Raw genomic sequence first — 231014 nt, 5'->3', positions numbered from 1 at the left:
TGGCTACAATATCTCTTAGCTAACTTAGTCGAATGCGCCTGAGTGAGCTTTCTTCATTTACGCTAAATTACAGGGCCCTTATTTAACTATAATCTCCAAGCAGATATCTAGATAATATACGCCCACACGAAGACTCAATCAATAAAACTACTCTCTATGAGAAGTAAACTCGAAACCTGGTATAATGAAAAACCAGTTGTAAAGTCCCGTAAATGGTATCATGTAAGGACAACATTTAACTAAAAAATCTCAATACTATTTTACAAATAAAATAATATCATATATGCGAGAATCCGACGGATGAAGTGGATGAATGCCTCAGAGTCTAGCCCTGGCAACAACTTCTCTGCAACTTTCTCTCGGGAACGAGTCGCTAGAGGAGAGGCGCGGTGAGCTTCTTCAAGGATGGGTTGAAGTCGGCGGGAAAGGTTGGTTGGGAGTTTACCGTCGGGAACTCCGAAACAAACTTAGTTCCAGGCTTCCCGACTATTGCATTGTTTTTCAAGCGGAAGTGTCTACTATTAAGGAAGTGACGGATATATTACTTTGAAGTGTACTAACCTGTAGAGGAAGAGTATACTAACCTAGAGAGGGGACGATCGGTGACTCGGATAGTAGAGCGGCGATACTAGCCTTGAGTTCACTGACTATGCGCTCAAGGTTGGTTAAGGATTGCCTATCCTCACTGTCGGTGGCATCGTTATGCTTTTCAATTAGATTAGTCTGGATTCTGGGAGGTCTACCGAGCTCTTCGCCCTCAGTAAAGCTTACCTCTTCTAAGTTGTAGGTGTTCTTAGTGGTCATTAATCCATCGGGATCCACGCAGTAAGGTTAAAAATCTTACCAGACGCTAGCTGTGGAAGCTGCATGGAGGAGGATGAGGTGTAATCATCTCATCACTTTCTTCTGGAATGTCGTGCCTTTGGGGGATCAAGAAAATTTTTTTGTATCTCATTTTTTCGAACAAGCTCGTGAAAATAGCGAATATGGAAGTTAAAAATATTCTGCCGGTTTGTAGTAGGTTCAGGGCGCTCTGTCGACTCCTAATTGCTAATCTAGGGAGGATTCTGGCTTCACAAAGGACTGTCTCTTAAAGTCTACGTGTGTTTCCCTTTGGGAAACAGCCCTACAACCTAACCTAACCTAACCGTTTAACTAATTAAAAACTAGTTCCTTACATTCTTACTACGTTCCATTAATGATTAATTGATAGTAAGTAAAATTCGGTCAACATTCAATCAACTTTCATAAGGACTTTTTGAATATGTACCTTATTTGCATTGACAATGTACATCTGTACTGAAATAAAGCTTGGCATGAATGAAACCCAGAAATGTGGCAACTATGGTCTAGAATTTCTGAAAGTTGTGACTATTTTAGATTAAGCATAGTTTGTTTTGTTGTCGATTATAGGCGAGATATATTAAGCTCTGGACTAGGTATGGGTTTTTTATCTTGTTGACATAATACCATAACATAGATATCTGTTAGAAGTCCTGATGCTTTGCCAGAATTTGCCAAGAAACTGCCCCTTCGTTGCTAAAATATTCTGCAAAAGTCTCGCGAATTTCTTTGGCTTTATTTGAAGCATTCCGCAGTTGTGTGCATTCCAGTGCATTAAGATGTATATCTTCACGCCATTTTCCAATAACCAAATCCCCAGAGCTGGTAACTTCATTATCAATTATATCGGTGAATGAATACATTTTTTTTGCACGCAAATAGCAACAATCCAAAACAATGGTTTGTGCTTTTTCCGGCTCGACGGAAATGGTAGTTTGTAGAACACCAAATCGGGATACTAATATTCCAAACACATTCTCCACAATTCTGCGCGCTCTACTCAACCTGTAGTTAAAGATGCGTTCTTTGCTCGTGAGATTGGTGCCAGGATAGGGTTTCAAAAGGTTTTCATGCATTTGAAAAGCATTATCTCCAATGAAAACATATGGCAGAACTTTATTGCTATTTGGTAGTTGCGATGATGAAGGTATTTGTAAACATTTGTTGTAAATTGCTTTCCCAAAATCTGTTTTTTTTATAACACCACCATCAGAAATGCTCCCATTTGTACCAACATCCGCAACTATAAATAATTTGCATTCACAGTTGCCATGAGAACAATACTAAAAAATTTCTTGTAATTATAGTAGAATGATCCTGAGTTTGGAGGTTTTTTTATAGCAATATGCTTTCCGTCCAATGCGCCTATGCAATTTGGAAAATTCCAAAGTTCATAAAATTCTTCTGCAATTGATCTCCATTCCGATTCTGACTGCGGTACCTGTATATAATAAAGAAAAAATATTATATTTTTTAAATAAATATTAATTAATATATAATTTAAAATATGTGTATTTTTATTTCTTTATCATTTCAGAATATTATTAAGGAAACTGTTCCAAAAGTTAATAAACGAAAATCAGATGTTTCTGATGTTTTATTAGAAATTGCTACAAAACGTTTTGCAGCCAAGAGTACCACATCCACAACAACAATAACAAACTCCTGGGCTGTGAAATTAGACCGGATGGCTCCACAGCAGCGAATTTTATGCGAAAAATTTGTGGAGGATATTTTATTTGAGGGGCAGATGGGGACACTACACCGAAACTCAGTGCAAATTAATGGTCCAAAGCACAATGCAGGGCAAATATTTAGCAGCAGCAGTTCCACACCTATGCATCTTACTGATGCTACTATATCAGTGAGTGATGCTGAGACATCACAATCTCAAATATCGCATTTTTTTTTCAAATTTCGCTGAATAATTTTTCATTAATTTTAATTTTAAGTACACATTTAATTTATGAAATAAAAAGTTATAATAAAACATAATCGATATTCTTTATTTATTGATGTAATAATTGAGGTTATAACTTACCTTTATAAATGTTGAAAGAGACGAAATAATTGCCTCACAAGTTTCTATGATAATCAATCCAAGGGATCTAGGAGAAATTGCAGTTATAAATTTAAGATCTTCAAATTTATCTCCGGTCGCCAAATATCTTAATGTTGCTGACAAACGCATGTTAGCTGGTATTGCTTCTCGCATCACTGTATTTTTTTTTTTAATTAATGGCTCCACCTTGGTTAGTAGTTCATTAAATGTGTCGCAATCCATTCGCAAAAAATTACAATAATCCGTTTTGCTGGATAATAGATAATCAACATCCGACGATGACATGATGACCGTTCGTTACGAGCTCAAAACTAAACTGATGTTTGACGTGTTAATTTGAACGTTTGCGGGCAACACACGATTGAACATCACTAACACATATGCACTGTTTGACGCAATTATTTGATCGTCTCCAGGGCACTTTAAACGAATTGACGCATTACACTAACAATAACATAAGTTTAACGGCACCTGCTTTTGTCAACAGTTTGTGTTTTAAGCCTATTAAGCTTTCTGACAAACACTGGTTTATTTTTCAGAACATAGCTGTTGTCCTTTTGCATAACTGCTTATTGAGCGCGCCACAGAGCTTTTATGTAACTTAAGAAAGGTCCACAAGCTTTTAATGTGACTAGTTATGTTCATCAAGCTTTATAATAGCCATTAAGCTCTCAAAGGTTTGTAAAAACTTATTTGCACAATTTCAGAGAAAAATGGAAAATATAGTATACAGTGCTTACAAAGCTTAATAGTGAGCTTTTACTCTACATTTACATGGAGTAGAAGTTCATTATTGTCTGAAGTCACATCACAAATCTAGAGCTTTGGATATGAAGTAGCACATAATATGGTAGCACAACATAGTAGTGCATAATGTGAAGTTTTAGCGTAACTGACAGGCGGAAAGCAATCTACGTAATGTAGCTGTAAAGCTAATTTAACTGTTAATGAGAACTATGTGAATAGTATATCTATTATATTCAAGTTAGAATTTGTTTGTCCCAGCAGGCATCCGATTTTGACCAAAATTAGCAAACTTTTCATTGCGTTAAAGGAAAATGGCAGAAACAGTCACTTGACAGTTTCTTACCTATTATAATTGTTTATACTCTCGCAACAAAGTTGCTAGGAGAGTATTATAGTTTTGTTCACATAACGGTTGTTTGTAACACCCAAAACTTAACGAGTTAGATATAGGGTTATTATATAAACAAAAGTGATCAGGGCGACGAGGCGAGTCAAAATCTGAATGTCTGTCTGTCCGTCCGGAGCAAAATCGGACCACTGCACCGAACTTGGCATTTCCTTACTTGTTTAATGTTTGTTTTGTTTATTTATCCATCGTTGATTTACTGATCGTTTGAATATCAAAAATTTGGCAGTTTATAAAACTTGGGCTTTCTGATTTTTCAGAGTATGAGAATAAAGGGGGTATACGAAATAATACGAAGATAAATATTAAGGATAACATTAATTATGACACATATCTTCATAGATGTTTTATCTGGATCAATATACTTTAGATTACAGTGTCACATTATCTATCGGTGCTATTCTTAATCGAAGTAACTTTTATGGTCTTGAAACTAACAACTGATGCAACAACTGGCATTATCACAGCGGGAGATTTTGAGTTGTAACAATTTTAATTTGAGCCACAAAACTATTTTGAGGATTTTTACAAAATTGTCACAACAATAAACTACAATCGACTGTTGATGCATTTTTAAGGTAACTAAAGATTTTGTTTTGCTGAAGAGGGAAGCGAGACGCATTTGCTGACAAAAAAGAAAGAGGCCGAAATGCGTGAGTATGAAGAGCTTGACAAGCTGGCCGACAGGGGTAATGCTCGAAAATTTTACGAAAAGATCCGGCGACTAACTGAAGGTTTCAAGACCGGAGCACACTCCTTTAGGACCCCCAGAGGTGATCTAGTTATTGATGACCAGAGTATACTGAGTATGTGGAGGGAACACTTCTCCAGCCTGCTGAATGGCAGGAAAGTACAACAACAGGAGATGGCGAACCCGATTCCCCAATCGACGAAGATGGAGCAGATGTTCCATTGCCCGACCGTGAAGAAATTCGAATAGCTTGAAGAACAATAAGGCGGCGAAGAACTGATAAGGTGCTTGCATCAGCTTCTTTGCAGAATATGGTCGGAAGAAAGCATGCCTGACGATTGGAATCTCAGTGTACTCTGCCCAATACACAAAAAGGGAGACCCCACAATTTGCGCCAATTACCGTTGGACCTTGTCAGTGTGGCTTTAGACCTGGAAAATCAACAACAGACCAGATATTCACCATGCGCCAAATTTTGGAGAAGACCCGTGAAAATAGGATCGAGACACACAATCTCTTTGTCGACTTTAAAGCTGCTTTCGACAGCACGAAAAGGAGCTGCCTTTATGCCGCGATGTCTGAATTTGGTATCCCCGCAAAACTAATACGGCTGTGTAAGCTGACGTTGAGCAACAGCAAAAGCTCCGTCAGGATCGGGAAGGACCTCTCCGAGCCGTTCGATACCAGACGAGGTTTCAGACAAGGTGACTCACTATCGTGCGACTTCTTTAACTTGATGCTGGAGAAAATTATAAGAGTTGCAGAGCTAAATAGAGAAGGCACAATCTTCTACAAGAGTGTACAGCTACTGGCGTACGCCGATGATATCGATATCATTGGAAACAACACCCGCGCCGTTAGTTCTGCTTTTTCCCGCCTGGATAAGGAAGCGAAGTGAATGGGTCTGGTGGTGAACGAGAACAAGACGAAATATCTCCTGTCATCAAACAAACAGTCAGCGCATTCGCGTCTTGGCTCCCACGTCACTGTTGACAGTCATAACTTTGAAGTTGTAGATAATTTCGTCTACCTGGGAACCAGCATTAACAGCAATAACAATGTCAGCCTAGAAATCCAACGAAGAATCACTCTTGCCAACAGGTGCTACTATGGACTAAGTAGGCAATTGAAAAGTAAAGTCCTCTATCGACGAACAAAAACCAAACTCTACAAGTATCTCATCATTCCCGTCCTACTTTACGGTGCAGAAGCGTGGACGATGTCAACATCCGATGAGACGGCACTAGGAGTTTTCGAGAGAAAGGTTTTGCGGAAGATTTATGGTCCCTTAAGAATTGGCAACGGTGAATACCGCAGACGATGGAACGATGAGCTGTATGTGTTATTCGACGACATAGACATAGTCCAGCGAATAAAAAAACAGCGGCTACGCTGGCTCTAGCTCTGAAAGTATTCGATGCAGTACCCGCTGGTGGAAGCCGAGGAAGAGGGAGACCTCCACTCCGATGGAAGGACCAGGTGTAGAGGGACCTGGCTTCGCTTGGAATAACCAATTGGCGCCAAACTGCCAGAAGGAGGGATACGTGGCGCGCTGTTTTGGACTCGGCTATAACCGCGTAAGCGGTGTCTACGCCAGTCAAGAAGAAGAAGAAGAAAGATTTTGTTTGACTCAAATCGTTACTCACTACCATTTAATAAAACACGTTGCTATATTCTTTTATAAATTTAGCATTTCTGTATGTTCTTTATTATTTATTAATTTCTCAGTTTTATAATTTTTCATTGTTGTTTATAATTATTAGCATTAGTATTGACTATTTTATGTATTTTTTTTTTTAATTATTTAATTTAAAATTAATATTTTTAGAGTTTACGATAACAATCTGTACCGACTTATATAATATTTGTTTTCGAAAAACATCTTAGTACATAGTATAATTAAATCTAAATACAATATATCAAGTTTAAACTAGATGGCAACTAAACATTTTGTATAAATTTTAACTACTCACATATCGTAATCAAATATTTGATTTATATTAATTTATTAATTTTTTATACGTATTTACTATTTATAATAATTTTGTATAAAAAATAAGAACACACATTTTTACATGTATATATTGAATGCATAGAAGCAGACATTATCTTTGTATGTGGTAAATGCAAATATGCTTTTGTAGATCTTTGAATTCTTTTGACTTTTTAGTGGTTGATTTTGATTATTGTTTACTTTCTCTTTGATTTGGAGGTTGTTTCCTTCTTCAGTTTGTTAGACGTTTTAAAACGAAGTCTTCATTTTGACATGTTTAATGCTATTCCATTTTGTTTAGAGCTTTTGTGTTAATAGTACTTTTGATTTACGCATTTTTAATCTCTTGTGAATTTACTTTGATAGTTTCGGGGAAAACAAAAAGTTTGATTATTATCTTGACCACTTTTTATTACATAGCGCATATTTGGAAAATTTAAATGTGTTAATTATTCAAAACAAAGGAATACAAATTTTATTACTCTTTATTTATTGTATATCTTTATATACCGTTTTTAATCTGTAAATTTTGATATGACTTAAGCACTTTAGCTATGTGAATAGTACCATATTATTACCTAATTTATATATACTTTTATGTAATTCAGTTATTATTTGTTTTTTATTTAGTCTGCAATTTTGATGCTTCTGTATTTAGACTAGGGTACAAGGGAATATTTTTACAGCACTGTTACTCTTAACTGTCTAGTAATATGTGTGTAAGTATGTTCTAATTATAAATAAATCTATAACTATAAATGCATGTTACTCATTTACAACATTTATATTCTTTCATTTTCCGTTTATTTTTTTGTTTTTTTTTTTTGTTTTTGTTATTATTGTATTTAATTTTACATTATGTGGAAGATGATGGCATAGTAGTTAATGAGTATCGATTTCCCAAAAAGCTTGTTGCGAACTGTTGAACAATACTGCATTTAAAAAATGATAATTAATTGTGGAAAAATAAGAAAATTGAATCGCGAAAAACTTTCCTAACTAATAATTCTATCGTGTATACATATACCGCTGTTATTATACATTGATTTTGACATCTTTGTGATGATTGGTACCGACTTGAAGCACTTATAATACATATGACGGCTCAGTAGTAATAGAACCATAGACAGTGACAGTGAAAGGATTAGAAGACTAAAAGAACGCCAAAATTAATCCATCATGCAAGAAAATAATGATTTAATTCGACAACTTGGCTTAAATGACGAGAAGGCCAAACTTGAAATCGGCAAAACGGCAAAGCTCGATTAGAATTATGAAGACCTTCCGGTAAGTAGACAAATAGATGAATTTTAAGAATTTGCCGAGAAAAAAAAATAAACTACAAAATGAACCATTCAGTTCAGCTTTACTAGGAATATTATGCCGAGGACTTCCCTACGACTAGTGAGTGTAAGTAGAATTATACAGTTTAAACAGATAGTATAAGGAGTAAGATTTAATCTGGAATCCCAATGTAAGTGACCTAAAGCAAAAAGTAAACATTTTTTTTCCACGGAATCTAGTTTATCAGAATTGGTATGGTAATTAGGATTTCATACCACCATACTCCAATAAATGTTTTAACAAGAATTTTAGTAATATACAAATCAATAAATTCTTTAGACCAACGTTTATCAAAGCTAAGATCACCGATAACTTTTGAAATTATTGAACTTACATGGAAATTAAAATTTAGTTTAGGGTCCATAGCTGCTCCTAAATCAACAAAGCTATATACTTGCTCCAAACTAAAGTTTTTTTAGGCAGAAGGGTCAAAAACACAAGGACACTATATTTTGAAGTGCGTTTGAAACTGATATCTTTCGTTACGAGAAGTATATAATTTAAAAAGTTTTACATCATCCGCATATAACAAATTTTTGGAATACTTAATCACAGAAGGTATATCATTAATAAACAACAAGATCAAAATCAAGACTTGCCTTGTGGAACGTCTGAAGGGGCCCTAATTGAATCTGAAAAAGTATCACATTACACATGCTAACTTGCTGTGTTCTATTACTAAGATATGAAGATACCCATTAAATAAGTCTTGAATGAAAACCAAGAATATACAGTTTTTGCATAAGGATTGTGTGGTTTACTCTCTAGAATGCTTTACTAAAGTCTGTGTAAATAACATCATATTATTATTTCATATGTGTTCCTAAATTCGAGCAAATTTAAATGGATGAAGACTTTATTTCAAACTCCGTGCTGAGAAAATGAACTTAAAGGAGAAATCGAGAAGGTTATTTGATCCGGGATAATAGCTTCCCAAAGTTTGGGTATTGATCACCTAAGTCCACTTTTATGTAATGGAATTAAAGGGTGATTTTTTAAGAGCTTGATAACTTTTTTAAAAAAAAAAACGCATAAAATTTGCAAAATCTCATCGGTTCTTTATTTGAAACGTTAGATTGGTTCATGACATTTACTTTTTGAAGATAATTTCATTTAAATGTTGACCGCGGCTGCGTCTTAGGTGGTCCATTCGGAAAGTCCAATTTTGGGCAACTTTTTCGAGCATTTCGGCCGGAATAGCCCGAATTTCTTCGGAAATGTTGTCTTCCAAAGCTGGAATAGTTGCTGGCTTATTTCTGTAGACTTTAGACTTGACGTAGCCCCACAAAAAATAGTCTAAAGGCGTTAAATCGCATGATCTTGGTGGCCAACTTACGGGTCCATTTCTTGAGATGAATTGTTCTCCGAAGTTTTCCCTCAAAATGGCCATAGAATCGCGAGCTGTGTGGCATGTAGCGCCATCTTGTTGAAACCACATGTCAACCAAGTTCAGTTCTTCCATTTTTGGCAACAAAAAGTTTGTTAGCATCGAACGATAGCGATCGCCATTCACCGTAACGTTGCGTCCAACAGCATCTTTGAAAAAATACGGTCCAATGATTCCACCAGCGTACAAACCACACCAAACAGTGCATTTTTCGGGATGCATGGGCAGTTCTTGAACGGCTTCTGGTTGCTCTTCACCCCAAATGCGGCAATTTTGCTTATTTACGTAGCCATTCAACCAGAAATGAGCCTCATCGCTGAACAAAATTTGTCGATAAAAAATTTCGAACCGAACACTGATTTTGGTAATAAAATTCAATGATTTGCAAGCGTTGCTCGTTAGTAAGTCTATTCATGATGAAATGTCAAAGCATACTGAGCATCTTTTTCTTTGACACCATGTCTGAAATCCCACGTGATCTGTCAAATACTAATGCATGAAAATCCTAACCTCAAAAAAATCACCCGTTATAAATGAGTTTTTCCATATAATATAAAAAAATTCTTGTTTAAGAGATAATTTAAAAAGCTTTCTTAAGGGCAGTTAGATATATTCTGCATAATTTTTAAGGAAGCATAATGGAATCATATCTGAGCCATATTAAAAAATTGTTAGCTTATCTAAATGGCAGTACTCGGACATAACACATGATGAAATGGAATATTCATAGAAAAGTTTGAACAATAAATAATTTGTCTTAAATAGTTCTGCAAATATCGAAACTTCAATATATCTGTTCATCATGGGGTTGTACTATGACGCTTATGATATAGAAGCAAATATATAAGTTCTGATTATCATAAGACAGAACAAATGGAAGAACAAATTGAAGAGGTCATTGCGAATAAATCAGTTAAGTCGATCAATGAGCTTTTAAACGCATCATATACGCTTTCAATCGAAATAAATTATTTACGGTAATTGCATAAATCAGGGTAAATTGCCTACAAAAAAATGCGCATAAAATCATTAAAATTTAATAATATACATATACGTATGCATTTACAAAAAACTATGTACAACATTGTAGGTTATATTGCATAATAATAGTCGAACAACTGTCGCTAAAAATTATCTGGCAGCCAACAAGTATAGGAAATGTATGTGTGTTAATATTATTTCAATGTACCTAGGTAACTATATGTTAGGTTGTATGTATGTATGTATGCAAGTATCGTTTTTGCATTTGTTTAAGTTTCACTTTATCCTTGCTTTAGCAAGGATTTCGCATTCACATACACATGTATTTATTAATGCTTATTACTACGATTTCATTTCTATTTATTCATTTGTTTTTGTTTTTTCATATAATAATTAAAAATGTTTAGTGATCAGTCATTTCAATGCAATTAATTGCAGTTTTCATTTAACCTAAATTTATGCGTAAGTATACATATATGTATGTATTCATGTTTACATATGCGTATTGTTCATGAGTGTATTTCACCTTTGTTGTTGAGTTAACTTAATTATTTATTAATATGCTTATGCATATTCGATTTATATGTAGATGTAGATGCACTAACACACACATATCATATAATATATCTGCATTGTTGTTGCTGGAATATGTATTTACTGTATGCCTGTGCATTTGTGTGTGTTTACCAGCAGTATATAGAGATTTTATAATTTGCTTTAAGAACTCGCAATGAGCGGTCCGCTTGGCATACATATATCATTACATGCGTAAGTGCTTTGACGCTCGTGCACAGCATATTCACACACACATACATATATACATATATGCTTGAGTTTCTACATAAATGCAGCTGTGTTGCAAGTTAAAATGTTACCACTTTTTTTGTGGCATACAATTAGTTACATTCAGGTTTCTTTACAGCTATGTCGCTTTCCGTTTGTTATACACACATACAAACACACACATATATCTCTAGTTCTACCATATATGAATGCTTGCTTTCAGCATTTAATTTATTGTTTTCGTAGTTGCCTTTAGCTTCCTTTACAGTATTTTGTATTTTTTGTTGTATATGTGGTTTCTCTTTAACTTATGAGCCAAAGCTCTGCTTAAATTTAAATAATTCTACAAGATTTCATTACATTGTTATTCGACTTTATGTTGCTGTTTCAGTGTATGTGTGTGTGTGTCTATTTTACTTTAGCAATTTACCTTATAGTTTACTTTGTTTATCCATGTTTATTATTTAATTTTACTTTCACATTTGATTTAATAGATTATATCTACTAAATACTAATACTACCAAGCCTATAATAATTTACCTCTAAATGACTGCCTGTGTGCGTATGTCTGTGTATTGTATGTACATAAAATATTTTATTGAGTTTACTTAGTTCAATTAGTCTCCGTAAAATGTGTGTTATGTGTGTTGGTGAAATAATTTGCATTTACTCGTATGTATGCGGTGTGCTTTTATAGTCACTGCTATTTGTAGAAGCTTTAGGCTGCAATGACTTACTGACCTCACAATTGTTTACAAATGATTATAATTGGTGAAAATTGCCACATACATACATATACAAGTAATTTAAATTAAATTGTGTTTTTATTTTAATCGGAAAAAGCAAAGGAAAGTTGCTTGCCATAATAATTTCTATGAGAACCAAAACAATGTGCGTGGAAGAGGATGAAAATTATTATAAAATAACATTGAAAATAATTTCATAATTGTGAGTTCTCGATTGGTTTTGAAATTACATAGAATTTACTCTGTGCCATTTTCTATTAAATAACAAAATTTTAAAGACCAGATTTAAAAAAAAAACAAGTAAGGAAGGGCTAAGTTCGGGTGTAACCGAACATTTTATACTCTCGCAATTTATTTATTTAAATTAATTAATATTATATAATACACAATTTGACCCACATATTCCTCATATATATTATATAAAGTCCATTGATTTTTAGAAACCCTAATATTAGGTTCGAAGCACCGAGGTCCTCATGTTCGATATATGGGGCCTTGAAAACATATGGTCCGATTTCGGCGATTTTTAGACTGGGGCTGCCACACTATTAACATAGTATTTGTGCAAAGTTCTGCACCGATATCTTCACTAGTTCTTACTTTATATATTGTAAAGTAAACGATTCAGATCGTCTTCAAAGTTCTGGTATAAAGGAAGTAGGCGTGGTTGTAAAGCGATTTGGCCCATTTTCACAACATATTATTGGGATTTAAGGAAACTATTACAAACCAAGTTTCATTGAAATCGGTCGAGTAGTTCCTGAGATATGGTTTTTGACCCATAAGTGGGCTATGCCACGCCCATTTTCCATTTTGTAAAAATTCTGAGTGCAGCTTTCATCTGCCATTTCTTATGCGAAATTTTGTGTTTCTGACGTTTTTGGTTAGTGAGTTAACCCAGTTTTAGTAATTTTCAACATATCCTTTGTATGGGAGGTGGGTGTGGTTATGATCCGATTTCTTTCATTTTTGGACTGCATTAGGAAGTCGCGAAAAAAACCGACTGCAGAAAGTTTGGTTTATATAGCTCTATTGGTTTGCGAGATATGTACAAAAAACTTAGTAGGGGGCGGGGCCAAGCCCACTTCCCCTAAAAAAGTACATCCAAATATGCCCCTTCATAGTACGATCTTTCAAACCAAATTTTATTTCCATAACTTTATTTATGGCTTAGTTATGGCACTTTATGTGTTTTCGGTTTTCGCCATTTTGTGGGCGTGGCAGTGGTCCGATTATGCTCATTTTCGAAAGCAACCTTCCTATGGTGCCAAGGAACATATATTCCAAGTTTCATTAAGATATCTTAATTTTTACTCAAGTTATCGCTTGCACGGACAGACGGACAGACGGACGGACAGACATCCGGATTTCAAATCCACTCGTCATCCTGATCACTTTGGTATATATAACCCCATATCTAACTCTTATATTTCTTGGTGACACAAACAACCGTTATGTGAACAAAACTATTATAGTCTGTGCAACAGGTTGCGAGAGCATAAAAATGGAAAAATCTGGAAGTAGACTGTAGAATAGAGCTGCAAAACTGTGGATGCCACTATCGATGGTATCGAATGATGCCTTTTTTCCGAATTGTCATTTGCGAATAATGATAGTATCTTATAATTGGCAAACTCTAACTACTCTAAGAGCATTCGTATGGTCAAACATTACTGCAGGCAAGCGACAGAAAAATAAGCTGATATATGTTCACATAAATTATTCGAGGAAACATGTGAATGCAGTCTTTTGACCAGTTGTGTTCTAACAGAATGTTCTCCTTCCTAATTACTATTGCGGTAGTACTCACTCCTAGTAGTATAGTAAATATACAAGCTATTACTCAAGTGAAATCTAGCGGAGCTTTAAATTAAAAAAACTTTGTTTAAATGCAAAACATTTATACTCAAACTTTTTGATGACAAGTTTTTCTGTATTTACAAAAAACCTAATTTAATCGTAACGCCATTGGATGTACAATATTTGTTATTAAACCTTGAGGGTAACAAATTATCATTGCCTTCTGCATCATTAATTGTCGGTCCGATGCTTAGATGTTTGAAAATTGAAAACGTTGGAATAGATAAAAGATTCTGAAAAAATCATTGGAATCGCTCGTAGACGTACAACTGCGCCTTGAAATTTTCTACTTGAAATTGTGTCTTCACGCGCTATTAAAAAATAAAGTGCAATTTACTGGAACTTGTGTATTTGGATATTGTTAATTTATCTTTTATAATGCGTCTTCAACTAGCAAACAACCTTGAAAGAAGCTCTCAAAAAGGAGTAGTCTTATATTGCGCCTTCGGAAATAGAAAATATGGTTCTATCTACGTCATGCCGTCTAAAAGTAGTAGTAGTAGTAGTTTATTTTATTCCCTTTATATTCGTTTGTTTAAGTCAGAAAATGAAACTCTATGCACTGTATTTAAAATTTTGTTCCGCGTAATTTTACGTTTTTTTATGAATTTACCATTTTCTGCGTAACAATGAATTTTTTTTGCATTGAATTATTGATTAATTATCTACTATAAATAAACTGCATCACTACATTTGTGTTAAAACATTTAATTTAAATAAAAATTGAAATTTTATGGGTGTATTTAAACTTTTGTCTTTGACTGTATATAAAATATTAAATATGGTTGGAAAAAAAATAAAACAAAAATCTAATAAAATTTTTTTGTAAGTGCACACTTTTTGTTCAAATCACAGAAATTAATACCATGTTCTATTCCTTCTCTCTCTAATGTAATGTATGTAACTGCGCCTCTGCGCAGAGTTTTTGTTATCACTCGACCAATTTCAAACTCAATATCTGTTGGGTATATGTGTATGTATGTATGATTTCGTATGTATTTTTACTTATATAATAACACATTTATTATTTCTTTTCACTCTTAGTAATATATATACGCTCCTGATTTATTTTGTTTACTTTTTATTTTTGATACTTTCACACGTTTAATTTTTTTAGATGTTGTTTCAGTATATGTATGTTTTTCTTACTCCATGTTATGTGTATTTAAGTTAGTATATATATTTATTTGGCGTAGGGATGATTTACATCGGGATTTCGCATGAGCGTACTATTCTGGCTGCCGGGCATTGTTGTTGCGTTTTGATCATGATTGCTCAGTATCTTTTCAGTTTCCTGCCGGCTGTTGGCCATTATGCGGCGTATTGTTGGTGCGCAGGGTGTACGTCAAAGGCGCGATTCCTGCGCATGTTCATGTCAAACCTGACTGTGCGCATTCATGTGCATTGTTTCGGCCTCAGATGCGGCACTTAATTGTCCGGCTGGATAATACTGCAAAGAGGCACAATTGAGGTACTGTTTGAACATTAATAATAGTTGTGACCACAATGAAAGCAAAATTCAATTCAGGTTTGTGAATTTAATGTATGAGTATGAATATATGAGTGTGTGGCATTATATAGTGTGTAGGATTTTAAGTTTTCCAGCAACTTTCCTTGTGAGACAATTTTGAATACATTGCATATCGTTAAAGAAAATGTGTTTTAAGTTATATTTTATTTACTTATGAATGTTTCCAATTGAATAATTTACAAAAGTAACAAAATAGTTCATTACATAATTTATTTATTCATGTGAGATATTTGTTAAGAAATAAATATGGCTAAATCAATATTTATAATTGTCTTTTTCAGATCTTTTATATTACTATAAGATTACTCCACACACTTGACTAGCATATGAATTCCCATTCCCAGATGTTCGGCGACAATTTAAAACTACTTAGCTAAATGATTTTAAATTTCAATATTTATGTACATACGTTTTATTTTAAGAATTTTTGCACAATTTGATCAATGCAGTCAACTGTTTTAAATTGTGCTTAACCCAACTCTAAATTCAGGAATTTTCCTCGATGTGTCTTCTTTAAATTTATGTAAAGTATATGTTCTTATTTGGAAAACCAACAATTATGATGATTTTGGCTTTCAAGAAGAAATAAAATGCATAGTTTAATGTTTAAATAATACTCTGTGCAACACGTTGCGAGAGTATAATAATTATATTTAAGGGTTTGCCATTATATTTTAAAAATGATTTCGGCTAGAATAAACTCAGCCGAGAAACCCAATTTTCGACCTCTTGCCATATTAGAGCCGTATGTCATCAATAAAATTTGTATCGGAGTAAGTCTGTTCATTAAGAAATGTTCAACCAAACTCAGTATAAATTAAGTAATAAGTGTCAAAAAGATCAACTCCGTAAAAGTTGGCTAATTGAAACCCACACGTCTCAAAAACACCAGTTCATTAACTTTTTGACCAAAATATAGGTCATTGTGTGAATTATCTCAATATAATTATTTTAAGGCAGTAGTCTGCTTTACAGGCTTCGAATCGATTTTTTTGTTTTGTTTTAAATCTCTTCCAAAACTATCCAAGAATAAGTGTTTAAAATTCCAGAGGCCAATTCGACATATTTTCGAAGCTAGAGCAGTTTTAGTGGCCGAGCGTCGAAAACTTTAAAGCGCGTTTTCTCGAGTTTTCAAATTCACAAGTGTTAGAAAAGGGTGCCGGCGATAGCAAAAAGAATATATGTCCGATCAAAAAAAACCCAAGGTAATTTAGCTTCAGTATTAAACTATCTTCTATTTGAACTAAAAAAGTTGGACAAAAGTATTATTTAAACTACTTGTTTTGCAACTTAAAGTAAGTTTTTTTCGAAAAAATTTGGAATTTTATAACTTCTTCGGTATTTTTTTAGTTCATAAAGAAACTTATAAAAATTAAGCAAAAAATTTGGTTTGACTGTTTCAGATGCATCGCACGACCTCCATCACCTGCACCGATTTACAAGTGCAGACTCCAGGCGCTCCAGAAAAATACTTACAACTTTGAAAAAATTTAAATATTTTTTAATAATAAATATTGTTTTTTAAGCCTTAAATATAGTACACTATCGTCTTAAAATTCCGTTTACCGCATCATTTCCTTCCCTTTCAAAAAAAATTGCTAAAAAACGCTTTTTTTTGGCTTCTAAGGCAGACTACTGCCTTTATGTTTTCTCAAGCTTAATTTAGTTTTATGCCAACATTTAGTTTAGTACCCCACATATTTTTCTCGCGTCATTATAACCTATATAGTGCTTGGTAACTCTCTGGTTGACTTTAGACTAATGATGAGTGATATTTCACTACCGTTTATTTTTTCACTGCGATTGAAAAATCGTATATAGCAACTGCGATCAATTTTTGTCAATAGTAATAAATTACCATCGCAATGACAGTTCAGTAATTCTAGTTCTATCACTTTAGCAATAGCAGTTCAGTGATCACAATAGCAATTTTGTTTGCGATTTCGATAAGCAAGCGTGCGGTGTTTACGAAAGCAGTTAAATGTACCCAAAATTTATCAATTAATCAATGCTCTTGACAGTGCTCTTTAACAATGAAATATCTCGTTGTAGATAGTTATGAAAGCAAATTTGTTGTAATGGAGATATTTTACTTTTGTCGTTATTTTTATACAATGAGGAAACATATGAACACGTTTTTATACTAAAATATTTTTAATATACATATATTAAAAGGACATAATATGTACATATGCATATGTAATATATCATATAGAATTATATGGCTCTGAGGTGGAACAAAAGACTATAACCTCTGCCATCCGATTACACAGCCTAAAAAAAATGTTTGTCATGACCTAGGGCTCTTACTATGCTGCACTATATGTCTTTGGCGTCGCTGAATCTGAGGTCCATTTATGTCCGTCATGGTCCATATGACGGACATCGAATCAATCAGCTTAGACCTTGGTTAAGACCCATATTCCTAATAAAATGATTTGCGCCTCTTAAATTCACTTTTTTCTCATATACCCGATTTGAATTTCTTCTGCATTATATCAATTCTTAGAGAAATTTTCCTACCTTTGAGCCTTGCTAATTGCGCGAGTATAAAATGTTTCGTTACTCCCGAAGTTAGACCTTCCTAACTATTTAACATCTCCACAAACATAAATTTACTGAGTTTCTATTCTAAAAGATGCCTTAAACTCCAACAAGTGCATGCCTCACATGTCGTTCGGAGCTGTTTGACGCTTACTAATTCCCTTTTATGGTTAGCTTAATCAAGATTTCCAAATTAATAATATTGAGCAAAATTGCATACATATCACGGGCATACTCTACTAAGTCTACTAGTTAGTAGAATTAAAGCATTTCGTCGGCGCCCTAGATTTTGCATGAGCAATCAGGAAGCAATCAACACCAACCCAGCTACCAAAAGCTGTTACTCGCATCAAACATATTATGACAAGCCACTAAATACATACATCATTACAAAATACCTGCTGCTCTAACATGTAATTAGAACTCAAACATGCACCGAAAATTGCCAGCCAGACTGACTTGTATACGAAAGTTGCATGCACAGCATTGCATTACCACCACCAGCACACACCGTTACTCATGTATAGAAAATGAGGCAAATGCGGTATGGCGTAGACGACATAGGCGGGTAGTTAACATAAGAGAAACTGATACATCAGACCAAACAAATATGCATGTGGGCGCACATGTGTGCATATGCTAACACATAACGGTATACAGTGCTTGCTGACTGTCAGTCAACTAAGTAGTAGCTATGTTATCTAACCGCCTTGCCGTACTAGAACAGACATTATCTGTTGTTGTTGTTGTTCTTGCTGTTGCATTGGTGTAAATTCATATTAATTTCAGAAACATAAAACAGTTTGCTTCAGAAGGACCTCGCCCAACACACACTCGCAAAAACGGAGAATATGTGCAGAATTTTAACTCACAGGGTAGCAGAGTGGCAACTGGTGAACGGCGTTGCGGTCGCCAACACACACATATGTATATACTTATGTGCACATAGTAGACCAATGTGGTCACCCAGCGACAGATATGCCCGTGTCAGTCATTAGTTGAACGTTTCGCCTGACACGGCTGACGACGACGACGACCTGCTCGCTGTTACGCGCCTGCAAGGCTGGTATTAATGAACGCGATGATTATTCAGCCATGCGGAGTACGAAAGCAAACAAGGCACGGGTTACAAGTGCAAACACACATGCACCTAGCACACAAGCATACAACGCGTTGACTACGTTGCACCGGTGCCTTTGGGCGAGTTGGTGCTGCAGGCTGGCAAATAACACACACATATTTGCATTCACATACACTGAGTAATATGTGCTTGCTGTGCATGGCTTAGGCTTAACTCATTCTCGCAAAGCATTCTCTGCACCGTCAAAGACGTATTGTTCGTCTGTGTGTGTGCGCGCACATATTTGTGTGGGCCTAAATAGCTGGTCCTCTACTGTTGGCTGCTGATTTGTTTCTATTTGTCCATTGCTCAGCTTTCTGTCAGCCGGATGTACGGCGCTAGACGGTCAGGCACCCACGGCAGGCAAACGCGCAGTCGAGCAAATGCTGCCAACAGGCAAATGAACGCTCAGTGGATTTCATATTCGTATCTCCCTTATGGCGACTGATTAAATGCCCACTGCATTGTTCGTCGCTCCGTGCGCACGTGTGTGTCTGTGTGTGCTATGCTTTTGTGTGTTTATGCATATTAAGCTCAGCAGTTGAGTTTAGCAGAACGCACAAATAACGTTAACGCGTTCGCCAGTGGAAAATGTGAAGATACTCGGCTTTGAATTTATGTACAATATGTACATATGTATGTGCATACAGTTTGTGGGGTTGCCTGGTTATTATAGTATCTGTGTTGCGAAAGCCTGATATGTTGCATAGTTCCACCGGTTTTATCTGTTCATATTCGATTGCCGCTACTGCAATTGTAACGGACCGGATGCAGTATTTGGATTGCTTTATATCCGGCTTAACGGTTCTTCATATGAGTTTTGTGTGCAACAATGATATGTGGACGTATAACGGTTTCGCATATACATATCTATATATACATGCGTATAGGTCTCCAAATGTTACTCTTTAAATAAGACCCCCTCCTAAGCTCTTGACGAAGCGAGCTTGAAAATTCGGTGGAAATAATGGTATATCTATAATAGATTTAGTTTTTTTTTTATATTTATATAACCGCAATGATTATATAATTTTAATAATTTTCCGAATTACACAACCTCAGTCAGAGACTCAGTCGTCGAGTCCTGACATTCACTCTGGTGAATGAACGTCTAGCCACAATCCACATCAAAGCGAGGTTCTTCAACATTTCGCCGATTTGGGCCCATGCCCCGACGGAAGACAAGGACGATGTGATCAAAGAAGCCTTCTATGAGCGCCTGGAGCGAACTTATGAGAGCTACCCCCGCCTCGATGTCAAATTGGCGAAAAAATTGTTGGTAAATTCAGTCACCATAACGAAACATCGCCAAATGGGTTGAGGCTGATTGACTTCGCCGGGGCCCGAAATAAGGTTATCTGTAGTACTAGATTGCAGTATAAGAAATCCCATCAAGCTGCTGGGATTGACAATGTTGTGACGTACGTACACACCGATGTCCTAATATTGACTTGAAGCACTACCTTGGAGCAGCAAAGATACACACTCGCAGCACGCCATCAAAAGGTTGCAATCACAACCGACAGCAGAACGTCTTTCTACTCGAATTTCACTCAAGCTCTCTGTGAGCACTCATCAGCAACTCGTTATAGGGGAATTGTGGGACCTTGATGGGTACTTCAAGCTCAATGGAAGGTTTCAAGGCCGGATCATTCTCTTGTCGGACTCCTATAGATGATCAAGCGGTTGATACTGATTGGTCCTTATCAGTGTAGCTTTCGCTTTGGCCATATGCCAAATCTTTGAAAATACCCGTGAAAACAGGATCGCACCACACACCACTTTTTAGTCGATTTTAAAGGTGGTTACGACAGTACCTCTATGCCTCTATATCGGTATGTCTGATATTTTTAATATCCCCGCAAAACTAATATGTAAACTGGCATTAGGTAATACCAAAAGCTCCGTCAGGATTGGGAAGGAACTATCCGAGCCGTTCGATATTTTCTACTCCGTTCTAAAATAACAAGTGAATACTCGCTGGAAAAAAATTGGCAAATATTAAAGGAAATTTGACGAGGCGACTATTTGCGCCAAATCATACTAAGAAGACGATATCGAAATGCATGTATAATACGTGTAAAATTTAATGGCGAGCAATACAATACATTTTTAACTTACCCCAACACGTCCATTATCATATTCTCTGCTCGCTTGAATAGTCAATTTCGCTTTAGAATGCATGGCATCTGTTAGGGAATTCCTTTGATGTGAGCCACCACCGGACGCTGAACTCAGCATGGAACCGTTCGCTTTCTGTACTGACGCTTTGCTGCGAAAGCAGAACTCAATGATAGCCACAAAGACAGCCACCAAGAGACCACCAATCAATATATAAAATATACCAGCCACATTACTCAATGACAATTCACTGCGTGATGTCTCCTGATTGTCCTTGTTGAGGTTGCATTCAGTTTTGTCATACCACCACTTATTGCGCAATTTGATCAGTTCGCCATTCTCCTTCAGCGATAGCACAGCCAAATTAATCGGATCTCTGTGTGGTGATGCCCAATCGAGTGTAGATAGGTGTGTGCGTGAGTGTGGAACGTGTGGCGTATTGGAGCGAATAAATTGGTGTAGAAAACATTTGTATGCCGAAAGTTGCCCAATAGATATTTAAATAGTTTGGTTTCGTTTCGGATTTATGAGGTTAGTGGGTCGTGTGGTTGCCAAAGTTTGTCGTTGAATGAGGTTAGTGGGATCAAAAGCATTGGAGGATTGATTGTTTTTATATGTGTGTGTGTTGTGGTATTTAATGCATGCCCGTTAAGTTGTTGATTTTTTGTTGTACACAGCGGCATGTGGTATTTTAATGTTGTTGTTAATGGTTGCATATCCATAGCATTCCATTTGGCAGCATGAAAAGAAAAAAAGATAGCAGAAAATAGCATAATGAATAACTAGAATAACCAAGCAGACAACAATTAATTGAGTATTGAGAATGAGTAACAGCCGGCGAAAAAATGCTGTCAACGGAAGGATGAGAAATTTCATTGAAAGTTCGGAAGGCTAAAAGTAGGTCTGAGTATATAACGTGATGTGCATATGTGCAGAGGTATATGGCATTATGTAGTCCCAAACAGGCATATACTTCTTTAGAAGTCATATATATACCAAATAATGTACTAAATATGAATTTATAGTACATACACGTATGTATGAAAAAGGAGCAATTTTTAATAAAGAAATTCCACTGGCATACATTATACAACATTTTGCTTGCCTGCACAGCTGACTACTTTGGTTCCTGTTGCTGTTGGCAGCAGTCAGCCTTTGATGTTGCTACCAGCCATTAAGCGAGGCATGCAGTGGGCTTTGGTAAGAAAAGACGCGCTTGTTAGCCGTGCATTGGCGCGAGCACATGAGCGTTCATATGTATGATGGAAAAATTCGTTCACATAGTAGGCATACAAGTTGCATGAAAAATGATGTAAAGTTATTTTCGCCAAATTATGGTAGAACGGCAAAAAAGTTATCACCCTTTTTTGGATGAAAAATTTACTTAATTCCCAGATTTTAGTGAACTTTTTAAATTATATCAGAACTATTTACAGAAGTTTACATAATTTACTTATTTCATATATTAATGAGCTAACACTGTTCTACTTTATGCCAGTAGGCGGAAGGTATATGTCTCATTAATTTCTTCAATCCGATGGTGCTTAATTATTTCTAATATATGGACAACCGAAAAGTTAGTTGGTCAGTTCAAAATATCATACCTCATCAGATTGCTCAGTGCTTTCAAATGGTTTTTCTCATATTCGAACTTCAAAAGTAATCGAAGGAAGAAGTATAAAGAGCACTGCATGTTTGATATATGTAGATCTTGTTTCGGCTACTGGCTCTGCTTTCAAACCTATAAATGAGGTAATGTTTAACCAAATGCCTGAACCTCTGCTTCGTTTAAATAAAAGCAGTCTTTTTTCCCCGTCCTATTTGATACTGTTGCATGACTTTGAAGTCGTAAAATTTTATATTGTTACTGTTTGTAAAATATTTTAATATATCTTTAAAATTAAGCTCCTATTAAATTAATTTTAATTCTCTCTGGAGTATCAGGAAACTCCTTATATATATAGTTAATAAAATAGTAATCGTATAGCATCTTCCCCAAATTTACTTCTAAGCACGTCATTTTGTTCCTTTGGTTATTCAGCAAACGAAGCTCCTCTTCTGTGGTTTAGTACATTATTCGTTGCACTGAAGGATTTAAGCTCGATTCTTAGAAAATGTTTCTTATTGTGAGTAGTCCAAATAAAACATATTTATTATCTGTCAAAAAACGTACACTGAATATGAACCTCTTGCTACAAACTCTTTTCATCGTAACTGCTTCAATCTCACTCCACGTGCCAATAAATGCCATTCAAGATAAATTTAAATTAAAAATCTGCACTTTCAGGTATTAAAAATGTACTCAGATTGCTTGCCGGTTTGCGCATTTCGCCAATGCTTTCTTCCATTATTTATATAGCATAACTGAAATTTGGCTGTGTGGTTCATATAACTTTGTATGCTCGCATACTCACCTCAAAGGCGATCCAATCGGTGTTGCTATGCCAAATCCTTTCGTATCCAGATTACGTCCGACTTTCATCGTATCGCAGGGCTCCCTGGCATTCACATACTCATTCTTTGGCGATTCCATCAGCAGTGCATATTTGCCTTTTGATGTGCGCACTCGACGTATGCCTTCATCGTATGTGCTCACAAAGACATGCTTCCGCGAATTCATATACTCCCACATCTTGTTATGTAAGCCGATTTGGGATCTCTGGAATACAGAAACAAAACGGCACAACAAATGATTTACATACATAATAAATTTATATACAAACATATGGAACTACGTACGTACATACATAGCTGTAACTGTTGTGATTCATTATAAATACATTATATGCAAAAATATCCGTGCGCGTATGTGTGCACACCAATTTAAATATTTAAGGAAGCACCTACATCTTTACATAAGCGAATGCGCTCCTATTAATCTTACACAACGAAGTGCCATGAATATGCAAGAGTATGGGTGCTCTTCCAACATTGTACAATGCATTACAGGTATGCCTACATGTATACACAGTTAGTTAGGCTTATGCCTACACGTAGCAGCGGGTTGCTGAAAATTGCTTTCACGACGCCATTGCTTTTACCAAAAAGAGCTGTTGGGATAAAGAATTTCAGAGTGAATCTTAAAAACTTCGGTTTGGCCAAATAGCGAGTGCCCCGTGGGAGGGAGCAAATATTAATAAAAAGCTAAAAGAATTTGTAGAATTTTATTAAATCGCACAATAATTGTGTGCGTCAGCCGGTGAAATTTCTCGTTACCTTTATTGGTACCTACATACGTGCATACATTAGTAGTGACGCTCGAGTGAGACAGCAAATTCAATTAAATTAATAAATTTTTCCCTTCCATGAAATATATGTGAACTTTTTGCAAATAGTTTCCTTTGCATAGGTACAAAGCCGTTTGTAGCTATGTATGTGGTTTTACTATAGGTGGATGTTCATTGTAGGCATTCATGGAAAATTTAAGGCGATAAGAATTCTAAAGATCAATACGTAATGTAATTTGTGAGAGCTCATATACTCGGAAGAGAAAATCTTCACTTTACTGTATGCAAAATATCCCTATTAATACCCCTATTATGACTGGTATATACGTAGTTAATATATCTGTATTTGATATTGTGGATGATTACAGATATACGTATACTGCAAAATTTAGAAAACTTCTCGGAGTTTATATTCTTAATATTAGAAATATTATTCAATTATAGTATGATTATAGTATAGTATATATACAAATAACTATAGTCATGGTAGTCACCGTACGTAATAGGTATTTATTTAAGGATATTACATATATAATTACCATCCGTCATATTACCATTTTTATACTCTCGCAACAAAAGTTGCTAAGAGAGTATTATAGTTTTGTTCACATAACGGTTGTTTGTAACACCTAAAACTAAAATAGTTAGATATAGAGTCATATGTACCAAAGTGATCAGGGTGACGAGTAGATTTGAAATCCGGATGTCTGTCCGTTCGTCTGTCCGTCTGTGCAAGCTGTAACTTGAGTAAAAATTAAGATATCCTGACGAAACTTGGCACACATATTCTTTGGGACCGAGGCTTGCTTTCGAAAATGAGCGAAATCGTCCCATTGTCACGCCCACAAAATGGCGAAAACCAAGAACACATAAAGTGTTATAAATAAGCCATAAATGAATGAAATTTGGAATAAAGGATCGCCCTAGCAAGGGGCATATTTGTATATATCTCGCAAACCAATGAAGCTATATAAACCAAACTTTCTGCAGTTGGTTCTCTTACGTACCCCACCACACATCATAAAAATAGTTGAAATCGGATAATAAACACGCCCACCTCCCATACAAAGGTTACACTTAAAATTACTAAAAATGGGTTAACTCACTAACGAAAAACGTCAGAAACACTAAATTTTACAGAAGAAATAGCAGTAGAAAGCTGCACCCAGATTTTTTTACAAAATGGAAAATGGGCGTGGCATCGCCCACTTATGGGTCAAAAACCATATCTCAGGATCTACTCGACCGCTTCGAATGAAATTCGAAAATATTTTATTCTTTACACCCTGATAACTCAACTTTGAATTCCATCTTATTCCTTCAAATAAACAATAGTGCATATAATCTCTGGCTTCACTTGTGAAAAAATTGTCGAAAACTATAACTTTTCAAGGCCCTAAATTTCGAACATGTTGAACTCAGCGCCTAAGGATAAATTTTAAGCGAAAATATGGGTAAATCTCTCTATGGATAATTTAATGTAATTCGGAGGAAATTGTTTTCTTCTAATATGTGACTCGGTTCCAAAAATTATTAAAATCGGGTCATAACATCTCCATATACCTAATTATAGGTTTTTCAAAAATACGGTGGGCTTTACTCCGCATATATGTATTGGTTAATATTTGAGATATAGTGGATATAGTGTATCTTGCTGGTGAAAATGAATGAAATAGATTCAGGAATTACCTCAGCCCTCATATACTATATATGACGATTTGTCTTATTCTATTAAAATTAATGCCGAATTTATGGGTAAATTTGTATGTTATGTAAATATAATTTCTTCAATAAATTGCGAGAGTATAAAATGTTCGGTTGCACCCGAACTTAGCCTTTCCTCACTTGTGTAATATTAAATAAATCGGAAAGCTGATAGGCTAACCGAGCCTCGAAAATTCACTTTTTCGAAAAGCTGGTGATAAAGATTTGGTGGGTGTTGATTTCACCCAGAAGTTCCTTCAAGTCGAGTAATTGTGCTCTCAATTGTCTAAACGATTTTACCTTATTCGGTAATGTTAGTCTTGGTTGTTGTTTTTGTTTGTAGTTTTGTATTATACGCTTTCGACCAACGTAGAAGGTTCTCAGTTAGTGTAAGACTAAATACAAGCTTGAAGATTACGATTATTTCAAAAGTTAGTAATGTTTGTGAAGATATATGACTTCCTAGTAGTAGATATGGTAATCGAGGTATAAGGATGGCTAGTCTGAAAGAGTGTTGTAAAATAGAACAGGTAGCATAAACTTCATTGGACGTAGTCGCGTTGGTCATATGTTCTGTAATTCAGTTCATTTTCTGTTCTATAGGTCATGTGCACTAATATTTTCTGAGATATACACATTTACTAGTTTTCAATGAGATCCACATTAATCGGATCAGTTAATATATAAAAGCTTAATGTAATATATAATTTAATATTTTGATATTACTTATTCGATAAGAAAATCTACTTGATTTAAATCGATCAAAGTAAATAAGGCGACTCATTTCAATTGCAGACATACCACAGCATTTCCAGCGTTTCCTTCGGGCATTACTACCAGCGTATGTTACGAATGAAATGGTGAATTGAATTTGACATTTTCGCTGGAGTGATTTAGTCGACATAGTGCCCATTTGTACATGTATATGTATGCGTATACCAATGCACATTGTATTGATGGCTTTGCACTCCACTATTGTCAAAAAAAATTCAATTCTGCGTAACGTCATTGCTGTGACGAGTTGCAGCAAAAAGCTGTTGACTACTGAATGACGTGCTGTGCAATTATTTTTGACAGTCTACTGGTGCAACTGTAACTAAGAGCATCACTGTGAGTGCAAAAATTTTTAATCTTCGCCGAGAACCACATGCACTACCATAAATGGTAAGTTTCTTTTGTATTGCGATATGCGCGCATAGATATACATACATACACACATACATGTATATATGGTATGTCTACATAAAGCTTATTTAAGCTGAAATATTTAAGAGGATAAACGAGGCACAGGCATTAAAGTATTTCGATAACCGAAAAACGTGGGTTCATTTTAAATGAAGAGCTTACGTTAATGTTGTGTATCAATAAATTCACTTCTAGTACTGAGAACAGTTTGACATTTTTTTTTATTTTAAAGGCTTGAAGAATGGTACAGAAAACAGATATTATACGAAAATCTATATAGTTTCGTGAATTCGTTCTAATATTGTGCACTCGAAAGTCTAAAGCAATTTTTAAGAGTCCATTCCATCATTCTTTCATTTGTACATATATTTCTATACTTTGATGCCCTCAATATCTGCAACTTAACTTCCACATCACATGTATACCACTCATTCAAATTTGACCGACATGGGTACACTTCTCTCCTGCGTGTATCCTACCCGCATCGTCCATTCGAACTCGCACACTACTGTCTGTCTATCTATCCGAGCTTGTCTGGCATTGTCATTGGTACTGACAACGTGGCCCAGCTCGCTTTTGGCGAGTTCCACTTTCCATATTTTTTCTTTTGTACGATATTGATTTCAGGCAATTACACCCCATGACAGCGTAAATCAATCAAAGAAAAATTTTATTACAGAAATTTCCAAAGTGAATTGAAGCAAGATTGACTGGCCTGAAAATGTTTGACAACTTGAGCAGATATTTGAATTTTTATTCATTAAAAACTCATGTTGCCATGTTGCAAGCAGATTCGAAAGAAAAACATGACTCACATGGGAAAATCACATCACAAATTGCTCAAATATGTCGAAATATCAAAGCCAAGTGTAGCAAAAACTGGTCGTGTATGCACATCAATCGATCAAATTACATTTTACAAGCTCGGTACAAGCTATGTAAATATACATATATATTGGTGCACGCACACATATGCATATATTTACTTCGCATATCACCGAAAATATCCATTAATGGGCATATAAGTGTGTATGAAATGCATGTATAAGCCCTTAATGCATCCCAATATGCGCTGGGAGGAAAAGCTTGAAATATATACATAATATACGTACATATACATAGTTACACATGTCAAAATACATACATTTATTTACCCTTTTACTAGCGCAAACAGTTATAAATCTTGAATTTCCGGAAAATTATTAAGTGAATTTAAAAGTTACTTGAGTTTTCGACGGCTTCCATCAACAGCCAATTATATTTAATATTTAAAGTTTAATTTTCAATAACACTTGTGTAAATAGAGACAAGTACAAGGGACTAAGAATTCTTCGTTCACAGCGAATTTAGGTTACCTGCTGCAATCGACGTATATAAAAAGGCTGTGATGTCGCGTATATATTTTGATCAATGAAATTTGTGTATGGCGATGGAAATTTGCAGTAGTTGTCAGTTGAACTACACTTATGCTTACCAATTGACTTACCAATTGAGAAGTTCTTTTCATGTTTAATGAATTTATTGGTAGTATTAAATTTTGTGCATACGTAGAATGGGTTGAGAAGTGCACAAGCACTTTATATATTTATGGCTTAGGTAAAAATTATCATTCCATGTATGACGTCAGTATGAAAGATGAGCAGTTTGAAAGTTCGGGATTATCGACGAGAAGATGCCGATAACAATTTTTCCTAGTGATAACAATACGAAGAGAACGATCTTCCGGAAAAGTTTAGCATTACTCTGAAGAATAAAAGTAACTAAGTTGACTGCGTTCTAAAAGCGATTCTAGTACCTTACAGTGACATAAAATTTCTCGAAAATAGCGTAAGAAATTGTAACTGCGATTTCGAGACCAAGAACTAAGCTGTAAGTATTCCTATTCAGTTTTTCGGGTATATTTCAAGCTGATGTCTTCGACATAAATTCAATTTACTGTTATAGCGAATCAACCACATATACGGAATTGGCATTTCTATGGTAGTCAAGCAGCAACTTAAGGACTTAGCAACTTAATCGAGTGAGTATATAAGATCAACAGTATTACCTGGGAACAATAGCTTAGAGAGAGAGACGAGATGACTGACCAAGTAGCAAAGAAAGCGACAGCCACTTGCCAAATTGTGTCAGAGATACCTTAGCATCAAAAGCTTGAATGCGCTCTGATTCCAAGAAGAAGCATGTTAGGATTCTTTAGTGAGCTGATACTGAACGATGTTATACGTCGTGTGTTCAAACAATAACAGAAATTGTCTAATTTAAAATTCACTGGCTTTTATTTATTTTCATATGGCTTTTCCCTTTTCCAATAAACTTAGACGAGCTTTTTTTTTATGATCTTGGCGGTTTTCGTTTATTAAAAGATCACATTTCGTTGCTTGTTCAAGAATACTTAGTCAAAAACAATACTATAAAGATGCCCTAACCTCCATATTCGTCAGATATGACTCCGTGTGACTTTTTCCTATATCCAGAAATAAAAAAATTTCTAAAGGGCAGTCGATGTACAAACCTACTAGAAATCACTGAAAGAGCCAAACGCTACTATCCCAAAAATCGAGTTTCCACGATTGGAATAATCGCTGTCGTTTATGCTTTATCTTGAATGGGGACTATATTAAAGGTGATACCTCGTATAAGCGAGGAGAGAGGGCAAATTATCAAAAAACTCTGTTAAGTTCAGCTGCCTATTAAATAGGGATTCTACAAAGCCTTTCTTAAATATATAATTACTAAATCTGTCTCAATAGAATTTTCCTCTTTAACATTACTGTATTTTCAAACTATATTTCACTTCTACTAGTTCCGATTTATGAAAAATTTCCTTGCAAAATAATCCAAATAAAGTGTTGTTTGCAATCAGCAAATAATGTCGGTGATTTCCTCTTCTTCACCACTTTTTATACAATAATTAATTTATAATTTTATATTTGAAGATATCAAAATACTGATGAAGTGGAATTCAGATTTGTTAGCATAAGAGAAATGAACCCGTTTTATAGTACCGACATGAGAGTACATCTAGGTATGTCTGGTAAAGCAAAACCTACGAGCTAAATGTCTGTTCACGAAACATCTATATATACTATGCATTGCATTGTACTTACCCGGAAAAAGTCCCAAGTGGAGCCATGTAAGAGTGTACCGTACTGCACTTCCGTTTGCATAGCTAAGTCTTCGGGCGAATTGATTGGTGTCACCATGCGTTCGACGGTGAGAAATGCTGCCAAATTGGCTGTATACGATGAAATTAGAATGAGCGTGAAAAACCACCAAGCGGCGCCAACTATGCGACCGGAGATGGATCGCGGTGATATGTCGCAGCCCTGTTGCATAAAAGCGGCCAAGGCAAACCAAAATGAATTCAAAATGCTGAACTCGTTGACCGCTACGTTGCCGGATGAGCCGAGACCAACGCTTCCGGCCACACCACCAGCACTGACTACGCCAATATTTGCCGGGCTGGCCGTGGCACTAGTCGCACCGGTCATTGGACCGGGCACCGGTACACCGCCGATGATGCCAGGTGGCTGTTGATTAGCCATTTGATCGTGATGTGCATGAGAATCTGCCGGAAAAGAGAGAACGAGAAGTATGACAAGATGTGGGCAAGTAATAATGGTGAATGATGAAATGATAAAGCAACCGTGTGTGGCACATACATACATATATCAAAAGAATCACAAATGTGTGCATATTCGAGTGTAACTATGTGGTTTTGCTTGGTTGTGTAGCTGTGCGCATACCGGCATTATCAGTTGATTGTAGGTATTTGCATGCAACTTGAAAATGACAAGCGGCCATTCACATTATTGTACATATGTATATGTATGTGTGTGCGTTTTTGGTCATTGTGTCTGCTTCATTGATTGTACTCATACAAATGTACGGAGGTGTGTGAAAGCTGTGCATATGCTAACGAAAAGGCCGTCTGTGAACTATTAAATTGGACGCCTGTGAATGCCGCATATCGCACTTTGAATGCCGCATAAAGTCAGGCGCTGCCAGGCACATGCCACACACCAAGCCTCGACGGAGGCCTACGTGCGCTGAATGCCATATGTGCCAAGGAATGTTTGCCATCGCACATTCACTTTGTTTTTATATCTACTGGAATTTTCACCATTTATTTCGTATCATCATTCTTTATCTGCTCTTCTTTTTTGGGTGCTCTCATATGATGTTGTCTTCGTTTTTGGCTGCTATGCGGCTCCGGGGCATGCTGGTATTCCGTTTTAGTTTTTATCTACTAAACCCCAAACACATAACAAATATTTACATGCCTCGCCGTTTCAGCTCACAGCCCTGCAGGGAATATTTTGGCTTCAAAGTTTGTTTACACTTGTTCATGTCATGTGTGAATTTCTTAAAAGAACTTTTAAAGCTTGAGCTGCTTTAATAGTGATAAATAGCTGATTTGAAAGCGCCGATAAAGGATTAAACTTTTACACTCAAAATTTATGCGGAGATTTGACATACTTTATAGAGTGTCAAATGATGCCACTGCGTCTTTAAATTTATTTAAAATGCATACAATTTAAGGTCATGGCCAAGAATTTAGCTTTATTATAAATATGATAAGGGTTTGCGTTTATGTTTGAATAATGATTTCAGGCGAGTGACCGCCGCGGTTGAATCGAATCAATTTCAGCTGAGATGTCCAATTTTCGATAATTTTTTACAGCAATGGGGCCATACCATGTCAGCAACAAACGGAAGTCTGTTTATTATAAAATGGGAAACCAAATTGAGTATAAAACATCTTCGAAAAAAGCATTGCCTCATTGAAAACCACACGACGAAAAAAAAGCCCCGGTATTAGAACTAAAAGCTTTATCGTTTTTCGACTATCAATCCGTGTTCTGGTTTTATGTCTTCTATCTTCTCTTGTTATCAATCAAACAGTCAGCGCATTCGCGTATTGGCTCCCACGTCACTGTTGACAGTCATAACTTCGAAGTCGTAGATAATTTCGTATACCTGGGATCCAGCATCAACAACACGAACAATGTCAGCCTCGAAATCCAGCGCAGAATCACTCTTGCCAACAGGTCTTACTTTGGACTGAAAAGTAAAGTCCTCTCTCGACGAATCAAAATCAAACTCTAAAGTCGCTTATCATTCCCGTCCTGCTTGAACGATGTCAACATCAGATGAGATGACACTAGGAGTTTTCGAGAGGAAAACTTTGTGCAAGATTTATGGTCCTCAGAACATTGGCAACGCCGAATACCGCAGTCGATGGAACGATGATGTTGTCCGAAAGGACGAAAACACTCCAGCTCTGAAAGTGTTCGATGCAGTACCCGCCGGCGGAAGCCGAGGAAGGGGAAGGCCTACACTCCGTTGGAGGGCCCAGGTGGAGAGCGACCTGGTTACATTGGGATCTCCACTTGATGCCGAACTGCGAAGGAAAGAGAGAAGTGGCGCGCTATCATCGTTTCGGCTATAACCGGCTAAACGGTTTCAACGCCAATCACGTACATCTTCTCCTAACCTCTTTACGAAGTTCCCTAATTATTAATTTGCCTAGAGATCAAAGCTCACATCTAATTTCCGGTTTTCTCAGATCCCAACTGAGCTTAACTCCTGAAAAATATTTTAATACTAATATACACTATATTTTTAAATACCTTGAACATACTATAGACCATGAACTTTCCTGAAGGGAATAGGAATATATTTGTGTCTACAAACTGTGACGGATGCGGCAGTTGGGTCAAAGCAGACACTGTCGCCTTGCTGCCATACCAAATCACACAAATCTTCATATATGTATGAGTGTGTAACTATGTGTCGAATTCCGTTATTCCGAAATTCCGTTAGCAGCTTAGTTATTTCGCATGGGTATTTTTATATGTTTGGCGAAAATTCGTCTGCATATACTCGTACATAAAGCCACACACACACACACACATGCATATGCACAAGCTTTTAGCAATTAAATTAAGGCGCAGTCGTCATCTCATAGATGTGTGGTTGTGCTGCTGTAACTTACGGCCCCACAGCAACATGGAACTATTATGGAAGTTAGGCAACTCGTTGGCGTTTTCATGACGAGAGGTTTGCATGCAAACATACATATGTACATGTGTGTGTGTTTGTTTGTAGTTTTAGACATGTGTTGGTAATGCTATGCTTTCAGTAACTCCTTGACTGTCCGCCGCCCAACGTGGCATGTCACTGTAATTTGTGACTTTGATGTGGAGCAAGATTAGAACGAGTGAATTAAATGAACGCATCCTAATTGAAAGGATTTGTGATTTGTGGCCAGGATTGCTGCTAAATTGCCAATCGAATTGGCAGCACATACATATAGATTATACAATGTGTATGTGTATGAGTATGAGTGTGCTGCTAGAAGCGCTTAGAGTGCTGTGTTGCGGTAAAATCAAGGGACTGCTTGGAAGCGAAATTGATTGGCAAACGTTGAAAGTGGGTACATTAAATGAACTTTGTGATATTAAAGTGAGGTATTGAGCTTATTATGTGAGCACTCATTTAAATATTGAGAATTTAGTATTAATCGAAAATTCTAGCTTTAATTTTTCAACTATTTGAGATTTTGTAAAATTAGGTCCTTTTTGTATGTTGTATGTGTTTATTTTAAAATCTTTGTTGGTGCTTTAGTGTCTACTACACACTTTATAAATATTTGACAAATCCATTTACAAATTTTATGCAGCACTTACCTGTCTGATACTGCACAATGCGCCACTCGTACGGCGAAAAGCGGGAAACAAAGAACAGTACGATGCTCACACCAATGTAGCTGAAGATGACACTCATCTGTTGGAACACATGCGGGGAAGAGACAGGAAGCAGCAACGAGGAAACAGGTAATAGCATTCACATGAAAAGAGAAAAAATGCAGTTTTTATTGCTCCGGTCTTTTATTTTATGCAAATCATATTTAAGAGAGAAGCTTTCAAGAACTTAAGTGAACAAGTATATAGCGTCAATACTCAAAAATAGTTTTCCACTTTTAATGGTGCCTGAACGGAAAAGTGGCTAACGAAAACTAATGGACTTTAAGAATCGATGTTAATAAGTTTGTGTAAAAGAAAATATAAAATATTTACATATAAGTTTAAGAGAAGAAAATATGTAACTATAATAATTTTTAAATTTAATTTAAACAATTTTGTGTGTGTGAAAATTCATTAAGCATTGCCGCAAGAGAAAAAGGGAATACTATTTTGGAATAAATAACTTAAATTTAATGCAATAAAGCACACATTTTATGGCTTTGTTACTCTTATTAAGGTAGAACATATGTTTTTTATACTCTCGCAACAAATGTTGCTAAAGAGAGTATTATAGTTTTGTTCACATAACGGTTGTTTGTAACACCCAAAACTAAACGAGTTAGATATAGGGTTATATATACCAAAGTGATCAGGGTGAAGAGTGGAGTTCAAATCCGAATGTCTGTCTGTCCGTCCGTCCGTCCGTCCGTCTGTGCAAGCTGTAACTTGAGTATAAATTAAGATATCTTGATGAAACTTGACACACTTATTTCTTGGCACCATAGGAAGGTTGCTTTCGAAAATGAGCAAAATCGGACCACTGCCACGCTCACAAAATGGCGAAAACCAAAAACACATAAAGTGCCATAACTAAGCCATAAATAAAGCTATGGAAATAAAATTTGGTATGAAGGATCGCACTATGAAGGGGCATATTTGGATGTAATTTTGCCCCGCTCCCTACTAAGTTTTTTGTACATATCTCGCAAACCAATAGAGCTATATAAACCAAACTTTCTGCAGTCGTTTTTTTTAGCCACTTCCTAATACAGTCCAAAAATGAAAGAAATCGGATAATAATCACGCCCACCTTCCATACAAAAGTTAGGTTGAAAATTACTAAATGTGGGTTAATTCACTAACGAAAAACGTCAGAAACACTAAATTTCACATAAGAAATGGCAGATGGAAGTTGCACTCAGATTTTTTTACAAAATGGAAAATGGGCGTCGCCCACTTATGGGTCAAAAACCATATCTCAGGAACTACTCGACCGATTTCAATGAAACTTGGTTTGTAATAGTTTCCTTACATCCCTTACAATATATAAAGTAAACACTAGTGAAGATATCGGTGCAGAACTTTGCACAAATACTACGTTTATAGTGTGGCAGCCCCATTCTAAAAATTGCCAAAATCGGACCATAGGTTTTCAATGCCCCATATATCGAACATGAGGACCTCGGTGCTTCTAACTTCTAATATTAGGGTTTCCAACTTTCAATGGACTTTATACAATATATATGACGAATATGTGGGTCAAATTGTGTATTATATAATATAAATAAAGTCAAATAAATAAATTGCGAGAGTATAAAATGTTCGGTTACACCCGAACTTAGCCCTTCCTTAATTGTTATTCTCTGAGTTTATTCAGAGTTCAAAAACCTGTGTGAAATAGTAAAGGGTGATTTTTTAAGAGCTTGATAACTTTTTTAAAAAAAAAAAAAACGCATAAAATTTGCGGTTCTTTATTTGAAACGTTAGATTGGTTCATGACATTTACTTTTTGAAGATAATTTCATTTAAATGTTGACCGCGGCTGCGTCTTAGGTGGTCCATTCGGAAAGTCCAATTTTGGGCAACTTTTTCGAGCATTTCGGCCGGAATAGCCCGAATTTCTTCGGAAATGTTGTCTTCCAAAGCTGGAATAGTTGCTGGCTTATTTCTGTAGACTTTAGACTTGACGTAGCCCCACAAAAAATAGTCTAAAGGCGTTAAATCGCATGATCTTGGTGGCCAACTTACGGGTCCATTTCTTGAGATGAATTGTTCTCCGAAGTTTTCCCTCAAAATGGCCATAGAATCGCGAGCTGTGTGGCATGTAGCGCCATCTTGTTGAAACCACATGTCAACCAAGTTCAGTTCTTCCATTTTTGGCAACAAAAAGTTTGTTAGCATCGAACGATAGCGATCGCCATTCACCGTAACGTTGCGTCCAACAGCATCTTTGAAAAAATACGGTCCAATGATTCCACCAGCGTACAAACCACACCAAACAGTGCATTTTTCGGGATGCATGGGCAGTTCTTGAACGGCTTCTGGTTGCTCTTCACCCCAAATGCGGCAATTTTGCTTATTTACGTAGCCATTCAACCAGAAATGAGCCTCATCGCTGAACAAAATTTGTCGATAAAAAAGCGGATTTTCTGCCAACTTTTCTAGGGCCCATTCACTGAAAATTCGACGTTGTGGCAGATCGTTCGGCTTCAGTTCTTGCACGAGCTGTATTTTATACGGTTTTACACCAAGATCTTTGCGTAAAATCTTCCATGTGGTCGAATAACACAAACCCAATTGCTGCGAACGCCGACGAATCGACATTTCACGGTCTTCAGCCACACTCTCAGAAACAGACGCAATATTCTCTTCTGTACGCACTGTACGCATTCGTGTGGTTGGTTTAATGTCCAATAAAGTAAACTGAGTGCGAAACTTGGTCACAATCGCATTAATTGTTTGCTCACTTGGTCGATTATGTAGACCATAAATCGGACGTAAAGCGCGAAACACATTTCGAACCGAACACTGATTTTGGTAATAAAATTCAATGATTTGCAAGCGTTGCTCGTTAGTAAGTCTATTCATGATGAAATGTCAAAGCATACTGAGCATCTCTTTGACACCATGTCTGAAATCCCACGTGATCTGTCAAATACTAATGCATGAAAATCCTAACCTCAAAAAAAATCACCCGTTAGAAAGTATTTTTAATCCACATTTATATGGGCCCTGCAGAGCTAAATAGAGAAGGTACAATCTTATTCTATAAGACTGTACAGCTGCTGACGTATGCCTATGATATTGATATCATCGGAAACAACAACCGCGCCGTTTTTCCCGCCTGGATAAGGAAGCGAAGCGAATGGGAAATGAATGAGGACAAGACGAAATATCTCCTGTTATCAAGCAAACAGTCAGCGCATTCGCGGCTTGGCTCCCATGTCACTGTTGACAGTCATAACTTCGAAGTCGTAGATAATTTCGTATACCTGGGAACCAGCATCAACAACACCAAAAATGTCAGCCTCGAAATCCAGCGCAGAATCACTCTTGCCAACAGGTGCTACTTTGGTCTGAGCAGGCAATTGAGAAGTAAAGTCTTCTCTCGACGAACCAAAATCAAACTCTACAAGTCGCTTATCACTCCCGTTAGGGTGTCCCTTATTCTTTAAAAATTTCAAAATTTGATATTTTTTTGCGCGGCACCTTTTGGTTAACTGAAACCGCCTAAAAAATTCAGAATTCCAGCGATGATCCTATACCCTGCCTCAAGCAGCTCAAAATATGTATTAACTTTTTTTAACTTTTTAAAAGGCAAATGTCAAAGGTTATTCACTTGCTGTAACGCGAATAATAATGCAAGTTTCTACTACCAGAAGAACTTAAATTGATATCCGTACATTTAGTGAAAAAACAAAAACTTTAAGACTGTTAAATTATTATTTATTTACTGGCAAATATACCTGAAAAAACAGAGTTTTTAGTCAATGATTTCATAGGCATTACTCTACGAGCGTGCTGACTAACAAGGAGAAGGTTTTGGAAATTGTCTTCAGTTTTCACTTGTCCCAAATACTCTTGAGTTAAGCCTACGGCCCTTTCAGCAGCGTCATTGATAACAGGAAACGTTGTAAAAAATTTCTTCGCAATAATAAAACTTTTTCATGAGGCCCATTCAATTGGATCAATTTGTAGGAAATCATAACTAAGATTGAACCTGCGGAAAATTTCGAGAGAGTTTGGACTTAGTAGCTCATAAAAACCTTTTTCCAGAAAATTTGCAACATCTTTCGGCTTGACAATAATTTTTTTGTAACCCAAGGATGGAGGCTATAAATTAGATGCATTATCCTCTTTTTCCATATAGCAGAGTATCTGTGACATCTTACGTTTCATTTCAATAGAAAGAGTGGAATCAAACACGGCAAGTGTCACCCACTCAGGTGTTAAATACCACAGATGCCCTAGATGTCGCTGCTTCTCGACACCAGCTATTTTAATATCTTTTGCAGGTAACATTGCACCTACACGTCCTTTCATCTTCTGTCGTAAGAGAAATTCGCAGTCTTCAGGAATGGTAATCAAAGTCATTGCATCTTTGTGTGACACATCGAAGAGATCGTTAAATTTGTCCACAAAAGAAGCTTCTAATTCTATTTGCCGACCTGAACGTCGATAGGCATTTTTCTGGAGTGCTCTATATTCATCGTGAAGAGCGATAATTTTTTTCACCACGTAAGCTTTGTCACTAGTAGGAATTCTTGCTCGTTCCCAAAACTCACAAACAGCATCTGAAGTCAGCCGACTTGCTTCAGAAACACTGATACTTTCATTCCTTTCAAGCAGTTTATAAGACAAATATCACAGACGGGGTGGTAGTTTCGCTCCCAGTATCTCTTCCTCAGTATGGTCAATAAGATATAAATGCTTCCTTATCTTAACACCATTCATCATGACACTTGAAGCCAGAAATCCTCAAAAAACACAACTCAGTTTACGAAGGATAAAGAAAACTTTAGACAAGTTAAAACCTACCCTCAGTCAAAGAGCTAGGCGCGCGAACGAAAAGAAATACTTTATTGACTCGATTCGCGGAGTAAAATAGAAGTTGATGACGAACTACATATATTAGCTAAGTAAATGCAGTTGGACATAGAGCGGTATTTATTTTTATATTGCATATGAATTAAAAGGCAGATACATGAGAAAAATTACTTCTCTCAGATGCCAGACTGCCAAAGTTATAAAATATTGACGTAAAACTTCGACTGCCTTGAAGCAGGGTTTTCGTTTTTCCAATAGATTTGAAATTTTGTAGATTGATTCAACTTATCGAAAGGAAAAAAAAAAATTGTGTGCCACATCGTAATTCTTAATATTGCATTTTAAGGGACACCCTAACTCCCGTCCATCTATATGGTGTAGAAGCGTGAACGATGTCAACATCCGATGAGACGTCTCTCGGGGTTTTCGAGAGAAATGTTTTGCGCAAGATATATTCTCTAAACAATGACAACGGCGAATACCGCAGACGATGAAACGATGAGCTGTACGATTTATACGACGACATAGACATAGTTCAGCGAATAAAAAGACAGCGGCTACGCTGGCTAGGTCATGTTGTTCGAATGGACGAAAGTGCGAAATAAGCAATAGGCCAGCGAAATGACAAGGGTTGGGTTTGGGTTTCGAAGGGTTTCCTACATCTTTCATAAATTTGGATTAGGCTTTCAGCAACTTTTTTCTGATAAAACAAACAAACTTCAATCGAAAGGGTGGTGACAGTGAAGACTTAATCGCCGCTACTAAACGAAACATTTTAATTAAACGAAAGAAATTTTTCTTTATAACAAACATAATTCGTATAAAATGAAATTTTGAAGAAAACATTTTTCTTTAAAACGATTTGTAATTTTGGAAATTAGAATGAAAACACTTCAATACTGAGTCCAACGACAATTTGTAACAGAACAAAATATTTGATTTCGCTTTCTTTGTAATTCTGTTCCACTGCGTTTTCTCCTGTGTTTGCCTGAGGCTGAGACCTAATTTGATTTGTGACGAACAACCTAAATTTCTTTTCTTAACTGATTACGTATTTCACTTTCGCTTTCTCTTAGCTTGTTAGCTTTGCTGTCATTTGATTTTCGTTATTATTAAAGTGACACGCTTTTTATTAGCTTCACAACTTTTGGCATTTGCGAAACTTTGGAAATGAACGGAGCCACATGGAGGCATGTGTGTAAAAGTTCGTGCGCCTGAAAGTAGGCAAACAAACGCAAGTGTATGCAGGATATACTAATATTATATGTGCGTTTGCACTTGCATGCTTCTATATAGGTGCGCTTGTTTGTGCAAGGATTTTAATTTAATGCAAAGCTATTTGCACATACATACATGCTTAGGTAGATTGCGCACACATATATAGTATGTGTATATTTTGTATACGTTTCATGTTTAAATATGCGTGGAAACTTAAAGGGGTGGGACCTTGACAGTGAAAATCTTTAAAAACATTAAATTTTTCGTAGAATTTTGTCGAGAATACCTTAACATCTCAATTCTTAAATATGTATTCTTAACTTACAGTAGTTATTATTCATTGATTGAGGTAAATATACTTCAACAACCTCAGAATTTTATATTTTTGAGGACTCGAATAAGTCCTCAATTTATTTATTTAAGCGAAGATTATTTTTTTCTCTGAAGATATCAATACTCATTTCTTAAATATAATTCTAAGGCTGAATAAGAGGTTTCGAAATATAATTATTTTCTACCCAATAAATATTTAATCTTGAAACGAAGTCGATCTTTGATATTACTGCATGTGAAGCATAATTTTTCTATAAGAAAGTGCTGTAAAATATCATGAAAATTTTTTCAATAAAATTAAAATAATAAGAGAAATGTTAAAACACGAATAGCCAAGAAATCGAAAGAAACTAATCCACGTAAGATTTAGTCTCTTCTTTGTTTTGGATTCATTCTGAAAATATTTGCTCAACAATTTAAACATTTGCATGGTTATACCCCTAATTTGAGACCGTGAGAGTACAACAGAACCAAGGTATACCTGATGTTACGGATGAAGAAGTTCGAGAAGCAAGCGATCGGTTAAACCCATCTAAAGCCCCTGGACCAGATGGAATACCGAACATAGTGTTAAAAACAGCGATTGTCAGAAACATAGACCCATTCCGAACAATGTACAACATATGTATTCAAGAAGGCCGCTTTCCTAACATATGGAAAAGGCAGTACCTTATATTGCTGTCAAAACCTAACAAACCAATGACAGAGCCGTCCCACTTCAGGCCTCTCTGCATGTTAGACTCCGCGGGAAAAATTTTAGAGCGGATCATATACCAACGGCTAAACAAGGCAATAGACGATGCCGGTGGACTATCCCCAAACCAATTTGGATTCAGAAAGGCAAGATCCACAACTGCAGCGGTAACCCTAGTAAAGACCCTGGCTGAACGGGCTATAAGCGGAAAAAGATGGAAGGGAGGCACAATACAGTACTGTATGGTTGTAACCCTCGATGTTAAAAATGCATTTAATTCGGCGAACTGGCAGAGTATATTGACTGCACTAAAAAGCTTCTCCGTACCTCAATATCTTTACAACATAATTGTAAGCTATTTCGAGGAAAGAACTCTGAGATATGATACAAACAAAGGCAGACAAAAATACAAAGTCACTGGTGGAGTACCACAGGGGTCCGTACTTGGGCCTCTACTCTGGAACATAATGTACGACGGAGTACTACGACTCAAAGTACCCAAAAATGTTCACATCATCGGTTTTGCAGATGATATTGCTGTTGTTGTTATAGCAAAACACATTCACGATATTGTTATGATAACCAACAGGACAATAGCGTTAATAGGCGATTGGCTCGAAACTCACGGACTGACCCTAGCAGAGAACAAGACCGAAGCGGTACTTATTACCGGCAGAAAAGTCCGCGAAGTTGCCACGTTCAGCACAAAGGGGGTGAACATTACTACACAACCAGCAATCAAATACTTGGGTATTATTCTTGATGCAAGGATGTCCTTTAAGGAACACGTAGCATATACATGCGAAAAAGCTACAAAAGTGTGCAGAGCTTTGACTCGTTTAATGCTCAATACTCGTGGGCCAAAGCAAAATAGAAGACGACTACTAGCTGGGGTACTTAAGTCCGTCGCTCTGTTCGGCGCCCAAATTTGGGGGAAAGCCCTCGAAATAAAATCATATCGTCGGGGCCTTTTCTCCACATATGCCACTTGTGCACTGAGAGTATGCTCCGCATTTCGTACAGTATCGGAAGACGCTGCTTTAGTTATTGCGGGCTTACACCCCTTAGACCTCTTAGGCAAGGAGTTTCAGTATGTGATGAATGATAGTTTACCACACACGACACTAAAAAGAAGTGCCAGGGCAGAAACGACCAATCGCTGGCAAAAACGATGGGAAGACAGCGGAAACGGGCATTGGACATTTCGTTTGATCCCAAACATTGAACCTTGGTTATATAGAACGCATGGTGAAGTTGATTTCCACCTAACTCAAATCCTCACAGGACATGGATGCTTCAAAGCATATTTGAAACGATTCGGGCACGAAACTAACGATATATGTGATTATTGCGGAGGCGCAACCGTGGAAAATGTAGAACACACATTCTTCCATTGCCCGAAATATAACCATGAGAGGCAACATCTCAAATATTCGCTTGGTATAGACCCTACTCCTGATAACCTAGTAAACCAAATGGTCGAATCGGTAGAGAAATGGGAAGCAGTTTGCGAAGCTGCAGCCAGAATCATGAAATCACAACGAGCCAGCGAACAGCGGCGGAGAAGTGAGCTGTTAAATAGAACGAACAACTACGACTTGAACACACTAACATTGACGTGACGGGAAGGGTTGGCGACGAACAATGTACGAGGCGGGGTATTAGACCAACAGAGGTGGGGCCAAGTAAATGCAACTTGTGACTGAATGCATTTTGACCACCACGTACGTATGAGTGTAACTCAACCATCCTCCCGACGTAATACTTGACGGTGGTACCGGGGGGAACGGTACAAGACGGTAGGAGGTTTAGTTCGGATTAAAGTTCCACACTGACTTGGGGTTCAGGCTTTCGATGCTTCCTCCTCGTAAAAAAAAAAAAAAAAAAAAAAAAACCCCTAATTTGACAATGTTATTTCTGAAAGCTTGTACATGTGGCATATAAGTGTACCAGAATGTGAGAACAGTGCAAAGTTATTTGGATTGCATTAATGTGCGTGTAATCTGCGAACAGTATTTTGGTGGCTTTTAATTTTGCCTAGTCTGACAGACAAACTTTTCACCTTTTCACGAGGTCATAAGCGAGCAACAAATACACGCCAACCTCTGTGCGGGCAATAATATAAAATACGTGAAATAACAAAAACAAAGTGACAAAAATATTGTATAATCTCAGTTTGGCAACTGCGATTAGGCTGAAAGCGTGTAATCTGGCGTTGCGCATTTTTAGTCGTTGAGCCCGTGATCTGTGTGTACAAAATTCCGAGAGTTGTGATTGCGACTTGTAAAGTGCTTTCCAGCTAACATCCGAAAACATATCTACATACTATATGTATATACGTGTGTATATGTATTTATTTGTATACTGTTTGCATGTGTGTTGGTGTGTCAATATTTGGCTGCTTACAATTATCAACAGTCGCGTACATAAGTATGCATACAAGTGCTCTAAATATTTAAATTTGCGCTTGGAAATGGAATTTAATTTGCGTTATTGCGCTTAAGCGTTCTAGTTTGCTGCACTCACACAGACGCACGTAATCAAATTACTTAAATTTTTTGTTTAATTTTGCAGTTGTAAATAAATTGTGCGCCAGTATGAGAAGCCGCGAGTGGGTTCCTAATTCGCCCACCACCAAGTTAACAAATTTCATTTTACTAATGCAATTCGAAATACTTTGGCCTCATTTTTTAACACATGCACACATACTACGGCCACGTTCAAAGGCATACATATGAGTCAAATTATAAAGTAGAGTTAGCGAAAAATGGTAAAAATTTATATACTTGCTTATATGTATCTGAAAACTGCTATATACAAATATGTGTATATGTGTAGGTATGCCAATATAGTAGGCTGGACGTGGGAATTGCTCATACCTAGGAAGAAAAAGTTCGTCATGGGCCTGAAAGCATACTACGAACGTTTTCGAATATACACATATACATGTGTGTGTGTGTGTGGTGATTCGTTTTTGGTTATGGCTATCTGGATTACTACTTCTCGTATGAGTAATTTGGTGTGTATGCAATTGTAATGAAAATTTATGGCAGCAAGTTCTTTATGCCACACATTTCAAATGGCACTTGAAATTTTAATACCTTCATGTGTTCGTGCAGAGAGTTTATTAAGGTTTTAGTTATCAAAATTCCTATTGTTATTGTTTTTCTGTATTTCTGCCAATTTCATTTCTTTATTTATTTAATTTAATTGGTTTTCTATAGTCAGCGTTTTATTTCTACTTTAGTTTTCAATTACTTCTTTGAATAAAGTGATTTCACTTGAGAATTGCTCGAAATTATATTTAAAAACAGGAAACAAGTAAGGAAGGGCTAAGTTCGGGTGTAACCGAACATTTTATACTCTCGCAATTTATTTATTTTCTTTTATTAATATAACACACACTTTGACCCACATATTCGTCATATATATGGTATAAAGTAGTATTAGGTATATGCGAGCTAGGTAAAAGTATGACCTGATTTCACCTATTTTTGGCAAGGAGACATATTATTAGAAAAAATATAATATAAATAATTATATTTTCGGTAAAGAATTTGTTAGAAGTACTGATGTCCTCATGTTTTTGGTATTTAGCAGTATTTATGTTCCGATATCTTCAGAATTGCTTACTGGAACTTAACTTTTGTATGGAAGTTGGCGTTATTATCCGATTTCTTCCATTTTTGAACTATATAATGAATATCATTTTTGAACTATATAAAAGAAACGATTCTATAGAGTTTGGTTGACATAGTTTTATTGGTTTGAAATTCATAAAAAACTTAGTAGGGGGCGGTATCACGCTCATTTCCCGAAAAAAAAAAAAAAAAAAAACATCCAAATATGCTCCTTCATCGTGCGATCCTTTGTACCAAATTTTACTTTCATAGCTTAGTTACGGCACTTCCGGTTTTCGGTTTTCGCCATTCTGTGGGCGTGGTTCGATTTCGCCCATCTTCCAAACAATATTCCTATGGTGCCAAGAAACATGTGTACCAAGTTTCATCAAGAAATCTTTATTTTTACTCAAGTCATAGTTTGCCCAGGCGGACGGAACGACAGACATACATCCGGATTCCAAATCAGTTCGTCAGAGAGAGTATAAAAATTATATTTTTATATAAACCCTTTGCTAAGATTAGGAAGCGATTATACAATTTTTGGTTCACTTGCGTCAAAAGGAAAGGTATAAGCAAGGCTAATTGGCTTCACAAGTTAGACTTCTATATTCGTCTATCACTTTAATTTTACATAGAATTTTCCTTCTTCAGATGATATTTTACCTATCTGCTAGTGCGAACAGCCTCTGATCAAAATTTCAAAGAACGGAAAAAGTCACCTTATTAGAGTGGTAACTCAACAGAACTCCTTATTAACCGGTTAAACCTCTTTTTAGCCTTCCTAATAATTTGACACAAGACAAAATAATTTAGCGAATATTGTATTACGAAATTGCTATTTAAGATTATTTATTACTAATTTAACCTACTCTAATAAGGTACCGTAATTTGGCATCAAAAGTCTAAAAATTTCATCGATTGGATATAATCTGTTCAAAATCAACTTTTAATCTCATCTTATCTTATCTCTTCTTTTACATAATTTATTTGTACCAAATGTGGTTGAAAGTCACTACGAAAACAGCTGTTGCTTTCCTTTTCCTTTGGGGTTTATATTTCAGCCATGGTTTGCTCTTCCTTAAATAATGTAAATGAGAAGCCTGGCATTTTCGGCCAAAAAATGCCTGCCTGCTGTTTACTTAAGTCTAATGGAGTTTGTTCTTAAAATATTAATATTCGTGTTTCATTTCTTTTTCGCTTTCAAATATTATGCAGCTTTGCTGCTAAACTCCTTAACTATGCAAAACTGCAACTCATTAGTATGCAGGCGTAGTATGCAGGCCACGCAACAGCGCAATGTCGAAGTCGATGACATGCTGCTGCTGGGACATTTTAATTTCGCACAAAATTACTTAGCACACTTACTAAGAAATGCAATAAAAAATCTACGAACTGTATTTGAGTTTGCAGACAGATTTGGCAAATCTTTCGAGCAATTTTCCCACTCACTGGAGTGCGAACGAAGTTTTTGCGCTCAACAAAGAAATCCTTATTCAGTGCCGTTGTGCCAAGCCAAAGCTTTTCAAACAGTTTTCTTCGAGCGTATTTGCTTAGTCTAATGTCACTATTTTGAGGGGTTCAAAAAAGTTTGATGAACTCAGTTGGAAGCAACAAAGAAAAAAGAAAAAATACGAAACTACTAGAATGCATAAGTAGCGAAGGAAATAAACTGTGACGCAGTTGGCGTTGAAGTTGAGAGTACAAATACGGGCATACCATTGTATAGCAGTCGGACAGGAAATGTGTGGGTGTGGCCAAATTGCAAGAGTTTCAATGCCTCCTTGTAGTTTATGACAGTTAATGGCTTACGGGTGGGGCTGGCGGCTGGCTGGCTGGAGAACGCTTTGCCCTATTTAACATACAACTTCAATTTTCCAACAACAAAACTTTTAGCTGCTTTACTGCATTAAACTTTATAAGCTTTCTACATTTTGGCCAAATAGAAAACTTGCCAAATAACCAAAATTGTGGGAACGAACAAACCATAAGCATCGATGCCGTGGTTATTTGCCTTCCTGTTGTTGTTATTATTGCAGCTGTAAAAGCTACTGTTTCTACCAGCATTTGCCGTTGTTTAATGTTGATGGGGTGGAAAACTTTAAATTTCACCGAATGCAAAGTTTAACCATACATACACGACAACACCCGAGCCACACACTGGAAGAAGATGCCACCGACAAGGGCCAAAGTACAGCAAAAGGAAATCAAATCATGTAGAAGTAAGTTTTTTACAAAGTTTTCTCATTTACATGCAGCGCAATTTATGGTACATTAATTTTTTACAAAAATGTTGTAGAAATTCTCCACAAAACTTGTTTGTGTTTTTGGCTAGCGAAAATTGAAACAAAAACAACAAGTTCATGCATGTCCATACAAAGGTCCTGCAGCAAACAATTGGCTTCAGTGGGTAACACAACTGTGGCTGTGACTACAGTCGACGAATGCTGTAACGAAGAATCATTCCTCGCCGCGTTAAAATGAATTGCGAAAGTGAGCGTTTATTGTGAGCGAAAAATTGCATAGCGTGATTTAATAGCTCGACACATTGTTCATGCTTAAGTATGAAAAATGTAAATCTGTTGAACATTAAAGATTTATTAAAGATTTTAAAACATGCCTGGAAATGAGTGAATGAAGAAAGTTTACTAAATGTATAGCATGTAGAAGTCTGTATTGCTGTCTTCGCAAAACTTTTAGGTCGAGACGAATAAGCAGGTCAATGAACAGCTTTAAGTTACTGAATAAAAACATTTCACATATATCTCCCTTCCGCCTTTTTTTGAATTCACAGCTATGTTGCGTTCAACAGTTATAGACGTGTAAACATGGAGTTCACTAACGCCGAAATTTAAAGTTTATTTTAAAGTTTTCATCCGTTAAAGGCAAATCCGCTAGAGAGATGTTCCGTGAGATCAATGGTGCTTTGGGGGATGGTACGCTATCACTTCGAAATGCCGAGGAATGGTTTCGAGGATTGGGTGCGGGTGAAAACGACACCATGGACAAACCCGCCGGCGGAAGACCTGTGATGACGAATACCGATTAAATCATGAAAACATCGAGTCAGAGTGGCATCTCGTGACATCGCCCAGGAGATAGGAGTTAGTCACCAAACCATTTTAAACCATCTGCAGAAGGCTGGATACACAAAAATGATCGATGCCGCATGATTTGACGCAAAAAAACCTTCTGGACCGAATCAATGCCTGCGATATGCTGCTGTCCATGGCCTGTATGGCCAGACACTTAATTCTACCATCTACTGCGAAGAACTGAATAAAGAGCAAAAAAGCGGAACCTAATATAATGTGGACATAAGGAAATAAATTCTCGATTTTATGTTGTGAATGAGTAGAATCGTAAAGAACCGTAATTGTGTGTTCTCACCGTTACGTAAATTACATATATTATGTTAAAATATCTCCATAAATTAAGCGCGTTCATACTGGGTTAGGTAGTCTTGATGCAGAGTTTGAATACTGAAGGCATTGATGAAATTACAATATGTTCTTAAAATAAGCTATGGATTTCTAGAATTGGCAGATATATGACTCTACCACGTACAACAAAGAAAATTTCCAAAATTAAATTTTAATTTTGGACTACCGAAAATCAACACTTCCATACCAAAAGCATGCCGAGTCTCAGATCTTTATATGAGAAAAAAATTAAAGTAAGTTAAATTTTTTGCGAAAAGCTAATGCCAAATTGAAAATGTTTTAATTTGTAAGTGAAAATAAGATCGCTAGTTGGATAACCAAAGTCATTAAAAGTTTTCGGCAATAATGCAATCCTACAAGCCATTAATACCCTGCATACTCACCCAAATTTCCTGCGATAATGGATCCATGAAACTGAATACACCAGGCGTCTGCTTCACTGGTTTCTTAATCATTATTGAAATGCCCAACGACATGAATGGCTTGCTGAAATCGATGACACGCTCCCGCTCGGCGGTAATAGTCATGGCAGCGATTGCAATATCCGCTTCCTGTGTGGCCAAATGTACACAATAAAATGCCACGCCAATGGTAGGCACATCAATGAAGTTGTTTTATTTCATTCCATTTTTGTTTTTGGTTTGCGGTTGTAGGCGCGTCGCGAAATTCGGTACGCAATAAAATCGTCCAACGAGGGCAAAAGATAATCGTTACCGGGAGATAACGGCGCCATTCGACGTTCAAAATACGTTGTACGGGAACGGAGATTGGAGTGAAAAGGCAATATAAAGAAAACATTTTGAATGCGTTGCGGCACAAAAGTGTTCATGCAATTGGAATAAATTCATGTGCAATCAATATGGCTGTGAACACGAGCGCACCCGTTTGTATACTTACACGTCGTACCAGTTCACCGACCATGCCATCCCAGCCGCCGCGGACGGTGGGATTCTCTGAACCGTATGTACCATCCTTGACCAGTCGTAATTCATCTGCACGGTGGTGGTAGTGTCAGATCGGCGGTAAACGGTGGCATACGAAATGGGAGAGAGAATAACAGAAATATGAATATTTACCTTAAAGCTAAAATGAAAGCAATGCATATATGAAATATTATTTATCGGGAGAAACAAAAGCAAAGCCTGTTGTTTAATATTTCTACTATTCGAAGTACTATTGACTTATTTGGTTTGTATATTCTTCATTTCTATGTATTACTTGTTTTATTCATTGCGATGAGAAGCTCCTTGAAAGATTTAGTGGATTGCTAAGAAGAAAAAATATTTCTAGTCTGCTATAAAGAAGATATCTCTGAACTTGTTTCTTATAATAATGGTAAGATTTACATATAAGTTTAAGGAGTTTTAGAGTTTCCATAATATTAGTGAGACGTATTTTTTCATTAAAATTTTTTGAGATTATTATGGACCCGCTGGAAGCAACTAAATTCTTTATAGAAATTTTTCATCTCAAATCCTCTGCTCACTTCAGCACTAAGCTTCTCACACCTACAATATGTTCCTAAAACATTTGAGTGTCATAAAGGGATTGTAGTTAAGTTTTTATGAAAAAATGAGCACTGAACTTCTCGCCAGCACAATGGAAATGTGTATTTTCCTTAACTTAAACACAATAGCAGTGGTAAGTGGGTCAATAGAATTTTGATTGGAAATCTACTATGTATAATGTACACAATCGCGTGTGTGCACACACATAAATCTCTGCAAACGTATGCACTTTTCATGCATCGCCAAATACACTTGAATACTCACAATTGATGCCCAACTTCTTGGCCAATAAATCGGCTAAATCCTTGCAGTAACCCTCAAAGCGGTCATTGCCATCCAATTGCTCACCAATGCCGGGGCGCTTCAACATCATGTACGGCTCTTCGAGCAATGTGGTAACGATGTATGTGCGATTCTTTTCGATTTCCACATGTGGCCGTAGCCGCACGTACTTGGCGGAGAGCGGTTGAAGGCCAGCGTCATCACTCCATTCAGCCACTTTCACCATGGCGCTGTTGACAGTCATCTCGACAACGTGCAGCGTGTAGTTCACCCGTCGACCGTCGTCGTTAAATTTAATGTCGCCTGTGAGACCTTCGATTTCCACCTAAGTGAGGTTGAATGAGCGGAGGAGCACAGCACATAAAGCCGAGAAGAAGAAAGAGAAGAGATGAATGAAGGCAAATAATGAGTTTCCAACTAGAACAAAGTGAGAATAGCTATGGTTGGTTGTGTGCGCTACGTGCACGTCGATGTGTGGGTGGAGGTGTGGTGTAAGTACTACAGGTGAGTGCTTCTCACATAGTACATACTTATATATAAGGACACGTACATATATACGCCGCGGCACGTTAGCATCTTTGTTTATAACGGTTTAATGATGCGGAGTGTAACGGTTGATTTAAATTGCGCAGCTGTAGAAAATTTAATTGCATCGACGACGTGACGTATACGTAATAATTGTATGTAAAAGTTTCATGTTGGAAGCGCTTGTTATATAATATGCGACGACATGTGCCCATGAACATGTGATATCCAATTAAATGCTGTTTTCGTTGCCAATTACTCGCAGCTTATTCATTACACCATGACTTGACGGTGTGCTGTCTTCAACAAGCGTTGCTCATACGTGCTCACATAACACATACCTTTGTAAGTAGCGCTGTATTTTATTGGTTTTATGTCGTGTTTTTGCCGAGAGCCAATAAATGCATGAGCGTGCGTTGAACCTACAATTTTCCACTGATGTGCTACTAATTTAGGCTCATTATTCAGGCATACATCAGCGCAGTAATAAACAATTGCGATAAGTAATGAAGTTTGAAGTTTGAGGTAGGCAATTTCTGAGTGAGAATAATAATGAATTAAACGAAGCGCAGCTAATTGGGGTCATATATGTATGTATAGTTAAATTTTATACTAAAAACTGATATTGAAGGTGAACGCGACACGTTGGTAATGTAAAAAGTTATATAAGCTTCAACTTATTACAATCCGATTTGTTATCAAAATTGTACAGAGTCGGCTAATATCGAAGGGTTCCATCGATGGTATAATATAATTTTAATAATGAACGTAAATTTTGACCCAAATATATAAGGAGTTTCTTCTGTCCAAATGAGCTTCACCTGAGAGACCTTACTTAACATTTTAAATATTTGATTCAATAGCTCAAAGGTTTAAAAACGATTTTCTATGGTCAGGTTACTTCAACAGATTCAAACTATTGTTATTAGACTTTTTCGAAAAATAAATCAAATAAAACTGGGTAATGTCCTTTATTAATATTTTAAATTTGTTTTGAGAGTTAAATGGTAAGCAATCGGCACACAAAGGTCAATAATGATTTTTATAGACACCTTGTAAGGTTCTATCATATTGATATGAATACTTCCAGCGAGAAAAAAAGACGTGATTCTTTTTTATTTCCTTCAAATGAGGCCCTCCTCATTTTTTATCCACAAACAGTTCTATTTTCAGTGAAGGTCCCACATCGCTATTATTTTCAATTCACAAAGTTCGTACACATTTATACCCACTCACACTCATCCACTCAACCAGTGACCGCATTAAGTTTTCAGCCGAAAACAACAAAGGGGCAACCATTTGTTTAACTCTTAGGTGACCCTTTGACACCGCTGTTCTAAATAAATATTAACTCACTTCGTTGGGACCTTACTTTGTTGCGCATCGTTGTTGGCATGTGGTAAGTAGACACATGTGTTTACACTTGCACACCCACACATGGTTCGACGACAACATCATAACACAACTTGTTTTTCCACTCGCTTACCTTTCTCAAATAGCGCGAAATTTTATCACCATGTTCCCACGGGTTCACCCAACCTTTCGATGTGTTGCAGTCGAGCGCTCGTGGTGTGCCACCGCCACCATTACCACCGTTGCCGTTACCAATGCCAGCGCCACCACCACCGCTACCGCCGCTGCCACCAATTCCATTGCCAATGCCGCCAACGCCGCCGCCAACTGCCATACCCATTGTACCGTTGAGGGATGTGGAGGCCGCTGCCATTAGTGTTTGTTGACCCCGTCGCTGGATGTTGTTGCGGAATTGATCGGGTTTCTTGCGCAGTATTTTGTTGAAAGCCTCGACCAGCACGAAAACAGCATCGTACATGAGCGCAGCCTGTGCCTGTGGGAGATGAGAAAATGAGTGGGTAAATAAAGGTAAGTACACTGAATTGGTGTTGTTTTTGCAATTGGTGGTTATATTGTTGTTATTGCTACAGCGATTAGTTGATGTACCGGAAACGGAAGGATTTGTTAACTTATAATGAGCTCATTACTTGACGCTTTTGTTTTGTCGGACAACGTGGGTGTAAACACATAACTATGTAGGAGAGTTAGCACATGGGTGCTTAAGTGTAGATTTATATGTTTGTGATTTATTAGCTGCTTATGACCAGCTTGTAACAGATGTGGTTGTACTGCGCTGAGCTTTATTTGTAATATTTTTAATATAACCAATATGTGCATATATACATAATGTATTCCAAAATATATATTTGTATTTATTAAAATTTCCAGTTCAGACGTGCAAAAGTTATTTTATTAATAGAAGCAGACTAAGTATTTGTTTTTATAGTTTTTGTGTGCATTGTATATATTGCTAATTGCAATGTATATACTATAAATAAATATTTTATTTGAAATGTGTACATAGTGGCTGATCATTTTTTCTGTAAATAAATATAAAATTGAAAAAATTCAATGGTCCGAAAAATATGTTTACTCAAGTCGTGGTGGGGAATACATCGTCATTGGGCTCAAAATTCTACTAACGAGATTGGAAGCAGTAAGAAGTGGAACGGGCTTAAATCTGTAGATACAGTGAATAAGTCGTACCAATAACACCTTTATTCAGGTAGTTCATCTTGTTGGCCCATAGGACAGTTTTCACCTTTTTCGGAGGATATTTACCGGGATTTAGCTACATATATATCTTATATAGTTAGTTATTTTTTTGTTTATGTAAATAATATTATCCGGCTAAAAATGTCAGGCAGCCTGAAAACTTCAAATCTTTATTTTATCAATATAGATCTCAGTCTCGTCATGTTATCCCTTCACTGTCGCTAAATGTCTTTCATACGGAAATTCTCTTATGATTTGGGGGGAGAAAAAGTTATACTATGTTCGGACGGACATTGAAAACATGTTTTCATAGCAAAAATGGGTTTTCGTTCTAAAACTTGTGTTTTCATCCATGCAAAATCTGTGAAACGAATTCAAAGTTTTCGCTGAAAACTACTTGAAAACTTACATTCCACTCATTAGTCGATATAGTTGGAAGACATATTTTACCATCCCCAAATTGTCAGTTAATATTTGTTTACATTTTCAAAAGAATGGAGAAAAAACAAAAGTACAAAAAAAGAAATTCGTGGGGTGAGAGAGAGGAAGCGCTCCTAATTGAATTGTGGCAAAATAAGGTTTGTGCTCTACGCGGATCCAGAGAATATAGCCACATTTTAGGGGAAATGGCAGTGGAGTTGCAGCAACAAGGTGTGTAAATCACAGAAATTAATTTGTAGAAGCCGAAGGATGTCGCATAATTTTTTAAATGAACGAAAGTTTTCTTTAAAAAACACAGATCCATTTCGTTCGCAATCATGTTCTCAAAAATTATTCTTATGTTGCTGGAATTAATGATATTTAATTGAAAACTTTTGCTTCAGTAGAAACTTATAAAAACTTTTATCTAACATGATATAATCGGCGTCCCAAGTTCCTTTATTATACCTAATAGGATAAAACGTTGTTTGTTCAACTCTCTTCTACCTTTTTGCAAGGTACTGGGTAGTAAGAGTCTCGATCAATTCTCTTTAAGAATCATCGTTGCGCAAAATATTTATCTAGCTTTTCAAAGCCAATACTTTCATTATTAGAATTTTGTTGTCGTAATTCTATAAAATACGATCATTAATAATAATTATAAGCAAATATTAAAGATCCTAAAACATACCATTCTCATTGCTAAAAAAAAAAAAATTTTGAACTGTCAATGAAAACGCGTCGAAAATACCTGATGTCGGTCAGAACGAATTGGGTTCCACAATCCACAAATTGTGTTTTCAAGATGCCAATGTCTTACTGTTGTGGAATACGGTAGATGCGGAAGCAATTTAAAGGCCAAATCACACAAATTGTCATTATGCTTCCATGAAACAACACTTTCTTATTTTGCAAGAGGCTGTTGTGGGTTTTTTTTTTAATTTTTCATATAATAATTTTTCCACAATATATCTCTCCACGCTTTAGATTCGGTTCTTAGTGGGTAATCTACTCGTAGTCATATTTCATATATTCTCCCATAACGATGGAAACATTTCAGTTTATTACGATTGATTAGCTCCAAACACTGCCTAGAATCATCATCTCGTTGATTTTTTCAGGTCGATTTTAAACTTTTGCATACACAAATATCACTCATGGTCTGTCCAACATATTGTTTTGATATCATTAGAGTTTTAACAATCGTTATCAACTTGCTTTTACCGTCATCCAAAATCCTTTTTAAAAGTAATGTTTTAATGATGCTCAATTAAAAACACAATTATCAATATTACCAACATCTCAATAATTTTAAAGAAAATGGGAAGAAACCATTTAAAGTGAAACCATTGTTTTCAGAAAATTTTAATCAAATAATTTACCAGAAATTGTATGGAGTTTCATATAATTCAAATCGCGTAAACGCAATTCAATTCGAGATATGAAAACCCCTGTTTATTCAAAAAATCCTCACTTCAATAAATTGCTTTCCGCACACGCTTTTATTGTTATTCTGAAATGCGAGTGGGAATAATATGCGGATCATATGCGATTTAAATACCGTTAAGTATGTTATCGAAATATAAAGCTCCCTGCAAGCGAAATAAAAGTGAATATGGCAGACGAAACACGTACGGAAACTTTGACACATCTCATATTTTGATGTTGTTGTAATTTTTGTTGTGCTTTTTGTCTACAACGTACACCCTTTTTAACATTTTGACGTTAAGAGCACATGCAGCACATATGTACGTGTTTGTGTGGGTGGATGCAGACCCTGCTATCAGTGTGTCATATCGGCATTATCGCCACATTTACCCTGCCAAAGCGTACAAATAACAAAATAATAATAGAAGTACAACGATGACAGGATAAACAAAGTACACAAAAATGTTAAGAGCAAATACAAACAAGGAAAGTACAAGTTATACACCCACACACACACAGAGACACTCACTGTTTTGTCTCGTATATTTGTGCGTAAACATGTGTAGGAAAATCATAGCGAACGGTTAATGTGAATGGGTTGGTTGGCTGAGCTGACTGTGTCATGTGATATGCGTTATGAATACAAGTATGCCGTCAGGAAGTTGTGTATTTGTGGGCGTTTCGTATTTACATGCGGATATATGGACATATATTATTTTTGTATATATGTGCATATAGCTTCTCCCGCCAGTAACTCAGGCGAACTAGTCAGCAAAACATCCGGCTTAAATCAAATTCTTTGAAAGTTGACAAGTCAAGACGGCAAACGACATTTTTCTATAAAAGCAGGGAGTCGCTGCACAAAATCTAATTCAGAATTCTTCTTCAGAATATATTTTTAACTAGACAGTTATTTAGTTGTCTTAATCTAGTTTTATAAAATGACATATTTTGGCGTATATTAGCGTTAAATTGCTCGTTTTTTTGTATAGACAACTCCAGTTGGCGGACCAGTTGCGGTCGCGTTACATACTAGTTGTGAAGTAATTAGTCAATTTATAATTCCTTGTTATTATAATCATATTTCGTTAAGTGAGCATACGTGACTCAAAGCTAGAGTACAAATCTACAAATATATAAATATCTATGAATGTGTATATACATATTTGTGTACATCAGTTAGCAAACAACTACTACATGAAACGCCTGTGGTTAAACGAGTCAATCGCATTGTTTTGCGTGCGTTTACACTTGTAAGTACATGCTTGTATAAGTTTGTCTTTATGTCATATTTCTATATAGATTTGTATATGTATATACTACGATATAAACATTTTTGTATTTTTTTATTTTTGCTTACGTACCGAAATTGATTCCCTTCCGGCGCCAATTGACGTAGCCGGATCCAAGCGCTTCCAACTGTCAAAGAAATCACGTACGAATCGACGATTAGTGTCAACAATACGAAATCCGGTTATATTGATGGCACCGAATTCGATGATTTCACTCTCCCAACGATCGTCCATTACCTGAAATGGATCAAATCAAAGCCGGCATATGAGTGGGGAAAGCACAAAAAGTCATTGAAACAAAAACGAAAAAAGACCGATTCCAAAAACAAAAAACCGTCTGACTTTCGTCGTAGTCTACAAATCGGATAAATGGTTGCCACAAGTATTTCCCGAATCAGCATGACTTTTGGCATTGCGTTAAGTGAAAATTGGCACGTAGCGTTAGATTCAATGGCAACACGTACAACATGGATAATTGGTTATTAATGTGGTTTCAAACACTGAAACCGCTGAACAAACCGAAAAAGCCACATAAATCGCTTTGCGGGCGCCCGCACAAATAAAACTCAGATATAAAAGCAAGCAAAACTACATATGTATGTACGTCATGTATAGCATGAATATATGAACAGAAGCCAACTTTTGCTTTCACTGTGTGTGCATTTTGTGTTAGTCAGCATATTTGTTTACATTCACCTTTGCTCATTTGTGGCTTGGCAGTCATGCAAAACGATTTATTTACTTGGCTATAATGCAGGAGCATGCCACCGCAGCCGTATTTGTGGCAGTGTATGTGGCACACAAAGTAACATAGAAAAAATATATTTTTTTTACTTGCTATTTAGTCTAAGCATGCAGTTGCATGTAGGTAGGTACATATGTATGGGTATGTTAAAGTTGCTCATACCAAACCGCTTAGCAAATAGTGATATGTCCTTCTTCCGAGCGATATATCGCGCACATGTTGAATGAGTATCTGTTTGGCCATTTCCGTTGGGCAATCAAGCACAATGTATTTGTTGGTGAAACGTCCCAAATCCTCGAGCGTATGCAGGAAGTCGATGGCCATTGTTACATTGGCAATACGCTTTACCATTTCCACTTGAAATGACTCGTTGCCGGGTTTAAGCCCTTGGTAAATCTGTTGCAGTCGCAAAAGTCCTGCAAAAGAAGAGAAGCGATGATTGATGTACTGAAATTGTATAGGTATATTTGTATGTGTCTATAGTAATACTGTCTGCTGAGTTGAGAATTTATAGTAAGATTAATTAATATTAATTGGGAGAAGATATTAGATAGTATAAAACCTAAGTTTGCAAATTGTTCAATGTAACTTATGCGGAGCACAATTCAATATTCGTTATTTATTGGTTATATTTTATGTTATTACTTCGTTAATATTATGCGCAATACTGATTATTTGTTTCGTGAGAAAAAATAATAACTTTTTCTGCATTAATTTCGATTCAAGACCGATGGAAGTTAATTTTTTGGAAATATCATGAACTATATTTTAAGAACTGCAATTAAAAACATGTTTAGGAGTAAATAGCCCCCTATTTTTTAAAAGAATACGTCTAATATGTCATCGATAAACAGATTAATGCAATCCAGCTGTGCTCAGAAATATTAAAATTAGTGAAATGCAGTGCTCATACCTAAGGAAACATTTTGTTTTGTAGAGTATGCTACTGAGTAGTTCTCTTCAAACATTTTGCTGAGTTTTAATTTATTTATTTCTAGTAATGTGAATTTTATCTGACTGTGAATTTTTATACTCTCGCAACAAAGTTGCATCACCCAGAAATGAAAGAGTTAGATAAGCCCATAATATATATATAAATGAGCAGTATGACAAGTGGAGTTGAATCCGGTGTCATAACTAAGCTATAAATAAAGTTATAAAAGTAAAATTCTGCACAAGGGATCGCACTAGGGGGAACATTTGGAAGTAAGTTTTTTGGGAAAGTAGGCGTGGTTCCTCCCCTATTAAGTTTTTTGTACATATCTAGTAAACTACTAAAGCTATATCAATCAAACTGTCTAGAGTCGTTATTTTTTTTTTTGTACTTCCCTATGATACGGATGAAAAATGGGCGAAGTCGGCCCACAATCACGCTTCCTATATAACTTAATTTTGAATTCCATCTGACTTCTTCACTTTATAATACAGTTGAACTTCCATAACTCGAACTGCTCCAACTCGAAGTTCTCCATAATTCGAACTATTGAATTGGCAATAGAAGTCTAAATTCATAAATTAGATAAATAAATTGCGAGAGTATAAAATGTTCGGTTACACCCGAACTTAGCCCTCTCTTACTTGTTCAATAATAATTTTAAATACAAAAGACGAAAAATAATGTTTATTTTTGTGGAATCATATATTTGAGCTGAACAAAGGACCAAACTGATCAGTAGTAAAGCGAGTATAATGACTGCATAATTAGAAGGCTGACATGGTTTTAGACTTCTAGTAACGATACTTTTTAAATACGCATAAATTCAATAGATGATCAGGGAGCGCACATAGAGCTATATGCTATCAGAACTTCGCAAATCAGGTCAAGAAACTACATACGACGATGCAGCACTTTTAGAGAACAACTAAAAAATCGCTTAAATTAATAGATACTTTAGATTTTGTGGCTAAACAATTTTTATCTGAAGATCTTGTGTACTTAAGTATACATAAATACCAAATAATAACGAAAGCGTTTTACATAATGTTTAGTATTATCCGCCTCGAACTGAGCCTGTATTATAACAATATATATAAAGGTATCTTGGATTCTGCTGAATTTCATAGCAGTCATGTCGGGAAACGAATAAATAAATAAAATAGAATTAAATAAATGAAAAGGCAATAAAAAGTCAAAGCCAAAAATTATAATGTCAATCGCATATTTATCACAAATCCCGCCCTGGCAGAGCATATTTCGTCGAATCATCTTTTTCGATGTGCTCACACATTTCTAACGTCATTAAATTTGACGCACACAAATGTCAATAGCACGATAGAGTATAGAAAATATCACATATGTGTACACGGTATGCAAGCATACACACACACATACACACGAGCTCCAATAGCAAAATATAACGAATCATCAATGATAGAGTATGAAAAGATTTCATAAAATAGGATTTGCGAAAAAAGAAGTAATAAAATAAAATAAAGTGAAATAAAATAAAATAAAATGAGTAGACGTGTGCATATAAATGTGCTGCGTACACCCTTGCGTATACGTAACAAGCTGAAGCTGATGAGGAAATTAATAACACGTTTTTATGTTTATTCCATACACTAAGTTCTGCAGTTGAATTGGTAAGTATAAAAATTGCAATTTTACTTTCGTGTTCTTGTGATACAGAGCGGGGGAGCATGGTAAGGTATTCGAGTAAATCCCATTTGATTTCCAGTCAAGCGCTGATTGACACATGTGCTGAAGCATGTATTACATATATACATTTATCGGAGCTCAGTTCAAAGTCAAAAGTCAAGGGGAAGCAAATGAGCAGGTGGGAAGAAGAAAAATTTGTGTGAAAAAGTATAACAAGCACGAGACTTGCCAGTGGGAGTTTTTGAAATTTTTGCCTTCAAATCTACTGAATTAATCGATTAGAGTTGACTGTGAGTATAGCATTCGACAGAAACAGCACAAAATTGAAAGAAAAGTAGGTTTTTCGTGTAAGCTATAGTTACGATCTAAAAAAAAGTTAGTAAGATTTAATAAACTTAACGCATTATCCTCAGCATTACTCAGAATACTTCAGAAAATCCACTTATTGTAAAATATATAAATATAGTTAAATTTTCTAATATCGAAAATATCTTTATTTAAGCAGCGTGTATTTTTGCGAACAAATTCTCACCACATCGAAGTCGATAGAAATACGAAATGAAAGAAAACGAAAAAATCCGCCTAAAACGTCACAAATAACGATTTGTATCGATTAGATATGGGCGGCAGCTTAGGGTGCACTTGTTTGACTCCAATTTGTGAGTTAGCTTGTGATCGTGAGACGCTCGAATTGCCTCGCATTCGAATGCGAAATGTCATACGCACACAATTGTATTTCTGTGTGAGAGGTTCCGTTTGTAGTATTTGTCAATGCGTATAAATACGAAAAGCCTTTTGGGACTTAACCATAAATTGCGGCTTAGAATGAAATGGAAATTGCAGCACAAAAACAAACAAAAAACAAATACCACTAGAAAAAATGTGTCATCAAAAAACCGAAGGCAATATAACGCTAACGTATGAGGTTGTAGTAACACTAGCATGCAGCATATTCACGCTCTCTAGCTTTAATATGTACGTATGTGGTTTGTCGGCGTATGTAGCATACATATGTAGGCATTTTGTTGGAATACAAAAAATGACATACAACACTGACAAACTCGACGTCAGAATCATGGCCAAATAGTGTGAGCACACATGTACAATTTTACTCAGTGTATGGATGAGCATTTTTATCATTTATTTGTGCAAATCTGTGCAATCGAATGATAATACGTACCGTTATAGTATTGGCACCACAAGAAATTCATGATGAATTTGCTTTTTATAAGCTTTCAACTGTCACTCAGTTTAGCTGGCCTCTCGGGCGTGAAATGGCAAAAAGTTCGTTTAATCGATCGTTGATGTGTGCATTGCCAATTTGTATATAGATTTCACATCAGTTAGTAACTAATAAAATGAGTAAAATACGAACATGAATTTATAGTCTTTCTCTCTAATTATGAAGGCGTTGGGAACGCTCAGAGTTCGACGCCCAAGTGCGAGCTTGTATATTTCTAATATCTTGTTCTTCAAGCCGCTGCACACGCTCCATACTCGATTCTCAAGCGCGTACTTGGAAGGTTTTGAAATTTTGTTCAGCAAGCAGCTGCGCGCGCTCGACTCGACTCTTTGACACGTAATTGCGATGCGAAGATTATGAATTGCAAGACTATTTTCAGTTTCAAATTAAGATTCTCCATCACGGAGTCTTTTTGATACCCTCACCTGGGAACTATTTCCAGAAAGTTGAGATTCTAGCAAAAAATATAGCCCATGTTACTCGGGGTGAATGTAACTTTCCAATGGTGAAAGAATTTTTGAAATCGGCACAGTAGTTTTTGAGTTTATTCCAGGGACCGGGAATAAGAGTTATTTTAAAATTTTTAATAAAAAAAATCATACATAAAGGAACATCGTAGAAAAGTTTTGATTACACCATCATGATTTTTAGGTGAACTATATGCGAAATATTGTATGATTTTTAAATTTTGATTTTTATATATTTATATCAAAAATAAAAATTATTTTTGATTTTTATTTTTTTGGATCAAAAATAAAAGTTATTTTTGATTTTTATTTATTTAGATCAAAAATAAAAGTTATTTTTGATTTTTATTTTTTTTAAATCAATAATAAAAATCATTTCAAAATTTGTGACATAATATCTTTCTGAAAAAACCTCTTAACACTGACTTGAATGGCAGCCAAAACTTATAAGCCTCTCGCAGTAGTAACCATTACTTTTTAAGTTTTACGTAAGCTAAGAATTTTAGAATTTTTTTTATTTCGCTCTATTTACGTTTTATAGCTGATACATTATCCATGCTATTTTCATAATTTTCTATATTTTAATTGTCAGTTTCTTCTTTATCACTACGCCTAAATTTGCTTCTTCTGAATACTGATTTAATTAAAGCATTGCTACCGTGAATATATTTACGTAAGAGTTTATTGGACGTTTGATAATGGATAAGTCATATTCATATATAAAAATTGGAATGATGCAGCATATTGTAATACATATGGCATAAATAAATAAATAAAAATTTTGTATTGATTTTTATTATTGATTTAAAAATATAAAAATCAATAATAATTCTTATTTTTTGATCTAAAAAAATAAAAATAAAAAATAACTTTTATTTTTGATCTAAATATATAAAAATCAAAAATAACTCTTATTTTTTTGATAAAAGTCATAAGAGTTACGGTCCCTGGTTTATTCATTACAAACATACATACAAATCTTTCCTCTTTATAATAGTAATATAGATCATTTCAAAAGTCCAGGCAATCCATAAATTTCATTTTCCAGTTTCCATTATAATAAGATAATATTTAAGCTAAGACATCTAAATAATTAAGGATTTCATTTTCAACAGACAGATAAGTATGCTTCTCGCTTATCACTGATATATATATAATATATACAAATTTATTGCTCAGACTAAGCATTCCTTGCATGAACCTCAAACATTCTTCGAGTTCACCATTCAATGTTAAAAGTTTAAGAAATTTGTTTGCCACAAATAATTCACTTGGTATTGAGCTTTGATGAAACAATTTTCAATAAATTTCCGACCTGCTCTAATTAAAACATAATATTTATAACTCAATTGACTCTTTAATACGCTCACTGTATTTTCTGTAATTCGTAAGTATAAAAAGTACTCAAGTGATCCATGGCACAACATTTTAAATATTTTTGATGTCAAGATGTGTATATCTCTCTGTGTGTTCATTTGATAGTTCCTTTGTAATTGACTTCTGTAAGCAGTCGTTTTCTGTCTTGCTTGTTTGTAACAATTTTATCTTCATAAAATCAAGTCTTTTATTTTCTTTTTGTTCGATTTTTCTATTAATCTATCCTTCCTCAGACGCTTGTAAAATACAAATGGAAAATTTTTGCTGTCCAACCAATCCGTTTAATTTTTTTTTTTTAAGTTCTGTCTTTTCGGTCAACCAAAGCAGCGATTTATTCGATTTATTCCGGTTATGTGGCTGTTCGTTCCCAGGCAGCCGCTGGGGCACTCATCTCAAACCCATTTTGCGAATGGCAGTAACAATAACAATAATATCTACTGTTCAACATCCATGCAGACTTAGCAACAAATCGCAATTGTACACATACAACCATAGGCATACACATATGGAAGCCATTATTCCCGTTGTTACTCCCAAAACACTTAAAAGCTGCAATCTCTAACTGCTACCAATAGCAAGTGCAATTCTATTTCTTAACCTTGCGTCCTGCATTCGGTTGTCTTCATTTGCTTTGCTCTGTCCTCTGTCGTCGAAACTTACTCTCCCATGTTTTGTTCAATTCTTTTCCCATTACTCTATTTGGTTCGGGTTGGCTTTGCTTGTCTACTCAATATACAGCAACAACAGTTATTGTTGTTCTTTTAGTTCCCATTTGATTGTATGTACAAGGGCTGCCGGTCTGTTGTTTGTCTATGCCTGCTCTGTTGCTACATATTGCTTTAGGCGACCTCCACTTTTTCGATCTGTTGTTGTTGTTGTAGTGTTCGAACTACTGCTTTGTTGTTGTTTGAGTGTTGATGTTTATAGTGTTGAGGCTGCAACTGTTGTCAATGTTGTTATTCATGTTGATGCGTTTCGTGGCACTCCCAGTGCTGGTGGTGTTGCTTCAATTATTCTGTTGCCCTCGCCACAATTTCTCCTATTCGATTCAGCATTACTTCAAGCGCTTGCAAGCCGATGTTATTGCTGCTGTGCTATGATGTGCCTGATGAGATTTATGTTGACTGTACAGATTTGTTTTCCCCATTGCACTTCACTGCTCCATTGAACTTTACTCGATCTATTGCTGCTGCTGTGCCATAATCATTCGATGTAATTTTTTCTCAATGGTTTTCTATTTTGATGCTTACTTACCAACTAAAAGTCAACCATATTAAAGCCCTGCGATTTAAGATGCTTTCAGTCTTAAAAGAGCAAATATTTCATATGAGAAACGAATGAGTGAAAGCTTTTATGAGAAGAATGGTCTCCTACTACACGCGAAGTTCACGACGAAGTTCGTTATAAAGTCCATTGAGTCATGTTTGTCTTGTAAGCTGGAGCAGAGTCTTGCTAGAAAGTCCACAGTTGTTGGCAAACATTCATTAAAAGGCCTCACAATGGGTTTCAAGACGGTCAATTTATATACTTTGGCCTATGTTTTCACTGATTGCATTACCCGCTTTACTGCTTTGATCGTTTTCGGAGTTCTCACAGTACGCGAGCGACCGGATCGTTAAATATTTCATATTACACCTGTATCCTCACATAGCTTAACAGTATGAGTGATTCCAAGCGGTCACATTCTAAGGATATTGCTGTGTTGCATTTTAGTAGACCAGTTAAAACAATACGATTTTCAGTGTAGCGATGAAGCATAAATGTCAACTTTCAATTCAAAATAGATAAAATACGATCCTTTAACTAAGTATTGTACATCTGAGAATTGGACAAAATAATACAACGAAGGAACCTCTAACGACTAAATATCAAGTAATTTGCCACTACCGATGTAACAACTGTGCCATAGCTACTCTTGCAAAACACCGAAACTGCTGTCACGAGGTAAAGTTGATATTGAAGTAAAAAAAGTACGCTCTTATGTAAGTAAACACCATTAAATAGTCGGAATAAAAGGATACGTTTGTTAGTATGTATGTTTATGTACATACGTCTATATGTAACTGTTGTGACTCTATCAACCGGATGATGTAAGTACTTATATTGACCCAATTAAGTGGCATGACTGTGTAAAAGCAAAAACACCCACATGTGTGCGAGTGTAAAGATATATGTATGTATGCGTGCGCAAATACAGGCGTATATGCTGGCTTATCGCATTCAATTAAAACGGACAAAGGACTAATGACAGTATGAAATTTCAACACTCACACTATATTTGCCACAATGTACATAACGGCAATAAATGACATAATAACTAGTGATTAATACTTCCAACCAGAAGTGGGATTATTGCACAAGCTGCTGTCTCTGGCAACCTATTACGCTTTCACACATCGAAGCCTCGCTTTGTTTTCGTTGACTGTAATACGAGTATAAAGCCAATAATTTTGCAGATTGCTAAGTCTTGAAGAAATTGTAAATAAAATTTTCAATAATACTAATTTTTAACTGGAGGCAAAATGACAATACACGATGTTATGAATCTTAATTAGATTTTAGTTTAAAATGTTTTCAATCTTTCAATATGGTCGAATAAACAATGGCTCGTAGAGATTCTCATCAATTTAATGTTTTAATTAATTTAATATGATTTAAGACTTTGACGTGGCTGGTGTTTTCATTCAATTTTAGTGAATATCTAAAAATAAATTGTTAGCAATGCTATGAGAATAGTGTGCGTATTAAGGATGATAATAGAATTTGTTTGAGAACTAGAGTGAAATGTATATATATGTATTTCGTAGTTAGACCAGCCCTCTAAAAGACAGCCGAATAAATTTTACTGAACTTTACCTCCAGCCTATTATAAGTATCAAGTGCATATTTAATAAACCTATTTAATGAAAATACCATCCGCGGCAGCGGGTTTTATCTTTGATTTCTGTCGCGGTTGCGGATATTAATAGAAAATATGAAATGGTAAATACCTAAAGTTCATCTACCTTATTTGACTTTCATTTGACTGTTTCTCCTCCTCCTCCTTTCTGGTTTTATTATTATTGTTTAATTTGCTGTTGAATTTATTGTGGTTTATTTTGATGGCATATACACACAAGATAGTCCTACATTGAAATTGAACAGCAGTCAAAGCGAAATATTGGATGAAGCACAGTGGTTGGGATGAGAGTTTGAGCGCTATGTAAACTAATACTTTATATTGTGTATGTATGTAATTGTAGTAGTCTCGGGCGAAATTACTTAGGCAGTTGTAATGCCATCTCTATATATATACATATATATACATAAAATCGTGCTTGCTGTTGTATTTTATCGTGAAATGATTGACAATGTCAAAGTAGAAAAAGAGCACTATTTGCCTACAACAAATAGAAACGAAAAAGCAAAAACATGATTCAGAATTGGAGAGTACATATTTCATGTAAAAAGTGACACAACCCGTACAACAAATATCAGTTGGTAAACAAAGGAAAGTAGTTCATGAAAAGTAATCATAACTTTTGTCTGTGATTTTTTCGTATTTGCAATACTTTTATTACTGTCTGTTTGGACTATGGCCTTCTGCTCAATACTTATATATCTGTATGTATACATACAATTTAAATACTTTAATATATAGTTCAAGTAAAAATTAAAGCGTTTAATCTACTCGCCCGCACACTACCGAATTAAAAGTTGCTCCCATATTACTATCAAAGGAAATTACTACGATAATTTGATAAAATGAAATTAAATTTAAAAACTATTTTCAAATAACTGAACTGACTACTGACTAACTGAAATAACTTTTTCAAAAAATTTCACTTCAAATATAAAAATCTACAAGTCTACAATATCGGAGAGAGTTGTGACAGTACTTTGAGGAGAAAATAAGAAGATATCCTTCCTTTTAAGCTTATGGCCCAGACACATCTAATGTATTTCCTACGGAAGTTCCTTTACGTCTACAACCCAATTGATGGTTAAAAATACGATTTTGAGCTGCGTTTGTCAAAATTTTTTTTTTTTTCCTGAGGGTCACATATGTACATACATATGTAATGCACTAAACAAATTAAAGCAAGTACCTCAAGTATAAAAAAAAATATTATATTTCTCCCACTGCAAAAAATATCACAACGGAAGTAAACCAAAATTTATTGCGCTAAATGAATTGTAAATGATGGTGTGAAAAATAATTTCCGGCATTGATACTCATGCTACACAGGCGACTACATCGAGCAAAAAATAACAATAAGTGTTGTAGACAATGCAAACCAGCAAACGTGGCGGCTGCAACCATAAAAGACATAAATAATTGTACAACAAAAGAATCCACCAACTACGCGGTTGAAAACACGCGGGCATAAAATCATTGGCGCCAAAAACTTGCCAACCAGCCCAAATATCAACACATATATTTAAATGCTATATGTATTAAATATACATAAGTGAAGGCAGAAAGCTAACTGAGTGGGTGGACAGAATATTGGAGACACTACTGACACACATTCCTAAATAAAAAAAAAAAAACAAAATAAACGCTCTTTTGTGGCTGGAATCGTATGGATACCACACATATACGTGCACAAACTCACACCCAAAGGGGTGCCAACATAAAATATTGCCAGACATAACGCACGTGATAACAATACAATCAACAGCCGATAAAAAGTTGCAGGCGTTTTTTTAGTATTCAATAAAAAATAAAAAATTCTTACTTGAAAGTAGAGAAGGCAGCCAAAATTCTCGGAATTCTTATACTGCATGCATGCAAATACATATGTAAATATATGCATGAGTATGTACATATGTATGTGGTGCTGAGTTATGCTAACAGGAAAGTAGTCAATTGGGGCTGTTGTGACACAGTCACGAACGGAAAGAGTGTCATCATCATTGCCACCGTCGGAGCGTTGTGCAAATCATTTTTAAATGAGCTTTCACGCGCACAGATAATTGTGCATAAATGCTTTCCGTTGCGGCGTTGCTCTTACGCGCACACGCACACACAAATGTATATTCATATTTACATACACATATGTATATGTTATATATGTGTGTGTATGCGTATGCCTGGCTGAGTGCCTTTAACGCAACGACGTGAGTGAACAACAACATTTTTATAATGTGAAAAATTATTGCTTTATCGCACTTAGCTCTTTTTCCACAGCTCTTTCGCCCCACAACTACGTTTATCCTTTATACACGGGTGTTGTTAAATCGTCGGTGTAGCTGTTGAGCATGTGCAGCAGTGTGTAGTTTATTGGTTGAAAGTTGGTTGCGTTGTTGGCTGCTTTCAATGGCTTTCAGTCTGAAAATTGCTATTAAGCATGTGTGCGTGTTTATGGAAGCGAATCGAAAGCTTACCGTGCTTTCCACAACACTTCATGCGTTTCATTTATAAACGAAGCTAATATTGCATTATTATGCTTTGTTAGTTCAGCGATTTTTCACATTTTTCAATTAAGTCTTTTCAAGATTTCTTTCTTCGCCTTAACTTTTTGGTATAAGGAAATAATACATATTTAATGCGCATAAGTGCTTTAAATGCGTTGCCACTTATGCCAGATTGTTTGGTTGGAAATCGCTTAAGAACTTTATTTTTTGATTTATTAACTCGATTGATTTTATGGCCTCTAAATTACTGAAACTGAGAAAATTTAAGTCGAAAGGAGTAGCAGTTTAGCTGTATATTAATCAAGAAGTAAGGATGCTAACAAGTATGTAGCGTAAATGCAAAAAGAATAATAAACGAGCCCGGATTTAGTGATTGTATTAGTATTCTTCAAGGGTTTCATTCATTCTGAGATATACATGTATGTACACTCATGGACAAAATAATATGTGTGTATAGTTTCTACTTAATAACTTTAAATTAATGTTTTACGTATAAAACTGAAAATTTTTTCATAAGAAGAAATACCTTTGGTCAAAATAATAGGTGTAAAATATATTTTTCTAAATAAAAACAAAAAATGTAGTTTGGTCTGTGGGTTTTTAATAATCAGTATTCGGCATGGATCATATTAATTTTTGGTAAAATTTTAATGGGTTAGTCTCTTTGCTGTCAGACACTTTTGCTTATAATTTACGAATGGAATCTATGCCAATCTCATTTTAAGGCCACTCCATAAGTTCTCAGTCAAGTTTAGATTAGAGGATTGAATAGGCCATTACATACAAGTCACATTTGTATCCATGAACCACTTAGATACCAGCTAAGATCCGTGTTTGAAGTTGTTAATTTTTTGATAACACCATCTCAGTGGCATGTAAATTTCAGAACATAACACCATAACATTTTGCAAAATATCCCTGAACACAATGATCATCATTAATACCTTTATCCAAAATAATGGACCAACACTTTGCCAGGTGAACCATCCCCACACCATTATGTTTCCGCCCCCACGTTTAATTTTTATACTCTCGCAACAAAAGTTGCTAAAAAGAGTTGTATAGTTTTGTTCACATAACGATTGTTTGTGTCACCAAGAAATAAAAGAGTTAGATATAGGATTATATATATCAAAATTATCAGGATGACGAGTGGAGTTGAAATCCTGATATCTGTCCGTCCGTCTGCCCGTGCAAGCGATTACTTGAGTAAAAATTGATATATCTTAATGAAACTTGGAACACATGTTCCTTGGGACCGTGAGAGGTGCTTTCGAAAATGGGCAAAATCGGACCACTGCCACGCCCACAAAATGGCGAAAACCAAAAACACATAAAGTGTCATAACTAAGCCATAAATAAAGTTATAACAGTAATATTTGGAAGAAAGGATCGCACTAGGAGCGGCATTTTGCATATATCTCGCAAACCAATGAAGCTATATAAACCAAACTTTCTGCACACACCATGAAAATAGTTAAAATCGGATAATTACCACGTCCACCTCCCATACAAAGGTTAGGTTGAAAATTACTAAAAACTCACTAAAGAAAAACGTCATAAACACAAAATTTTACAGAAGAAATAGCAGAAGGAAGCTGCACTTACAAAATGGAAAATAGGCGTGGCATCGCCCAGTTATGGGTCAAAAACCATATCTCAGGAACTACTCGACACATTTCAATGACATTCGGTATATACTATTTTCTTGACACCCTGATAACACGGACAAAAAATGGGCGAAATCGGTTCACAACCACGACTACTTCCCTTATAAAACAATTTTGAATTCCATCTTATTCATTCACTTTATAATATATACATAAGGAACCAATGAAGATAGCGGAATGAAACTTTACACAAATATCGTATATCATCTCTGGCTTCATTTGTGAGAAAATTGTCGAAAACGGACTATAACTTTTCAAGGGCCCGGATATCGAACATGTTGAACTCAGCGCCTAAGAGTAAATTTTAACAGAAAATATGGGTAAATCTCTTAGATAATTTAATGTAATTCAGAGGAAATAGTTTTCTTCTAATAGTGTATCTCTGTTCCAAAAATTATTAAAATCGTGTCATAACATCTCCTAGCTCCCATATACCTAATTAAAGGTTTTTCAAAAATACGGTGGCCTTTATTCCGCATATATGTATTGGTTAATATGTGAGATATCTTAGCAAAATTAAGTGAATATAATGGACCTTGCTGGTGAAAATGAATGAAGTCGGTTCAGGAATTACCTCAGCCCTCAATAAATTGCGAGAGTACAAAATGTTCGGTTACATCCGAACTTAGCGCTTCCTTACTTGTTTTAGTGGTGTTTGTATAATAAAATTGTTTGCCTTTTGGTTGACAAACAGTCCTTTTACAATCATTTCTTTGAGTCCTTGTTTTCTCTAATGGATGCCAAATTGTTCGCGAGTTAATTTTTAGTCCAACTTGTTGTCAAGTCACAGAAGGGAGTTTCTTGCTATGTTACGAATCATCGTGTACAATTTCTGAAGTCCGATGGCAATTTGGTTACCCTTGTCCCTGTTTCTTCATTCTAATAGTTAGAAGATACTTTGTCGCAGAAGGTTTAGCTTTTAGTTAAAGTTTATGGCAGAAACCATCGGTTTCCTGAAAAATATTTAATTTTGTTGGACTCCTTCTGTCACGTTATTTATAACAGACTCCTTCCTCACGCTTAGTGTTCAATTCTTTAAGTACGTATATTAAACTAACAGAATTAGGTTGTAATGTATTCGAGCCGGGTTGATGTTCTGTAAGATGAGAACTATCCTCATTAAAATCATTACTTCGAACATCAAAGTTCTATGAAAATTACAAGTGTTTTTTCTGGTTAGTTCTAAAGAAGTTAGAGAATAAAAAAAGTTACAGAAACAAATACCAAAATCATGCTTTTGAGAACAATTTAGGACAGTATAGAATCTCAATGTTTGATATTGTAACTCTAGTACTCTAGTTTAAACTTATGAGATCAGAAAGTATATCAATAACCACTTGTGTAACCATCCTGGAATCTCGAGGAACGGAAGCTGCCCAACTCAATATGTTAAATTTTTCAGCTTTTAATTTTCAGAAAAATTATGGAACTGCTTAATTTAAAATTATTTAAATTTGCCCTCAGCATCCAGCTGGTTTTTTTACGATTATTGCTATACGAATACATAACTTTACAATGAATATTGCCACTGCAACTTAATAAATCATCTTACGAATTATTTTCTATCTCTCCGCCAATTTCTTTGGCAGACAAACTTGCAACATCATAAATAAAGGAAACGAGCACCATATATTTCGTATACAATTTCATAAATAGAAAATTCAAGCTATCTGCTATTTATGGCATGGCAGCATACAGTGAAACCGACATGCAACCCGAGTCGTGCACTCAAAATGTTTGCGGATGTGCGTGCAAAGTAATAACAAATATACTCAAGCAAAGATACATTAACTGAGTGCATGATATCACACCCTATATTAAGATGTCAAAATATTTTATACATATAACTATGTGTGTAAATAAGTTTTGCTTCCGGAGTAACTATTACAATTTAGTATGTAATTTAGCCTCTTCTAGGAGTAACTGTATGTAAAGTAACTAGTACTAGTAGTCCGCCATAGCCGGTCCCCAGCCCGTGTAGTAAAAGGAGGAGGGCAGGACGGAGCACTCCGAATGGCTTTTAGTAAGCGTCTCGAGAAGTAGGAGAATGAAACGAATAATGACCTCTGAAAAGCTTCGTCCACCTTATGCAACCTAAAAAAAATGAGCGAAGGTAATAATAAAAGGTTTATTACTCCAAGTGGAACCCACGTAAGTGGCAATCCACCCACAGCTTCGGCTAGGGCAGCTCAGATTGTAATCCTAGGGGAATAGCCCTGTTCGACTACATTAATTATAAGGATCTTCTGACAGTGAATATTATTACCTATATTCTAATCCTTTATTAATAGGCGTAGAAGGGAAGTGCTAGATATAACGATTTGCAATACTAATGCGGTAGGTCTAGTATCGGACTGGAGGGTCTCCCTGGAACACTCATTTTCCGATCACAGGTACATTGACTTTAGAGTTAACATCGGGGGCACCGGGCAACCGATGTTTAGGAATAAATCAAAAACCAATTGGTGCAAATGTCTGACTAAACTAAGGCGCCTATTAGGCAGACTTGCAGTTACAGACCAGTTTAACTCCGAGTCAGTTATTGACTTAGAAATGGGGAATCTCACATTTAAATTGAAAATACATTCAAGGGACTTAATATCGATTTTTGGGCCAAAAAGGTTTATCTATTCCCTAAAACTATTTATGATAACACTAATATTCATCATTTTAAATAATTTAATTAAAATTTACCACAAATTGCTAGTTCACTTTCAGTTACTCCATTTAGACTAGTTGATAAATAAGTTGTAATTTCGTGAATTCAACAACTTGTGAAAATGGAAAAGCAAACCAAGCTGGGTGCAGTAAGCCTCACAAGGTTGCTTTTATGTACACTGAGTGGTGTAAAACGGAAATTTAATACTCTCTTCTTCTGAAGCTGAAATGTCGTAAATTTCGCAAAAATAAAATGTGAACACTTCACAGCATCCAGAAATGAAGGTTAGGGCGCACGCAGAAATACTTATGTGGCATAAGCCGAACGCTAAGGCCAACAAGGAGTGGGTAAGGCGGCGATAATAGTGCTACTTGTGAAGAAGAAATAAAAAGTCCATAAAATAACGCACATAAAACTGTAATGTGAGAGCACTAGCATCACGCAAACGCTCACACATACATATACTCTCACATAAATACGTACGGGAAAGGTGCTTTTGCTTGTTTTTTATATATTATGCAACACAACATTAAGCATGCACCAACGAGCAGCAATGAAAAGTTCCATGTTAATGCCGGTGTAAGGAGCGGCAGACGCGACTGCAATGCCAACAAATACATGTTGTACAGCTGTATGTATAGGTTAGCTTTTGCATTGCAACCACGGGCTATAAACGTGTATGTGTGTATAAGCTATGTTTCTGCCTGATATTTCAACGCTTTTGCTGTGGCATTTGCGCTTGTTGCTGCACTCAGTGGGCGTGAAGCAGTTTGCGAGACGTTGAAATTGGTGAAAGTGTTCAAACTTCATGCTCCGTTGCCAGCAACATGAAACATGAACACATACTCTAGGAAGTCTGCATTTAAATACAAAAATTCCCATTAAAAAACACGGCATAAAACGAAACAGCAACTATGGATGTGTGTGTGTGAGTGTGTGCTGTAAAGCCTCTTTCGTTTGCCAAATGGCTCAAGCTCAATTCTGCTAGTATGTGTGAGCATATTTATGGGTTTGTGTAAATACTTCCGCCCGGACGCACAACTAGTTCGGTGCTGCCAACATTGAAAATGGCAAAGCCGCGCTGAGCTCACAGCTGACTCCTGCACGGTAGGAGTTACTAAACGCGCTACTTCACACGAAAATCGTCACACTATATTATAATGCAAATTGATATGAAATTACAAGTGCACTTAGAGGCATTCAAGCGAGAGGATGCCGCGCTGTTTTCGAATGTGAATCGAATACACTGAGCCCTTGGGAGGGGTATATATGTACATAATTGCAGCTAATAAAAATTATTCTTTAGTGTGTTGAATTACATTAGGTCTAGTAAAATAAGATATATGCGATGTAGGATCAAATATACACCATTTTGTTCGATAGCTTGTTGCCAGTAAAGGTTATTTCATAATGTTAACCCATAGACAGAAACAGATAATAATCATTTGCTGTTAGATCCGGACTATAAATACATATATATAAGAACCTCCTAACCAAGCTCTTGAAGCTTCTGGCGAGATGTTCTAATGGAACAAAATTTCTCTTCTACTGACTAAAGCTGGCCGATTCTGTAGAAGTGCTTCCTTTAAATGATCCAATTTTAGTTAGTAAAGCATTTTTTCTCACAAGTAACCATCCGCTTCAGAAAGGGATCTAGCCTATTGTATGATATTTTATGAATATTTTCGATAATTGGCTTTCCAGAGTTACGCTTGATTGCCTGTCAGAGAAAATACTATTCAAATTTAAAATTCATAAATAAACTGTAAAATTTGGCGTATTACTCGTATCTCTTTGTTGGTGTTTTTTGTTTTTGGCGTGATAAAACCATATTGAGTACTTAACTGTCTAAGAAAATTATTATTATAAAATGTATTGAAGCCAGAAAGAATGAGAGGAATATAAAGAGTTCGAACTAATGTCGGATCTACGAAACCAGATGAGATTTGAGTTGAACCGCTAAAATAACTCCAACAGCAAAGAAGATCTGGTTTGGTAACGCTTGAGCTCTTGATTATGATCTGAGAAACAGAACTACGACCGTTCGGTACTTTTCGATTGGTAGATGATTGTTATTAACTTGAGAGTATATCATTATCGGATAACCGTATTAAAGTACATCTTTAAACTGTAAGCCTATTTCGACCATTTTGGCCGTGTCGGAGAACCAGTTGAAGTCATTCCAATTGTCGCGATACAAAAGTATTTTTTCTCCGACATAGTAAAAGCTGGTTGTTCAACAGGTAGTTGATGTAGATCATGCCTTGGGAATATCCTCAAACGGTGGTCATCTCCTTTCCAGCTGATATGACAATCTTCGGTTTCCTCAGAGCAGGATGGGCAGTTGAAGTGCACTGTTTCGATTAAGTCTTGGTGTGTACAAAAGGATTCAGTTTTCGCCGGCGATCACGAAACCTCTTTGGATTAAGCTAAAACAATGTTGTGATGCCGGTTAACCTTTGCGAATATTTTCAGAAGTGTACGCTTTAACAATTGCATTAACAGCTTTCTCAGGCCAAGAATTTCAGTATTAGTTAATTTTTTAGAACAGTCGAGGTATGCATTAGAGATAGATCTATAAAATTACAATTTTATTTTAATGTAAACAATTTGATATTTGTAAAATTTTGTATTTTGATTCGAGAATTAACATCTATGTGCGAATACCTGCATTAAATTACAACTACAGCAAGCTATCGCTTCATACATAATATGCAGCAAAAATATGACGTCGCAAGCAGACGTCATTCGCATTTGGCACACGCAAAACTCCCATATGGGTACAATAACAACAACGCGTTGCCTTGTATTTACCATGCTACGATATAGCACTGAAATATGTGTGTACATCTGTATTGTTTTCATGATACTCAGGAAATAGTATAAAACTTTCACGCTTGACAGTTGACACATACAGTAAGCCAACCAGCAAACTATACAACTAAGCAGTCAACCAGTCAGCTGGCTGGCGAGCAAACGCAAGTGAGCGCATGAAAAACAGAATTCTAAAAGAAATGAGGTTGGTATTTCCGCTTGCATTCATTCAAAGAAAGAATGACTGCGCATTGTAGTGGTAGTGAATGCAGGTTGGATTGTACAGCAGCGCTCATAAAAAACACACCTAACCACTTTTACAAAAATATATATATATACTCGTATACAGGCCAAATACCTTAACACATTCACAAAAGTAAAGGACCACAGTGCCAGCATGCAAATAAGTCACATGCAGTTGTAAGCAGTCAACGGGCCAGAGCCGCGGGTAGAAATAGACAAATGGTCGGACGTGAACGGTTGAGCGCATAGTTGGCATAAAATGCCCGCATCATGGCTGTAAAAATGCGCTTTGTAGAATTCTTTGCTGGTTTTTCTTTTTTTCTGAGGTATGCAATGTGTTTGCTTGTGGGTGGTGAGTACGTGCGTTTACTTATTTACATACCCATATACATACATGTATACATATATTCGAACAGACAGTATATATATATTTACATCTATTATTACTAGTAAAAAGATTTGCTTTCATTAAGTTTTAATGTAATTTTACGCCAAATGAAATCAACAAATTTTAATTTAATTATTTTTTTACTTATTAAAGGCTTCAAAATATCTGACATGTCAGAGTTGACCTAAATTATATTTTAATTATGAATAAAAATGAAAGTAACACATATTTAGCATAACTGTTTGAAAATCAATACGCTAAAATGGTTATTTAATAAAAAATCTTTGAGTTCATGACATTTTTATGATTCAAGCGCATTCTCTAATAACATTGAATATATATAATTTTTAAACAAAGAAGGATTATGCAAACCAACTTCATAAAAATATTTGGTCTTACACCATATTTTGAAACAACAAATTTTACTGCAAATATAATAGAGAAAGCTCACAATAAAAACAAGTAAGCTGAGATAATTCTTGAACCGATTTCACTACCAAGGTACATTTTATTCAAGTCTATATGCTCAATTTTTTAAGGTATTAAGCCCATCGTATTCGTTATAGTCCGATTTCGACATTTTTTTCACAAGTGATGCCACAGCTCAAATACAGTATTTGTTTACAGTTTTATTTCGCTATCTTCATCGGTTCCTTATGAATACAATATAAAGTGAAATAATCAGAAGGAATTCAAAATTGAGTTCTGTGGTAAGTAGGCGAGGTTGTGAACTGATTTCGCCAATTTATCATTTATTTAACCAGAGTGCAGTGTTTCTGATATTTTCCATTAGTGAGTTAACGGCCTTTAAGTAATTTTCAACATAACATGGTTGTTATCCGATTTCAACTATTTTCATGGTATGTGATGGGGTACGTAAAGGAAACTGCTGCAGAAAGTTTGGTTTATATAGCTTTATAGGTTTGCGAGACATATACAAAAAACTTATTTTGGGGCGTGGTCACGCCTATTTTTCAAATCAAATTACATCCAAATATGCCCCACTTTAAAATAAAGGCATAAAGTTGGTCCAATGCATGTGCTTCTACTGTAAAAAGAGTAATAAACACTGTGAGCATTTGGTGCCCAAAAACAATTTAAAATGTTGAACGGAAGAACTCAAGGCTACAGTTTTGCTACAATCACATGTATTGGAAAAGTAAAGGGAAATCGATAATGTTTTCAAGCGAAATTTTGGACGGTGTAGACGGCAATAATTATTAATTCCATGACCTTAGGTAAGAGGAACGTTTTGTAGTCTGTCACCATAATCGCGAAGGTGTGATGATTAAGGCTGCGGTTGATATGTTATATGTTATGTTATGTCATTATGGAACAAATAAGCTACAGTTTCAAACTTCAAAAACCATTGCAAGTTGACATAAATAAATACTTGATTTTGCATTTCCGCCATTTTGTAATAATTTTGGACCCTTTACCAACAGGATAATATTCCGATCCACATTGCAAAGTTAGTAAAATCTTGGATTACAGCTCAAAATATGAGTTTTTTAAAGTGGCCCACCCTTTTCTCCTGATCATAATATAATGGAAAAAAAGTCAGGCAATCAATTCGATGATCGGGATCGCTATAAACGGCGATAAAAACAGCAAGGAGCGAGATATACTTGGACTAATTAAAAATACTTTATGATAGCCTCCCGAACAGAATTTTTTCAATTATCCTAAATAAAGGAGGTAGTACTAAGTACTAAAAGCATTAATTTGTGAAACTATACTAAAACATAACTTGTGGTTAATCTAAATAAAGTCTTGTGTTGAGACCACTATACTTATTCACAAGTAACGTAAATTTTAAAGCACATTTTTTGACTTATTCCTTAAAACACCCCATATAAACGAAATTATGAAAGGTATATTTTTCATTTTCACAGCATTTGTTCAAACTAGACCGATTTTTAAAACAAAGCTTAAATGAAGTTTCTGCGATGTCTAAATGAAGAGATATAGACTCGTAACTTATAAATAAAATATTTACCTATTCAAGTGAATTGGGATGTATATAACCATATATCAAACTCGTTTAGTTTTATGTCTTACAAACAACCATAATGTGAACAAAATTATAATACTCTTTTAACAATTTTGTTGCGAGTGTATAAAAATTATACTATGATTACTTTCAGCCGTCTTATTCATCAGATGTACCCATTTGTGAGCTGTAAGTCGAAAAATAACTGCTGAAAAGACTCAGCGGATCGGTCAATGGTTATTAAAATCGATCTTGGACATTTGTGTCAATATTAACCCAACAAAATATTTGTAGAGATCTGTTTGCATCCCAAACTTATTTTCAACTGAAAATGTAACTTTTTTAGCCGAATTCTCGACATTTGCGAAAAATTTTGCTTTTCTTTTTTAATTGCAAGAAAAGTGCGACTGAGGCTCATCGACATTTGTAACAGCGACATTTGTAACCGTTCAGCTAATACTATATTCATAAAAGATGCATCTACAATGGAATTGGATCTTAAATATTTAATTTAAATTTGTATAATTTTTAAACTACAAACCCACAAATGTATTGTGTGACACTTATATGAACATTAAATGTTTTCAAGCCAATGAACTCGCATACATACTTGTGCATACTACATGTACACTCACAATTATGTACGTGCGCACATACCCGCAGCGCTTAAATGTGTCATGTACTCGAGTGTAATAAAAAGTAACAGCACAACTTTCCTGACATGAACTTCTCCACTATTAAACTATACATTGTACCGCATACTATGACATTCCACATTTCCGATATGCTTGAACAGCAAAAAAAAAAAAGGAAAACAAAAATTAAGAGAAGAAAATAATAATAATAACACGTACATGTACAATGGCAATAGTGGTAACTACAATTTTCTACATTACAAGCACTTTGTTGGCGAATATAAAGCTTGGAAAATAAGCAAATTGGCATGTATGTTTGTATTGGCACATATATGTATGTGTATAGTTTAGATAGTGTATATATGTATATTATCGTAAATACTATCGACATTTATGCGCAAGAGTGCACAACAAATTATACAAATATGTATATAGTATATTTCAGTAGTATGCAGATATGTACATATGTATGTATGTAAGAAAAAGAATTGCCTGTTGGCATCTGCAACAATTCCACATACCTAAAATTTAGCCTATAAATTATGCTGCAAATTTTATTGGCATGAAAAGTTGCTAGCAAGAAGGATAAAGCTTCAGAATACTAGTTGCCAAATATCTATACAAAAATATATACGTTCGTACAACACGGCAAGCTGTATTGTCTTGCCACAAATAATGGGCTGTGATTCTCAAATAACTCTGCAGGCACAAGCACACATGCCCATACATATATATATAAACAGATGTATAAGTTCACATGAATATTTTGGAGCAAATAGCATATGAACAATAAATATGGCTGTTTGCGTAGGCAGACAGTTAGTTGAGATCTTACTAAACAAAACTACGAAACTTGGCTCAACTTCTACAAATTCAACAGTGTGTGTGTGTATGTGTGTAAATCTATACTAATAAATGATTATATCAAAGTTTTAGTTTTGGCTTACGACAGCGTACAGCATAATTGCAGTAGCTGTTCACCATATCTGATGTTTTTTCGTTCATTTCGAACTTGCAACATGCAATCTTATATGAAATATCTAAAAGCGTTTATTTACAATAGACACACAAAAGTAACTTGTATATTCATTTGAAATTTATTTTTACTATTTCCTATGTAGTATGTGTGTAAGTCAATAAATATTTATACTCCATTATAATGCACCTTATTAAATTTTTCACTAAAAAAATACAAATGCTCTAAATGGGTTAGGACAATCTACAGAATTATTAAGTTTCGAAAAGAAAAGCGCCTACATTGTAGGAAAGACAAGGAAACATATTTTTTCTTCAATCAATAGATAATACTAGACCGGCTTCACTAAATTAACTTGAATATCTGTATGGAAAAAAAAGTTTAATCAAGAAAGATTTAAGTGATATAATCAAAAGTTGTCTTGGTTATTTGCTGTATTAGAACCATAATAATAGAAAAAATAAACGAGAGGATGGAATGTCTATGAGCAGATTCCAATGCACTTCAATGTACTGAAGTTCAAGATATGTGGAATGTATGCATTTACACCTTAATAAAATATAATCTGAGAAAAAGGAAAAATATCAGTTGTCATGAGCAGCAAAATAGAGGGCAACCAACCTGTGTGGCATTTTTACATATCAACGAGCTCCCATTTCAAATATTACAAAAATGCTCAGTATACAAAACCAGTTTGTTTGAAAAAGTGCCAAGTACAAAACTGAAGTACATGAAAGCAATTTATTCTTGATGTTCTGTATAACAACGATATTTATTTTATGTGCATATTCGTATCTATAAATGTGTACTTATGCGATGTTCTTCTGAAGCAAACAGCAATTTCATTGATTGCTTTTGCCACCATTATGAGGCGAACGGCCACCCCGAAGGCAATTTAGGTTGCGGTCAAATTTGTGCTTCCCAAAATCTCTTACAACACACCCGCAAATGGTGTAAATCTTACACTCATGTATAGTACATATTATATTCAAACATCCATATGTATACATATTTGGAGTATATACAAGCATATACAATGTACACAATCTTTAACTTTACTCGTCAGCACTCAAATGGCTGCTGGCATGTATGACAAATGATTTCAAAGCGAATTTGTTTGTATTTGACAAACATGTAGATATTTATTTTCTTAATACAAAAAATATTTGCTTACATAATCAACTTTTGTTTGCTTTAAATGAAAGTCAAATAAACTATATGGAATATTTAATTTTGTTGATGAAATTCTGTGGAATTTTAGCCAGCATACTTTTTGATTGTGAATATTCTAAATAAATATGGCAATTGTAATACATTTTTAATATAATCAAAATAAGTCTGCATAAATTCTTTGAATTAATTGTTGCTGAAAATTAAGTTTGTATTTATTTGGCTTTATTTATGAAAAGACAATGTGAGACATGTTGACAAACAGTATATAAATTAAACATAGTATTAAGAGCATTGTTGCTCTGATTTTTATAAGTCGGATCAATGTGTTCTTTTTATTTTAGTATCATTAGTACTCGTATATACATCGTGCTATTAATTGAAATAGCAAGAGAAGAAAAATTCATATAAATCCATCCTATTAAACACATTTCAGATATAAATTTGCCTATAATATTTATAAATTTAAGTACTGATTTATTATATGTATTAAGTAAGGGGTTAGGTGGGGTGGTTTTCAGAATTTCAAAATTTCAAAAAGCTAGTGTCTTATTAAATGGTGTAATATGTCAATCCAGGTAATATTCTAAGGGATATACGTTTTGGAAGTTTAAACCTGTTTATCTCAAAACTCAAATTTTCAAGTCGGTGGACAAGATTTCTCGAAAAGTTGTGAAGCGATTTTGTTCAAATTTCTCAAACATCTTAGGATTAATATTGTCTAGTTAATGAACGAAGGATTTTTAATATTTTTAATAGAACTATGAGTTTTTTGGTTAAAATTCTGTCAAAAATTCAAATTTCAATATTTTCTTTTTTCCTTCGTTCATTAACTAGATTTATCCATACACTATCGAAATATTTTTGGTTTATTGTTTTTAGATGAACCAATCATGAATTATGATATCCACGGCAAGACTTTTTTTGACACATCATGGGAGATGAGGTTCAAACTGCTAAGTCTTCGGAATTTTTAAATACAAATTTCAAAAAATACTGTTTAAATATGTATCTTTGCTATGCTAAATTGTTTAAGTTAAACATGTGATTGAAACACTCTAAACCCACTCTAACATCTGAAACCCAATTAACCACTTAGATTAAATCTTTTAAATCAAATTGCCATTTCAACTTCTTCGTTCCGGCAAAATGTGTTAATGTGTAATATCCACAGTTCATTATTTTACCATACTACACCCGAAGCACGAAAGTTCTTTAAATTCTTTCGGTAACGATATTTTCTATTTTGAGCTAATCAATGATTTACACTACTCTTGAAAGTACTCATTGAGCCCAATGATCGGTGGAACTTATGTATCTCATAAATTGTTGTTGCGATATTTTCGTCTTGTGTATAAATGTCTATTGTACTTACATATATGTTTTATAGCAAGCATTAGATGGTATTTTTCCAAACCAACTAAAATCTTATGGGCAGAAGTCGGATAGCAAGAATACTTTTTCACATAATTGGGGCATAATTGGTCGAATTTAGTAATATTTAGATGAAATTATGTTGAAATAGGCTCCTATTTATTGTCTATGACAGCTAGCCAAGTAACAGTCCAACCTATAATTGTTCTATTATCAACTACTATTTGAATATACAGTTCAACTTCCATAACTCAGACTTCTATAACTCGAAATTCTCCATAATTCATACTCTTGAATTGATATATTTTTTGTGAATTAAGGTGATTCGAGTAAGGGAAGGTCAATTGTACAGTGGAACTTACATAACTCGAACTTCTATAACTCGAAGATCTCCATAACTAGAACTTTTGAATTGGCAATAGAAGTCAAATCTCATACAAAATCCCTTCCATAAATCGGACTTTTCTCCCACGGCATAATACAAAATTTAAAATTTTACTATCGAGGCAGAATTTTAAAAGTCGAACAAAAAATATGATATTACACTTATGGATTGCATAAATCTTGTAACAAAGGCATGGGATACGGAGTTAGAGAAGTTCCACTGTATTTACTAAAAATTGACTTTACAATTTGCTACATTTTAACAAAAAAAATTGTGGGGTTAGGCGTGTGAATAATATTTTCTTTGCAACGGATAAACGCGAATCAGATTTGAATTATTTTAGATGTAAGCAATAATATTCTGCGTAATTTATTTTCCAAACCAGACACTCAAACTCACGCGATAAAAGCTTTCTCTTTATGGAACATTGTGCATGTAACCAGAGCGTTTATGTGCACCACAACGCTCCACATTGGTTTGATGATGGTTTAATGTTTACTCAACAATAATGCTTCATTTACATTAATACATAAATTTAGCGATGCATAAGATGTAAATTTATATTTGCTATAGCAACGGACTTGACAAATTACTATCCATCATAAATATAAAGTAAACGCATTTGGTAAGAACAAATTGAGTGAACGCTGTCAGTGGGTTAACGGCTTGTGAAAATTTATTTCTTACTTGCTAATACGTAACTGTTAGTGGATATACATATAATAATATAAATGAAAGTTCATATTTGCACGCATTTTTTATATGTATGTATGTATGTATATTTTACGTAGTATTTTTATTTAAGCATTTCGTACTTACCATCATGTGAATCGTAGAGATAAATTATTTTACGCCATCCATAAAATTGTATTGTATCGATAATCGCCTGATGATAATCCGGGCGCATACTTATGGCGTAGTCGAGGAAACCGGATGAGGGCGTCAGCACCTAGCAGGCGCGTGGAAGCGTATGCGAATTGACGGCACAGTAAAATTGGGAAGGAAAAAAAAAGAAAGAAACAAAAGTAAATTGTGGTGTGAATTGATGTTCATGAAAAAAGGCAATTGTTGGCGCGTAAAAGTTGTGACAGCACAGTGAGTAAGCCGCGCCGTCGGAGGAGGAAGTTGTGTCAGAGAGTATCTGTGTAAGCGAAACTACAACGCCATTACGCACACACACTTGTACAGTGTGATTTTTTTACAGATTTCATACCATTTTATTTATGTTGCTTTGTGTAAAAAAAAAATATTTTTTATGCTCCAACCGCCTCATTGCTTCGCCTTTGTCGAATGATTTATGTTGATTGTAATAACAGTGGTTTAGTGCCGACTAGTCTGTAGGATTAGAACAACGAAATCTCACAGTTCGAAATGTGGTGAGAACTGCTCTGCAATGGAATATCAAAGATTAAGGAATTAACGAATGCAAATGTCAGCTGTCGTTCCGCGAGACGAATATATTTGTATAGGACGAATATCTTTGTATAAGATTTCATCAACAGAAATTCCGCACACAGAAAAAGCTTTCATCAGAAATTTGAAACCATTTTGTCCATTCCTAGTATGTAGTGAAGTATACAGTACAGTACTGTTAGTAAATATTTATGTAATTTCTATAAGCGACTGCCCACAGCTGTTCGTAAGCCCTGCCATACCATTACTCACAGGGGCGACAAACCAAGCCCTTGTCGTATAACTGAGGTTGTCGACACGACGGAATATTATATGCTCTTTAAACATGTTACTGGTTCGTTAGATTTCGGGCTTTTTAGCATGGGTGTTTTGGTTTGTTTGAACAAAACGAATAAAAGCTGAATTTATTATGATTTGTGTGCTGCGTACAGTTTTGGACATTTATAACTTTATTAAGCATTTCATAAATTTTCGGAAACGGCTTATTGTTGCCGCAGGCCTTTGTCCACAGTTTTTTGTTGCCTACAACATAGTAGCTGGCACATTTGTGTACTGTTATTTTTCACGACAGACACTGAACACTCCAACAAATGGGGGCATCTTTATTGTTTTAGTTAAAATCTGCTTTATTACCACTGAGGCGTATGATTAACATTTAATAAAAATATGATTAAATAAAATTTATGGGCGCTACATAAATTGTATGTAATAAAACAGAACATTACTGGACATATTGTATTTAAGGCGAAATTAAGTGAGTGAGTTATTGTTACGATCAACATTTTTTTTTGCTTAATCTTTAAGAGGTTAGGTAGGTTTAAAAAACGGGGTTTTTGGATTAAAGTACACTGTAGGTATGGAAATATTATTCAGATAGTAATTGCAAAAAAAGTCAATCCATTGTATCTGATAGTTCGTCAATTTCAGCACTCAAAACTCTAAAGGGTTTTCACGCGTCACTGTATTTTGGAAATACATCTTTATTAAATAAGAAACTATCGGTATTTTTTTAATAGAGGACTTTAACTTTTGAACAGTTTTACTTGTTTCTTTGCCCACATATTTATTAAACAAAGGTACCATTAAGTCTTATTTTTAACTATCGCCCAATATTTTTCTTTTGGGCGAATCTTTGAACAATTAGGGGGATTAAGAATTACCACCACCATCTTGCTTTGATACCACTTCATGGCAATGAAAAAATAAATTATGCTTGCCAAAAACGGCCAGACTTTTTCAAAAGAATAAAAACTGGTGTCGAATAAATGTTAGAAATCTTTTCTCAAGACACTCTTTTATATAAATGTAGATGTAATTGTGGCCGAAGTGACGATAGTACGGCTTTTAAAGCCATAAGAGCGTATTGTCTAAAAATCATAACTTTTTGAACGAATTTATAAATTTGTTGTATTTTTTTTCAGTTTTCAGTCGAGTTTGATATAAGTTTTGTAATAAATTAAAAAACAGTCTTTGACCTTTGTTAAATTTTCATTCACTTTCAAAATATTCTGTTCATCAGTTCTGTTTGGATACTTAATTGCATGGTATGCATTTGAACATATCCGCCGGCCGATGCTTATACTAGCCCCGAATTTTCAGTAATTTCGGTTCAGCTAACCCGGTATTTTTCCTTTATTGGAGCAAATATCTTCATTACAAATTATAAATTACGTGCTGGTCTTTTAATATAAATAATTTTTTGTAGTTATTTCTATGATCAAAGTAGCTTTGTACCGTTTAATCATACCTAAAACTGTTGCTTTTGACAATTTTAATATTTTTTTGCAATTTTGAACCTGACCATGATTGCTATGAATTCGTTCACTATTAAACTTCGATTATCGTACTCCATTTCACGTAAAAATATGATATTAAATTGCATTGAAAAATCACTTACATAACTGTGTATCAATTACGAACTCAGATCAACTGAACTTTTTTAGATTCAAATAACGGTAAATCGGCCCTAACAGTGCGTACAGATTTTAAGTGAACGATCCTTTATTTAGAGTCCTAGAGTGCCTAACATCTAAAACGAAATCATATATATGTACTGAGTTAACCCAACTAGTGGGGTATAAAGTATTGTATTGCGAAAGTGTGGACTTCAGATATTTTTAACAATAAACTGCATTGTATTAAGGCTTATTGTATTATCTCCCACTATTATCATTAAGGTTCGAAAAGTAAAAATATATTTTGTATGTTGTCAATCAGAAGAACGAAATATTTGTATATAAGAACGAAAGCCCCGACCGATTTCATTCATTTTAGATATTTAACAGAATGCAGGAAAAATTAATAGGGGTATACAGACCAAACCTAGCTCATTCGCATCCAGAAAATATAATATTTTGGAATTGGAATTTTATGTTTATGGTCTGTTTTAAATATAATTATTAAGAGTTTAGCTAGGGGGAAAAATTTATTTAAATGGACATAATCCTAATTATAATATCTTCACTTGAACCATTGCATTGTATCATTAATATATTTTAGATAATTGTCTTCTTTTACGAATACTAGTTGTATTGAGTTTTAATATGATAGTAGAATAACTGAATTTTTAAGAAGTTGCAATGGATCCTAATCCTACTAAGAAATAGTAAGACAGCTAAAACGAAATAAATATATTTATTTGATAGAAAAACGATGATCCTTTATGTTAAATTGCATGCCATAAAATGATATTTTCGTTTAAAAGTTGATCCATATTCCCTTAAACGTACCCCTATAAAATGCATTATAGTGTGAAAATGCTTTGCATTTATTTAAATTGTATAGAGGAATGTCTCTCTAAAGCTTAAACGAGTGAGAAACTGATTTTAAATCTAAATCGTAAAAGCTTTTGTTATTGTGGCACTTGTTATTTCAACGCAATGAGTGGAAAATTCGGGTTTTGAAGTTTATGTTCGAATATATGCACACAAATATGTATATACTTTTATTTTGTATATTGGTATCATATGTTGCAGCTACTACTTTTTTTTTTGTTTCACTCAACCACTCGAGCAACTGCACACTTAACACATTTCGGTAGCGACAATATGCCGCAAAAAATCCGCATATAAAACTGCAACAAATACAAAAGCCGCAACACAAAGCAATTCGAGTTGAGCAAAACGAAACAAAAAACAATGGCAGCAAGTCAAGTGCGTTGGAAAAATGGCACAGCGGCAGCTGCAGTGCTCGACTATCGATATTTTCATGAAAATTTCACGTTTATTATTTATCTACATACATATGTGTTCATATATATATATATACTTTTATATGCATATGTATATGTGTGATTGTTTGTTTAAGTGTTGAAAAAGTTTGTTGTGTTCGGTGCTGTCACAAATTTTGCCTTTTCAAATATCCGCACTCGCGCATGCTTTTTTGCCTTGCATATTTGTATTGTTTATGTGATTTTATTTATTTTTATTGTTTCAGAGTTCTTTTTTCGATTTTTTATTTGTTTTATATAATAGAACTAGTGTGGAATTCCGGCTTACTTTCTCTGGAAACCATGGTGTCACGAATGGCATTTGAAACGTATTGCTGTACGAGTGCAATGTATCAAATGAATCCGGTGATACGGCGCCCAACATGGAATAAACGCCACGCGAAAATTGATTGCATACTGTGAGGCGCACGCACGTGCATACGAACAAGTATTGACATGAATGCAAAGTTGCGATGTTTGCCAGCGATGCAGCATTAAATATGAGAATAGAAGAAAAACAAAAGCAAATAATTAAAAATTGCTTATGTATTGTAACATGAATGTGTGTATGTGTGTGTGTGTGTGTATGTACTATGTGTGAATGGTGTTAAGTATGTTGCGTAAATGCATGTGAATGGGGATTGTTCTGTTTAAATCTGGAAAATGTGCATAATTAATCAGAGCCACGGTGACAGCAGCAGTAGCAGCAGCAGCAGCATTGACAGCCGCAGCGCGCTTGCGGCAATCCAACAGCAAAAATGGCACACATTCGCGTGCGCTTGCCACAGCCACAGTTGCCACACAAGGCCACCGTGCTGCAGTCACGTGCGCTACTCAAATGTTAATATTATGCATTGATGAGTGTGCTTTTGTGTGAGTGATGCATGTTGCTCGTATAATTTTCGCCTCGACGTACTTAAGCGTGACAATTTAAATGCATCCGCCGTATTGATGACATCGACGTATGCTTGCAGCTCGAAACGGCGTGACGATACGTTGAGATTGTGATTGAGCATTGCGTATTTAAACGCGGATTGTACCTCATCGGTGCCCTGCTCAAATATGGCACCTGAAAAGAAGAGAAAATAAGAAATTATTTTTTTTTTACTGATAATTATTACTTTGTTTCGATTATATAAATTATAATATATTATTTATATACATATGTATATTAGCAAATATATTCCATTTTAATGTATTACTATTAATTTGACTACTCTAATCCTTATTTATATATTCTATATTCATGGATTTTACGAAACTACCTATATTATACATACAGTATCCGACAAAATTATGGATACCCCCCACATTTTTTACTATTAATTGAATATTTTTAGGAAAATACTAATTTGGAGTAATGGGAGCAAATTTTAATAAAAAAATACGAAAGGAAGCCAAAAAGTTTGATAAAAGAGTCAGGAGAGGCTCCAAAGTGAGTACATCCATTGCACCAATAAGTTCGGTTTAAATGTTTTAGTTTGTGGTTGCTGTAGTTGCAGAGTCCTACGGAGTAATGCTAAGTACAAATTTAGAGCGCTCAGCAAAAGAAATGGACTTAGCATATAACTTTATGTACCAACAGGGTCGGGTTACGAAAGTATATTTCCATCAAAAATCGCTTGCCTAAACCTCTAATTTAAATCCTATTAAGCATTTATAGCAATATTTTAATGATAAGTTCGACAGATATCACACTAAAAGACATTTTAAATAGATTGAAAGACTCCTGAGAAAACATACCACAATCACAATTACAAGTCTTTTGGCAGTAATTAATGCTAAAGGTGCAAACACTTTTGTCGTTGTTAAATATTTGACTTTTTCAGAAATTGTTGGTGATTATTTATGAAATTATGGAGTAACTTTTGCATCCACTAATTTCACACAGAGCTTTGAATTTATCTACAAGAAGACGTCGTTCAAAAAAATATTTACGCTTAAGCTGCTGACTTAATCCCTTGATATACGCAAATAATCTGGGTTTTTTTTAAGCAAAAATATTTCAAACTTGGATTCTGACTATGAAAATAAAATAAAATATTGAAATTTTTCGGATAATTAGAGAATTGGACTCCAATAGCGAGTTTAATAGGTGTTAAATAGTTTTTATCATTTTTTTATATTAACAATATTTTTTTGTCTATACTTCAAAATCATTAAATTATTATTATTTTTTTTTAATTTCAGTGTTCTTTTGTTCTTATAAATACAAATATTTGGCTAAGCTTAATTCATTTGGCTTCCTTAATTCATTGAGTCAGACATAATTTCAAGCAGTGGCGTAATAAAATATGATGCCATAAAACAATTTAAATTCCCTGCCCATATTTCATGCAATAGCTTTATATAAAAGGCGTACGCTGCGTATGATGAACCCATTGAGCGCCCTGAAATGTGCGAACTCAAAACATATTTCAAATAATAGGTGGTTTAAGTTACTTTATTTTACAATATATTTGTTCCTTTTTATGAACGTACGAGTATATTCAGTTAAAAATATTTTGCATCAAACCACTTGACTTCAAACTTTTTAATGCGCCTATAGTTATAAGTGAGAAAAATTAAATTAACATTTATGTCGGTCGTAAAAATGAAATATGACATGACTTTAATATCCCAGTTTGTGGATGTGGTTAAATAAGCGTTATTTATATACTTATTTGTGAATCATGTAAAGTGGTATAATGAAACCCTTGTGGTCTTCATTATGTTTAGTCTTAAGCACATAAACCAACGATTGACACTTTAAAATAAGAGGAAAAACTTTAGGTGTATCAAAACGTAGTTCTATTTAGTTTTATACTGTGTACCTCGGAAAAAAGCAAACGTTTTTTGAATATATTTGGAGAAAATATTTAATTTTTTATTCTGATCTCACAAATAGTCTATAAAATTGGTTAACCTCTTGTACGTATATTGGAAAACGCGTTCACAAAATTGTTTTTACCAGCAAAATCTTTCATAGATGGACATGATCATAGGGATGGACATGAATCTCCTAAACAACCTCCCGGAGCGTTTCTGCTTCTGGTCAATTGCTTCCTAAAAGACGGTCCAATTGACCAGGCTCAAATTAAAAGTTTTGTTCGAAAGAAACCAGCTTATAGTAGATGATCCCACTAAACACCAAGCATATCCTTCCTCACCGAGATATTTGTGGAATATCTTATCTTTCTAAAACCATTTACAATTTTTCTTCTATTAAAGGCCAACGGTAAAATATATTTGTGAAAAGTGGTAGTAGTAGTATTCCAATTATACTCGTATAATGTTAGAGTGAACAATGAAATATATTAGGTTAAAACTCATTTCAATAAAGTTTAATTTTATAATGCTCACACGTGTGTGTTATTCCGCATTTTAAAGATTTTATATATACTAAAAATAGCTAATTTAATGACAACAGCAGCCGAGCAGAATGCTAACAAATGCACACTCCATAAATCCGCACGCACACAATTGCATTCGGCAAACCGCTGGTGCACAGCAGAGGCATGACAGTGGCAACGCCTGTTGTGGCTGGAACGGAGTTTGTGACAGCAAAAGCAGCGAAGTGAACGAAACAGCAAAACAATTTAGTGAAATCTTCCTGCCGCGTTCGCAGTCAGTCGGCGGCTGTGAATGGCAGCATCCGCAAGCAATGGTGGCAGCATTTGTCGGCTGATAACAAAACTTGCGCAGCAACACAAACAAACATTCAAAACGATAAAAACAAAGAAATGTGTGCCATTCGTATTAAATTCAGGAAAAAATAAATAAAACCGAGAAAGGCAAAGAACAACACGAGCTAAACAGTATCTGCCGTAATGAGTTGAAAGTAAATATGAAGACAAAGTGCGGGCACAAATCGTTCCTGGAAAATACACCCATACATATGTTTGTATGTATGTGCAATTGTTGATGTATATAATCACGCACAAATACAACAAATGTTTATAAACATCGTGTGTTGGCTGCTCTAGTCGTATTGTTTACTGCTAAACGGTAGTGGAGGCCACATCGAAGGCAAGTTCTTCTATTAAGATATTATATAATATTTGCTGGAAAACTAAGAGCACTTGCACACAATTTAACAAGAGCTTATTTTCTGGATTAAAAGAAAGGAAAGTTGCAGCAAAGTATTGGTTCAACTTTTCTATACCGCTTAAGATTATTGAGAAATTATCTAGAATCTAGAATTATATTATTAACCTGTTTCATTTAGCTATGATGCTATAAGCACATTCTAAATCTACCGTCGTAATTTAAATTTGACTTTAGAATATGAGAATGGACTTCATATGAAATTGAAAACACGTTCATAGTAGTAGGTTAGACGTAACCCATTTCCGCCCGATGGGTATTTAAAAACCCATGCAACAGTGTTCACGCGAAGAATCATATCTCGGAAGTTGTTGTTGTTTTTTCTAAATCATAGTGGAAATGCGAAGCAATATATACTCGTTCTAAGGCTGCGTCCATGTCGGAGCTGCGATAAGCGATAAGAGCGTCGATAAGAGCAGCGACAAGAGCATAGCGTCGAGTTATAGTTTTGTGTGGTGTGCATAACAGAGCTGCGATAAGAGCGTAAATTGCATTTGCAATTTAAGTTTTGTATAGTGAACAGCTAAAAAAATGAGTGATTCTGAAGAAAAAAATATTTTGTTGTTGACATCTACTGCTGCATATTATCATATGCATAATATTGAGGGGACAAAACGCTCGTTTTCAGCGCATCCTATAAATCAAGAAAGGCAAAATTTCGGAGAATTTCATCATCTTTATTGTAGCTTGAGACAGGATCCAAAAAAGTTTTTCGAATACATGAGAATGACAAGCGATACATTCGATTACATTCTGTCTCAAATTTGGGATCGACTTCATCAAGGCTGGCGAAATTGCCAAATTTTTGGGTTAATCCATTCATGTGTCAGCTGGAATACCTTTATTCGGTATAGTATTTTATCCGATGAAGACATATTTTTCACATGAGGCAATAAACTTAAAAAAAAAAACAAAGATCTTCATCTTAATTCTTATTAAGTCTTCCGTGTCCATCATCGATAAGAGCGAAGAAATTGCTGACCTACAATTTCTACGCTTTTATCGATGATAGCCAGCAAAGAGTGAGTTCGCGCGCTGCTCCGACATGCACACTTGTATTAAATTACATGTATCAATTTTCTACGCTTCGCTCTTATCGACGCTCTTATCACTTATCGCAGCTCCGACATGCACGCAGCCTAAGACAGGACAAAACATTCGATAAATAGGTGCTCGTTTTTAATGTCAAAAATCGGAAAATGTATTTTCAAATCTTTCCAGCAAACTACACAAAAGAAATACGAGTAAAATAAATCATAACTGGTTGTTGTAAAGTAATTAACAAACAAAAAAAGTTATTCTTAACCCCGTGAGACCCTGGAGCCAACTATACACAGTTGGGTATTGAAGTACCCATTAGGCAGATGTGTGTACTGTATGCTTAGTGAAATTGAAATTTCGTTTTTGTTTAAATATATAAACATATGTAGTTTTTTAATCGTTTTAATATTAATTCATATTTAATCTAACCAAATCTTACTTTTGTAAATTTATTGATTCTTTTCAATTCAATTCAATTCAACCAAATTCAATTTGCCTCCACATTGATGGCAGAGACCACGTCTTTCCATTTTTGATATTAAATGAGCGAAGCCGTTTACTGATATTTTCCAGCCCGACATTGCGCCCTCCACCAGATCGCCGTGGAACGGCTTTAATTATAAAAGCTTCTGCAATTTCCACACGGAAGTCAAATTGACTCATAACTATAGAGTTGTCATATTTTGCACATAAAAAACTTTCGTTGTCTATACATTTGATGAGTTTTTATACTCTCGCAACAAAGTTGCTAGAGAGTATTACAATTTTGTTCACATAACGATTGTTTGTAACACCCAAAACTAAACGAGTTAGTTATATGGTTATATATACCAAAGTGATCACGGTGAAGAGTGTCCGTCCGTCCGTCCGTCTGTGCAAACTGTAACTTGACTAAAAATTAAGATATCTTAATGAAACTTGGCACACTTATTTCTTGGCACCATAAGAAGGCTAAGTTCGAAAATGAGCAAAATCGGACCACTGCCACGCCCACAAAATGGCGAAAACCGAAAACACATAAATTGCCATAACTAAGCCATAAATGAAGCTATGGAAATAAAATTTGGTATGAAGGATCGCACTATGAAGGGGCATATTTGGATGTAATTTTTTTTGGGAAGGTGGCCGTGGCCCCGCCCCCAAATGCGTTTTTTGTATGTATCTCGGAAAGCAATAGAGCTATATAAACCAAACTTTCTGCAGTCGTTTTAATTTATTCTAAAAATCGCCGAAATCGGACCATAGGTTTTTAAGGCCCCATATATCGAACACGAAGACCTCGGTGCTTCTAACCTAATATTATGGTTTTCAACTTTCAATGGAGTTTATACAATATATATGACGAATATGTGGGTCAAATTGTGTATTATATAATATAAATAAAGTTAAATAAATAAATTGCGAGAGTATAAAATGTTCGGTTACACCCGAACTTAGCTCTTCCTTACTTGTTTTATATATTTATATTTATTACACAATGTCGACACCCGCATTAGTCCACATTTTCAATTTCACTTTGCATCTACTTCGTAACACAACTGATTTTGATCGACACTTGCTGATCAGCTGATGAGCAGGTAGTCATAAATCTTAAAATTCAGGTGCATTTAGAACCTTTATTAGCCCATTGGGTATTTTATAACCCATTGCATATCTCAGGTATGCTGAAAGTTATAAATCTAAAATCTCGCAGAGCTGCTATATAAACTCCCCATAAGTTTTCAAAAAAATCGTACGGTATCTATTATCGGGCAATAATGGGTTAAATATGAATATCAACAAAAATTAAAAAAAAAAAAATTTTACTTGTTTCCTTAAATTTTGTATAGTTTATAATAATTAAGATATTTTTTATTCAAATATTTTCTTTAAATTGCTTCAAATTGCATAAATCGTGTTTTGGGGACCCGGTTTATTTATTGGTTTATTATTTTTGCGAAAACTTTCTGTCCTCGCAAATCAATAAAGAGTCTTTCTTGATAATTATGTATGTACTCGAATACCAACGGACCCAGTAGATACTTTTCTGTACACACTTATTTAGTTGGTGTATTAATCTCAACATTTTTTTTAGAAACTGTAACACTCTGGACCGTTTTGATTAAATATCTTTTCCTTAAAGGCGAAAAAGTTGAAACTGAAACTTATAAGATATTACAGTTTTGTATTTTAAATTAAAAAGTACTTTATTTATCGTGATGACATTGTGTACTTAATGTGAGTACAAAAACAAATAATTTTTGGTGGCATTCAAAGTATATCAAGTGAATTTAATATTTCTACCGGATAGCAGATAATTTCATTAGGATCTACAACGTAATCATGCATATACAAACGATATTTTTGTAACAATAACGATACAGAGATACAAAGTTTCAAAATATTTTTCTGAATTTTAAAAGCATTCCTAAATTAACAACAATTTATTATTTATTTAAATTTAATTAAATTTATCATTTAATTAATTTTATTTAGAGACGCAAAAAAATAAGAATTTTCAGATTTTTTTTTTTTTTGCTTTAAATCATGTTATTTTACAAATGTAATAATATGACATTATTGCATAATGTTTTGACTTTAAGTCACCAAAATTTAACAAAACAAGTAAGGAAGGGCTAAGTTCGGGTGTAACCGAACATTTTATACTCTCGCAATTTATTTATTTAACTTTATTTATATTATATAATACAGCATTTGACCCACATATTTGTCATATATATTGTATAAAGTCCATTGAAAATTGGAAACCATAATATTAGGTTAGAAGCACCGAGGTCCTCGTGTTCGATATATGGGGCCTTAAAAACCTATGGTCCGTTTTCGGCGATTTTTAGAATGGGGCTGCCACACTATAAACATACTGTTTGTGCAAAGTTCTGCACCGATATCTTCACTATTTCTTATTTTATACATTTTAATGTAAACGATTCAGATCGTCTTCAAAGTTCTGGTATATAGGAAGTAGGTGTAGTTGTGAAGCGATTTGGCCTATTTTCACAACATATCATTGGGATGTAAAGAAACTATTAGAAACCAAGTTTCAATAAAATCGGTCGAGTAGTTCCTGAGATATGGTTTTAGACCCATATGTGGACGATGCCACGCCCATTTTCCATTTTGTAAAAAAAATCTGAGTGCAGCTTCCATCTGCCATTTCTTAGGTGAAATTTAGTGTTTCTGGCGTTTTTCGTTAGTGAGTTAACCCACTTTTAGTAATTGTCAACCTAACTTTTGTATGGGAGGTGGGCGTGGTTATTATCCGATTTCTTTCATTTTTGGAATGTATTAAGAAGTGGCTAAAAAAAACGACTGCAGAAAATTTGGTTTATATAGCTCTATTGGTTTCCGAGATATGTACAAAAAACTTAGTAGGGGGCGGAGCCACGCCTACTTCCTCAAAAAAAAATACATCCACATATGCCCCTTCATAGTGCGATCCTTCATACCAAATTTTATTTCCATAGCTTTATTTATGGCTTAGTTATGGCACTTTATGTGTTTTCGGTTTTCGCCATTTTGTGGGCGTGGCAGTGGTCAGATTTTGCTCATTTTCGAAAGCAACCTTCCTATGGTGCCAAGAAATAATTGTGCCAAGTTTCATCAAGATATCTTGATTTTTACTCAAGTTACAGCTTGCACAGACGGACGGACGGACGGACGGACGGACAGACAGACATTCGGATTTGAACTCCACTCTTCACCCTGATCACTTTGGTATATATAACCCTATATCTAACTCGTTTAGTTTTGGGTGTTACAAACAAACGTTATGTGAACAAAACTATAATACTCTCTTTAGCAACTTTGTTGCGAGAGTATAAAAATGTAATTTTCAAAGTTATAGCTGTTTGTGGTGACCCAGTTGCTAAAAAAGGTCCTGGTGACTATCATAAGTCCTTGGAGACTCATCTAAAATCAATCGAATGAAAAAAATTAGTTTTATAGATAGATAATCACACTTCAACAAAAAAAATCTATCTCAACAAGTAAGGAAGGGCTAAGTTCGGGTGTAACCGAACATTTTATACTCTCGCAATTTATTTATTTAACTTAATTACTATTATATAATACACAATTTGACCTACATATTCCTCATATATATTATATAAAGTCCATTGATTTTTAGAAACCCTAATATTAGGTTAGAAGCACCGAGGTCCTCATGTTCGATATATGGGGTCTTGAAAACATATGGTCCGATTTTGGCGATTTTTAGAATGGGGCTGCCACACTATAAACGTAGTATTTGTGCAAAGTTCTGCATCGATATCTTCACTAGCGTTTACTTTATATATTGTAAAGTAAACAATTCAGATCGTCTTCAAATTTCTGGTATATAGGAAGAAGGCGTGGTTGTGAAGCGATTTGGCCAATTTTCATAACATATTATTGGGAAGTAAGGAAACTATTACAAACAAAGTTTCATTGAAATCGGTCGAGTAGTTCCTGAGATATGGTTTTTGACCCATAAGTGGGCGACGCCACGCCCATTTTCCATTTTGTAAAAAATCTGAGTGCAGCTTCCATCTGCCATTTCTTATGCGAAATTTAGTGTTTCTGACGTTTTTCGTTAGTGAGTAAACCCACTTTTAGTAATTTTCAACCTAACCTTTGTATGGGAGGTGGGCGTGGTTATTATCCGATTTCAACTATTTTCATGGTGTGTGGTGGGGTACGTAAGAGAATCGACTGCAGAAAGTTTGGTTTATATAGCTTCATTGGTTTGTGAGATATATACAAATAACCGATTTGGGGGCGGGGCCTTGCCCACTTCCCCAAGAAAATTACATCCAAATATGCCCCTTCCAAGTGCGATCCTTTATTCCAAATTTTACTGTTATAACTTTATTTATGGCTTAGTTATGACACTTTATGTGTTTTTGGTTTTCGCCATTTTGCGGGCGTGGCAGTGGACCGATTTTGCTCATTTTCGAAAGCAACCCTCTCATGGTCCCAAGGAACATGTGTTCCAAGTTTCATTAAGATATCTCAATTTTTACTCAAGTTATCGCTTGCACGGAGGGACGGACGGACAGACGGACAGACAGACATCCGTATTTCAACTCCACTCGTCATCCTGATCATTTATACATATATATAACCCCATATCTAACTCTTCTATTTCTTGGTGACACAAACAACGGTTATGTGAACAAAACTATAATACTCTGTGCAATAGGTTGCGAGAATATAAAAATTATCAAAGTGGTGGCCTCAGGAAATTTTTTTCTACATTTTCGGGTTCTTAAAAAATCGAAATATTTGAAAAAACAAGCTTCACCAGGCCCAGGATTATTATGTATTTAAGCTGTATAAATTTCATTAAAATCTACTGAGCGGTTTTCGAGGTACAGTTGTCTTCAATTCAAAAACATAGTTTTAAGAAAATCGCATTTAAGGTATCACACTAGCAGTTTGGAGTGCCCGAGCGCTCCTTTTCATTTGTCGAATAACTCGAAAAGTAATAATCGGATCAACTTCAAATTTCCAGAGAATATTTTGAAGACTTGACGAAAATACAAAGAAGTGATTTTTTGAAAATCCTGAGTACCCCAGACTCCTTAAATTGGGTTGAAATACCGAATCCACCAAAATACACACAAATTCATTAAAATCAGTCAATCCGCTTAGGAGGATTTTAATGTTGCATACGCACACACAGAAGAAATACGTATATAATGGTATATAAAGAAGATATGTATAGAAAACTCGTTTTCAGAGAGCGATAGAAAATATCATCTATTACTTAGATTAATTTATAATATATAATTATGTTGAATTATAATAATTAATAACTTAATTCGTGGAAAGAGTCATTTAGATGAAATATCCGCTTGTTTGAATATTTACGACTTTAGCTAAAGAATATTTATCTGTTGGGAAAAGCACACAATTTTACATTCTCAGCTATTCTGTATTGTAAATTGAAAAAAAAAATTAGAAAAGTTATTTTGATATAGAAATATAATTTCAAATTTGAAAAAAACAAAAAAAGATTCACATAATTACATATATTATTTTGTGGAATATACATTTACTGATATTTAATAAAAAAAAAATTTACCCAAAACTCGTTCATCACTTCTTGACTTGATATTTTTCATGAAGCTTATTTACTTTTTTCTAATAATTAACTTGCTTTGCATACAAAATGCTTATATTTGTACCATAATTAAGAAGAGAGTTCATCCAGTCTATTTGCAGTGCCATTTACCAGTCAAACTCCGCATTTTTGTACACTAGATTTATGTATGTAAGTACGTAATTGACCCAGCAAGCAAGCTTTTCATACTAGTTATCCTCTGAATTTGCACATTAAAAGAAACGGGGTTAAGTTTAAATAAAACCTAGTCAAAATATGTGTATGCACGAACATACATACTCACATACGAATGTTGTTGTTACGATAAGAGCAACACAAAACATGGTCGTATAGTAAACGTCCCTTCCTCTGTCCGCACGGTAATTTCTATACAAAATAAATGGAACGACCGGAAACTTAGTGAAAAGGGCTTTTGTGTTGATTTTTACGACTCGAATTTCCTCCGGGCAGAAACACACACACAGTCAAACATATACATTCGTATGTATGTATTTGTGTTGCACTAAGCACCGTCTTTTGTGAACTAAGTGGCAGCAGAGCTAATGCAACCACTAACAACACAGCAGACAATCTGCCACAGACGACAGGTGAGCGCGTGACTTCAAAGCAAGCAACCCGCTCTCCCCAGTCAACCAGCAGCATACTACAAGCGCAGTGGCAGCTCATGCCAATGCGACCATTTTGCAGCTAATGTCGTTTGCATAAAAAAGTGTTAATGCTGCAATTGTTATGGGACAGCCTTTCACCAGCGCCAAGCAGCCATGGCAGAGAGCATGGTGGTTAGCTTAGTTGCCGCTGCAGTTGAAAGGTAAGCACATACGCTCATAGCTACTGCTGCGGCGGTTTTTACTGCTGCCTGGCTAACGACCACCGTTGTGGTGGTGCATAAAAATTAGTTTCAGACGTGTTGGCAAACAAAAGCGCTGTAACACACATACAATTCTACTATATATGCATGTCGAAATGCATGCACTTGCTATAATGGCAGGGGACGACGGTGTTGCATGGTGGACAGGAAAAGGCAGAGTCGGCACATATAAGTATATATATACATATATATATAAATATATTATATATGAAAGCACTTTCACTATACCGACATTCTCTCTAAACATGTATGTGTTTGTCTAACGTGAATGAAGTCATGGTGGTGTACATTGTTTGTGGGTTCCATGCGCATTTGCACATATGTTCGAAATTGCAAAGAGTTTAGAGTGGCGTTTGTGCTACCAAAGTGAATTAGTTTACACACTGTCCTATTTTAAACACGACACTCCATTCCCAAACCTCCAAATGTCTCCACCTAATGCTATGGTTAGTCGTAATTTTGCTAAGAGTATTTCTTGTGCGGAGTTTCAGGTTACACGAAGCCAGGAAGCTCTTGGCCTAGCTTTGCTGAGATTAGTAAAACCTATGTATTGTATTAATTAAGGGTACTTTGGTCTGAGTAGCACTTGGTTTTCAAAATCGAGTTAAGAATATTTAAAATTACAAGCAATGTAACGACGTATTATGGGAACGCTCATATTCACTATTAACTTTCGGGTAAAGTGATACTTTGTAGGACTACTCAACTATTTTTCAATAACATATTAATATACTATGTATATTAATCTCTTCGGGATGTATTTAAAACATATTGAAAGTATGAAAATAAGAATATTTGAATTAAAGTGTTTATACAATATAATACGAGGGCTGCTATATATATTTCTGACCTAGGCAACACTAAGTGTTGCCAGGTGCAATCTGACATTTCCATTGGAAAGTTTGACAGTTTTTAGCATAACATCACTCAGAACGTTTTGTCATTTAATCGTGAATTGTTTTATTTACAGGAAATTAAAAAATTCATCTCGGCCAAAAAATGGAATTAACTCGTGAACATATTCGTGCGATCATTTTTCACAACTTTCGACGTGGATTATCGCGACAAGAGTGCATCGATGAACTAAAATCTTTGTATGGCTATGAAGCACCATCCTATAGTACTTTGAAAAACTGGTACAATGAATTCAATCCTGGCCGACGCTCGTTCAAAGACGAATGCCGTGAAGGTCGTCAAAAAAAACAGCCGTTCTGCCAGAAAACACCGATGCCGTACGTGAACTGATAATGCAAGACCGTCATGTAACATACCTTCAGATGGAGGCATGCCTATGCATTTCTCCCACCAGCATACATTCGATATTGCATGAACACCTGGCCGTAAAAAAGGTTTGTTCTCGTTGGATCCCGCACAATTTGACAATCGCTCAAAAAAAGGCTCAAAAAAAGTGCTTCTAAAATTGGCGCATGCAAAAGTGTATAAATCTTGAAGGAGAATATTTTGAAAACCAATAAAACCATTTTCGTTGATAAATATTCCTATTTTCATTATTAGGCCAGCAACATATATAGCAGCCCTCGTAAATTTGCAACTTCTACGCAAAAATGTAATTGTCTATCTAATTTGAAATAGAGTGTTAAATGAAATAGGCAAACTATAACTTTTATCGGAGCTCAGTTTGTTATAATGAAAATAAAAACAAATAAGCAAGGGCTAAGTTCGGATGTAACCGAATATTTTATGCTCACGCAATTTATTTAGCTTTACTATGAAATCTTCTACAAGAGTGTACAGCTCCTGGCGTATGCCGATGATATTGATATCATCGGAAGCAACAACCGCGCCGTTTGTTCTGCGTTTTCCAGACTAGATAAAGAAGCGAAGCGTATGGGTCTGGTGGTGAATGAGGACAAGACGAAATATCTTCTGTCATCAAACAAACAGTCAGCGCACTCGCGTCTTGGCTCCCACGTCACTGTTGACAGTCATAACTTTGAAGTTGTAGATAATTTCGTTTATCTGGGAACCAGCATTAACAACACCAACAATGTCAGCCTAGAAATCCAACGCAGAATCACTCTTGCCAACAGGTGCAACTTTGGACTGAGTAGGCAATTGAAAAGTAAAGTCCTCTCTCGACGAACCAAAATCAAACTCTATAAGTCGCTCATTATTCCCGTCCTGATGTATGGCGCTGAAGCGTGGACGATGACAACATCCGATGAGACGACTCTTGGGGTTTTCGAGAGAAAGGTTTTGCGTAAGATTTATGGTCCTCTAAACATTGGCAACGGCGAATACTGCAGACGATGGAACGATGAGCTGTACGATTTATACGACGACATTGACATAGTTCAGCGAATAAAAAGACAGCGGCTACGCTGGCTAGGTCATGTTGTACGGATGGAAGAAAACACTCCAGCTCTGAAAGTATTCGATGCAGTACCCGCTGGAGAAAGCCGCGGAAGAGGACGACCTCCACTCCGGTGGAAAGACCAAGTGCAAAGTGACCTGGCTTCACTTGGTGTTTCCAGTTGGCGCCAAAAAGCAAAAAGGAGGAATGAGTGGCGCGCTCTGGTGGATTCGGCTAGAATCGCTTAAAGCGGTTCCTACGCCAAATATATATATATATATATGAAAGCATACAATTCGACTTATATTCGGCATAAAATGCACTAGAAAAACGAAAAGTATTTACTTTATATGGTAACTGGAATAATTTCATGGCCGATTTAAAATATTTTTGCCGTCAAGCTACATTATATCCAAGACTATACGCTTACTGAATTTTGCTAAGATATCTCACTTAACTCACTTACTTAATCCGATTTTGCCCAATTATGGCACAGAAGCCCACTATTATAAGCCTTGAAAACATATGGTCCGATTTCGGTGATTTCTTTATGGGCGATGTCACATTAGACACGTTTTATTCGATATCTTCACTGGTGTCTAATTTATATATTGTAAATTGAAAGAAAATCGGAAAAGCCAAAAAAACAGCTGGTATGATGAGGATTGTCGTCTCGCAGTGGAGAGAAAACAGACTGCCTACCTCGCAATGTTGCGATCGACCGCAACACGAGCGGGATGGGAAAGATACCGAGAGCTGAAGAGGGAAGCGAGACGCATTTGCAGAAAAAGAAAGAAAGAGGCAGAAATGCGTGAGTATGAAGAGCTTGACAAGCTGGCCGACAGGGGTAATGCTCGAAAATTTTACGAAAAGATCCGGCGACTAACTGAAGGTTTCAAGACCGGAGCACACTCCTGTAGGACCCCCAGCGGTGATCTAGTGGTTGATGACCAGAGTATACTGTGTTTGTGGAGGGAACACTTCTCCAGACTGCTGAATGGCAGTGAAAGTACAACACCAGGAGATGGCGAACCCGATTCCCCAATCGACGACGATGGAACAGATGTTCCATTGCCCGACCGTGAAGAAATTAGAATAGCAATTACCCGCTTGAAGAACAACAAGGCGGCGGGGGCCGATGGATTGCCGGCCGAGCTATTCAAATACGGCGGCGAAGAGCTGATAAGGTGCATGCATCAGCTTCTTTGCGAAATATGGTCGGAAGAAAGCATGCCCGACGATTGGAATCTCAGTGTACTCTGCCCAATCCACAAAAAGGGAGACCCCACAATCTGCGCCAATTATCGTGGGATAAGCCTCCTTAACATCGCTTATAAGGTTCTATCGAGCGTACTGTGTGAAAGACTAAAGCCCACCGTCAACAAACTGATTGGACCTTATCAGTGTGGCTTTAGACCTGGAAAATCAACAACTGACCAGATATTCACCATGCGCCAAATCTTGGAGAAGACCCGTGAAAAAAGGATCGACACACACCATCTATTTGTCGACTTTAAAGCTGCTTTCGACAGCACGAAAAGGAGCTGCCTTTATGCCGCGATGTCTGAATTTGGTATCCCCGCAAAACTAATACGGCTGTGTAAGTTGACGTTGAGCAACACCAAAAGCTCCGTCAGGATCGGGAAGGACCTCTCCGAGCCGTTCGATACCAAACGAGGTTTCAGACAAGGTGACTCGCTATCGTGCGACTTCTTTAACTTGATGCTGGAGAAAATTATAAGAGCTGCAGAGCTAAATAGAGAAGGTACAATCTTCTACAAGAGTGTACAGCTCCTGGCGTACGCCGATGATATTGATATCATCGGAAAAAACACCCGCGCCGTTAGTTCTGCTTTTTCCCGCCTGGATAAGGAAGCGAAGCGAATGGGTCTGGTGGTGAACGAGGACAAGACGAAATATCTCCTGTCATCAAACAAACAGTCAGCGCATTTGCGTCTTGGCTCCCACGTCACTGTTGACAGTCATAACTTTGAAGTTGTAGATAATTTCGTATACCTAGGAACCAACATTAACACCGATAATAATGTCAGCCTTGAAATCCAACGCAGAATCACTCTTGCCAACAGGTGCTACTATGGACTGAGTAGGCAATTGAAAAGTAAAGTCCTCTCTCGACGAACAAAAACTAAACTCTACAAGTCCCTCATCATTCCCGTCCTACTTTATGGTGCAGAAGCGTGGACGGTGTCAACATCCGATGAGACGGCACTAGGAGTTTTCGAGAGAAAGGTTTTGCGGAAGATTTACGGTCCCTTAAACATTGGCAACGGCGAATACCGTAGAAGATGGAATGATGAGCTGTATGTGTAGTCCGACGACATAGACATAGTCCAGCGAATAAAAAGACAGCGGCTACGCTGGCTGGGTCATGTTGTTCGAATGGATGAAAGTGCCCCAGCTCTGAAAGTTTTCGATGCAGTACCCGCTGGTGGAAGCCGAGGTGGAAGCCGAGGAAGAGGGAGACCTCCACTCCGGTGGAAGGACCAGGTGGAGAAGGACCTGTCTTCACTTGGTATTACCAATTGGCGCCAAACCGCCAAAAGGAGAGATGCGTGGCGCACTGTCGTGGACTCGGCTATAACCGCGTAAGCGGTTTCTACGCCAGTTAAGAAGAAGAAGAAGAAATTGAAAGAATCCGATGATAAAGCGCTTTTAGTAGTTTTCAACAATACCTGTTAGAGGGCGGATCAGTAAGAGGTGTGTGTATTTGTATTGCAACTAATGTTATTCAAGGAATTATTCTTTAAAATAAAAAAAAAATAAAAATACATTTTTAAAACATTTGTTGATACAAAATTTAATTTGGAGAAACTTTTATGTCCCACATTTAATTTGTTATCTGTTAGATATGATAAACTTTATTTATTTAGAGAAAGTAATAGTAGCTAATATTATTCTAGTTTATTTGGAAATTGTCTTTATTACCTATGTTTGATGTATTGGACTTTGTGGAAAGCATAATACTATTTATATATACACAATATATTACATTATTCCTATGAAGATCTCGAATAATAATCCGTTTTTATTTTAGAGAAAAATATATACAAATATTTTCAATCAGTTTACAAAACACAATAGTGAACAAGGTAATGGTAAACATGTTGATTACATTGATGTTGGTCCTTGAGAAACAAAAAATCATAATGCCATACACAAATTGAATAAATTATTAACTGAAAAATACTATATATGGCATTAAAGTAAGCTACTTATGTATTTTCACATATTCATATATAAATATCTTTATATGAGTATGTATGCGTATCAAAAGCTTCAGTAGCACGACATAAACTCATGGCGAGTGGAAACAAAAGGAAAGGAGAACGAAAAAGCAAACACAACACGGACGAGGCAGGTAAGGGAGCGCGATATGCGAGATAGAGGCGAATATAACATAATTTGTGAGAACTAAAATACTCCGGAATTAGTAAGAAATAAAGGTGCAGAAATATTTAAAGCAAAACGTTACATTCTTTAACCACATTGCATATAAATTTATCACTTTTATTTTGGTCGAATATGCAACTTTAACTACTAATAACATCTGCCATATAAGCTTGACCCAAAAATGTTATACACCATTGAATTAAGAAGAAAATTTAGATTGTATCATTATTTTAGATTTTTTTTAACTATATTTTGTAAATAATTTATTTTTATTCTTTTTTCGAACTTCGAAGGAAAATATTTCGATTTTGGAGGCTAACTTCAAAAGTCGAAATATACACATTTTTTTTACTTATGACTCAATCTTCCGGAAAAACTAAAATCCAATACCTAGCCATGTTAAATTATATTCAATCGAAAACTTGTCCGATACTCATTAATTCCTACTTAATATTATTGAGATGACTCACATACTCGATAAAAATCAACCGGAGTAAAGAAAATTAGTATACTGAGTTAAGTATACGGGCATATTTAATTAGTTTTTGACATACAATGACTTTATGCCAAGGAAAATTTTTCCGTCTACATTTATTATTATGTCTCTTATTTACTGATATACCCTAGTAATGTCAATTATAAGTACGGATTCGATACATGTATTTGTCATAAGACGACTAAAAATAGGAGTCCATCTCATCGAATTGTAGTACCAAATGATATTATGCTATTTATTGAAATATATTGCAATCTATGGTTTTCCGATATTTCCATTATAAAAATGTACAGACGTAAGAAAATCATTTTTTGGTAAATATAACAGAGGAAACCATTATATTACGTACTAGCAGATCGCTCCGGCTTCGCACGGTTTAAACAAACATTTCAAAAGTTATAAATTTGTACACACTTATACACACTCTCCCATACATATGTATTATACTTTCCCGTTTCTTGCGTGGGTTCATTTTAAAAAAGTAAAATGAGGAAAATTCGAATATGAAATTATATTTTATTTGCAATGAGGTAAAACTTGATTACGACTTCTAGTCTTTAATGTCCGTTGTCTTTCTCTCTGATTATTAAGGCGTTGGGAACGCTCAGAGTTCGACGCCCTAGTGCGAGCTTGTATATTTCTAATATTTTGTTCTTAAATCCGCTGCACCCGCTCCGTACTCGACTCTCAAACGCGTACTTGGGAGGTTTTGAAATTTTGTTCAGCAAGTAGCTGCAAGCGCTATGCCACGCGATTGCGTTGCGAAGACAATGACTTGCAAGACGATTTTCAGTATCTGGGAATTATTTCCAGAAAGTTGAGGTTCTAGCAATAAATATAGCCTATGTTACTCGGGGTGAATGTAGCTTTCCAATGGTGAAAGAATTTTTTAAATCGCCACAGTAGTTTTCGAGTTTATTCAATACAAACATACATACAAATCTTTCCTCTTTATAATAGTAGTATAGATAAGGGTCGAAGGCCAAATTTATACTTATTATAATTAATTAAATTCGCTTGGTCTTTTTGATAATTTTATCCATATAACTTTATATCTCGATTAGTCCTACTGTTATCATCAGCTGTGTAAACAAAACTATTATACTCTGTGCAACACTCTCGTGTGAGAGTTAAAAAGCTTCAATGACACAGAAAATACCAACACATAATATACGTGTGTATATGTTTCCCACTGCATATGAATGAAACAAGCTGCACTTGTCTCTTCACTTCATCACTATCTTTAAATGTGTGGCAGCGAAGTGTCACACGTACGATATAAAAGCGCAAGCACAGTAAAAAGGAACGAAAGAGAAACCAACCTCTCTGACTGGGACTGTTTTGTATACCCTGCACGAAATAAAAATTGTTTAAATTTATTCTACTTTTAAATATAAATAAATATGAAGTAAATATATGACTAAATTATTATAACTAAGATTAAATTTGTTATAAAAATGTATTTTGTTGTTGTAGAATGTAATGTCAAATGTGATATGTGACATTTCCGAATTCTCCAGTATCATTAATTCGCTCATTTACGCCATTATGCTGGCAAGCTTAACGCTATATATTTTATGTTGTTCGTATATGCTATAAACACACTGAGCTACATTGCACATACAGTCGCGAAAAGCGCAACGTGCACTCATTCGACTCACCTAATGGGATTTTCTCGGTTAATGATGACGGTTGTGCTTGAACGCCGGTGAAATTCAGCCAAGTGCTCGCCGCATGCGTCAGCCATAAAAATGTAAAAACTTTTAATCCTTTAAGCATTTTGAATGCACATTCACTGCACTGCTCCTGCACTGTTCGCTTCACATACACTGCACCAACACCAACAAATGCGCAGCGCTAACATGCACAAGCGCCTTACTTGGCATGCACACACACATAAACTGAGGACAGTTGCAATGGCACAGTCGCCTTCTAGCACTAGCACTATAGCGGCAGTGCTTGTAATGGCACGTACTGTTTGTTGTTACTTGTTGTAGCTTCTTGATGACGTTGCCGTACAAAGTTGCAAAATACGGTGCTTGCATGTACATATATGTATATGAATATACTTTAATGTTGAAGTGTAAGTAATGGCTGCACTTTTTTGTTGCTTTTAGCGTTATTTTTTACACTGTGTAGCTTGTATTTTTTAGTTACTTAATTTTTTGCACAAAACTTTTCAATTGGTTTTCACATTACACTTTTTTGTTGCACTATCTTTTGTCGGTTTTTCACTTGCCACATATATTGTTGGACTTTTTCTTCACGTTGTTGCTGAGCATAGCACTTGTAATTTTGTTAATTACTTTTTATAACATTTCACAGTAAACACGGCGCTCTGTGTGTGTGCGTGTGCATTTCAGTGCTCACACATTTTGACACTTTTGTGCAATGTGATACACTTAAAAATAAGAAAAAAATATAATCGCACTAAACCAACAATAAAGCTAATTGGTCATGCTGCCAGTGTGGTGCTGATTTTGATCCGGCATATAATGAGCGGTTGTGAGGTGCTAATCTGAAAAGTTGTGCTTTTTTGCTGCTTTAAACTTCGTTTACGCTCTTTTTGGCGTTACACGAGTGTTTTCGTTCGTACAAAAGCTTGTTGTTATTATATTTATTGTTGCCTCTTTTATATAGAATTGAATAGCTATAAGCTGCTTGATCTGTATTTAAACCGGAAATGATGTTGGTGGTGTTGTAGAATCTGTAAGCTGATGAAAATACGTATTATTTTATTTGTTATTGGTTTTTCGCAGAACTCTGCTGGAGATTTCGAGGTAATTTAAAGTAGAACAGAAAAATACAAACAATTGATATCAAAATAAAAAACGAATAATATACATTTTTGATGTAATAATATTCATAAAGAAATTTGCGATCTTTATATTCACATGTTGTTTCCATATTTATACCCTGAACAGACAGGGTATATTAAGTATGTCACGATGTTTGTAACACCCAGAAGGAAGCGCCGGAGACCCTATAAAGTGTATATATAAATGATCAGTATATTGAGCTGAGTCGATTTAGCCATGTCCGTCTGTCTGTCTGTATATATACGAACTAGTCCTTCAGTTTTTAAGATATCGTTTTGAAATTTTGCAGATGTTATTTTCTCTTTAAGAAGCTGCTCATTTGTCGGAACTGCCGATATCGGACCACTATATCATATAGCTGCCATACAAACTGAGCGATCGGAATCAAGGGCTTGTATGGAAAACTTCCGCATTTGACGTGGTATCTTCACGAAATTCGACATGGATTACTGCTTAAGGTAAATATATAAACTCCGAAGAAATTGTTCAGATCGGTTAACTATATAACCTTAATGTTTCTAGCAAACAACCCGGCTAAAAAGAATTATTAAAATGTTTTCTTTTTTTTATACTCTCGCAACAAATGTTGCTAAAGAGAGTATTATAGTTTTGTTCACATAACGGTTGTTTGTAACACCCAAAACTAAACGAGTTAGATATAGGGTTATATATACCAAAGTGATCAGGGTGAAGAGTGGAGTTCAAATCCGAATGTCTGTCTGTCTGTCCGTCCGTCCGTCCGTCTGTGCAAGCTGTAACTTGAGTAAAAATCAAGATATCTTGATGAAACTTGGCGCACTTATTTCTTGGCACCATAGGAAGGTTGCTTTTGAAAATGAGCAAAATCGGACCACTGCCACACCCACAAAATGGCGAAAACCGAAAACACATAAAGTGCCATAACTAAGCCATAAATAAAGCTATGGAAATAAAATTTGGTATGAAGGATCGTACTACGAAGGGGCATATTTGGATGTAATTTTTTTGGGGAAGTGGGCGTGGCCCCGCTCCCTACTAAGTTTTTTGTACATATCTCGCAAACCAATAGAGCTATATAAACCAAACTTTCCTACACTTCCTAATACAGTCCAAAAATGAAAGAAATCGGATTATAACCACGCCCACCCGCCATACAAAAGTTAGGTTGAAAATTACAAAAAGTGGGTTAACTCACTAACGAAAACGTCAGAAATACTAAATTTCACATAAGAAATGGCAGATGGAAGCTGTACTCAGATCTTTTTACAAAATGGAAAATGGGCGTGGCGTCGCCCACTTATGGGTCAAAAACCATATCTCAGGAACTACTCCACCGATTTCAATGAAACTTGGTTTGTAATAGTTTCCTTACATCCCAATGATATGTTGTGAAAATAGGTCAAATCGGTTCACAACCACGCCTACTTCCTATATACCAGAACTTTGAAGACGACCTTAATCGTTTACTTTACAATATATAAAGTAAGTACTAGTGAAGATATCGGTGCAGAACTTTGCACAAATACTATGTTAATAGTGTGGCAGCCCCATTCTAAAAATCGCCGAAATCGGACCATAGGTTTTTAAGGCCCCATATATCGAACACGAGGACCTCGGTGCTTCTAACCTAATATTATGGTTTCCAACTTTCAATGGACTTCATACAATGTATATGACGAATTCACCCACATATTGTGTATTATATAATATAAATAAAGTTAAATAAATAAATTGCGAGAGTATAAAATGTTCGGTTACACCCGAACTTAGCCCTTCCTTACTTGTTTTACTTATTTTTTCTTACGTCTTTATATTTGCTTAAACACATAGTTACTCAAAGAAATGCACCTGTGAAGGGTATATTAGCTTCGGTACAGCCGAAGTTAACGCTTTTTCTTGTTTTTTCACTAATGCAAAATACGATGCGAAGAAAATATTATATTAACTTAAAAAACAAGTAACGGACGAAATAGTTAGTTTTTCACTATTAATTTGATTCACACACAAAAAAATAATTATAGTAATTGTTTTCACGTCAAAAATCAATTGCGGCAATTTTTATTATTTTATTTCTTTACAGTCCAGTTAATCGCTGACACCACATATAATTCGTATCTCAATTGAATCTCATCAGCTCAATTGAAGAAATATCAGCTCAAATATTTCAAAAATTTAAGTGAAAGTACGGAAACAAATCCTGATTTATGATCTTATAATTTTTTTTATCTAAGTCAAGGTTAAGAATTAAATATCTTTATATATCAATTTGACGTCGTTTAAATTCGATTTTATGTGTTTTAATGTGCATATTAGTTTTATTCCAAACCAGCTTCCTGCTTTTGACTTAATTTCTTTTTAATTTTCAATTTTTATATATTCGAAAATTGTAATACAACGCACTTCTCTCACTGAGTTTTGTAGCACTAAAGAATTATAAAATTTTATTTTTCAAATGGCAGTATTGAACATTTTATTCATTGCTTGAGGCATTTTATTAGTACTACAATAGTTTCTTGATAACTTCCATTCATAAAAGTAACTTCTTTCCAACGTAGTATACATTTGCCATTTTTTGGTTTGAAATATATTTTTTTATTTCAATTTCTGTTGAATATATCACCAAGATTAGTGTTCATTGAATAATTTTTGTTTTATTTAATTTATTAATAAATTGCTTCTTCATGCCGCACCATCCACAACTGAAACTGAATTTAAAATACCAAACAAAGAATTATCTCGACACAGACACAACCTAGCCATAAAAATGTTATGCAAAATGTTAATGATTTCCTTACGCCAATGTACGTAAGTATAAGTGTTTTCGCATATTTTAGACTTTCACTCATTATTACCACCTGCTGCTTTCGTTTTTGTACAGCACTTATCAGCACGGCCCTTTTAAGATCATTAGCAACACTTCAAGCTTAATTTAGCATGCAAATTAATATGTAGTCATTGCCGGTTCGCCTACGCAATTACACGGCATTTTATTCAGCAGAACACACGCCTTTGTATGTATGTATATATGTATATATATAAGTGGACGCACTCTTATTTGCATAACGCTCTGAAGACAAGCGTGCTCAAGCACATATTTATACGAGTATATCTATAGCAACAAATACATAATAAGGTTGCGGTATGCAGCCAGGTTAGCACGTGCAAATCACCTCACGTTTCTGCCAACTCATCATTCCGTCGAGACTGGCACACTTCCGTTACACCTCATTGCATCACGCCCATTGATCTGTTGTGTGCTCGCTTTGATGGACGGCAAGCATTTATAAACAGACGATTAGATACTTTGTTTTGCTTTGTAAGGAGGTAATGTTTCACTACGCTAGTGTGTTGTTGCTGCTTTTATTTTTATTTTTACTTTAGTTTTTGTTTTTGTTTTTTTTTTTCATACTCACACTATTGTAGGATTCTACCACATGTATAAAGTACACTTGTCTAACCTTTTTAATTTGTTGCACTCTTGTGATCTGTTGCTTTATTGTCTCGTCACTGTGTCGTTGCTGGTCGGCACTTTTGCGCGCACGTGGCGTTCACACCTGTTTTCACACATAATTTTACAGTTTGTTACTTATTCATGCACGTGTATAAATGCTGTAATGAACATGCTTTGTGAGACACATACATATACCTACGTTATATGCGACTGTTGTACATAACTTTGGAAAGCCCGTATTAGCCTTTCACTCTCAGCTGCACGCTTCGCTTGAGTGGTTCTGTCGCCAACTCAGCACCCCAACTGTGCATCACTTACACATTTGCCCATGTGTGTAACATATATCCTGTTATATAAGCACACTCTTGATGTATGCCTGGATGTATGTTTCTAAATTTTACCCTTTTCTGCTATTCCCCTGTTAGCGCCCCTTTTCGCTTTGTTTTGAGCAATTTGTTTCTGTTTTTGTCACGTCGACCTGTTATTTATTCAGCATCCATTGGACTTGGCTCAGCAAGCACAAAATATGAGAGTCAGTGTCAGCTTTGTCCCGTTGTCCTGTTGCGTCGGCCTGCGGCCCGTTTTTGTTGGTCATTGCTTACATAACTACAAAAAGAAATTTACTCAGTGTTATCATGGTCGTACTGGCATAGAATTCTCATAGTGTTTGGTTTTTGTCCCTAAAACCGATGTCGAGCTGTTTTTAGTTTATGCCAGTGTAAGTTTATTCTGCAAGCATGGCTGGCAGTTGGTATTTTCGCAGGATTTTGCTTTTAGAATTTTCTGTGTCAGTTCGCAATTATTTTAGCCTGCTTTTAGGCTTCCACTTTTTTGTCATTTTGTGGACAATGCTTGGACATTTTTTACACATTTTCAATTCCTTTGTTTATCTTTATCGTTTACTACTTTTATTTTTAGCTTTACATATGGTACTCGCATATGAACTTTGCTGCAGTGTTTTTGTTGATGCAAATATTTCACCTTGCCACATTAAGTAACTTGGCATTTAATCCATTAAATGAAGAGAGAGGCATAAAATGTTTCGAGAAATTTAAAATATATAATTTTTCATTTGGTTTAAATTTTTTATGAAGTAAAGTTTTTTAGCATTTTAACCAAAAATCTTTTTAATTTGAATTAAGTATTTTAATTGTTGACCTCATTTTATATTTTAGTATTGTTTTTCAATTACCGCTTGAAGAACAACAAAGCAGCGGGGGCCGATAGATTACCGGTAGAACTATTCAAATACGGCGGCGAAGAACTGATAAGGTGCATGCATCAGCTTCTTTGCAGAATATGGTCGGAAGAAAGCATGCCTGACGATTGGAATCTCAGTGTGCTCTGCCCAATCCATAAAAAGGGAGATCCCACAATCTGCGCCAATTACCGTGGGATCAGCCTCCTAAATATCGCATACAAGGTTCTATCGAGCGTATTGTGTGAAAGACTAATGCCCACTGTCAACAAACTGATTGGACCTTATCAGTGTGGCTTTAGACCTGGAAAATCGACAACTGACCAGATATTCACCATGCGCCAAATCTTGGAAAAGACCCGAGAAAAGAGGATCGACACACACCACCTTTTTGTCGATTTTAAAGCTGCTTTCGACAGCACGAAAAGGAGTTGCCTTTACGCCGCGATGTCTGAATTTGGTATCCCCGCAAAACTAATACGGCTGTGTAAATTGACGTTGAGCAACACCAAAAGCTCCGTCATGATTGGGAAGGACCTCTCCGAGCCGTTCGATACCAAACGAGGTTTCAGACAAGGTGACTCACTATCGTGCGACTTCTTTAACCTGATGCTGGAAAAAATTATAAGAGCTGCAGAGCTAAACCGAGAAGGTACAATCTTCTACAAGAGTGTACAGCTCCTGGCGTACGCCGATGATATTGATATCATCGGAAGCAACAACCGCGCCGTTTGTTCTGCTTTTTCCCGCATGGATAAGGAGGCGAAGCGAATGGGTCTGGAGGTGAATGAGGACAAGACGAAATATCTCCTGTCATCAAACAAACAGTCGGCGCATTCGCGTCTTGGCTCCCACGTCACTGTTGACAGTCATAACTTCGAGGTCGTAGATAATTTCGTATACCTGGGAACCAGCATCAACAACACGAACAATGTCAGCCTCGAAATCCAGCGCAGAATAACTCTTGCCAACAGGTGCTACTTTGGACTGAGTAGGCAATTGAACAGTAAAGTCCTCTCTCGACGAACCAAAATCAAGCTCTACAAGTCGCTTATCATTCCCGTCCTGCTTTACGGTGCAGAAGCTTGGACGATGTCAACATCAGATGAGACGACACTAGGAGTTTTCGAGAGGAAAATTTTGCGCAAGATTTATGGTCCTCAGAACATTGGCAACGGCGAATACCGCAGACGATGGAACGATGAGCTGTACGAGTTATACGACGACATTGACATAGTTCAGCGAATAAAAAGACAGCGGCTACGCTGGCTAGGTCATGTTGTCCGAATGGACGAAAACACTCCAGCCCTGAAAGTGTTCGATGCAGTACCCGCCGGAGGAAGCCGAGGAAGGGGAAGGCCTCCACTCCGTTGGAGGGACCAGGTGGAGAGCGACCTGGTTACACTTGGGATCTCCAACTGGCGCCGAACTGCGAAGGAGAGAGACAGGTGGCGCACTATCGTCGATTCGGCTATAACCGGCTAAACGGTTGCAACGCCAATCACATACATATTGTTTTTCACAAATGTATTTCAAAGAACATAAGAAGATTACTTCATTAATTTATTAATTTTTTATATAATTATTATATATTGAATCGGTTTTTCTGCTGTCTTAGCAGTATTTCCGTGATCAAGGATCAAGGTACCATGATTTAAGATGAAACTTATATGTAACCACTTCACACAGCCAACCAACCATTATAAATTGATGGACTTTGTAATGTGGTGAAAAGCGGACAGTAATCAGATAACAGTTAAAAAGCAAGGATAAATTACGGCGACCTTAAGAAGGCAATGCTAATCTCCTTAGAATATTTCTCTAAAACATATATCAATCATTTTGAACCTAATTTTAATTAATAATTATTTTGATTAATATTATTTTACACGTATTCATATGTTATACTATGTTCGAAACGACATTGAAAACAGTTTTTCATAGCAAAAATGGGGTTTCGTTCAAAAACTTGTGGGTTCATCCATGCAAAGTATGTCAACGAAATCACAGTTTTCGCTGAAAACCACTTGAAAATTTACATTCCACTCTTTATAATCGATGCCTGCTCTAGTTTAGTCGATATAATTGGAAGACATATTTTGCCATCCCCAAATTGTCAGTTAATATTTGTTTACATTTCCAAAAGAATGGAGAAAAACAAAAGTACAAAAAAAGTAATTTGTGGGGTGAGAGGGAGGAAGAGCTTCTAATTGAATTGTGGCAAAATAAAGTGTGTGCGACCGAAATAAATTAATTTGTAGAAGCCGAAGGATGTCGCATAATTTTTTAAATGAACGAAAGTTTTCTTTAAAAAACACAGATCCATTTCGGTCGCAATCATGTTCTCAAAAATTATTCTTATGTTGCTGGAATTAATGATATTTAATTGAAAACTTTTGTATCAGTAGAAACGTATACAAACTTTTGTCCAACATGATTTAATCGGCGTCCCAAGTTCCTTTATTATACCTAATAGGACTAAACGTTCTTTGTTTAACTCTTCTATCTTTTTTGCAAGGCCAGGTGCTGGATAGTAAGAGTCTCGATCAATTCTCTTGAATAATCATGGTTGCGCTAGTTATAGCTTTTCAATGCCAATACTTTCATTATTAAAATTTTCTTATCGTGATTCTATAGAACACGATCATTAATAATAACTATAAGCAAATATTAAAGATTCTAAAACATACTATTCTCATTGCTCAAAATTTAAACAAACAAATAAATACCGGTTCGAATGTAGTATCATGTTTTATGCTTACACAATTTTAGTATCACAGTTCAAATTCACAAATTTCTACTTGGAGATCTACACAATTTATTCATGGGTTCCTGATTCAAGAATAATTAGAAGAATGTGTATCTCGACTGTTAAAATATCATTTTTGAAATTTTCTAAATATTTATAAATCATTTTTTTTTGTTAATAAATATATTCTGCAAATTATTTTCATGATCCAAATCTATTATCGACCTCAAGCTTTTATAGTAGTTGGGATGTGATAGAGAAATTATTTGTGGTAATGTTGTTTTACATAGCGCATTAGTATACTTGCCTCTATAAGCAAATGTTAATTTAATTTTTACTACTTTAAATAATGGGTACTTTTTTTAATACGTACACACTAAAATAACCGTTTCTTCATTTTCCACTTAAATCTGCTACTATACATAAATAAACACTTCGAAGTACACACCATTAAACACCCGGCTAACAACCTTTGCGCACTTGATATTCTTAAGGCCGTTTGTTGCTGGGTGTGCTCATAAAGTCGTCTGAGTTTGAGTGAAAACCCATTTAATTAATTTAAAATTGCACTCGCTTATAGCGAATCCAATGCAAATTGCTAAACGCCTTCAACCTTTCGTGCTCTAGCAGCGACCTCTTTGACAAGGCAGGCGGCTCTCATAGGAGTAACGAAGTAAAAGGGGCGGATGCCAGCAAAGAGGCACTTGACAACTTGACGTTGCCAGAGTGGAAAAGTGCAAAAGGCTGTAAGTGCACGGGGGAGGGCGAATTAAAGCTCAGAATGCGAAAGTTTAAGAGTGCACAAGGTTTTTGTGCATATACTTGTACTAAACATGCACAATTACGTAAGCGTGTTGACTGTCGTACGTAACATAAAGGTGAAGCGATGAGGTAGTGCGAATGTGTCGACATTCGTAATTAAGCAATAATTTCCAGCTCCACCGCTGCTAATATTTTCCACATATCTCCGCTTTTACTTTTATGGGATTTTTACTTATCTCTCAATTACACTCGAAGCAAGGAACTGGTATCTTCGCCTTCATCCGAATAGACCATTAACATTCTTTGACGCTTTGCATAGCACTTAAGAGGTGGCTTCCGTTTGGCTTTTTTTCCTCTTTGCTTTATTGCTTCATTCAATTAGTAGATTATAAAATGTTGCACGAAAAAGAATCCAAAGACGACAAAAAAAGCACGCAATCAACAGCTCTACATCCTCGGTAGTCGTTGGGGGTAATGGGTACATTGCTATGATTGCAAGAAAAAGAATAGAAACGACGGCATAATAAAGGCGAAGAAGACGAAGAACAAAACACTAGCAGTACACCAGCGTTAGTACAATGAAAGGAAACCTAGACACAATTCATTGACCGTTGCCCTGTTGGCGCCCACAAGCACCTCTGATGAGCAATGAAGCTCTTGACACTCTGTGTTGGCAGGCGTTAATGAGCGGTGACAGAGCGACGCAGGGCATAATACTACCATCATAGCTTTTCCGTTGAAAATGGACCACCGCCGTTAAGTGGGATTTCCTAGCTTCACACTAAAATGTTGCCTAGTTTTTGTATTTGCTTTTCTTCGAAATTTTTTCACACTTTCTTTAAGAATTCTTTCCTCTGCGTATTCCCATTGCCTTGCGAGTTTAGTGTTCAGAATGCGCAAAGTAAAGAGCAGACACAGTTGGCGCTGTGCACAGTTTCTAAAGACATGACCTTGATGAGATGCGACAATTGCTAGTTGTTTGAGTGTAGTTGTGGGGTTTTGAAGAAAAGCTGTGGGTCAGAAAATGTTGAAATGAAAATTGTTAGCAAATTTTAAGGAAAATACGGAAATTTGTGGGAGGCAATTATGGCGAGTGTCATGGCAAAGTTTGACCTCAGCATTCCAACGGAAGAATTCGTTGGCGAGGTAGCTGCTTGTATGTTTGAATTTTATTTACAGCGATTTTTGTGGTGGTAAACAAGTTAAGTAAATTAAGTTTCTGCAAATAAAGTTTTCTCATCTACTCATAAAAAATACCGTTATTCTGTTTCTATCTTTTTTTAGACAATATAGAAACTTAATTTTAAGTCAACTTATGAGCTTTTCCATTTTTACTGTATTTTTCCTATATTGCCTTTTGTCGGCTTTCAGCTATACACTTTGTGCACATTGATACTTCAGTGTGACTTTTTAGAGTTTGTAAAATTCTAACATGAAGGATCCACAATTAAAGAAAAAACTGTGCTCTGAAGTCAAGCCAGTTAAACGAATCGGTCTGAACCTCTTTTTACAAAAAATCCTTCCCCTATTATTGCAGACTGCCTGTTCTCTCAAGGTTTTGTGTGCAGTGTCGTTAGACTCTTCATAAAAATGTAAATTTATCTCTTTATTATTATCATTATCTTCACGGATGCTCCCTTTGAACTCGGTTGCATAGTAATATTCATGAAATATCAATTTGACCTATCGTGTATACTCACAATATTCATAGAATAATCTTTATGTTATTCTATTGTTATTGCTATTTTAATACCCTTAAAATCACCTTAATATATCACAGATAGTGTAAAAATGACACTTCACATTAAATTAACTTCCTCACACACATTTATTTATATTATAGTTTTCACAGATCTAGTTACACTGTTTCCCGAAACACTGACACTCGTACTATTTGTACAGTTATTCAGCTATACCCACGAAATGAGCAAGTTCATGATACTTGCCGTCCTCAATTCTTTGTCCGTAGGCGTTACAAACGACGTGACAAAATTACCATTCAATACATATTCATGAGCGTGTCCACCAGAGAAGCCTGATGATGTGCTGATGTCGCGCTGATTGTCATGGTTATTGTTGTTCTTTATTTACATCGTGCCATTGTGTCTAGGTAATAAAGAAAATTTAGGAAGCTTTAGTTGTCAATGTTCGTTGCGAATATTTGAAGCTGCCACCTAACAATGGTCAAACATTTTAAGATTGCATGCTTAGCGCGTAATTGCGGTTATTTGGTTGGTAATGATATATTTACAGTACAATAGTTTTAGGCATTTCTTTGCAGACGCTTTAAGCGACGCAGCTGTCGTCGTGTTGTTGAAGCTTTTGCTTTTATAACTTTTCATCCACTTCCGTGGGGGAGATTTCATGTTTCAGATTAAAGAAAAAAACCTAAAATTTTTTTTGTTAAGTTATTTTTTTGGTCACCATGTTGTTTTTATAGCTTGTATGGCGGTTTTGATTTCTTTTTGTTGTTTAAATATGTTTTTATTTCCTGTTTCGGTATTCCCACTTCTGTCAGCTGACACTGATTTATTGCTGTGTTGAAGGCGAAATGTTGCTGTCCTAGCATTTTTGCGCTAATTTACGTTGTCTTTCAGCTGTATGCAGTCTGCAGTGCCTCGCTGTTATTGAAGAATTATATACCAGGGTGGGTGGAATATAATGAGTTTTTGCTCAGAAAAAAGTTTGTTCTTTGTAACTTTTTTAAGTTTTTTGGGCACAAAATATGAATGTATTTGAATATGTACTGACAATAATTGTGTACTTTACTCCAAGCCTCAATAAATAGAAACCATCCCCTCAAACCATTTAAGGACCTTTTATAAAAAAAAAATAATACAGTTACGATATATTTTTTCATGTTTTTTACTAATATTGCTATAATTAAAATTTTTATTCATTGAAATATACATATTTCTTTATTTTTCATTTAAAACTCTCTAGTCATAAAAGTTTTTAAACAAATGGACGCCTGAGGCTCTTGTTTAACTATTTCATACAGAGCTTCGATATACAATATTCAATATACAGCCCGATTATTAATTTGGCATGAATTCAGAGATGCACATCAATTTTTTCTAATAAAAAGAAAAAGTTTGAAGTGTGAGCTAGTAAAAAGTGATTTTCTTTTTTGTGAATTTGTGAACTTCACGATATGGCCTATATGAATGTTTTAGGTGATATGGATATAAGAGCTGTCTGAATGCTTTTACAAAGTTGTAATATTTTGACTCAGTGATGCACACCACCGATCAGTATGCGTTCATATATTATGTTATTACTTAAATAATTTATAGAAGAATTAATAACAGAATATTTTACTGTGGATTTTGATACCTTGATCTGTCACATGAGCAGTTAAGGTAATCTCATTATCTCATTTCACATTGAAACTCACGATTCATACAAAGTTTATTATCAATTTTACTTTTAAAAGCTTATACACTTGATTGCTAGTTTAGAGTTTATCCCAAACTCAATTTCCTAAGACAAATTATATTGTAGATAACAATACAAAATTTCACAAACTGGATCGAAAAGAAAACACGTCCTTACAGGTTCCAAAGTGTACAACATTTTTGCTGTCGGTTCATTATATTGTTATGCTGTAAACATTGCTTCTTTGTTGAATTCGTGGGGTAGTCGTTTGAATTCACGACTTAAAACAGCCACGGCATGTACTCATTGTGCAATGCTATTTTTCGCCCAAGGAAACAGCGCATGCTTAACTAAATTAGAATCGTATAAAAATCTTTCATATTATCTTTCGTAATATTTAAAAGGGAACCCGGTCGGATTAATAATATTTTAGCTTAGCTGTTTCACAATGATCCCACAAATTAGTAATATCTATTGATAGTATATTTGTTACATTAGTATGTAATTATCTGCTATCTGTATTTGTGGATGAGTTGATATTTATTTAATTTATTTTTGTTATTAATTGTTATTATTTTCAGTTAGTCACCACAAGGGTTTTCATATTGCAACACTGCGATCGTTGGTACTTATTTTCTACGAAGGAAGGAACGCATGGTCATTGACTAAGGAACTAATATCTGCTATAAAAAAAATTAAAAATTTATTTAAAAACAATCGGCGGTGTTCTAAATTGTCGGATTAATAATATTTTTGCATAAGTCTTGTAAAATACTTCAAGTTTTAGTAATTATCAGTTGCCAGTACATTACATAGTATGATCATATTTTTGGTGGATTTGTTGTTTTTATTATTTTTAAATTTTGGGTGCGATTTTATTTTGTTTTGATATTTCATTTATGTATCGTTATTTTTCACAAGTTCCCAATATTTGTAATATTTGTACTTAATTAAAAAAATTTTTGAACACATTTTTTTTTGGGTTTGAACCTGATGTCCGTAACATATTCACATAACTTTCTTAGATTATGTATTATTGTTAGAGTGGTTGCACCATGCCACTTTTTAGACTCAATTATGTATTATTTAATTTTTTTTGCTCCTTTTGTATTTTTTCACCAACTTTTTATTTATATTGTTATTAGTATATTTTAAATATGTCATATATTATTCATGTTTTCTCTGTTGAAATTTTTGTGTTTTCCAATTCTTATTGCCATTAACTTTTGTGTTATTCAGAATTGTATATTAACATTATCATTTCACTTTTGCTACACAACACTTACATTTATGCCCATTTTATATCTTTTATTTAACCTTCAACATCCTACGGATTTCTTACGGATTTCTTCGTTTTCACTTTGCACCATATTAGTATTCCAGGCGACACTCATTTATGCAAGAATTTGAATTAATCATAAATCTTGCTCACAACACTATATACACCGCCTTACGCTGCGATTTGTAATAATCATGCAAAATCCTACTATGATTCTATTTTAGTAGCATTTTATTCGTGGCTACTATGTTATGCTGTGCAACTACCACTGCCTCAACATTTTCCACACGTAAGCCTCACAGTGCGCGCATTAGCTTACAGGACAAACACTTGCTTCAGCTATGCTTCTTTATATGTATATGCACGCACGTGTTTATCTCTCGGCGGATTTTACTTTCACTTGATTCACTTAAGTGCGAAGATTGTGTACGCATTTGGTAGCGATAAGCCGCTTACCATTCATTGCATGGCATTTACATAATTTGCGCGTAATAAAGGATTAGTTCATGAATAAAAATAAGAAATTGAGTAGAATTAAAAGCTACCGAACGAAGAAACATATAAATGATTTATTTGTTAAAAAAAAAAATTTACTTATTTAAACGCAAATGATTTGCGAAAACACCACGGTAAACCGCTCTTCCTTTTGCACCTACGCTTTCACACACTTTGCGTTAATCTCGCTGCGTAACGCGTTTCACGTCACTTCTGTTTACACTATGCACACGAGTGACACTGCTGAGCGCTGCTCACAGTTGTAGTGGATGCCTTAATACACACTGTGAATTGTAATAATTATGGTAGGTACTTTGACTGCGCGCACGAGTCGCACTTCTTCCGCTTGTTCATCCGTTACAGTACGCGTTCTAATAAGTACTAAAAGTACCTTAGAAACTCATCGTAGCTTAAACCCCGAAAAACTTGCATTCATACGATGCTTATTAGTTAAGGCTGTGCTTGTGTGAGTGCATGTGTGGTTGCTAGCCAATATTTGCTCGTCCATTGGATGCTGTGTTTGAATGCTGCACTACACCAGTTATGCTGGTTGTCATCAGGACCCAGTGTGCCGAAAGCTGTTGAGTGTTGAAACATTGTCGTGCTAACGAGCCTAATACTCGGCTCAACTCGGTACATTTTCATGTAAGTACGAACTTCAACACTCTCTCACAAACAGGCATAAACCTACATTCGCGTGTGGCAGGCTACATATATTTTGCTTCGTCGGTTTTGTAATAACCAATCGTCAAACGCCTCCTGTAATGCCGAAGTAGTGGAATTTGTTTTTAATGTGCTCGCGCCCTTCATTTTATGCTCCTTTGCAGCACATGCTTTATATTTTAGTACTTTGAAAACAGCTATTACTTGACTGCAAGTATTCCTGGCGAGCAAAAATATGGGAGAGAGTGCACGAGAGTCTGCTTTTCAGCTAACCTTTGCAGCAGCCCAAGACTCATATGAAATCCCTCAAATGTAGGCAGATTTTTAGCACTTTGAATATATTCCGTTGGCCAATATTTGATGCTGAGTGATGCTGAATTAAAGGCGCTCCGAGAACTGTATAATTTTTACCAGTAGTAATAGAGAGAGAGAGAGTGCAGAATCCACAAGATGTCTTTCTAGGTCATTTAGTACATACAATTAAATTCGTGAAAGGGGTAGTAAGATGTCAAAAAGCGCGGGAATATCGAAATCATTAAATCTCAAGACCATAAATTACGACATTAACGTTTTCGAAACGTAATGCTAATGAACAGAACAGTATGGGAAAAGTTGGGAAATAGTTTGAGTTTTACACATACTGAGGGTTTCATATAACACACAGGTTGCCTTTATTTACATTTTCGCTTTACCACAATGAAAATTTTCATTTAGAGTGTATATTAAATGTAAGGAGAGGATGGGCACGAGAATTGGGAATTGATTACACAGCATCCATAGAAATTATTTTACATTAACCCACTTTTAGTACTTGTGTGTTTTGCTGCCACATGCTCATTCCAAATTCTCAATAACACTGACAGTCAGTAAAAGCAGTAATGCGAGAGAAGTAGCGCGATAACATCCATTAAAGTTATACTAGATAGCATCGCACAGCATCCACATGCAGTCATTTTACAACAGCTATCTTTCAGCACATTCAAATCATTTCGGCCTAGGGTAGGTCGCTGAAAAGAGCTGTAATATGAGAGAGCGCGAGAACGCATATTCTAGTTTTCCTCACAAGTTCCACAGCATCCACGGAAAGTTCTTTTTTAACACTCATTTTCAGCACATTGCCATCGTTCCGTAGTACCGTCAGTCTGCCAAAAGAGTTGAGAAGAAAGATGAGATCGTAAATTTTTGTATTCTACATAGAAATAACAGCATCCAAGGGAAAATATTTATCTTTAGTACATTGAAATCATTCAGCCACTTCCACCGAAGCAGTAATATGAGAAGAAATGAGCGAGAACGGATTTCGATTCTACAGCATTTAACTTTTAGCGCATGGAAATTATTCAACAGGAATGATAGTTAAAGTAAACAGAAATTTTAAGGAAACGCCGCGAGAGCGTAGTTCTTCATTAATTTTCTCAGATGCACCCAGGGAAATTGCAAAGCATCCACAAAATATTCTTCTAGAAAACTTGCAGGAAATGTGAGAGAAAGGGGCGAGAACGTAAATTCTGTTCAGATTTGCACAGCATCCACAGAATGTGATTTTACGACATTTGCTGTTAAGACCATCAGTTATCAACTAGTAAACCGTAAGGAGCTCAAAGAAGGCAGAGCGTAAATATTAAGAGAGAAATAGCCCAGCATCCACAGGATGTCTTTTACGGAAAATAAGTTTTAGCATTTACAGTTTGAGAATTTTCGGATAAACAGTTTGAGTAATTTAAAAGAGTGCTAAAATGTAAATTTAAATAATTCTGAGAAGATATACAAGATTACCAAAATATTCTTGTACGAAAATTAATACAAACTACGAGAACCTTGTGCGAAAACTTTGAGTTCTAGTTAACCGTTCTTATGTTTATCAGAATAAATACAGAGTAAATCGTATATATTTGACCCATATATTTATTATATTTTGAAGGTCAGAGATTTTGTACAAATTTAAAAGTTTAGTTACTTTTGAAGCCATTTATTATGATATTATGATATTGTAAATTCCTGTTTCACTTTAATACAATTCATTATTATCTTAAAAAGTTTTAGGTAGCTTTTCGAAAACCGGTTCTATGAAGAACACTGTTTAGTACATTTTTAACAGTGATGTATTTCAAATTAAATGATGTTAGTATTACCAATAACACTCGCTATTTAGAGCAACAGGTTTGGAATCTACGCATTTTATGGCCTCATCTCGTTATAAAATGTTATTTTTCCTCAAGGTGGATTCTGAAAATATAAAGGGATGTTTCAACTTGCACAGCAGAATTTCGTTTGGTTGAAAATCAACGGAGAAATTTTTATTGCCTGTATGAGAACGCTCAATCAGAGAGCTGTTGTTACCCAAATTTAAGTATCAAATAACATACGTATCCACTGCTATGAAATAATGGTAATGTTATGTTATTTGAATTTATATAACTGCTAACTTTGCACTTTAGCTTCTGTATTTTGTCAAAATTAGGAAATATTTAAACTATAAGCATCTAACAGTTATGCTATTAAGTTTTCCAGATATAAAGTCTGCGAACGACAACAGTTATTTCATTAACAGAATGTTAGTAGTAGTCACATTTTCTACGTATCTTTATCTAAAGAAAACTAAAGTAAATCACCACAATTACACACACAATTTTAATATTTCCATTCAGTTTTTTTTTTTTTTTTATTTGATATTACTTATAAGAAAAAGATTAAAGAGGAAAATTATACGTTAACAGAATCGCAGAGGGACAAACTCAATCTCATTGCTAACAGCCTTCCACTGCGCGTTATTACGATGACTGTGAGTGTGAAGTTTTATAACTCAAAAAGACCTAAGTGAATTGGTAATATATGGTTCAAGACTTAATACCTCTATTAAAATTAGCTTTATTAGGCCTATTGTTAGTAAGTGCTATAAGATTAGCAGCGAATATACTATATATCATCGGAGCGTAGCAACCTTTACAACCTTCGCAAGATCCTTCTGACCCAAATTAAATCGTAAGATGTCTAGAGACTTCTTCCCCTCCGTAATATTTCCTTCCCTATTAAAAATTATATCGGGTGTTAGCTGCAGAAGTTGTCTGAACGGAGTGGAATCATCTAAACACTTCCTTATAGAATGTGAAAGGGATGTGAAATCGAGACTAAAATTCCTTAAGAATTACTTTTTTGAATGTCCTCGCGAATGAGCTGATTATAAGTAAACAACATATGTGATTTTGTATTAGGTTCACGACGCTTTATCAGACTTCACAAAGAATTGTCTTTATATTCTTATTGCGTTTTTAGACAGATGTTAATTGACCAATTAACAGGCCTCTGCTCGATTTAAACGCTTATTAAGATCGATTTACTATACAAAATTAAATCACCATTTATTTTAAATTGAATTTAAATCGACTTGAAAATCAAATGCACCTCAGCGACAAAGACGTACGATATACGTTCTTTGTCTGCGATTGGCTGGATTTGTTGTTAAAAAAAGCTACGGTAGATGCCGCTGCTAAAAATATTAATCAGCTGATGAAACTTACCAACTTCGTGTGAAAAGCAAAAACCAAAACGTTTAACAGCTGATCGGTTATCGAGTAGCCGGCAGTATAAAAGGCAAAAAAGGGTTTCTCAATAAAAATTTAATTTGGCTGCCTAAAAACGCTATAAGTTTGTATGCAACGGAACATTTTATACTCTTGTAATTTATTGATGTAATTTAATTAAGATAACATACAATTTGACCCATATATTTGGCATAAACCCAATAGAATAATGAAAATCATCATATATAGTATATGAGGGCTGAGGTAATTCCTGAACCTATTTCACCATTATACAATATATCCAAGGCTATAGGCTCATATATATTTATATATAAATAATGGCAGGAAAGCCTTTTAACTTTCACTCATTTTCCGTCTTAAATCATGAACATTTCTTTTATATAAAAGCATAAATGACTATGGTAGGGAAGTAATTTGGAAATAACCTTGTCAACAAACTTTGTTACCATACAAAACGTATATGAAATAAAGCGGCAAAAAGGAAAATGTATTTTTGAAACTTTTTGACAGTTTCAAATTTCAATTTGAATAATTTATTGATTTCGAATAAATATTGCGTAGGCACTAACTCAGAGCATTGGTTTTGCGAGCAATTTATTGCTACAATTCGCCAGAACTCTAAGTAATAAATGGCAAGGTAGAAGTTACTTTTGCGCTGTTGTTATTTTAATTTTCCATTTTAGTGTGTTGGAAACCAAAACTTTTAAGGTAAAACCAATTTAACGTATTTATGACAAAAATTCAATTTGGTGCAGAAGAGCGAAAGTGGGCCACACACATGTGATGCCAATTTACAATATTTCGTAAAGTAACAAACTTGTGTGTATATATATATTTACAATAGATGTATGTGTGGGTGTGATTTGTGTGTTTTCATGCATATATGATGTGGAAGTTTCCACGCGAAATGGCTGCATTGAGGCTTTTATGCTTTATTGTATTTCGTTTTACTTTCCACACTTACCAACTTTGAGTTTTAACTTAATTTGGCAGCGCCATGTTTGGCATTAACTTTTTCACGCAACGGGAGTTGTTCTTTTTTGCCACTTTGCGGTGCTCGATTTAGCACAAGTTCGACATTTTTTGCAAACACATCTACACATATACATGGATACGCGTAGCTGCTTTTGACATTTTTATGCACTGAGAGCGCAAATCCATCAAGTGACATTAGGTGTTTTGCAACAACAAAAAGTATTATGAAAGTATGGAAAAACGCGAAAACGTGTCAAAGTTTTTATCCTCACAATAGAGGTATGAAAACTGTGTGTAGCACAAATCCTAGCGGGAAAGTTTTTTATAGTTTCAAAAAAAAAAGTTACAAAACAAGAAATTTTTAGAATAATCAACGAACACACGTAGCTGTGCGATAGTGTCAAATGCGCTCACCTACTGGTTGAAATATTTTCCGCATACAAATGTACATTCATACAAGTGTACACGAGTATAAAGCCGACATATTCGCGGATTGGTGAAAACATTTGTTGATACAATGTTCGAAAAGTTCTGACATGTTATTCAGTCAATTTCGACTTTGTTGAACTTCGGTGTTCTGTGCCACCTGCTTTTGTTAGTTTTAGGGGTTTTTCTTGTACTTACATAAAATTATCGAGAAAATACATAGAAACGAACAGTGAAAAATTAATTATGAAATATATCAGATCTAATGAAGTTTAACTATATCAAATTTCTCTCTACAGTCATACTAATAAGGTCCAATCAGGTCGTTGTCGGTGGTGTTTGGTATTTCACACAGTCCCCTCAATCGGTTCTTATATACTACATTGAGGAGGCTTATTCATGGTAATTTGCGCAATTTGTGGGGTCTCCCTTTTTGTAGATTGGCAGAGCACACTTGGGTGTATACCATTTGTAAATATTTGGGAAGAAGATCAATAGTATCGGTATAATGAGTGCATAGTTTCATCAATTACACTATTCACGTAAGCTACTCGCTGGCATTAAGCATTATTTGTAGAATTGTGTATGTACATATATGCAATATATTTACACGCACGTGCAGTTACACACATATGATCAAACTCATTGATGAACTGCAGTTTTAGTCACTGTTGCTAGTATACGCATCGCTAACTTTTATTTGCTATTCACACTTGCTTAGTGGCACACATGTGTACGCTTGTGTAAGCTTTAAGGTTGGCGTGAACACATATACCAATTTGTTCTTTACTAACTTGATACAGTAGCGGTCAGTTAAACATAACCATTTGCAAAAGTTTATCGAATTGATTTGAATTCGTAAATAAATCTATGTTCTTATGAAACTGAGACCACATTTTTTGGTCATTTTAACACTGCTTCAAATTAGTATTACGAAATGTTACTCATACGCCGTGTTGCATACATATTTCCATATATGGTAAAATTTATAATTTTTTTTATAAAAACGATCACTGGATGCATTTTTTTCATCATTCATTTTCTAGTTTGCTATAATAAAATTTTATAAATATCATTACAGTAAGCATTATGTGACCACTACTGTAGACACTTATGCAGTTGATATTTGCTGCCACCGATTGCTGAAGCAGCGGAAGCATAGAATCTTTATGCATTGTTCGGTGTTCGGTATTCATCTATGTCTGCAGCCGTTTCTCATTTGCCTGCTTACTCGAAACTTGTGTGCTTGTAACAGCAATAGTACTTGTCATTTTGCGCCACCTTCGCTTTAGCGTCTATTCCCATTAACACCTTGCTTTAGTCATTGAAAACATGTAACTTTGTAGCTTTCAAAGTGCCGCAGTTTACCCGCCAGCATTTGGAATATTGACTGTTGCAGCGCACAACCGTTGTCGCTGCCACCAACACTGCTGGCGTAGCTGTTGCTGCAGTTATAGTTCAGCGCTTTGTGTTGAGGTGAAGGTTGATATTTTGCAGCCTTTGATTTAGAATGAAGAACGTATGAAAGCATGGAATTGGCTTTATTGCAATCAGCATTTTTACGCTTTCACACGAACATACGAATGCATATGTACCTACATACCTATTTAACATTAGCTTTGTGTGTTAAAGGCATGGGATAAAGGAAGTACTATGCAATACATATGTATTATTAGAGAAATGATGTTCGAAATGCGGCGGTAACATACTCGTTCAAACTCCATTTAGAGTAGTTTAAATTTAAGGAACATTTTTTATACGTAAAAAATATTCTTAAATTAGAAGAGCTGCAGAGCTAAACCGAGAAGGTACAATCTTCTACAAGAGTGTACAGCTCCTGGCGTACGCCGATGATATTGATATCATCGGAAGCAACAACCGCGCCGTTTGTTCTGCTTTTTCCCGCATGGATAAGGAGGCGAAGCGAATGGGTCTGGAGGTGAATGAGGACAAGACGAAATATCTCCTGTCATCAAACAAACAGTCGGCGCATTCGCGTCTTGGCTCCCACGTCACTGTTGACAGTCATAACTTCGAGGTCGTAGATAATTTCGTATACCTGGGAACAAGCATCAACAACACGAACAATGTCAGCCTCGAAATCCAGCGCAGAATAACTCTTGCCAACAGGTGCTACTTTGGACTGAGTAGGCAATTGAACAGTAAAGTCCTCTCTCGACGAACCAAAATCAAGCTCTACAAGTCGCTTATCATTCCCGTCCTGCTTTACGGTGCAGAAGCTTGGACGATGTCAACATCAGATGAGACGACACTAGGAGTTTTCGAGAGGAAAATTTTGCGCAAGATTTATGGTCCTCAGAACATTGGCAACGGCGAATACCGCAGACGATGGAACGATGAGCTGTACGAGTTATACGACGACATTGACATAGTTCAGCGAATAAAAAGACAGCGGCTACGCTGGCTAGGTCATGTTGTCCGAATGGACGAAAACACTCCAGCCCTGAAAGTGTTCGATGCAGTACCCGCCGGAGGAAGCCGAGGAAGGGGAAGGCCTCCACTCCGTTGGAGGGACCAGGTGGAGAGCGACCTGGTTACACTTGGGATCTCCAACTGGCGCCGAACTGCGAAGGAGAGAGACAGGTGGCGCACTATCGTCGATTCGGCTATAACCGGCTAAACGGTTGCAACGCCAATCACATCACAAAGTGGTTTGCGAGATACGGAGATTTAAGAGATACGGAGAGAGCAAGTAAGGAATGGCTAAGTTCACGCAATTTAAATGATTCTAAGGCATGGCAAAATGTGGGTATGTGCGAAACTTCATATTAACATTGTTATTATTTTTTGTTAACATTGCTCTGGAATATATTACAGGTTTATAGAGAAATAATAATAATAGCTCCAGGCATTCTTTTCAACGAAATCCTAAGAGACTTTACTGATTTTCAAGCCGGTTGGCTATCTGGGAATGCAAACAAATTTCTGGTGTCTCGAGTGTTAGTTTTGACAGAACGAGATGATTCTTGAATTTCAGTCATCTCCGCTTGGAAGACACTGCAGTAATCTGGTAACGGCAAAGCGAAAAACCGATCCGTATTTGTAGGTATACATATTTATCCATATTTCTGTATAGGGGCAGACTATTTTAGGGCCGAATTTAGTTTTACATCTAAATGATTTCGACAGTCCGCGATATATAAAACGAGAACATTCTGAGTATACTATATATAGCAAAGTGTACGATTCAGATGGAATGAAAAATTGCTTTACGTGGTAAGCAGGAGTGATTGTGAATCGAGGTCGCTCAGTTTTAATCCATAACATCAGACTGTCATGGAAATAACAACTTAAACGTACCCAATTCTTTTGAAATTGATGGAGAAGTTACTTTTGACTCAAAAGTAGGCGACGTAATGGCCGTTTTACGTTTTTTGGGTATTTCTTGACCTAAAATACCCGTAAATCTCTTCGACATTTTAAAGAAATTCGGAGGAACATTTTTCTTCTCATAGTGTATCTGTACCAAAAATGTTTTTAATACAATTTTTACATGGGTAATCTACATATCTGATTTCATCCTTGAAATGTACCCTTGATGTGAGGTAATTGTACGTGGAATTTGAATATGGGCGGAGCCACGCCCACCATTCTGCCCTCATCCTACTGTGATTCTCTTTTCATTTTTCTTGCTTAATATATGGTTTAGTTGTTAGTTTGTGGGTATGTATACGGACCGATTTTTTTCAACTACAATACCAACCTTCAGAGCGCCGTAAAGGATATGTACTAAATATGTATATCTAATTTTATCTCATTAATATATCTAAACAATCGTAAGGTGGAAAAAACATAATTATTCTCGGCGGTCTGTTAATGAAAAAAGTTCAATACTATATATAATAAGAGCTATGCCACACAAACCAGCAGTTATGTGAAGAACGATTTTTATTAACATTAATTTAAACAAACTTACACATGAATAGAAATTAAATGTAGTACATAGAAATAAATTAGAAATAACCAATAGTTTACAATTCAGCAGATTAGGAAAAAAATAGTAAATATTTATTGGGATATATTTAGAATAAATGCACTTCCAAGCGCCTAAGGGAATATGCAATAGTCAGTAAATAAAGTTTGACATTATTGCTTTGCTTGCAACAATTCGAAATTACTTCTGTTACCATAAAATTAACAACAAAAAGTTTTTATTGCACAAAGAAAATATATTGCATTAAATACTTATGTATACCAACGGCAAACACACATGTTAATGTCATTGTAGTTTGACGCTCATGCAGTTATTTATGTCTGCATATGGTAAATGTAGAGAATATAAATATATTCAGAATTACATAGATAAACTATTAAAATGCTTGTTGTGCATTGTTTGCCATTTGTGTTATATTAAATCATAGTCGCTATGCACATACTGCTACGACTGTGGCACAACAGAACTGTCAAAATCACGAATTTACGTTTATTGCAAATTTAAGTGTGCTTTTATGCAATGCCAGCGGAGATAATTCTCCCAATTGACCCGTTAGTTTGGCTTCTTGTTCCCGTAATGTATGTTTACACTTGCATGTATTTTGAGAAATAAAAATTCATCATGCATAATTCATTGGACACACGAAAACAATACTAGACAAATTCCGCGCTATTATTTCTCTACGAACATACACAAGTCCACATTTGCCAGTATTTTAGATGTCATGTTGCAACACATGAACATATGTATATATGAAAAAACGACGAGAATCTATAGAATTGTATTTTTATGCAAATGGCGAAATATAATGTCTTTTCCAAGCCAAAAAATGCTGCAGCGGCACGGCAACAAAAGCCAAATTAAGCTAGTGTTGATCGAAAACAATAGAACGTTGATGTGTTTATTTATCGTTTGTATTGTTCTATTTTCCATTTTTGGTTTCTCAAAGGGGGGAGGGGAATCAAACTTTCGATAAAAAAAACTTTTTTTTTAATTTTAGAATACAAAGATACTTCATGGACTAAAGGTCCTAGGCCTGATTTACTACTTCCGCTTTTAGACCAAGTATAATCTGCGTAGCTAACAAACATCTATTTGAACCTTTCATGTAGTTGTACGTAGGGTTTGAATCTCACCAAATCAAACTGTACGATGGATGAGAAACCCCCTTTTTATGGGAACTCCTGCAAAAGTTTTAAGAATCACGGTTTGAGGGCATGTAGTTGCTATATCCCGTCTCTTAATTGGGAAGGTGCCTCTTTCAAGCTGGTCGCCGAGTTTTCGCATTCACCCCCATGGATGAATGTCCAGCTACAATCTGGAGTATCAAACTACTTAAACATATCGCTGGTTTGCGCCCACGCCCCTGACGGAAGAGAAGAGAGATGTGATGATGAGATCAAAGATACTTTCTATGAGCAACTACAAGCACCTAAATATGAGTGTTGCCACTATGTCAAAAGCATGCTTGGAGTTTACAATTCTAATCGCTTATCATCGGATAAGCACCTTACAATAATCAAGTTGAAAAATACTAGGAATATACTAACTTAACTTTAAATAACGAAAAACGAAACAGTTTCTTAGGTAAATGATATAGAAGAGCTACATTATCCAAATATTTAATTTAATTTTACCTAAAAGTAACAACTAGTATCAAAAATCAGCGAAACTGTTAAATGCTCATCGATGTATGGCGTTATTTTCAACGGCACTTTTATTGTTTACAATCGTCCATAAAGAGAAATGAAAGTACAGAAATAAAACACCGAGAAGCATAAATAACGACAATACAACGTAGAATGGCGAGATAAAAGGGACTTTCATGAAAACTTTGAACGCTTAGTAAAGTGCAAAAGGAAATTCGATTTAGCCAAACAATAATCCGAGTTTAAGTGGCTTCTCTATTTTCACGCTTTTGCTTCGTACACTTTGTATTGTTTCGAGAGATATGTGTGCATCTAAGTGATATTTGCTGTTGCTTCTCCTATTGTATTGTATTACTTTCGAAATTTACTGAAGCAAGATTATTTCGCGCTAGTTTAGCTTTGAGCGCTTTTGGCACCTCCTTATTGCTTGCTGTTCTATTTTATGATTTGATTTCATATCACAAATGGTTGCCAGCGGCTATCTGCACTACTTTCGATATTGTCTTGCCATTCCGTTTTGAAAATATTTAGCGATTTTATTGAATGAAAAAATTGAGAAGAAAACGGAAATAGAAGAGTTGACAAAATATATATGGGTGAAGTAGACAAAATAATAGAGGATAATGATCGAATTTAAAAGTTATATTATCAAGGTATATTATAAGAGCTCTAGTCCATATATATAAGGCAAAAAAAAGCAAGAGAAATGGAATTAACTATCCAACTATCAAAGTAAACTTACTAAATATCTTTGATTTAACTTATTTTAATTCAGACTTCTTACGCTTCAGATGCAGAATTGTTAAAGTTATTTGGAGGAAAGCGAGGGGCAATCATGTAAGCATTTCCTCCTCCATTTTCCAGCTTTTGCAATACCGATGTTGAAACACCTTACTAGGCTCACTTTCGGCGAACCTAGGGAATTAGCTACGGCGACGATTAGGCGACTCAAGAAGTATAGCAGATTTCAAGCGCTTTGCCGAATCATAAGGGTCTTTCTGATCTATTAGGAGTTGTACGGTATCACAAAGGGCAGCACTCAAAACTATCCAAGCGATAGTCTCTTTTGCGCTAACTTTGCTAGCTCCTCAGCCTTTTTGAACAGTAACTTTTTATACTCGGTATATAGCATTTTGGGGGAAATCGGTTCAGAACCACGACTACTTTCCATATAACTCAATTTGAATTCCATCTCATTCCTCCACTTTATAATATACATATATGTACATAAGGAACTAATGAAAAAAAGCGGAAAAAACTTTGCACAAATACTGATCTGTGGCACTACCTGTGAAAAAATTGCCGAAATAAGACTATAACTTGGTTCAGGATTTACCTCAGCCCTCATATACCTTGTATGATGAATTTCGTTATTCTATTGGACTTTATGCTGAATATATGGCTTAAAGTGATATCTTAATATGTTATAGTTTTACAATAAATTGCCAGAGTATAAAATGTTCGGTTGCATCCGAACATAGCCTTTCCTTACTTGTTAAATATAATATTAAGTAATTAGTGAGCGTTGAGCTATAAAAAATTATAAAGGACGAAAATATATCGTTTGCATTAAATAAATCCTTCATCATGTTTCTTATATAATAAATCAAAAGTTTCATTTTAAATAATCAAATTCTACACAACTTGACCAATGAACCCTGCAGCTGAAGACTTCATCGTCGCTCTTAAGAAGAAGTAAGAAATAAATGTCTAAGAACTACATACACTGAAAGTGGGGCGTAGAAAAATATACAGAAACGAATGAAATGCACTCTACTCACATTAGATAAATTGCAGGAAGTTTTTGATCGTCTTTCGCTGCCTTTGCTCTTAGCATCGACACACACTCACTCAAGTACTCACCATACTTACACTGAATCTACCAAATGTATCAAATGGAAATGTGTGTCATTACATATTGCTATCGGAAATGGACGGATCTAGTGCGGAGGCTGTGCCAAAGTTGGTCGAGAAATTGAGAATGTATAAGAAAAAGTATTAAATTAAATATAATCACAACTTTGAACGCTGTCGGTTATACAAAGAAACGAGCCAAAATTATAAAATAAGGTCAGCTGAAAGGATATCATTACTAAAATATAATTACAGCTTTACGTACACACATACAATTTTTAAAGATTGGTTGTGTTTGTATTAGAAAGTGCATTTGACAGCCGTCACTGTGACAGCGACACCTAGCGACAATGAGTAAAAGAGTGATTATTTTTTGCCATTCAGCGCTGTAATAACGGTTTAATGCACACTGGACAGACTCAAAGGACGAACGTTTTAGCATTTCAAGAAACTCTAGAAAGTTGAGGATCTGAGTTATTATGTAAAAGTATAACTGTTGAAGAATAATCACTTTAAAATTTACTGAATTATTTTAACCATCGCATATCCAGCTATTTATTAAAAAATTTGTATTCGCTTCATTTGTTCTTTTTTCCTAGCGTGCTTCCTAAAGAACTCTACAGCTGGCAAATTGAATTTGATTTCTGTAAACACTTAACAACGTTGCATTCTAAAGAATGTGATATGCAGCAAGACGGCGAGAAATGATAGCAAATATAAGCCACGAGCATGAAAGGCAAGTAGATGCACCCAAGTAGGGCGTATCGTCTGAGGGCCTGTTGGGTTCGTTATTGCATGGGTTTCATATACGTTGCTCACTTCATAGCCCCGATCTGCTAAACTATGGCATGCAAGGATGCTTGTCATATTCAACATGATTTCATCTGAAAATTTATCAGGGAGATCTACATTCCATACAACGCGTAAATGCATGTTAGCCTGGCAGTGAATTGCATAAAAATATCGTATGATTGACGCAAAAACATAAATATGGAGAAAAGGGTAACCCCATTGCATTGTCAGAAGAATAATTTTGTGTAAAAGGCAAGAACGTAGTGAAATGTTATTCAGCATTAGACTGCCGAAATATTCTATCTGAGATTATCGACAGAAAAGTGTATTGATATACTGGTCATTAAAGGAACCTATAAGGTAATTTTCAAACATTGAAATCCTTTGTGGAAACTCTAAATAAAATCACTACCGACGAATAATTACATAGCTAATATAGATATAAGCACTACTTCTTGAGACTAAACAAATTACAAGATCTAATTAAGAATCTTAGGTGTTCCCAATAAATTAATAAATGAAAAGTGGCACCTTTTTGAAAAAAGACGAACAAGCAATCCAGCCGTTAGGGATATATATTAGGTGTAGATAAACTTAATTTGCTTAGTTTGCGTAGTTTGGGTACTAATAATGAAAGAACAGTACCCATTAGGGTTTCATAAATAATTTTGCATCCAAAAGCCTCAAAATAAAATAAGACAACAATAACAATTACCTATAAGACATTTTTGGGGCACAAAAATATACAAATTATGGCTTAACTTTACCATCTGAAACTCGCTCTCCAGTGCAACAACAAACATCTCATAACTTCCCTTTGTTAAAGGCAGGTAATAAATAATTAAATACTTGTGTGTACACACGCTTTAAAACATGAGCAGCTAATTTTATAGCACCTTACGGTGGGGTATCTGCACTGAAAGGAGTGTGTATACACATAATCAACAACGATGAAGAGTTTTTGTTGGCTTTGGAGTACTGTAGAAACGCACTCACACCAGGCCTGTGCGCCAAATGGTATGTTTACATTTATGCTGAAAGGAGCATATGAATAAGTGATGTGCTGATGTTCGTTGGGGGAAAAGTGAATAAGTCTTCAGCTTGTGTGAGCACTTGTCGAAATGAGCAGTGAGTAAGACCATTAACGCTCATTAGCATTCATAATTTTTACGTACAACAAGTGAAGCAGTAAAACAGAGTTGAAGCCACAAGAGGGTTCATACTCGTAAACAAAAATAGACAGCAGAAGTTGTATTTATTTTTGGGATTAAATTCTGGAATAGAGAGAACAAGAATGATAATCATATTTTGGCATTACATAATTGGGTGTATGATATCAAATATTTGTTGGAAATTATTATGTGATGATCAATAGTTATCTTTCCATATACATATCTCATTGAAGAAAAGATCTCTGCGTCTTTCAAATCAGAGTAAGTGAATAAAAGAATATATATATTGTATATCTGATTTGAATAAAGGTGTTGCAAATTAAAAATTATATTGTGGAATCTTGCCATTAAGTTCTTATCTTAAACATATTTTCAGAAATGAGCCACTATTTTGGTTTATTGTCTCACAACATTTTTTAGAAAATATTGTAACATACAAGTTTTGTAAAATTATGCCACTTCCTAGTTACGGAAGTTTTTAATAACTTTTATGTCATACCAAAATTGTCTCATATTTGATTTCATCAAACAAAACGAACTTTAAAAAAGTCGTTATTATTTACTTGTAGTAAAATTCAATTTGCAAATAACTGGCAACAAGCTTTTACACAGAATTAATTTATGACTTCATTAAGAAATTCCGAACATTCAAAAAGGCTAAAGGGAAATTTGTACACATTTATCAAAAATATTTAATAAAATATACGTATATACCTACATACGTTTACATAACGTTTATTAAATAAACTTAAAATATTTTGCAATATACATGATATTCGAGATATGTATATGTAAGTATACAAAAGATTCAAATTACAATTTGAAAATACAGGGTTACTCACTAAGTTTGCACAAGATAAAAAATAGACTCTGAATTCAGACAATTTTTTCATTACTTATAAAGAATTACCATAGTAAGATTTTCCAAAATAGATGTATATCAAATTATGATAATTAATGGAAATAATTAACAATTAACATGAAAGTGATCCGTAATAAGTTTAAGGAAAACCAGACTAGAGTAGAAACCAATGGAAAAGAAGCTAACCTCAATAAGCTTTAGAAGTCATAGTTAAATATGCAGTATTGCTATAAACAGAAATTATTATGTTTATGAAAAATATTCTGGATGTTTTTCAGATTTTGCTAAAAGTCCAAATTCTTGTATTTTTAACATTATTTGAATCCACTGTCAACAGTGATAAGCATTAAGAGCAGTGAATGTTATTCGGGACTTCGTAAAGACATTCGCACTATCTAGTTGCCCATTTAATAATAATATTTATTTTGTACATAAAACTCTAAAATTTTAATTAAAATTGAGTTTGTTATACGATTATAATAGAACGAAGGTAAGAAGGGAATTCAGTCAGTTGAGATTTGTTTTAGTTGAATGCAACTGGTTTTACAATGGGTCCAGTTATAGTAAAACTATACTGTATGAAGATGGTCAATAATACTCAGGAGAAACCACAAGAGTATAACCCTATATTTATGTAGACATTAATAAATAAGCATTTGCTCATACATATGAATGTACATATGTTAGCCTGTTAGTGAAAAATACCAACCTTCGTAGCGGGAAGTAATTCTCGTTGCGTTATTGCATTCTTGCAACACATGATTCAGAGCTCATTATTGCCGCTAGCTTTGTTCTACAGATACGAATGAGCATACACTCACTACATTAATAATGTGCAATTTATGAACTTTTTCCAAATTCAATTTAATTGCACATGCTGCATTGTTGGAATATTTAGACATATACAGACAAGTACAATGGCGAAACGAGTTTTCGAGTAAGCTGCGAAGAATATGCGGACTATCATTTGTGGCTGCTTGCTGCACACGAATACAAGGCTATATATGTACATACAACTGTCTGAAGCCATATTTTGGCAGACAATTTTAAACCAAAACTATAAATACATAAATGTATATATGTATATACAAATGTACACATATAATGGTGTATTTGGTTAGGTGCTTAACAGAGCGCATTCACTTCAGTCTGCCAGCATATTTTCGCTGTCTCAGAGCCTCAGCCTCAGAAGAATTTTACAAATTCTCAGCAGTTATGCAGCTTTGCCTACAAATATACATATTTACAAACATATAAGTATATATAAACGTATGTGTTCGACCAATTGCGGCCACAATTGTAATATCTACAACTTCCAATAACTAACAACTGACCAACACTATGAACACCGTCCAATGCAGAGCATTACAAAATTAAGTCCTGCAGTTGTATATACTCGTAGTACGAAAGTACATACATATGTGAGTGGTTGTTGTGCGTCTAAAGCAATAGCCCAAAGCACAATAAGCGAATATCTGCATTGCGTCTCAGGTATTGCAATTACTTGTATGTCCGAATACATACAGCATGTGATATACAAGTATGTAATGGTTCAATGCATCTGCATTACATAAATAATTATGTGCTTATACAACTAAGCAGTTAACTTATGATCTATGACTCTGTTTGTTTGCAAAATGCAAAGAGTCTCATATGTCTTAATATTGGCATACAAATCTATATGCCTATGGCCAATGGATATCCGTAAGAGCACTCTACAAATAGAATTGGAAATGCAAATATATAAGTGCTAATAAGTAAATCTTTATATTATATTATAGGGTGGGTACTAATCTCAGAATAACAAGGACAGAGTATAACAGTTTTTCATTTCTAATACCAGGTGTTTTTTAAACGTTTGAATTTCAATGAGGTAATATTTTTATTTTTCGGAATTGGTCTTTTTGACAACTGTTACTCGATTTATACTCAGTTTGGTTTGCCATTTTCTAAAGAACACACTTTTTCCGGAACAAATGTTTATTCCTGACATATAGGATCAATTGCTGCAAAAAGTGGGCCTCTCGGTCATAATTTATTTATGGGAGTCACGGTGATGGGATAGCTAAATTCGCCGGAAGTTTGAAAATCCTAATAAAGGTATATGGGAACTAGAAGAAAATCATTATCCTTGAATTTCTATAAAATATCTTAGATAAATTATCCATAAATTCTGAGGCCTTGAATAGATGTAGTCCCACTTAGACAATTTTTCAATTGTAAAGTAAACTAGCCAGATGGAATTTCAAATTGTGTTATGTTTATTATGAACCGTTTTCGTTCATTTGATATTCGTAATATCACTATGTCAAAAAATATTATGAATGAAATTTGGTTGAAATTTCTCGATTAAAAGTCCCAAAAGTGGAGGTGGAGTCCCATTTTCCATTTTTATATTAATCTGAGTGTAGTTTTCGTTTGTATTTAAGTAGTTTCTACATAACCTTTTGTATGAGCTTTATAGATTTCGGAGATGATGTTTTGAATATTAAGCTCTAACGTTGATGGGTTCTAAATTTTTACTAACAGCGAAATTCCTGTGCAACATATTTCATATCCCCTTTAATTCCGGAAGTATATGTATATTGCTTTCCCCTATCTAAGTAACCCATTCCTCTCTTCCTTCATTATAAAATTATGGATAATCTACTTTGCAAATTTTCGCACAATTTGCTCCTGTAATATGGGTATTACTAAATAATTAGTTGCTATTTTCCACTTAACATCATTGGTAGAATCCACTTTTATGTTTGCATCCGGTTGCAACACATATTATTTACTTATTCAATATGTGGAATGTTAGCAAACGATTTGTTATGCGTGAACAGGCAACCGATTTGAAGGCAAAAAGCATTTTAGAATTATCATAAAATATTTATTTTACATTGTATATTTGAAACTAATCAATTGCATACACCACCCATCTTGTGTCGACAAAAACCGTTAAACGCCATATTTTTGGAAAATGCTGCAGCCGGAAATTCTAAATAATTTATGTGAATAGCAAAACGCTGGTTTATAAATGGTGGATTAGAGTGAACAGTTATGTATATGGCAGGTATATTAATAAAATTTTAATGGGCCGTGTTTTAATCGTGCATATTCACTTATATAAAAAATATTATACTGTATTTATGGTTTTCAGCGTGTTTATACCGAACGAAGACTACCAAAGAGGTAGTAATTTAAGATTTCTGCAGTGCCACTACATACATTGGAAGATTGTCCAAGTGTTATTAGGTAAAAGCGTATCTAAGGCTTAGATCCAACTCAATAACATTATATTTTTTTAACTATTCCTTACTCTGTTCGATTTTCGATTTTCAGTCTAAATAATTTTATTTCAACTGTTTTAGTTGCTGTCGCATTTTATTTAACAAATCATACGAAATAATAGAAATCTAATTATAAGAACACAACAAATCTAATATTATGGATTTCACAAGGACATACATAAAATATAAAGAAGGAAGGCGAACCGTGGAGCGTGGTGCGCGATAAAAGAAAACGAAAATTAAGTAGTAAGGCTAAGGCTAAGGTTTGGAAAGGAGGTAATAAATATCAACGGAATCCGCAAAAGGAAAGAAATGCAATTACTCTTCAATTTCCGTTATTATTGTTGTTTCAAGTTTTATATATTGTGATATATTGAACATATGTGTACATACTCGTAATAACATACATACATATACATACGTATGCTTGCTGCGGGAAAGTAGATTTATACTGTACACGTGTGCTGAATTCGTTTTCTCCGTGGCTACGGCAATTTCATGTGTTTACCGTAATATAATGTGACATATAAATTGCAACTAATTCCAATTCCACAAATAACGACAAAAGTTTTCGATTGACCGCTAATGGAGGCTGCGTGCTCTAATGCCTAAATAAGTTCCAAAATAGAACAAGAAATACGAAGTAAAATATCGTATGAATTTTATACTTATAAAAATTATTTTAAATTATTAAATTATATCCATTTAATTTTTTTAAAAGCACATGTCTAAAAACGACACCCTTTAAAAATAAAGTTAAATCTTATTTTAAGCCACATAATATGAACTATTTTTCTCTTGGTTAAGTATGACGAAAGTTCGTGTAACATTGTCTTGAATATATGTATAATGAGAAAGCAGCATCCACGTTTACTCATATAATTATATTGGAATAACTTAACTCCATAACCTAAAGTAAATCCCTATGATAGCCAGTTCCATGTCCGTTTCATTAACGCCGATTTCATATAATACAGAAGTATTTCTTAAGCGGTCAAAATCTTATCTTGATCTTAATCTGGTACTATTATCATTATAGCAGTATCTATCGTAACATCAATATCTCCTCGTCTGGCCGGATGTGCCCTTTATCTATATTTTCAATGTAGTTTTATTGTAGAAAACTACTAAGTGATGGAGACAATATTACGTTCTTATTTGTCATTCTGTTTGAATAATACTTTTAACGTAGATAGTGAGTGTACTGTGAACTATAAATATATTTAGATGTAGCTTTATATATTACATGATAAATACTTAATTCAAACAGAACCCATAAGCGATGCCGAATATATCAAGTGCGAATAGAAATTCAATGAACGCAACTGGGATAAACTAAATTCATTTTTTTCTTTGATATTAGTGAAAGCAGATTTACGGAAAATATGTAGATCTGAATATATTTTAATGTATAACGTCAGTATGTGTTGAGAATCTAAAGTGCATACTAAAATCCTGGTAACTGTTGTAAAAGACATTCAAGCATTTGGCCTAAAAGAATCCCCGCAGTGCGTCTAATATAATGCTGAATTCGTATGAACTCTTACAATAAATACGTGTTCCTGTGCCTCTTGGCATTTTTATACATTTTTAGTACCTTACAATACAAGGATGGAAATCGTAACATATTACAACAAGAAAAGTATAACTGTTTTAATATATAAATACATTACTATATACTTTTTGGAATACATTACTATATACTTGTGGAATGCTCGGACAAAACTTTGTTAGTCATATTCATCCCACGCATATCTAACTGAAGATATTAAATAAAATGTGAGTGGACAATTGTAAGATTATATTGAATTCCCAAAATTGCACCTTTTTTTTTGCACCATAACCATGGCCTTATGCCTAAGACAGACATATGATTTCTGTACTACGATGTGTACTACAATAAAAGCTCAAGAAACCATATACCAGCATAGTGACACACATGTAGTATTGTACTATGTTTACATCCATCAGTTGATACAAATACATTCAAACAAAATATAATTATGAATAACAGGCAGGAAAATTGATCCTGACTTAGTTATAACTTCAAGCAATCTTAAAATATTATTGTACAATGTAATTATTACACAATTACATATTTTTCGCATAATTTTTTTATACTCTCGCAACAAAGTTGCTAAAGAGAGTATTATAGTTTTGTCCACATAACGGTTGTCCTAAGTCCTAAAACTAAACGAGTTAGATATAGGGTTATATATACCAAAGTGTTCAGGGTGACGAGTAAAGTTCAAATCCGGATGTCTGTCTGTCCGTCCGTCCGTCTGTCCGTCCGTGCAAGCTGTAACTTGAGTAAAAATTGAGATATCTTAATGAAACTTGGAGCTCGTGTTCCTTGGCACCATAAGAAGGTTAAGTTGGGCGGAATCGGACCACTGCCACGCCCACAAAATGACGATAACCAAAAACACATAAAGAATTTGAAACATAGGATCGCATTAGAGAGGGGCACATTTGAATGTAATTTTTTTGGAAAAGTGGGCGTGACCCCGGCCCCAATTAGGTTTTTTGTGTATATCTTGCAAACCAATAAAGCTATATACACCAAACTTTCCGTAATCATTTCTTTTAGCCGTTTCCTTATGTATGTATGTGATTGGCGTTGCAACCGTTTAGCCGGTTATAGCCGAATCGACGATAGTGCGCCACCTGTCTCTCTCCTTTGCAGTTCGGCGCCAGTTGGAGATCCCAAGTGTAACCAGGTCGCTCTCCACCTGGTCCCTCCAACGGAGTGGAGGCCTTCCCCTTCCTCGGCTTCCTCCGGCGGGTACTGCATCGAACACTTTCAGGGCTGGAGTGTTTTCGTCCATTCGGACAACATGACCTAGCCAGCGTAGCCGCTGTCTTTTTATTCGCTGAACTATGTCAATGTCGTCGTATAACTCGTACAGCTCATCGTTCCATCGTCTGCGGTATTCGCCGTTGCCAATGTTCTGAGGACCATAAATCTTGCGCAAAATTTTCCTCTCGAAAACTCCTAGTGTCGTCTCATCTGATGTTGACATCGTCCAAGCTTCTGCACCGTAAAGCAGGACGGGAATGATAAGTGACTTGTAGAGCTTGATTTTGGTTCGTCGAGAGAGGACTTTACTGTTCAATTGCCTACTCAGTCCAAAGTAGCACCTGTTGGCAAGAGTTATTCTGCGCTGGATTTCGAGGCTGACATTGTTCGTGTTGTTGATGCTGGTTCCCAGGTATACGAAATTATCTACGACCTCGAAGTTATGACTGTCAACAGTGACGTGGTAGCCAAGACGCGAATGCGCCGACTGTTTGTTTGATGACAGGAGATATTTCGTCTTGTCCTCATTCACCTCCAGACCCATTCGCTTCGCCTCCTTATCCATGCGGGAAAAAGCAGAACAAACGGCGCGGTTGTTGCTTCCGATGATATCAATATCATCGGCGTACGCCAGAAGCTGTACACTCTTGTAGAAGATTGTACCTTCTCGGTTTAGCTCTGCAGCTCTTATAATTTTTTCCAGCATCAGGTTAAAGAAGTCGCACGATAGTGAGTCACCTTGTCTGAAACCTCGTTTGGTATCGAACGGCTCGGAGAGGTCCTTCCCAACCATGACGGAGCTTTTGGTGTTGCTCAACGTCAACTTACACAGCCGTATTAGCTTTGCGGGGATACCAAATTCAGACATCGCGGCATAAAGGCAGCTCCTTTTCGTGCTGTCGAAAGCAGCTTTAAAATCGACAAAAAGGTGGTGTGTGTCGATCCTCTTTTCACGGGTCTTCTCCAAGATTTGGCGCATGGTGAATATCTGGTCAGTTGTCGATTTTCCAGGTCTAAAGCCACACTGATAAGGTCCAATCAGTTTGTTGACGGTGGGCTTTAGTCTTTCACACAGTACGCTCGATAGAACCTTTTATGCGATATTTAGAAGGCTGATCCCACGGTAATTGGCGCAGATTGTGGGATCTCCCTTTTTATGGATTGGGCAGAGCACACTGAGATTCCAATCGTCAGGCATGCTTTCTTCCGACCATATTCTGCAAAGAAGCTGATGCATGCACCTTATCAGTTCTTCGCCGCCGTATTTGAATAGTTCTGCCGGTAATCTATCGGCCCCCGCTGCTTTGTTGTTCTTCAAGCGGGTAATTGCTATTCAAATTTCTTCATGGTCGGGTAATGGAACATCTGTTCCATCGTCATCAATTGGGGGATCGGGTTCGCCATCTCCTGGTGTTGTACTCTCACTGCCATTCAGCAGGTCGGAGAAGTGTTCCCTCCATAATCCCAGTATGCCCTGGACATCGGTTACCAGATTACCACCTTGGTCTCTACATGAGGATGCTCCGGTCTTGAAACCTTCGTTAAGTCGCTTCATTTTTTCATAAAATTTTCGAGCATTCCCTCTGTCTGCCAGCTTCTCAAGCTCTTCGTACTCACGCATTTCGGCCTCTTTCTTTTTTTGTCTGCAAATGCGTCTCGCTTCCCTCTTCAGCTCTCGGTATCTATCCCATCCCGCACGTGTTGTGGTCGTTTGCAATGTTGCGAGGTAGGCAGTCTGTTTTCTCTCCGCTGCGAGACGGCACTCCTCATCGTACCAGCTTGTTTTTTGTCGTTGCCGAAAACCAATTGTTTCGGCTGCAGCGGTACGCAGTGAGTTTGAGATGCCGTTCCACAGTTCCCTTATACCGAGATGCTGATGAGTGCTCTCAGAGAGCAGGAGTGCAAGTCGAGTAGAGTATTTCGTGGCTGTCTGTTGCGATTGCAGCTTTTCGACGTCGAACCTTCCTTGTGTTTGTTGACGGGCATTCTTTGCTGCACAGAGGCGGGTGCGTATCTTCGCTGCGACCAGATAATGGTCCGAGTCTATATTTGGTCCTCGGAGCGTACGCACGTCTAAAACACAGGAGACATGTCTTCCGTCTATCACAACGTGATCGATTTGGTTCCGCGTGTTTCGATCAGGAGACAGCCAAGTAGCTTGATGTATTTTCTTATGCTGGAATCTGGTACTACAGACGACCATATTTCGGGCCCCAGCGAAGTCGATCAGCCTCAGGCCGTTTGGCGATGTTTCGTCATGGAGGCTGAATTTTCCGACTGTTGTGCCAAAGACACCTTCTTTACCCACCCTGGCGTTAAAATCACCAAGCACGACTTTTACATCGTGGCGGGGGCAGCGCTCATAGGTGCGTTCTAGGCGCTCATAGAAAGCATCTTTGGTCACATCGTCCTTCTCTTCCGTTGGGGCGTGGGCGCAAATCAGCGATATGTTGAAGAACCTCGCTTTGATGCGGATTGTGGCTAGACGTTCATCCACCGGGGTGAATGCCAGGACTCTGCGACGGAGTCTCTCTCCCACCACAAATCCAACACCAAATTTGCGCTCCTTTATATGGCCGCTGTAGTAGATGTCACAAGGACCCACCTTCTTCCGTCCTTGTCCCGTCCATCGCACTTCTTGGATGGCGGTGATGTCAGCCTTAAGTCGTATGAGGACATCAACCAGCTGGGCAGAGGCACCTTCCCAATTAAGGGTCCGGACATTCCAGGTGCATGCCCTTATATCATTATCCTTAAAACGTTTGCAGGGGTCGTCATCAAAAGGGGGGTGTCTCATCCGAGGCTTTCGTAGATTTTTCATTGGGGGGTGTTTTTATGTGGTGGGTCCCAAACCCTACGCACAACCGCATAAGCGGGCTTCGCCTTCTCACTTTAGCTCGCCTTCAAACGGATGTCTGTTGGCTACCCAGAGGATACTTGGTCTAAAACCGGAAGTCGTGAGCTGCTTGAACCATGTGGAGAAGAATCGTTTCTGGCCACTCCCAAGTGAGTGACAATCAAAAACTTTCCTCACTTGCGTGAATTTCTACACATGATCCCATCCTCCATTATACAGTTTCCTTTTACAGTCCAAAAATTAAAGAAATCGGATAATAACCACGCGCACCTCCCATACAAAGGTTAGGTTAAAAAGTGCGTTAACTCACTAACGAGAAACGTGAGAAACACAAAATTTCTCAGAAATGATAGCAGAAGAAAGCTGCACTCAGATCTTTTTACAAAATGGAAAATGGTCGGGGCATCGCCCACTTATGGGTCAAAAACCATATCTCATGAACTACTCGACAGATTTCAATGAAATTCGGTATATAATATTTTATTGACACCCTGGTGAAATGTGTGGAAAATTGATGAAATCGGTTCACAACCACGACTACTTTGTTTATAACTCAATTTTGAATTCCTTCTGAATCCTTCACTTTATAATATATACATTAGGAACCAATGATGATAGCGAAATAAAACTTCACACAAATACAGTATATGATCTGTGGCATCACTTGTGAAAAAATTGTCGAAAACGGACTATAACTTTTCAAGGCCCCAGAACATATTGAACTCAGCGCCTAAGGTTAAATTTTAACCGAAAATATGGGTAAATCTCTCAGCTAATTTAATGTAATTCAGAGGAAATTGTTTTCTTCCAATAGTGTGTCTCTGTTCTAAAAATTATTAAAATCGGGTCACAACATCTCTTAGCTCCCATATACCTAAGGTTTTTCAAAAAATTCGTTGGGCTTTATTACGCATATATGTATTGCTTAATATGTGATATATCTTAGCAAAAATAAGTGAGCGTATTGTATTGGATATAGTGTCCCTTGCTGGTGAAATTGAATGGAATCGGTTCAGAAATTACCTCAGCCCTCATATCTATATATGACGATTTTCGTTATTCTATTAAATTTTATGCCGAATTTATGGGTAAATTTGTGCGTTATCTTAGTAAAATATCTTCAATAAATTGCGAGAGTATAAAATGATCGGTTACACCCGAACATAGGCTTTCCTTACTTGTTTTTTTCAAATTTTGTTTTTTGATTTCAATTAATTTTGAATATAATTTATTTTCTGTATGTCAAAATGTCAGAAAACATATGATTGTCGCAGAAGAGCTTAAAGCTTTCGGTGTGTTCAATGCAATCCATTGTAGTACATTTCACAACACCACAAAATTTCAAGGTTTCTAGAACTCTATTGTAGTACGGAACACCATTTGCTTTCAAAAAAAATTCGGAAAACCGGTGATACACATATGGTTTCTGAAGCATACTATATATGTACTACTAGACTGGTCTTTTTTTGTATGGGAAAATTTTTTTTTTTGCAAAAAGAGTGAACCGCCCCCGCAAATTTTTCCTTTTTATGCCAATAACGAAATTCCAAAATTTTAAACTGATTGCCCTAGGTTAAGGCGTGGCACATGCCCACTAAAGTGGCTAAAACCGGTTTATATGGACTTTTCAAGAGACAAGGCACGAAAATATAAGTAAAATGTTTCATAGATGTCTTTAGTATATTATTATATTGAAATTAACTTACTTTTAATGATTAATATTCTTTATAATCATTTAAACTTAAGCGCAAAGGTCTGATTTATTAATGCTAGCGTATTTTTTCCTATATTCAGTTACTGTTTGCAAGATATATTGTTTCTCTTCTTCGTTTTTTGTTAGAGCTGCATTATATTCTTCCATTAGTTTTACAAAACGCTCTTAACAACATGTAAGTTTTTCACAATATTCATTCCTTTTTGAAATTCGGATTCATTGTGCCACTTGGATGGGTCAAGTTTTAGAAAGTTAGTTTGAATATTAAATCTTTCGAAAAAGCTCATTGTTTTTTTGTTAACAAAATCTGAAATATTGTTTTGGTTTAATTCATTCATGTTTGTCTTTTTTGAGATTTTCAACCATTTTTCTCTTTTCTCCAAGGTCTACAGCATTATCAAAAAATGAAAGACCTGCTGCTTCAGGTGTCAGGTACCACAAGTGATTCGAAAACTTGAGCGTTACTTCATTGCTTATTATTTCATTCAATTCATTGAATTTAATAATATTTTTTAATAAAATTTAAATCATTTAAGGGTGCTTTCGCGGCAATTGGCACTTCAATCCACGGTCTCAAATAAATTTTCAAAATGAACACACTAATATCTTGTATAGCGTTTGCCTCATCTGACGACATAAAGAATTGATGGCGGAAAAGAAAAATCTTTATTGTATATATCGCTTTAGCCATCCATCGGGCATGATGCATCGCTCCAGGTGATTTAAACCTTACAGGCTCTGTGTTTCGACCAAGAAATATAAGGCTCAATTCCAATAACTCCCTGTAGTCTGCCCTGGGATGTTGTTTAGTGATATAGTTATGAGCAAAATGAGCTAATTGGTCCTGTTCAGCTTTGTTTAGCGCAAGATTTATTTTTTATCCACCATTCCACTTGCAAATTTTTGCTGATTGATTTTGGGCCAATTTTTTTGTAAACGCTGGAAAATATCTAATGATGGACCACTTAATTTTAAATCATATTTCGCGAAAGCACTTTTTAGCAAGAGCTCATATATGTGATGACGGCAAGGGAGATATAACAATTCTCTATTGAGGTGTTGTTCTAATAAAATGCAAGTACCTTGTAATCTACCTGTATTTGTCGCGGTAGTATCAAAACATAAAGCTTCTACCTTGTTCGGAAAGAATGTTGTTAATATTTACTATTATAAGAAATTACTTTTAAATACCTTTTCTGTTAGATTCCATTCCTTTAAAAGTTCCAGTATGGCGTAAGTCTGTTCTTTGCCAGTACCAGCTGACAGGGCAGGTACTCCAAGTAGATGTTCAATGCCATCTGTTGTTATCACAACTGGTAATCTGTCCACTTTTGCGTTTCCTGTCATTGACGGTAAAATTTTTCTATCCCAAAGTACCGTAATTTGATTTATATTGCTGTTTTTAAAATCCGTCATCAGTTTTGCAGCAGTTTCCGAACGAATTTGTTTACGGCAAAGCCGAATCGATGTCTTGCTGATTACCAATGTACTGATATCATGTTCCAATGCTTCAGCCGCAGCTATCAGAATTCGTACTGCGTCCCTATCACTGACTTTGCACTTGTCTAAGGTCGCAACAAGCTTTGAAGTGATAAAATGTTTCATTCCTCGTTTTCTGTTTTTTTGTTGAAAGCTACAGTTAGCAGTTTGATCAGTATTATCATCGTATACATCAATTAGTTCTTCAGTACTGTCACTCAAATCATTCGCTGTTACTTGAAATTGTTCTTCATCCTGCTTTCCTTTTCGGATTACCTCTTTCTCAATACGAGTATTTCTTCGCTTTTCTTTGCCAACATTTTATTTTACGATTTAAATATAAGTTTACAGAGTTGCCTTTTTGCGATTTTTTTAAAGGCTTATGTTTTAAAACTTTTATGCAAACAGTAACTGAGTATAGGAAAAAATACTGTAGCATTAATCAATCAGACCTTTGCGCTTAAGTTTAAATGATTATAAAGAATATTAATCATTAAAGGTAAGTTAATTTCAATATAATAATATACTAAAGACATATATGAAACATTTTACTTATATTTTCGTGCCTTGTCTCTTGAAAAGTCCATATAAACCGGTTTTAGCCACTTTAGTGGGCATGTGCCACGCCTTAACCTAGGGCAATCAGTTTAAGATTTTGGAATTTCGTTATTGGCATAAAAAGGAAAAATTTGCGGGGGCGGTACACTCTTTTTGCAAAAAAAAAAAAAATTAAGTCCGGTCTAATGTACTACATGTCTGTCTCAGGTATTAGATTCATTTTATTTCATACTCTAAATAAAACGGACTTTGAAGAGCTAAATTTATTCATTCTATTTCAATATTAGTGTTATTTCCTTAACGTAATGTAACTTATGTAAAATGTTGCAAAGTGTTTATCTCTCAATCTTGTCTGATTGACCTGACAAGTATGATACAGATATATCAGCGATACTAAGCATAATTCGTATTATTAATTTTATGAAATTTGTTATATGTTAAACTTTGTGAACTAGAAATATTCAATTACGGAACTTAGCAGATTATAAAATATATAATTTAGGGTAAATCATTAAGTGATATTAGATTAATGTACATTTACATTAAGAACCAATGAAGATATTGATACAACTTTACTCAAACACTGTATTTAAAGTGTGGTACCAGTCATTTCAAAATTGATGAAATCCAAATCGGAGTATACATTTTCAAGGTCCAAGATATCGAACATTAAGACTTCAGTGCCAATGGATAATTTTTTTTATCGAAAATACCGGCAAATCTCTCAGTTTTTATAAAGAAATTCAGAGGGAACCTTTTTCTTCAAATAATAATACCTGGGACAAAAAATAGTGAAATCGGATCATAACTTCCCCTAGTTAGGGGGTTCAAACATATATATATATATATATGTATATAAATATTTAGCGTAGACACCGCTTAGTTGCTTATTGCCAAATTTACTAGTGCGCCAATAATTCCCCCTTTCTTGCTATTTAGCGCCAATTGGGAACATAATATATATATCAAACGGAAACTTAAATGGTTACGTGGATACGTATTTAATATAGATGTTGGATTCCTCGTAAATAAAATAAATTTTGCTGATCGGTCACTTTTAAAAATATTTTATAAATATTGTGTATTTATTACAATAAATAGTTCTTCTATATTTTAGCAATACCAAGCGACACTGGTGCTGTACCAAGAGAACAGTTTACATTATTTAACTTATTAACAATTAAATTATTCAATTTCAAGATAATCTTTTCCAAGGTCTTAAATCTGAAATTCATGAATAACCGAAGTCTACTGAAGCTTGAAGTAGCAAATATATTTCATGCTTGACTAAATAGAACTTTCAGTTGTGGGTTTTATTATACATCTGCATTTCAGAAAGAAATCATGCAGAAAATTCGATAAATAGTTGTTAGCAGCCAATAGTTTTGCACTTACACTAGCATGCAGTTTGAAAGCTACTTTCAGGTGTTGAGTTTATAGAAATCTTATAAATGACTGAGAATGCAAATATGTTTAAATATATAACCGAAAATGTGTACACAATATTCACATTGCCTTCTTGTAGATACTATATATTTGTATACAGGATTTCATACAATTACTTGGAATTATTCATAACTATTGAGATATGCATTATTACGTATACGCAGTGGTATCTGAATGGCATTGCAGTAGACCGAACATATGTGTAAATATTCACAATGATATATGTATATATTATGAATGTTAGTTCTTATTTCGATTATAAAAAAAAAAGTTATTCTCAAAAATATCAATTTAAACCTAATATCTAATTTAATCCATACAAATATTCAAGTTCAAGATTTATTAGTTATTGAATTATTTTATGTATATAAGTATGCAGTAAAAATATTTAACTATGCACCACGAGTTCAGCAAAGGAATAATTGCTTAATTAAAATACGAATGTTTAACTATTTATTTCAATAACGGCTGCTGCAACAAATATTTGCAACATCTGTACCTACTATGCATACATAAAAATTTATGCTTCCGTGGAAGTATTCTGGAAATGTTCAAGCAAGCCAACCATTTCAAACACTCACAAAAAGAAATCAAATAGAGCACAAAAATGTAAGAACAAAAACAAAACTGAATTAAAAGTGAAAACCAAAAAAATAATGATTCTATGGGAGTACTGTAGACAAACTAAACTCAATTTACGCCAGAAATTAAATTAAAAGTTTATTAGCGCAACTGCATACAAATTCTGTGACTTTCTGTTAGACTCGACTGAGTTGTTTCGGAAATTCATGCTTAATTGGAGTTCACCTGGGAATGCTACCGTTTCGAATATGCGTACATCTATACTAAAGGATTGTGTCTGCGATGCGGTGCTTGCAGCAGTGTGAGTTTCGACAACGAACATCTTTCTGACAAACAAAAATAACTTCAATATACCCGGATTTAGACACTATGTTACAAATCACCCGGATGGAAAGCGCACGGTGGAACGGCAGTATTGGTTAGAAATCGGCTTAACCACTATGCTCTAGAATATCATGCTAAAGCCCAGTTACAAGCTACAACAATATCATTAAAAAATCGGGGTTGTGATTTAAATCTAACTGCTATATACTGTCCACCTCGTTTTAAAATTACAGATGGTGAATTTAAAAACTTTTTTGGAACGCTAGGTCATAGATTCCTAGCAGGTGGAGATTACAATGCAAAACACATGCACTGGGGCTCACGTCTAATTAACCCTAAAGAAGACAGCTGTACAACACAATTATGAATAAGCACAATAATCTTGATATAATATCTCCTGGCAAGCCAACATATTGGCCCAGTGATCGTAACAAAATACCAGATCTAATTGATTTCGCAGTAATCAAAAATATAGATAGATCGCTTGTGACAGCTGATACATGTACAGACTTATCTTCTGATCATTCACATGTACTAATAAAGTTGTGTGAACAACCCATATTCGTTGATCCAAAAGTGGGGCTAACATCTTATAAAACGAACTGGTTGAAATATAAGAAATACGTGAGTAGCCACATTAATAGTGAGTACAAAATGAATACAGGAAGGGATATTGACGAAAGCATAAGAGAACTCAATGATATAATAACTAACGCAGCTGTCTTAGAAACACCAAACAGAAACTATAAGCCACTTGCTCTCCGAAAATAATAATGCTCACTAATAGAGAAATAGAAAAGCTTGTAAATGAAAAAAGGCGTGCTAGACGAGAATGGCAGATAAATCGCTCCCCTTCCACTCAGCGTCAATTGAAATCTGCCGTACGAAAATTAAAGAAAGCTCTTAAACGCGAGGAAGAATTCAACAATGAAATGTATATAAAGAAGCTATGTCCAAACTCAAGAAAGCAAAATTCCCTGTGGAAAGCCCAAAAGTCCATGAAGCCTCCAGTCGACTCCAACATGCCTATACGAGACTTGGGTGGAAATTGGGCTAGTAGTGACGAGGAAAAGGCTAATTGTTTTGCAAATCACCTGGAAAAGGTATTTCAACCTAATTGCCCAAAGAACAACTTTAAGTTGCCAATCTTAACTAACACAGCAAATGAGTCGCTCGAGTCTTTTAAGACTTCACCTTTTGAAATTAATTGCATCATAAAAGAACTAAATCAAAAAAAGTCGCCAGGACATGATAATATCACCCCAAAAATGCTAATAGAGTTACCAAATATTGCTGTAGAGGTGCTCTCTTTGCTCTTTAATGCGATTTTTAGTTTTGGATACTATCCGATTTCATGGAAAAAGTCGCAGATTATCATCTATCAGGAAACCTGGGAAAGACCTGACACAGCCGTCTTCATACAGACCAATCAGTCTTCTACCCTGTATTTCTAAAATATTTGAAAAAGTGTTACTATCAAAGATGTCTCCTTTCCTCCACGAAAATAATGTAATACCAGCGCATCAATTCGGGTTTCGTGCAAAACATAGCACGATAGAGCAAGTAAATAGAATAACTAACGAAATAAGAAAAGCATTTGAGCACAAAGAGTACTGTTCAGCTATATTTCTAGATGTTGCTCAGGCATTTGATAAGGTGTGGCATGAAGGGCTTTTATATAAGATCAAAAACATTCTACCTTTAGAATTGTTTAAAATATTGGAGTCTTATTTAAATAATAGACATTTTATGGTTAAAGTAGGAGGAGGGCTGGTGTACCACAAGGCAGTGTTTTAGGGACAACTCTGTACATCATATATACTGCTGATCTTCCAACAGCTAATAATGTTTTGACATCAACTTTCGCGGATGACACAGCTTTAGTGAGCCGTAACAAATGCCACATTATAGCATCAAGAATATTAGCGGAGCACTTAAGATCTGTCGAAGCATGGCTAGCCAACTGGCGTATAAATGTGAATGAACAAAAGTGTAAGCACGTTACATTTTCTCTAAGACCAAAAATGTGTCCGGCAGTAAAAATGAACAATATTTTGGTGCCCCAAGCGAATGAAGTTACCTATCTTGGTATTCACCTAGATAGAAGGCTTACGTGGAGAAAACATATATCTAGTAAAATAACTAGCATGAAGATAAGAGCTGCAAATTTAAATTGGCTTATAAATAAAAACTCTAAACTTAGCCTAGACAACAAAGTGCTTTTATACAATGCGGTCATAAAGCCGATTTGGATGTATGGCATTCAACTGTGGGGTACGACCTGTGCAACTAATATTAATATAATACAAAGGTTCCAATCGAAAATGCTTAGAACAATCACGTGCTCACCATGGTACATGCGCAATGATAATATCCATAAAGACCTTGGTATCCCTATGGTAAAGAAAGAAGTAGAGGACAGCAGATTGAAATATATATCTAAACTCCGTGATCACCCAAACCCATTGGCTAATGCTTTAGTACAATCCTGTTATCAATCACGTCTAAAAAGAAGAGATATGCCTGCATACTAAGGAGCAACGTTTCACCAAAACAACTCAATCACCTGGTTCAGCTTGTCTAGTTTTAATTAGTTTTAAGATTTTATAACTTATTGTTAGGCTTTAAAGAGAAGATTCAGTAAATAAAGGTATATTGAAAAAAAAAAACATAGAAATCAAGGGAAGTCTTTTTGATATATGCAGTTTGAGAAGACGAGAAGCTTAACTTAAATCATTGTGTCGCTGCAATGGATGTCAACAAATTTTGTCGTCACATTAGACATTATATATGTACTACTTTACACTTATATGTGAAAAATACTAAAAATTATGTCAGAAAAACGGGTGCCAGGGAGAATAAAGTAACATAAGACCGCTGCCTCGAATGTGCAGACGGCTAATTGTAGGTGCGCGAGATAGCTACGGCAGTTGACATCTCAAAAGAGAGATGTATATATCTCCAGCACGAAATATTGGACATAAGAAAGCTGCCGGAACGATGACTGTAGAGATCGTCATCGACTATCTAAAGATAACTAAATGGTCTCAGAATGCTACTTTGTAGAATTATTAGGCCGATTTAACGGAAAATTGCAGATAAAATGACCCTATTCGAAATTACAACACACCGGTTAAACCTCCGCAGTGCCGCAAGGACAAAATGGTAAAATTTGGGTACGCGGTATTCTACAGACTTGGTCTAAGGCGGCTACTTTTCGTTGCCAAACATAAAGAAATTTTTCACCACAGAGATATTTGAGTCGAATAAATACAATAGGAAACATAAGCAATAAAAATTTTTGCGATGCGTGAGATACCGTTCCAACTATTGATTTCACTTTTGCCATTAAGTGTACTTTCGGAATGGCCATTATAACAGTTTCGGTTGTAATTTACTATGTGTTTTTCGTTAGTGGCAATTCAATGCTGTCTGTTTGAGTTATTGCTTTAGTTGGCTTATGGTTTGGTCGGTTTGGTCACTGCATTAAGAGATAGTTATTTTTCAATTACTTCGCCTGTCATCTTGCCAAACTTATTTATTTTTTATTTTTTATTCACCTTTGGCTTGTGAACACATAAATATAAGTTGGAACCAAAAAAATACTAAATTCATATAATATTGTTATTTTATAAATGTATAAATTTGGAATCCCTGCAAAGCTCATACGGTTAAGTAAACTAAAGTTGTGCAACACCAAAAGCTCCGTCACGATTGGGAAGGACCTCACCGTGCCGTTCTATACCAAACGAGGCTTCAGACAGGGCGACTCACTATCCTGCGATTTCTTTAATCTATTGCTGGAAAAAGTAATACAAGCTGCAGAGCTAAACAGAGAAGGTACAGTCTTCTATAAGAATGTACAGCTCCTGGCGTACGCCGATGATATCGATATCATTGGAAACAACACCCGTGCCGTTAGTTCAGCTTTTTCCCGCCTGGATAAGGAAGCGAAGCGAATGGGTCTGGTGGTGAACGAGGACAAGACGAAATACCTCCTGTCATCAAACAAACAGTCAGCACATTCGCGTCTTGGCTCCCACGTCACTGTTGACAGTCATATCTTTGAAGTTGTAGATAATTTCGTATACCTAGGAACCAGCATCAACACCAATAATAATGCCTTGAAATCCAACGCAGAATCACTCTTGCCAACAGGTGCTACTATGGACTGAGTAGGCAATTGAAAAGTAAAGTCTTCTCTCAACAAAAACCAAACTCTACAAATCCCTCATCATTCCCCTTCTACTTTATGATGCAGAAGCGTGGAGGATGTCAAAATCCGATGAGGCGATGAGGAGTTTTCGAGAGAGAGCGGAAGATTTATGATCCCTTAAACAACGGCGAATACCTCAGACGATGGAACGATGAGCTGTAGGCGGCTACGCTGACTAGGTCCTGTTGTATGGATGGATGAAACCACTCCAGCTCTGAAAGTGTTCGGCAGTACAGGTGAAAAGTGACTGCATGAGAATCCTGTCGAAAAAAAAATTAGAGACAATAAAAAAATAAAAATCGATATTCAGTGTTTAGCTCTCGATAGGAACTATTATGACTGACATAATCAAATGTTGCCTAAGGAAATTTATTTTTTGGTTAAATTCGCCGGACCGTCGTCAACATTTATCAACAATCACAACTAATTCTTTGTATAATTATAGTTGTCAGTTGTGTAAATACATTTACTGAAGCCCACAGGTTTTCATAGCATTCCTAATAGTATCAAAGCTTTATAAAATCTGCTTTAAAATTTTATTTACACATACATAACATATACCACTTTTATTTTGTTTAGTTAATTTAGTTTCTATTTTTCAAGTGCTAGCTAATCTTCAATTTCACCACAATTGTACATTACACGTGCACTGAATAAGTTAACTGTCACGGCACGTATGCCTTCCCGCTTACTTCTCCACTCGTTGCATTTATGTGCCGCAACTACTTTTGTGTCTCTTGCAATCTTGCAACATCTGCGAAACCCAAGCAGTAGCAGCAATGTTTACTAACATATTTGTATGCAATATGTTAGTGGAAGTCTTGTCTGAGTTTTTATCCTACCACAATTTTGAGAGATTTTCGTTTCTGTTGACTTTTGGTGCTAAACACAAGTAAGTTTTTGGAGTAACTAAAATAACAAATCAAGTAAAAATGAAAGAAAGCGTAGGTTTTTAAACATTGCCACATAATCACATAGCTTTTCTACACCGAACTTGTTAATATCACATCATGTTTCTTCGTAACTTTGTGGTATGAGTGAGATTTTGATTTTAGCCTGCCTTAAGGTTTTAAAGACTTAGGTACCTTACATGATTTCTGGGAAGTGACCGCCACAACTAGTTCGAAGAGATTCCAGCCGAGAGGCTAAATTTAATTCGCTTTTTGTAGCAATTGGGATCGTATGTCTGGAACAAGTGTTCTTCCGGAAATACCAATATTAATTGCGTTTTTAAAGCAAACTGTATGATTGATCGATGTATTCCAACGTAATTGTATTTACGTATGTGGTTCATTTGAAATCACTGGAGAATAATTTGCCAATTATACGCAACACGTCTACAGCTAACAATCGACATGAGTACAAAGCATTAATTAGCAACCAAAGATATTCATTCGACCATGTGATGTTGTGTGAGATCTGAAAGTTACTGGTAAACTAGGAATATACCTGAATAACACTGAAGTTATATTAATTTTAATTTAAAAATTAAAAAAATTTATTTTTAAAGTAAAACAAAAATTGTTTAGATAAAGAACCTCGTTTATATTTTTGTTGCATATGCATGGCAATTACATAGAAGGCAGTTTATATTAAAAAGATTTAAAGTGTATTTGGTAAAAGTTAACAATCACAGAACATACATATATATTACATATTTTCGATTCCTGGTCTCATATACATACAACAGTATCAGACACAATAGTGACAATCTATGAATTTATGCCACAAATTTGAATTTGAAAACTCAAATTCTTAAAACACTGCTTTTCTTACAGGGTATTACACCATAGTATATACGTTTAACTGTTGTACGGGAGCGGTTACTGGCATGGCATGGTGGTAAACTCCTTTGACTCGCACGTACTGGAACCCATTTACATTATACCTGCACACACATTAAGCCCACAGACGGTTCCTCTTGCTTCACACCATAATTTGGCGGTCTATGATGTTTCTCGCGTTTACATCACCGCTGACATAGTGATATCACGTAAATGTTTTGCGCATCGAAAATGGCTGCGTGTTACTCAGCTGTGGTTGAAGTTTTTGTCATCTCACAGTTGAAAGCACTGACTGCTCGTTAAACTGTTCATTCTCCGTAAGTTGTATGTATGTTTAATGTTATATGCTGAAAGAAGGCGTAGCTTCAAATAGACATGGTTGCTATGCGAATAATTTTACAAATTACTTCCGGCTTACCACAACATTAAACGTTTAAAGCGTTTCAAAATAAAACCAAAATCGTTAGGTGTAATAATATCATGAAATAACATAATAGATTAAAAGTTTTGCTGCATTTGAATTGGTTAATTAATTTACAAATTTCTTTGTATATATCATAACCAAAATTGAGAATTGAATTATACATTTAAATGAATTTGCATAAATACTAACGCAAATTTAAAGGTAATTGAATTTGATTTAGAAACGTTTGTCTACATATTACTATACTATCTTCTCTTAATGCTACGAATATTTTGATCTAAATTTTTAATATGGGCATTCACTTCACTTTCTTTATTCAGTAGAACTATAATCTGTTAATTGTACAAAAACAAAATGCACATAAAAATCTACCGAATAACGACTAACGAATCAACAATGCTGGTGTGAATACCCATATCTTAGTGAAATAGGAAAAACAAACTCCCAGGATGTCAAACATGTAAATTTGGCAATTGTAGTTTTAAATGCCACTCTTATTAAACTTTTAGTAGCTTTAAGGGCTTTTGATCATCAAAATACTAAAGAAAGTGTACTTAAATATCATAGGAATAGAATTGGACTCAGTTAGACTCAAAAAAAAGGGAGTCATAATAGTGATTGTAGTTGTGGAGAGTCAAAATAAAATAAATGGCGGAATCAGTTCACACCTTCCAGTGCAGTTTTTCTATAAAATGTTTGTTGTAGTAAATGAGTTATAAAACCAAAATTTACACTTGGCCGTTTGTCGGTGTTGTTCACCCCTTTCTTGGTTACATCGAAAGCTTATCTTATTTAAGAAATATCCCTTTGTTAATAATTTTAAAAATAATCATTTTAAAAGAAAATCGTTTTTGGAAATCCGAAACATCCGTACATATAACCAAAGAATATCGAAGTCTTGCTTGAGCTAAGATCACACATCATTTTCACACTAAAAAAGCAGCCAAAAGTTACTAGGAAACATAATCACTTTTGTGTGAAATGCCTGAAGCTGTCGAAAATTATTATATAATATATTTGTACTTATATATATTTGTAAAGGGGTTTTCAATAAGAGCGGTACAAAATGTTTAAAAAAGAAAAAAACAAAAACAGTTTGTGATATTACGGGCACACTTTCAGAAGTCCAGAAGCAGAACCCAATTTCGACGGTTTTACCTGACCAATAACGCATATTTTGCTTATTGACAAAGCTATTCAGCAAGAAATGATCTCATCTTAAATTGGACGTAGCGCACTTAAAGTTGAGGCCAATCGACTCGTTGTTGGATCGTATATCTTTCCATAATGAAATGGCAAACCTTACTGAAGACAAAAGTGAAGCGAGAGGAAAAAACATGGCGTTGAGAAGTGAACCTTTGTTACACTAATTATCTACATAAATAAATTATCTTAAAACCTAAATAAATTAAAATTTTGAGTTCCATCTGATTCCTACATTGTATGATATATAAGATATCGGAATAAAACTTTCTACAAATACTGCATTGGAAGTTTAGCAACTTTCATTCGAAAATTATGTAATTTGGACTATGCGTTTTCAAGGCCCCAGGGGAAGATTTGTATGTATGTTTGTAATGAATAAACTCAAAAACTACTGTGCCGATTTCAATCCTTTCACCATTGGAAATCTACATTCACCCCGAGTAACATAGGCTATATTTATTTCTAGAATCTCAACTTTCTGGAAATAGTTCCCTGGTGAGGGTATCAAAAAGACTCAGTGATGGAGATCTTAATCTGAAACTGAAAATATTTGCAAGTCATTCTCATCGCATCGCAATCGCGTGCCAGTAAGTCGAGTAACCAGCGCTCGCAGTTGAAATATACAAGCTCGCACTAGGGCGTCAAGTTCTGAGCGTTCCCAAAGCCTTCATAATCAAAGAGAAAGGCAACGGACACCAAAGACTAGAGGTCGTAATCAAGTTTTAGCTCATTGCAAATAAAATTTAATTCATCTTAGAATGTTCCTCATTTTACTTTTTTAAAATGAACCTACGCAAGAAACTGGAAAGTACATATATACATATGACATAGGTGGACCGTTGTCCTCCTAAGGATGCCTTCTTACCGTTCTCATTCTATTCATTTAAGTAAAACACTTTATTTAAATATTGATACAAAAGTTAACTTTAATTAGATAGAATAAAATAATAGTTTACACAGAACCAGACAACTGAACTGGTTCAAAGCGTCGCGGCGAGTCATGTACTACTAGAACTTTTTAGTACCAGTATTCTCGCTTCACTTCACGCAGGGCAGTATTTTTGGTGTTCAGCACCCCTGCTTTCAGAGTAGCTTTCGTGTGGCGTGACACATATGTATGGGAGATTATGTATAAGTTAGTAAAAACTTATAACTTTTGAAATGTGGTTTAAACCCATGCGAAGCCGGAGCGGTATGCTAGTACATTACGTACTTGGCTACATTTTAAATTTTCCTTAGTTTAAGGATTGAAGGACTATTGGTTCAAAACTTTAAATAGTCTCATTTTAACATCACTGCCCATTTGGAATAGTCAGGTTATACGAACCTAACCTATTGTTGATGTCCGCTTGAACAACAGATACGGGGCTTCAATATTTCACTTTAATGTTGTCGGTGCTTCAGAGTGCTGTGGTTATTGCCCTGCCATCTGTTATTGTGTAAAGTTGCCCTAATTTATAGCGCCCATAAAGGTGTTGGCGCAACAGATATATTTACAAGTAGCACGGGACAAACAACAATGTGACATACTCGGAAAATGGCGAAGACAACAAAACAGTTAAAGTCAACATTATTTACATATGTTCGCCTACTCCGGTAGGTTTGTAGTGTTGTTTTTGAAAGATGTGGCTTCCATATACCCGTACACGTAAGAAAGCGCATGCATACCTGAACACACCAACATAATAAAAAAGTGTATTTTATTCTATCAATGTTATGTAAATGCAATTACACAGCTGCAGTGTCATCATCAAGTACATTGTAATGTAAAAACTCATTCATGCTTAGAATTTGTTTATAAAACAGTTTTCCGTCTCTCTACTCAGGCATTATTGTGCAATGGAGCTGCAGATATTGGCTACACGCTGTGCATGGGCGCCAATGCAGGAGAGCACACTCTCTATGGCTTTTGTTGTGTGCCACTTTGCAATTTACCTTCGCAGCATTTAAATTCCCATAACGTAAATGCATGGGAAATTGAATATAATTGCATTACTGATATTTTTATAGCACTTTAACGTTGAACGTCATCCAAGCAGCTGACAACTGCTGCAAAATGGCTACTTCTTGCGGAGCATTACCATCCGCGTTGCCATTGTTCTCATAGTGTATGCAAACTTTGTTCTCTGTGTTGTGCTGTGTATTTTTGGTTGCTTTGTTTCTCCATTCTACAGTTTATGATTGGTTTCTTTTCCAGTGTAGCCTCGCCTTATAAATATTTGCGCTAGCATGTGAAATTGAGTTTTCTACCTGTGCGCAGGTGGCGAACGTTGGAGTTCCCTTTTTTGTTTCTTTTTTAAAAAGCTTTTTACTAGTACATCCACTTTTTTTACTCATGCAGGTATGAGTAAAAGCAGAAGCTGTCATCACGTAAGTAAATATACTCTTTCCAGGAGCACAATGAGCATTTGCATGTTGTTAACGTAACGAATGTATACTACGTTTGTTATTATTATATACAACTGGAAAAGGTAGCGTAATATTCTTACCTTTACTTAGTATGGTCGTTTGTTCTCATTTTACACAAGTATACAAGAAACTAATTGCATCAAATAATTACTGTGGACGACAATGTAGAAAGGAGCCTGTAGTAATATATTCTGCTCATATAAATTTATATACAAGGCAATTCATATCATTCCATTAAATTCTGCGAAATGATTCCTACTTTCTAGTGATCTATTATAAAGGGTGTTTTATATTTCCAAAATTTTTAATTGTTTAAGCTCCATAGTTTATTCATGCAAATTGAGCAGTTTATTTACTTTCACTATTAATTGTGAATCTATATGCAAAGTTATTTCTAACCACTTTTTCAAATTGCACACGATTTGACACAATTGCCACATGCCATAAATACCACATTTCATTGTATTCCCGCAAAATGGATTTGTTCTGTACTGGCATAATTTCAATTGAATTGAAAAAGTCATTTATTTCAAATACATATATGTATATGTACATATAATATTAAAACTTATAGTTATAAAAGCTTTTGGCAATAGACATAAATGTCAAAGGCAAACTTATTCGGAAATAATTATAGATGTACGACTATGTATTTATTGCATAAGATAATTATTAGTATCTTATTTATAAACGCATACAGATAATAAAACAAATATTTTATTGTCTAAATAGACTGATTGATATAACCATTGTTTCCATTTTTGATAAGAAAATATCAATCTTAGGAGTATATGTACACAATTAATGTATTTTTCTAAGTTTTAAATAATAAATATCTTACACATACCTACATATTAATAGGTAATATTAATAGCCAACTTCACACTTTACCGTTATATATTTGATTTATTTTATTTAGCTTTATTTTATAAAGCTGATGTAGTAAGGATTTTCATACTCTCAAAAAAAAATAAAATTTGGTACAAAGGATCGCACTATGAAGGCGGATGTAATTTTTTTTAGAAAAGTGGGCGTGGCCCCGCCTCTACTAAGTTTTATGTACATATTTCGTAAATTACTAGAGCAATATCAACCAAACTCTATAGAGTCGTTTCTTTTAGATACTACCTTAACCAGTCCAAAAATGGCGGAAATCGGATAATACCCACGCCTACTTCCTATACAAAGGTTATGTTGAAAACTACTAAAAAATGTTTAATTTTGTAAGGAAAGACACCAGAAACCTCAAATTTCATTATATAGATTGTACAGAAGGACTGCACTCGAATTAGTATACAAAAATTTAAATGGGTGTGGTTCCGCCCACTTATGGGTCAAAAACCATATCTCAGAAACTTCTCTACCAATTTCAATGAAATTCGATTGGTAACATTTTCCTAGCATTGCAATGATATGTTATGAAAATAGGTCAAATCGGTTCACAACCACGCCTACTTCATACATACCAGAACTTTGAAGTAAATCTGAATCGTTTACTTTACAATATATAAAGTTAGCATGGGTGAAATCTGCCATAATTCTTTAAGGGCCCATATATCGAATCAAACATGGGGACCTCGGTGCTTCTAATAATTTTTTTTGCACACGTCTTCTGATTCGTCCAACTTAAAAGATAGGATAGTTTATATTTCAAATTTTAATCGCAATGTCCATCTGCCTGCGATAATTTGAATTGAAATCTAAATATCTCAATACAACTTCGTACACGTTACATTTAGCAATATGATATTGTATTGTAGATAGTGTAGATAGGCAAAACTGGACAAATGCCAAAAATATAAAAATTAGTTAAGAAAATATAAGACTTTTGCAACAGATATTCACAGCACGGAAGGACATTAGGATTTACACATTTTAAGGTAAGTGGTCGTGGTCATAGCTCAAAAAAACGATATAACAAAGCAATAATTTAAGTTATAAAATTAAATTCACTTTATCAAATAGTTAACCAGAAAAGAATTGAACATAAATATACCTTATCCACAGCAATACATGGACCGGCCACTAGTTATATTATATGTATATATTAATAGGTATGTAATCCTATCAATATACGATATACATATGTTGTGACTGCTATTAAGCAAACTAACATTGTGAATACTAAGCAAAATATGTTAATCTTAATACATACATACATATATATATATAAATCCAGTGTCCGTGTGTATGTTCCGAATGAACTCAAAAACGAGTCAACTGATATTCATGAAAGTTGGCATATACATATAATTTGGTTCAACTTAGATGATAGTATAGTTATTATTGAAATTAATCGTCTCCGCAACGTTACAGTTACATAAATATAATATAAAAATTAATTGCTGTTCGTTAGTCTCGCAAAAAGTCGAGAACGGCCAAACCGATCTGGCTAATTTTTAGTCTTGAAATATTCGTGGACGGCCAGGAAAAGATTATAGAATGAGTAAATATGGAAAACTTGCGAGGAAGATAATAATAAGAGAATTTTATTCGAGTTGACAAGAAAAATATAAAAAGAGAAAACAAAAAAATAATATTTTGAAGGTTATCATTCTTGCTTTGTTAAAATATTTTTGTTATTGTTCAATTGTATAAGGTTGTGTCGATAGCCCAAAACAATTTGTAACAAATAAGGAAAGGCTAAGTTCGGGTCCAACCGAGTATTTTATACTCTCGCAATTTATTGATGTAATTTTATTAAGATAACACACAATTTGACCTATATATTCGGCATAAAGTCCAATAGAAAATCATCATATATAGTATATGAGGGCTGATGTAATTCCAGAACCAATTTCACTCATTTTCACCACCAAGGTTAACGGGAATAGGGGCAACTTGGCACCTGTTAGTAGGCAAACAAACGGCAGATTCGGTCTTGAAATTACTCCTAAATTGCAAATGAACGAAACACCAGTCGGCAAAATCGCCAAAAATAGCGCTATAACGAAGATTTTTCAAATATTCAAGAAGTCGCTGGAGCAGTACACAGGACTTTAAAAGATCTTGATTGTCGATGAACGTTTTTGGTGGAACCAGGATTCTGTTAGCAGGGGATTTACGCCAGACTCTTCCAATTATTCCTGGATCAAATGTTACTGATGGGCTAATCGACACATAAAGAATCGCCAATTAACAACTAACATATGAGTGTTTTTGCAACAATATGAAATTGCTATTGTAGAAGCAGTTGGAAATGGTAGGGTCGCAGTAGACACCTCGATGGATTAATAACATTTCCAACAGATTTGTGTCACTTCATTGACTAGAAAGAGAAGTTTTCCTGACATGAAACCTCAATATGATAACCATAAATGACTTATTGAATAACCTATATAGGTGATAAAAAAAAAGGTATCGATGATCTTAATGCGACAATTTAGAATTTCGGTCCAGGAGAGTTGACACAGCTACAAACCAGGATGACGTAGTCAATTATTCCAAACTATTTAAAATTGCCTGTACTATCACCACTCACTTTGCAATTAAAAGTAGTGTGAGTTGTCATCATGCTGCGTAACATAAATCGACCTCGAGTAATCAAAATCGTCGCCGAAGCTAAGATTGGACCAAATTAATTTAATGTACACCTTAGCCACAAAAACGTGTGGCCGGGACTGCTAGTGTGATTATAACAAGTAAGGAAGGGCTAAGTTCGGGTGTAACCGAACATTTTATACTCTCGCAATTTATTGATGTAGGCATAAAGTTCAATAGAATAACGAAAATCATCATAAATAGTATATGGGGACTGAGGTAATTCCTAAACCGATTTCACTCGTTTTCACCACCAAGATACAACGTATCGAAGACTATACGCTCACTTAATTTAATATTACTTATAATTAGGTATATGGGATCTGGGGGAAGTTATGACCCAATTTTTACCATTTCAGGTACAGAGAGAAACTGTTATAAGAAAAAAATTCAGAGGGAATGAATTACATTAAAATATCTGAGGGATTTACCTATATTTTCGGTGAAAAATTAACCTTAGGCACTGAGTTCTTCATATTTGATATCAGGGGCCTTGAAAAGTCATGGTTCGATTTTGACAATTTTTCCACAAGTGATGTCACAGCTCAAATACAGTATTTGTGTAAAGTTTTATTCCGCTAGCTTCATTGGTTCCTTATGAATACATTATAAAGTGAACGAATCAGATGGAATTCAAAATTGGGTTATATGGGAAGTAGACGTAGTTGTGAACCGATTTCGCCCATATTCCACCCGTGGCATCAGGGTGTCAAGAAAGTGTTATGTACCGAATTTCATTGAAATCGGTCGAATAGTTCTTGAGATATGGTTTTTGACCCATAAGTGGGCGACGCCACCCCCATTTTCCATTTTGTAAAAAAATCTCAGTGCAGCTTTCTTCTGCCTTTTCTTATGTAAAATTTGGTGTTTCTGACGTTTTTCGTTAGGGAGTTAACCCACTTTTAGTAATTTTCAACCTAACCTTTGTATGGGAGGTGGGCGTGGTTATTATCCGATTTCTTTCATTTTTGGACTGTATAAGGAAATGGCTAAAAGAAACGACTGCAGAAAGTTTGGCTTATATAGCTTTATTGGTTTGCGAGTTATATACAAAAAACCTATTTGGGGGCGGGGTCACGCCCACTTTTCCAAAAAAATTACATCCAAATGTGCCCCTCCCTAATGGGATAATATGTTCCAAATTTCATTTTCATAACTTTATTTATGGCTTAGTTATGACACTGTATAGGTTTTTGGTTTCCTCCATTTTGTGGGCGTGGCAGTGGACCGATTTTGCCCATTTTCGAAAGCAACCTCCTCAGGGTGCCAAGGAACATGTGTTCCAAGTTTCATTAAGATATCTTAATTTTTACTCAAGTTATCGCTTGCACGGACAGACGGACAGACGGACAGACGGACAGACGGACGGACAGACATCCGGATTTCAAATCTACTCGTCATCCTGATCATTTATGTATATATAACCCCATATCTAACTCTTATATTTCTTGGTGACACAAACAACCGTTATGTGAACAAAACTATGATACTCTGTGCAACAGGTTGCGAGAGTATAAAAACAGACCAAACAACGGATATTAAATTAAAATGTACAATCTTCTTTTACATAATTTTTGCGGTGATCTTAAAATCTGGGTAGGTTTTGGCTGTAAGAAAAGTGGTGAATATATTCCAGTTAATCCCTCTACAACAATGTTCATTGTCTTGCAACAAGAGCACTCAACTGCATTTGAATCATTGCCCCTCAGAATGCTAAGCAAGAAGTGGCTACACATATGTAGGTGTCATAGTGGATGAATCACGAACAGCAATGAATGTTTCAATAAAAAAAGTTTTTCAACGAATGAGTGCGAGTCCTTATGCTGATGAAAGTTGAGAATTCCATACGAACCATATTTATCCTCACACTCGTAGTTGTCGGAACGAAGATTTCATTGTGCTACATTGTTCTGTGCTGAAAACATACAATATCACCATAAAAGTAGGAAAATATAAAGAATGGAATCCATACACTTCATTGCATTTAAGCACTGGTTATAATGGCTTATGCATATGCATGTGTGTATGTGTTTTACTCAAGCCCGATATGCTTTCAATGTGCTCACACATTTCCACATTCGTCATGTTCACAACACATAAGCAGCCATATGACACACGTATGTATTGCATAATCCGTAGAGTACATACATACATCTACTACAATCAAAAATGTTTCGTTCCTTGCTACGAAAATGTGCGCTTACCTGGATTTAACATCAGCAGGCTGTTTGCCTTTTATATTAATATATGATGACATCATCGTCACATTTATTTATTACGCATAGGCACATACAAGCTCTAACCTCACTCCATTATCCCCTCATATGCAATTTGACAGCAACAGCTTTACTTTGATCTTGGCGTACAGAAATGATTGCATTTTGCTTATGAAATCAAATACATGTGTGTAAAAGTCATGAGAAGAAACAATTTTGACATGGTTGATGCCTTTCGCTAAGGTCCGTGAGTGATATCGAATCTTTTATTATCTTTATTTCGCGTTAAAAACATGCATGTCTACGTGTGTTATGAACTGTCATAAAATACAATTCATCGCGTTTATTAGCTTTCTCCAACTGAGTGGATATACTTAACTTTATAAAATAGCAGAATACGTTTCGCAGAAGCATCTTCGAAGCGTGCTAAAGGAAATAAAGCTTGTAAATGATGATTTCTTGGCTTATGCAAATGTTAAGGGACCATTATAACATAGCGTACTATACTATACATAAGGGTGGTCATGTTGTTGAATAAGAATCTTTCGAGTTGATGATTGAGCTTAGTATTTATTTTTACACCTGGAAATTTTTAAATTTAACCGAAAACCTTAGTAAGATTTTCCTACCATGATATTCTTTCACTTCGTTTACGGAGATTTATACCGATTTGTAAAGCGCCGGAACAATAATTATTGGAAAACAAAACTAAATTCCTATGGGTAAAAAGATAATCTATTAAAGTATTTTAGAAAAATGTTGTATACAACGTGATAGTTTAACGAAAATGTATTGTTACCAAAGTACCTCCCTCATAAACAAATGTATATTTACCACTTATAAAAGTTATATTTTTAGATGAGTGCTCACATTTGCTGTCCGTCATTGGTTCATGGTAAAAGCTACGTATGTATATGATGTCATTTCAGGTGATAACGAATCAAATTTATGTTTGTACCGCATATTAGAACCCTTTACTCATAGCTCATGCTGATTTGAATTGCGGAAAAATATCCTTTTAGAAACATACCAATATGTGGTACTTATGTTGCCAAGCTTTTAAGTCACATGTAAAATTTAGATATGCCATTAAAACGTGTGGATTTTGTGAAAGCTAATACCAGAAGCGCCGGCAGCTGTGCTAATGTTTTCGAGTTATATTGCTATTAGATTCGTACATATATCTGAATTAGATGGGAAAACCTGCACCTGAGATAACGTCATAGGAACGTAAAATTACACGGGAGATTTACAACCACTTAATTCTTATATAGAAGGGAATCGAATATAGGAAATTTCACAGTTTCCTTAAATATATAAAGTAATATTATAATTATAATAACATACGTTTCCGTTTAAGAAAGTTATACAAAATTAAGTAAGGAAGGGCTCAGCTCGGATGAACCATACACATTATTTTAAGGAAAATATTACCTCCGACTTTCGATAGAATATGTGAACGACTTAAAGACTTTTCAGTAATAAATTAGTCACTTTTGCCAACAGGTGCTACTATGGACTGAGTGGGCAATTGAAAAGTAAAGTCCTCTCTCGACGAACAAAAGCCAAACTCTACAAGTCCCTCATCATTCCCGTCCTACTTTATGGTGCAGAGGCGTGGACGGTGTCAACATCCGATGAGACGGCACTAGGAGTTTTCGAGAGAAAGGTATTGCGGAAGATTAATGGGCCCGTAAACATTGGAAACGGTGAACACCGCAGAAGATGGAATGATGAGCTGTATGTATTATTCGACGACATAGACATAGTCCAGCGAATAAAAAGACCGCGGCTACGCTGGCTAGGTCATGTTGTTCGAATGGACGAAAGTGCTCCAGCTCTGAAATTGTTCAATGTAGTCCACTCCGATGGAAAGACCAAGTGCAAAGTGACTTGGCTACACTTGGTGTTTCCAGTTGGCGCCAAAAAGCAAAAAGGAGGTATGAGTGGCGCGCTCTGGTGGATTCGGCTATAATCGCTTAAAGCGGTTCCTACGCCATATATATATCTATATATCTATATATATATGTAGATACAGGTACAATATTTCGCGTCTCATAAAATATTGTGTAATGCATTTTTCCAAGTAGGAACACCTGTTCCACATTTTGTTTGCCTTTGAGTGCCACCTTATACACCTTACATGCCACACATACATCAATCTTTTTAGTTGGAACAGCAGAACAATACCCTTGGGTATGTCAACTTTATGCAGCGTAAATATAATAAAAAGTTTAGAAAACAAAGTATATTGAGTCAATGTTCATTTTTAATAAAATTTTCTTAAGTGATTTTCTATGTCGGAAAAAATAAATAAAATACGTTAAATGAAAATAACATTCGTTTAACCTCTTTGGTAGAAGCTAATATGTACGTGAGCATTCTTACCTGTGTACATAAGTATATCTATTGTTCATATACAATTTCTTCATTTTAATATTTGTTCAATTTACGAGTACATAAATACACACGCACAAAATCACAAATTTTTACTCCGATTTTTTCTTGAAGTGTTCTCGAATACTTCTTGTGCAAAATTCGTTGCGAAGCATATTTAACCTTTTAAGTTTTACCAACTTGAAAAATATTGCGTCATGTCTCACCTGCTGCGGTCTATTTCGTATGTGGAGGTATGTAGGCTGCGCACCCAATTTTTATTTTAGGCAAGGATAGGCAATTGTTGGCGACGATATTAAATTGCTGTCGTTCGATAAAAGTTTAAAAGGCCAAAGGAATATGAAATAGCAACAAAATAAATATAAAATTCAATAAGTGTTTAATGTAAATATTTTTTGATAAGATATTGAAAATTTATTTACGTATATTTTATTAGTTCATATTCTCCCCGAACTCTATTACTAGTAATGTCTTAAAATTTTGGTGAATCTCTTTGACCAATACAGTTATATACAATCTGTTTCTTAACTTAATTTTTATACTCTCGCAACAAAAGTTGCTAAAGAGAGTATTATAGTTTTGTCCACATAACGGTTGTTTGTAAGTCCTAAAACTAAACGAGTTAGATATAAGGTTATATATATCAAAGTGATCAGGGTGATGAGTGAAGTTCAAATCCGGATGTCTGTCTGTCCGTCTGTCCGTCCGTGCCAGCTGTAACTTGTTCCTTGGCACCATAAGAAGGTTAAGTTCGAAGATGGGCGCAATCGGTCCACTGCCACGCCCACAAAATGGTGATAACCAAAAACTCATAAAGAGCTATAACTAAGCCATAAAAAAAATTATGAAAATAAAATTTGGAACATAGGATCGCATTAGGGAAGGGCACATAAAAAATGGCAGAAGGAAGCTACACTGAGATTTTTTTACAAAATGGAAAATGGGCCTGGCATCGCCCACTTATGAGTCAAAAGCCATATCTCAGGAACTACTCGACCGATTTCAATGAAACTTGGTTTGTAATAGTTTCCTTACATCCCAATGATATGTTGTGAAGATTGGCCAAATCGCTTCACAACCACGCCTACTTCCTATATACCAGAGCTTTGAAGTCGATCTGAATCGTTTACTTTACAATATATAAAGTAAGCATTAGTGAAGATATCGGTGCAGAACTTTGCACAAATACTACGTTTATAGTGTGGCAGCCCCATTCTAAAAATCGCCAAAATCGGACCATAGGTTTTCAAGGCCCCATATATCGAACATGGGGACCTCGGTGCTTCTAACCTAATATTATGGTTTCCAACTTTCAATGGACTTTATAAAATATATTTGACGAATATGTGGATCAAATTGTGTAAAATATAATATTAATAAAATTAAATAAATAAATTGCGAGAGTATAAAATGTTCGGTTACACCCGAACTTAGCCCTTCCTTACTTGTTTAACATGAAATTCAGTTATATCTTTCTGACTAACGCCACAGGATGTGCAAACTAGGCAAATCTAAAAATTAGTTGCAATTCTACGCTGCCTTGCAAAGTTATTGCTTACATAAGGGCTACGTGCACTCAATTGATTGGCAATAAAATAGCAAATGTCTCCACCACATCCGCTTTCCGGTTGCCTTTTTAACGACTTTATCAAGTCCATCCATAACTTTCCTTGCAGTTTGCATCAAATGGCAAGCTTGCAAATAAAGAATGAAAGAGACAAGCAATTTCTCAACGCCAATCGCGGCAATAAAACGATGTTAGCTCAACTCAAGTTGGTTAGTTCCAGCTCATTCATATTGCACCATCAACTACATAAGAAATTGCAAATATACTATACTTTGAAAAGTGGTTAAATATACATTCTATTCAGAGTGTGGGATATTTGTTGTGATCTTTAATATAATATATAGCATTATAAATAAGGTTAATTGATAAAGGCATCAAAAAAACATGTTGCACACTTGATCCACGTAATTTAAGGTTTCAAACAGCTCTGTGCAAAAGCGATGACACAATTTCAATTATATGTGAGCTTATGAATATTTCTTCGATGAGATGTCAAAAAAGTAGACACATTTTAAATACCCTTTGTTTTTGGTCACTAAATGTCGACAGATAATGGGTATATAAATATTATATGCGCAAGCTCGTCCATAAAATTACATTAAAAAAAAAAACATTATTTTGTTTACCTCCCTTGCGGTTTGCAGATTTTGCGGATCATTTTGATATGCTAACCTTTATATATTTCCCGAATATTGTTTCTTTCCAATATTCTTTTTAAACCTATCGGCGCCAACCCGAACAGGTACGCCTCAATTCTCTTTCTAACTTTGGGCATTTCAGCGCATTATCATTATTTTTATGTGTGCGAATACAAATATAGTGAATGTGCATAAATGTACGAGAGTATAACTCAGCGGAAATTGCCTTTCTGACTACATCCCATAATCGCACACAAACGTACGAGTTTGCACACCTCATATAAAACTTTGCTCAGAGTTATCTGCAATCTGCACATTTTAGTATGCGGAACTAATAGTACGTGTTCACTCTACTATTTCCATTTTTTTTGCTCGCTTGGGTGTACTCAAATCTTACCATCTTTGGTATGTTTCTTCAGAATCGGCATTATGTATGAAATGAGTTTATGAATATATGTTTGTTTGTGTGCCTACCTCGAATACCATTTTTTCCTTATTTGCACCACAGACAATTTTTATGCGTAATATATAAAAAATTTGTCAAATCGGCTCTATAGTTTATCTAACCCCCATATATGTGCCTAATATACGGATATTTTATTTTTCGCCTGTGCGAAATAATTATTATAATTACAAATCAATATATTCTATTCTCCCAATCACTCCAGATTTGTACTCATTCGACTTCTTTTGTATCCAAATATATACACATATATATAAAGAGGTTACCACCACAAATGAAACAAATTTTTCTGCGGAATCCTTATTTATTCGCTGGCGGCAGTGGATTGAGCTGAAAGCGCACAATGTTGAGGAATAAATTACAATCGTTATTAGATAAATTGTTCACATTTAAAAGTTAGTTTCCAATTTATTGTCTCTTTGTCTCTTTAATTGCTTATTACAGTTTGAGCATTTCTGTTTGAAGAGATTGAAAATTGTTGTTCCGTTCACAATACAAAGTTATATTGATTCATACAGTACTTGTCCACAATATTTTTACAAGGAATTTATTCTAAATACATCAAATAAGTCGAGTTATAAATTCAAAGAAATCCGTTATACGTATTTGAGTTTGATGTCCTTAGAAGTGCCTTAGATTCACCACATTACATCTAAAATTCAACAAATCTTTGTTAACCAAAGCGTAAACAGTAATACAAATATATAATGCCAATAGAGAGGCGAATCTTTTTAACTATAACGCGGGATGTGTTGTAATTTGCTGCTTATTCTGTCCGACACGAGTATGTACATATCTTTGAAGTCGCGCCTTTAAAATGACTTACATATATTGTGTACTTGAGCGTAAATTGACCTGCTATTGTTTGTGCGCAACGATACGCTACAAAGAGATACTCTCAAATACAGCGCTGATTTGGACATAATTGAATCGCTTGCATGCGTTGACTTGTCGCTATTGGCATATTAAATGTTTACGGTACAAACTATCACGAATCATGCAGCAAACTGCGAAACCATAACAAACTCTCTCCACCCAAATAATTTGACTGAATGGCAAGTTCAATGCTTACCTCTGGTAATTATCTTTAGTGTTCATTTGCATATGCGATTTGATTCAATTTCAATTAGTAATGCAACCATCAGTGTATTTGTCTGTGCACCGCCATAAATGTGTATTATATTGCGTGACTCTTGGGCCTTCCGGACTAATTTGATTGATTATGTGGCGGATTGAGACCATACATTTGAATTTCCTTTCCACTGCTGATTTCAGGTGTTTTGATTGAAGTTGTGGATTTCTACGCAGTAAATATTGGGCAAATTTATCATATATAAACATTCTGAATTGTAATGTACTATATTTTTGTTTTACGAATTTTACTTATTTCTTTAAAAAAATGGAAACCTTTTCAATATATAAATATAAATACAAAAGTAGAGCGTGTTCTAAGAAACCTCTCAAATAACGGATATGGAAGGTGTCCGAAATATTTTTTTGCCGTAAATTAATTTTTCAATTAATTTATTAATAAATTAATTTTAGAAGATGCTGACTTCTTAAAAAAGAACCAACTTTTTCAAATAAAGTAGATTAAAAAAGCAAATCAATTTTATAAATATTTTCTTTTCTATAACTACTTTTAATGATGGCGTAGGAACCGCGTTTTTTCGAGAGCAATTGTAAATACCAAATGAAACCAAGTCGCTCTCCACGTGATCTTTCCAACGGAGAGGAGGTCTTTATCTTCCTCTGCTTACACCGGCGGGTACTGCTTCGAGCATTTTCAATACTGTTTCGAAGTACAATTCTATAGCTCGTACTCAGTACTCTATTACAATATTCAAAAGACCATAAATCTTGCGCAAAACTTTTTTTCTCAAAAACTCCTAGTGCCGCCCACGGTTCTGCATCACAAAGCATAAATAAGTCTCACGATTGTGGCTCTGTCTGAAGCCTCGTTTGGTATCGAACGTCTCAATTCTGACGGAGCTTTTGGTGTTACTGAACGTCAGCTTACACAGTCGTATTAGTTTTAGTTTATTCATGGGGATTCTCCAAGAATTGGCGCATGCTGAATGTTTTGTCTGTTATAGATTTTCCAAGTAAAGTCCAATCAGCTTTAGTCTTTAACACAGTATGCTCGATATGCATTTTATCAATTTGGCAGAACACACTGAGATTGTAAACTGATAACTAATATCTAAATTATGCTAATATAATTAGATTCATGTACTTACACATTTTACATACATTTTAGTATAATATTATCCCCATTCAGATTATTGTTTTCGATTGTAGAAATGTATATGTATGTATAAATATTTGTATGTGTTAAGCGCATTTTTATTTCCATACGGTTTTTCGCAGCAAAGCAAATATAATAGTTTACTTTGTAGTAGGAGAACAATGTTCCAACACATAAAGTGTAGCATTTGGCAAAATTGTGTGAAATATGACGCTTTCTGACCGCAGCTAGCATAAATTTGGCTAAAATGTGTGGCTTCGAAGCTTACTACGTTTTCACAAGCAAAGTCGGCGCAAGCTGCCGTGTAACTGTTGGACATATAGTCACATATGTGTGAGCGCACACACATTTATTTATTGTTGTCATAAATTATTCTTTTGGTATTGTATTTTTATGTTCAATCGCATACATTCGTACGGCAATCGTGCATACAATGAAGAACGTTATTTCTGCCAACTGCATTTTGCTTCTAATTGTAAATCGTTATATTGTTGCATTACGTCAGCTTTTAGAAATTTTAATTATGTGCAGAGTGCAGAGCTTTTCGAGATGAAAGCAGAGGTACTCATTTCAAAGATAGCATACATTTGCTCCTTGTTGTTTCTTTCTGTTAAAATTATGAAAAATATATATCTTAACTCTTTAGCCCTATGGCTAGTTCGTACAATAAATATTTTATACAAACATTTTATTGAGATTTAAAATTTAGAAAAATATAACATTAATTTGATACAGTATTCGACTATCACAGATATTTTGTCCCATTTGAAATTATTTGAGGTGTCATTAAAAGTAATCATATCTTAACATCGTATTTGTTTATTTCTAATTATATACAAAACTTTTTTGTTCCGAACTTTTTGTGTCACAACAAACTTAAATGGGTACATTCTTATTAGTAATCAGTATATATTGTACATATACACAAGTCACCAGTCATTTCTGTTCCACAACTTAGGGGCTGTGCTTTTGACATGCATTTAATAATCTACAACACACTTAAAAGCAATTAAAAGTTCCCAAAGTTAACCCTGTGTTTGATCAATATAAATACATATATTAAGCGTAATTACCAAATATAATCTTAGACAAAATAGATAACAATTAGATTGCACGATTTGACGAGTCTTCATGTACGTACATATACATAAGGACATGTACTTGTAGTACAACAGGTGTTTTCAAAACGAAGTTAGGAGCTTTTTTTGGTTCTAATATAGATTTGATGATATTTTCCACTTCTTTATATGTTGTTTTTGAATTTCGCTTTCATATTGTGATGCATCCAGCGGCGATGCAACACGACTGAACTGAACTGACAGCTTTCCAAAGCGCATAATTTATATTTTGGTTTGACGTTCATTTCTTAATGCAGTTATACATTTTTTGATTTGTAATTTTTATTTTTTTCTGAGAAGCTCAGTTTTTTATTCTCTTTTTTTTATGAGATCCAAAATGTCTGCTGAGTATTTAGTATAAACGTGTTTTATGCAATTATATTGAAGTATTTATAATCATCACACCATTTCCTAATATAATCTCAAATTAAATAACATATTTCCCAACACACTATACGAACATTATACATTGTTACTTTGTACACAGCTGGAGGCGGTAATGTTTAGCTTTTTCCATTGGATAATGAAAATGTGGTCTTTGAAATTATTTAATGAAATTTACTTTAGCTTTTGGCTATGAGCAGCAATTGGTGTCAAAAAAGTGTTTGTATTAGAAATGTTGGTTTCATTATCTACACGGTATTTGTTTGAATGAATTTCATTATATTGCTGGATTATTGGTTATCCATTGGCAAAATGTGCTCAATAAATGTAAATATAAAAAAGCACTGTGTGTAAAATATCCGCAATGTGTTACTTTAGTACATGCTGCATATGTATATAAAAAACAAATTGAAAAGAATATATCAAAGCGAGTAAAATCGATATTTTAAGTTTTAGAAATGGAACTAAGACCAAAAGTTAAATTCAAATTTTAAAATAAAATCTTGCTTTGGAACATCAAATTAAAAGTGGACGATCTTTGTGGATTTCATGTGGCCGATCACATGTTTATTAAATTTTAGTTCTAGAGGGGTATTGCGAAAAATGTATGAGGCAGAAAATATTATTATATTTTTTCGTATCCTCTAATGTACCAGGAATATATTAAAGTCTTATTATTTCTCAGCAATGAGGTCTGCACGAAGAAGGGTTTAAGAAGAGTAATCGAAAAATTACTCTTAAAAATATTTGCAATACAACAAAAACTATTAGAATCTAAGTGCATATTAATATTCATAAAGGTGCATAATCGAAATCGAAAAACTGCAGAAATTTAACCATTTCCTCGATTTCACGATCTCTATAACATACTCCTCCCTAACAACACATTTCGATGCCGTTGTGTCTTCAACAACAAATTTAGTAAATTGAAACCGTTGAGGTTAGATGAGTCACTTACAATGTATCTCAATTAAAAGCCGATAAATAGGAAAGCCTAACGCGAAGGAGCATGCCACTACATTTTCAAAAGCCACAAGCACATTTAGAAGTCAAGCAAATGCATATGTATCACATATCTAGATGTATACTTAATATATGTTAGGTATACTTATGTATGTATAAATATACATATCTACCTTCTTGTAGCTACATATGTACATATATAGTGTATATAAGTACATAATTGAAACAGAAATTACCGTGGCGGTTTTCGTGGTATACAACATGCTCTGCAACACCTTTGAGGCAGTTGCTATCGCAACGGCGCCTGATTTGTTGTTGGTTTCTGAATTCTGTTAGTTCGAAGTAGTAGTTGTGCAGTTCACCCTAATATATTGTAATTGCAAGACCGGAGCTCAAAAACCTCACAACTACTACCTACATATTAAACTATTATAGTTATTGTCCTAACTTATTATACCCACTCCGCAAGGTCATCAATGACTTGCTATTTATGCTTAAACCTATTATATAAAAGCTGTCTCCTGACTATTTTTCTCGTGCTTATTTTGATATTTATTGCTATCAATGTAATAACAAGTAAGTAGAAGCTATGTTCGAGTACGATCGAACATTTTATATTCTCGCAATTTATAAATATTGTTTTATTCCAATAGAATAACGAAAATCATCATATATAATAAATCTTGACTGACGTAATTCCTAAACCGATTTCACTCCCTCTCACCACTAAGGTGCACTATATCCAAGACTATACGCTCACTTAATTTTGCTAAGATATTTCGCATATTAACCGATATATGCGATATAAAGCCCAACGGAAGTTTTATAATCCGAATATAAGGTATATGGGAGCTTGGGGAAGTAATGACCCGATTTTAACCATTTTTGGTATAGCGACACACAATTATAAGAAAAAGATTCTCTCTGAATTAATCTGAGAGATTTACCAATATTTTCAGTGAAAACTTTCACTTAAGCACTGAGTTCTATATGGTCGATATTAGTGAGCTTGAAAAGTTATTGACCATATTCGTAATTTTTAAGCAAGCATACTACATCTCCATGGCAGTATTTATACAGCATTTCATTCCAAAAAGTTCATTGGATATTGATTGATGTATTGCAAAATTAACGATTCAGTTTGAATTCCGAAGAGAGTCATTTGGGGAGTGGGCTTGGCTGTGATCCGATTTCGCCTATTTTCAATCCGTAACAAACACGTTTTATTTATAAAGTTTTGGTAATTTGGGAGATATACAAAAAACCTTATAGGGAACAAGACCATGCCCACTTTTAGAACCGCATATACACATCTTTACTATGACACTATATACAGAATATTACTTTCATAAACTCGAATTAATATATACATCGTTTTATAATTAGGGATACAAGTTTTCTTAAAGTTATAAGTCATAAAAGAAAATGTTGAAAAGTGACGATGGTTGTGAACTCCTCGTCATAATTTGTATGTAATAAATTGACTGATTGACTGAAAAACAAAGATTTACAATATTTACCTTAAGAATTATAATATTTCACTGAAAACAAATAAGGAAAGTTTCGGGTGCAACCGAACAGTTGTACTAAGATAACACATAATTTGTTCCACATATTCGGCATATATGTAGCTCAATAGAATAACGAAAAGCATCATATATAGTATATGAGGGCTGAGGTATTTCCTGAACCTGAACCGATTTCAAGTTAACCGTTGCATGAACGGACGGACAGACTGACATCGAATTTCAACCTCGTCATCCTAATCATTTTGATATATATAACTCTATATTTAACTTGTTTAGTTTAATGACTTACAAACAACCGTTATGTGAACAAAACTTTAATACTCTTTTAGCAATTATGTTGCGAGAGTATAAAAATGCAAAAAGAAAATATAAAATGAAAAGTAATCCGAACGTACAGAAAACATAGCGCACAGAGGCGTAAATGCGTAAATTGATTTTTCTATGCAATCCAACATAAATGTTTTTTTTTAACCAGTGTAAAAGTTAAAAATTTTATGCTTTTACGACACTTTAGAATAACTTGTGAGTACCCCAAATATTTAAAAGTGTTGTAATATAGGTTATCAAACATTATTATCGTGGTTTACAAATAACATATTCTCTTTATTGAAAAAGGGGAATCAATATTAATGCTGGTTATGCAACTATAAATATAACGTTCTATTATTTTAATTTCCATAAACATGATAATTATAAAAATTAAAATTAATTTAAATGAATGGAAGAGAGGTCCTTTAGCAAGTTGTGGCTTTTAATAACTTAATTATGAACTAAATAGATAACTCCGCTTAAATTGGGACGATGACCTTTCATATTTCACTTGCTCTCCTAAAAAAAAGTGGTTGAGTGGGCAGCAACTGCGCTATTTAGGAAAATGATGAAAATAATAACCGCATCTTTCATTCATAAGGTATTTTCTTAAAACGCGTATTTCTATCCCTTCAGTCAATAGACTCAAAATGTCATCGTAGTGTGCTTTGTATGAACATAATTGTATTCATAATGAGCCACTACATCTCATAAAAGCAATTGAAACTTTATTTTGACCAATTATGATTAATTGCATTAACTGACTGCATTAAACCTAGCTCTCCGTTGACAACATATTTGCTTGGATGTTGACGTTCTGATTGCCACAAGAGTGTTTAGGTGCAGCTTTAAATGAAATTATAAACTGCAGTGAAGTGGCTTTGTTGAGGTTTTTCTGCAAATACCATAATATACCAAATCTCAACTTAATAAAAAAATTGCAACTTTTATTTATTTTCATAAACGATGATTTGTGCATGCACTTCATGACTGCTTTCGTATCGCGGTCTTCTTATTTGTGGCGAAAAGCAGCAGCGCAAGTTTATTAGTTAACATTTTTCCAGGAGCTATTGGTTCAATACCCAGCCGACGTCAAAAGCGCCATACACTAGCAAACATATAGGCCTTCGATGCTAGCGCAAATGGGAAGCAACTTTGTTTCTGCAACACTACAGTTATAGCAGCCAAGAGAAAAAACCTGTCGCAAAGAACCAGTAAAAGCAAAAGCGCCAGCTGCATTTAATCCGATCAAGTAAATTCACTTGAGCGCTGCTTTACTGTTACCTAACGTCAACGACGTGAAGGCGAAACGGTTGGGAATAAAAACGTAATATACGTGACAATAAATCAGTTAATCGACTACTTCACGCATTTGCATGTCGAAATAATTAAGTTAAATTTCCAATTTAAGTGCATAAAAGTTACAATGTTGCAGGCAGGCAGCAACAGCAACATTCGAGTTTTAATTGCATATGTGTGCGTGTGTGTTTTGGAAATGAGTTCGAAAAGAAAAGTTTTCCAACTCGTTTCCATTTACATTTGCCTGGTTAAACTTTTTAATAACAAATTAAGTATTTGTTGTTTTTTTCTTCAAGTTTTAGCCTTAATTCAAACGAAGGCGAGTGCCTTTCTGAGTATATACATATGTATATAATTCGTTGCGTGCATCACAGCTTAAGATAAACTTGAAATTTGGAAAACTGAAAATAACTGATCAATTAAAAGCAAATTCCCTAATGCACCTACCGTTTGATTTCTCTTAAATGCCTTATTACCTTTAAATCAAGATAGATATAAAGTTATAAATTAAAATGGAAATTATAGGTGATGTTACGTTAGTGTGGTTGGTCAAAGCCACATATGGACCATTTTTGTCCTTTGCGATACCAGATGAAGTGCCGTCACGTAGTTAATGAGGAGTAGTCATCCTTTAGTATACCTGCGCTTGTTGCGAATTTTAGTAGGTCCTTAAGTTTTTACTATCTTTCAGATTCACGTACTGTGGGGCCCAAAATACTGGAGCAGTTGCCTTGACAAGGCAAGACAAGCGCACAAGAGATCCATTGTTTCTCTTATACCTTGCACTTCAAATTTCCCGCAGTTTTCTAGACGGTCTGTTTCCGATTAGTTGAATAAAATTTTAGAAATATAAGTTTACTTGAATATTTTATTCTGGAATTTCTTTATTCATATCGAAAATAGGTGTGATGGGTCCCATAACAACCAAGCGCTCCTCCTCCTGATTGGGATTATGCTTTTAATTTTTAGTTCAGTACCTATGGCATTACTATCCGTCAGGCGCAAATTAATAAAATATATTTATCTAATCAGTTTAAACCTCTTTTTAGCCCCTCCATGTGCTCCTAACCATCAGAGGTTTACAATATAATAACTTGTATCTTATAAATTGCAAATATAAAATTTTCGGTTACACCACAACTCAGCGATCCCTTACTTGTTACAAATATAATACAGTATACTCTCGAAAAGTAAATTCTCAGAAAGTAAATAATCGCGGAAAAGTTAATCACCTTTAAGATTACACATGCACCTCGAAAATGTAAGTTTTTTAATTTACTTTTCAGAGAGTGTGATAAAAAATTCGAAACGAAGCAAGCAGCGTTTTTTACGATGTTGCAAAAACACTACTCTCTTGTTTATCGCGTCTTTTTAGTAAATAAACTCTCCTACTTGATCCACTGGTTTAAAATTGAAAACGATGCAAATCAGGTGTCAGACTTTTTGAATTGTCGTACAAAAATGGTCAGAAAATACATATATTGCAAAAGAAAAAAAAAACAAAAGAATATTCAAGATTTTTTCTCTTCATAGTAAATACATATGTATGTATGTAATTGTAAATATGTTTTTCATGTAAATCCATATGTTTTATTGAAGCAAATAAATGAATGAATTTTTTAAGTTTAAAAATGCATTTAATATTATAAAAACAGATATTTTATGTATATATTTGGAAAAGTAAATTATTCGAAAAAGTAAATTACCCAAAATACCAATCGATTTACTTTTCGAAAGTATACTGTAATATATGACTATGTACTGAACATGTTATATAATTTATATACGATATTAAAAAAAAAAACTTTATGCACGAATATTTATTTGTACGAATAGTTGATGTTAATATTACATACCTGACAGTCAGTTACGTACTTCTCATTCAACGAGCTTTACCAACATTATCCAAAATACTTATTTTAAGGTTACCTGAGTAAATACCTGGTGAAAAAGATGCATTGTCTTCTGCGGCAAAAAGGCAGTTAAGCAATCACGTTTTATTAAAAAACTTTGTAAAATATTTGTACACAAGGGTGTGTGAATAGATGTTTAAGACACTGTGAAGCACGCAGTGGCAATAGGAAAGCAATATTTTAGAAGTAAGGTTACGTGCACTTGGTGGCAAATTTAGCTGCGAAAGGCCAGCAACAGTGTGTGTAGGTGATGTAAACTGCTGCCTAAAGGTGAATATAATGATTTTACCGTTTCGTTTGCATCGAATCTCGATTGTATTATTCAATTTAGTTTCAATAAAAAACCACGAATTGTATTGCCAATTTGTGAGACAATTCGTCTCTTGTTTCCAAATAGGCCGATATTTATAATAATTAGTATACCCCTTTTTCGAATATAGCATCAAAGAATAAGAGAGTCTGATATGCTTCTCTCATACTAATTCGCAGCAATAAATTTCACAAAGCTTCAAGCTAAATTTCAAAGCTGTGGCGGAAGAATGAGTTGACACGACTTCCGAACATTTTAGGCGGATTAATTTCACGAGGTGTAATGTTTTTTTAAATATAATGAATTCAAATTTTATACGAAATCCTTGCAGTTGTCTTTTTCCCTTCATATACGAATGGTGTAGCGACTATTTTTTGAGCATTGCGGCAAAGCTAGAACAAACGGCTACTAATCCGACGGCGAAGACCACCATTCTGTACTGGGGAGAATGTGGATATACACAAATGTCAGAAGTGTGATAGAATTTCTGAATTCGCCATTATAATACTAGATTTTAGTACGTATATACATATGGGTGATGTATTAATTCAGTATATATGAACATATACATATACATACTTACAAAGAATTTGAAACAGAAACCATCAAATGCTTTGTGAATTTTGTACCTCATTATATAATAATGTGTTCAACTAATTAGCATATAAAATTACGTGATATAATATATTAACTTTTTGAAAGGTAAATGTGCTCACAGCTATTTAATATGAAACGCATTAGAAACACGGAGCAAAAATATATTCGAGTGAATACTTAATTACTTAATATATGAAATCTTTTATAATATTAGGTTGGAAAATATCTCCCTTCCGTTTTTTGCTCTTTATTCAATGCTTCATAAAAAGTGTTACAGTGATCGGATTTAGTTCAAATATGCGCCGTTTCGCTCGTAATCTGTTTCCATCTAGACGGCAACTTCATAACACCCCCTCGTAGAAGCCGCCCTGCTTATTTGCGAAGAACTCGGACAGCCACTTTTCACAAGACTCAGTTGTTCGCAGTAGATGGTAGAATTAAGTGTCAGGCATATCACAGGCGTTGATTCGGTCCAGAAGGTTTTTTTGCGTCAAATCATGCGGCACCCAAACATCAAGATTTTGGGGTATCCAGCCTTCTGCAGATGGTATAAAATAGTTTGGTGACTAACTCGAACAGTATATACATACATATGTTTGTCCAGGTGCTGGTAGATAGTTATACGTGCGCAAACTCTCTCTGCACTCCGACTTCGTTCTATTTAAACTTCCCATTTCAGTTAGCGAAAAATCGGTAATAACATTTCGTGCAAACTGAATTAACATGGATAATTTATACATTTATAATTTAGATGGTCCATCTGCTTTAGAAAACGAAAATTCCCGTTTATATTGGCTTTTACTAAGTAGTTTCAAACTTAGAGCGTAAATTAAGAACAGAATGTATGATACTTTTAAGTATGTCACTAATACAGGTTGCCTTTGTGTAATAAGGAGCCATGGTTTCTAGCTTCTACATAACAAGCATTTAAAGCAAAAGAAAAGTTGCTTTAGAAGTTCATATTTGGTCCAATTGTAGGGTCCAGCTTTCAAGTGGAAATCGAACCAAACTTGGTAATAGACAAATAAGCACACCAGGAATGGAATATAGAAAATAAAATAGTCAGAATACGAATCGCTAACTCGGATTTTCAGCATTGTTTCCGGAACAGCAATTGCTAATCGATATTAGTCGCAACATGGGATCGAAATCAGGTCATGCGGATGTGTGAACTTATAACTATAGGATAGTTAAATTTAATAACTATAAACGTGTCCCTGTAATTAATGTTGTTAATTAAGACCAAAACTGCAAATATACATATATTTTAAAAGTGAAGGATGTAAATGTGTATATATGAATAATAATCTATTAGTTGAAAAATAAAATAAATATCGAAGAACCATAATTTAAACTACTGACGAACTGGGCGAGAAAAGCTGACTTTAACCTCATGCAAATAGCATTTCACTTTGCAGCACTCATCTTTCTTCTGCGCCACTGTTTAAGATTTTCAGTTACCAGCTTTGTGTTGTTGTTGGCACCGATGAAAACTTTTAAATTTGTTTTCTTGGATGCATTTTCAATACTTTCGCTAATAGGCCAAACAATCAATAAGTTTCGCATTTAAAACAGCAACAACACCACGCCATGTTATATCATGAAAACAAAGTTAAAAGGCAATCTTACTTGAAGAAGTTTTGCCACCAATTGCAAAGTGTATAATCCTGGCGCGCAAATAATTTTTATATCTTCAGCTTTAAGAATTATATAATATTTTTAATTTTATTTCACAGAGAAAGTTATGTTAATTACAAGTCAAGTCTTAATGACAGGAACTAAGTGTTGTGACAATTTCTTGATGGTTCTTCTTCTTCCATAGTGCGATAGGAGTAAAAATAAATATCGTGATTATTTACTAAATTTCCGATATACGTAGAGTGTTCAAAAAATAAAGCGAATTTTCGTTTTTATACTCTTGCAACAAAGTTGCTAAATAGAGTATTATAGTTGTCTGTCTGTCCGCCCGTCCGTATAAGCTGTAACTTGAGTAAAAATTGAGATATCTTGGTGAAATTTGGAAGACGTATTTCTTGGCACCATAAGAAGGTTCAGTTCGAAGATGGGCGTAATCGGACAACTGCCACGCCCACAAAAAGGCAATAACCGAAAACATTTAAAGAGCTATAGCTAAGCCATAAATTAAGCTATTGAAGTGAAATTTGGTATCAAGGATCGCACTATGTAGGGGAATATGTGGACGTAATTTTGTTGGGGGAAGTGGGCGTGGCCCCGCCCACTAGTAAGTTTTTTATGTATATCTCGTAAACTATTAAAGCTATATCAAGGAAACTCGTTTCGTTAGGTATACAGTCCAAAAATGGAGGAAATCGAATTATAACCACACCCATCTTCCATGCAAAAGTTATGTTGAAAACTACTAAAAATGCTTTAATTGAGTAAGGAAAACCACCATAAACCTTAAATTTCATTAATGGGCGTGGTTCCGCCCACTTATATCTCAGAAACTACATTGCATTGAAATTCGGCTCATAATATCTTCCTAGCTTCCTAATGATATGTTGTAAAAATAGTCCAAATCGGTTCACTACCACGCCTACTTCCCATATACCGGAACGAGAAAGTCGATCTGAATAGTTTACTTTACAATATATAAAGTAAGCACTAGTGAAGATGTCGAAACAGAACTTTGCAAAAATACTACATTTATAGTGTGGCATCGCAATTCTAAAAATCGTCGAAATCGGTCCATAAGTTTTCAAGACCCTATATATCGAATTTGAGGACCTCAGCGATTCTAACCAATTTTTTACCGGAAATATAGGTAAGTCTCTCAGATATTTTGAAGAAATTTTGAGGGAATATTTTTCTTCGAATAATATGTTTCCGTTCCAAAAATGAGTAAAATCGGGTCATAACTTTCCTATCTCCCATGTAACTAATATTAGGGTTTCCAACTTTCAATGGACTTTATAGCATATATATGACGAATATGTGGGTCAAATTGTGTACTATATTAATAAAATTAAATAATTAATTGTGAGAGTATAAAATGTTCGGTGACACACTTACTTGTTTGAAAAAAATTTTATTCATTAATAAACATTATTCTTGTCGCCTTTAAAATACTCCTCTTTTGATATTATGGACTTTAGCCAGCTCTTCTTCCGATCGTCGAAGCTCTTCTCAAACTCGATTTTTTTCCTGCTTCTCTCTAAATGTACATCATCATCAATTTGCATTTTGCAATCCTATTATAAGAGTGTTGGCAACTGCTATTATGTAGCTTTTATACATATTTTATAGGTATCTCTTTGCTCTTTGACATTGCACTCACATCGGTTAGTTTGATATTGTTGACTTAGCACATCGGTTGTTTTCTATCAGGACAACACGGAAGGCCACTTATATTGATAGGGACTCGATAGAAGTTTCAGAAGCTAGTTATTGGATGTTCCTTTGCATTCACCTAGCACCAATAGATTACTACTTGTTCCTCTATATGGTGAGGCAATTTGTCTAAAGAGAAAACTCTAAAAATTAGAACTAGATATCAATGATTGGTCCAGTGACAAATGAATAAAACTGTGTTTTAAATGGAAAACGGAAGAATTTAAATTTTAAGCTTAAAAGGAGATTAAAATGGCTTGCAAAATAATTACAAAGAATTGCCTAAAAATGGCCGAAGCGGATTGCTAAATTTTTTGACTGATACTGCCTGATGCCGATACCGATTAATTAGTCGTGGCCAAAAATAGGCAAAGAAGCAATATCCTCTAAAAATAATGAATAATTTAGAAATTACAATAAAACCTCATTTTTTAATTAATTAAATTAGCGTCTTCCATCAATTCAACCCCCTACTAATGTAATTGAGGAGTTTTTTACCTGCTTAGATGTTGTGAACTCCCATAAATTACAGCTTAAGTTTGGCTATAAAGAAGCAGTTGTAAGATTATCTGTAATAATAAGGATGCAACAGATTTTCGTGTAATTGTAGACATTTTCCTTGCGTTATTGTATTGGTATTGTTGCGAATCATTAATGGGAAATGCTGCAAAGCAAAATGAAACCGAGCATACTTTGAAATGATTAACAGTTTTCCTTATGCATTAAAATATGCAACTTGGGTATATAAGATTAAATTAGAGTATCAAAAATTGACGGTTAAAGGTTAGGACCCTCTAACTGAAACATAATGATAATTATACATTGGTAACATTTTACACAAACTATAATAGTTTTGTTCACACAACGGATGCTTATAAAACCTAAAACTAAATGAGTTAGATATATAGTTACGTAAATGATACGATTAGGATGTCAATAGATGTTTAAATTAAAGGATTGTCTGACCACCTGTCCGCCCGTTTTTATAAATTTTTAATTGAAGCAAAAATTAAGATATCTTTGTGAAACTTAGTACATATGTTTCTTGGCACCATGGGAGGGTTGGTTATCGTGGGCGGAATCGGACCATTACCACGCCCACAAAATGGCATCCACCCCGAAGTTATAAAGTTCTATAACTAAGCCATGAATATATATGTTTATAAAATTGAAATTAGCTATAGAGGATCATACTAGGGAAGGTCATATTTGGACGTATTTTTAGAAATATGGAAGGCCATATTTGGACGTATTTTTAGAAAATGGAACGTGGCTCCACCTCTTGTATATTTAACAATAATCACAAAAGTCAGAAACACTATATATCATAATATTATATACGATCATATACATGTTTTGAGATAAAATGTATAATATTGATTTAAACATATTCAGTTTATTAACCTACATTTTATAAAAGCACTGTATCAATGGCTAGATGAAATTCTGCTTGTCTTTACACTAGTTGAACTTTTATGAGCATATATGTAAACATTTAACGTTTTCTGCTGTCATATTTGCATAATAACAAGAAGTTTTCAATGCCACAAACTGACTTGTAAAACTTTTAAAGGGACGTAGAAAAGCTTTTACCATAGCGGCAGTGCTAACATCTCAAGTGTATAAAGAGCGTAACTTCCATTCCCAAATCCTCTCTAATCATCGTCTTTAACTTTTTCCTTTTTCTTATCACTCTTTATATGCAATTGAACCATCTTCGACGCTTACCAACTTTGCTTCTTCCGAACTTTATTACATATATTTCCACTTATTCTTATTTGTGCGTATTCTAGTGGTTTACTGTTTGTGTTTAAACTCGATTTCAGTTCACTAAAATTTTGCTATGCTTATTTGTTGTTAGTATATACATATATTTGTGCATTTGAATGAATGTGCAAATAAAGAAGAAAATGCAATAATATATTTCATGAGATGAAAAGATTATATACCACTATGTATATATATTATATAAATATGCCCAAATATTAAAACAAACTTTTGGTAAAAAATAGGGTTATATAAATAAACAGAATTTAGTCATCAAATTTAGGAGTACATTTGTAAAACACTAAACAACAACATCATAATCAACAATATATTAGTCTAATGCGGTAAGGCGTGGCGTATACGTAATTTTTGTATGTTTAATTTGCTTTTTTTGTGTACTTCAACACAAAAATGTGTGATGAATATCCGAGTAAAAGATTTAAGTAGCACAGTTAAAATTGCTATCAGAGTTTTTATATAATATTTGATCCTATATATAAACCAGTACCACGACATTAAGAAATATAGTTTTAAACAATGTGTTACTATACATTTTGGAATCTTACAAAACAAACTGATGAATAAATACACAAACGCGTAATTATACACGTTTAGCGATAACAGCAAATGCAGCAAATAGGGAGACAAATATATGTTTGATTGCCTTGGCATTAGTGCTGGTGGTAGTGGTTCTAATCTCCAGCTCTCTTCCAAACTGTTTTCAATTACATCAAAATATGCTTGCAAAGCGGGAGAAACATTATGTTTAATGTGATTAAAATTATTTTCAATCGAAAATCACCTTTGCAGATGTGAGTTCATACATAATTAATGGGTTAGCAAACACTTGTATCTTCTTTGGATTTTATTCCAATTTTGATAAGTTGACGTTCTAAAGAGATTATTTGGGTTCTATGTTTAAGTTAATCGTTATGTGATGACAAAATATTTTAGATAGTTTCAAAGAAAATGCTTGATGATATGATATGAACGAATGAGTGACTCACTTATATGACATCTTTCCTCTTTCTTTTGTAATTATATACTTACTTAATTAATTAAGCTATAACATTTGTCAGGTAAGTGGTAGTGGCTACACCCCAAAATTTGCTTTTTGTATATACATATACAAGGGTTAATTGTCAATAAACGAATTCAATAAAATAAAACTTTTAATATATTTTAGAAGTAACTGAGTACGCAATTTAGTTCAAATTTTATGGAAAAGTATTCGAGTAAACACTGTGTTAAAAGGCAACCTGTTAAAATCGAAACGTATATATATTTGGTCAACTTTATATCCGACACCACCAGCAAACCTGTTGCCTGTCCTATTTATGGCATCGATTATGCAAACACTTTTTTTTTAAAGTGAATGTCACCGAAGTCAGCCCCACCATAAATAACGAGAAAAGAATGACTGCAAGCACTATTCTAAGTACATTTGTTTATAAGACTGTAAACCCATCCACTCCAAATATATATAGATAACTGTGAGCATAATTTTGTGTCCTTACTTGCTTGATAGCCACAGTGCTGTGTAATTGTGGCTATAACAAATATATGTACATATGACCGTATACTGACAGCAATAACTGAGAATTGATGCCATACTAGCAAGAATAGTCAACCGAAATGTGTGCAAGGTTGCCATGTTAGCATTGTTTTAGGGGCAACAATAGCAGCAACATGTTTACAGTTCCCAATATGGTCATACGTACAGTTTACTGCAGAGATATGTACATCAATCAAGGAGTCAAAGAAAGAGTTGTACCCTTCTTCGATATAACAAAAGCTCAAGACCGAAATGATCGAATTAAATGGAAACTGGCTACCTACCACAAATGTGTACATGCAAGTAGTTGTCCATGACGATGGTCTTTTTATTATTGCTTGCAAATATTTTAGACAATTTATATGATCTAAAGTCACCCATTTAAACAAAAATTTACAAATCCTCAAAACTTATCATCTGTTGCTTCCTAATTACCAACTTAGCTTTAAAACGCTATACATATTATGCTGCAATGGTATGTTAAGTTGCTCTTTATAGTAAAAGAATCAAAAGCTTAGACATGTTTATCCATCAAATAGGAATATTGAAAAAAAAACTTTTAAAAAGCTTAGTAGTGGGACCTTCCTTCTTATGAACTATTTACTAAATTGAAAGCACTCAAAGTTAATTTGTGGCTTATGATACAGTCAATTGTTTTTGTAAAACTTTTCCATTAACACCAAAACAACGTTTTACAGCGCTGAGGATAATTTGGTATTTAAGAGATAGAAAATAATATGGCGATTCCTCAAAGGGCAACCAATTGAAAAATTGCCAAAGCGTGTATTGGCAAAACAAAATTGAGCAGCCACATGAGATTTCTAGTACAAAAACAGGTGGAAAGTTGAAAAAATAACAAATATAGCAATAGGCAAACACTTCAGTCTAATCAAGACTAATTGGGCGACGAGAAAGTTTTTATGATGACATTTTTTAGGCGGGCGCATGTACACAAACATATGTGCGCGCACTATAGACGAAGTGAAATGAAGTTGCATGGAAATTTATTGACAACATTTGGAAGGTAAGCAGCATGTGCTACGTTTATTTACGCAGCGTGTTAGGTAAACAACATAATATTGGCTACATCCGTTTTCAGGATTTGACCGTTGACTCAGAGGAAGTGTCATTGATTGAGATCTTAGACCTTTTCCGGTAATCAGTGTGAATACACATTTTTGGGGAAAATATGCAAGAGTATAATAGTCAAAACCTCTTTTAACAAAATATTATATTATATAACCGACGCTAAACTGTAATGGGCTGATCTTCTAAGCTACTTAAAGCTCTTTCATGTATAGGACTCCGAGACTCTCCACTTTATACTACAGTGTAAATAGGGTAAAATCGGTAATTAACCTAAATATCGTCATTTTAACGTTTTAGTCAAAATGATTAAAATAGCAGTGCGCAAAGTGAAAGAGAATAAAATATGTGTATCAATTAATAAAGTGACCTTAGTAACAATTATTGAGGGTTATTGTGAGATAATTTATTGTTCGAACGTATTCCTAAACCAAAGTTATTATAATCAAACCACTGTAATAAAAAGTACAGCTTGTAATCTGTAAATGGCAATAAGGAGAAACCAATGTTGACTAATGCAACTGCCATCCTATGTGACCCATTTTACATCGTTAATGCGTATGATTTATTGGAAAATTACCTTCATTTTACTTAAACGTAGCGAAAATTTCAAATGGTTACATTTATTTCCTGGGATTTATACACCTACCTTTTCTTCCTTTCATGTATCGCTGCTTTTATTAGCTCCCATGTTGTTTATCCTGGCTTTTCGCTTCGATGTAAATGTTTGATATACATTAACGTATTTTCGATCACGTCTCTTGGTTTGAATTATAAATGACTACAAATAACTGTAGTAAAACGTGACGAATTTCCTGCTACTTATAAACGTTTTAAAAGTAAGTTTGAACAAAAATAAACGTGAAAAAGTAAAGTAAGCAATTTTGAAGAATAAGGCAAGTCAAAAGCGGAATAGCAGTCACGATTTTTATAAAAAAACGGCTGAAGAAAGTATTTTCAACCCTTTGAGAATGGTTTCTGGGTGTATTTATTTGTTTTTTATTATTGCTTGCTGTTGTACATTCGATCAAATAACGGCAATTTAAGGTAATGGAAAATATATTTACAGCTATGTAGAGCTATTACTTCGGTGAGCAGGAAGTGAGCAAGCAAATTTGTTTACATTTCAAATACTTTGCCTTTTATTTCTAGAATGTACATTTACCGTTGTTTGCTAATAAAATAGCAGCGCAAATATTTAAGTGTGAATGTTTATATTGGTCGCATAAATATATAATTGAAAGCTTTCATCTTGGAATTATTTATAACCACAAATAAATTATGTATAATGAAAATGCATTTGGTATTTTTATTTTAAATGTTTTTTCTCTTGTCTTGTCAAATTAGTTGAAGAAGTAAATAAAAACTTAGTTGGCGCAAGCTTCTGAGAATATATTTTGCATTTACATATCAACAATGATGGGCTTTTAACTTGAAGTTACCTAATGCTTGAAAAATTAATAATTCAATAAAATGTTGTTTAAATTTAGAAAAAGAGTGTTTAATTATTGGAGAAGTCAGTACGGAACATAAAACTAAATTAGACATGAACTTTTTAACGCATAAACCCCTTTGGGCTACTAGCAATGTGGTGACGAATTTATTTATAAACACACCTGCTCAAAAATAACTTTGTATGTAAAACATGAAGAAGAAAAATGTATTCAAGCGTAATTTGTGCTAACCCAAAAACCACAACATGTGGCAGAGCTTAAAATTCCACAAAACTAGCTAATTCTGCTCATAAACTAAATCTCATATACCAATATACGTGTATGTACGTATACTAGCCTGAGTACATATAATTTTCTCCAGTCATTCTTGTTTGCTAATACTAATCCAATTATCATAGTGTTGACATTTGCTCTTTCCATTCTTTATAATCATATTTTTAGACCGTATATGTCTCATCAGCATGAGATGTCATCAACCATAATCCTTTCTCGACTACCTTTCGTAGAAAGGAAACCATAGCTTTTATACGTTTCTTGGTTATGACAATGAACATATTTTTATTGCATATTTATCTACATACAACTGGGTTATTTTTCCTATATTTTGTATTTTTGTTTTTGTTATGGCTTAACTTTGTTGTCTTAGCATACACCTTAGCTAACGAACTCGCTAAGTTACAATAAGAAGGAGCCAACAATATGACAGGTGTTACGTGTATGTATATCTTTTAGTGGTATAAAATATGTTTATTTACATATTTACATATTTTATATTCGGGTGCTCAACTATGACGCCGTTACACATGCATACAGACATAAGAGCTCAGAACAATATCAACCAAAATAGCAAAATATGGTAAAAATAAGAAGCTTACTACACACGTTTCTCCCACGCACACTGCTTCTATTTCATCCCATTTTCCACCATCTTTCCGTGACAGTGGTTACCTGCTTTTGGTTTGTTTACTCTCCGTTGTTTGTTCGTACTGTGTATCTTCAGTTACATTTGGGTGACAATTCAGTTTTCATTTGACGTGTTTTACATATGATACCGGAAACTAGAATGACGTTATGATGAACAAATCACGTAAATGAGTAACATTTACTCAATTATACCTTATATATTTTTTGATGCAATTTTTTGTTAATTATTGAAAAAGAACATAGCTCCAAAATGGCTTAAAATAACATGTTAACATTACATGTTCTACTAACGGTAGCAATGTGACTTGCAACATTAACACAGAACTTTTCACGCAAAAATCGAACTTCGTTACTGTCAATCAGCGCTAAGTTAATTTGCAAACTTAATCGTCTAGGCGTATGAATAACCTGTTGCAGTGAATTCCCTGAACGTAAACTAACAAAAAATTTTTCTGTGTTAAATACTTAATAAACATTTGAACGAAATTGTATTTCTGTGTTAACAGCTTTGATGAGAGAATGTAAAGACTTAGTTTCACAGCTGACAATTTGTCTACGATAAATGATTGTAGCATATCCGTAGAGAGCACACAGGATGATTAGTTTTTGAAAAAGTATTGATAAATGTATTCTGTTTGTATATTTTATTAGTATGCTGATATCTATACCTTTTTCACGTATAAGTAGAACCCAATAATTGAGACTATAGGTGATAATTGTTGCCGGAAGAGTATTTTATTATATTATATTGATCAATTCATTATTTTAGTGGATTCCCACTCTCCAAGAAAGCGAAGTCAGTTCTATCGGCCGGAAAGTCGACGACCACCATTTTCAGGAATTCACAATATGTGTTCTACATCACCAACTTGGAGAAGAGCAATATGACCGCATGCCTTTAATTATCATGAACTATTGGTAGAATTACAGAAAATCGGTCCTATTTGACGAAGAGAATTATCTCTTCTACTATAACTCCACACTAGCCAACAGCTTTCCCATCGCCTTGGCCTAATGTAGTATTATCCGCTGTTTAGACTCAAATTAAGTCCATTGCACTACTAAAAAGTATTCCCGACTTGTGAAAACTTTGACCTAACTTTGACCTATTGTATAATGTACAGACCACAACTCTTCCGATTTAATGTTCAATCTACGAGATATAGAATAATATCATTATTATAAACATATGTTTTATTAAAGTATTCTAAATTTAACTTCGGCATCTGTTCTGTTCTTTTCAACGCGCAATATACATGAACATATATACATAATTCTCGGTGAGTTACTTTAGTCATGAAATGAAATGCATACAACAAAAACGTATAACCTATCAAACGTATTGTGGAAAGCTGTTAAATTATGTATCACACGCAGTGGGTGGATTGTCGCTTTGCCTCCCTAACAAATAATGTGCTTTCATCAAGAATTTTTCATTTCATTTGGGAATTTGTGACAGCGAAAGACAATGTAATGAAAGAAAAATAAGGGAGGTGTGCAGAAATGCAAGGTTATAAGGAGCATACCATTAGATTCGTATAATATTTAAAGGTGTCTTGTGCGGTGAAAAGTGTTAGTATTCGCATTTTATGAAACAAAACAGATATAGAATTCATACAAATATAAAATATTCCATTACGCTTACAGCGGCTTTCCCAGAAATTCAAATGAGATGACAATGCTTTTAGCTTTTAGCACATTCTCTGATTGTCCCAACAACAGAAAAACTGTTGACGTTGTAAAAATCAAGGCAAGATGATTGCGCCACACTAAAAACAATTTTACGTGCCAACAAAAAATCTAATTATTTCAAAATTAAAATCCATTGAACAAGCTGTGCAGAAATTTTTTCATTTCATTTAAAAAAGGCGACGTAGTATTATTTTCCTTTGTTTCAACGTGTTGCTTCATTCCAATTGTTCTTAATGCCGCTTTCGTTGCCATTCATGCAACATGTTGCTTTAACCTTATGGCTATTTTGCCCCAATTATTAAAATGTAAACAAACACATTAAAGAATTATTTTTCTAATTCTGCACAAAACTTCGGTTATTTAAAATTAAAATAAATAATATACGAGTATATACTGACAAAATTTGGTAAATTATAAAACTTATTAAGAAATTGTGTTTTGTTGTTAGTCGTTACGCATTATAATTCTTGCTTTATGTACCATAAATAGTATAGATGTCAATATCAATTTAAAGTTATTATCTTTAATACATAAAATCTAATGAACTAATTAATAAAGCATTTTTTTGTATGAACGATTGATGTAATATTTGTTTTTAATTGTGTATTATATAAAAATATTCAACGGGCATATGAGTAACTATATTCCATATGAATCGCAGATGCCGTTTTGGTGTTATACAAATTACTTCTATTGCGGAACATTTCAATTGAAACTTGCAAAGGCTTCTAAATTATTTGTTATACACTCTTTGGCATATGAATCTGGACTTAAAGATTTGTTCCCAACAATATCTGTAGATCTCTGAAATAAACTTTGCAAATATTTGGAATGTTCAAAATCAATGAAATTAAAACTGAATTGTGTCGTTATTCGTTACCCAGTTATCGAATTTTTTACAATTCATTTCATAATACATTCGTTATCCACCTTTAAGCCGTTTTCTGTACCATGGCACTTCAATCCATAGCAATAATAATTTCTTAACCTCATTTGCGGTGAGTAGCTCGTTAACTATTGTGTAATTAAAGCCGCGTGTTTAATGCATACATATTCATATATATTATTATTGCATAGTTATGAATATTCAGATTCCATTAAGCTACCAGATTGTCAATAACAACAATAATAAGTGCAGCAACTCAAAACTTTATATCAATATATTTGGTATTGTAAACCGTAATGACCATAATTAATAATAATGATAAAACCACAACGACATTGATTCCTCTTTTACAAAAACTCATTGATATATGTACATACATATGTTGTGAGCGTTGGAGTGTTTTTAGAGCTAAAGAAGTTTTATTTAAAACAATTAACGAAGGGCTACGTTTGGGTGTAACCTAACATTTTATAATTTTCTTTTATTTGATATTAACAAGATAAAACAATTCGACCATTTGACCTATATATTCGGTATAAAGCCCACTAGAATAACGCAAATTATTATATGTATATATTTCAACCAGCTACCAAGCTAGGAGAAAATATGACTTAGGCACAACATTATAAGAAACAAGTAAGGAAGGGCTAAGTTCGGGTGTAACCGAACATTTTATACTCTCGCAATTTATATATTTAACTTTATTTATATTATATAATACACAATTTGAGTCACGTATTCGTCATATATATTGTATAAAGTCCATTGAAAGTTGGAAACCATAATATTAGGTTAGAAGCACCGAGGTCCTCGTGTTCGATATATGGGGCCTAAAAAACCTATAGTCCGATTTCGGCGATTTTTAGAATGGGGCTGCCACACTATTAACATAGTATTTGTGCAAAGTTCTGCACCGATATCTTCACTAGTGCTTACTTTATATATTGTAAAGTAAACGATTCAGATCGTCTTCAAAGTTCTGGTATATAGGAAGTAGGCGTGGTTGTGAAGCGATTTTGCCTATTTTCACAACATATCATTGGGATGTAAGGAAGCTATTACAAACCAATTTTCATTGAAATCGGTCGAGTAGTTCCTGACATATGGTTTTTGACCCATAATTGGGCGACGCCACGCCCATTTTCCATTTTGTAAAAAAAACTGAGTGCAGCTTTCATCTGCCATTCCTTATGTGAAATTTAGTGTTTCTGACGTTTTTCGTTAGTGAGTTAACCCACTTTTAGTAATTTTCAACCTAACTTTTGTATGGGAGGTGGGCGTGGTTATGATCCGATTTCTTTCATTTTTGGACTGTATTAGGAAATGGCTAAAAAAAACGACTGCAGAAAGTTTGGTTTGTATAGCTCTATTGGTTTGCGTGATATGTACAATAAAATTAGTAGGGGGCGGGGCCACGTCCACTTCCACAAAAAGATTACATCCAAATATGCCCCTTCATAGTGCGATCCTTCATACCAAATTTTATTTCCATAGCTTTATTTATGGCTTAGTTATAGCACTTTATGTGTTTTCGGTTTTCGCCATTTTGTGGGCGTGGCAGTGGTCCGATTTTGCTCATTGGTGCTAAGAAATAAGTGTGCCAAGTTTCATCAAGATATCTTAATTTTTACTCAAGTTACAGCTTGCACAGACGGACGGAGGGACGGACGGACGAACGGACAGACAGACATTCGGATTTGAACTCCACTCTTCACCCTGATCACTTTGGTATATATAACCCTATATCTAACTCGTTTAGTTTTGGGTGTTACAAACAACCGTTATGTGAACAAAACTATAATACTCTCTTTAGCAACATTTGTTGCGAGAGTATAAATAGTTCCTAACGGATTTTTTTAGAATATTTGAGGTATTTAGTGATATTTTCAGTAAAAATTTATTTAATTGATCGATGCCACAGTATTTGTACAAAATTTTATTCCGATTCCTGCTACTATACTTCAACTATAAATTAGTAGTTGAATCCGTTTGTCGCCACTCTATTGGTGTGTGTGTGCTTAGTGGTAGAGCTAACTGTTTCATTCATTTGCTTTGCATAAAACATCGCAGTGTACCAATTAACTCTATAACAGAATCTGTTGAGTTGTAATTTTACTGAACTTTATTTATGTTCTGAGGGACTCTTTCGCGTTTTCTGAGTATAAAAATGTATGAAAGAGCTGTTCTGGTGGTATAAATGATTTTTTTTTATATATTTATGGGGTTAAAATATAAGGAATTGTATTATTTCATACATTTGTTAAACAATTTCTCAAAGAAAAAAAAAAAAAAGTTAAAAAGAATTAAACACAAACGCACACACTTGTTTAAGGTATTCTACTAATGTAAACTCCAGCACGGCTAAAATTTTGCTCCGAAATAATATGTATGTATGTGATTGGCGTTGCAACCGTTTAGCCGGTTATAGCCGAATCGACGATAGTGCGCCATCTCTCTCTCTCCTTCGCAGTTCGGCGCCAGTTGGAGATCCCAAGTGTAACCAGGTCGCTCTCCACCTGGTCCCTCCAACGGAGTGGAGGCCTTCCCCTTCCTCGGCTTCCTCCGGCGGGTACTGCATCGAACACTTTCAGGGCTGGAGTGTTTTCGTCCATTCGGACAACATGACCTAGCCAGCGTAGCCACTGTCTTTTTATTCGCTGAACTATGTCAATGTCGTCGTATAACTCGTACAGCTCATCGTTCCATCGTCTGCGGTATTCGCCGTTGCCAATGTTCTTAGGACCATAAATCTTGCACAAAATTTTCCTCTCGAAAACTCCTAGTGTCGTCTCATCTGATGTTGACATCGTCCAAGCTTCTGTACCGTAAAGCAGGACGGGAATGATAAGCGACTTGTAGAGCTTGATTTTGGTTCGTCGAGAGAGGACTTTACTGTTCAATTGCCTACTCAGTCCAAAGTAGCACCTATTGGCAAGAGTTATTCTGCGCTGGATTTCGAGGCTGACAGTGTTCGTGTTGTTGATGCTGGTTCCCAGGTATACGAAATTATCTACGACCTCGAAGTTATGACTGTCAACAGTGACGTGGGAGCCAAGACGCGAATGCGCCGACTGTTTGCTTGATGACAGGAGATATTTCGTCTTGTCCTCATTCACCTCCAGACCCATTCGCTTCGCCTCCTTATCCATGCGGGAAAAAGCAGAACAAACGGCGCGGTTGTTGCTTCCGATGATATCAATATCATCGGCGTACGCCAGGAGCTGTACACTCTTGTAGAATATTGTACCTTCTCGGTTTAGCTCTGCAGCTCTTATAATTTTTTCCAGCATCAGGTTGAAGAAGTCGCACGATAGTGAGTCACCTTGTCTGAAACCTCGTTTGGTATCGAACGGCTCGGAGAGGTCCTTCCCAATCATGACGGAGCTTTTGGTGTTGCTCAATGTCAACTTACACAGCCGTATTAGTTTTGCGGGGATACCAAATTCAGACATCGCGGCGTAAAGGCAGCTCCTTTTCGTGCTGTCGAAAGCAGCTTTAAAATCGACAAAAAGGTGGTGTGTGTCAATCCTCTTTTCACGGGTCTTCTCCAAAATTTGGCGCATGGTGAATATCTGGTCAGTTGTCGATTTTCCAGGTCTAAAGCCACACTGATAAGGTCCAATCAGTTTGTTGACGGTGGGCTTTAGTCTTTCACACAGTACGCTCGATAGAACCTTGTATGCGATATTTAGGAGGCTGATCCCACGGTAATTGGCGCAGATTGTGGGATCTCCCTTTTTATGGATTGGGCAGAGCACACTGAGATTCCAATCGTCAGGCATGCTTTCTTCCGACCATATTCTGCAAAGAAGCTGATGCATGCACCTTATCAGTTCTTCGCCGCCGTATTTGTTGTTCTTCAAGCGGGTAATTGCTATTCGAATTTCTTCATGGTCGGGTAATGGAACATCTGTTCCATCGTCATCGACTCTCTCTCACTGCCATTCAGCAGGTCAGAGAAGTGTTCCCTCCATAATCCCAGTATGCCCTGGACATCGGTTACCAGATTACCACCTTGGTCTCTACATGAGGATGCTCCGGTCTTGAAACCTTCGTTAAGTCGCTTCATTTTTTCATAAAATTTTCGAGCATTCCCTCTGTCTGCCAGCTTCTCAAGCTCTTCGTACTCACGCATTTCGACCTCTTTCTTTTTTTGTCTGCAGATGCGTCTCGCTTCCCTCTTCAGCTCTCGGTATCTATCCCATCCCGCACGTGTTGTGGTCGTTTGCAACGTTGCGAGGTAGGCAGTCTGTTTTCTCTCCGCTGCGAGACGGCACTCCTCATCATACCAGCTTGTTTTTTGTCGTTGCCGAAAACCAATTGTTTCGGCTGCAGCGGTACGCAGTGAGTTTGAGATACCGTTCCACAGTTCCCTTATACCGAGATGCTGATGAGTGCTCTCAGAGAGCAGGAGTGCAAGTCGAGTAGAGTATTTCGTGGCTGTCTGTTGCGATTGCAGCTTTTCGACGTCGAACCTTCCTTGTGTTTGTTGGCGGGCATTCTTTGCTGCACAGAGGCGGGTGCGTATCTTCGCTGCGACCAGATAATGGTCCGAGTCTATATTTGGTCCTAATATAATATAATAGATACTAATATTTAATTTTTCTAAACTTATATATATTATAGTTTGATTGCATGTGAAGATGAAGAAGGTTTGATGGCGACACGGGTGTTTATATAAGTTTATATCTTTTCATGTAACTAACTTATGAATACTTTTCTTATCGTTTTGCATCGGAAATTGAAGTCGTTTAAACTCCAACGGCAAATCGGTTGCTATCACCGGAATCCTCGGAATGAGAACTTATTCACCTTCGAACTTTCCTTTGAGTATCATGGCATAGATCACATTGTTCATAAATTTTCTTTACCACTAAACTCGTTCAGTTAGCCAGTTTTATTTGGTTTAAGGTTCGAAGCATGACTACTGCGGAGCCCATAGTCGTAAAGCGTGCGATGTCAAGCCAGACACGTCCAAGAATTTAGAAAAATCAATTGGATCACAGTTAGTGACTTTTATTAATAGATTTGAATGAATGAAGTGCACCAATTATCTCATTCTTAATTATGTATTTTAGGTTAATTTTTATTCTTAGCCTTGCTTCATTATTTTTGTGTAGTATAAAATATATTACTACTCTGCAACCAAAATTAATAAGTAGCATGAAAGACTAATCGATCATCTTCTAATAATGGTTTGAATTGTAATTTTTTAATACATGAGTCACGTCCAGTACTATGAGTTCATATCTATTTATAATAATAATTATGGAGAATGGAATACTTAACCTTTTTCTCCATGAATCAAACATTTGATTTTATTGTCGGAAATTAGAATGAAACTTTAATAATAAATTATCAGACAATTACAAACTAATTGGTATTTCAGAAGTTGGTCTAAAAATTATGCTTTCGCTACAATTAAAGGGCAAGGAATGTTCGGTCAATTGATACAAAATGTTGACTGATTACATTTAGGATGACTTGGACCGATTATCTACTACAACAGTTTTATTTGGTGTGTTTAAACACTTTCTTGCAATTTCTTTTCAACTGTAGTTTAGTTTTCTTCAATCGTAGATGTTTGAAATCCATTACGGTGAAGTAAAGAGATCAGCATCTCAATATATGAAACTGAATAAGATAATTAAAAAGCGGTTATAAGGTTTTTACACAAACATTTAATTTCAGCGAACTATTTTCTATTCACGTATTTTTAACTAAAAATTATGAAAACATCTTGGTAAATCTGCTCCTATATAAAACTTTTTGAATGGTTTTCTGAATATACTATTTCGTGAAAAACATTAGCACCCAAAAAGAGTGAGAAATCTGTTTACTTACCAAACCTTGTATAATTGAATCATGATATACAATCACAGACAACATTAAGTTTGTTGTCATTTGCGCTTATTTCCATTTTCATCATGATATACATTTTTTTTTATTTATCAAATTGATGTTGTGATTAAAATTTTTTTTTTGTTTTTCAGTTTTGTTTTTATTTTTATTAAAAGAAAGCCTACTCAGATGTTTTGAACAATAAATTTGTGTTTTATATGGAATGTCAATTGCGTTTTTTATTCCACAGTTCATTCACGTTCTCGTCACGAAAAATGATAAAATGTATCCTATGTCCTGCCCCCGGTGCTAAGCTACCTCCAAACCAAATTTAAGCCAAATCGGTTCAGCCGTTCTTCAGTTATAAAGATTTGAACTAACACGACTTTCTTTTATATACAGGATGGCCGATGAAAGCCGCTACCAAAAAAAAAAATTAAACAACTTTTTTTCTATTTAATGAATCTGGTTAATTTTTTTTTATTTTGCAGATTGACTTTTACATTTAACAAAAATGGATAACTGGGACACTGACAAGAATTTGGATTGTCCGCCGCTATCACGCACTGGAGTCCGTAGTTTCGGTTCAAAGAAGGTACGGCAATCCTCCGAGCAGATGGACCATAATGAGACTTGTAAACAATTTTGCCGAGCATGGGACAGTCAAAAGAAGACCTTACCATCAAAACCCCTTCAGTTCGAACGGAGGAAACAATCGCTGCTGTAGCTGCTGCCATACAAAAAAAAAAACAAGTAAGGAAGGGCTAAGTTCGGGTGTAACCGAACATTTTATACTCTCGCAATTTATTGATGTAATTTTATAAAGACAATACAATTCGACCCATATATTCGGCATAAAGTTCAATAGAATAACGAAAACCATTATAAATAGTATATGGGGACTGAGGTAATTCCTAAACCGATTTCACTCGTTTTCACCACCAAGATACAATGTATCGAAGACTATACGATCACTTAATTTAATATTACTTATAATTAGGTATATAGGATCTGGGGGAAATTATGACCCGATTTTTACCATTTCAGGTACAGAGAGAAACTGTTATAAGAAAAAAATTCAGAGGGAATGAATTACATAAAAATATCTGAGGGATTTACCTATATTTTCGGTGAAAAATTAACCTTAGGCACTGAGTTCTTCATGCTTGATATCAGGGGCCTTGAAAAGTCATGGTCCGATTTTGACAATTTTTCCACAAGTGATGTCACAGCTCAAATACAGTATTTGTGTAAAGTTTTATTCCGCTAGCTTCATTGGTTCCTTATGAATACATTATAAAGTGAACGAATCAGATGGAATTCAAAATTGGGTTATATGGGAAGTAGACGTAGTTGTGAACCGATTTCGCCCATATTCCACCCGTGTCATCAGGGTGTCAAGAAAGTGTTATATACCGAATTTCATTGAAATCGGTCGAATAGTTCTTGAGATATGGTTTTTGACCCATAAGTGGGCGACGCCACGCCCATTTTCCATTTTGTAAAAAAATCTCAGTGCAGCTTTCTTCTGCCATTTCTTATGTAAAATTTGGTGTTTCTGACGTTTTTCGTTAGGGAGTTAACCCACTTTTAGTAATTTTCAACCTAACCTTTGTATGGGAGGTGGGCGTGGTTATTATCCGATTTCTTTCATTTTTGGACTGTATAAGGAAATGGCTCAAAAAAACGACTGCAGAAAGTTTGGCTTATATAGCTTTATTGGTTTGCGAGTTATATACAAAAAACTTATTTGAGGGCGGGGTCACGCCTACTTTTCCAAAAAAATTACATCCAAATGTGCCCCTCCCTAATGGGATCCTATGTTCCAAATTTCATTTTCATAACTTTATTTATGACTTAGTTATGACACTGTATAGGTTTTCGGTTTCCTCCATTTTGTGGGCGTGGCAGTGGACCGATTTTGCCCATTTTCGAAAGCAACCTCCTCAGGATGCCAAGGAACATGTGTTCCAACTTTCATTAAGATATCTTAATTTTTACTCAAGTTATCGCTTGCACGGACAGACGGACAGACGGACGGACAGACATCCGGATTTCAAATCTACTCGTCATCCTGATCATTTATGTATATATAACCCCATATCTAACTCTTATATTTCTTGGTGACACAAACAACCGTTATGTGAACAAAACTATGATACTCTGTGCAACAGGTTGCGAGAGTATAAAAAGGTAAGATGCCGCACATGCATCAACGAGGAGGGCGGGGGGCATTTAAATTCCATTATTTTTAAAACTAATTAAGCTATATTTAATAAAATTGAATGAGCTTTAACATAAATAAAAGAAAAATGAATTCCATACACTGAAAATAAATTGTTTGAGTTTCTTAATGTAGCGTAACAAAATTCATCAGTCACCCTGTATATAGAAGAGATATCAAAACTTTTATATACATATATTATATATTTAGAGGGAAATAAATGATACAACCTAATGCAAATATGTTTACTGACAATCAATAAAACCTTTGGATGAATAAATTCATACATTGAAAGCAATTTCAACTCATATATTGGGAGTCACTTCAGAAATCATTTTAAACGTCCACGTTCGATGAGCAGAATCTATACTAATATTACTGAAGAGTTTGTTTGTTTGTTTGAAAGCGCTAATCTCCGAAACTACTGGTTCGAATTGAATAATTCTTTTTGTGTTGGATAGTCCATTTATCGAGGAAGGCTATAGGCTATATAGCATCACGCTGCGACCAATAGCGATAGAGCGAAGAAACAGTGGTAAATGTGTAAAAAACGGGGGAAATTTTTAATCCTTGAGGGCTTCCGTTCCTTGCGCTACCAAAGAGGTTCAAGATACACAAAAGTTATGTATGAAAGAATTATTTCTCTTTTAGTGATCTAAAAAAAAAGTCCGTGAGTACCGTTTTTGTACTATTTTTTACTATATATGATGATTTTCGTTATTCTATTGGACTTTATGCCGAATATATGGGTCAAATTGTGTGATATCTTAACAAAACTATAGCAATAAATTGCGAGAGTATAAAATGTTCTGTTGCACCCAAACTTAGCCTTTCCTTATTTGTTTTAGTATTGAAATATACGTGGAAGTACAGGGAAAAAGTAAACAAATATTAAAAATTTGCTAGAAAGATAATAATAAAAGAATTATATTTAAGTTGACAACAACGGCGGAACAGATAATATTGATTTTGGCAACAACACGATTTCAAAATGGCATTGCGTTGACTCTCGCATCTACTGGAATTGCTGCAACGTTACTAGAAGTTGGAAGAACGGCACATTCGGCACTGAAGCTTCAGTTAAACATGCAAATCAAAATAGCAAAAGTGTTGAAGAATTGTAAACTGATAGTATGATATAAGTGCAATTCTCTAGACAGAACAATGAAAGATCTGTGGAATAATAATCGTCGCTTTGGTTGCGCAATGATACCGTTAGCTGGCGAATTTCCACAAATACTTCCTGTTATTCCAAAATCAACAGCGGCGGATGAATTGAATGTCTTAAGTGAGATTTATGTGTTGAATTTCTAAATTTTTTGGATTTGCTTGACATGCCGCCGCATCATTTACAACTTAAAGTTGGATTCGTCATTATTATGTAATTATGTCGAAACTGTGTAATTGAACCCTGATTGTGACGCAGCTATCGAATAATGTGATAGTTGCAAGAATTTTGAACTGGACTTACAAGGGGCAGAATGCTTGATTCCACCAATTCCTCTGAATTCCAACGATTTGCCATTTCAGTTCAAACGTATTTGTTTCCACTGAAACTTGCATTTGCGATGTCAATAAACAGGTCGCTTCGCCTCCTTATCCATGCGGGAAAAAGCAGAATAAACGGCGCGGTTGTCGCTTCCGATGATATCAATATCATCGGCGTACGCCAGGAGCTGTACACTCTTGTAGAAGATTGTACCTTCTCGGTTTCGCTCTGCAGCTCTTATAATTTTTTCCAGCATCAGGTTAAAGAAGTCGCACGATAGTGAGTCACCTTGTCTGAAACCTCGTTTGGTATCGAACGGCTCGGAGAGGTCCTTCCCAATCATGACGGAGCTTTTGGTGTTGCTCAACGTCAACTTACACAGCCGTATTAGTTTTGCGGGGATACCAAATTCAGACATCGCGGCGTAAAGGCAGCTCCTTTTCGTGCTGTCGAAAGCAGCTTTAAAATCGACAAAAAGGTGGTGTGTGTCGATCCTCTTTTCACGGGTCTTATAAAAATATAGTATGTAATCAAAATAGGGAGAGGAAGAATAAAAAGGCGTTGAACATTCTTACACACCCCTAACAGTAACAAAAAAGGAAAGCAGACACAAAAGGATAACAAGGATTCCCGGAAGCATTTCTCTAGCCATTGAATTGTCGGTACTGAAATACTGAATGAAGGTAGCCCCTAGCCATGGTGAAATCTATGTGTCGGCAGTCGTTAATAAGAGCTGCAGCGTTATTACGGATTACTGCCGGACATTTAGGATATTTTCTGTCTCTTCGCACCTTAAATTAATTATTTTATGATTTTTTTATCTTTTATGCTTTACAGAATAAAACGAGTGTTTAGTGGCATATTTTATTTTTAATAGCCTTAGGTTTAGGACTTAAAACAAGGTTAAAAACAAAGGCGGAATCTTTCAAAGTGCACTACCTTCGTTAAAAATAATTTTTTTTTACCATTTTCTATAAAAATATTAGTTTGTGTATACAGTGCACAAGACAACCACCATTTTATTGAAGTTAAGATTGTTGGTCTTTCCAGAACAAAGTGGCGTAAATTTGATATTTATAACTTAATTCAGTACTTTAATATCCTTTCCAAGCATCTGAGAACCTATATATGTTTCACTCACATATAGCAAAAAAAAAAAAAAAAAATTGGACTGAACACAAATTGAGGTATTTAAATCATTGTATTTGCTTTGCATCCAATTAAACAGACTCAATATAAGCAGCTTAGAGTTTGGCACTTTTTGTGCCAGACAATTAAGCTCTAAGTGCTAATAAGACAAAATTCCTGGTAGATTATATCCAATCGAATATTCTTCGTTGTAAACTGCTCGCACGCAAAGTGATGAGCACCTGTGGAGAGTGTTGACATACCTTGTTTAACTGAAGCAGGGTTGGTGGGTAAATATCAAAAAAGAGCAGCACAACGAAAGGGAGCACAGCAAGAGTTTTGAACAGCTTAAAACTTTTTCAAAATGTTACACAAGCTAACAAGCTACATAACTTTGAATGGTTACAATTCGAGTGAAATATTGACGACGAAAACTTTAGGCTTAATACCACTAAATGTATGTAAAAAGTAGAATTTATTCTTCTTCGCAGTAAATGTGAAAACATTAATTTTGAGCTTAATTAGCAGAAAATTCTTAAATATTTCTAACATCTCCCAAATATAGTTGGGTTAGAAAAATATTAACTATTTCTTTAGATGTAGGGGCTATTTTAATAATTTACACTAAATAAATTAAACTACAACAAGCCATGCCAGCCATAACTTGAGATACTGAAGATATCTCAATGAACTTGCTACATTCTATATAATATATTCCTTGATACCATTAGAGGGAGTATTGAAGATCTTCAAAAAAAAAATAGGTATTAACTGAAAAGCTTTAAAGTACTACTACAGACCAAAAAGTGAATTTTACTACAGGTAAGACAAATATATGTGTCTGGAGTTATTCTTTGGTAAACACATGTCGAAAAGAGCCTATAATGGCTCTAAATATCTACGTAGCTGTGCTAATTACTCCTTTATCTAATTTAAAGCGAATCAAAAAAAAACATTATAATCAAAGGTGTTTGTACGGAAAATAATTTGCTAATGTAGTGCAAGCATATAAATATATATAAATGAATGCTTGTCAATGCCATACATACTACATATTTATTAGAATTTTTGTTTGCTCGTGTTTCCCACTCAAACGAGCAAGTACGTCAAAGTACCTTCAATGAATGGAGGAGGTTCTTTGAGTCAAAGAGTTTTACTTTGCTTTTTGAAAATCCCTTTGAAATGCTCATATGAGTGTAAAAGAACTGGCATAAACATATGTATATATATGGAAGCATGAGTACGTTGACTAGCTTTTTATCGGTAACAAGCGGAAATAAAATTTTAGACGGGTCGTTAGAATACGAAACTTAAATAAAGGTTATAAAAATCGTCTATATTCATATGTAACTTATCAACCGGAAGGACCCCGCCCACTTTCCTAAAAGTAACGTTATTAAATTTGTCACTTTGTACTGAGATTCTATCTATCTATTTATACTAAGCTTTAAGTATGGCTTAGTTTTAGCTCTTTACAGTTTTCGGTTAACGCCATTTTAAGGGCGTTGTAATGTTCCGATTTTACTCATTCGCAATACCAACTAGGGATGGCCATTAAAAAAAACATCGATGTTTTATTCGATGTATCGAAAGTTTACATCGATGTTATGCGATGCATAAATTGAGTTAAATTTTTTCGTTCTAATGTTTGCTTACTTCTGTATGAAAGTTCTGAAAGAATACTATTAAAAATAAATTTTAAGTATAAAATTTTTTATTCATGGTATAAGGATAGCTCGTCTAACATGTCTAACAAATTGTTTTTGCTTATCTTCCAATTTATTTGGACTAACTCATGATGATCAATCCAAATACTAAAGGAGCTTTCAGCTTTATTAGAGCTCTCAGAAGAGTCCATATCCATCCCTTCGGCTTCGCAATAGCATTATGCATATGAGCAAAACAATATTGTGTGTTAACCATCTAAAACGGCTTTAAAGTATTAAACAGCGTTAGGAATAAAATCTGTATCTGTCAATCAATATGTACATTGCAAATATTTAGAACTTTAAATTAGACCATGCCATTTCATAATTGAATTTATTCTGCTGTTCATAGAGAATCAAAAGTAATTTCAAAGATTATTTCTTTTACTCCAACTTTTAAGTATTAAGAATTTACACAGAGAATTATTAGATAGACTGCAACAATATTATGCAGAAACATACATCATTTCATTCAAAAATAAAAGTAATTAAACCAATAACTCGTGACTCATTAGTTTAATTACACATTATGCAATTTATTTTCTGTATATACATATTCATTTGATTTGGTTCAATCGATACGAGTAGATAAATTGACCTACCTCCAAATAATTCACCACAAAAAATTATTTACTCTAATAACAGCAACTCCAAAACCATTCATACTCTCCCTCCAGTTAATTTATTCTGTATAATAAGACGTTCGCTATTCCATGCGCGTCACGAGGTATTGTTCAATAAGGCTTCTTAATTGTTCTAAGGACAAGGTAAGTAAATATGTAACGTCTGCATAACTTCAAAATATATAGAAAAATACCCGCCTTCACAACAGAGCACAGAATATTTAAATTTTTTTGACGGTTAGAAAACAATTAAAATTCGGAAATTTACGTTCATTTGCATAGTTATTAAAAAGTGTTTGCTGTGTTATATAGGAGAAATTTGCGCGTCGGGCATTTAGAAAAGAAAACAGACAGAAACATGTTCTTCGTATTTTCCAAGGTCAAAAATATGATACTAATTTATTATATAATGGCATCTTTATAAGTGTAACAAATAGCTTAAGGCGCTCTCGACTATCATACTTACTTCATAGCTAAATTCGGGTGTAACCGAATATTTTATTTTCTCGCATTTTAACCGCTCAATGGTATGGTACTCTAGACCGATTTCATTACTACATTGGCCAAGTATTGGGATGGTGTATACTCCAGACCTATTCGAAGATTTTTTAAGATAGCACACAATTTGACCAATATATTTGGCCAAAAATGCTATAAAATAACGAAAATTATTATCTGTATTTACATTGTATAAAGTACATATATGGGGACTGTGATAATTCCTGGATGTCAAATTTTTCCGCCACCAAGTTAAATTGGTGTAAGGTGCCATCCATAAATTACGTCACACGAATTTAAGGACTTTTAAACCCCTCCCCCCTCCTTGTCACAAGTTGTCACATTTTGAACTCACCATGCAATAGTTTCACATTTAACTATTTGTAAAAAATATTGTGACTCACGTACATGTTCAGCATACCAAGTAGCATTATTTTTCAACATCTTAGCCTGTTCAATATCCAGTCCAGTAACAGTTGGTGCAACATATTCAGCAACGACTGGAAAATTATCAATGACTAACTGGCTCCAAATCTCAGCCACCACATTACCCGCACTTTCGAAGTTTCGTTTTTCTAGATCTAAGTCAGTAGTTCGATTAATTGAATCAAGATGTGACCCAAAAGCATTATGTTTTAATAGTACACCATTAAGTTCGCGACTAAGAGGTGCCATGCGGCGTGGTACAGAGCAGCCAGTCGTCTAGCGCAGCAGAGCGGGAACGATTTTTTAAGTTTTTAAATTTGATGTCACAACTACCGCTTTTGACCCCCCTGCCCCTTGTCGCACAATGTCACTTCTGAATGATAACCTCCCCCCCCCCCCCCCCCTTGAAGGTGTGACGTAGTTTATGGATGGCCCCTTAATGTTCAACGGAAGTTTGAAAATCTTAGTATTAGGTAAATAATAACTTGGGAAAGTAATTAACAAATTTTACCATTGTTGTCACAGAGGTACAGTATTATAAGGAAAACATTTCTTCTGACTTTAATTAATTTGTGCTTTAGTTATAGTAGAATGTTAACTTTACTGACACACTCAGCTCACGGTGTCGTCCCTAAACATGTACGCTTGAATGAATGACATGCACTAGGCTCTATTAAACATATTGTAAAAGGATCACAATGATTTCAAAAGCAGCTATGTAAGAAAAATCGTATAAGTTCATCTAACTTTCTAATATATTTTCCAATAACGCAGTGCAGTGATAATTTTGAGACTGATAGCTTCAGTCGCAATCGTAAAATGTTACATAATTTATTTTAAAAGTTTATTATGAAATCTTCAAAACTACCGCATATAATATCTGTGAACTCATTATTTCAAATTTTATTTATGGTAAAGCATTAGGAAAGTATATAATAAGGCGATTACCAAAACAATTACGAAGTTAAAAAAATCCCGTTTATATCCAATATATTGCTGCAGATATCTTTTCAAATTCAGTGGAAACTAAAAAGTTATTCTCGTGGATTTATTGCTATTGATGAAAAGTACTGCACGCACGAACGCCAAAATCTATTTAAATTATAACTCATTTAGCTAGTTAAGACGATTTATCAGTCCATTTTCAGTTGGCAGTAACGCATATATAGTGCACATGTATATATTTTAGTAGGAGTAAGTTCAATGCGGTAGCTGGCAGAGGAAAGTAAATAACAAACCGCAAGAAAGTTTTTTGTCATAAAGCCATTACAAATAAAAGTAATAGATTTTGGGTTATAAGAAAGGAAGTAAGAATTGGAAACCGCTGAACTATGATGCGCATCGTAAATTGGATAGCTGAGAGCTACATAGGGCTGAATAACGAAGTCAACTATGTATAAGTACACTGCTTGTACTGCTAACCGCAGCCTGTCTATGGTGACATTAAGAAACTAAGTTTTCGCAACAGTGACGGTCGCTTGTAATCATGGCGACAGCAGACAGCTATGAACAGAAATAGCGGAAGTCATTCCAAATTATGCAGTTGAACGTTGCAACTTTGCAAATTCAACGTTAGGTCATTGTAATGACTGGCAGTGCAGAAGTATTTCAGAGCAGACAAAATAACGAAGATAACTGGTAGAAACTTGAAACTAAATAGTTACACTTACATAATCTTATAATGTTCTGTGTAAGTATAGTTTATAGGAGATTACTTGGCAGATTATATGTGGTTTCATACTCTTTAAAGCGTAATTAGCATCTTCCTTTCTTTCCTTCGAGTTCACTTTAACATACTTGACCGGATGGCGTTGCAAATAGTGCACATGTCATCAACATCATGGTTTAAGACTAATTTCAAAAGAGTTGAGGGTTTGAAATTCAAAACTGCTTTTAACTTTACCGTCACTATTTTCACGTGTGTTGGACACTATTCAGAAATATGGTTAATAAAGCATATCTTTCTTCAGCGAAGTAAGCCATCGCTCAAGTAAGTACTTCGCGCTTTAGTATCATGCACGCTATATAGCTTGTTGGCTTATTGCGGTTTACTGCAAGGCACGCAGTCCGCAGTTTGCATTTTGTAATACGTCAACCTGGCTTATAAAGCATTCCTCAGATGGTTGGGAGTTGTGGGCTTTTGTGACGACAAAATGTGATACCCAATCATTATTTTATGGAACTACTTTTCATGCACTCATATTTACGAGCGTACAGAGCCACCATAAGTCGCAGTGTGGCTGCACTAATATCTTATATCATATTATAGTGGACGCATCTAAATATTGGAGATACATATTTTCCTAGTCTGAATCATTCTCTCTACTCTCATACTTATTGCTCTTGTTGTCGCTGTCGTGGTTGTTGCTGTAATTGATGCTTTTCCTAACTTGACAGTTCTTAGAATAGATTGTTATACAGTTTACAGTGGTCTTAAAAATGTGAACAAGCGGAAAGTAAAAAGCAACTGGCATATAAAGAAGATTAAGAGATAAACAGTCTACGTCCCATGCAATTACAAATTGTTGACTAAAGGCATCAATTCGACTCGTTACATGTCATGTCTTAACTAAATTGAGAGTAACCAACATGAGTTAATTTCTAGTATAAATGTATAATATAATTAACATTGAAAAACTGTAGAACTACTATTTTTTCATAATTGTTCATTGTACGGTATTGATAGGAACCAATGATAGTTTACTTCCGATATCATTGATTCTTAAATCTAGTTCTAATGAGTAACCCCAAGAAGGGTGCATTGCAAATTAAACATGGGCAAAGGTTACCCAAATTACCCGAACCAATTTTCCACTACATATGTAAACGCTTTTGTTATGAAAACGATCATAATTTTTTACCACGTGCATTATCACCAAGTCCTTCAATTGTTGCTTTAGAATCTCTCAACTCAACACAAATAACTAATAACTGCAGAACAAGGCAACTAAGTATATATACAGTGGAACTTCTCTAACTCGAATCACCATAATCCACAAAAAAACTTTGAGTTATAGAGACGTACATTTTTCAAAAAGCTATAAAATATAGATTTATACCCAGTTTTATTTATCTACTACGCATAAAGTTTTATGCCCATACCTTAAAACATGTATTCCGTTATTTTGTTTGTTGCACTTTGCTATTGCTTGGTTCTTGACGTCTGTATTTCATGCGAGTTATGGAGATCTTCGACTTCCAGAAGTTCGAGTTATGGAAGTTCCACTGTATATATATATATTTTAACACTCCTTTGATAAGATCTAATGGGTAGTTGATGTATAATGCAGAATCCCCACGCCGGCCTAATGATCCGCACGCTCTCAACCACAATTACAGTGGGCATGTGCAATGTCCCGTAAGTGCAAGCAGCCGAATTTACATATGCGTTGTAGCTGTCGAAATTCAATTATGAAATCTTGTTGAATTTCGTGAGTATTTGCTCTCTAATTCAATAATGGAAACACTTCTGGGAAATCAGTTGCTTGGATACATGAGTTCTTGCAACACAATTGCATTATTTAATCAACTAAGAGCATGTTTACCTTTGGAAAATATGCCATATGTGCATTGTCGCTAATTACGTGAAATAATCCAATGCAATTGCGAAAATGAAAGGATTTAATTGAATATAAATTTCTACTACCAATATTCAATAAAGTTTTGAAATTTTAATTTGTGGGCGCGATATTCAATTATTTTAGTCTATATGTTTGACTTTGTAGATAGATATGTGGAATATTTGTCTCAATGTAGCTGAACGTAATTGAATTAATAAGTAAAAGTAAAAAAATTGCATTTTCATTTTCGCCAAAAGAACTTGAAAATATTATATTGAGTTAAACTTATTTTATGCCAAACAATTGGTAAAGCGTCAAAAATAAGTTTAAATTTTTTACAGTTAACTAATGTACCAGAGCATTTTTCTTAGCCATAGTTTATATGGCATATGAAAATATTTTTCCACTCTTCTTTTTAACCTGTGAGAGTTTTATAGTATTCGGAACTCTCAGGCCGTCATATTTATATGCGACATGTGTATATCATAGCGGTATTCAACGAGCCATGCATTCATTTACCAAGCATTCCTGCTCATGACAAATATTTTAGTGAAGTGAGGATTTCTGTCTTAACTGAGGAAATTTATGCTGCAATAAATACAGTCATAATGCATCTGTTTTTAGCAGCCATATTACATAGCGATTATTTAATCAAAAGCAGACACGGAGGAATTTATGTCAGTCCGCTTTTACGAGTTCACTGGTTGTGAAACGCACTTTTAAATATAGCTAAAATTTTATAGTTACGTAGCAAACATTACAAACAAAGTCTGTACATTAGCTAATAATTACGTAACAACGGACTGGGTCTAATCCGAGATTTCATCAGAAGGGTTAATTTTATAAAATTTTAAAATCGCATCAGCCACGAGATGTTATAGAAATTTCAATATTTTTTCATGTCCTGAGACCAATTCACAGTCTTGATACATGAAGTAACTGATGTATTGTTTGCTATGCTAAGCTATATTTTCGCCATAACTTTTGAGATAACAGTACCATTTCGCTTCATTGTCCCATAAACTACTAAATTTATATTATTTGCTCTGATTCGTGCCCTTTATAGTATAAGTGAAGATATCTGATTTCTAGATATCTATGCATTAGTACTGCATTTCCAGTGATGCCACCCAAATATTTAACATGTGGACCTCAGGGATTTTTTGTCGAGAATAAAGAGTAAATCTATCAGATAGTCTAAAGAAATTCAAACGAAATGTGTTCCTTCTAATAGTGTGCTTTTATGCCAAAAATGGGTAAACTTAGGTCAATACTTCATCTAGCCCCCGTAGACATTATATGCGGATTTATACTGTATATATACAGTGAGTAACTTTAATATTCGGTTTCTTATTTCAAGCACTTTAAGTGCGGATAAAAGTTAAAATCAATAATGAAGTAAAATTTTTGAATGCCAAAGTGTAGTTTTATATTTTAGCTAAGCATTTATATACATATCAAAATAATTAAAAATAACAAAACAGTCAAAAATTCACGCAACCTTAATATTCGGTTTGTTTGATAAATTAATAGAAACGCGTTTTAAAAACTTTACTTTAAGTTATAAGTTATAATAGTGGAAATACGAAAACCGTTACTAAAAGTTGTTGGATTTTAAAGTGAATTTAAAATCAGAAAGTTATTTTTTATTAAAAAAATTACATTAAAGAATTTCTAATCATCAAATTAAAAGCCATAGCACTTCAAATGAAAATCAAATATACTGCAATATACTTCTTTGGAAATGAATCAATATTCTTCACGTCATATTGGCGGTTATACATTTTTTTCTACATTTTTAGTACAGGAAATTGTATATTTACAATATGCATATTTGGGGATGGGGTCATATGTAGAAGTTCACGCAAGTGAGGAAAGTTTCTGATTGCCATTCACTTGGGAGTGGCCAGGAACGATTCTTTTGCATATGACTCAAGCAGCTCACGACTTCCGGTTTTAGACCAAGTATCCCCTGGGTAGCTAACAGACATCCGTTTGGAGGCGAGCTAAAGTGAGAAGGCGAAGCCCGCTTGTGCGGTTGTGCGTAGGGCTTGGGACCCACCACATAAAAAAATCTCCCCAATGAAAACAAACACCGAGCCTCGGATGAGAAACCCCCCTTTTGATGACGACCCCTGCAAACGTACTAAGGATCATGATTTGAGGGCATGCACCTGGAATGTCCGGACTCTTAATTGGGAAGGTGCCTCTGCCCAGCTGGTTGATGTCCTCATACAACTAAAGGCTGACATCACCGCCGTCCAAGAAGTGCGATGGACGGGACAAGGACGGAAGAAGGTGGGTCCTTGTGACATCTACTACAGCGGCCATATAAAGGAGCGCAAATTTGGTGTTGGATTTGTGGTGGGAGAGAGACTCCGTCGCCGAGTCCTGGCATTCACCCCGGTGGATGAACGTCTAGCCACAATCCGCATAAAAGCGAGGTTCTTCAACATATCGCTGATTTGCGCCCACGCCCCAACGGAAGAGAAGGACGATGTGACCAAAGACGCTTTCTATGAGCGCCTAGAACGCACCTATGAGCGCTGCCCCCGCCACGATGTCAAAATCGTGCTTGGCGATTTTAACGCCAGGGTGGGTAAAGAAGGTGTCTTTGGCACAACAGTCGGAAAATTCAGCCTCCATGACGAAACATCGCCAAACGGCCTGAGGCTGATCGACTTCGCTGGGGCCCGAAATATGGTTGTCTGTAGTACCAGATTCCAGCATAAAAAAATTCATCAAGCAACGTGGCTGTCCCCTGATCGAAACACGCGCAACCAAATCGATCACGTTGTGATAGACGGAAGACATGTCTCCAGTGTTTTAGACGTGCGTACGCTCCGAGGACCAAACATTGACTCGGACCATTATCTAGTAGCAGCAAAGATACGCACTCGCCTCTGTGCAGCAAAGAACGCCCGTCAACAAACACAAGGAAGGTTCGCCGTCGAAAAGCTGCAATCACAACCGACAGCCGAACGATTTTCTACTCGACTTGCACTCCTGCTCTCTGAGAGCACTCATCAGCATCTCGATATAAGGGAGCTGTGGAACGGCATCTCAAACTCATTGCATACCGCTGCAGCCGAAACAATTGGTCTACGGCAACGCCAAAAAACCAGTTGGTACGATGAGAATTGTCGTTCCGCAGTGGAGAGAAAACAGACTGCCTACCTCGCAACGTTGCGATCGACCACAACACGTTCGGGGTGGGATAGATATCGAGAACTGAAGAGGGAAGCGAGACGCATTTGCAGACGTAAAAAGAAAGAGGCCGAAATGCGTGAGTATGAAAAGCTTGAAAAGCTGGCCGACATGGGTAATGCTCGAAAATTTTATGAAAAGATGAGGCGATTAACAGAAGGTTTCAAGACCGGAGCATTATCATGTAGGGACCGAGAAGGTAATCTGGTAGCGGATGTCCAGAGCACACTGGGATTATGGAGGGAACACTTCTCCGACCTGCTCAATGGCAGTGAAAGTACAACACCAGGAGATGGCGAACCCGATTCCCCAATCGATGACGATGGAATAGATGTTCCATTACCCGACCATGAAGAAATTCGAATAGCAATTACCCGCTTGAAGAACAACAAAGCGGCGGGGGCCGATGGATTACCGGCCGAGCTATTCAAATACGGCGGCGAAGAACTGATAAGGTGCATGCATCAGCTTCTTTGTAGAATATGGTCGGAAGAAAGCATGCCTGACGATTGGAATCTTAGTGTGCTCTGCCCAATCCATAAGAAGGGAGACCCCACAATCTGCGCCAACTACCGTGGTATAAGTCTCCTCAATATCGCATATAAGGTTTTGTCGAGCGTATTGTGTGAAAGACTAAAGCCCACCGTCAACGAACTGATTGGACCTTATCAGTGTGGCTTTAGACCTGGAAAATCCACAATGGACCAGATATTCACCATGCGCCAAATCTTGGAAAAGACCCGAGAGAGAAGAATCGATACTCACCATCTTTTTATCGATTTTAAAGCTGCCTTCGATAGCACGAAAAGGAGCTGCCTTTATGCCGCGATGTCTGAATTTGGTATCCCTGCAAAACTAATACGGCTATGTAAGCTGACGTTGAGCAACACCAAAAGCTCCGTCAGGATCGGGAAGGACCTCTCCGAGCCGTTCGATACCAAACGAGGCTTCAGACAGGGTGACTCACTATCGTGCGACTTCTTCAATCTATTGCTGGAAAAAATAATACGAGCTGCAGAACTAAATAGAGAGGGTACAATCTTCTACAAGAGTGTACAGCTCCTGGCGTATGCCGATGATATTGATATCATCGGAAGCAACAACCGCGCCGTTTGTTCTGCGTTTTCCAGACTAGATAAAGAAGCGAAGCGTATGGGTCTGGTGGTGAATGAGGACAAGACGAAATATCTCCTGTCATCAAACAAACAGTCGGCGCACTCGCGTCTTGGCTCCCACGTCACTGTTGACAGTCATAACTTTGAAGTTGTAGATAATTTCGTTTATCTGGGAACCAGCATTAACAACACCAACAATGTCAGCCTTGAAATCCAACGCAGAATCACTCTTGCCAACAGGTGCTACTTTGGACTGAGTAGGCAATTGAAAAGTAAAGTCCTCTCTCGACGAACCAAAATCAAACTCTATAAGTCGCTCATTATTCCCGTCCTGATGTATGGCGCTGAAGCGTGGACGATGACAACATCCGATGAGACGACTCTTGGGGTTTTCGAGAGAAAGGTTTTGCGCAAGATTTTTGGTCCTCTAAACATTGGCAACGGCGAATACCGCAGGCGATGGAACGATGAGCTGTACGATTTATACGACGACATTGACATAGTTCAGCGAATAAAAAGACAGCGGCTACGCTGGCTAGGTCATGTTGTACGGATGGAAGAAAACACTCCAGCTCTGAAAGTATTCGATGCAGTACCCGCTGGAGGAAGCCGCGGAAGAGGACGACCTCCACTCCGGTGGAAAGACCAAGTGCAAAGTGACCTGGCTTCACTTGGTGTTTCCAATTGGCGCCAAAAAGCAAAAAGGAGGAATGAGTGGCGCGCTCTGGTGGATTCGGCTATAATCGCTTAAGGCGGTTCCTACGCCAAATATATATATATATATATGTATACAAGTCCTACGTTCCAACAAGAGCTAAAGGAAGTTAGATATGTACATATATATTAGGATGCTTCATTTGTAACGTATGTGTATGTATGTATATAGACTTGAACAAATACATATATTCCTTACGGCAATACGGTTTATTTTTGTTAGCCGTTTTAGTTGACGGAGTTTGGGTCTACTGCAATAACGGTTGTTTTGACGTATGATATGAGCTTTGCTAAATTTCAATTTCAAATGACCTCAGGCTATGTACTAATCAAAGCTGCAAAAATATTTTGTTTATTCCCTGTTAAATCTACGGTTTTAATTTATGTTTCACACTGTCAGCTTCAGAAAAATTTATTAAAGTTTTCACAATTCTTCCTAAAGAAATAAGAAATTTTAATTCCCAGTTCGTAAAAGAAAATATTATTTGAAAAACTAATTCGTATTTTATGGATATTTCCGTATCTCAATTTCACAATACGTTGTTTCTTAGAAAAAAAAACAAACTATACTAACTTATGGTAATAGAGGGAATTCCATTAACTGATTTTAAGATTCGCTTCGAAGAATATTCATAAATATGAAGCATTGTTGTTGGGAATTAATTTTTTTCTTTTGTAATATGTAGATTTTTCTGATAATTATATGTACATATGCATATCTCTTCCCAACCTCTTTGAATAATAGTGACCTCTGAATAAAGAGTTTTGAAGAATTATTCTTTGAAATATTGTTGTTGGAACCCTCACGTTCCGCTGATAAAATTAGAACCTTTAGAAAAATATAAGAGTTTTTATTGTAATAACTATCAAATACACCATTTTACCTAATCAAATTATTCGCCTCTCGGTAAATGCTGTAAGTATGCAATACTCAATTTTAAGTATTTAATACTCATAAAAAATTACCGTTGTGTGTTTGTATTACAAGAGCGCTGATTTCATTATCTGCACAGTACTTATTAATGGGAAAGTTTGAATAAATTTCATAAAACTGCTGTATTTTGTTGGCACTAAGTTGGTTTCCCAGGGGCGAAATGCGTAGAAGAAAGTTTTAAACTCAATTTGTCTATGCCGTGAAGAGACATTGAAAGTCATTTATGTGTAAAACAGCATAGCATGCCTTAATTGACCATTCAACTTGTAGAAATTAAACTCGCTTCGAAAAGTTAATTATACTATACATTTTAACAAAAATTTGTTTAAAGTTATTACTTAAAATTAAATTAAAACTATCGATCTTGTGGAATTGATTATAAAAATTTTAAATCTGGAAAATGACACGGTGGTGCATTGGATTACAAAAAATAATTTGGGTTTCAACGTTTTTGGAAATATTTCGAAATTTTGCACATCTCCATAATCGTCATAGTTGTAGTACTACCAATTTTTGAACCAGAACATATCATTGATATGAAAGGAGCCCACAGGATTTAATTAACCAACTTAAAACAAGCTAAACTTCGGATATTATTTACTGTCGTCATAATCAAATCGGTAAATACATTTCCAGCGCCTACAAAACTTAAATATACTCGAATACAAAATAAGTTGGGCAAAGTTCAGGATCTGTATATTTGAAGCAATTTGCAATTTCCATGGATGAAAGAAAGCCATTACTCTCGTAAGCGAAATTACCGCCAAACAGTTTTGTAATCTTCAACCAATGCTAGAAGCATGTAAGCCCACAACAATATCTATAGAGGTACATAGTGGTAAACGTTATATTGCTGTAATTTCTCCGCAATGCACCACATTTTGCGCGATACCACACTCTTGATAATATACCATACATGTATACTATTTAACATGCCGTTGAGGCGTCAGCAACAACGTTCGGTTTGTAATTAATTTTTCGAGTTCAGTAAATTGAATTCGGTGAGGTTAGATGCGTCGCTTACAATGTACCTCAATTAAATTACGCTAAATAGGAACGTCATGTGCGAAGCGGCATGCGACCACATTTCCAAATGCCACAAGCAGATTTAGAAGGCAAGCAAATGCACACGCAACACATACATACTATTCTCTATGTAAGTTACATATGTATAGCTACACTCATGTATATCGTAAATAAGGGCATAATAAAAGAAAATATTAATTTTGGGTGCACAAAACCACTGAGGTATTTGGATTGATGTGGTGCCTGATTTGTTGTTGATTTCTGACGCCTGTTTATTGTCCTGATCCCTCTCTCTCTCTCTCTATCTCTGTCTCTTCTGCTTATATGATAAAAAGTAATTACAAGATTAGAGGTTTATACATAAGATACCAATTCGTACTTCTCTAATATAATTTCTGTGAAGTATTCGACGGACTAGCTTCTCCAAATCTGAATACAAACTGTAGATATGGATACAAATCTGAATTTCTAGACAGCCAAACAACTAAAAACTGCGTTTTTTGCTTTGTTTGCTGGAAAAGAATCGTGCTGGAAAAACCAAAGTATCAATTGAAGATTGATGCTTAACTGATTTACCACGCTTTCTAAAACACGCTGTCGGTGCACTTGTGTCCCAGTTTTAACTCCTTTTTCACAGAAGGGAAGAGATTTAGTTCCAATACAGGAGACACCAACGCCAAACAAATACCGCAGCTGGATAGTGACCAGGCCGATGCCGATTTTTTCATCAACAACTTTATTTAGTAAATTAGTTGTCACTTTACAACGTACTTTACTTTACTAATGAAAAACAAAGACAAATAACATCACAAAATATTAACAACTCAGTTCATATGATGAAGTTGTTTATTCATTTAATTAATATTCAAACCTAAATAAATTATTATTATAAGATATACAGTGGAACTTCTCTAACTCGAATCACCATAATCCACAAAAAACTTCGAGTGAGAGAGAATAGAGTTTTTCAAAAAGCAGTAAAATATAGATTTATACTCAGTTTTATTTATTTACTACGCTAATAGTTTTGTGTTCATGCGTTAAAACATGTATTCTGAATTTTGATTGTTCCAGTTTGCAATTGTTTAGTTCTTGAAAGACGTCACATGGGGATAGTGTCCCGGTAGAAACCTCGGAAGCTTGTTTGGGAGGTTATTTTGCATGCACCTTATAGTCCAGGCCAGCACCAAGTGATTATTACATGATCCTGTGTTTGGCGAACTTTTAAAAATAGACTCTACTAGTTACGAATGCTTCTATAATTATATTCAAAATCTCAACAAGTTGTTAAAAAAAATTGAATCGAATCGAATCTTTCTAGTGCTAAATAAAACCTTCAATTTAATGCAAAATTATTGAATTTCTTTGTACTAGTCTTAAATTATCATCGTGATGAATTACACTGGATCACAAATTTGAATTTGTTTTTTGTTCCATGAACGCCACTATCCTATTTGTATGTGGAATCGCTCGCTGATTTCGAAAATCGAATTATTTTTTGTTCCTATGGATACGTTTTTGAGATATTTGCAATTTACCGTTATTCGACCAAAAAAAAGGTGTCTTCACTTAATCATGTATATCTCACTGACCAGTTGAGCAATCTTACTGCAAATTATAGAAAATAAAAGTGAATGAAATTTCCTAAAAATATTGCCTACTCCATTTTTCCATAGGCCTTATAATTTCTGAGAAATTGATTAATCACTTCGAGTATTTAAATTTTTTTATGAAAAAATTAAAAAAAATAAACTTTGACAAGAAAAAAATTTTAAAACAAAAGATATTTTTTAAATTTTTTTTATTTTATATGAAGTCCTGTTTCTTTAGAAAAAAATAAGCTACCAACGAATCCATCATTCTTCCGCAATTGCACATCAAGCTCATCATTTTCTTTTTTCTCCAGGCGTAAATATGTCTTTAAAAATTTATTTTCTGCATTCCCATTTAAGTTTTTTTCCGGCAAATCTCGGAGACGAAAGTGACGAACATGGCGAAAGGTTTCACCAGCAAATGCAATTAATTGAGAATCGCTTCCAAGGTTTCTGGGACGTCAGTATGATGGGTGACTACTGTTGGTTTCTCATAAGAGAAACCGATCCTAAACTAAATAAACGACAAAACAAAACACATAAACATTTCGACTATAATGTAAGAACATGAACTTAAGACAAAAATAACACATTGTTTTAATATATATTACTAATATATAACAGAAACAGCGCATAGCCAGATATCCCACCCCTACTTTACACACTACATACGCATATACGTATACATTGACTTTGCGAGACTTGGATATATTTATTTGATCATGTATAACTTTAATATTTATCCATGGATTTTGTTCGTTGGTAGCTTATTTTTTTCTAAAGAAACTTCATATGACTTCATATAAAATAAAAAAAAATTTAAAAAATATCTTTTGTTTTAAAATTTTTTTCTTGCCAAAGTTTATTTTTTTTTAATTTTTTCATAAAAAAATTTAAAAAACTCGAAGTGATTAATCAATTTCTCAGAAATTATAAGGCCTATGGAAAAATGGTGTAGGCAATATTTTTTGGAAATTTCATTCACTTTTATTTTCTATAATTTGCAGTAAGATTGCTCAACTGGTCAGTGAGATATACATGATTAAGTGAAGACACCTTTTTTTTTTGGTCGAATAACGGTAAATTGCAAATATCTCAAAAACGTATCCATAAAAAAAAAAATAATTCGATTTTCGAAATCAGCGAGCGATTCCACATACAAATAGGATAGTGGCGTTCATGGAACATATTTTCTGTAAACCAGTGTTATTAGTTTAGTCAATTGTTTAATCTGTGTTTTATATGGTAATCAGAAGAATTAAAATTTTATGCTTTACAGAAATTAAAATAAGTTAAAAAAAATGTATTTTAGTGTGATCCGAAAGTAGTAAAAAGAATCGGCTAAGAATCGGCCAAATATGGCCGATGTCTATACCGATACCGATGCTGAATTTTGTGCCGATACTGGCCCATGCAAATACCAATGCCGATTAATCGGTCGGTCTCTATTAAAAAGTATATGATATTCTCTTTATTCATAATAGTCTTACATATACATTTAATAGCAAATATCTCAATAACTGTCCTACCTACTAACTAATAAGACATTTGTATCATATCATATTTATACTGTTATACAAAAGCGTCCACTTCGCAAACACATCAAAGGCTAGCTACTTATGCATAAACCTATTAACTAAAGCTGTCCCCTGAGGGTTTTTCTATTGCTTTATTTGATATTTATTGCTTTCGCTGTAATAAAAATACTCATTGCATGCGAAAGTATTGACTTCTAATCCATAAGTCTAATGAAGTGCTTACTGAACACGATGTATTTGCTCAAGGTGTATTTAGGTGAAAGACATTTGCTGGTAAACTAATAAATTTTCGTAATATACTACGAGAAGTTGAACTATATGTAAATAATATAAATTAGAAATTAATGTACTATTAGTTATATACATGTATGTATATATTTATTTCCATAGGATTTGCTGGTAAATAAACCATGCACCAATAAATATGATAAGATCTAAATGAAGGCCATTTATTTCTATTACTATTTGATATACCGCACGTGTATTTATATCGCAGTGATTTAAAACAATTAATATAAGTTAAGAAGTGAATTAATTTTAATTAGTAAAATAAATACATAGAAGGTAGAATAAAGGGCATTAACATCCCAATGGTAAAAGACTACATACTAGTGAATAGTTAAAGGTCTATATTACATGCCTAGCGTATAGCTACTGATGTCAGTATACTTGAATTAACATGAATTTATATATGAATTTGCTTTGTCCAGCATATTGGCACATACTTAGGCCTACTATTATAAGGCAAACATTCACTCTGAATATCTTCATAATATTAGGTTGGCAAATATCCCCTTCCGATTTATCCAATGCTTTATAAAAAGTGCTACAGTGATCGGATTTAGTTCAAATATGCGCCGTTTCGTTTGATAATTTGTTTCCATCTAGACTGTAACTTCATAATACCCCTCTCGTAGAAGCCCCCTCTTTATTTGCGTAGAACTCAGACAGCCACGTTTCACTAATATCTGAGTGATTTACGAGCATTTGCGGTGAAACTTTAGCCATATGCAATACGATCTTCATATTCGGTATCAAGAGTCTTGAAAATTTATAGTCCGATGTTGGATGTGCTGGTGAATTTAAGTTAACCCAGTTAGGCTCACACAGTTTGAATTCAAACGGATAATGCTTTTTGGAAAACAGAAATATGTATTTAGGTATGTATTGATATATGAAAATATATTGTATATATTGTCGTTATGAAAAACAAAAAAATATATGAAAGTGTCCAATATATTTTGATATCAATTGAACATCTGCAATTATATGACTAACAACTGTTCACTAGTAGGGTCATCGTACATTTCAGTGAATAACAATGGTTTCTCTCACATATACATACACTTCTATTTCCATAGCAGTCGTCTAAAGCGCAATAATCGAATATCTGCATTGCTCCTCATGAAATACAAACTGTTTTACGATCTAACTTATTGTGAGAGCACGTATGTATATACATGCATGCATATAAAACTTGTGTTATGCATCTGCATTGCATAAATAATAATTATTATGAACATTTGTAATTTCAATACTGCAGTTAACTAATGATTTATGATTCAAAGCGTTTGCAAAATTCCAAAGGAATGTATACGAACGCCTTCAGTGAAGAAAACATATTGAAATTTAGGTTGAGCCGTAAGTGATGCCAGTATTCGATTGTATTAGGTAGACTGGTGTCGTCTATTTTTTCTTATGTTACGTCAGTTTTCTTAACCACATTTTAAATGCCAACCCATAACTACACGTTATAATATATTCATTAAATGGTATACTCAAGTTTTTCCAGAAAGTTCTAAAATGGTTAAAATGGGATCATAACTTCTCAAGCTTCAATATAGATATATATTCATTATAAATATGCTCATAATAAGTATGGTACAAGAATGGCCTCTATCAGATCATATCTCCTAGTCCTTGAATATGAATGGAATCGGTCAAGTCTTTTGTCTAGCTATTATATATATATATATTTGGCGTAGGAACCGCTTTAAGCGATTATAGCCGAATCCACCAGAGCGCGCCACTCATTCCTCCTTTTTGCTTTTTGGCGCCAACTGGAAACACCAAGTGAAGCCAGGTCACTTTGCACTTGGTCTTTCCACCGGAGTGGAGGTCGTCCTCTTCCGCGGCTTCCTCCAGCGGGTACTGCATCGAATACTTTCAGAGCTGGAGTGTTTTCTTCCATCCGTACAACATGACCTAGCCAGCGTAGCCGCTGTCTTTTTATTCGCTGAACTATGTCAATGTCGTCGTATAAATCGTACAGCTCATCGTTCCATCGTCTGCGGTATTCGCCGTTGCCAATGTTTAGAGGACCATAAATCTTGCGCAAAACCTTTCTCTCGAAAACCCCAAGAGTCGTCTCATCGGATGTTGTCATCGTCCACGCTTCAGCGCCATACATCAGGACGGGAATAATGAGCGACTTATAGAGTTTGATTTTGGTTCGTCGAGAGAGGACTTTACTTTTCAATTGCCTACTCAGTCCAAAGTAGCACCTGTTGGCAAGAGTGATTCTGCGTTGGATTTCAAGGCTGACATTGTTGGTGTTGTTAATGCTGGTTCCCAGATAAACGAAATTATCTACAACTTCAAAGTTATGACTGTCAACAGTGACGTGGGAGCCAAGACGCGAGTGCGCTGACTGTTTGTTTGATGACAGGAGATATTTCGTCTTGTCCTCATTCACCACCAGACCCATACGCTTCGCTTCTTTATCTAGTCTGGAAAACGCAGAACAAACGGCGCGGTTGTTGCTTCCGATGATATCAATATCATCGGCATACGCCAGGAGCTGTACACTCTTGTAGAAGATTGTACCCTCTCTATTTAGTTCTGCAGCTCGTATTATTTTTTCCAGCAATAGATTGAAGAAGTCGCACGATAGTGAGTCACCCTGTCTGAAGCCTCGTTTGGTATCGAACGGCTCGGAGAGGTCCTTCCCGATCCTGACGGAGCTTTTGGTGTTGCTCAACGTCAGCTTACATAGCCGTATTAGTTTTGCAGGGATACCAAATTCAGACATCGCGGCATAAAGGCAGCTCCTTTTCGTGCTATCGAAGGCAGCTTTAAAATCGATAAAAAGATGGTGGGTATCGATTCTTCTCTCTCGGGTAGCTATTATATCATTAATATAAAGATTTCCGTTACATTCAATTTCGATACTTTGGTTGAGTTTATATCGCATATATCGGCATTAGCCAAATTTAAAGAGAATATATTGGTAATAAAAGATACCTACATACATATTGGTAAGCACTAATATGATGAATAAAGTTATCTCAAAATTTGTTAAAATTCTTTAAAGAGTGTTATTACAATCGTGTTTAATCATTTTTATGTGAAACGAAAGTGATTTCAACCTTGTCTCATATTGTTGCTAATTTCGAGAGTATAAAATGTTCGGCTACACCCGAACTTAGTCCTTTCCAACTTGCTATACTTTTATTTATTGAAACTCCAATATATTCGATTGACTTTGATACTTGGCACGCATTTTCATCTTCATCATGTCTTTGCTATTTTGCATCAAATAATTACGCTTGGGATTCAGTATATGTTTGCTGCTTGAAACGAGCTGAAAAACTCAAGAAGGACAAACAATTAATGACTTTTTTATGGGAGTCGCCCACGGTTATTCAGATGAGAAATAGAAAATAATAAAGTGACGACAATTTACGCTCATTTGCATAGATATTAAAAAATACTGTGAAAGTCATTAGTAGTCATCATTCAAATTATACCACCTTGCGAAAAGGTAAACGTTTGTGTATCGTCTTAGCGTGGAAAAGAAATTGTGTGTACTTAAAATTTGGTGCATTAAAAGGTAGCACCACATCCAGAGGAATTTCGAATAGCTTAGTATAGCTGCCTGCTGTAGTTTATGCTTCACATAACTATGCTTCAATGTATGCATCGTTGTCCTAAGATGTGGTGAATTTTAACGAATCAAGTGGAATTCAAACCTTCATTAATGTGGTAAAAAAGAACAGAAATATTCATTGATTGAAAATCAATTTATATGAAGTCAAATGAAATATGTATAAAAGCGGAAAATCAATAAGTAACTACTAAGTGAGCCTAAAATTTTCTATGAATTTCGAAATCTTATAGCCGCCTGAGTTTTTAAATATCCGAACACTATTCATTACATTCAATTTATCTATTGCTTAAGATATATCGAATGTTACGTATACGTCCTGTTGCCTGCTAGTAAATAGTAATTCACATACATACATATATAACGTAAGCTCTTGGTAAGATTCAGTTAATTTCATATTCAACTTTCAAACTTTAATTAACTTCATATAAATATTATACATATCAGATGTAACTTTTTTTGATAAAATGATATAAACTAATAGCTTATCCATCAGGGAGGTGTTTATTCACTCCGATAGCAGAGCGGCAATACTGTCCTTGGATTCGATGACAGTACGCTCTAAGCTAGTAAGGGAGTACCTAACATTGTTATCAGTAGCTTCGAACTACTTTAAATTCCGACTTGTGTGGGTACCCGGTCACCGCTGAATCGCCGGAGTGGAAACGTGTGGGCAGTCCGTGGTCTACTTGCTCCAGAGCGCTAAACGCACTGTCTTTGAGTGAGCTCGCCAAGCGCTGGAGCACAACCAGCACGTGTGAGGTTTTGGCCCACAGTGGATCGAAAACGGTCTTGTCGCTCAGTAAGGCTCATCTCTAGTTGCCCAATAGTCACACATGCGGTGAGGCTAGGGATCATGTCAGACGCCAAAGCTGTTTGGAGGAAGGCGAAGAGGAATCGTCCAAGCACTTCCTCCTTAAATGTCCAGCATTAGCCAGACTTAGGTTCAAGCACCTTGGTAGGCATATTTTCTGCGAATCCAACGAAGTGACTGGAATCGACATTAGCCGACTTAAGAACTTTTTTATTTCGTCGCAACATAACGGTCTTAGTGATCCGTTAGGTGAGATTCTCTCAGTGAGATTCTCTGCACTTGCGGAGATCTACTCCTTAAACTAACCTACCCAAACCTAATAATGTAGATTCATGCATAATTCCATATTTTATTATTTTATAACAATAACGACAGGACAATCCATACTCATAACCGTTCAAAAATCGTTGGTCAAAAATTTAATCGCATTAGAAAAATTGTGTATAATTGATAAATTCTGTTTTTTTCACGTTGTAAGGATTCAGCGAGAGATTTCTAATTGAAAACTATTTTTACTTTCATTAGTTATGATTCGTTAATAGTTATCAAATTCAATAGCACATAACGCTTATAGTAAAAAATAATTAACATCCCAAACAAATTTCGGAAAAGTATAACAATAATTTCTTAATTGAAATCTCAATCTTGATTACCTTTAGCTAAGTTCAGCTATTTAAATAAATAACTGCTCCTCAGACAAATACTCACTGAATACTACTGTATATATTAATGGTAATAGAAATTTCTGCTTCGGTAGGAGTGCAAACGAGCCAATGATTTCAACCAGCAACAACAAACATAGAACGCAAAAATGCAAGAGGTGAATCAAAACCAAAAACGAGGAGTAGTGTACACAAACTAAACTTACTTTATGCATGAAATTGAATTAAAAGTTTATTAGCACAACTGAATACAAATACTGTGACCTGGCGTTAGCCAGAGCTCGTTTGCTTGGGAAATTCATGCTTAATTGAAGTACCCTAGGAATGTTTCGAATTTCGAATACGCATATGTACCAATGTGTGTATGTATATTATTGGGTAGCTGTATTTGCAGTGGTGTGAGCATTGGGTACATATGTGGTTTCACACCATGTATTCTGGTCCTCTAGGAAATTTATAAATTTTCGCAGTATTTGAATCAGGTTAGTGTTGTAGGATGATGTTAAGATACTCTTGATTGAGATCAGAAATGCCAAAAAATATGTCAGTTGAGTAAAAGTATATGAGGAAATAGTAAGGATACATTGTCCTTCTTTAATAACTGGTGGTATACCCATAAAATCTTCATTAATAGTTTTTGTCGGGTCTACATCACAGCTCGTAAAAAAAATTCCTTCAGGGTAAATGTTCAACTATCATAGTTAGTGGTTTCACCTGTGGTTTCAACATATGCATTGCATTGTAACAAGTTTCATATATGCTTTTACGTACATTCATACGTGTATATTCCAATATTTTTTTGAGTGGCTATGGTAGAAACAAGCCAGTTTACAAATGCCAGCACTCTTGATTAAATATTTGAACAACAACACAAGAGGCGAGTTATCCTATGAGTTTGCAATATGGTTACATTACAGTTAGGAACTGTAGAACGCTAGGCATCAGTTCTTTGGAAGCAGAAAACGCACAGATTTTCATTTATTGACTTTCATGTGCATGTAATGGAAGAAATCGAGTAAAGTGAATACCTAAACCGAATACTGTTGGAGTATGGAAATTCACACTTTTACCCAATACAAAAATGAAATTTTCAATCTTGATAAAAGCAATAACATAGATAAGATAACTGACATATTAAGTTTTTTCCCTATATAAAGTTTCACTTGACTTGACTACTACCGAACCAAATAGAAGTACTTTGTTACTCGATTTTCTTCAATTACCCTGTTACTTTATATTGCAAACAAAATTAAAAACTTCGTTGAGGTATTTAAGAAAATGGGTGCCAAAACAGAACTAAGTGTCGAAATCCGAGCAGTTGTAGTAGCATTGTCCAACGAAGATTACTCGATTCAAAAATAGTAGACAAACTGAAAGTATTTCAATTCTCTATTACAAAGCCTTCAAAGCGGAATATTGAAACTGAGCTTTTAGTAGCAACTTTAAGTAGATGACTGTCAAAGGTTTATTAATTGAATTTTTCAATATATA

The 231014-nt window shown here is 35.2% G+C and overlaps 1 protein-coding gene across 2 annotated transcripts; it reads right to left on the bottom strand.

The window, feature by feature from the left end:
* Positions 1 to 9093: 9093 nt before the first annotated feature.
* On the bottom strand, positions 9094 to 121761 carry LOC105218571 (glutamate receptor 1). Of its 2 annotated transcripts, none has more exons than XM_054229451.1 (16): positions 121470 to 121761; positions 106922 to 107974; positions 87858 to 88010; positions 87231 to 87358; positions 83140 to 83269; positions 57090 to 57343; positions 56255 to 56419; positions 51961 to 52320; positions 49932 to 50274; positions 49057 to 49151; positions 48543 to 48710; positions 33968 to 34064; positions 30383 to 30843; positions 23574 to 23818; positions 21160 to 21535; positions 9094 to 15317 (listed from the first exon to the last, which is right to left on the bottom strand). In XM_054229451.1, exons 2-16 carry the CDS (start codon positions 107037 to 107039, stop codon positions 15219 to 15221), a joined length of 3192 nt encoding a protein of 1063 aa, XP_054085426.1. In that variant the 5' UTR covers positions 107040 to 107974; positions 121470 to 121761; the 3' UTR covers positions 9094 to 15218. The 2 variants fall into 2 exon arrangements, with proteins under 2 accessions (XP_054085426.1, XP_054085427.1); XM_054229452.1 differs by having other exon boundaries at positions 9094 to 15293.
* Positions 121762 to 231014: the final 109253 nt, after the last annotated feature.

The sequence above is a fragment of the Zeugodacus cucurbitae genome, chromosome 4, assembly GCF_028554725.1.
Source record: "Zeugodacus cucurbitae isolate PBARC_wt_2022May chromosome 4, idZeuCucr1.2, whole genome shotgun sequence".
Taxonomy (NCBI): Eukaryota; Metazoa; Arthropoda; class Insecta; order Diptera; family Tephritidae; genus Zeugodacus; species Zeugodacus cucurbitae.
Note: the sequence above shows the minus strand (reverse complement) of the source record. Positions and strands in the feature narration are given on the sequence as shown.

What these genes read in the sequence shown, in the direction of transcription:
- LOC105218571 (XM_054229451.1), bottom strand. Translation starts at nt 107,039, where the DNA reads ATGCTTAAAGGATTAAAAGTTTTTACATTTTTATGGCTGACGCATGCG. An exon ending in ACTATTTGCTAAGCGGTTTG is followed by an intron (nt 56,420 to 57,089) that starts GTATGAGCAACT and finishes GATCCATTTCAG; the next exon opens with GTAATGGACGATCGTTGGGA. An exon ending in TCGGTGAACTGGTACGACGT is followed by an intron (nt 48,711 to 49,056) that starts GTAAGTATACAA and finishes TTGGCCACACAG; the next exon opens with GAAGCGGATATTGCAATCGC.